The sequence below is a fragment of the Melozone crissalis genome, unplaced genomic scaffold, assembly GCF_028551555.1.
Source record: "Melozone crissalis strain CALT ecotype California unplaced genomic scaffold, PUWL_Pcris_2 ptg000017l_1, whole genome shotgun sequence".
Lineage (NCBI taxonomy): Eukaryota > Metazoa > Chordata > Aves > Passeriformes > Passerellidae > Melozone > Melozone crissalis.
The window spans coordinates 9,357,601-9,639,831 of record NW_026535795.1 but is presented as its reverse complement, the minus strand read 5'-3'; the positions used below and the strand labels follow the sequence as shown (position 1 = coordinate 9,639,831).

At 50.1% G+C, this 282,231-nt stretch overlaps 5 protein-coding genes across 8 annotated transcripts; 3 read left to right on the top strand and 2 right to left on the bottom strand.

The window, feature by feature from the left end:
- The first annotated feature begins 28,383 nt into the window (after positions 1 to 28,383).
- Positions 28,384 to 93,932, top strand: TOP1 (DNA topoisomerase I). Its single transcript, XM_054274669.1, has 21 exons — positions 28,384 to 28,525; positions 29,025 to 29,049; positions 57,288 to 57,390; positions 66,936 to 67,062; positions 67,601 to 67,659; positions 70,379 to 70,474; positions 72,881 to 72,956; positions 73,917 to 74,014; positions 78,335 to 78,450; positions 81,680 to 81,801; positions 82,488 to 82,610; positions 84,016 to 84,203; positions 84,829 to 84,973; positions 86,011 to 86,154; positions 87,168 to 87,353; positions 88,847 to 88,915; positions 89,496 to 89,610; positions 90,297 to 90,424; positions 91,463 to 91,557; positions 92,261 to 92,410; positions 92,527 to 93,932. The coding sequence occupies exons 1-21, from the start codon at positions 28,493 to 28,495 to the stop codon at positions 92,627 to 92,629; spliced, it is 2,301 nt and encodes a 766-aa protein (XP_054130644.1). The 5' UTR covers positions 28,384 to 28,492; the 3' UTR covers positions 92,630 to 93,932.
- A 4,526-nt stretch (positions 93,933 to 98,458) lies between these two features.
- On the top strand, positions 98,459 to 149,075 carry PLCG1 (phospholipase C gamma 1). Its single transcript, XM_054274455.1, has 32 exons — positions 98,459 to 98,660; positions 121,419 to 121,571; positions 121,891 to 121,984; positions 122,421 to 122,468; positions 127,990 to 128,074; positions 129,104 to 129,187; positions 129,355 to 129,377; positions 130,415 to 130,487; positions 131,457 to 131,558; positions 132,212 to 132,330; positions 133,494 to 133,579; positions 134,564 to 134,684; positions 135,045 to 135,213; positions 135,629 to 135,751; positions 136,596 to 136,697; positions 136,904 to 137,091; positions 137,355 to 137,555; positions 137,893 to 138,012; positions 138,375 to 138,555; positions 139,421 to 139,498; positions 139,945 to 140,048; positions 140,283 to 140,379; positions 140,482 to 140,554; positions 141,025 to 141,182; positions 141,665 to 141,761; positions 142,588 to 142,812; positions 143,591 to 143,739; positions 145,912 to 146,026; positions 146,240 to 146,401; positions 146,909 to 146,997; positions 147,588 to 147,775; positions 148,506 to 149,075. Exons 1-32 carry the CDS (start codon positions 98,459 to 98,461, stop codon positions 148,546 to 148,548), a joined length of 3,852 nt encoding a protein of 1,283 aa, XP_054130430.1. The 3' UTR covers positions 148,549 to 149,075.
- A 4,214-nt stretch (positions 149,076 to 153,289) lies between these two features.
- Positions 153,290 to 196,148, bottom strand: ZHX3 (zinc fingers and homeoboxes 3). 4 transcript variants are annotated; one of them, XM_054274505.1, is made up of 4 exons: positions 196,060 to 196,148; positions 178,842 to 178,948; positions 156,789 to 159,509; positions 153,290 to 155,371 (listed from the first exon to the last, which is right to left on the bottom strand). In XM_054274505.1, exons 3-4 carry the CDS (start codon positions 159,357 to 159,359, stop codon positions 155,309 to 155,311), a joined length of 2,634 nt encoding a protein of 877 aa, XP_054130480.1. In that variant the 5' UTR covers positions 159,360 to 159,509; positions 178,842 to 178,948; positions 196,060 to 196,148; the 3' UTR covers positions 153,290 to 155,308. The 4 variants fall into 4 exon arrangements, with proteins under 4 accessions (XP_054130480.1, XP_054130483.1, XP_054130481.1 ...); XM_054274508.1 differs by having other exon boundaries at positions 157,266 to 159,509; XM_054274506.1 differs by lacking the exon at positions 196,060 to 196,148 and adding an exon at positions 189,367 to 189,446.
- A 5,493-nt stretch (positions 196,149 to 201,641) lies between these two features.
- On the top strand, positions 201,642 to 210,485 carry LPIN3 (lipin 3). Its single transcript, XM_054274600.1, has 20 exons — positions 201,642 to 201,752; positions 202,429 to 202,629; positions 202,974 to 203,069; positions 203,836 to 204,044; positions 204,270 to 204,374; positions 204,812 to 204,932; positions 205,093 to 205,474; positions 206,083 to 206,182; positions 206,304 to 206,467; positions 206,550 to 206,643; positions 206,808 to 206,877; positions 206,967 to 207,056; positions 207,632 to 207,696; positions 207,840 to 207,969; positions 208,210 to 208,358; positions 208,523 to 208,609; positions 209,527 to 209,679; positions 209,932 to 210,043; positions 210,135 to 210,238; positions 210,350 to 210,485. The coding sequence occupies exons 1-20, from the start codon at positions 201,642 to 201,644 to the stop codon at positions 210,483 to 210,485; spliced, it is 2,679 nt and encodes an 892-aa protein (XP_054130575.1).
- Positions 210,486 to 214,154: 3,669 nt separating this feature from the next.
- EMILIN3 (elastin microfibril interfacer 3) lies at positions 214,155 to 223,702 on the bottom strand. Its single transcript, XM_054274707.1, has 4 exons — positions 223,527 to 223,702; positions 220,063 to 220,185; positions 216,989 to 217,236; positions 214,155 to 216,049 (listed from the first exon to the last, which is right to left on the bottom strand). Exons 1-4 carry the CDS (start codon positions 223,700 to 223,702, stop codon positions 214,155 to 214,157), a joined length of 2,442 nt encoding a protein of 813 aa, XP_054130682.1.
- Positions 223,703 to 282,231: the final 58,529 nt, after the last annotated feature.

Below are 282,231 nucleotides of genomic sequence, written 5' to 3'. Positions count from 1 at the left end.
CTAACATTATTAGAAGGGTTTTTTTTAAAAAAAAAAAAAGCCCTTTCCCAAATTCCCTTTGCGTTTCAGTAGCTCTTTAATATGCAAGGCAGCAAGAGATGAACTGGGTCTAATTACGAGTCCCTGGAGTAGCCAGTCAGAAAATGAATTGATGCCTTTTTCCTTATGAACAATGCATGTACCACAAATTAGAGGCGCCATCACCAGAGATTTAATTACAAAATATCATTACTTTCACACATCATTTCAGATTTGGCCTGATCAAATCAAAGTTGAGGGAGAGGGAGACGGGGGGAGAGGCGGGCGCAGGGAAAAACTGCACCACTAGCAGGGTCATTCGTTCAGGGGTACTTGAATGCAGGAGGGAATTGGTGTTATTGAAGCTTCCCAAAAGGCAATTCTGCAGAGAAGTGGCAGCCAGGAGGAAATTCATTTCCTTTTCCAAGGAAGGCTCCAGGCAGTTCAGCTGTCCAGGGAGAACACGGCAGGAGCAGCCAGGGCAGGGTGGGCTTCACTGGGACCCTCCTTGTGGAGAGGGGAATCTTTTGTCAAGTGGGAAAAAATGTGATGAAAGCAGCATTTAAACTGCTATCACTTGGCTTTTTAAACTCAGATATACTGGTCTGCCACTGGCAGCAAAAGCTGTGCATGGAAAAATAAGGGGTTTAATACCAAGATGTATCTTACTGTACTCCAGGCATATCCAGTGCGCATTATCCAGTGTCTTTCCTGACAAGCCTCCCCAAAACCAAGAGCTGGAACTGCCTGTACAGGCCAAAGTGCATGATGGATTTTGTCAAGGGGAATGGCTGCCAAGGGAGGCCTGCAAACTCATTTGCTGCAGCGTTCAGCCCACAATTGTGGTTTAAAGGTCACAGTGGCTACCAGGAAAAGAAGGGTCTGATGTGAGCTGGGAGGGAGGGTTGGCTGCTTTTGCTTTTCTGGTTTATATTCTGTCCTGAGCAATGCCAGAATGGGCAGATCACCTGCTTAATTTTAACAAGACAAGTCCATTCATGTGGATGGACATCTTTATAGCTTGTGGTGCTTCCTACACAGAGTAATTAAAATGGTCTGTGAGTAAATTCACATGTCCTTCAAGCTGAGCATCCCAAGTAAGAGTCCTCCCTTTTGGTCCCTGCCCACTGAAAAGATGTAGCAGAGTTTCCTTGGCATGTGACTCTTGGGTGCAGGAAGGTCTCTGGGCTCCATGGGCCCGTGACAAAATGGAAAATCTGGTGAGCATTCAGACATTGAATGGTTCCAGTGCTGTGTACTCACCACTGCAGAAGGGGAAGTGCCAGAAATAACCCAGGGAAATAAAAAGTGATAGGCTGTTAGCATGTGATGTGTGCCTGAATTGCTGCTGGTGGATCAATGCTGCAGCATCAGAAATCCCTTTCCATCCCAAGGAAGAAGCGAGGCTGTTCCCCATAGGGAGTGACACCTGCCTGGTGCTGATTTAAGGGCTGGCAGCTGAGCAGGGTCACTGGTGCTGAGCTGATGCCATAAAGCCCATCAGCAGCACTGGGGAGGGGAGGGCAGGGTGGCTGCTCAGCCCTGGGGTGATTTACAGCCCTGCAGCCAGCCCAGGCCACGGGCTGGGATTATTTCCCAGCTGGACACACGAGCCAATCGTTTCGAGGAGGTAAAATGCTCCTCAAAATTTATGAGGAAAATGATGGCTTGTTGAATACATGATGTAGCAAGATGTAGTTTCACATTAACTTAAGAGGCATTTATGGGGCAATATTATCTTCTCTGTATTATGGCAAGGATAATATGAGACGATGCTATGTCAAGGGGATGGGAGGCCTGACAGATACGATGTACACAGAGGGGAAACCACAATGAAATGTAGAAGTGTTGGGGGTAGGATGGTGGGGATGGAGAGCAGAGATCTCTGCAGCCAGGGCTGGAACCTGGGGTTTATTGCAAAGGGCCTGGGTGCAGGGCCCTGCTGGGAGCTGCCAGACACAGCCCAGAGCAGGCTGAGAGAGGAGAGGGGGAGAGAGGATGAGAGGGGGAGAGAGCAAAAGGGGCAAGAGCATAAAAGGCAAGAGCTAAGACACAAGAGGTAAGAGAGCGAGGTTCCCGTTACAATACAATAAATCTTCTTCTGTATTGAATATTCTAATTCTCACTAACTAATCTAGTACCCGATACAAATCCTACAGCATTTACATACAGCCTATAAGAATCATTACATTACCATACTGTGTTACATTTTAAACCCTAAAAACCCCTCTTTGGGCCCCTTCTGCCAAGCTAGTAGGACCTGCTCTGTCCCCTGGAGCTGTCTGCAAGCAGAGGGAATTGTTTCATCCAAAGGGGATCACCTTCAGCTGGCCACACCATTGTTTTCCAGTTGTTCAGTAACTCAGGTATCTCAAAGCTTGCTTTCATTTCAATCTCGCTTATAGTTTCTATATTCTCAAAATCTGTTGCCAGACAATCATATTTATACAGCTTTCCTGTTTCAGCTTCCCCAACAATGAAACAGAAAAGGGCTGGAAGAGCCAGAGCCAGGCTGGATGGGGACAGGGCAGGAAAGAGGTTTTGTGAGAGTGGGAGATGCCACCCGTCTCCTCCATGCGTGGAAGCTCCATCATTCCCATGGATACCCACGAGCTGAGGACATAATTGGGTGATTACAGCCCTGAGGATCCACTTGTGACTGAAGGTAAAGCCCCACTCCCCACCAACTCCAGTGTAAGAGCTGCTCAGCTTTGGATTTTATTCAGTGGACAAATGAAATCCAGGGCATTAATGTGTAATTCCAGTGGAACTGTACATGTGGCACCAGGGGGACCACCAGGAACGAGCTGTGAATGTATGGCCACATTGCAAAGAGAAAAATGATTGCTTCCAATAATATCCAGTAATATCCTGCCTATTAGCTGGACTCTGCCATGCAAGCACACGGGCTGTAAAAGGTGGTGTGGTCTTGTGGAGGAAGTAGCAGACTCCCTTGGGAGCAGGGCAGAAAGGCGCATATTTCACTGCTGGCTAAATATAGCTGGGTCCTCACAGAGCTCTCTCCAGCTGGCAGAGCACACAGCTCCTGTCTGCTGCACATCTGACTCCTCACAATGTGCAGCACAGGCCAGGCTCTCAGCCTGCTCCAAGTAAGCTTCCCTGTTTCACTCTGGCAAAACTGCAGCTGAAAGTAATTCCTAAGCACCTTTTACCACCTCTGCATCGAGCTGCAGGCAGAATTTTGCACTAGAAACAGTCTGACTTGGTAAAGGGCATCAAAACACTGTTTAACTGGAGCTAGGGGCTAAAGCAGCATCCTTGGTGCAACCCCTGTCCCTGTGGTGTCTGACCCCAGGGAAAGTCTCTGGGCCACCTCCTGGTCCCCCCTTACTTTGTATGAGCACAGGAGACATTGGTGTGGCCAAATCCATCAGTAAATGATGCAGGAGACAGCCCTGTCCCTGCTGCCACCGATGCAATCACTGCAGACAGCTCTCCGTGTCTGTAGATAATCCTCCCTGGCCATCATGTGCAGGAAAAGGGGTTAAATCTGGGTTTTCTCCTTTGGTATATTGAAGACACCAAAAAGAGCTGTGAGCCCAGCCTCAAGAAGATAAAGATTTACTTTTTAAAGCAGTGGCTAATCACCAAGGGACGAAAAAAGCTTGTGCAAAGACAGAGGTTTCACTGCATCTCTGCTTCAGCCCCTTCCTCAGAGAGCTGCCTGGACCGTCTGTTCCTTGGGAGGAAGGGATGTTGCCCCCTTTATTGCCAGTTTCTCATCTGATTACATAAAACAGGCCAAAGCTGACTTTGATTCAGCCTGGAGTGAGCACCTGGATGGGTGGCAGGACCCAGCTTCATCTGTTACCATCACTTCTGCACAGCCTCTGCCTTTTGAGGTTTTACCCAACCTTTATCAGTGAGGCTTGTAGCTCTGACAGAGGGATGTGATTAGCAAAAATAAAGCCAGAAAGTTGTGTGGGGGCTGTGTTGGGTTTTCTTGTATCAGCTGGGGTCAGAGTCCAGAAGACCAGGAGCAATGCAGGGTTAGTTAAAGGCAGAAAGGCTTTACAGGAGATGGGCTGAGGCTGGAGGAGATGCCTACAGAGGTGCCTGGGTGTGGAGGAAAGGTTGCAAAAGCCATGGTGAAGAGGCAGGAGAGCAGGATGATGTATAACACCCATTACATGGGAGAGAAATTAAAAGGATTGATTGATATCAATTATCAGGTGCAATTTGTTGCTGCACAATTGACACGTTAATCACCTCCCTGCTGCATTTCAGCATTGCAAGATTTTTGACCAATTTGAAAGGTTTACAGCAACAATATGATGCTGATTTATCTCTCCTTAATAAAAAAGTGATCAACTGAAACCTGCATCCATCATTCTGTTTATCACTCATGGTGATTTATTAACTAATTATACTTACAGTGGGTCTTTTTCTATAAGTATGGATAACAGAGTGATGCAGTGTCAGTGCAAGTCATAAATAATGCCACAGAACAGTATGTTTAATACTCACTGCTAGGACCAGCCCATAACAAGATGCCTTGATTAAGGTAAGCAGATGGCTTCGTTTGTCAGGAATGGTCCTGAAATTGCACATTGAGGAAACAAGTCCATTTCTCATGTTTTCAGCACTGGACATCACACAAATGTCTCAACCATGTAATCCAGAATAGGAGAAACAGTCCCAGATTGGCTGTTTTTCCACAGGCATCCAAACCTCTCAGCACCCTGAGCCTGAGCAGCAGTGTGGTGCTCAGCATTGAGCTCTGCACAGTAAGAAGCAACCACAAAGACAAGAAGGGGCTCCACTGTGATTTTAAAACTGAGGTGAGGAGTTGAAAAAAATCAGAACTTCTCCAGCCATCATACAAGGGGAAATTTCTGTTTGTTTGTTTTGAACTGAGAAGTTACCAGGCCCCTAAACCAGTTTCATCTATCAAAAGTACCTTGCACAACACTTGTAGGTTATGGAAATTGGCTAATGTAGGCCCCCAGGATTTCTGCCTTGACAAAGAGACGTGGTCAGTTCCCTTGCCTCTCACAAGAGGACGATGCTGTGACTCTATTAAGCAATTACACCCAGTAATTGTGTGATCTCAAGGAGAAAGCAGAGTCTCAAATGACACATCAGACAGCTCAGTGCTGCCTTGCCAGGCTGTGCAGCTGAGGAGGGCTGTACCATCCCCTCTCCCTGCAGAGATCTGTGAAAGTGTCACTGAGGTGATGGCACTGCCAGAGCAGCTCTGCAGTGACTGGACTGGCTCTGTATTTTGGGATTTCTCCCTGAGAAATCCTACAGAACCTACTGGCATTTCCACACTTTGCATTAAAGAGCAAAGTGACGTTCCAGGCTGCTAAGCTTCAATGTCATTTTTCTCTTCCTAAAATCAGCTGAGAATTACTGTTCAAATGCCAGCCTTAAGCTTCCAATACCCCTTCCTGCTTGGAAAGCAACTACAAAAAAGGCAGAGATTCCCTAAAGCCCATTCTGGGCCTGATGCTCCCTGTGCTGGATCACAAGAGTGCAGCAGGATCCTTCTTTTCCCTTTTTTCTCTTGCACACCCTTATTCTCCTGCTGGGGTGCAGGTGCTGGGGCACCAGGTGTGCTCTGGCAGGCTGCAGCTCTACTCAGCCCCAGTTCAGGCAGAGGCAGCCCCAGCTTTTCCTTCAGTACCTGAGGATGGGGTGAAGTGCCACTTGCATCCCACAGCAGGAAATTTGAGGGCACCAGAGGATAAACTGGGCAAAGCCAGGGTGGCTCTGGGTGCAGGGGTGTCCCTCCCCCTGTCATTTTGCAGTAAACTCAAATATACTCAACCCAGTTTCCAACCTTCTGAGCTTGGAACAAAACCATCCCAAACTTCTTCACCTCAATATATGCCCACAAATGCATTTAGAGTCCATTCTTGCTCATGATCTTTTGCTGAAAATACGATTTATCTTAGCAAGAACAACGTTCCATTACCTTAAAGAAGCTTTTTTGATCTTCTTTATTCATCACTGGCCTAAGTCCATAGTGAATATCCTGGGTCTGGGCTCCCTTGTCTCTATATGGCTATAGATCATATGAATTTTATTTTTTTATTGATTCATATCTGTAATTAAGAACCCCATGTAAATGCAGTATATAATCGCTATTTTCCCATCATGCTGGTACTTTGCTTCCAGCCCTGTTATTGACTTTGCTGACTTGTCCAGATCTCATTGCTCCACTACTCAGAAAATATTAGGTGGAACACAAATGTTCTTTGGGAGAGCATCTTATTCTCAGTTTGGGCATGGTCAGTAAAATCTCAAATTAAACCTCTCTTTTTCCACCCCAATAACATGTCTCTGCTTTTTGACCACAGCTTGCACTTCTGGCACAGAGCAGCAGTGCCTGAGCACCACCCTGGAGTACAGGAGGCCAAACAATCCCAGATTACAGGAGTGAAGAGAACTGAGGGGATGTAGGTGTGATGGTCACATTAGGATCCATAACCAAGAGGAACACTCAAATCAGCAGCAAATAATTGTTAAATTATTGCACAATTAATAGCTGTTTAAAGAAAAGCTGGAAAATATGCAAAACAAAAAAAAAAAATCCCTTTTTTTTTTTGAGAATTCCTTTTCAGGGCTGATGGGCCCAGACAGGTTTGCAGCTGCAGAGGGACTGCAAAAATCACCCAACACCTCCTGGGGGAACAACACACAGTGACAGATCCATAATTTATAGGGGGCAGTCAGTGCTCAATAATTAGGGCATAATTTACACTGAGTGGCTTTGGTGAGGGAGGAGAGAGGCAGTTTTGTTTGTTCTCCTGCTCCTTTCCTGGGTGTCTGTCCCAGAGAGGAGGGAGGATGCTCCTGCAGGCAGAGCTGGGTACATCCCTCCCATCCTCCAGCAGGGCTGTGAGCTCACCATGACCATTTTGTTGGTTTTTCAGATGGAGAGGTCACATTTTTCTGCTCTGCTCCTTGGCACATCTCTTCCCCTCGTGCTGTTTAATCCCCACCATCCCTTCTACACCAGAGTGTCCAGGCATCCCCCAAGCCTGCGCCTCAAGCCATGCAGGGTAACAGCCTATGCCAGTGGCTTGAGCACATCTGTGCCCTCTCAGGGGCTTGGTGCCTCCAGCCCATCCCCATCCTCAAGGCTGGAGCAGTGGGAAATGCAACGCAATGCTTGTTCTGCCTTTTGCCCATGAGCTGGCTTGCAGCCAGGCTGCAGGTGAGCTGTCCTCATGGCTCCCTACCTGCCCTGCCAGGCCATTCAGGGGTGAGGATGAGCACCTTTGCTGCTTACAGGTACATCTGGTCCTCAGATGTGACCGTGTTCACAGGGGTGTTAGGATGAGGGAAGAGATGAGGATCTGACTCCATGTTTCAGAAGGCTGATTTATTATTTTATTATATATATTGCATTAAAACTGTACTAAAAGAATAGAATAAAAGCTTTCATCACAGAAGGCTAGCTAAGCTAAGAACAGAAAGGAATGAATAACAAAGGTATGTGGCTCGGACAGAGAGTCCGAGCCAGCTGACTGTGATTGGCCATTAATTAGAAACAACCACACGAGACCAATCCCAGATGCACCTGTTGCATTCCACATCAGCAGATAATCAATGTTTACATTTTGTCCCTGAGGCCTCTCAGCTTCTCAGAAGAAAAAATCGTAAGGAAAGGATTTTTCATAAAAAGATGTCTGCGACACTCAGGGACACTTTCCCTGCCAGGACATGCCTGTTTAGAGCCAAGCTAATCCACTCCCACTGAGGGACTTGGCTCTGCAGGACTCAAGGGAGATCTCAGGAAGAAGAAGTCTTAATTAAGTAACACAGCAGAAGCTGAAGAAGTCCTGGGAGTTTTGGGGTGGGTGCTTGCTGGTGTGTGTGAGGAGGGAGATCACCCTCTAGACTTGTCAGTGAATCTGTGCCCAAGCTGTCAGTGTGAGGAGTAACAGGAGCTCAGTATTTATGCTTAAACTTAAAGCTGAAGTGTGTCTCTAGAGCTGATGTGTAAACGAGACTGAGGACCTGCAGATCTACAGCCGAGAGGGAGGGGGATGGCAATCACCCTTCCTAAATCAGCCCTGCCCTGATCACTGAATCATTAAGGTTGGAAAAGACCTCTCAGATCATGGAGTTGAGGCATTAACCCAGCACTGCCCAGGCCATCAGTAACCCACAGCCCCAGGCACCCACCCACACCCTTTGGGACATAGCAGGGACAGCAATCCCACCACTTCTCTGGGCACCCTGTTATGATGTTGACCACCCTTGCAGTGCAGAATTTTCCCCAAACATCCCATGTAAATGATGACAAGGGATGGAAACTTTGCTGCCTGCCCCACCATCCAGCTCTGCCCTGTGGACAGCAATGGGGAAAGGTGTGGGTACCCCAGAGTGTGACAGAACAGGTGGGACCCAGCCCCACCAAAGGCCATGGATGCTGCTGGGGCAGCCACAAAGGAGTTAAATTTGATTTCCTCGTGGGGAAGAGGCTTGCAAGGGAAGCAGGTAAAAAATGGCTCGGCTTCATCTTTCTCCCATTTTAGAAAAATTAATTTTTGAGAAACCTCCACAGTTTCACTATTTCTGGTGCTTAAATCAGGCCGCCTGACAGCCTGTCCGGGGCTATTTATGGGCTCCCTTGCCGTGGCCATCGTCAGGGAGTGCGGCTCCATCTGCAGACCACGAGTGCCATCTTCTGGGAGCCTGCAGCCCCTTCTCCTGCCCCGCAGCACCCCCGAGCTGTGCATAAATCTCGATTGCAGAGGGAGAGATTCCACTGCACTGATGCTCACCCTTGGGTTTTCCACCGCTGGGTACCAAGGCATTGCCAGCTGCAGGGCAGCACGGGGCTCCTGTGGGGAAACTGAGGCACAGACACAGTGTCTGTGAACCAGTTCAGATGCACAGAGGGGTCTGGGGTGCTCTGTGGTCTCTGACACACCCAAGAGGCTCAGGATCAGAAGGGGCTGTTGTGCACTCTCAATTTGGGCTCTTCTCTAGCATCAAATAACAAACTGAAACCTCCTTTCTCTTTTTTCTGTTAATATTCTGTTAAGGAGAGATCATTTTCTTTGTGTACCAGGATTTAACTCCAGAATTGTGCACTGTAAGATATTCTTGGCGTATCACCTGCACCTAGCTAAATCCCAGTGAAGGACAACATTGAAATGAAACTTTTTCCTTAAAATGAAGGAATAGCCTCAGCTGGAGCACAAGGCAGTGAGGCTGCAGAGAGAGGGTGGTCAAAGAACCCCAGGAAAGGAGACAGAGGCCATGATGTGGGGACAGTGCCCTTCTTGCAGAGGCTTACAAAGGCTTTCATTTCTTTTTCTGTAAAGTTCACCAGAGCATTTTGCTCAGGTGTGATTTATGGCAGTGGAAGTGACCAGGCGCAGGAGCCAGCTGTGGTGGTGGCACAGAGGGGGCTGCCAGCCAGGCCCAGAGCAGCCGTGCCCATGAGAAGCCAAAGAACTGGGTTTTTCAGGGAGTGTGGGTCTGTTTGACTCTGTACAGCGATCCCCATGCTTGCAGGTGGGGCAAGCACTGCCCTGGTGCCTGGCACTGGTGTGGATGTGTGCCGGGGGTAGGATGTCAAAAGCACAGCTGCTGGTTATTGCAGGCCCTGCAGCAGGGCACAGCTCAGCTTGCATGGCAGCCTGCAGCCCAGACAGCAGCTCTGTGGGTGCAGCCCCTCCGCAGGTGAATGTACAGCAGGGTGGGATGTGCAGCAATGCCAGATGTGCAGTGTGTGAGGTTCAGCAGTGTATGATGTGCAAACTGGGATGTTCAGCAGGGTGGGACGTGCAGTGTGGGATGTGCAATGTGTGATATTCAGCAGTGTGAGATGTGCAGTGTGGGATGTGCAGTGTGTGATATTCAGCAGTGTGGGATGTTCAGCTGGGTGGGATGAGCAACAGGGTGGGATGTGCAAGGTGTGGTTTTCAGCAGTGTGGGATGTGCAGTGTGTGATGTTCAGGGTGGGATGTTCAGGGTGGGGTGTTCAGCAGGGTGGGATGAGCAGCAATGTGCGATGTGCAGTGAGAGATGTGCAGCAGGGTGAGATGTGCAGTGTGTGATGTGCAGTGTGGGATGTTCAGCAGGGTGGGATGTTCAGCAGTGTGGAATGCTCAGGGTGGGATGTGCAGTGTAGGATGTTCAGCAGGGCGGGATGTTCAGGCTGGGATGTGCAGTGTGTGATGTGCAGTGTGTGATGTTCAGCAGGGCGGGATGTTCAGGCTGGGATGTGCGGTGTGTGATGTGCAGTGTGTGATGTTCAGCAGGGCGGGATGTTCAGCAGTGTGGAATGTTCAGGGTGGGATGTGCAGTGAGAGATGTGCAGCAGGGTGGGATGAGCAGCAGTAACAGATGTGCAGTGTGGGATGTGCAGTGTGGGATGTTCAGTAGTGTGGGATGTTCAGGGTGGGGCGTTCAGCAGGGTGGGATGAGCAGCAATGTGTGATGTGCAGTGAGAGATGTGCAGCAGGGTGAGATGTGCAGTGTGTGATGTGCAGTGTGTGATGTTCAGCAGGGTGGGATGAGCAGCAGGGTGGAATGCTCAGGGTGGGATGTGCAGTGTAGGATGTGCAGGGTGGGATGTTCAGCAGTATGGGATGTTCAGGGTGGGATGTGCAGTGAGAGATGTGCAGCAGGGTGGGATGAGCAGCAGTGACAGATGTGCAGTGTGTGATGTGCAGTGTGTGATGTTCAGCAGGGCGGGATGTTCAGCAGTGTGGAATGTTCGGGGTGGGATGTGCAGGATGGGATGTTCAGCAGTGGGAAGCCCAGCAGAGCTCTGTGTGTGCAGCACATGCCAGCACAGCCCGTGCCACACGATGGTGCTCGGAGCTCTCGCTCCTGCTTTCCCCACAAGCCAGCGCTGCCGGGGCTGCTCAGGGACATCTCCCAGGCCAGCACAGAGAGCTCAGGCAGAGCCCTGGCCTGGCACGGCTCCCCTCCTGCTCCCAGCCCGGTTCTGCTGCGGCTGGCACTCAGCGTGGCCCAGGGAAGGGTGGCACCAGCCGTGTGGCAATGCCTGTGGCACGGCAGTGTCCTGGCACGGCTGTAGCCATGGTATTTTCTGAAAAATCCCTCTGCTAGGATTTTTTCTCCTGAGAAGCTGAGAGGCCTCAGAGGAAAGGAAAAACAATAATTATCTGCTGCTGTGGAATGCAACAGGTGCATCTTTGGTTGGTGTCATGTGGTTGTTTTTAATTAATGACCAATCACAGTCCGGCTGTCTTGGACTCTCTGGTCAGTCACAAGATTTCATCATCATTCCATTCCTTTCTATTCCTTGCTAGAATAAATCATTTCTTCTATTCTTTCAGTACAGTTTTAATATAATATATATCATAAAATAATAAATCAGCCCTCTGAAACATGGAGTCAGATCCTCGTCTCTTCCCATGTCAGGGCTGCCTGCAAATTCCCACACACGGCCTCTGCTGTACCCCACCACATCCTGACCCCATCCAGGACATCCCAGTGGGGGATTTTGGACAAACATACACAGAATGATGGGGCCCATGATGGGGCTGGGGGGTTGGTTAATGCTGGAGCAGATGGCTTCAGCAGAGTGATGGTTTTCAAAGGAAAAAACAAGTGTCAGGTGTTCAGAGCCCCTCCTATCAGATTTCAATACCTGATTAATTAAACTCTGCAAATATCCTCTTACATGGTGAAAATTCATTATTTTTAAAGCTAAATCTTACCTTTTCTTAACACTTAGCACTCGGCTCTTTCCTGGGGTGAGGGGAGAAGCACGTGAAAATATCCTGCTAAATGTGCCTTGTCCATGCTGACTTTTGATTCCAACACTTGAACTTCGGGTGGGTTTGGAGTAAAACTGTTGGAGAAAAAGGGAAACAGCCCAACTCAGTCCACCTGTGGCCCACACCCCAATTTACCAAACACTGTGGGGAAGCTGGCAGTGCCCTCTGTGATACAGCGACTCCAGGGATGTCTGCAAGGGACTTTGGGTAAACTTGGTGAGGTTTTCATAAGAATAATCACTGCCAATAATACCACAGGCAAGATTTCAGAACAAAGCCCTTTTCTCATGAGTTAGCAGAAGCAATGCTGGCTACTGGTGATTTCTGCCTTCCTCATAAATTACATTTTAAGACTAGGATTCTGTGTCATCAGAAAAGATACATTTTATTTTTATATAGCATATTTAGCACACACTTAAGGAGAATGATGGTGTTGTCAGGGGTCTGGAGTGATAGGATACTTTTTTTTTTTTTTTTTTTTTTTCCCTAAAGCCCAGGAAGGTTTCAGCCTGGGGAGTTATGTCAGGGTCACCACTTGGCAGATTTAGGGGAGAAGGCAAAGATCAAAGCAGGGGGCACAGTGCACAAAAATGTGTGGGAAGAGGGTCCCATGGGAAAGCCATGGCAGATCTGTCCCTTGGAGATGTCAGGTCCCACAGATAGACCCAAAGAGCCTTTGCCATGGTGTCCACACTCTGCTCCCTGCCCAGCCCCTCACCCAGCTGTGCTTGAAAGTGCTTCAGAGCTCATTTGGGTGCCCATGGCTGTATTATCTCCGTGGGATTGTCACGTTGGCACTGACAGGTTCTGCCTTGATGCAGGAAATTATCATTAAATTTGCCACTGTAAATTGGTCAGATCTGACCTGGCTCATCCAGAAATTTGGTCCATTTCTGCAGTGACTCTCAGGGTCCCTGGGTTGTGTAAGAGCTGCAGCTTATGTGGGTTATGGGGTTCTAAAACTTTTATCAGTGACAGGGAGCATCCAGAAGAAATTCAGAAGCACTAGGCCAGTTGGTCATGATTAAAAAAGAGAGTTCTCTTACACTGCAATTCCAGCTGCACATTCACTGGGAATCTGTGCTAGTGTATTCCAAGCCTTTTTTGGCCCCAAAGTTTCCCAAAGTAACTTGAAAAGTGAAGAATTCATTGAGTAAAGGTCCAACAGCTTTATTCTTCTGTCATCCCTCCCATGTTCTGTCCTTATCAGCTAAAGCAAGGCCCATCCTAGCCACGAGCAGAGCTGGTCCCAGTTATCAGCCCCTCAGCAGATGCAGCCATGGCTTTTGCAGGCTGTTTTCCCCCAAGGCTGGAGCAGCAGCCCTCCAGCATCATTGCCTTTCCCTCCAGAGCCTGCAGGGAAGCAGGTGGGCAGGCAGAACACCCCATGGGGAAAACATGGGCTGGTCACCCTGTGACTCCCCTGGGTCACCTCAGGCATCAGACAGGTGTTCCCTTTGATCTTTCCCTTCCTTCCCAGGGGCTGAACTCCTTTCACTGCTTTCCTCCCTGGGGTGAAGCAGAGGGCGGCCCTGCTGCACTCCAGTCCCTACATCTCCCTTCCCAAAAGGATTTTTGCGAGCTGGATGTTCAGAGATTTGGTGTTAACAAACTTTGCCTGCCTGTGCAGCAGGTTCAAGAGCTCTGGAAGAGAAGGAGGATTGGGTCATCTCCATGGGAACATCGTGGGAACACTGATATGTGCCCCGAGAGGCGGCTGCAGTTATTAGCATGTTCCACATCCTTCCCTGCAGCCTTTTTCTCTTTTTTTCCCCCTGCTGAGGAGGAAGAGCTGGAGTGTTTTCTAGGAGAAAAGAATGTGAACATCTGAAACAAAAGCACCAGTGCAGATCCCAGCCCCTTTTGGCAGCAGGTCTCTGTTGATTGTCACAGCACAGCTGAGAGAGTTCCAGCCTCACCAGAGCCTGAGGGAGCCAAGAGGGTTTGCCCAGGAGAGGACAACCCTGCTGGCAGGGTGACACAGATGGCACCAGCCATCACCAGGGGGATGCAGAGCACCTGGAGATGGCACCTGGCAAGGGGGGTGAAGAGGGCAGCTCCTGGTCACAGCCATGGGGAGCAGCAGGTTCTTTTCTTCTCACTGCCTCACCACCACAAGTGCTTCACGTCACAGCATCACCTGGGACAGGGAGATGGGCTCCAGCTCTTTTGGTGAGCTGAGCACAGATCTGAGCACCCAATATTGCTGGTGCACCCGGGAGGGTCAGAGGAGGCCAGCTCACCTCAGCCTCCTCCCAAAGCCCTGCTCTCCCTGGCCAGCACTGGGGGCTGCCAGGAGCCCTCACACATGCTAACCATTTCCAGGAGTGGTGGTGGGCTGGGATGAGCCCTTGAGCCCTGCTGGAGCCAAGAATGAGAGACCAGATGGTGCATGACCTGGGAAAGCCCCCTGTGATCTTCTGTTTGTTATTCTCCTACGAGCACATTGGGCTGGGAAAAAATCCAAGGGTTCATTTCCAGGACCCAGGCTCCTTTCATGTGCAACAACTGCACCTACCCTGGCCACACACATTGCTCACAGGACCCTCTTGCTGCTGCAATAAGGGGTTTGGGTGCAGGGGTCTGGTGAGGTTTCCTAGAAAAAAAACAGGATTTAGCTTCTCATTCAGCTCCTCTGGGGTACAGCTCCTGAGTTTGTAGAGCACCTAAAGAGAGTCCCAGCCATGGCAGCCCTCCATGGTGTCACTCCAAAATTACTAGCAGCAAGGATATCTTTAAAATAAAAACTTCTGCTCTGGGTTATGTAGGAATTAATCACAAATAAATCACAATGCTCAGGAGGAACTTTATTGTTGCCAAGCTGATTTTATCAGTTAGCCAAAGTGGACATGAGTGCAGAAGCAGATCTGTATCATGCTCCTCAGGTGAAGAGTGTATGCTCCTCTCCCACCCCATTTAATTTCTGCTTGCCTCCTACTCCAATTAATTTCTGCCTGGCAGTGAAATTTGGATGGCTGGTCTCTGCAGGGCAGGACAGCAGTCCCAGTGTCTGTGTGTGCAGCACGGTCAGGACTGGAAAAATCAAGGCAGCGTTTGCAGTAACAATAATAGTGAAGTCCCCAGAGTGACATTTCAAATGCAAATGAAAAGAATAAAAATATCAGTTCCTGTTATAACTTTGTTGCTGCTGTAACCAATCCAAAGGAAGGCTTGAAGCCATCCCCTCTGCCTTGCTGGCAGCAGAGCTGTGACTCTGTTTATTTTCATCCCCCCCAGCCCAAGTGGACAAGGACTCAGCCAGGAGCTGAGAAACAGGGTGAGGAGCTGGGGCTGACCAGTCTCATTGTGGCACTTGCCAGATGTTGATCCCATCTGAGGCATGGAAAGTGAAGGGTGACAGCAGCTCTGTATGGTGTGACTGATAACTAACCCAGCAGCCTGAGAGCTCAGCAGAGCCCTGCAGTGAGCCCCTGAGCCCTGGCTGGGCACTGGGGGCTTTGGCTTTCCAGGCTTAATGCACTCCAGCCCTGGGAAGGGAAATACTTTGTGGAATGGGCCCAGCAAGAAAGATTTCTTGCAGTTTGGATGTTCACCTCCAATATCCAATGGCATCCCTTCACTCTTCCTGCATTGACACAGCTCCCTTCCCTTCCCTTCCCTTCCCTTCCCTTCCCTTCCCTTCCCTGATATTGCAATGCTGAGCATTTGCTGCTGTGTTTTGTGGCCTTTGCACAAATGCACATGGATAACACATTTTAATCACCCAGTTTTCATTTTTAGTTAGATACTTTGTGTAGTCTGTGTGTCCTGGGCAGAGGAGGGGGATTGGGGTGCAGAGGTTTGGGTCTGTGTGAGCCCAGAGCCACAGGGCTGCCTTCATCCCATGCACAAGGTAACGCCAAACATGCACAGCCCCACACCCTGGCCCTGTATTCTGGAAATTTAGAAGCACAACATCTAATCCATTTCTGAATTGTAAAAATAAGCCCTTTGACACTGATCAGACAGGATCAGTTTGGCTACCAGTGGGTGAATCTGGCAAGGATTTATGGTCAGGATTTATGGTCACAGAGCACATGGAGGTGATACTTATTTGGGCCATTCTACTAGTAGTTTTTAAACCAACATCCACAATAAATCTCTTTATCTGAAGACACATTTATTTTCTTTTTTTTTTTTTTTTTTGCAACAAAGAAATTGTCTGAGAATGAAACTGATGATTTTCAAAAACATAGAAGAACAAAAAAAGGATCTGAAACTGCTCGGGCTATTTTCAGTTGCCAAGATGAATGAAACGTAAAAAAATTAAATAGGCTGCAACTTTTGAATTCTAAAAATGACCAGTCTGAAAACATAAAAATCCAAGCAGGTGCTGTCAGCTGCAAGCACCGACAAGGCAGGCTCCTCTGCTGGCAAGTGGTGGAAGATTTCAACAGGCACACATGGGACGACTCAAACCTGCTCATCTGCAGGGCTCTAATTATCAGGAGAGACCAGAGACACATTAATGCTTTGCTGTTGCTCCTCATTCCTGGTCCTCAAGGCTGCTGATGGAGCTGCCAACAGGGCAGATCAGACCTGCAGCCCTGCCACAGAAGGGTGCAGCAGAGAGCAGCACAAAAGGAGTTAATGCATCAAGGGAGAGACGGCGGTGCAGCTCAGCCTTGTGCCCCCACCCACAGCCCATCCACGAAGTCTTCCAGCCTTGTCCTGGGACTTTTCCTCTCATTTACCTCGACATGAGGCAGGAAGGGATGATCAGGGCAATTAGAGGACAGACAGCCTCACCAGTGTAATAAAACCCTTAGATTTCTACTTTCCAGAGCCACCACCCCTCCCACAGCCCCCACCCCAATTCAGCAGAGGAAGCTGCGCACAGTAATTCAGAAACAAATCTGAGCTGCCCACTTCGAGATGTGGCTCTGAAAATTCCCTTTCTAGTGTGCAGTGCCACCATGGGATATGCACGGGTGGGTGGAGGATGGAGGGCAGGACCTGTGAGTGCACATCACTGGTGGCTGAGCCAGCTCGGGGTGCCACCACGGCAAGAAGGAGCTGCTCCAGCAGGGATGGAAGGGCAGCACTTACCCCATGGCAGGGGACACAGCCAGGGTCAGGGGCCTCCTTTGGGCAGCCTTTATCCCATGGCAGGGGACACAGCCAGGCTCGGGGGCAGCACTTACCCCATGGCAGGGGGACAGAACCAGGCTCGGGGGCAGCACTTACCCCATGGCAGGGGGACAGAACCAGGCTCGGGGGCAGCACTTACCCCATGGCAGGGGACACAGCCAGGGTCAGGGGCCTCCTCTGGGCAGCAGCACTAGGACCCGGCAAGGCCCCTTGCAGCACAAAGCCCATGCTAATCAGAGACTGCAGGCCCCAGAGGTCATGGAGCTGAGGGCTGAGGAGATTTCCAACCCACTGCACTTGTATTTGGGGCATGTCCTGCCTTTGTCAGTGGCTGTGACCATCAGCTGCTCGCAGGGCCACGTCCCCATCCCTGCCTCAGGACAGGGGTGTGATGGGTCAGAGTGACACTGACACTGGTACATGAGACAGGATAGACTGAACAGAAAGAGCCAAAACACTTTCTTCTCACCCACAGATGTGGGTTTATGCTCAGGGGCCAGCAGTAATTCTTCTCTGGCTGAAGCACAAAACCCTTCCCAGAGCCCTTTCCCTCTGTTCCCTGGCTCACAGAAATTTGGATTGGTGCTGATCAAGTTCATTATACTGAGTTACCTACCAGGCAGTTGCAGTACACAGTCCTAAGCACCATGACCACATCTGAGTGCCCCAGGGGTGCCTGTATGGGCCTGGATGTGCTGACAGCTCTAATGCTCCCTGCCCTGGTGACCATACAGATGCACAAACACAGCAATGGGACTTCCAGAGGCTTTGCTGAAGTTTATTAGTTTTTATAATGGTCATGAAAATAATTGGATCTCAGACACACGCCAGCAATTTGGTACGAAGGAGAAAAAAAATGAGGCCAGATGAGGTGTAAATCAGGAGTAAGTCCAGGGCTGCTGGAGAGGTGTGAGCAGAGCAGGGTAAGGCAGAGGCAGAGTACAATGGTGATGTGGGGTTTGGGAAGATCCCAGAGTCCATCCTTGATGAAATTACCTGGCCCATCTCGCTGAGGAAAGGGATGATGCCTGGGTTAAGTGCTGCACTCAGGAGCTGTACGGGCCCCAGTGACTCCACTCACACCTTGCAGGTGTCACAGCACTCTGTGTGATGGAGATTAGATCCTGGCAGGCATTATGGGCACTGCTGATGGCTGTGGGCACTGGCAGCACTTGCCCCACTGTCTGCCCAGCACCCATGAGTTGCTGCCAAGCTCAGCCAGCTGGGACCCCCTCACCTTGCTCAGCACCCATCCCCATCCTCCCTCAGGATGCTGATAGCAGCTCCTGTCCTTGCCAGCTTTTCCTGCAGGATTTTCCCTCTGAAGCCCTTCAAGGAGACAGCATCACCCTTTCCATTTTACATCTGGGGAAACTGAGGCCCTGAGAGGCACCCTCAAGCAAGTGAGCAGCCACAAGAGCCTGCATTCTCTGGGGCTTGTCCTGTGTGCTGGCACAAGGGGGTTTTCCCTGCTGTGAGCCCTTCCCAGGCCTGTTCTGGGATGAACAGAGCAGGGCTGGGATGTGCTGACCCCAGCAGGGGCTCAGGGTGCTGCTGGGTGGGCTGAGCCATGGCACGAGCAGTGCAAGCAGCAGTGCCCATGAGCCTTCCGCCACAAAGCCACCCATCCTGTTCCCCCGGCTCCATCCATGCACACATGCTCTCCATGCCAGCTCCATCCCAACAAAGCACTCCCTGTTCCCTGCTCCATCCCAGGCAGGGCTGGATTTATGAATGAGTGCCCTGCTCTGGTGACAGCGGGGGTGTCTCACTGCAGGGAGGAGGCACAGTGGGATTTCTGCCATCCTGCAGCCCAGGATGGGGATGGCAGAGCTTTGGGGTGCACAGCCTGCACCCCACAGAGGGCACAGTGCCACGCTCCCCTCCCAGCCCCAGCCTGGCCCCATGCCCACTCGTTGGGGACTATTTTGGATTACAACTCGTGAGCTGCCTGTGCCAGGTTGCCAGCTGGCACCACTGCATGGGAAACAGCTCCTGAGCCCTCACCCCCTGGCACAGCAGCACGGGCTGTGCTGGTGCTGCTTCCCTCTGCTGCTCTGGGCTGCAAACTCCAACCATCCAAGGGCTTTCCTGGGAGAGAGGCATCCCCACTGGGATCACACTGGCACCTCGGGCAGGCAGGCAGTTCAAGCAGCTGGCCTGCAGCCCCTGTGCACTGCCACACTCACACTTTGTGTTTTTACCAGCAGCTAACACAGCACAGATGAAGGATGGCTGGTTTCAACACGCTCCATGCAAAGCGCTCGGCAGCTCCACACGCTGGAGGCACATCGTGTAAACCTGACAGTGACAGCTTGTTCACTCACCCAATACCTTGTGTGCCCAAGAGCTCTGCCCATGCTCCTGGGAAAACCCTTCCAGCTCCTCTCTGAGCCAGGTCAGGGCTCATCAGGATGCTGTCACTCAGACACTGAGCTCTCTTACACCTCAAATGTTTTCTGCTGGTGTTGATGCTCAGCACCCACAGCTTCCCAGGAGCCAGGATTTCACCCTGTGCTTCCAGACCACACTGGAAGTGAGTAGCTGCTTTGGTGTCATGTGTCCCCTCCCCTCTGCGTGACTTGGGATCCTTCTTGGAGCTCTGTGAACCATAACAAACCTTTATTGCTGCTTTCAGAGTGGCTTTGGCTCAGCGTTGTGCCAGCAGCTGGCCCAGTGTGTTTGCATTTATTTCTTCTGCATCTTCATTGCTCTAAGTATGATCATCAAAAAACAGTTCCCAGCACTGCAGGGGCTGTGGTTTTCATGGGCAGAATGAATGGAAATTGCTGCTCTGTGGCATTTCATGGCTGTACAGCCTCATCTCCAACTCTCTTCTCTCTGCTGCACCTGGAGGGTCTTGGAAAAGGAAAGGGGAGCAGCAGCAACCAGAGCTGAGGCCCAGCTCGGAGGTGAGAAAGGAGCAGGTGAGTTCTCACTTGGTGCCTGGAAGCAGACAACAGCTGCATCTCCATCCTCTCCAGAACATTTCTTCCTCCTCCTGTCTCCCCCACCGTGTCCCTGCTCCCCTCGGAGCCACAGAGCCTGGCTGCAATGGGCTCCTGGAGCCTCTGCTGAGTGCCTGCAGGAAATGTTTGCCCCTATCCACAGGAACTCAGGGAGACCAAGAGCTAGACAAAACCACTATTGCTGTCTTCCCACTCCAGCTCTGGGCTCTGAAGTGACACTTTCCCATGGGCTCCTTGTAACTTTTATTTATTTTTTAAGGTTTCTTCACATCCAAGTGGCTGGGCCGTGATATGAGCTATGCTTTGCTTTGCCACCAGGCTGCTTTCCTACAAACACACTGCTTATACCAACCCTACAGAAAGATATTTAAGCCCATATTTCAAACCACACAGAGCTGGCTAAGCCTCCCCTTATAATTGCTTCTGCACACGCTTGCTTTATTACCTAGAGTTAATACTCACATATCTCCATGATGAATTCAGAGGTGCACTACCCTGATAAAAGCCTTAGGAAGTCATCTGCTGTCTGTGTCACAGCCTGCTGCCAGGAGGTCTTAGGGCTGCATGCAAGAAACCCTCAGACACACTAAGAAAAGCTCCCTGTCTTGAGAAGGGCTGATCCTGCTGCCAGCTGCCTGTGTGTGTGCCCAGGCCAGCTCCAGCCCCTGCTCCAAGCACCAGGGGCTGCTTGCACAGAGCTCCTGATGTTCTAGAAACAGTACCAAAGATAAGCATCCTCCTCAGCATTGGACAGGGGCCTTAGATTAGGTTAAATATCATTTTAGATGGTATTCAGCTGGTTATCACATCTCTGAGCCGTCTCCACAGCATCTGGGCTCTCTAAAGCAGTGATGATTTTTGCCTGGCTATCTCTCTCTCCTTTGGCACAAATGTTGAGTCAGACACAGATGGTACAGACCAAGGACTCAATCTGCTGGACAATCCTTTTTCTGGTGATGGTCTGTGGGTTTTGCCTTGCTCCATCTTGCCCAACCAGACAAGGACATGTTGTTGAACAGGGTTTAGAGGTTACCACCATAAGAAGTTTATCCCACCGCCTTGACACAGGGGGTGATTGCAACTTCTCACCAGTAACCTGCCCATTTTCTGGCTTCATCCAGAAAAAAAATCTGTATTAAAGTTAAAATGTTGTTGTCATTATTATTGTCATTATTATTATTGTTGTTGTTATTGTTATTATTATTAAGCCAGCAGTTTGTTTCTCTGCCCCAAAGATGAAATTCACCTGCAGTGTAAATTTCCCTTAGCATGGAGGAGTGCTCACATAAGGTCTAATCACTGATTTAATTAAACTGATTTGCTGCTGTGTTAAATCAGTGCAGCTATATTGAGCAGATCGGGTCTATGTTTCTATTCCACCTCATCTTGATAAATGATAATAAAAAGCACCTTCAAGACATCAGTGTGAGGAATTTAAACAGAAAGTTACATTTATTATTTTAAATCTAGTCTCATTATTTCCAGGCCAGGGATTTTTGAAAGGAGGTATGAAATCCTTGGCCTTGACAATATTCCTCTCACATATTATCAAGAGCTCTACATGGAAATATTTCTTAATGTTCCAGAAGGGTTTAGAGAGTTTAAAAATCTAAATTCCAATGAAGATAACAACCATCTTTTAAAATAAAAAGGCATGCCAAAACCCAAATTATTTTAAAAATCAGTTTCATCATTATTTTCATTCATTATTTGAGATTGATTATTGTTGCCTTTCAAGTATCTTCATTACTTCCTCCTTGACAAAATTACATTAAAGTAGTTATTTCCACTTGAGGTTTTGGTGGATTTCCTGATCAAGGGTTCATGCTTTGGCTTTCGTAGCTCTGTTACAACACTAACATTGCAAGTTATTTTAGGAAAGATTTATGTTCCAGCAAAAACCATGATAAATATATTTAAAGCCAGTGATATGGATGTTTTTAAGCAAGGCTATCTAATGTACAGATTGCATTTTCAGAGCCAGCAGCCTTAGCCTGACAGCAGGACAGCCCTAGGCTTAGAAGCATCCCTCCAAAACCTCTCCAGGCTGTTTGTGGTGCTGCCTGTGGACATTGCATCCAGCAGGGACATGGAATTCATGGTTAGCACCCAGGGTGAGGTGCTGCTGGCTTTGCTCTCTGGGGTGAGCCCTGCCAGCCCTGAATGAACAGCCCTGACATGTTCTGCTCCTGCCCTTGCTGATGGTTCACCACATCCTAATATCAATGCAAGGATTTGCACCCAGGCTGGACCCAGGCATGGTTTGATGGGCTGGGAGGGGATGCTGAGAGCTAACCCAGCTCCAGGGAGAGGAGAGACCTTAACAAACCCCACTTTGAGCTACAGCTGCTCAGTAATGGCAGCATTGATCAGGCTGATTAGCTCACACCTGAAAATGCCCCCGCTCCTTTGGGTCACTCTCACCCGATCAGCAGAGCATCCCACACCTGCATTTCTCACCCCATCACCTCCTGGCAGGGAGGAACCACAGCCTCATCTGCCACATGAAGAGTTGAAACACAGAGCCCAAAACAAGGGTAACCTACAACAGACCCTCCTTAAAGTAGGAGGTTTGCAGCCCCAAAAGCAGGGCTGGTGTCTATCTCACCTTTACCAAGGGTCAACTCACAAAAGACCTTCCGGTTTATTTTCTAAATAAAGGGTATCAGGGTATAAATACCCTGGTTTATTTTCTAACTAAAGGGCATCAGGTCTATCCAGAGCTCAGGAAGAGCTGCAGAAGAGAGCTGAGGCACTCGGGAAGAGCTGCCAGTGCCTTTCTGGCTGTCCAGGGAGTGTGCTGAAGGGATGCAGGATGCAGGGGATGCAGGATCCCTTAGACAGCTGGGTGACCAAGCGGTCCTGGGGCCTTCCCTGCCGTGAGAAGCAGCGGTTCAGTGAGCACAGACACCAAGAGAAAGCTGTGCCAGAGCAAGAATCAAGCAGCTCTTGCAGCTCCTTCTCACTGGGAAGTGCTGCCCAATTGCGTGGGGCCACCAAAGCTAATAAAGCCATTAATGGGGCCACATGTCACCTCCTGACTAAGGCGTGAGCAATTCACACCTCCTTCGAGCTTTCAAGCCGGAATGCACCCACGTTTGACTCCTCTCCATCCTGGAGGACAAGCCAGCTTAAGGTTAGTTCCCCACATTTTGCGGGGCTCTCTTCCACTGAGTTTTCCCGGCTAGGCTGAGCTTAGGCTGTCTCAGAGCCCTCCAGATAAAAGCAGATTTTTGGCACGGGACAGGAGGGCGATGGCAACTGGCACGTCACAGGGAAGCTGTGCCAAGAGTCTCTGCTGAATTTTCAGTGCTTGTCACTGACTCCAGGAAAGTCTTTAAAGGCTCCTTTTCTAAAGTGTTCCCGAGTTCAGCAGGGCCAGTCTCTGGGATACGTCTGGACTGGCACTTGGAGTGAGGAGTATCAGAGCTCCCGTGGATTTTGGATGCGTTCAGGCTGCTTGGATCTCCTGGAGTTGGGCCCAGCATTCTCCACGTGGCGCAACTCCAGAAATGGAAACACTCCAAGTGAGCAGTTTCTTTCCCAAAATGGGGATTCTTTTCCCCTTTGGATGGAAAACAGTAGACACAGGAGAAATATTATCTCATTCTACTGTGAAGGAGAGCCATTTATTAACTGTGGATACCAAATTTAACTTGGTATTTTTTAATTGCAGTTGCGATGTGAATAGAACTGCTTGGATGCTTTTCCTTGCAATGTCAGGAATCTGCATCACAGAATTATGTCACATTGTGAGAAACAGCCACTGAAATCAACTACAGGAGATAAAAGCGAAACCAGCTAGCCTAAATTCATGAGAAATTCATTGCGGGGGGGGGGGGGGCACAGATTATACGAAATGGCTCCTTATCTCAGCTCTATTTGCAACATGTGAACGCTCTAAAAGAGCCATCCCATTGCCTCCCACGCCTGCCACGTTATGCAAGGGTGGCTTTTCTCACGTGCTCTGGGGCTCCCAAAGCACCCACGCTCTGCTGCAGGGAGCCCCGAGTGGGGTAATCTCCAAACACCGGGCACTGACTGCTCTGCAAGGCAAAATGAGGAGGCCAGGCTGAAGTAAGGTGGTGTTTATGGGCTTCTCATTGGTTTTTTCTCATTGTTTTCTCAAGCAGGAGAGTCGCTTTTATTTGCTAGGAGCAGGAAGGCAATGAGGCACAGAGGGATGGATGGAGAGATGTGCCTGACAGCATTTGGTGTCACACACTGGCCGTGCAGCAGGCACAAGCCATCACAGCAGATGTGTGTGGGAATGTTAGCTGGAAATCCAGGTACGTGCTCCTTGGATTATGATCCAAATGTTCTCCTTTCCAGTACACCAACCTCTCTAGCACTGCTGTCTCTCTTAACCAAGGCAAATGAGGACATAATGAAGTTCAAGTGATATCAGCTATTGTTTTCTAGCTGGTAATTTCCCCGGACTTCTGCAAGCTTCTCCCATCCCAGGTGAAACTCAGTAATTAAGACTGACCTTTGAAAGCTCCCACTTACAGTTGTATCTGCTGGTTCTGCTTAATTTGCTCCCTTGCCTTACATATAAAACTGTGAATAATTGCTGCAGTTTATTAAAGTGCATTCCTTTCAGAGCACTGAGATCATTTCGTTTCAATGCATCCGACAGTACATAATATGTATGAGTGTTTTGAGCAGGTCATGCTAATGAAAAATGAGTGGGGAGTCGTGTATCTGACTGTTCCTATTTTGTACCAGTGTCACTTGGTTCTAGAGACAGCAGGTTTGCAGGATGACGCCAGTTGGGAATCCTGCACATCAGGCAGGTCTCTGGCTGTGAAAAAAATGTACAGTAGTGATAGAAATATCCAAACCATAGCTCTTACTAATGAGCTGAGGCTAAAAAAATCATTACAGGCTTTTAAAAATTAGAATTTTGGGTTTAAATGTGTTTTGTAACTGGTTCTTTGTTACCTCTTCACAAGCAAAATGCATTTGTTTCATATTCAGATGGAGGGGTTTTGTTGCTTTTTTTTTCCCCTCCTAAAACATACATACTAGAAACTGGCTGCTGCCTCTGACAAAATTTTTACTAAATTATATATACAAAATTATATAAACTAAACAAGTGAACTTGGATCTGTGGGACTGCTAATAAAATTGAATGAGTTGGCCGTGTTGTGCTCTTCCTTCTGCACTCCAAAATAAGCTCTAAGGCCTGAACTTTTGATATTGTAATCAAAAACACCGAGACATAAGCACATTTAATTACCAGTGTTGTTTTGCTTTCAAACTTGAAATGCATCATATAATCAAGTTAAAAATAAAGGAGAATTAACTGAAGGAACACAATGTGGATGGCTTCACCTGAGGCTAAGAGCAAGGCTTGGAAAGAGGGCTGTGGAAGGTTTAGGGGTTTGGATGTCGAGGTTTCTTGTCTTATGTTGGTCCTTGCAGGAGAGTGGGGACTCAGGCTGGAGCATCCTGATACAGGACTGCAAAGCTGCCCAGGAAAACAGCACCCACCTCCCTCTCCCAAAACATGCACCCTGAGCACAGCGTGAGGCCCCCAGTGCAACAGATAAATCCAATCTCACAATTCACCAGGATCAAGAACTGGAGGCTTTCCTACTGGTTTTGTATCCTGGGTGATTTATGATTTAATTTAAACACATAGTTTCCAGCTGTTTCTTTTTGCAGGCAATCACCTAGGCTACATTAACCCGACGGTGATGTACTGGTCCCAGGGAGCCCCGGAGAGAGACCGCAGCACTCCGAGGTGTGAACTTCCCCCATTTATCTTGATGGGCGTGCACAGCCTCGGCAGGGAAGCGGGTCCAAGCGCGTTAACCCCTTCGCTGCCAGCCTCCACCGTGGAAAGGGCTGCTTAGAATCAGAATCCCCCGAGCTGGAAGGGATGCACAAGGATCACCGAGTTCAACTCCCACCTAGGACAACCCCAAGAATCCCCAGTGCTTGAGGGCGTTGTTCAAATGCTTCTCTGAGTCTGGCAGGCTTGGGGCCACGGCCACTTCACAGTGGTGTGTCCTGTATGAGCCTTTTTCTCCTTCGGCAGAGCTCCCGTGTCCCAAGGGATGCCAACGTGGAAGGGGGTGAGGGAGGTTCAGCCTCCTGGACAGTGGTGCTGCAGGTTTTAGGTTTGGAGATCAGAAGGTTTCTTATCATACAGCTCCTTGCAACAGATGGGGCCACACAGGTGTTCTGGTTTAATGTGTTTTGAACAAGCTGTATATTTATATATATATATAGAACCCTGCCTCTTGGGTTCTAGCAGCAGAGCAGGGGCTCCCTGCAGGCTCTAGGATAACCCTGTGGAACACTGGGGACAAAACGGATCCCAGGGCATGGCTGGGTTTGGGAGGTGCCTCTGCAGGCTCACCTGCAGCAGGTTGCACAGGTTTGTGTCCCGCTGGGATTCCAGCAGCTCCAGAGGAGGAGGCTCCGTGTGGCAGATGGGAAGCGATTCCTGGGAGGCAGCTCGGGCTGTCTCAGCTGCAGGCTCCCGCGCCGTGTGAGAGGTGTTTGACATTCGAGCACAAGGTTGTGCTCGTCCCTAAAGGCTCTGGAGCTCCTGCCGCGGCAGCGATCCTTGTCAGGACCCGAGATACCAAACCGGGGAGCTCCCTGTTCCTCCGGAGCTCTCCCACCCGGCTGTCAGCAGGCTCCTGCCGGCAGCACAGCGCTGAACCTCCCGTGTGCCGGTTTCGGGGGCTCTGCTTTGCAGGCAGACAGGCAGTGAAGGTGGCAGCTGCTGGAAGGGGCCGGGCTGCCTTCCCCTGCACAGGGCTGGCTGCAGCTGCAGCGCGCCGGGTCCCTTTCTTGTGGCAGGCACAGCCACCTGAGCACGGCTGCTTGGGGAGACAAAGATGCGGGGTTTAAAGTGAAATTGCTGCTTCAAAGGAAGAGCTTTGAGGAATTTCTAATGTTGGAAGCAGGAGGTGCCAGCCCGCTCGCAGGCTGTCTCAAAAGACACAGCCCTGCAGCCCTGGATGGCAGCAAAGGAGGGGCTCAAACCCAGGGCAAAGCCTGCTTTCACCTCATTCTTGTGAGTCAGGGGCACACACCCCTTCCCGGTGTCTGAAACAGCCCTTTCATTATGTTTATATTTAAAAATCTATCAGTGACTAAAGCAGTTTGCATAATAAACAGCTCCAGAGCCAGAAATATTTGCCTGCTCTGGGTAAAAAAAGGAAGTCCTCAGATCCTCTTCTGAAGACAGTAAGAAAGTGACAGAGTTTTCCCTTTGCAGGATATAAATATGCAGTGCAAATAGGTGGCTGCTGTCACTGCTTACATTTTGATGTATCTCTTCAGATAGCCTGGCAGCGCCAGGTTATTTTAGTGTCAAATCAAAGCTCTGGTTGTGTAAAGAAGCTGAGGAAAGGTACAGTCTGTGTTGCAGCAGAGGATGGAAGCTCCAAGAAGACTGGAGGCAGTCCTGTGAGACACGTACCAGCCATGCATACTAAACCTGCCATTTAGTACACCGACAAGAAAACCCGTTTATAAGAGCTGCTGCGGAACAGAAATAAATGTCTTCAGGTTTGGGCTGAGGAAGGAGGGGTGTTTTTCTAGGCAGGCACGTGTTTCATTATCACATTACCTAAAAGAAAATAAAGCTTTGGCCCCTTTTTACCCTCCATTTCCTTGCAGGAGAAAGAAATTTTAAGAGCCTGCTGATGCCAGAAGAAAAACCTTGCGGGCTGATCCCTTTTTAATGCTTTTGTATGCAATGCACCAGTGCTGTCCTTGACTTAAACGAGTCAAGTGAACCCAAACCTGCCTGATCTGCATCTTCCCCCCCCAGCACGTCCCCGTGCTTCCTGCGGCCCCCGCACTCCAGCCCGGTGCGGTGGCGTGCAGAGGCGGACAGCGAGGGGTCAGCAATACCGATAACAGACACTGATAACGAGGGGTCTGCGGGACAGGGGCGCGCACCCGCTCGCCTCCTCTCACTAGGAAATGTTCTAATTGCCCATGCGGTGGTGCCTATGGGGGGGTCTGGCGCGGCGGGACTTCAGGACAGGAGAAGCCCCGAGGGCCCCATGGCCAGCAGAATCCGAGGGCTGCGGGGCCGTCGCTGTGCGGTTATCGCGGGGAGCAGCGCAAACGCCTCCCCTTCAGTGCAGCCCGCCCGCCATGCGGCCCTAGGGGCGGGGCCAGCGGGCGGGGGCGGGACTTGTATGCAAATACAGCCGGCGGGGCGGGGAGGTGGCGCATGCGCGCTGCGCTCACGGAGCAGAACGGGTTCTTACACAATGCACGGGGCCGGACAGCCGCGGGGAGGGGGCGGGGTCTCGCATGTAAATGAGTGCCGGGTTTTGCCGCGCCATTGGATGAGGGAGAGGAAGGGGCGGGACCGGATATGTAAAGCAGCGAGCCGGCGTAGCGCACGGTGGGGGTGCAGCGGGTCGGAGCGGTCATGTCGACGGGGCGTGGCCCGCATGCAAATCATGCCGGCTCTGGGGGCGTGGCTCGGATGCAAATACGCGCGCGGTCGCTTCCCGCCCCCTGCCCGTCAGTCCTCTCCCCGTCGCTTTAAAAGGCGCCGCGCCTGCGCAAAGCGCCGAAACCGGGACTTAGTCTGTTACACAACCGCGCTGCGCTCCCCGCGTCCCGCTCCGCCCGGCGCTCCTCTGCCCGCCGCTCCTCCCGCTCCGCCCGGCCGCCCGCGCCTCCGGCATGAGCGGGGACCAGCTGCACAACGATTCCCAGGTGAGCGCCCCGTGCCCGCCCGCGGGGCGCGCTCCCGGGGGACCCCCGCCGCGGTGCTCGCATCTCGCCGTGCCGGCCCTGGGCTGGCCGCCTCGCCACCCCCCGTAACCCCAGCGGGGGGACCGTGCCCTGCGGCCGCCCCCATAAGTCTGGGCAGAGCCCTGTCAGCCCCGGTGTCCCCCCGCGGTGGGATGGGGGGCGGTGGGAGCGGGGACCCGCGTGTGACCCCCGGGCTGGGCGGACAAGGGGAGGGGGCGCCTGCTGCGCTCCCCCAGCTCGCTCCCCTTTGGGGGGCTCGGGAGGGGGCCCCTCATGAGCCGTGCGGGGGCCGGGGGGGGCGCTTCACCGGTTCCCCCATCACCTTCCGCATCGCGCCGGGCTTTTCCCATTTAGTATTTAATTCCCCTAAAAATGAGGGGTGAGGGCGGGGGTGGGGGTCCCCCGGAGCGCCGCGGAGCCGGGCGTGCTGACGGTGTGTCCCTGTGTGCTCTCCCCGCAGATCGAGGCGGATTTCCGAGCGAACGGTGAGTGCGGCCCCGGCGCGCCCCTCGCACAGACATGGCGTCCCAGAGACTAAGTCCCGGCTCCGCGCTCACCGGCCCCATTGTTCCCATCGAGCTGCCAAAAGCGCCCCTTTCCCGCCGGGATCGGGGCCCCCCGACCCCCGCCGCCCCGAGTGGGGGCACCGCAGGCCCCCGATCCGAGCCCAGCGGCTCTGCCGGGGTCGCCTTTGGGCCCCGATTCCTCCCTGGAAAGTCGCCTTGTCGACGGTCGGGACTTAGTCTCTGCGCCATTTTCTTTTTCTCTCTCTCTCTCTGTGGCTTTTCTCTCCTTCTCCTCCCCGAGCTGCCGCCGAGCCGCCTCTGCAGAGGCACCGGGCCGCCATCCCCGGCACCAGCCCCTTGTAACCGAGGGGAAAGCAAAGTTTTTAGCTTAAAAAAAAATTTTAAATCCCGAGTCGCTTTTTTTTTTTTTTTTTTTAAATCGCAGGCTCCCTCCCCCCACTGCTCCCCGTCTCTGTTCCTTTGAGGGAATCCCTCCCTTCCCCTAAAATGAAAGGTGATTGCAACATGTTGCTCTTTAAAAGAAGCTGCTGCATCCATTTTAAGATCAGTCTTATTTTCTTCCTGGCCATTTAAATGATGTGACTTTACCTTGTTAGACGGTTTTTTTTTTTTTAATTAAAATAAAAACCTACTTTAAAAAACCCAATAGACCATAGTGTAGACAATTCCAGAAAGGTAGGCAGCATCACTTTAGGGACTTTGCAGGCTAACTTAATTTTGTTCAGAAACATTTACAGGAGTCCTGTAATTAAAAAAAAAAAATAGATATACACTGATATATAATTTTTTGTATATGTATATATTTATATATGAATATATATGCATATCTGTCTATATTTATATTCATATATATATATATATATACAGATATACAATATTATCTTTTCTAATCAGCCTGTTGACTGCTAACTTTTTCTGATAATTTATTAATTTTTATAGGAAGCAAGCTGATTGCAAGCCTCTCTCATTTGATAGGTGTCAAATTAAAGGGCTTAAATAAGGTGAAAGGGAGTTGAGGGTATACAACCAACCTTTGTGTGTATGTATTACTGTCACTGTTTGGGATGTGTGAGGAGCTCTGAGCTGTCCCCTGACTGCTGAGTTGTTAGAGGACAAAAAGGGGGTTGAAAATATCTGCTTGACTTATAGTTACACTAATTTTTAGAATGCTTCTCTGGATGATGTCCACGTGCCTGGTTGCTTTGTAGGCTACTGCGTGTAAATATTTACAGATCTACGCTTGCGAGCACCTTTCGTTCTGTCAGTTCATTGGAATGTGATTGTGTGTGTACAGCAGGAGCAGACAGTATTAAATATGCACGTTTTGAACTCTTCATTTCTATTCTGAATTTATAGTGGGGCTCTATGAATAATTGTTATCAGGAAAAAAGGGTGCAGTGGATTTCCCAAGAAGTACGGGTGTAACTCTTGTAGCATTTTAAATATACTTGCTTCATCTAAGGATCATATTTATTTAGGGAAAAATACTCCCTGGTAAGCTTTAGTTATTTAGTACTGTTGTACATAGAGGAAGTGATGTATATTTGACCTTTTGACTCCATCTTCCAGTGAACCTTTCAGAGGGATTTTTCTCCTCTATTGTGACCATGTGCTGTTTTATTCTTCTGAGCTTTAGTCATACAGCTCTTAAAACTCCTGTGGTTTTTATTTCTACCATGTGTTGAAGGAATTCAATACAGAAATTCAAAGTCAGACACCTTGATGGAAAAACTGAATTCCTGGTCAATCAAGCACACCCAACAAATCCATACCAGTGCAGGCATCAGCACCCCTTTTCTCTTACTGTAATTATTTGTGACAGTCATGTAACATCACTGTCATTGATCAGAGGCCCCTAACCCCCAAAACCCTTTTCGGCATTGGAAGGTATGTGTAACCCTGTTAGTCTTGCTGAGGGAATAATGCTGAATAGACACTGGACTCTCTGACCTTGTGACCACCCCTGATCTCCCTGAAAATCTGTCACCTCTCTTGCTCTGAGCCTGGTTTCCCCTGCTCAGGAGCTCTTTGCACTGGTGCGTTGGGAATTGTCACACACGGAAACGAGAACAGCGCTTCTCCTTCAGGCAGAGCACTGAGCCTCTCACTCTTATTTTCTTGATTTTTGATCCTATTTAGTGGCAAAGAGTAGGAGTGGATGGTAAGAATCCCAAGTGCCAGGTTTTTTTTCCCCCTAGATGCTTAGAATCGGTTTGTACTTTGATTATTGTCAGGCAGCACTAAACAGTAGAGTCAACTCCTTTTAGGCCTCCTGTACTTCACATTTGGGGGAAGGGAAGTTTTTCTGGGGGCTGGTACTGACTCATTCTAAGTGTTGAGTGTAGCAGCAGTAAACATTTTTGTTAGTAGAGAGTGTTTTGGGTGACTTTTGGTTAGTGTATCAGTAATAGGGCAGCTTAAGCACTTAGAAGCTTCCTGTTGTTATTAATGTTCCTATCTGGGTCAGTGGACACACTACCTCGAGTTGTGGTCACACAAGTTGTTGCAGCTGCAGTAGGTGGGGTGGATCTGCCCATTGCAGGTCAGCACGGTGCAGCTGCTTGAGGCTGGGTCTGGTTACACACCCATTTCATTGATAGCAGGCTGGTGCTGGGTATGAGAGGGGTGCCAGCTGTAAATACGTGTTCCTGGCTATTTCTTGTCATTAAATTGCCAGATCACTCTAAGCAAGAGTGTCCTGGGCAAATTCCAACTTGAGTAATTGCATTCCATTTCAATATATAGGTTTTCCCCCTGTTTGGCTGTGGTGGGTATTTTTTTCACCTTAGCTGTATTTTTAGTATCCGTACGCATTGCAAAGAATTTTCCATGTTCAATCCTAGCAGTGGCTGTGTGCACACCATGCTGAGAGCAGTATTGTGCTGAAACAGCCAGCCTTTGCTGCAAGTAACATCCTTGCAGTCCTCAGCATTCAGAAGGGAAATGGAGTCCAAAATTGTTGTTTCCAACTACAGCTTGGATGCTGAAAATGTCCCCACCTCCACAGATTTGGATTCTATTGAGTTTTGCCTTTAAGAGCTTTGTTACTCAGGTTGGATGTAACAACCTCTTGCTACTGAGGGCAACGAGACTAAAAGCAATTTATCTTGACTTTGAGCTCTCCCATTGTGTTTGCAGAGTGCAGCAGATAAAAATTACTTTTGTTTGCAAAATAATCAAATTGCATTGCAAAACTACTGAATTCTACTAACTGCTATTAGTGCCTAGGCTGCTCAGCAGCCTGTGATCAGAACTTGTGTAAAATCCAGAAGTGCTCAGTGTGTAGACTGAGGACATCACCCCAAGCAGTGCTTTTTGCTTCCAGTTGATTTGGCCAGTAATGTTAAGATGCAATTTGAGGTCAAGTATCACTGGAGTAACCATTACAGTGTATTAACAGGAGTCAAGTGTGAATTTGTCCAGCCTCACAGAGGTGGCTTCTGCAATTCAAACATGTTTGAAGGAGGGGCTTGCAGTGAGTATTTTTTTGGAGAAAAAAACTGAAGCATCTTATCAGGAACTGGCAGGGTTTCTTTGTTGGCCCAAACGCTCGTGGGGCATCTGTGTATTTATCAGGCTGGCAACATGAAGGAATGAGCAAGAGGGAAATTCAAATTAAATAACATGAGTGCTGAACCAAATGCCTTACAAGTTAAGGAATTTCAGCACGTTTTGTGTTTTGCATTAAATTCATGTTTCATGGATGACAGAGCTGTGCAATAAGAGGTGTGGGTGATTTAAATGCTAACAAACTGTAGAGCAACATAGCAGAGATCTTTAGGATTTCTCAGTGGTTGTGAAACAGTCTGTTGGAGACCAGATTTGTGCTTCCTTGCTGCTGCCTTTGCCGGCGCCTTCTGGATGGGTGAGAGTTTTTTGAAGGAGAGCAGGGCCACTTCTGGCACAGGGCTGTGTGTACCTTAGCACTGCTGTTAGAGCCACTGTGCTAAACAAACTGCACGGATTTAGGAAGTGTGAAGGCACTGCCTGTGCTCTGTGTGTGTGTGACATGGCAGGGAGAAACTGTCTTTTAAGTTCCCTGGGAACACGTCTCAGGAATGCTTTAAATGTCAAACGTTTGGCAAGGGATCCAAAGTACAAAAGGTAATTAATAGTATTTAGGTGCAGATTGATATCTCTGCTGAAAATTTCCTTTGCTTTTTCTGTGATGCATGGAGATGAGAACCCAGAAGAATGTAGCTTGTTCCTTCCTTGCATGGCTCCCTGCCTTCGCTCCAGACTGCAGTGCTGGTGGTGAGCCTGCATTGTGGGAAGTGCTGCCCACAGCCTCAGAACAATACTGGGGTAGTTTTAAGTCTGCAACCACTTCGAATTTTTTTTTCGTGTTTTTTGTTTGGTTTTGTTTGTTTGTTTGTTTTTTAATTTCAGAAGTATTTTACATAAGACGCCAATCTCTGCAAAATTTCCTAGTTTTGTTTTTGCATTAATTTTCAATATGTTCACAGCAATCTCTCTCAGGGCTTGTTATGATATGACAGTGTAGCTTCACTCTGGGAATTTTCAGATTGTGATAGGTGAGAGTACTCTGAAGTAAATTTGTCATTCATGATGCTTCTCAGAAATGTAAATAAACATATTGTTGGTAAGCTGTTCTGCACTATCATGTGCGACATGAGTTGGTTGCATTTATTTTCCCCAGCAGAAGCCTCAGAAGGGCTTTGCTAAAGACCTTGAGGTCTGTTGTGTTAATTGTTCTGACACATTCAGCATTTAGGTTAAAACTTAAAGGGTGTCTGGTGGGAGTGGGGAGTTGAGTGTGTTTCTGGGAGCTGCAGCCAACTTGTGTTTTTGTTAAAACTCAGCAGAATTACTTAAATGTGCTGGAAGATGTGTTTCAGGGGTTAATGGCCCGTGTGTTTCTTCCTCCTAGCAGGTTTTCTTAAGATGTTTCTTCTTTCACTCCAGTGTTAAGCACTCTCTGTTATTAGTGAGTTATCAGGCTTCTTTGTTTACTTTGTAAAACATGAAACATTTTGAACCAGGGGATCTCTGTAAAAGTGTGCTCTTTTTACATGGCTTCATGTAAATTAGACACACAGCTCATAAATGTGATCAAGCACAAATCAGATTTAATTTCATTTACAACTGTGACTTCAGATATTCGTTAGATAGTTCATTGAATTCCAACCTCCTGAGTTGCACTGTCAGCAGAAACTGCAATAATATGTAATTATAGCAAGTACTTAACATCTCATTGACTCAAATTCCTCTGTTAATGATTTCACCGGATTCCTGTTAAAGTAATACCTGCTGAAATAGCACAAGCCACTGCCCTGTTAGAGGGAGGCTCCAGGTCGGATTCTTCCTGATGTTGTAAATTGCTGTAGTTCTGCTAAATCAGTGGAGCACTGACAGTGTATCTGCTTTTTTGTTACTCGGTCAGGGATGGGCTTTAATGACACAGTGACTATTTAAGAGAAATACAATTTAACCTAGGAAATCATTGCAGATTTCTTTTTCCTGTGGCTTTTCAAGATGGGACAGTTTCTCTTTCAAGTTCTCTTGAGCTGATTGTGCTGATTCAGTTTCTCATATCCTTGAAGAACATTCACAAATATTTATTGGCTTGTTAAATTTAATTGATTTTGTGGCTTCCAGTTTTATAGATACTGCTCCCCATTTTATAGAAAACCTCACACTCCAAAACATGGAAGCAAAATCTATTTAGTGTTATATATGCTGCTTCTGCCTGGGTTTTTGAAGGTCTGTATCTTAGCTTTCCAAATCTGAGAGAAGATAGATGTTGAAATCAGTGTTTATTACATTGCTGTCCTGGGACTGTCCCTTTTGACAGAGCATATGACACATTCTCCCTGCAGGACTCTCTGTTCTGAGCTCTTCAGCACTGTCAGCATTCAAATGTGGCTCATCTTTAGATTTCAGAATTTCAGATTCCTCCTGGTCAGGGAATGAGAGAAGGATATGAGCTTGCTGTGGTTTCAGCAGCGAGTTTGCTGCTGTTCTGCTCTTCTGAAAAAAACAGTAGAAAATAAATGTAAAACCCATTTCATAGCTGCAGTAGGACTACTCCTTTTAAAGTGCTCCCAGTTGTGAGTCCTCTGTGAGTGCTCTGGTGGCTCCACTGTCCATCAGAGGTTGAACACTGGAGTAACTACAGTGTGGAAGTGCTGTTCCAGGCAGAGCAGAGCAGAGAGAGCCTTTCTGCTGCAGGCTCCTGCTATTCCCTGCTCAGCTGAGCACGTTGTAGTAGTGGTTTCCCGGTGTGTATGAGACTCCAGTATGTTTAGCACAGCGTTTGTTCAAAATGTCCTGGCTGACATAAATGCTAAATAGTTCCAGTGGATTTAATGAGGTTTATAGTTGGAAATATTTTCATCTTGAATGCTTGCTTTTTAAACTAGTGATCTTAGTCAACTGCTGTAATATCTTGTGGTGTCACAGCGAGAGTTAGGACTTTGGGAAGGTGATGTGAAAAGAAAGGCTGAAGTTATATTTGGATTCTTGTGACCTGTATGGTGTAAGGAGGATTAAAAAATTGGTTTTGGCTTCAGAAATATGAGCATACCTGCATATTTTAAAGTGGAAATTTGGTTTCTAAATTTGACTTCTGTAGCTGCTCAGCTGATGAACAAGTGAGAGCTCCAGAGCTGAGAATGACAGTGGAGAATGTAAAGCAGTAGTCAACCTTCCTGAAATTTATTCTTTTGTAACATGTACTTAGTATCAATAATTTTCCAACTTCTTTGAGAAAAAAATCAGGATTTTTTAAAAATCCTTGTCTGTGTCAGCAGGAGCAGTGGCAGGAAATACATTTTTTGTGCCAGTCCTTGCAACAAACAATAATCTGGGAGATCCTCCAACTTGTGGAGATCAGACTTGATGCTTTTGGAGACGTGGGAGACCTTGGCAATTAGTTCTCTATTAATACTAATGATAGAGATGGAGTTCTGTAATGAGGGAAGATGAGTAGGAGAAGGACAGCAGTTCAAGTAAGAATTGCCTCACAAATTTTCTAGTGTTGTCACAGAGTTCTGATGATGTTTCCCATAATCTCAAGGCCTGTTTCTCTGCTAGAATAAAATACTCTACTGCTGGGGAAGTTCACCTTGTTTCATGGCTGTTGCTTGAGTCTGAGCAGTTTCTCTCAGAGGTGGTTGCAGCAGTAGTTCAGTTTGGAAGAGTGACTTGCACTGACAGCTGCTCTGGGCTTGGATCTGCCTGTTCCCAGCATGAAGGAGTCCCAAGGACAGGCAGCAGTGAGCATGCCTTACCCTGTCTTGGGAGGCTTTGGAGGCAGGGGCTGGAAAATGTCTGAAGTGCTGATCTTGATGGGATGGGGGCAGTGCAGGCTCACTGGAGGCACAGCAGGAAAGTTAGTGTAGGTGCTTGTCACTCAGCCTCAGCAGACAGTGTCTCCTCAAGAAAAACACCCTGCTTCTCCACCTGGAGTACTTAAACCCTTCCTAAGTTTGAAGATGTTGACTTCTGAAACTGAGATGATGGCAAGGTAAAGAGGGACAGCATCAGAGTGTTGGGAAATGGTTTTAATTGGAGGCTCCTGTCAGTCTCAAAGAGACAAAAGTTCCTTCCCACAGAGCTTCCGATCAGTAGAGGTTTTTATTCCTTATTGATATTTTTGACGTGAGTGTATTTGTTCATGTTCACAAGCTTGCCATATGCTTTGTGCAGTTGTGAGCTGTGTGGGTGTCCCTGTATGTATTTTTATCTTATACCTTCGTCAGAGAAGGAGTTTTTTAAGGAGTGTTAGCAAGACAATGGCTTTCTTCTCTATTAGTGTTGCAGAATGCTGAGCCTCGAAAGATGGAGATGGTGTCCATCAAAAGATGGAGATTTTCCTTTATGATTCTGCCCAGCATAGACATGTTACAGACAGATGGACATTCATGGAATTCAGCTTTGCAGCAGAGTGATTCTGCAGCTGCCTGTATCTTTCCATCACTGGAGAGAGATTGATTTCTGCCTCAGGAAAGCTTGGAGTGTACTTGTAGCCTCGCTAAAATATTTTTATCAGTCTGTGTAACTCATCTTTGGCCATGTCCATTAAACTCATGTTCCATGGTGGGGATGTACTTGTGTCCTGGTTTTGGGCAGGCTGGAGTTAAGTTTCTTCCTAGTAGCTGGTGCAGTGCTGTGCTTTTGGGTTTGGTATGAGAATAGTGTTGATAACACACTGATGTTTTAGTTGTTTGGACAACTAGCTAAGTGCCTGCTAGGTCTCATCAGCTGCAGGGTACAGCTGACAGTCTCTTTCACACACACAGCATTCAGCACATAGTGCAGCTTTATTTGGGGGAGAAATACTCTTACATTCTCAATGAAGGCATAGTTCTGCTTCTTCAAGATGTCCATTTTCTTCCATAATGATATTTTTCAGTGATTTTCTAAAAATAAGACCCTGGTGGCTTTTATTCCTTATTGCTCATTTTGTAATCCCAGTCATTGATTTGCATAGTGTTACTAATTTTTGCAGCAAGCATCCAGGACCTCAGTAGTTGAATATTTTGCTTAAGAGTAAATGATAACAAGAAATTAAATATGAGATTTGGTGTTGAACATGCATAAACTGCATACAGCTTTTCTGTCTAAAACCCACTGTTTGGCTGCCCTGAAATAAGTTTTACCAAATGCTTTGGAATTTCTGAAATGTTGGGCTCACTCTACTACTGAATGTATGCAGCAGGAAATTGGAAGTTGTCTTGTTTCCATCCAAATATCTGGTCAGTTTGGTGCAGCAAGATGTGTGGCAGTGTCTAAAGGGAATAATTTTAAGAATTTTTAAGAACAGTTTTTTTAGACATTGGCCAGAGATGTGGCTTCATAGTTAAAAAGTCAAGAAAATATTTCCTAGGGATGGAGCAATCCCCAAGTGCAGATAGCTTTTTAATTTTTTCCTGGCATTTGTCACATACTCTGCTCTGTTGCCTAATACAGCTTCTGACACACGAGAGCATGAACTTGTAGAGTGTTATCCAGAATATTTTTTCTTTCATTTGTCACTTCTGTGCACATTTCCAATTGAACAGCATTGCAGCAGCTTTTCCTGTGCATGTAACATGGAATAGCTGACCTGTACTTTAGGGCCAGGGCAATGTACTTTAGTTGAACTTTTTATTGATGGCAATATTTTACTGCTCAAGGCTTATCCCGGTATTTGAACAAGGGCCAGACTTGTCAAAACAGCTGCTCCTCTTCCTCTGAGGTTGCACTTTGTTGTTTTGCAGAGGTGGCTTATAAAGACCTTTTAGGAGAGAAGATGCTTCAGTGTTTTTTCTCCTTTTAAACTATAGAGGCTATTGCAGATTTTTACTAGCTGGACGTAGATTTGAGAAACATGGTGATCTTCTGAGTAAAAGGCAGAGATTTCTGGAGTTAGTGTTTAACCACAACTTGTAAGCAGAGTTTTAGGAGGAGAAAAGCACAGGTAGTAGCAGGAGACAGACCAACCAACCCCCTGTTACATACAGTCTCTTTGGGACCTGATAACCAGGTGGGAGGCTGTCTTCCTTCATCTGCTCTGCAGCAGATGCAGGTGGATGGAGTTGGTGCTGTCCTTAGGGAGATCAGTAGCTGATAAGTTGGCAATTCTTATTCCAGCTCCTGGTTTGGTGCAGTGCTGCCTTGCCAGCTGTCAGCTTGTCAGGAGTGCTTGGTGCTCTGCACAGGACATGAGGGTGACGGGTTGAATGTGGAGAGAGACTCTTTTGAAGCTGAAGGCAGGAAGCACCAGGGAGGGACATTTTGTTACTCATGGATGCTGTGTCTGGGTTTAAGGTCATTTGTGCTGTACATTGTTATCTTGTCCTCAGGCCATATTGTTTAAATAGGCAGCACAATGGGGAAAGAGGGAGCACCATGCTCTTCTGTAAGCTGGAGAAACCAGAACATGGTGGAGTGATTTTTTCCAGCACAGAAATAGATGTAAAGCTGTCTGGCTAGGATGGAGATTCAATTCCAGCTTGGACACTTGCTTCTGACTTTTAATTCCTTCTCCAGCTTAGGACCTTATCAAAGGGCAGCACACAGTATAAAAAAAAAGGAGCTTCTGCAGTTTTGGCATATTGTTATATGCAAATCTTATCTCAGGGGTAGGGTGGGCATTTTTTTCTGTGGTACTATGTTATTTTACAAATACTTAATGATACAGAACAAATTAGAAATGTTGTGCGGAAGGTTCTGCAATTAATGAAATCACTGGATTTGCAATAGGGAGCCAGTGTGTTTCTGGTTTGTGTGCAGGGTTCTGGTATCAGGTACATCAGTCTCTTGCACCATACAGCCACCTTGCTATGAGTGTCTCCCAGCTGGGCCTGGAGCAATAGGAAGAGCAAATTATGTCTTCTCCCAGTTTGTGAATGCTGGTGAGTGTGTGAGTAAGATCAGTTTTTGGAAAGATAAAACAGCTGGGCTGGGCAGGTACTGGTTTAAACTTGCCTTAGGAAGGCATCTTACAAGTCAGACGAGCACTCTCCAGTTTAATCCAGCCTTTTGGGAAAAGGGAAGCTGGAGCTCTTTGGAAATCCATGAGAAGGGGATGATTCATTGCAACACAAGCAGCATGTACAAAATGGAGGGATGGAGGAGAGCTAGTGACGTGCTCTGAGGTTTGTTCTCCAGAGTTAATGACCACCAGATGGGGAATAAAAGGCAGCCTGCTTTTCTTTTGAGGGCCGGGAATGTCATTGAGGCTGTTAAAATGTGCTATATCTGTGGTAATGCTGCTTGTGCACAGCAAACCCTTTGATGTGTGGATCAGAGTTAACTTTCCTTGCTGGTGTTTCCCCTCAACACTTGGGTTTTGGCTGAAGATGAGATTCTTGCAGTGTGGTTTACAGAGCACCTCAGGGATACAGAGCAAAAGTCTTTGAGTGCTTTCTGCAGTAGAAAAGGTTCTGCAGGTTGTGTTCCTGTGCACAGTGTAAGCAGCCAGACACCCCGGGGCAGTTGGTTCATGTGGACAGAAATGTGGTATGAGATGAACTCATAACAACAGTGACCTTGATTCACTTCTGCAGCGTTGCCCAATCCCTCTGTAGGTGTCATCTCCATCCATCTCTGCAGTAAGCAAGCACTGGCACAAATCAGAGTCTGAATGTCAGTGCTGTTAACTCTGATGCTCGCAAGTTGTCATCCTAGACGTGTGGAGGTGTTTGGGTAACTTCGTCTTGCTCCATCAGATGGGACATCTCTCCAGCTGCCCAGGATACCTTTGGACATGAATGTGGAAAACATTCGCATTTTTCAAGAGCCTTTTACACTTTTGCAATCTCCTCTCCTCCTGCCCTCTTCCTGCTCCAAAACCTGGAAGACTGTCAGAGGAGCCATCATCTTGTCTGAGTCATGTTATCATAGCTGTGTATGTCACCTGCCCTTCATTAGGGAGCATAAGCAGGCTGTCCTTGAAATACCTGTTTTTATGAGTAGATAGAGTCTTCTAATTTAAAATATGCTGCTCTCTGGATTTTGGTAGCTGTCATAAACAGTGTCTTTCTTTTATCATCAAGCAGGCTTATTCAGTATCACCTGTGTCTAAAGGAAGCTGCTTCCTGGGTTTTAGGCTGTTGTAATCATACAGATATAAAAAGCACAGCTTGGCAGCTTTAGTTGTCAGCATGAGGTCTTGGGAGAGCCCAGCACGGTGTAGTTTTATTTGCCCCAGTCTGTAGCTTGTCTTGCAGTAGATGGAGGCTGCAGCTGGCAATAAGGTGAAGGCTATCCCAGTAATTTAATTCTTAAATTGAATCCTGGGCAAAAGGCAGAAGCAGTTGAACTGGCAAGTGCATCATTTTCTTGTTTCAGAAGTGAAGGTGTAAAGCTGTTGTTCTGGAAGCACTGCTTTCTGTCTAACACATTTTCCCCTTCCTTCCTGTCCTGCCCTGTTGTTGTGACTTCTGTCCACTGATGCATAATCGTCAGTTTATGGTTTTGTTCCACATCACTGTCAAAACATGAGCTCTGTGCACAGCAAAACATGAATTTACATTTGAACCATAGCCTGAGTTAAAACTCTCCTTCCCTGGTTGGAGTGGGCCTCTCCTGCAGCACTCATCCTGGGCGATATTTGCCTCAATCAAGAATCTGATAGATTTTCCTTCAAAGCTGCCAGTGTTATCTGTGCACACCAGCTGAATCTGGTCTGGGTGCACTTCAGCAAGCTGGGTACATGGCTGCTGACAGCAGGGATGGTGAGTTCAGCAGGGGCACTGGATGTCCCAGGAGTCAATCTGTGCTTGGGCTGTGCCCATGCTGCTCAGTGTGCTTGGTGAGAATGTGAAACGATGCTGACACCACGGCCACGTTTCTGAGGGATCAGAGCTTTGCTAAGTCTTTGTGTGCTGAAGTTAGGGTGTATTTTTAAATGGTTTCCTTTGTAGGGAATGAGCTGTGGAGCATTGTTTTGTGAAAGAAGTCCCCTGTAGCTGTATTTCACAATAGCATGAAACAGTGTTCAAAACAGATGTGAGCTTCATTTATTAAGGGCAGAATTAGTTTGGTTTTAATTTAAGTTTTTTTGTTTTTTCTCCCTTTTTGTAAATACCCTATCCATTCACCCTAGCACAGGAGCCTCATGGTCAGATTCTAATCCAGAGTAAGGAAACTTGAATTCCAAAGGGAATTACTTAGTGTGTGATTTTTTTTTTTAAGATAAATTTTTATATTGTCTTTTTGTGTTTATTGACATTTTAATTTCAGAAGGGTTTTGGAATTAGCCTTTGGCAATTACCTCCATAGGTAACCAGAGTCAAACATGGCTTGACTTTAATTGTTTTTCTCCAGTACTAACAAAAGTATTTAAAAATTATTGTAGTACATGAATTACAAACAAGTACAATGGTATTTTTTATCATAGTAGCTCCAGAGGCCAGACAAGTAAGTTTTCAAGTAGTTTTCAGTTCTGGAAAGATAAGGTGTTCAGAAGGGCTTTCTTCTAAGCATCCATGAAGTGTTTGAAGGCTCAAGAATTAGTGCAGATTTGTCATTTCTAGGTTTGTGGCAGGTCTGTTATATCCAGGTCTGAAGGTGCTGTCATTTGGTCAGCAAGTGTCAGGGACACTTGTTCAGTTCCTCATTCTGTAAGCTCAGGATCTTTTTTAAATCTTTCCTGTCTCTTCCCCATCACTGCAGGTATTCCTACAGTGTGTATGTACTACTAGGTGGTGTGTTCAGCACTTTGCTAACTACAGGTATGTGATTTCCCAGGTCCTGTCATCTGAATGGGTTTAGTTACATTCAAATCCAATTACTTGGGGAGATTGGTACTTCAAAAAGGCACAGACTTACGTTGTCAGGCATCTTTGTACACCAAGAATCAGAAGATGTTCCTTCCCTGTAGGCCACTGCAGTTTCCCTTGCACTTAATCCACCCAGAATTACCCTTGTGCATCAGATGTGCACGTAGTTCATAAAACACTTTGTTATGGAACAAATGCTGGGCATGACCTTAACTGTACTTTTCATAGTAGCAAAGTTAGATTTTTTTTTTTGTTTGTTTTTTTAGCATATCATGCTTGGTATTAGCAAATTACCTCCTTGTTTTACTTGTCCCTGCTTATGGCTTTCACTTAAAAAGGAAAATTGCAGTTTCTCTGTCAGGGTTAGCTGTCTTACTGTGAAATGCAACAGGATTCCACTATTTGTCACAGTGACTGCAGTGACAGAAAGTGTGTTGGTTTATATTTTGATCTCAAGTAACTCATACTCCAAAGTCTCTTGTTGTGAAAACCTAGTGCTGAACTGTTTCTGTGGTTGTAGATCCTTTCTCGTGCAGAGACTACTGCACTGCTTTAGCTCATAGAGGCACAAACATGTACTTAGGAAACCAGGTTGAACTTACATTGTATCTAACAAATTTGGGGTATTTAGTACAACATCAGGAGAAGAAAAGTATTCCTGTTACAAGCTGTTACTTAATTCTCAATTTTATTAAACACTTTTCTTCAGGAGTGTCTTGATCTGTTGGAGCAGCTGCTTAGTTTTGAGAGTGGCCTGTGAAATTAAGTATCTCATGTTGTTTGCTAATTTTCAGAATAGATTAGTCCCAATTATTCTTTCTTCTGGTATTAGGGCTACTTGTCATGCAGCTTTCCCCACTTATGGGCCCTGTTTAGTATTACACTGCCCATTAATGAAAGCAGAAGGCTCCAGGCTTTCACTGCTGGAGCCTTTTTACATCTGAGAGGATCAAGTAAAAGGTGATCACAGGTCGCAGTTGTGACCACAGGAAAATGAGCAAATTTTCCCTGGTCTGCTGGAGACTGGAGTCCAGGAAATAAGATAATTGCTAGTTCAAAAATAATGTGGTACACTTTTAAACTTGCAGAATAATGTCACTGAAATGCTTGGAAACTCAAACAGATTAAATGTATTTGGGTATTGCAGTTTCAGAGACTGCTGGGGCTGCTGTGCACTCCTGGGTGAAGCTGAACCTGCTCAGAGGAGAGTGAGCCTGGCTCTCTGCTGGATACCTGCACAGTGCTCTCACTCCCACATGTGGTTTTGTCTAGCACAGGCTTGAAATATTTGGGAGATCAGGACAGGAGGGGATGGTGCAGCTGCTGCTCTGGGCTCTTTGTGTGAGAGCAAACTGCTAAATCAGCTGGAGTGGCTGCAGCTTCCATGCTGGTGTTAGTCATTCATGTAAAATTGATAATAAATTTTAATAGATGTATTGATTCAATTTTGACTCTAGTAAAAATTATCATAACTTTAAAAAAATTGTCTCAACATATATAAAACTGGCAGCCAAGAAATTTCAAAATATTTCATAGCATTAGAGCTGAATCATTCAGGAATAAATTATGAGATTGTAAATAGTCTTAGATGTTCATCTTGTTTCCTTTGCCTATTTCTGCTGTAAAATAATCAAGTGGAAATAAATATTTCCTAATGGATTGGAATACCCCTGAAAATAAGATTTATAACTTGGGTTTCTCACTTTAGGTTATATTAAAGAGAAATAACAGAGCCTTGAATCTTTATGGTCGCTTCTGTACTGCTTATAGTTTTCCAAGCATGTTTCTACCCCTCTCACCAGTGAACATTTTAAAATATCAGGTTCCATGTTCAGAAAACTGGAAAGTAGAGAATGTGATTATGTTGCAGTAGCTGTAAAGCAGAAGCTCTGATATGATGGGAGCACTTGGAGTTTGAAGTGTAGTGATAAATGAACTTTTGATGACACTCTGCACCTGCAACCTATTTCCTTTGGTTTAAACAGCTCATTTAGTGACTATGGTAGTGGAGGGCATTTGAAAGCTCAAAAGAAAAAGCTGTTTCCACAACTTGTTATTTCTGTGTAGGTAAAGAAAGGACTGCTCTTAAAATTGAGGCACAAGGTAACCAGAATTGATTCAATTCAGTTTTTGAGGACTATGCTTGCTTTCTTTTAGATGGGAAACAAATTACATAAACATTTCCTCCCCTTCATGTCTTATTCAAGGCAGATTTGAGTTTTTCATGAGGTAGAATCTGAAAATGTTGGCTGTGTGTTCCATGAAGAGATGCCAGCTATTAGTTTTTTAAAAATGAAAAGAAAAAAAAAAACAAAAAAAACTAGCAAACAAAACACAACAAAAAACCATCAGCAAACTGATAATACATTGCATGGAGTTTTTAAATTGAAGAAGCTAGGAGTGTACCATGCATAATAATGTAGCCACAGCCTTTTATCCTGTGTCAATAGGTTATGCTTTATATTCAGGTATTTGTAATGGTGTGATGTAACAGTTGTCAACTAGTGAGATTTGGCCTGGATTTAACATAATAAACAGATTACAGCTGCATGAAGAGATTAAAATCAGTGGCTTAAAGTAACATTTTGTAAATTGAAGACTCCCAGTGGAATTTAGTGCAGCTACTTATTAAAATATTGCAGTCATAGTCTTACTTTAAAGCTACCATGTCCTACACTGCTCTGCTGATCCTTCTTTCTGCACCCTCTTTCCCTTCAGAAGACTCCCGGAGTACAGAAGTGCAGAAATCTCAAGTGTCATTAAACATTTACGTTATGTTTACTTTCTTGTGTGTTTTAGCTGGAATCAGATTTCTTCTTGTATGCTAATTGTGGTAAGATCCCCTTAAGGCAGGGGAATTGCATTCCCTCCCTTGACTTGAGAATGGGACTTGTGGCAAGGCAGATTCTGATAAAATGCTGGAATTGGCCTCTTGTGGGTGAGTGATCAATTAACTCACCCACAATGGGGACAGAGGTGAAATCGGGCTGTATCCATCCAGTGCAGCCCTACACTTTAAAGGAATCACTGTAGATACAAGGAAAAAAAATCCTGTCTGGGATCATTGTGGGAGTTGCTCCTACAGTGAGGAACCAGCTCAAGTGTAATAAAAATAAGGTCAGTCTTCTGAAACAAATTTATTCTAAGACTTTGGCCATGCTACCCCATCAGTTCAGCTTAATGGGAATGATATTAAACAAATAGGAGAATAATCTGGTGCACAAAGCAGTGGTATTGCTTGGTAGATTTAAAGCTTCTACCAGCCACTTTTTTTGTCTTGTGCATTCAGTTTACACTCTGAAACCAAGCATTGCAGAGGCTTGTTCCCAAGGGTGCTGCCTCCTACAGCAAGCAGGAGCCCAGCACTGGCCAAAGCCACGCCGAGCTGTCAAGGCATGGTTAATAAAAGGCTGTGAGCAAATGCCATTAGAGCCTCTCCCTGAGGACGCTGAGCATGTACCACTCCCATGTGTATAAACTGTGTGATCCTGGCTGCTCACACAGCCTGGCCATCCACTGCTGCAGGAGAGGCAGGTCAATGTGACTGCTTTTTTTTCCCCCCTGATTTGTTACATTTTTCCTTGGAGGAGCCCTTGTTCTGGATTAAACCCAGGACAGTCAAACACACCACAGCCCTGTCCTTGCGTGGTGTTGGTGTGAACACAGGCTCTGTGTGAGCTGCTCTTGGGACATCACTCTTGTGATTTCAGGTAGTCTTTACAAAAAACTTCTTTTCTATGAATCCAAGTACAGCAGTGATTTACACAGCCAGCAAGAGAAAATGTTTTTCTAGTTGACATCATTGCAGGGTGATTACTCCTGACAACACAGCAGTTTTCTTGTAACCTGCTACAGTTTTTAAACTTCGCCCCAAAATAATATCAACCTATTTTTAAAATATAGGTTGATGTATAGGCTGAAGTCTCTATTATCATGTGTAAGGACTAGGAGTTGTCGTTGTTTGCCCCTGTTTTCTCCTGGCTCACCTTGTAAGTTTGCATGCAGTAATCAGCCTTTCCCTTTGCATCACAAATTGTGCTGTTTGCACCTTTCCAGGCTAATGATGGTGTAAAGAGCATTTGGAGGCGGAAGGAGCTGGTGCTGGGGGCACTGACTCAGTGTGCGGATGCTGTTCAGAACACGAAGTTCTCTTGTCTGCAGTGCGAAGTTGTGACAGATTGCACCAAAAGATTCTCTTTGCTCTTGACCCAGTCTGTTGAAGTAGCTCTCAGAGCTGTTCCTGGGGCAGTTCTTTGCCGAAATTCTCCCTGAGGTGATCCAGCTCTCACCTACCTGTGTCTGCAATGAGGCAGCAGCACTGTCACTACATGCTGTGCTGGAGGTCTGGGCTTGGTGCTTGTGCTGCAGCTGAGCACTGGCTCAGGTTCTTCAGCTTAGAAGCAGCCAAAGAGTTAAAGTTCCTCTGGTGTGTGTGCACTTGGTGTTTCAGTCCACCTGGCTTGCACATCCCTCCTGAGAAGGGACTGATGCTGTCCCCAAAATTCTGCAGCCAAAATGAGCTCTTAAAAGAGAAAATTTTAAAATTTTAAAAGAGCTCTTAAAAGAAAAAATTCCTGCAAACCAGAAAAATAAGGGTTAATGAAAAAAGAGGTTTGCTTTAGATAATGAAGTAAGGAATAGTTTATCTCCTGCAGTCCCTGATAGCTCTGAAGTCTAAACAGGGCTGTAAATGTTGGGATTGCCCTGTTTGCTCACCTTCTGCCCTGGCTCTCCAGAGGTGTGTGCCCCTGCTTCTTCCTCCTCAGCCACTCTGGGTGACCCTGGCAGTTCCCTTTGTCTCTGTCTCTGCACACACATCCCTCGGTGTGGTGGGTACATCCTCCCTTTGTCTCTTCCCAAGAAAAGATTTTGTGTGACAGCGCCGCGTGACAGTTTGTGCGCTGAGCTGTGGATCTGTGCTAAAGGTTGGTTTCTTTCTGACTGAAAATAGGATTAGTCCCCCTTGCATTATCTATTTGAATGCCCTGAAATTTTACCTTCTTTCATAATTTTAAGCTAGTTTTACAGCCCTGGGTGCCAGACTGGTTGGTGAACACTTGTCCAGGCTTTCCTGGCGAGTCTGTCTGTCCTGCCGTGCCGGTTATGTTGGCTGTGTTTTGCGCAATAGGGAAGAAGTGGGGGAGAATTTGGAAAAGCCTGAGATTAGATGGTGTAGTAAAAGTTTTCAGTATTAGTAGACCTGAAATCCACAAGGAACCTGCTTTTATCAACTGCTTTTTCCCCCTCCTGTCGATTTGTAACAGCTGCTTGTGCTCAGCCACAGTCACTTTATGTACCTGTAAGTCCTTCAGGATTCCAGTCTTGTATATTTGTGTATTAGCAAATGGGGATGCAGATGGAACTACAATATGTGTAAGGCTTTTGAAACCTCAGAGGTAACTATGATTAAACTTGTTTCCCCCAGACCTGCTTGTGCTCTTTAGATCCCACTCTCTGCCTCATCCCAGCCTCCTGATGTGCAGGAGTGTGGGCTATGGCTGTTAAGTGTGTCTTACTTTTGCTTCTTTTTAAAAAATGGACATGCAGCGCAGAACTTTGTTTATTCATGTGGTTGTAGACTCATAAAGCAGTAGGAAAAAATTGCTGAGACCATTTCTACCCCAGTAAGGGAAGGCAAGGAACTCCAGTTCTGAATGGGGGAGGCAATGGAAAATAAGTACTTCCACTCATAAGAGTGTAGCCTTATAAGAATAAATATCACTAGGGACAAGAATGGGTTTGCTTTTGGTTCCTTAGGAGACTACTCTGGACTCTACTCTCTTCATGCCAGCACAGCAGCATTTTAAGCTGCTCACTGGCACTGGTCATTCCCTGAAGTTTTAATTTGCTGTTCTGTTTTATTCTGCTTTGTTAGTGGAAACATACTAATGGGTTTCAGTCTCTGATTCTTATATATACAATTACAGGAGAATGTTTTACATCTTGGGAATCCCTGGAAACACATGTTTCTGTTCACATGGAACTTTTTTGGTTTTGAATGCAAATAATGGATTGAAACTTCATTGTTGCCTCTCGGTCGGGAGCCCTTTGGCATGTGTAAGAAGCAGCTATTAATTTAGCCTTTCTGTACTGATCAAACATGTATTTTCATGCTTTATAAGGCTTCCTTGGACTTGTTCTTTGTGTAATGTTGTCTACTGCAATTTTACTGCAGTGATTTTGTGCATTTGTTACAACAACTAAGATCTGCTGTGGAAGGGGAATATGTGAACGTGCCACCTCTTTGGGAAGAGGCCATGTAAAAGGTGCTGACAAGTCATTAAACTTGCTGCTTCTGCCTACACCAGTAGTTGTTTTGTTGCAGGATGCCTGTAGTGTAGCAGTTTCTTAAGGTCAGCATCCCTGTATGCCACACAGCTATCTCAATTACTTAAGCATTAATTACTCACAGAGTATTAGCTATTTCCTCAGCAGGTGAAAAAGTGAGGTGCACAAAAAATAAGCAATTAATCCAGTGTGGCTGAAAAATAATTTCAAGAAGGGCTCAAAACATGTGCACTAAGAGTGTCTGTCCTCTTTCTGAAGAGGCTCTTAAAACACGTCTTGCTTTGCCTCCTGAGCCTCTGCAGTCTGGGTGAGATTGATGAAATGCCAGCAGTGACATTTGCTTCAGGTTAACTTCATCTCCCAGAGGCTCCAGTCACACAAGGTAGGAGTGATCAGTCAGGTTTTTTTCTGGCATCCTTAACATCTCCCTGATCAGCTTTTAATGTTTGGGGTATGGACAAGTTACACACCAGCCTGCCCTGTCCTGTGGCCACCATGTGCTGTCCCTGTCAGCAGTGCTGGCACGTTGTTTTACCTCTCTTCCTTGGATTGAAGTTGTCCTGAGCTTTCAGGGGAGCAAAAGGTGCATTGATTTCGTTTTGCAAACTTCATGTTTTAAACAAGCTATGTAATAATCTTGCTTGCATACTAAAACTGGAGCTTAGGGGAACATCTTGACAAGTTGGTGGAGCTGTTCTGAAGGACTGAGAATGGTTGGACACAATTCTCTATCCACCTGTCTGTATTCTCCTGTGAAGATTCATCACCAAGTCATTCAGTTGGTTTCTTCTTTTGCCTCTATTCAAAAGCAAGGAATACTGCCTTCAAATGACAAGATTAATGAAGAATGCAGTGTCTAAGGGGTCTGTCTTGTTCTCAAGCCAAGTTTCCCAGACCAGTCCTTTTAAGGAAAAAGACATAATATCTGTCTGGCCCTGGAGTATCTTTTGCCTCAAGTAACTGCTGAAGTGTGGTGAGGAGTTGTGAGATCATTCGTTTTACTCTGTTTCTATCAAAAGTACTCAGTTTTCAAGCTTTGGCAGAATTGGGTACAATGTGGTGTGGTCAGTTCTGGCTCAGCTCAAAACAGGTTTTGTCTCAGAGTAAATATAGTCTGGGAAATGAATAGACTCAAATCTATTCAGTTGTGCTATATTCCTTCATGTGAGGCCTTAGAAAAAGGAAGAATGCTCTCTGGAGGAGTTTTACTTTTTGTAATAAAGTTCCTGCCCTAGAAAGAAAAAACTGTTGGGTTGTTCTGCTGTACTTCTCCAGGCTCCCTTTTTGAGTTTTCATAACTTCATTGTTATATTTTTTCTAAGATTGGAAAATGAATGACTGCAGTAAAGAGCTGCATTGTGTATTCCACTTGTGCTTAGTCACAGTTAGTTTAGCTATTTTGCAGTAAATATACTATACTATAAAACTCAAATTTTATCTGGTTTATGGAGGGAAACAGTGCAGTGTTGAATTGTCAGCATCCCTCAACTGCTGCACCTGACCCAGTGAGGCACCTGAGGTGAAGTAAGCTTGTGATAGCACAGTAACTTATTTCATTTAAATTTGATTTCAAGGAGGGTTTTAAGGATTTATATTTCTGTAGCAGTGTAGATTGTGGAGGTATCTTTATAAACACTGGTAAAAGATTTTACGTCAAGTTGCTTTTGGAATGGGTGTCTTTGCCATTAAGTATGGTGTTATGAAATGAGGAAGCAGAAGCCAGTCAGACTTGCTTCATTATCATTGCAGTTTCTTTCCTTTTTTGACTGAAAACCCAGATCCTACTTCTGCTATTGAATTTCAGGCTTAGGTTATGGGAGACTCAAGTGGTGGTTTCACTGTTTCAGTCACTCTCATTTCAGTATTCCAAATGTTTTGCAGTGAGTTATTGCAGAAATAAACCAGCACAGCAAACAGACCTGCAATACTTTCTCAGGGTAAATGTTTTATGTGGATTCTGCAGTTGTGTAAATAGGGCCAGTAAGTGACACATCCAGTTTCACTTGGGAAGTTTATTTTAGATTATGATTTTCTACTCCAGTGTATCATTCATAATACCATCATCTCTCTGAACAATGCCTTCTGGGTATGATTTTCTGCTCTTGACACGTGTAGCTGTGTAGAGAGGTTTTCCAGTTTCTGTATCTTTCATATGTATACTTTGGTTTTCTTTGTCTGCCTTGCTTTATTGGCAAAGGTGTTGTCACCCATACCTAGCTGAAGTTCTGTTTTCTGTCCAAGAGCTTCCCTTCTCTCTTTCCTGGGCTACAGCAGTGTCAATCCATTTAAATAAATTCCAGAAGTGCTGTTTAATTGATTACTGGAACACCATGACCATAATGTGACTTCCTCTAACTGTAACACAAATATTTTAGAAAAGTTTAGACCTCTTCCAGATTATTCAGGTGGGATTATTGTATGTGAGTTTTAAATGGTTAAATCAAAACACATAAAGTCAGAGATGACTTGTCCAGAGTTAAATCCTGTTCAAGAGTAAGGGTCCCAGTGCCTCAGACCATGCCATGTTTGCCTTATGGTGGTTTTTCTGAGCCACACAAGGCTTGCAAATAGGATTTTTTAATTCTGCCCCATGTTTGCTTTCTCAGGCAAGATTTATAAATTGACCAGCACCTCAGAGAGTGACCTTTACACGTGGGATTGCATTGCCTGTTTAGGTAATGTACTATAACCCTGTCACTATCTGTGTTAAAGATCTTGGATAATGACTGAATGTTACACTCTCTGCTGCCTGGTATCTGTGTATTGTAAAAGTTAGTGCAACACTAGACCATTCTGGTCAGATGCCAAGGGCAAAAGTATGTGATCTTTGCCAGGAACATGAATAATATTTTAGACACCGTGGACTACATTCACATGTTTGAACACTCATAACCCTCCCTGGCAGCATTTCATAAATTAAACTGCAGTAATTTTAATAGTAGTCCTTATATACAAAATGCAAGAGATTAAAACTTTAAAAGTAATATGATTTGACAAAATAAATGGAAAAAAAAACTCCCTTGAAAGTAAGAAGTCTTTTTCTGATAATCTGCATTTTAGTATGAATGCTTAAAAGGAGAGCCTGTGGGGGAGGGGGAAAAGCAGTAAAATTCTTTCATTTAGGCAATAATAAAGAGACTTTAAGCTTTGCTTGCTATTGCATCACAACCAGTGAGAGGAATTCAGGCTAACCTGTAAAGAGGCTGCAGTGGAGTACATGCCTTACATGAAGGTGATGTTTCAGCTGAGAAGGGACTGACCATTTCTCCAGTGACAGGAGGTTTTTGAACTTGACCAGCTTTTGAACCTAATCCTGTGTTAGAGTTACCTCACTTTCAGCTGCATAATTTAGCAGTGGAACTGGAGAAGTCTTTTTTTAAGACTCTCTTCTCCTTTCCAGAGAGGCTGAAAAGACCCTGCTGGTTTCATCTCTGCCAAACCAGAGGGTTTCTTGCTCATGCTTCAAGTTGAGCACAAGAGAGAGCCCTGTTCTCATACACAGCAGTGATCCTGAAAGCCTTGAGAGCTCATTTGCTTCTCCTGTAACACACAGCTAACGCTGAGGAATTGGATTTAACTCAAGGCAGAAATTTCAGCCACTCATCTGAAGCAGAAGTGTTACTGGAATGACAAGAGGTTAAAAATGTTGGTAACAAGATGGATTTTTCATGCTGTGTCCTCAGATTTTGGGCACAGATTGCAATTCCAAGAATCCAGACAGCTTAAATCACCTTTCTGGACATCAGTGTAGAGAAATATTGAGATGATACATAAACTCAAGCATACTCAAGCATTAGAAGTATTTCTAGTAAGAGGAAAAGAAACTGGGATGTTTCTGGAACCAGAAGAAAAATACAAAAAGTCCTTGTCCACAGAATCTAGTAAGACATTTTAAAGAACAAAGAAACCTCTCTGTAAGCACATTAATGAGTTATTCAAATTGTGCTCACAAAAACTTAGAAGAAGGTGAACAGAAAGACAGCAAATCTGAAAGGCTAATATTTATCTGGAAAAGCTACTGTTGACCAGAAATTGAGGTTACCAGGTGTTAATTTGTTGGCTACCTCACTTAATTGGGGAAAAATTAGAAGGAACCAGATTGTGCTCAGATCTTTTTTTCAGTTCTTTAAAAAAAAATTCTAGTGCAAAATGATGGAAGAGAAATAAAAGTGGGGGGTGGGAGTGGGATAAAATAGCATCTGTAGCATCCTGTATCATGTGCCAACACTATTCTCTTGACAGCTGTACAGATTGGGCATACAAGAGCTTACACCCTTCTCTGATTTCAGTATTTTATTAGTAAAGTTGCTGTAAAAAATGCAATATTAATGTAGGAAGTAGCCCGACTTCCCTTGATTGTGACATGTAAGTATTTTGGAAGGTGTGCAGAGACAGGTGTTCAGAAGTAGTTTTGTGGCAAATGAATTTGGCTTGTGAATTAAAACATCACAGTCCCACATAATTGTTTTGTCACCAGACTAATTAAGCCAAGGGTTGTGCTTGTTGTGAAAGGGGACCGCTCACCTCTGCCATCTGTTGGGACTCTTCCTCTCCAGGTGACAACTGCCTGCTGGAAGAGCCTTTCCTTGCCTTCATCCCTGCTCTTGCCTTGCTGCAGTTGGAGATGCCTGACCTTTTAGAGCTGTGTTCCTGGATAAAGAGTAAAACTTCCCTGTTGCAGGCAGACACATATACAAGTATTGCAAATAGGGTTATGACTCAGCCTTTCCCCGGGGACTCGGCGCTGGAGCGAGGGCGGAGCAGGGAACAACACAGAGCCACAGACCAAAAGTGCTTAGACTTTGCCATCCTTAAACCAACGTCCTTGTAATCTAACAGAGTTAAAAGATGAATCAACCCTGCAAAAATGCAGAGCTGCTCGTGATTTGTTGGAGGTGCAGGGGAATGGCAGGAATAGTACAGGGACTGCGGTAATCTTTTGGAGACATACCAGGCTCAGCATTAACAGACAGAGATCCAGTGCCAGAGACATGAAGCTTTCTAGAACAGAAGAGATGCCAAAAGCTCTGTTTGGGTTAGAGGATACTGAAGGGAAAGCCTCAGGGGTAATGGATGCTTGCCCAGTGAGCATAACCCCTGTCCCCGCTGTAACCTTGTGCTGAAGAGAGACTTTGCATTTTCAGAAATACTTAAACGCCACATAAGCTTTTGGGGGTTTAAACTTTGCTCACAGTAGATGGTGGATTTTGCTAATGGTCTTGGAGAAGGAATAGTATTTATCTCCTTGTTTAGTGTTAGAGGGATCAGACATACTTACTGGAAGACATATAAGGCAGGAAGCAAATCTGAATGTGTGATAATGTCAGAGCTCTTTCCGTAGCTGATGTGAGGCTGGACTTAGTCAACTACTAATCAGCTGCAAGCTGGGGGAGAGTTACTGGAGGCTGGAAGATTCTTCTAGGAATCAATATGCTAAATATATCAAGGAAGATGCATTACAGACAGGAACACTTCCCTTGATTGCCTGTGTGCTGATGAGCCTTGGAGTGAGGTGGCCCCGTTCCCAGCTCAGTCATCTGTTGCCTGTGTAGTTCAGGCAGAGGTGATGCTGCCTTGGTTCCTGGCAAGTGGGTACACAAATGAGAGTGAAATGGCTTAAATTTGTTTCATGTCAGCCATCAAATAACCATTGGCATGGACCCCTAGATAAAGCCAGTCTGGAACAAAGCATTTTTGTGTAGAATGCCAAAAAAAGGAATCGTGTGCTTTTTTAATGACCCAGTCTCCTGAACTTCATCCAGCTCCACCCTCAACAAAAAAAAAGAAAGACCAAGAGCTTTAATGCCTTCTGAGGCCACACATACGTCAGTTCAAGACAATTGAATAAACTCTTTTGAAGTCTTCATTCTTAACCTACCTCATGGCATCGTGTCAGAAAGCAACACTATGGAGTTTGAATACTAGGCAAATATTCCAGAATCATTTAATCCTTAGTTGATATGCCTGGGAGGTAGGCCTCCATGGAAGTACTACATCTAAAGTGTTGTTCATTGTGAGAGACACCAGGCAGTTCTGCCTTGACATCTTTGTGCTTTTGGTTTGAGACCATGCACAGGACCCACTGTTCCCCAGCCACTGTGGCCTTTGGGCCAGAATAGCTCCATGGAAGACCTTCACATTGGCAGTCCTTTGGTAGACAACACAGAAAAGCTGTCTGACAACAAATCCTAGCAAGCAGAGCTAGTTTAACTGGTCAAGCTGTTTTTTTTTTCCCTGCAGTACCAGGCTTTAATTGTCTGAAAATACCAAATCATTGTAAGCAGAGCCAAGGGTTGAGGAAACAGATACCCAACTCCAGCAGTTCTAGGGTAAATCCCTGGAACTGCTTGCCAAAAGTAAATAATAATTTCAGCTGTAAAGCACAAGTCAGCTGCAAGGAAATCTGGTGATCAAGACAAACTGTTCTGTTATCTGCTTTTCTTGGTGACAAGTCATTGTGTGGCTGTGAGTTCTGAAGAGAATAGCACTGAGCACAGTCACACACGTTTTCCATTGATTGGCCGATAGGAAAAATTGATTGTGTGTGCGCTATACTGTGACTGTACACAGCTCTGTGTACAGCAGCACGCTGCTTTCTCTCGCAGTTTACCTATTCATCAAGTGTAAATAGCTGCTGTTTGCTGCAGCCAGGGCTGTGGGAATCAGTGAGTAAACCCTCTGTGGAATAAACCCCAGGCAGTTTGCAAACAGCCAGAGCTTCCAGCTCCTGGCTGAACTGAGGAATCACAAGTGTGAAACGCACTGCGAAAACATTTTTGCCAGTGAAATGTGTGTTGTCCTGGTGGGAAGAAGGGCTCGGAGAAATTGCTTCTCTGCAGTTCAGAGCGTGTGGGTGTCTGGTCCCCACACAGTTTGCTAGAGATGCCTGCAGACTCTGCCTGCTGAGAAAGAGATTTTGCTCTTTAGGTACTCGAAAACTCTTGGGTGCTTTATGCTGTAACACCAAATGTTCCACATAACCTGCCATGTGTGTATCAAAATATGGAAAACTTAATCCCTGCAATTTAAACATGTGCACTGTGTACACCAGAGCACTGGGAAACATTGCTGAGTTCAGGGGGATGGAGGAAAGGTGCTGAGGGCAAGCTGGAGGCTCTTGAATGTCAGTATTCCTGTGTTGGTTTATGTTGACTTTCTGTAGGTGTCTGAAAGCAAACACTGAAGTTACAGAAAACAATAGGTTAAAATCATGTTCTATGGGTATGTGTCTTCTAAATCCATTTGAATGTTTTGAGGTTTTAAGAGCTGGTGTCAGTTAAGGAGAAAAATGAATTTGTGGCAAAAGAGTTGGAGTCAGGAGGATGAGGCTTGTTCCTGGCTCTGCAGTGCATTTCCCATGTGACTCTGAAAGTCACAAAATCCTTTTGTTGCAGTTTCCTATTCTTAGTGCAGGGATAGGAGTCTTTTTAGAGGCATGGCAGCATCTTCTCAATTAATAAGGCATTAATACCTATATCCAAGATCTCTGGAAATTCTAGTATTCTCTGGTATCTGAAAAACAATTGCCAAAGTCAGCACAGATTTTAGGTTTTTTGAAGACCCTGTTTAATTTTGGTTACTTTGAGTAGCATGTTCAAAACAAAACCTGGGGGGAGTTTTTGGGTATTGCATATATTCCTCCCATTATACTGATCTTCACTGTAAATGACCTTTTGAGGTGGTTTTGAGGTGCTAGTTCAGCCTCATCTCCTTTTTAATGTACTTGTAAAAAAATGCTTGTAAATGAATTTATTTGCAATTCAACTGTGTTGCTCTTTTTCTCTGCTGAATTCATTTCCTTGGTGCTTTAAAGGACTTCATTGTACAGCACAGTTGTCACTGAGGATGGGAAGTGTCACTCAGAGTAGAAGCGGATAGCAATAAAATTACTGTGTTCCTGTAGATTCACTTGAGTGCCAACTCCCATTTCTGACCTGTCACATAATTGGGACCTGCCCTGACCTGTGTAGGTGGGTGACCACCAACACAGCTCGTTACAGCTGTCAGGTTGCATTTTCTTGGTGGGGCTGTTACTGGAGGGAGGTAAATGTGTCCGGCAGTAGAAAAGCAGGAGGAGAGAATTCTTGCTCCTTTTCACCCTTTCTTTTCATTTTCTGCCATTACTCCCCATTTTCCTTGCTTTCTGCCTGTCATGTTCTATCCTGTTGGGGATAAGAATAAAATGGTTTTCATTCACAGCAGGGAGAAGGGAAGGATGCTTTGTCAAGATTAAATACTTGTGGAAGTAGAAGTATTAAATTTTGGGATTCAACAGGCCTGACACCTCAGCTTTGTGCTTTGTTCCTATATCCTTTCTGTGTATTCAGCATGAGTACTTGGAGGCATAGGAAGCCAGGCTGCCCATCTGCCAAATAAGGTTGAACTTGCTATATCAAGAGGTACCTAGTTAATGGAAGGGTTGCATTTCTTCAGGGTCTATAAAGCATTTAAAGGTCATTGAACTAAAGACCATGTAAATGCAGCTGTTGCCAAGATGAATTAACTTGTGCTGCAGGAACAATGAATCCATTGAGGACCTCCGAAACCAGGATTTTTGTTACAAATTTGGAATCACAGAAATAGTAGAATGCGGTGGGGAAAAATACAGATGTTCACAAGGGAATTGTGGAGTTTTCTCCCAATTTAATTTCTTTTGTTTTGCCTCTCTGCTTACAGATTCTCACAAACACAAAGATAAACACAAAGACCGAGAACACCGGCACAAAGAGCACAAGAAGGACAAGGAAAAAGACCGGGAAAAGTCCAAGCACAGTAATAGGTGAGGAAAAAGTGGATGAAGTTTTCATAGGCTAAAACACCATTGAATGTGCAGTCTTACAAGAACTACTCTGATAATAAATGAATATGGAATTGCTACATTTTGAGTGTGGTTTTACAAGTGTAGGTGCTTTAAGCCTGATTTTTGTCATTGCCTGCATTTCCATGTGGGTGGCTGAAGCTGTGTATCTTGCAAATGTGAGCTGATACTAATGTATAAAAGATTATTGTAAGTTAGAGTTGTTAAAGGTGTAGAACACTACCTCAGCCTCCCCTTCATGCAGATTGGTGGGTTTTGTTCATAATCTTTTGTGTGTGGTTCCAGCTGTTTGTCAGAAATGTGGAGTTCTCTTCATGCTGCTATAAAGCCCCACTGCTTTAGCATAGTGAGACCCCCATGTGGCTGCTAAGCCTTCTCCTAATTAGTAGTGCCTGGAAAGGTGGTTCCCCAGAATGATGGTGGTGTCCTTGCCTGCCACCACAGTGGCTGAATGTCCCAGCTGGGTGAAGCAGCACTGGGAAACTGCTGGGTTGGATGGATCCCAAAGGATTGTGTGCTGTTTTGTTCAATGTGATGGAGAGGGTGTTTGATGCCAGTCACGTGCCAGGTTACCCACACTGATGTCATGGCCTGTAGCTCTTGAGCTGCTGAATTCCTTAGGGTCCAGTTGCTCCCTAGGCTGGGCTGTGAGCTGCAGGAACCAGGATGTGGAGGTCTGTGTGATGATTTGGTGTGGTGGAGCACAGGGCAAGTAGGTCACAGCTAGGATGTTACTCAGGGAATTTTTCCTTGTTGTAAGTCCTGACACACAAGTGTCATGGAGCCTAAATTGCCACTGAAACTTGGAAAAATGAGTCCCTGGAAGGAAAGTTTCTGATGTGACACTTGATGAATGACAGTGTTTATGCTGTGGGCAAGTGAGTGTACTAAGTAATTGCTATGCAACTGTGATAGCACTGTCCAAAAAGGAACGAAAAAGTTTGTGTTAACAATGATTTCTATTAAAAAGAAGCATGAGAAGGAGGGAGTCTGTGCAGAGAAGTGGGCTTGTTTTATTGGGCACACACTTGATTTGAATTTTCTGTGATCTTATGAGAAGCTACACAAGCCTACTGTTCCATAATGTGTCTTTGATGGGGAAAAACCCCTAGGCCAAATAACTTGCATTTGCTGGCTCTCACAACAAGGATGAAATGCTTTGGACATGTTCTTTGCCTTTGTTCACACATCTATATTGCCTTGATTTCTAGTTTTCATTTTCCTGATTATCATGCACCCTAAAACTGACTGCCTCACATGTCCAAATGTTCATTGCTTTGCTTGAAAAGCCATTCTCCTGAAATCCTAGCAGAGCACATTCTTTTGTGAGGAGTAATGTAAGCACTGTCCTTAAATCCCCAAATTCATTAATGCTTTGACTTCGTTTGTGTAGGAGTTGGAAATGGTCAGCATATTTTTAACTGGAAAAACTAATTATGGCTCATAACTTGTAGCTGACTTTGCAAACAATAAATACCAAAACAGTGGAAAGAAGGTAGAATGGCTGTGATGTTTTGAGGTGTAGCTCAGGAGGTGACATGTAATTGTGCCTTATCTTGAAGTACTTCCTTCCTCCCTACCATGTTGTCTTGAAATCCCTCTGGGAAAGGTATCATGTTTTCTAGGCACTGTGCCTAATGCTCCCAGTTGTTTTCATGTCTCTGCTAAGTGTTTCTGTGTCCTGTGAGCACAGCATCTGCTGCATCCTGGAGTCACAAAACAAGGTCCCTGTCTGTGGGTGGCATGGCTGAGTGCATGCATGTGCAGGGGGTTTGTTCAAGGCATTTTTGGGGAGAGATTTTACAATAATGCTTTGCCCTTCAGGTTCCTTCACTCTCCCAGACTGAGTGCACACTGCCTTTCTAAGCTGCCACCTTAAAAATCAATGTATTATAGTGCTGAATCTTGAGATTTGGTTTTGGAGGTGGTTCTCTGGGAAGTTAACATACCTGTGGTCCTGTTGGGATCACTCCTTTAGCAATGCTCCAGAATCTTCACTATCCCATTCATGCTCAGTCATGTACAGGGTACCTGGCTGCTTGCTGGGTAAAAACAGCAGCCTTGTAACAGAACTTCATAGAAATAATTGGAATTTAAGCATTTCTTCCCTAAATGCTTTGATTCAGCTGTCACCCATGCAATACTGTAAATGGAAGTTGCTGTAAGAATGAGATTTTAGGTGACCATTGTTTGAAGGATAAAGAACCTGCCTGTTTGTACTGAAGTTTCTCCTTTGATAATGAGAAACAAGTGAAAAAGAGCCATGAATTGAGTAGAAATTAAAGAAAAATTCTCCAGGATACAAGAACAGGGTGAGTGGGTTTCAATGGTTTTTACCTGTATGAAGAATTTTTAAAGCACTTGATAAAAGGTTGTAAATTAATCCTTTGGAAAAGTTTATCTTAGATTTATCAAATTGCATGTAAATCTTCACAAAATCCATTCTGTATTTCAGAAAAGCTGCTGTGTTACTGCAAGAGCTGTGCTGTATCTTTGGTAGCTCTCAAAAGAGGCTGAATGGTGCTTTAGCAGAAATGGAAGCCATTGTTTTCGGGGAGACTTGGATTGGTACCTCAGTGACATTTTATCTGTGTGTGTGAAGAGCCCCTGATTGCATTCTGAGAAGCACAGTGCACACTGGGCACAGTGAAGAGCAGTGTGTGGTTGTGCTTGAAGCAGATCGTTTTTGTGTCTGTCTGTAATAGTTTGACAGTTTCATTTCCTGTCCTGTACTTAAAAAAGGTTTTTAAAATAAAACCTGCATCAAGAAGACAGAACAACTCCAATGCAGGAGAATAAATGTTTCCTGTATCCAGACTTTGAAGGATCTAAACTGCCAAGATAAGTCTCTGAAATACCTAAAATAGACAATTTTGATTTCATATGACAGAAGTGTGTGGAATGGTATGTAGAACTTCTTAATTTTGGTTCTTGCTTTCTTCCTCTCCCACTCACAAGATGACACTTCTGTGTCTTAACCACTCATTTACAGCTGTAGTAAACTGAGAGAGAACATTTGTGTGCCTCAGGCCTCCCCACCACCCCTCAAAGAAACAGAATGCAAAGCCCACTGAAGAACAGTCTGTATCAAGAAATAAATCCACATCACTATCCAACAAAATGTGGTTTTTTGCTCATTTTCTCAGCCCCGTACTTCCTGGTCTCCAAACAAAAATCTAATACACATCCATTAAATATAAATGTCAGTGGTTATAAAAATAAAATGAAACAAATCCCATGTGGCAATAGGTTTCTGATCTGTGGGAGTTGAGTGTTTCAGACAAGTAGACCACATAAAATAATGGAATAACAGGTCCTTTGAAGCCAAGCCTTGTTAGAGAGCTGGTTGGAAGTGTTGGCAGTAACAGGTGTGCCTGTGCCAGCTGTCCTGGGCTCTCTGCAGGGAGAGTGGGCTGCCAGGAGCCTGAGGAGGGCAGGGCTGTGACAGGGGAGGGGAGCAGAGAGGCTGCTCTGCAGTGCTCAGCCCTGCTGTCAGCCTGACAAGCACCGCAGCCGCAGGAAGAAAATCTTCTGTCACGTTGCATATTTCCTCCATTTACTAAATCTCTTGTGATCACAGCTTGGGATGAACCAAAGCTTGGAACACAGAAGGGATTCACAGACCTGATCTTCACTGGCATCTTCTAATTTTGTGCTTTTGCTAGGAAAAACACAGATTCTGGGCATTTGCTAGCCATGGGTGGAGATAATTTTCAGTTCCGATTTCTTGCACACCTCCTCTGGTTTATTATGGGATCCTGATCTGCTTTGAATGGTGTGTGTTGGGGGCAGGAAGAGGCAGGGATATCTGATGTAGGGGTAAAGGCAATTTGAAAAAAAAGACTTCACACCTGCTGTTTACTAGCATGGGTTGGTTTGTTTTTCTACTCCATTTTAGTGCACAGTTCACCTTGAGCAGTTTTCTAATGTGACACTACCTTCCAGTAGTGAAAATTTTTTGCTTTTTATTTAGTAGTCTACTTAATTTTCACATGTCCATGGAAAGCATGTGCTAAGCATGATCCCCATTTCAATGTGTGAATATCATTCTCATTCCTAAAATTTTTATCAGCTGTTGATTAGTCCAGCTTTTTATCTTGTCCCTCTTGCTGAAGGCTTGATCTGTTATCTGTGAAAAGACTGCTGGGAGGAATGGTTTCAGGTTATTTTATTTCATTGCCAGAAACCCAGCAAAACCTTTGGGGCTCACGTGTTTATCCCCTGTAATTCCATATGATAACCCTCTAACAACATAATATCCTGCAAGCCAGCTGAAATCCTGTCCTTCCCTGGGGTGCTGTTGCTTTGGAAGTGCTCCCTGCACAGGCAGCTCTCCCTCGGTGTGCGTTAGCCTGGCTGTGATCACAGCTTTCCATTAATACTGAATTGCGTCAAACGAGGCACGGGCTGTGTCACCTGTGCCCTGTCCCCACCGAGGTTCTGGGCTGCACTGAAATCACAACTCCCTGGTATTTTACACTTCAGTTGTGCTGCAGCAGCTCCCGAGCAGGCACAGCTCCGATGGCAAGCGGCGCTGGCACTCGCTGCTAGCAGATTCCCTGTCACGAGCTAATTACAGCAGAGAGAGGAAATAAGAGACACTTTAGATAAAGCATCCTTCCCAGCTTGTGGTTTTGAAGCTGGAATGGAAAGGGCCTGGGAAGGGATTATTAACGTACATAAATGGCACCTGAAGAACGCAGTGTTAAATTACTGCGAAGCTGTTGCAGTTTGAAGGAGGAAGCTGTGATCTGCACATCTGCTGTTCTTTGGAAACACTTTCCACTTGTGACTTTCCCATGTGATCTCAGCCTGAGCAGCTGCTGCCAGGTGCCTGGGCTCCCTTCCTCTCCCTCTCCTCTCTCCTGCAGGCATGCTCATTGGGAAATAGATCCATGCTTACAAGGGAAATGGCTTCTTCTGATGCATTTTCTGCTTCATGAGCTTCAGCCTGAGCTCTCCACAGCCTTTGGTTGTCCTTGTTTACACTAAAACTGTAAATGGAAGACAGTAAGCAAGCTGGCACAAAGGATGGAGTGCTTCAGGAGACGTGTGTACTCACCTGGCCTTTGTCTGAGCTAAGCCAGCAGTATCATGATACACCTGTAGATGATGTAATCCCTTGTTCTGCCTGTGTTAATGTAATCTCCTGCTGCACTTGGTTACCTTAAAAAAACACTAACACTGCAGGTTTGTCAGCATTAAACACCTTCAGGAGGCATAACTCTGAGTTCTGGTGCAGTGATGCAACTGCAGTGGTTTTGGTGAGAAGGAAGCCCTTACTTTGTCATCAGGGCTGGGTATGAGCAATTGTTGTGATCCACTTGTCCTGTTTTCAGGCTAGCTTCCCCTGGAGCTTCCCTCTATCTTATGGGGGTTTTGCTGTCCTACTTCCATGACTCCAAGCTGGCTTGTTGGCAGAGATGTATGTGCAGAAAAGGTAACAAAGGACTCACAGAGCTCTGAACAATGAATTCAAGATAAAATTAGCAGTGTGCATGTGATCTTGAGACCATTTTGCTTGGTTTCTTTAAAGAAAAGAGATTTTTTTTCTTCAGCTTTGAATTGACCAGGAATATAGGCTTCTGATCTTTAAATTGTTCCCAGTCCCTCCTAATAATAGCTTTAGGATTGTCTGAAATAGCTTTCTGATAGAAGTCTGAAACTCCATCTTCAGGGTAAGGATGGCATCCTGTTGCCTTCTCTTTTCTTTTGAGATTAGTGTGGTGGTTAAATTGTGTCCCCTGTAGGCTCACATGTGTATCTGGGCCAAGTGAGAGACCAAAGCAGCTCAGCTTGAGTGCAGTTAATATGTGAGCAACTTGCTTTGCTTTGGGAGAAAAAAGAAGTTCCTTTTCTAAGGATTGTTGCTTGAGGCCTTTGTTATCAGCTCATTTCCATGGGAGGTTTTCTGGGAGATGGAGATTTCCATCCCTCCAAGAGAAGAAGGGCACAAGCCTTCCTTGATGCACATGTCAGAAGTTCTGTGCTGAGCTCTAGAAGAGCTGTGTCTGGAAATAGGGCTGGCAAGCAGGCTACTACAAATAATGGAAAGAAATTTATGCTCTCTTTTAACATTGGAGTGAAAAGTGCAGGATATCAGATTTTTATCTAGGGAATTCCTCCCAGTCACCAGGAGCAGCATCAAGCAGGACCTTGGGGCCAAGCCACCAGTGCTGATCTTTGGAAAATGAAGCTGCAGAGTGAAACTGGAGACAGAGTTTCCTTAGGTTATCTGAGCCCACATTGCTTGGCTGAGAAATTCACTGCTCATTGCAGAGCAAAGGGGGAGGATAGTCTTATGATAAAAAAATTAAATTAAGACAGCAACTAAGACTGAGTCAGGAAGTCAGACTTCTTGATTCTGGCTCTGATGCTGAAAAATCTGAGAAACTACACTGAAAAATTGAGATTAGATTGCTTGACAGCTTTTCAATGCTGGCCACTTAGTGTCTTTCAAGAGGGATGTCATTTGAGCTTCTACTTGAACAGACCTAAGTTTTTAGAGGTTTTAGCACTTTTTTTTAATTCCAGCTGTAGTCTGTAAGCATTCAACACACACAAATATTGAGTCTCTGCCTCTCTAGACCAATGGGATTTTATTTCTGTTTCAATCTCAGCTTTACTGGTCTAGTTTGTCACCCATTAGTTTGCTTTTAGTCATGCTTTGTGTACATCCCAGGGCTCTTCCAGTCATGTACTGAAAGCTAGTGATTTTGGCTGGTAGTGAGATTGAGTATGGTGCTTTGGAAAACCAAATTGTTTCTCTTTTTTGGCCTTTTGTGGGTTTTTGTTTTTGCTGTTCCAAACTCCCAAGCAACAGTCACTGCCATGAACTTTACCTCAGTGCACAAACTCCAGTGGCAGCAGCGTGTACCACGATTAACAATCCAAATTAATGTCTGAGTAAAACATGCTATTTCAGGTAGGATTTAAATAGCAAATAAGAACAAGAAAGAGTCAGAAAATAGGCACAAGTAGACTTGCAAAGAACAAGAGGGGTCTGAGCCTTGTGTGTGTTCATTATGATTTTTTTTTTGTATGTTTGAATTGTAGAATCACAAAATGGTTTGGGTGAACACTCATCTCATTCCATGCCCTGCCATGGGCAGGGACACCTTCCACCAGATGAGGTGGAAGGTCCAAGCCCTGTCCAACCTGGCCTTGAGTACAGGAATGGGGCATCCACAACTTGGATTGATATAGGAAGGTTGAATATTGCTTACTGATATTGAATGTTGTTGTTATTATTATGAGTATTGGTTTAAATACATGCAGGTTGAGATAACTCTTAAATTGTCAACCTTAAATCTTTAGCAGATGTGGTACCTGGCATACAGGTACTAGTGCAAGGTACCAAGTCAGAATTTCCAGATCTTCTTGAGTTTAAAAATTATTTGTAATGTGTGGGGAGCAAAGGAAAATTAAATAGGTATCTTGAGCTTGGAATGCTGATGAATAAACAGGGTACAGAAGCTGGGATGAGAGATCAGAGCAGCAGCATGTTGTGGATTTCCAGGATCCAGTGTCAGGATGTTCCGTGTCTGTACCCTCATGGCCTGAGCACACTGTACATAACATGATCTGCTGGGTAAGAATAGTCTGCAGTTGTTGAGTCTGCTCACAGGCAACATGTGGTGCTGTGTGTCTGACTGCAAGCATTTCTAGAGTGCCTGTTGCCTTTTGATGTTCAGATAGGCCTCCGCTGCTTTGTGTGAAGAGGTTGCTAGAGAGTTAAAATGAAACTGGTGTCTCTTGCTGCTGATCTTTTGGTGTCACACAGCATGTGAATATAGTGATTTGCTTCAGAGATGGATTTTCATGCTTTAGCTACTTGAGCTTGGATGGCTGGTGTGTGTTTATTCAATTTATTCAATGTATATTTATTGGAGTGTTATTATTCAAGCTACTCTGGCCTTGAATTATTTAGACCTTTGGCTGGTTCATGCATTTGTCCACGCTGGTGTCTGCAGTTGTAAGCTGGGTGTGGGTTGGTGTATTTGTGACTGTGATTGCTCTGCTCCTAATCACACACAGACTATGGGAGCTGGTTAATGTGCTGCTTGCTCTCTGTAACTATCAACCTTTTTGCAGTCTGTTTCTGTGATAGAAAGAAATCTCAATCTGTAATTTTTAAAAATCATGCTCTTGCCCAGCATTCCCAGCTGGTTTTTCAGGGCTGTGTTCACCCAGATTGGTTTGGGCTTGCACCTGAGTGTTGAAATAACTGAAATAAGGGAAGTGCCTTTTTCTAGTAAAGCTTTGTAGTGCATTTTGTAATCCTGAGGAGAAGCACAGTGTGTCCCAGAGAACAGCAGCGATGGGAGTCAAGTGCTGAGAAGGGAGGGTGTGAGCAGCCAGCATGAGAAAGGCAGCTTGGTTCGTGCCTGTCCATGCTGATTTACACCATGCCTTTGACTTGCTAAAGCCCTGGGTGACCTCAGGGAGTCCACACAACCTTATAAGTGTGTATTGAAGGCCTGTAGAATTGCCAGGCTTGTTGCTTGGCTTCCACACCACTGCTGCTAATCCTTGTGGCCAGTTCTTGATGTTGCTATTCTGAGTCTCCTGAGAGTATTGCCTCACTTTTGGCTTCAAGGTTTGTCATTCCATGAGAAACCTCATTTTCATTTGAAAACAGCCATGTGTCTTTCTAGCTGATAAGAAAAACTTGAAAATGTGATACAAATTTATCCTGATGTCTCAGAAATCAGAAGTGGGTAGAAAGAGAATAATAAAGGTTGATTTTCTTCTCCTTGTATGCATTTTCTCCTGTGTTCTGACTAAAGATTCTAGGTATTTAAACTCTCAATACTGCTATTCATAACACCAGAGTAGTTACAGACCAGACTCTCACTTGGAAACACCTTTGTTGGGTTCTTGCCCCACACGATGGGGCTGTTCCAGCAGAGCTGGGCTGGCTGTGGCAGCATCACCAGCTCCAGCTGAGGACTGCAGCATTATTCCTGCCTTTTCTGTTTGACTTTGCATAAACACAAGGACATCACATATCCTGTTTGCTCTGGTTTTCCCATCTGTTTGGGAATAATAGAGATCAGCGCTTTTCTCTTTAAGTTGCAGAGATGAGAGCTGCTACAATGACAAACTGTTGTCTGAGCAAAAGCTGACACGGGCATTGACGGGGCTGGCAGCTCTGTTCCAGTGACCTTTTATGTGGGCTAGGAAAAAGAGGAAAAGCAGAGACAGTGGGAATTCATCCTAAAGTGTTGAGCTTTAAGATGAGGATTTCCTCAGCAATCCAGGCTGATGGGTTTCCTGAAGTGGAGGCTTGGCAACTGGGATTTTGTGGTATCCCTCCTGTTCTTCTTCCTCCCAAGGAGAATGGGTCATGCCTGACAGGAAACTGTGGTGGATCTTCCTGTTAAGGTGATCCCTTATTTTTTAGGGTTTGTAATCATCAAAACCTGCGATTCTTTACCACTGGAAATTGTATTAGTCAAATCTCCTTGTGTTCTCCTCTGCAAACACACTCTCTTGTCTTGCAGTGAGCACAAAGATTCCTCGGAAAAGAAACACAAAGACAAGGAGAAAACCAAACACAAAGATGGCAGCTCAGAGAAACATAAAGACAAACACAAAGATAAAGACAAGGAGAAGAGAAAGGAAGAGAAGGTGGGTGTCTCCTGTGGGAGAGACAAGAGGATGGTTCTGGCTTATAATACTGAATAGAACAAACTCAGTGGGTTAGATGTAGCTTGTGCATCCGAGTTTTTATCAACTTGGAGAGAATTATCTGAATGCTAACCCAGACACTTTTTTTGTGGAGTGGTAGTTATGAACTCATAAGGGCTTTATCTGCAGGTATATGAATAGAAACAGTTCCACTGTGGAGTTGGGTCCACTGGCTCCACATTTTCTCCCATTACATTTCACTTTGCCAAGCTTGGGTTCAGAGAAAAGGGAGAAAAATCAGTGATCTCACATTCAGTCCATGCAAGAACAAACTATATACTTAATTCCAATTTGCTGAGGAAATTGAATGGCCAAAAAGTACTGAATTGACTAAGACTTGCAGAAAATGTTGCCTCTCTGTCATGTAGGTCACTAAGGACTACGGGGGACAGAGATAGTCACAGTTCCTTCTGCAAATTAATACTCTGGGTTGTATGTTGGAAAATGCTAATCAGCTCCTACTTTTTATGTTTTTCAGATGAAGTCATCTTCTGGTGACATAAAAATAAAGAAGGAAAAGGAAAATGGTTTCTCCAGGTAAGAAATCAGGTCTGTGATGTGGAAAAAGCTGGAGTTTGACTTTTCATAGGTGCTCAGTGTTTGAATCCTCTCACTTGGTCTTGAGAAAAAATTGGGGCGCTCTTAAGCCCTTCAGAAGATAGTTTCTTCTCAATTATGAGAATGGGTAGATGTGCTTACCCAGTAACTGGAGATGGGAGCTGGAATACCTGGTGTCTGCCTGCACATGCTGGGTTTGTCTGAGTATTCAGGAGCTGGATTCTGCTGAGGACAGGCTGAACTGTGGGAACACTGGTAGCCGGATTTGAAAGAGCCTCTGTTGTAAAATTGGAACTTGAACCCTGCAGTCTGCTGGAGACAGGACCCAGCAAAGCCAGTCCAGATTCTCTCTGTGTGTCTCTCCTGTGCTGTGACTGCAGAGGAGCCTTTGCAGAGGAGTGACAAGTGACATGTAAAATTAGAAGTACCTTCAGGAAATACATAATGTCCTACTCTAGTACTGAATTCCTGCTTATAATAGAACCTCCTGGACTTGAGTGTTGTATCAGCCATTGCTAAGTAGTCTTATTAAAAACCTGAAGTGAGCAATTGATAAAGAGTACTTTTTCTTAATAGTCAATCAAGATCTCTCATGACTTGTTTATAATCCAGCCATTGGTTATTTTTAATGTGATAAATCGAGTCCACTGACTTACTGAAGGTGTGTGGTATGGTGGATGCATGCATCCATATCTGTTAGCCAAGAACAGCACTTAGTTCATGAATTCTATCAGTTTGTGAGCCCACTTAAAAATCAAAACAAACAAAATCTTTCCAGTCTCACCATGTTCTGTGGATACAGAGAGGTTGGGAGAAGGCACCTACCTGTCCCATGCCTTTTAGGTATTTTTGTTTGTTTTGAGTTTGCCCTTTTGTCATGAGTTCTTCCATCTGTTTCATTTCCCTGCTCTTATTTAAAAATGCAGAGGAAGGAGTGAGGTTTGGCGCAGGGCAGAGGCGCCATCTCCAGGCCCTTTGGGGAATACTCTGGCAGTGCAAGGCAGTGACATTCAGGTGATTCATGGCGGAGCAGACAGCTCCTAACTCTCTCTGGCCTCTGCTGTTCAGCAGAATGGCATGATGTGCTAATCTCACCAGGGATGTTGGATGCTCTCATATCAATACAACTGAATTCTCCTTAGCTCCAAGAGCATTTTTTCATGTGTTTGAGAAAAGACTGGAGGAGCCATTGCATTTGTGCTTTGTACAGGGCCAAGTGCTGGCCAAGAGTAAAGTAATTATTGTATTTTTTTTTTCCTGCTGAAATACTCTTTTACGAGTTCTGCAGAGAAAAATGTCCTCACTCAGATGGTTTTGATTTTCTTCTTTAAGGCTTGGTACCATGAGCAGCATTACAGTCTTGCAAACAATGCAAGTCAAGGTTCAGCTTGATCATACAGCTCCTTTCTTTTCCCAGACTCACACTTTATTTCTTCCATTAAAAACCTTGTGCAGTGTTTCAGTGTTCAAACAGTTAAAATTCCTAGTGACTGTGCACACTGTAGTTCTGCATTTCTGCCTGAAAGAGAGAATATTTTAAGTGGGACAATTACCTTTTTTTCCATAGATGTTTTGCAACTGTCTGTGTGCTGCAGTCTTGTGTCTCAGTCAATTCCAGGCAATGCAACAGAAATGCCTTGGTAGAGCAGCTTGTTTGTCTCTCCCTTGAGCTGCATCTTCCAGCACTGCAGTGGCTTTATAGCTGTGAAGGAGCAAACTGCTTGTTCTGCTTCATGGACACGCTGCCAGCTAACATGAGACTCCCTAATGTCTCCTGCTGACTGTGGTCTACAAAGCTGAATGCTGCTTATTTTAATTCCTACTTCATCTGATTGCAAAATCTCCATCTTGGCTTGGAAACTGAGTCAATTTGATATGGAAATTGTTGGTGGGACATGAATAAGGAAGCCCAAGATGGCACTAAGTGCTTCAAAATGTAATTTTGGACTCTTTGAGACATCTTTTTCTTTATGAAGATCAGTGAAATGCCTCTCTGAAATCTAGAAATAACGAGTTTGTCTAACAGAATAATGTCTCTTGCACTCATACTCTATGTTTTTTCTTATTGCTAATGTCTTGGGACATTATGGCTCAAAACATTGAGCCTAACTTTGTGGTCTGTTGAAAGGGACAGGATTGTTTGCTTCCTCCAGTTTGGACAGTGAAAAGAGACTGATCTGTTTAACTTTGCCAAATCTTTGTTTCCTTTTCTGGTTTTCACATGCCTCAATATTTAGTTGGCAAAATGTTCCAGGGAATAGCTTTCAAATCTTTGTTTAGTTGATAATCTTTTTCTGTCTTAGAAGGCTCAATAAGGATATTGAGTTGAGACTAAATAACATCCTGCATTTGAGTCCACACAGGCATTTCAGTTTTTAAGTCTATTTGAAAGTGCTGGAAGCTACAGTTGTTTTTACTCAAAACCTCAGAGAAACAAATGAACTTTGAGCCGTTGAAATTGAACTTGATGTTTCTTGAGAAATGGCAAATGTGTAGACATTGAATTACTCGCCTCACACTGTCTGTGAGTATTCAGAAAATGACACATCTCAAGCCTTTGCTGTCTTGTCATGGCAGCACATTCCATGGAAGACGTGCCCATTTTGCAGATGATTATTTCTTAAAACTTAGCTGTTGCTGGTTTCCAAGAAACTTCATCTTTGATAGTAGAACTGTGTTTCTTTGCTTCTTTTTGTAGTCCACCGCGTATTAAAGATGAACCAGATGATGATGGGTTTTATGCATCTCCTAAAGAGGACTCCAAACCCCTGAAGAGACCTCGAGAGGATGATGAGTAAGTAGCGTGGGTGCTGGTGACTTGGATGTTTGCCTTTAGTTTTAAAAGGAGAACATTGAGGGAGCAGGTGGAATTTCAAGTGATCATCACTGACTTTTTGAGATGGGTACTGGAGGTCTGAGACCAGACTCCCTATGCTGTTACAAGTTCTCTGAGCAGGGCAGGGATAGTATTTGTGCTGTGCAAAGCAAAATGCCACTACCTGCTTCTGCAGATGCTGCTGTGAAATGTTGCAGAACTAGTAAATAAAAAAGGAAAACCCCAGAAGGCAGGTAAAGACTGATGAGGACTGTAAAACAGAAATGTGAGCACGTGAGGTATTAACGTAGCTAAGTGGCTGCAGTGGTTTCTGTTGGGCAGGGAAATGACTGCTCAAGAGGTAGAAAATGCGCTGTCAGCCTGTTTGGAGGCAGGGGGAGGTTTGCCTGCACTGCCTGGCGTGGTTTGCCTGGAGTCTCAATGTGTCACAAGTTATGCTGAGGCTTGTTGTCTCCCAGAGAAACACCCATGATGTTTTCCTGACACAGGAACCCCCTGAAATACAAGTTCAGCTCCATCTCACTGGGATCTGCTTCTGTGCCCATCCAGCTCTTCAGGGTAGTTTGTCTTTATTAGCAGGCAGGAGTTAAAGGCCAGGAAAGGTTTCACCATGGTGGCACTCCATCCCTACAGCTCTCATTTCCAAGAGACATGGGTGGGACATCTTTTGTGTAATCACTTTCTGCCTTCTGCTAGCTTTGCATGACTTCCCCTCTCACATCTGCCATGGAAAGATTAAGAACTGGGGTGTTGCTGTACGTTAGGGAGTATTCTGTCTGCACAGAGCTCAAGAACAGTGACAGTAAGGTTGAGTGCCCCTTGCATCAAGGGGAAGGCTGGTAAGGCAGATAATCCTGCTGGGAGCCTTGTTCCAGCCCACCCAACCAGGATGAAGAGGTGGATGAGCTGTGTTATGAGTGGCTGGCTGACATTTCATCACTGCCAGCCCTTGTTCTTGTGGGAGACTTTAACCTTCTGGATACCTACTGGAAACTCAGCACAGCAGAGAGGAGGCAGGATGGGAGGTTCCTGGAGTCTGTGGAAAAGAACTTTCTGTCTCAGCTGGTAAGGACAGCTGTGGCATTACAGGGGTAGCACCCTGCTGGACCTGCTGTTTACAAACAGAAGGGCAGGTGGGAGATGTGGTGGTTGGAGGCTGTTGGGGGCATCAGTGGGCTGAGACCACCAGCATGGTGTTCAACAAGACCAAGTGCCACTTCTGACACTTTGACCACGACCCTCTGCAGTGCCCCAGGCTGGGGGCAGAGTTGCTGGAAAGTGCCCAGCAGAAAAGGCCCTGGAGATGGTGGTCAGCAGCTGAACATGAGCCCAGGTGGTGAAGAAGGCCAATGGCACGTGGCTTGTATCAGGAATAGTGTGGCCAGCAGGAGCAGGGAGGTGATTCTGCCCCTTTACTGGGCACTGGTGAGGGGCACCTCAAGTTCTGGGCCCCTCAATTCAGGAAGGACATAGAGGTGTGGGAGGAAGTGCAGAAGAAGGCAGTGGAGCTCTGGAAGGGTCTGGAGCACCAGTCCAATGAGGAGCAGCTGGGGGGCTCAGCCTGGAGAAGAGAAAGCTCAGGAGTGACCTTTTCACTCTCCAGAACTCCCTGACAGGAGGGTGCAGCCAGGTGGGGGTCAGGCTCTGCTCCCCTGCAACAAGGGATAAGACAAAGTCTTAAGCTGCACCAGGGGAGGTTTAGACTGGACATTAGGAGGAATTTCTTCACAGAAAGGGTGATTAGACATTGGAATGGGGATGCCCAGGGAGGTGGTGGAGTCACTGTTCCTTGGAGGTGTTTAAGGAAAGACTGGACGAGGCACTCAGTGTCCTGCTCTGGTTGACAAGGTGGTGTTGAGTCATAGGTTGGACTGGATGATCTCAGAGGTATTTTCCAGCCTCACTGGAAATGAGGTTGTGTTTATGTAATTTACCAGCACTCAATTTCACTATTGTTTGAACTAGTGGGGGGTGCAAAGAGTGAGTCTTGTGGGCAAGATCCCAGACTGATGACTGCAAAGAGAGTTGGGATAGAACATGCCAATAAGGTTATACCCATTTATCCCATCCATGGAATCACTGAGTGGCTGCTAATGCTTTTGAATTGATTCTTCATTGAGGAAGATGTTTCAGCAGTGAAACTTGTGGAGAGGTATTGATAATAACATCTTGTAGGTTTTCTAGGCTGTTGTGCTGGATTGGGATTATTGAGTCTTCTGAAAGAGCAGGATATAAATTATATTCTTTAGAAGTTAAAAATGCCAGCTATGCTGCAAGCTTGTGCATATAAACTTTGTACATCTATGACTTCCTATTTGTACTGGAAAATGGATCAATTTCATCAGCAAGTCTTTTTGTTCTTAGTGCTGACTACAAACCCAAGAAAATCAAAACAGAAGACATCAAGAAAGCAAAGAAAAGGAAACAAGAGGAAGAAGAGGTAATGTGACAGATGAGTTTATTTTTATCATAAAGAAGAGCCAGGCTATTTGGTGTGGGATTATGCAGAGCAGGGGGAATCTGATTTTGTCTGGAACAGAGCTGTGTGTGGCAGATCCCCACTTAGGGTGCACATATTAACTTATCTGAACTGCAATTTATAAAAATTCAGGGAAACTTTCTTTCCAACCCTTAAAACAATGGGTGGAGAAGATGCCTCCAGGACATGAACTTCCAGGCTGTTCCAGGCAATTCACAGTCCTTCTGTTAAGGAGCTGGCAGGGGGCAGGGGAGCCTTGCTCACCACATGTGGTAATTGCACAGATGATGTGGCAGGGTTCAGAGGCAGGGGAGATGGAAAAGAGATTACATGCTAGAAGGAAGCTTAAAGCATTTAGATGGAGCCGAGGTGGAAATTTCTTTGGAGAGGGACTTGGAAAAGGTTAGCCATAATTTGAGACTGACAAACTACACCTCTAGCAAAGGCACCCTTGTGAGACACATGTTGCAGCACCTCTGGGCAATGGGGTTAATTCTTCCCTTCAAAGGAAGTGTCCCTACACTGTGCATGCACCAGGATAATCCCAGAAGCCACCTGACCATGGTGGTTGTGCTCTGCAGCATTTGCCAGACCAGACACACCAGTGCAGGCCAGGGAGGAGGTTCTGTAACACAGCAGTTCCCTTCCCGTGGCCCAGACTTGCCCCCTATCAGGTGATAACTGGCTGTGTGCATTTAGCATGTCCCCAGTGTAAAGTAAAAGAATTTGCCTGAAAACTTGAGTGGGACCATCAGCAGACTTTGACTTAAAGGGATGATCTAAGAGCACATTTATGTGGTGAAGGCACAGGAATTCAGCTCTTATATACCCCAAGAGAGAGTCTTTTAGTTTTTACACATATTTTCAGGGTAGGAGGGAAATACAGTAGCTTGTTCTAACAGCATCTTACTCATTTTGCAGGACAGCAAAGCAAAGAAAGTCAAGAGCAAAGATAAGAAAGTCCCTGAAGCAGACAAAAGAAAGAAGCCGAAAAAAGAAGAGGAGCAAAAATGGAAATGGTAACTATATATAGTCAGTGCTGTAGGCTCCCATCTGCACCTGGGCTTGCCTGTACCTCCCATGCTGGCTGAATAAGCACATCTGGCTTTCTCTTCTGTTGATTCATGAGGATTTGTTCTGAATAATTGACTTACTTTCTGGTAAGCTCTAAATAAATATCTCATTCACTGTGTTCATCCTCTGAAGTAGAAGTGATATCCCTAAAACAGGAAATAAGTGTTTTGTAGGGTTGTCTGGGTGTTGGTTTTTTTTTTTTTCCCTATCTGTGTCATGTAGAGGCTGCCTATAATGATCAGATACCAATATTTCTGTGCCCAGAAGCTGCTCTGTGCTGAAACTCTTCAGAGCAGTACAGAGCTTGGGGGCTTGGGGGTGTCAGCAGGAATATATTGATAGTTGCAGGTGGATTAAGGAATATATTAATGTGTGCAGATGTGTTAAGCAGTATTCTAGTAGAACTTATCTGTGTTCCATAGAGGTACAGCATGAGTGGGTGTCAGCTGTGCCTCTCAAAACTGCTCCTGCCTCTGGCACAGAAATGAGACTTGATCAAGTGACCAGTTAGCTCAGCCTGTTTGACAAATGATTTCTGAAAATGAGTTTTAAATGAAAAACACTTTCTGTCTTGCCCAGAATCCTTAAGTAACATCACTGTAGTTGTACTTTCACCCACACTTAAAGTTTTTTAGAGCCTTTTTTAAGTCTCACCTTTGTGGTTCATTTGGAAGACAGACCTGTGATGCATCAGTAGTGCTCTGTGTAAGAAACCTGCTGGATTTTTTTTTAACCCTCCATAGTAATTTAAGCTGTTATTTCTAGATTTGAGGGAGCTACCATTTTGTGTGTTTTGAAGTTTTGGCCTTAGTACTTCCGTCATTTTAGTGCATATGTACTTCTTGAAAGCATGTGTGTTTTCTGCCCACTTGTAATGTATTTCTATGACCTTTCAGGGATGTTTCCTTGATCTTTTCTCAGATCATTTGGCTGTTTTTAATAGATCTGTAGAGATGGGGAGAGTCTTTGCAATCTTCTTCAATCCTTTCAGGTTCAATCCTTTACTCCTTTATTGACACTATTACTGATTCATCCTTAAAAAGAAAAAAATCTTTTGTAGTGTTTATAGTCTTTACATATTTCTCTTTAACTGTCACAGCTTCCTTAGAACATCAGCACTTGCAAATCTTTTTCATACTTGAATACTCCCTTAGAAACTTGAGTTTCCAGCCTCTCCCCAAAACTTCCCTTTTTCCTGAGCAATCCACTTTTTTCTCAAATTCTTTGACAGCATATTTAATGTGCTGTAACATTACCAAACTACAGGGACACAAAGCAATAGGAAACTACAGAAGGTCTTTTTAAGCCTGTTGTCTTTTTGGCTTTGTCTCAGCTCCCCTTTCTGGTTCTGTCTAACAATATTCTGTTATCCCAGCTCCCTTCTGCTGTGGGCTGTATCCTTGAACAGCAGAGCTTTACTGGAAAGCTGTGCTGTTCTCCCCTCCCTTACCTGGGCAGCACAGGCCCCTGTAGTGGTGTTAAGCCCTGCAGTTTGTGCTTACTGCTGAGGAAAAGTGCCTTGGAAAGCATGTTTAGCAGAATTTGGCACAAGGTAGCTGATTCCTTCTGCTGGTGTTCCTGTCATCCATCTGCAGCTCTGTATAGGCTGTCTCTGCTGGACAAGGTTTCATCTGCACTTCACTTGTTTCTCTTAAGGGCATTTTATGTTCCATCTGAGTCAATTTTCTGAGCGTCTGATACCTTTTTTTAGCTGCTTCCTCAAGTGCTTGCTGCCTTGAGCATTTTGATCCTCACTTGTGTGAATGCTTGATGCAGACATCCCCAAGGCACTGGCCTCATTCATCACTGTGTGCAGCTTTGCAGAGGTCATTTTCATGCCCCATCAGTGTGTGAAAAATGTGATTCAGAAGTGCACCTTAGGAGCACTTCTCCCCCCTTGTGTTACAGCAAGTTCATTTCCTTGAGATAACATATCCCTGAGGTATGTTCTGGGCTTTTTTCCCCCAAGAATGTTCTCTCTTTTCATTCCACTTGAAAGATCTTCTCCAACTTTTCCTTCCTGAGCCACCCTAGCATATTTAGACAGGGTTGATGTGGGATTTAATTAAGAAGCCTTGTATGACTGATGAGTTGTTGCTGGAATCAGTAAGCAGCATTCTCCCACAAAATCATGTGTACAACGTTGCTTTAGAACCAGAAACTGCCAAGGGCAGTGGTGCTGTAATGCTTTTCCTCTTTGAAACTAAATGAGGATGAAAAATGAGCTACACTCAGGAGACTCACTTTTATCTTTTGTCTTAATGCTTATGTGTGATGTGTAGGAAGGTGGAGGTGGGATTGGGGATGGTTTGTGGTCTTTTGGGGACACACTTTCTGGTACTTTTGAGCTTAGAAACTACCCCATGAATCCCATGTTTCCTTGTAGCCTTCCCAGAAGGCACAATGTCCTTCTGCTGTCTATTTAAACTGCTGTCTTTCTAATACTGCTTTTACATGCATCCTTTGTAAAAGAACAGGAAGGGATAGAGGTACTGAATTTCTCACTAAGTAAATACCAGAGGAATAAATTTTAAAAAACAAGAATGACAAACCTGTCCTGAAAAGCAGTAACTACTGTGAGTGATGCCCTTATTTTATTCTTACTGGAATAAAATTGCTCATTGTGAGGAAGAAGTTTATTCTGGCTGAGAGTGGTTTAGATTTATTTTGCTGAAAGGAGCTTCTGGATGGAAGAACCTAGGTCTATGTTTGACAAAATATTTATATTTCTAGCTTCTAATTAATAAAAGAAAAACAAAACAAAGCATAACAATCATTAGGAATGTAAATATTTGGAATCTGTGTCAATATTGGTTTCTTCTATCAACATGGTTTACTCAAGCCCTCTTTTCAGCCAGGGACTGAGGTCTGATATGCAGTTCTGTATTGATGCTGGGTTTGGGTGCTTTGCTGTTAAAGCTGTTGAATCTCATCAGAAGAAGTCAAGTCCAGTGGTGTGGTTAAAGATATGGTGCCTTTCAAACTCTAGCCAGCTGCTGTGTTGCTGCTGCTCCTAAATTGTTGATATACAGACACGAGTGAAGCATTTTGAGTGTCTTCTAGCAGAAACTCTTGTCTCTGTACAGTGTTTATCTTCCATGCTGTAACTTCTATCTCAGTGGAGATGAAGCAATCAGTCAGTGCATCACATCTCCTGAGATGCAGGCAGTCCATGCACATCTTTCCTCAGCTGCTGTGGCACCTGGAATGGGAATGCTGCTCCTTAGGGCTGACACCAGACAGAAGCTTAAACTCCTTTTTTTTATTGTCATGGCTGCTCAACAAAGTTGTCTGGGCAATTCAGAGGCTGAGTACTGTGACAGGTTAATGGCCTTCCAGCTGATTGATCAGTAAGGTGAAATAGCCTTTCCCAGCAGGGAATCCTGTGCCAGCAGCAAGTAGCAGTAATGTCGTGGTAATCATGAAAGGATCTTGGAGGGGAGGAGTGTGCAATCAGTGGCCTGGCACTGGGAACTGGGGGCAGGATCCTGGCCTGGCAGGACCCTTTTCTCTGCAGATGAATTGCTGACCCTGTTCCCTTGGAATGTGGGATTGGTGGCGCCTGCCTTGCTGTGTTGTGATACCAAATGCATCACTTGAAAAGCATTTTTATACAGCATTTTTTTATAGAGCATTTTTAAGGCAAACATGCAGTTTTCTGGGCTGCTCTGTTTTTATTCAGCTATGCTTTTCTTACCCAGAGAATTGGAATGAATTTAAAATAACAGAGCAGGTTTTAGTCTTTCTTGTCCAAGCAGGTTTGTTCTCATTTAGGTCATAAATGAACATCTGTTTCTTTATCTCTGCCCTTGATGGCATATTGTCCACATCTGAAAGCAGCTGCATAATATCCCACAATTGTTTGACTTTGCTGAGCAGGCATCCTGGACCTGATGTTGGATCACAGCTGAAACTAATTTGGCATGATCCTAGCTGGTTTACAGGGCCCAAGTCTTATTTTCTTAAGATCTAAGCAATTTCAGCTGTGTGATTTTGTGAAAAGAGGAGCACATGAGAGGTGAGGAATAGGATGGCATCAGATAATCTGCAGCCCAGTTGTTCTGCTCATGGTTATGACTGTGCTTTTGGAAAAAGATAAAGAAGGAAAAAAAAAGGAATTAAATGCTGATAGTACATTGAGTATTTGTTGTTGGTGTATACTTGACAAAGATTTCTTGCTGGTTTAGCATACTCTCATACCCACACAGTAATAAAATGAAGATTGGGAGCTTAAAATTGTATTGGTTCATATTTCTCTCTTGAAGGTGGGAAGAAGAGCGCTACCCTGAAGGCATCAAATGGAAGTTCCTAGAGCACAAAGGTCCTGTATTTGCTCCACCATATGAACCTCTGCCTGAAAATGTCAAGTTTTATTATGATGGTGAGTTAATCTGTGTTCCTACTTGCTAGGAAGAGAAATAAACATCTCAGGGTATTGCAGTATTCTTCTGGGGACTGAAGAGCTGAGGAGGTGGTTGTGTTTTAGTGGTTCACTTAAATCAGCTCCTCAGCAGCAAAGTGAGGTTCTGGATGGAAAGGAATTTACCTGAGCCTGCTGAATTCTGCTCACTGAAGTGACACAGGGATTGAACCTGCTCTCAGTCCCTTATGGGGTGAATTTCTCAGGTTCCTTAGCAGAATGGGGGTGTCTGAGCCTCAGTGTAACAGTGACCAGTGGAGTATGTAATTGTAGCTGCCTCATCACTGGTCACCTTTAGGCTTGCTCTTGTTTTCTTTAACCTTAAGAACTGCAACTTCCATCATCCATGGTGAAATTCATCATCATTTGGTGGCATGAGTGAAATAAAAGACAATTGAATTTAGGTACAGATGATTGGGATCTTGTAGGAATGAATGGGATGACCCTGGTCTCAAGGACACAGCCCTCTCATGTAAGTCATGGTCTCATTCCCTGACCACTGCCTGTGGTAGAACTAATTGGTGTGGGATTTAAGTATCCTGGGCTGCCTGGCTGCTAGAGGCTCATGTGGAAGGGATTATATGATGTGATGCCTGTTGGAGCCTGGACTTGTTGACCTGTGTATTTCCTTTCTGTGATCATGTTAAACGAAGGATCAAATTAACCCAGGATTGAATTAAGTGGGAGGTATTTGAATGGATGAAAATATAATTTTTGGTGATGGGGACATCTGCACATGGAACTCTTCCAGGAGCAACGTGCTGTTTTCATGTGACATGACACAGTGTTTTGAAATACTGAGGAATAGGTGGTATTACATTTTCAGCAGCAAAGTAGTGAAATAAATATGCTGTAGCCTATTAAAGGCCATCTCCAAGCAAGTAGCAAAGTGATCAAGGATGTCTGCAGCCTGCTTTCTTAGGGTTTGATAAGAACTGATGCAAAGTTGGAAATTGTTTTCCTATACTGAAAAATGCATGATCTCTCCTGTTGTCTAGAGAAGGGGAGGGGCAGCCTGCACTGTGCTATCCTTTGGTGCAGACAGCAATAAGCTCCTCATCTCTCCAGCCATCTATTTCTCAGAGCCTCTGCAGGGATTTCTGCAACCTCTACCTCTGTCATCACAGAAATTCATCAATAAGCTCAACAGTCATGGGCTGGGCAGGGAGGGGGTCTGGCAAATAAAGACATCCCATAAGTCTTCCTTGAGAAACTAGGCAAAAAATCAGATGTCTGATTTACACAGCAGCTGCTGAGAGCCTCTGTCTGTGCTCACAAGGCATTGTCTCATTGCAAGATTATCCCAGGGTGATTTGTAGAGCCCAGTAATGAGGCTGTGGCTGGCCAGCAGCCGGCTCACACCGGAGGAATCTGTCCCTGGCTTGGGGATTCACTGCCTGCTTTCATCTCACATAAAAACTGCTGGGGCTCTTGGAAGTGCCTGCAGTACTGACTCGGGGAAGGAGCTTGAAATGCCAAAGCCATCCTTTTTCAGTGCCTGTGGGTTAACCAGTCACTGCTCATGGGTGGCTCTGACTTGCACATTTTTCTGTAGATGGGGCAAGGTAAGAATATGGCACTTGCAGTCATGGCCATGGGGTTTTTTCTGCTTGTTCTGTCCCCTGGTTGCTCTCTGGTTTTCAGTTTTAAATCAGGTAACTAATATTCATGCCTCTGCAATAAATCCTTTCTTTAGCAGCTCTCTCACTAAAAGCCTTTTCAAACCTTTGTGAAAAATAAAAGGAAATCTTTTCCAATGAAATATATCCTAAAGTGATTAGATAAAGGTGACTGAGCCTTCAGCTAGCTGGGAAAAATATCAGACATTTTAGCCCCATAACATGTTACTAACTCGATAGCCTCTGTTAAGCTGAAATTGCAGCCTGGAAAAACAGTTTCCCTTGCTGTCTCTCCCTTCCCCCATTTCCTGTTATAAGCAAACAAATGCTGTATTTTAGGTTACAGCTTCAAAATTGGCAGAGTTACTGTTGGTTTAATTTAATTGTGGAATATTCTCAGATCATTGGGAGGACGTTTTGCTAAGTCCTGTTTTACGAGGCTTTATAGATCTTAAGGCTTTTTAGCTGACTCTCATGCTTTAATTTTAGAGATGATGCAACTTTTGAAAATATGTAGTAAACCCAAAGCATGGTATTTTTTTTCCAAGAGCACAGATTGAACAGTTTCCTGTGTTCACTTGTGTGCAGTAAAATGGTTGTTAAAAATCCCCAGGTATTGACATCCAAGCATTGGAACATTAAATATTTCTTGCAACTAGACTAGCTAGAGACGTGAGCTGCATGCAGAATCCTTCAGAGGGATCACTGGCACCCCACATTTCATCAGGAATGCAGTCAGGACCAAAAAATGCTAGATAGGAGTGTTAGATGTTGAATGCACAGCCTCAATGCAGCAGCAGCCTCTTTCCCTTGTGCTTCATTCTCCCCTTGCAGCAGTTCCACTTTGTGCTGCAGTCATGCAGAGAGGCTGGAATGTGACCCCTCCATTCACTGACAGCTCAGTCTTTCTTAAAAATGACTGCCTTGTGAGCCTGCTTTGGAGAGGCAGGAGTGCATTCCCACAGCAGAGGGAACAATTAGCAGAACCCTGACACGTTTCCTTGCAATGAGGGAGAGTTCAATATTTGGCATCTCTTTCCAGCCTATTTGTAGAGTATCCAGAGGAAGGGCTCTTCCTGCCTACAAGTAGCTAAAGGCTGGAAGGGGTGTTCCAAGGTGGAGTCTGCCTGTGAATTGAAAAGGAATACAGGCTCTGTTTTTCCCACATGTCTGAGTGCTGGAATATGAAATTTAATAAAATCCCTGCCTTTTGGACATCAAACAGCAGTCCCTCCCCAGGAGCACGCCCAGCACGGGGGTGGCTCAGCAGAGGGTTTCCTGCAGCAGGCCTTTTCCCCTTCCTGCCCTGCAGCCCAGACCTGCCTCACATCAAGTTGCTGTTGCTTTTTTTAATGTTTAGATTCCAGAGGAAATTTTTTTCAAAATGTTTGTGGTGGAAGTCAAGCAATTGTGCTCCTCTGCTTCCTTTGTCCATTCAAGTTGGTGTATTATGTAACGTTTCAAGACAAACTTCTCTGCAGTAAACTACCCTTTAGGATAGTTACTGTGTTCTCTTTATGAATTTGATTCCTGTTTACCATTTTCTTTAAGAAGAAAACCTTTCTTTGTAGGTAAAGTCATGAAGCTGAGTACCAAAGCAGAAGAAGTTGCCACTTTCTTTGCAAAAATGCTTGACCATGAGTACACTACAAAGGAGATCTTCAGGAAAAACTTCTTCAAGGACTGGAGAAAGGTATGCACATAGTCCTGGGCTGTGGACATGGCCAGTGTCTCCTCAGCACTGACCAGAGAAAAGGGGCTGCTGTTCCATGCACATGAAAGTTGGCTTGAGGCAACTAAATGCTGCCTCAGACTGTAGCTGTGAATTTTCCCATTTATCCTGTAGTTTCACCAGGAAGGGCCCTACCATAAATGCCTTTCTCAACCAACAAAGTCAGGTTCCTGTGTTGCAGCACCATGGGGTGTACTGACTTGCCTGTTAATGCCTTGTGTAAAAATCAAGATTTGCTGCAAGGAAACCCCTTCCAAACAGAGATGTTCACTTCAGTCATCAGCCATAACAGCAAGCCTTAGATAAGTTTGATGCAGTTTTCCTGGATATATTTCTGGGTTTTGCTCCCCATCCCTCAGCAGTCCCAGTCAGGGTGTGGGAGTTCTTTGGAAAGTGGTGCAGCATTGCCCAGTGCCTGGAGACATCAGAACCCTGCAAGGCCAGTGCTCCATGGGATCTGCTGCTTGTCCTTTCCTCTTTGACCCCAGCTGGAATGAGCCTGTGCAAGAATTTGGGGGTTCCTGGGGGGTTATTGTGAGAACCTGCCTGTGGTTCCTGTTTAGGCTGCCTGGAGTAGGGTAAACTCTGCTATGCATGAACATTTTGTGTGTGTGTGTAAACTTAAAGCACTGCTTTCCTTCTGCAAGGAAATGACCTCTGAAGAGAAGAGCACTATCACCAACCTCAGCAAGTGTGACTTCACCCACATGAGCCAGTATTTCAAAGCTCAGTCAGAAGCTAGGAAACAGATGTCCAAGGAGGAAAAACAGGTACCAGTGGGAATTCTAGGAGGCTTCATGGTTGTAAACATCTTTGTGCAATCATTCCCCTTGCTGTGCATATGTCAGTGTTTTTCACCAGCTTTCAGATTATTGCTTTCATGTGAGCTGTGCAGCTCAGGTAGGGCAGAGCACTGTGTTTACAGCTGAATCTTCATCCTGACTTGAAATGATATTGACAGGGCTGATCCTGCTTAGGGAAAGAAAGTTAAGTAAGTAACTGCTTAAGTTAAGTAACTGCTTAAGTCAATAAAGAGAATCAGAGGTGCTGCCTCTGGGCTCACTGGTCCCTGGGAAATCATGAGCAGTGGATAATCAGTTAAAGATGGCTTAGATCAGGGTGGTGGAATGGATACAGCAATGCCATTAGTGAATAACATGAGAGAAGAAATCTTAAACATCAAGTAATGCTGGTTTTTGAATAAAAAATGAACTTTATTATCCAGCAGCATGGCTACATGTCTCATAGGTTAAGAATTAAATTAACTGCAATGAATTTTGGTAGGTGGAAACTTGCCCCAAGTTCTCAGCTTGATCTTCTGCAATGCTCTAGTAATTGTCCTTTGAATGAAGGGCCTGGCAGCTTGGAATTACAGCCTTTGGGATCAGAGGGGTCCCATCAGAATGGAGAGCCCTTGTCTTTCTGCTGTTTCTGTTTGATAAATGTGGGTGAGCCCTTCAGTTCCTGTCCATGGTGGCTCTTAAAATGGAGCAGAAGCGGCTTTTTCTGTTTCTTAGCTGGTGCAGCAGTGCTGTCTGTGGGTCAGATGTTTTATTTTGAGCTGCAGTGTTTTTATTTTTCCTGCTATATAATTAGAGTTCAGGCACAGAAGTATGCAGTGAAATCTCAGCACATTCTTTCTTAGAAGACTGTTCTGCTTGTGAAACCATTTGCTGACACAGGCTTGACATGCAGCAGCCTGGAGACATTCCTTTGCCTGCTTTCTGATGCTGAGTTCAAACACTGAAGTCTTTTATACACAGAATTTTTATACATAAACAACAAGACAGGAAGTCCAGTGGATGTCAAATGCTCAGTATAAAATATAAAATAGCAGTACTGTGCTGGGGGTACCCTTGAAGCTGAGATATATGGATAGAGATACACTCCTCTATTGTGGCAGAATTGTAGCTGCCTTCACCAGCACTGATCTGTTTCCCTCAAATACAACTCTTCCAAGTTTTCACACATTTTTTCCCTTTTTCCAGTTTGTGCTGTGCGCATTTTATGAATGCTTTTCTGGCCAGTCTAATGTACTTGACATGATGGGGATCTGATTTTTGGTTGGGTCTTCAGCATTAGCGTGGCACAAATATAAAAGTTTTTCAAGTCTTGGCATATAAAGGTGTGTGGTGCTGCTTGTGCCGTATCATCTTTGCTTTTGGCTTTTCCCAGAAAATCAAAGAGGAGAACGAGCGGCTACTGAAGGAGTATGGGTACTGTGTGATGGACAACCACAAGGAGAGGATTGCCAACTTTAAGATTGAGCCGCCAGGTCTGTTCCGAGGCCGTGGGAACCACCCCAAGATGGGGATGCTGAAGAGGCGCATCATGCCCGAGGACATCATCATAAACTGCAGCAAGTGAGCCCTGCATGCTTCACACCCTGCCTTTGCTTTCTGGAGCTCAGTTTTTAAAACCCTCCATAAGTTGATACTCAAACATGTAGGATTAGGGATGCAGCTTATCTTGTTCTCATATGGATAAGAAACTGAGTCATGCAAGCAAAGACTGAGCAAGGCAATCATGGGTTTCTTGTAGAACTTTTTCAACATATTTTCTTCCTCACGCCTACAGCCTGCATCTGCCTAAAGTGCCTTTCCTGATAGTATTTCCAGAAAATAATTTTCTTATACATAGGTTGTCCTACCTTGTCTTCCATGATGTTGAAGGCTAAGGTTTGGTGGGCTTTTCTTCACTCTCTGTAGTCCTCATAAGTGTCCACACTATTAGTGTTCACAAATCAAAACTGGTCCTAGCAATTACAGTTTAGTTCTTCAGCAGGTACATGTTAGTAGCAATTACATTCCTGATCTTTGTTCAATTTTATTGACTTGGTTTCCTGCTTGTAGAGATAATGCACTTCTGTTGCCTCAGTTCTTTTCCCTGCAGTTTCTTTGTGTAATGCTGTTTATTACCTTCTCTGTTTTGATGCTGGTGGGATTTTCTTTAACTAACTTTTATCATCTGTTTTCTAATTCTCTGTAGGGATTCCAAAATCCCTGCCCCTCCACCAGGACACAAATGGAAGGAGGTTAGGCATGATAACAAGGTGACCTGGTTGGTGTCATGGACTGAGAACATCCAAGGCTCTATCAAATACATCATGTTGAACCCTAGCTCAAGAATTAAGGTAAAGATCCAGTTAAAAAAGCAAAAATAAAGGAATTTTCCTGGTCATATTTCCAAGAAGCAAATGTAGCTCGTGGTTAGGAGAGATATAGGAGGTAAGGCTGTACCTGGTTGTTTCATCCTACAGTGGTTGAAAAACATGGGGAAGCTTCTGTGCTTCTGTTCCCCCTTGAAAGGAGAGGATACAGTTACTGCCCAGGAGAGCAGGTGAAATCTGGAAAAATTCTCCTGAAAAGCATCGTGTCATTTCTAGTAGGAATCCTTTAACCTGTGTAAACCTAAAAGGAAGCAATTTATCCAAGAACAGTCTTGCTCTGGTGAATATTTCACATACATTTGGCCTTAACTTCCCCTGTGTGGTGTTGCAGTGAAGTTCTAACCATGGGTTGTTAATTAGTTGTTTGTAAAATTAAAAACCCAGCCAGGCTCCTGGCTGAGAAGGCTGGTGAGGAGCTCATGACTGAAGGAAAATAAACTCCTGCTGTGGGAGCAAATACCCAGTCTGTGGATCAAGTCCATAAAAGCAAGAATTTAAGCTCCTTTCATGCAGTCTTTTTCTGAGAGATTTTTTCCTGGATTGGAAACAAGGAGTTTGTCCTACAAATACAGGAGGAAAAATATCTCTATTCCTTGTGAATTCCTGCCCTCTTTTTGCTGTGTCTTGAATATATAATAATGATGATGAACTGTTGATGTTGCTTTTGCCTTTTATGGGTATTTAATTACACAGCTGAAAGAACATAAGTGCCATCTGAATAAAGCAAAGGAAACCATTTGTATTTTGAGAAGCAGGGAAGATGTGTTCTTTTGTGTCTCTCTCTAGTTGCTTCCATGGAAGTATTTAATATCATGGAAATCTGAATGACCTGCAGCTGTGTGGCAGCTCAGTGTGAGGCTGAGCTGTGCAGCAGCAGCATCTCAGTGCTTTTGTACAGCGAGACTCTTTGCCACACACGGGCTTGCAAAGCCTTGAGATGCAGATTGGAGCAAGTCCTCTGCCTGCTCTGTAGTGCTGACTCTGTTCCAACTTCCCTGCAGGGTGAGAAGGACTGGCAGAAGTACGAGACAGCTCGGAGGTTGAAGAAATGTGTAGATAAAATCCGGAATCAATACCGAGAAGACTGGAAATCCAAAGAGATGAAGGTTCGGCAGAGGGCTGTGGCACTGTACTTCATTGATAAGGTGAGGCTCCTTCCTTGGCTCCTCTCACCCTCCCTGTCCTGCTGGGAATGCTGTGTGTTTGTCTTGAATGCAGGATTGAGCCCAGTTACTGAGGTATCCTGAGGCTTCCTGGTAGGCAGGCTCCTTTTCCTTCCCATTACCTGGAATCCAGAGCAATGCACTATTGTACTAAACACAGCTATTTCAGGCAGCATTGTTTAGTTCAGGCAAAACTCACAGCCTGGTTCCAGAATCACCCAGTTGGATTAGTGGGAAGTTTGTGTGGGCCTTTTGTCTCCAGCTGCTTCAGTTTTCCTGTTGGGAATTTCTGCTGGTTTGTCACCTCTTCAGCATGAGGTCACAGTTGTGAGGTTTTGTAATTATGCTAATTTCTTCACCATAGCATAAAGAAAACTGCAGTTGTGTTGATGCATTTAAAGCAACATAAAACCAGTTCCCAGAGAGCTGCTCCTAGTAGCATATGGTGTCTTGACTAACTAAATTAACAGGTTTTGTTCAAAATGGTTTGATGTAAACCAAGGAACTTTGATGTGAATAATTCTGGTTTCATATGACCACTGAAGATTTCAAAAGTTAGAAATTGTTTTAGCCAGCACTGTGGTTTTATGCAGCCAAGTGTAGCATTTAGATAATTTATACAAGCCAATATTTATATAACCTGTATGCTATTTGAAATGTATTTAGTGTGCAGTGAATAGGTTGGATCATAGAAGATGGACAACTGAACCATATGAATTGTTTCAAGTAGAGTTCACGTGGAAGTCAATTTGATTTTTAAAAACTGCCACACTTTTTGAAATTCATTTCCATTACTCAGACCTGTCTCACAGTTTTTGTTACTTAATGAGCAGAAGTTGGTAAAGCATCCTAGCTTAAACTCTTGACAAAAAAAAAAAAGGAGATATTCTCCTCTGGACCCTGCTGTTTTAGGCCAGCATCTGAAGGTTTGCAGCATCTCTTGATTCTGGGGACAGTTTGAATTCTTTACCTCTCTTGTCTTGATACAAATGTAGCTTGCCCTGAGAGCTGGCAATGAAAAAGAAGAAGGAGAGACAGCTGACACCGTGGGCTGCTGCTCTCTGAGAGTAGAGCACATCAAGCTGCATCCTGAGCTGGATGGGCAGGAATACGTGGTTGAGTTCGACTTCCTCGGCAAGGATTCCATCCGATACTACAACAAGGTCCCTGTGGAGAAGAGGGTAAGGCACTCCACAAACACATACACAGAGGTGTGGTCAGCACAGTCTGCATGCCATTAACAGGCTGCTTTATCACTGCTCAGATACCAAGCCAGAAAATAAGTCAGTCAGTGTGACATCCTTGTGTGGCACAGCCCAGCAGATGAGATGTTCAGACATCTTGCAGCTCTTCCCTGTGGTCTCAGTGTGAGGAATTGATGTACAGAACTATAACAGCTGTTAGACAAGCTTCCTGGGTCTCATTCTCATCATCAAAGTTGGTTTTGTCACCTGTAGATGCAGGAGTTGCAGGCCCGTGTGATACGTTACAGCATAAATGGTTGTGAAATGCTGCTGGCACTGGCAGAGCAGCAGTTTGATTGGGGCTTTGATAATAGACACCTCTCTCACAGTGGTTTGGGTCACGTTGGAGCTGAGCCCTCACAGATAGATCTTGATCTTGGTTGCTCCAGAGCCTGTGGAGAAGGTGCACTGATACCTCTGGCCTATGAATTTGGGTGTCTGCCAGCGAAGACTTCTTATGCCACATCAATTCTTTTACTTCTGCTATCCACCAGTTTCAAATCTGCTGTGATTTTGGCCTCATTTCAGAATCAATCCCTATCCAGCAGCGTGAACCTGGAGGGCACTATGCAAAAAATTTTTTGTGGGTGTAACAACTTTGCATCTAGCCCACAACTCTGTGGTCTGAGATACCCTGTGTATAATACTGTTCTAATTTCATGACAGCCACCAGTAAATGTTGGTGCCTTGAGGAGCAAAACAACTGGAAAAAAAAATGAAACTACTGCTGCTCTAGAAATTAATGTGTGCTGGAATTCTTGGTTCCCTTGTAAAGAAGAAAACATATTTTTCTATTTAAATTTATTGGTATCTCTTGGTATTTTTTCAGTTCTTAAAATGGGCAGTTGAGTATTGTGGAACTAGAAATCTTTGTATATTGGCTGTCCATAGAAGAATGTGTGTTGTTGAGAAGCTGGAGAATTGGAGCATGCAGAGCTGGGATTTGTGGTCTCTGTTATAATCAAAGATGCTTTGATTATTCTCCCTAGCCCAGTGAGACATGTTTGGGATGAAATTGCATGAAACAATGCAGCAGGGTTGGTTTCTTGGAGCTTCAATCCATGGGAAGTGGCTCAGGGGTCTCTTGGGCACAAGTAATAATGGGAGAGTTAGGAAAAGGCAGTAGCTTTGAGGTCCCTTTCTCTGTTAGGCAGCTACACCAGAGCAGTGAAGTCTCCTGACTGTAATTTTGATGCAAAGGATGAGAGGGCATTTTGCTCCAAAGGATGATGAGGGCATCTTGTTGCTGAGGAGGAACCTGCAGCACAGGCATTGCATTGAGAGATGGGTCTTTGCCTGCTGGGAAGTAACACCCAGCATCATCACTGTTCCTGAAAGCAATTTAATGGCTCCTTGCTTTCATACAACCTAGTACTGCCCAGTGCTGTCTGGTCTGTGTGCCTGACATTCCTGGTTTTCTTTTCCTGCAGGTGTTTAAGAATCTTCAGCTGTTCATGGAGAACAAGCAGCCTGAGGATGACCTCTTTGACCGCCTCAATGTAAGCACAGAGTTCATGGTGAGGGTGGTGGAGCATCCTGAGCAGGCTTGCTCTGCACCAGGCAGTAACAGCTGCTCTGTTCCAGAAATTGTTTCAGTGGAAATTTTCTTCCAGAGCACCTCAGAGCAATGAGAGTCTGTCTCAGCCTGGTGTCTGAATTGTCCACTGTGCCCACAGGTTCCCAAAGCAATGGGCCTTGGTCCTGCAGAGCCTGCCTGGCTCTGACCTGGGGAGGTTTTTTCAGAGTTCAGAGATGATGAATAATGTGTGAGGTGACAGATTTTCACATCTCTCTCTGCACACTCGGCTCTGTGGGAGCACTGTGGTGGTCCAGGCATGTTTATTGTTGCTGGAAACCAAAACCTCCACACCAAAAAATCTTTTTTGGCCACTTGTGGTACTTGTTACCAATGTAATACTTGTTGGTTCTTTGTTCACTTTTGCTGTGGTTTCAGTCATGCTGTGGCCATTGTGTTGTGGTCAGGTCTGAGTGCACCAGGTCTCAGCCATGGATCCTGAGGTTTCACAAACACTCTGGTCATACCTAATGCTCACTATCATCTCCTTTCTGCTTCTTTAGACCAGTATCTTAAATAAACACCTTCAAGACCTTATGGAGGGGCTGACAGCCAAGGTATTCCGTACTTACAATGCCTCCATCACGCTACAGCAGCAGCTCAAGGAGCTCACGAATCGTAAGTCTTGCCCCTGAAGCTGTGAGGGGAACAGATCTTACCCTGCAAAACAGATCTGGCTTCCTTGGCTGAGCCACAAGCTGTGTATCTGTTCACCACTTCCTTGTAACAGTTCTCCCAGTGCAAATGTCAGGCAGCTGAGGTCTCTGACCAAAAATCTGCTGTCAGACAATCTTTTAAGGTAGTTGAGCAGAACAGAACTGACTTGTGAGCACACCAGGGTGTGCTTTCCAGGTTATGCCTATCCTTAACCAGATCTGTTTGCTTTCTGTTAGCTGTCAGGTGCTGTAGATGACAGGCAAGGCAGGTGCATGTGTAACAGCCCCATCTTTGATGCTGCTCATGCACAACCCCTGTGAGCAGTGCTGCCTTGCCCTTTGCATCTTTACCAAGTGGGCACATTGCACCTGTGAAGCCCAGTGGTGTCCTGGGCAGGGTGGTCCTGCTGTCCCCTGCTCTGGCTGTGCTTCCCCGCTGTTGAGTTGAGGTGGTGTCAGTGGTGATGAGGAGCATCCAGAGGGAGTTTGGGGCTGGGATGGAAGTGGCCAGCTTGGGACTGTAGTTGGAGTGCAGTGTTGAGGCTGGACAGAGGAGGGGAAGGTTGGTTCTGCAGTGGCTGTGGGTCACTGGCTGTGGCACCACACCCTGGAGAAGTCAGGTGTTCACCACTCTCCTGTCCTTCACAGCGGATGACAACATCCCAGCAAAGATCCTCTCCTACAACCGTGCCAACAGAGCGGTGGCCATTCTGTGTAACCACCAGAGAGCTCCGCCCAAAACCTTCGAGAAGTCCATGATGAACCTGCAGAGCAAGGTACCTCCCTCTGCCCAGCTCTGAGGGCTCCTGCATCTCAGGAGGCAGCATTCCTTTCCCTTGGGGTGGAAGCAGGGCCTGCTTTTCCCTGTCAGGAGTTGGTGTGCATCAGATATGGGCCTTCCAGTGAGCTGGAAGGGGCTTCTCTGAGTTGTCTTGTACCTGTAAAGACCAAGGCCAGGCCCTTTTTCTGCCCTTCATCCTATAGCTGTGTGTTCTGCTGCCTTTGAAACTTGTGAGCAGCAGTCTCTAGCTCTGATCTGTGTCCCCTAAAGAACCTGGAGCGGGCAGCCACCCCTGTTATGTGAATCCCAGGCCACTGTCAGTGGTACATAGTACATTATGCCCCTCTGACTTGACCTCTTCCTTTGCAGATTGTTTCTGGTGAAGGCCATGAGGTCCAAAGGGGTTAGGTCTGTTCTGGTCTGGTTTTAGAATAACCTTCACAATAAGGAGTTCTGGTTTGGCACTGCAGTGTCCCCTGCTTCCATAACACCTAACATGGCTGCCTTCACCCTAGATCCTAGAGCTTGGGATGTTTAAAGGGAGTGGTTGAACAGGGGCTGCAAAATGCTGAACTTCCCTGAATCCCAAACTTACTGAAGTAGAACTGCCTGAGGCATTAACACCTTGCAGTGTGTAGGATTTGGGGCTGATTCCTACTTGAAGGATCAGGGATCATCCTTCCATGTAGCCATCAGAGAGGTGGTATTGGTGATGGGATGCAGTGAAGGCAAACAAGCTGCCAGGAGGGGTTTGTTGGCCAGACCAAGCCAATTCCTCAGCCTGCATGGTTGTAGCTGTGTGAGAAAGCTCCCAGCACCAGCTTGTCTTTGGAAATGAGTGAGGCCCTGTTTTCTGAGGGGGATTTCTCACCACACGTGGCTGTGCAGTGCCCCATGGCCTGACTGCTCTGCAGGAGTGGTAGATTCTGAACGTGGTCACAAAGTGGCTCTCTGGGTCATGCTGCCCAGGGGTGACTGACACAGCTGTCAGCAGCTCGTTCTCAGTGCTGCCATCTGGTTTTGCCTCTCCTAGATTGATGCCAAGAAGGAGCAATTAGCTGATGCCAGGAGGGAACTGAAAAGCGCCAAAGCTGATGCCAAGGTCCGGAGGGATGAGAAGTCTAAAAAGTAAGGCTGGTGTTACTGGGCTGAGCAATGCTCCCAGGAGGGGTCCTTTCCTGGCCTGTGATTTGGGAAGGCTTTCTTTTGCCCTTTTCATTCTGTGCATGAAGAAATGGCCACCTTTGGGGTGGTCTGACCTGCAGTTCCTGTCGTGGTCACTCGTGCCCAGCCCTCAGAGCTGAGCCCTGTGCTCACCCACCCTGCTGCTGCCCAGGACCAATGTGCAGCAGTGCTGCCTTCCTGGGGAGCCTGGGCTTGCACAGTTAATTAATTAATTAATTGCACAGGCACCTCCCTGAGCTCCCCACTCCCCATTGGAAGCCCATAGCACAGACCATGTGCTGGGGCTCCATGTGGGCTCTGCAGAGCAGCCACCGGGGAGCTGAGATACAGGAGCTCTGGAAGCAGGATCACAGCATGACTTGCTGAGGGATAGATGGACTGGTGTGGGAGTGGGTGTAGCATCAGAACAGTTCAGGCTGTTGCTTCCAACCCTTTAAAACAAAACTGCTGCTTAAGATTCCTGCTCTGCCTCTTGGAAAATGTCAGTTCTTAATTGCATGTGCTGAGTGTGTTGTAGTCACCATCTGTGCTGACACAGCTGCCCTGTGTGGCTGGTGGCATTGCTTACCTTGAGCAGAGTCCCTCTAGGTTCCCACAGTGCTGACAGGGCATTAGGAATTCAGTGCTTTGTTCTTTGCCACCCCAGGACTGTGGAGAGCAAGAAGAAAGCAGTGCAGAGGATCGAGGAGCAACTGATGAAGCTGGAGGTCCAGGCTACAGATAGGGAGGAGAACAAGCAGATTGCTTTGGGCACCTCCAAACTCAACTATCTGGATCCCAGGATCTCTGTTGCTTGGTAAGCCCTGCCTGGGGTGTGCTGGGGTGACCCACCCCACTCTCTCACCTGCAACAAGGGAAGGGTCTCTGGCCTTCCTTTTATCCCTAAATCTAACAGCATCTCCTCTCCTGCAGGTGTAAGAAGTGGGGAATTCCTATAGAGAAGATTTATAACAAAACCCAACGAGAGAAATTTGCCTGGGCTATCGACATGGCAGAGGAAGACTATGAGTTTTAACCTGTTTTTATTGAGATGAATTTTATGGGAAAAGGGAGTAGCCTGGTTTTTAGGGAGATTGATAAACTGTGAGCCTTACTTGTCCTTGGATGCTGGGGAAGGGGGAGGAAAGGGGCAAGTGAGCATCAGATAAAACAGCCAACATCTTGCAGAAAGCATAACCTGGAAATATCTTAAAGGAGCTGAGCCAGTTGTCCTATGGACAACTTATTTAAAAATGTTTCAGAGATCCAAATTCTAGCTGTCTGGTTTGTGTGGTTTTTCTCTTGAGGCAGGGCAAGTGGATGGGGGATTTGTCAACCTTCCGCCAGGCAAATTCACCATCACACTGAGAGCGTGGGAATCTTTAGCTACTGTATACAAAATCCAATTATATTGGTGCGTTTTTACAGTTAGGGTTTTGCAATAACTTCTATATTTTAATAGAAAATGGACTCCTTAACCCCTGCCCTTCCCTTCCCCCTCCCGCCCCATTTCAGAATTTAACAAATAAACAAAATTTAAGGAACCCAACGCACCTGTTACAGCTGTCACTATAGTCATGGAAATACCCAAATCTTTTTCAATTTGTCACTTGAAACAGTCGTGGCATTGGAACATGAATTTACAAAAATCCACCACATTTGTTCAGAGCAAATCATGATGGGAAATCAGCCTCCTGACTTGAGTGTTCCTATTTTAAATGTGAATTTTTATTTCTTTTTAATTATTTTAAAATATTTAAACAGTTTTCTTTCTTTATGATCTTAAAGATCGTGTAGGTTTGGGGAGCGGGTGGGGGGAGGGGGCCGTGTGATGGAAAGATGTGTGTGGAATTTGAGGACAAGTGAAATTGGAAACAAATGACATTCCCATCACCCTTTGTTCTGAACACGCTCTGTACACTTCCAAGAACTATCTACTTTTTAGGTTTGTCAGACTGTTTTACCTTTCCCCCCCTCCTTTTTTTCTAAGCCCCACTCCCCTCTTTTACTTGAAAGATTTTATTGTGTAAAAAGAAGTTTCACAGGTCAATAAATTTCGAGGGAAATGAGCATTGGTCCAAAAAAAAGGAAAATAATCAAGATTTTAGGGCTTTTATTTTTTTCTTTTGTAATTGTGTAAAAAAATTTTAAAAATTAAAAAGCAGAATTTTAATGTGAAACCTTTTTTTGCTATAATCATTAGTCTTAGAGGCATTGTTAGCGTAGTGTGTGTGCAAGACCATTTCCTGCAGCCTTTCCTCAACAAGTATCTTCTATTTTTATCATGAATTCCCTTTTAATCAACTGTAGGTTATTTAAAATAAATTCCTACAACTTAACTGAGTGTTGGTGTCTCTGTGTTCTTTCACCTCTGGTCCTGGCTGTGAGGCCCCCGTGGTCATTGGGTTGAGGGGTGCAATTCCTGTTGCCAGCCCCAGCAGGAATTCCCTGAAGGACGTGCCCATCCCTGCCTTGCTGTGGTTGTGCTGCACCCTCTGTGGTGCCCAGTGTGCCTTTCCATGCAGGCACAGCTCCCAGTTTGCTTTGTCCTGGGAGAAGCAGAGAGCTGGAACAGGGGATGCAGTGACCCCAGAGCTGCTGGTCCTGGTTTCTCTGTGCCTTTTACTCAGCCCCAGCCCTCTGCACAGAGCAGGATGGAGGGAGAGCAGCTCCTTCCCCTTCATGGCTGGGCAAGGACAGGTGATGGCAAGGGCAAGGGTGATGATGCCAAAGGTGAAGGCAAGGACAGGTGATGAGCTGATGGATGCATTCTCCTCCCTGGCGTTGGAAGCAGCCCTGGCCTGGTGTCCTTGGGCATTGTGGAGCAGACACAGCCCTGGCTCCTCTGCAGGCACCTCCCCGTGACCCCAGAGCTGGGGAGGGCTCCCAAACCCCCGAGGGTGGCTGTGGGGTCAGGCTTAGGGAGCTGAGCAGGGCAGCCAGCCCTGAGCAGGGCTTCCTGCTGCTCACTGCGATCTTCAGGCACTTTGTTGTGGCTGCACAAAGCTGGAGTTTGGCAGGAGCTGCCGTTTGCTCTCTGGGCCCTTTCCAAGGTGCAGCAGCAAAAATGCCAGAGGAGAGGGAAAGGGGCTCATTGTGCTCCCAGCCTGCCCGTGCCTGAACAATGCAGCCTGTAAAAATATCATTTCTATTTATACAGCCCTCCTTCCCGCCTGCAGACCTGGCCCAATTATCCCATATTTTACAAATTCCAGTATCTTACACCACTGAGCAGGGAATTGTGGAATGCAGTGGGAAGGGATGTTCTCTCACAGAGGGGTTCCCCCACCCCAGCGCTGCTGCTGGCAGATCCACGTTCTCCCTGGGCATGGTGGGGTGCTCTGGCCAGGCTGGGAGAGCTGTGTCTGCCTGGAAGTGCAAGACCAGGCTGGTGTCCGAGGCTGAAGTGTGTTGTGCCTCTCTGTCAGCGAGGAGGAGAAGGATGTTGAGTGCAGAACCCACCCAGCTCCCTCCCAGCACTGGGGAGCACGGGCTGTGTCCTGGCCAGGGGGCTCAGCAGGGTTTAATCGGTGGCTTTGCCTGTGGCACAGCAGGGTGAGGACCACAGACCTCACGCTTTCCATGGAGAATTCCCAGACCCCACTGAGTCACTGTGCAAACACAGAAATGGCCGCAAACGTGCCACATCCTGTCTTGCATCCCTCGGCTGCTGCAGCGCCTGTGCCCGCCTGCCCCGGTGCCACCACCCCCGCAGCACGGCCTGTGTGGGGCAGCGGGGGAAACTGAGGCAGCAGTGTTGAGAGTGCACAAACGTAGCACAAACGAGCCCGGCGGCCAAGGGGAGGTGCAAAACCCTGCAGGATGCAGCCCCATCCCCCTTGAAGCCTTAAGGATTCCAGGGTTGAAAATTGAAACCAGGTGAACGCGATATTAAAAAAGTGTGTGCTCCCTGCGCAACGCTGGGGAGCGGGGACAGAGAGCCCGAAGCTGCAGCGGGCTCCTCACCCAGAGGGAACAATGCAGTGTTGCAGGCAGTGCCGGGAGGGGCAGGGGCCGCGCCAGCCCCGCAGCGCTGCACAGCCCCGGGCGGCCCTGCTCCCCATCCCGGCACGGCAACGCCGCGCTGGGGCTGCCAGCGCCGCCCGCCCCCAGCGCCCTCCGCATCCTGCTCCCCGCAGCACCGCGGAAGCGCCTCCCCCGCGGGGTTTTCTCAGCTGGTGTTGTCTTTACCCAGCGCAGAGCAGGCAGCAATGAATAAATAACCCCGAGAGGAGCATCGCTCCCAGGGACCGCCGCACTTTAGCTGAGTGTCCGGCACCTCCTCTCAGTGCAGGAGAGGGACGCATCCCTTCCCAGACACTGCTCAGAGGGATGCTGGGCTGTAGCAGTGGGCTCAGAGCGCTGTGTCCCTGAATTTTGTTCCCCAGGCCTTACGCAGGCCTAAAGCCAGAGGTCACCTGGCCATTGGCCTGTTCCCGGTGGGAGGATGCAGCTGCTCCACAAATCCTGCAGGATATGGGGGATGGCATCCCGTGCTTCGGAGCTCTGAAGGGGGAAGTGCTGGGGCCACTCCGAGGGGATAATCCCCCTTTTCCCTGAGGTGTTTGCAAGGGGAGATTGCAGAACCCGCAGGCTTCCACAGCCACATGATGAACACAGTCCAGGGAATTTCTTCAAAAGCAAAACGGGAATATAATGGAAGTTTTTGCTGTCCTGAGGGATGAGGGTGATTGTTCACAGCCTGGCTGGTACAGGAGCTGGGACCACCAAATGGGGCTGTCAGGCAGCAGGCACACAAAGGCTGTCAAATTTCCTGTGCTGTCCAATTAAACAGCAGAATTCCTTGGCACGCAACATCTTACACACAGAGAGCTAATGCAAGGCTAAAAAATGATCACTCAAACTTAGAAAATAAAAAATATCCATCGCAAAGAGCTCATTGTAAACCACATCCTCCACGTGTTGGCCTCAGCCACCCTGCGCTCCGAGCTGAGGACACACCTTGCCGGGCCCTCTCCATCAGCAGGAACAAGCAGTGTTTGGGAACAAGGGAGTTACCTTTTCGGCTTCTTCCATGGCCACACTCCCTTCTCAGGTTTTGCCTCAACAACAAGGGTGTGCCCATAATGCTCAGCTATTTTAAGACCACTGGGAGCCGGCTGCTTCCTGCCGGTCCCAAGTGAGACCATTACACAAGGCAGGAGCCACCTCCCCGGCGGCCACGGCGCTCACCCCGGAGTGAATGAGGCCCAGAGTGCTGTGCCAGCACCAAGCACGGCCTCCAGTAACTCTGGCTCGGCTGAGCACATCCCCAGCATCCTTACTATTTCTATCAAGGCAGCTTTAGGTCCTCACCTTGCCTGTTTTTGCACCAGGTAGGATCCTAAACCACCTTATAGGGTTCCTACTGTGTGTGCACAGTGTGTGCTGGGGAATGTCCCCGTGGAGGCAGGTGGAGCAGTAGGACAGAGAGAGCTGCTCACATGAGGGATGCCCTCAGGGATGGGCCCCTCACTTAGAAGATGACACCCCTCCCAGTCCCAGCTGTGAGCTGGAGGGGGTGACATAAGGGCTGCTGAGCGCAGGCTGCCTTGCCATGGGCCTGTGGACACGTGTGTGTATGTGTGTACATGGGTGTATTCACAGAATCATGAAGTTTGGAAAAAAGAAAAAAATCATAGGATTATTAAAGTTGGAAAAGTCCTCTAAGGTCATAAAGTCCAAGCCGTAACTCATATTTATACATTTATACATATAAATGCCATAGCCTGAACACCCAGTGTGCTATGGGGTGCCCTGATGGAAAGGGTGGCACAGGGAAGAAGGTCAGTGGCACACAGAAAGGGAAATCACAGGCTTTAACCACATGAATGGAGCAAACTGCATTGAAACGCTTCCCAATTCAGCCACTTATCCCCTCGCTAACCCTGCCTTTGTGTGGTCTCTAACCCTGGTTTTCTGTGGGGCCGGAGAGCAGCTGGAGAGTGCCCAGTGACCCCCGGCTCCCTACAGGTCACCCAGGGGCGGGATGCCACAGGCCACCCTGCAAACCCGTCCTGCTTCCCATGCCATGGATCCGGCTGGGATCTGTGTGGAGGAAACGACAGCAAACGCAGACCGGGTGCCAGCCATCCCGAGGGGTCTGTCCCCAGGAAAAGCCACTGCGGGATGCAATGTGGGGACCCCACGTGTGCCACGACAGGATCCCACGCAAACCCTGCTGTGGGTGCTGGAGCCCTAAGGTATCCTGTGGGCTGTGTGAACCATGTGGGGTGCAGGGTGGTCCCCCAGGCGTGCCGTGGGGCGCAGAGTCCCCGGTCCCCCGGGCGTGTCATGATGCGGAGGGTGGCGCGGTTCCCAGGCGTGCTGGGTGGTCTGTGGCCCTGGCATCCCGCACCATCCATGGGGTCCCGCTGCCCTCCTGCCCCGCTGGGCGGGGATGCTCCGACCCTCGAGCCCCTGGGCGGGCAGCACCGGGTGCGGGTCCCCCCCCGAGCCCCCGATCCCCAGCACCGGATCCGTGTCCCCCCCGAGCCCCAACACCGGATCCGTGTCCCCCCGAGCCCAGCACCGGCTGCGTGTCCCCCGCGAGCACAACACCGGGTCCGTGTCCCCCCCGCAGCCCCCGAGCCCCAGCACCAGGTCCGTGTCCCCCGAGCCCCAGCCCCGGGTGCGGGTCCCCCCCGCGGACCCCCCGCGCTGCGCTGCGCGCCCGCCCCCCGCGCCAGCAGCGCTCCGCTCCGCTCCGCCCCTTCCCCTCCCTCCTCCCTCCTCCTTCCTCGCTCCTCCTCCTCCTCCCTCTCCTCCTCCTCCTCCTCCTCCTCCGGCTCGCTCCCCTCCCGCGGCGGCGGCGCGGGGCGCGGCGGGGCTCGGGCGCTCCCGCTCCCCTTTGTTCGCCGCGCCGATGGCGGCCGGGCCGGGCGCCGGCCCCGGGGCGCCCAGCGAGGCGGAGGCGGCGCAGCTGTGCCGCAGCCTGGAGGTGGGCACCGTCATGACCCTCTTCTACTCCAAAAAGTCGCAGCGACCCGAGCGGAAAACTTTCCAGGTGAAGCTGGAGACGCGGCAGGTCACCTGGAGCCGCGGCTCCGACAAGGTCGAGGGCGCCGGTGAGTGCGGGGGAAGGGGCGCCGAGGGGCCGCGCTGCCCGGGCGGGGCGGCGGGGCCGGAGCCCTCCCGGAGCCGCCGTTCGGGGAGCGCCGGTGTTCGCTGGCGGGGAGAGGAGGAAGAAAATGAGAAATAATGAACCTCCAGGTTCGTCGTGCCCGGCATCTCCCCGCGGAGAGGGTCCGGTCCCGGCGCGGGGCCGCTCCGTGCGCGGGGGATGCGCGGGCCGGTACCGCCGCTGCCCCCGCCCAGCGCCGCCTCCCAACTTTCCGCATCCCTGCTCGGCACCAAACTTCCCCCGGGATAAACGAGGTGTTTTCCCGGGTGGTGCCTTGGCGAGCAGCGCCTAAGGGAGCCTCAGAAGGAAGCAGGGTTAGTGTGAGCCCTTTTGCGGTTGCACCTCGGAGCAACAGATGAGAGCAAACGGAAAAGGTTAAGCAGTAGGAAAACCAGCCCAAAATATTGTGCTGTGGTTCCGTTCCCTTCCCCGTTGCCCTGTGAGGGTGATGGCACAGGGTCAGGTGAGCCCCGGCTTCCTGTGCTGGATGGGGACGAGGAGGACAGAGGAAAGGATGCGTAAGAAACCTGAGTGTAAAACCAGGTTTCTTATGCATGGGCGTAAGGTGGGAAGGGGGTGAGATCTGGCATGCTCTGCACTCTTAAACTTGGTGTTTATTTCCCAGATAATTTTTCTTAAATTATCCTTCTTGCCCCCGTGTGCTCCAGCACAAGGACAAGGTCTCTGTTCCGTGTGGGACATGAGGAAGAGGGGATGTGCACAAAGGCCAAGTGGTGGAGAGGTGATGCTGGCCATGCCACTGGCCTTTCCCATGCTGGGGGATGTGACTGAGGCCCAGCGAGGCCAGGGAGGGGTTGTCATCTCTCCTGGCAAGTGCTGCTGGTCCAGGATGGAAAGCTGGGATGCTGTTAGTACCAAGGGCTTATATGGGGAAAGGGCATGGAGATGGTGGCCACATCTCTGGGGCAGGTCCACAAAATGCCGGTTTGGGGCTTTGGTTTGCCGTGAGACCCTTCGAGGCCTCTACCTTGTGCCCTGTGGTGTGTGGAGGCAGGTCTGGGGGGAGCCTTTAGCATCATGAGGATGTGGAGCTCCCCCATCTCTTTCCCAGAAGGGCCTCTGGGAGTGATGAGGCAGTGTGAGAGGGAGGAGAGAGCAGCATTCTATTGACCCTGGGCTTAAGTTGTTCTTAAACTCAGGCTGAGCAAACGTTGGTTTTGCTGGGTCTGAGACAGAGCCCACAGCCCACGTGTGCCCACGGGGGACAGAGGTCCCACTGGGGTCTGCAGGGGTGGTTGTTCCTGGGCACAGACTGAGGTGTGTCCCTGTAACCTGTGGGGGAAATCTAGATGACTTCAGCTTTATACCAGAACTGTGGGCTGACAATGATAAAGCCATGGCTGCAAGGAGTTCTTGTGCTGTGCGGACATGCAAGAGCAGAGTGTCCCAGGGACTGAGATGATTGTGTTTCTTTTAATGTCACAGAGGAAAATTCCTTGGGGCTTCTCTACTGTGGCACAGGCAAGGTGTCTGGCTTTGTGCTCTGGGTTCCACTCGTGTGCCCCCCAATGCTGATGGTGTCCCCACACTCTGTGTGACCCTCCCAGGGGGCCAGGTGGGCCTTGCTGGACACAGAGGACATCAGGCTGAAGAGCTGCTGTATCTTCAGCCCCATCTCTCTGATGCCAGGTGCTTTCCCCATGGCATCCTCTCTCATCCTGTCCTCTCACCCTGCTCCGGTGTCACCCAGCACCCTGAGCTGGCAGGGCTGGGAGCAGAGCTTTGCTTTAACACTTCCTGGACAGAGCTGTGAGGCTCCAGCTGGAAATGCCAGCCTGTGTACACAAATAGTGCCTGGGTTTCTAGGCAGGCAAGGCAAACCATGGGATCGATGGCCAGCAGTGCTGGGTTCTTGGCCAGCTTCCCTGCTTTTATCTGGATGTGCTTTGTGGGCAGCAAGGGGATGCCTGGGAGAAGCCAGGTGCGTGACAGCTCCACTTCATGTGGCAAATACACCAAGGAATTCCCTTCCTGGCTCATCCCCTTGGGGTCAGCATGGCCATGGTGGGAGCCAGGGGTGAAGTAATCTGGAGCTGAGCTGGTCACTGTCAGGGCAGGGTGGTGTCAGCCATGGGCAGGCACTGATCCAGTTCTCCCCATGAAGACAAGCCATGCCAGCACAGGAAGCAGTGAGTTGGGTTTTGCTTTTGGTGGTGGTTCTGGTTTGGCCCCAGCTTGCACTCTGAGGGGGTGGCAGCTGTCAGGAGGTGAGATGTTCCTTCCCATGCAACAGCATCTGCACCAAACGGTTTCTGGGAACTTGCAGGTCAAAGATTGCTGTGTTCATGGGTCTGTAATGGATGTTCTTGTGTTTCTTGAGAGATGGAGGCCACCAGGGAGTTCTAGACCACCCTGGATACATGTTAATTGTCTAAGTAGGAGTGATTCTGGGTTGTTACCCATTTCAGAACAGGTGAGCATCCACAGTATATCACATATGGAGGTTTTGGGCTCGGGACATGTGTGTGTGGATGGCCATGTCTTGGAGAGGTCTGTCTCCATGGACACCAGCTATGGAGCATCTGTGCTCCTTTCTCTGCTCCTGGTGGGTGTGCAGGAAGGAGATGTGTGTTTGTCCCAGGGAGGGGTGGGTGAGGGTGTTGGGAAGAGCACAGCCCTGTGTCTGCGGCTTGGGAAGCTCCTGGTGCATGGTGGGCAGTGCAGGGAGGGACAGAGGGCAGCTGGCTCATCTGCCGGTGGGCTGAAGCTGCAGTGTGCCAGGAGGAGAGGGCTCTGGGCACAGCCCCTGCCATCGTTCCTCTGTGCTGGTGCTCATTTTGGAGCTTTGCCATCACTGTCAGAGGTGTTGTGGGGCAGCTGCTGCCCCAGGATCTGTCAGAACTGCTGAACTCTGCAACAGGCAACCAGTTCTTTGCCTTAAAAACATTTTTTGGGTGGTGCTTGGCTTTCTGTGCACTGTGACGTGGAGCTTAGAGGGGAGCAGAGCCTGAGCAGGCTGAGGGGCACCCCACTGCTGGAGAGAGGTCCAGGGAACCCCTGTGCTCTGTGCCTTTGGTGCCTCAGCAGCCTCGTGCTGTGGATCTGAGTTAAAAAAAGACTGGATGTGGCACTTGGTGCCATGATCTAGTTGAGGTGTTAGAACATGGGTTGGACTCGATGATCTTAAAGGTCTCTTCCAACCTAGAAATTCTGTGAGTTCCCTCACTCTGCCATGCTGCTGTGCCACCTTTATTCAAATTACTGAAGCCAGCAGGGTCTGACTGGCCTCTGCAAGGAACTTCTTGCACTTAAGGATGAAGGTCTCTGTGTGCTTCAGCTTCTCCTGGCAGCAGTGAGGCTGGACCAGGGGGATCTGGAAGAGGAGGAACCTGTGTAGATGTGGCACCTGGGGCCATGGCTCAGTGGTGGACCTGGCACTGCTGGGTTGGTGGTTGGGCTGGATGCTCTTAGAGGACTTTTCCTGCCCTAATGATTCCGTGAAGGGTTGGGTGACATCACCACCTGTGCTGTAGATGGACAGATAACCAGCTGTGCCAGATGTGGCACCTGGAGCCGTGGCTCAGTGGTGGACCTGGCAGTGCTGCGTTAATGGTTGGGCTGGATGCTCTTAGAGGACTTTTTCCTAATGATTCCCTGAAGGGTTGGGTGGCATCACCACCTGTGCTGTAGATGGACAGATCACCAGCTGGCCTCACTGGCCACCATGAGCTGCCCACAAGCCAGGAGGTGCTGGGGGATGGAGAGCAGAGAGCCCTCGCTGGTGTGCCAGCCCTGTCCTCGTCCCCTGCTTTGTGCCCCTTGTGTAGCGCTTTGTGCCAGTGCATAAAGACCCTGTGTGTGTCCCCTGTGTGCCCTCCGTGGGCAGCTCGGGCTCAGCAGGGCCCAGCCAGCTGGGCTGCCCCATGAGAGCCTCTTCTCTTGGACAGGAGTGCTCTCCTTGAGCTCTCCACTCCAGAGTGAGGAGAATCCCCGTGAGCTGAGGGCTGGGGAGGGGGGTGAGCTCCCCTGGGCTCCCCTTTCCCTTCTCCTGTGCTTCTTCAAAACTGTGCAAAATGCAACCCTGGTTTGTGCCAAAAAATAAAAAAAAAAGGCATTTTTTTTCAATTAATACTTGTTTTTGTTCGTAGAGTTCCAGCCAGGTTTAATTACCAGCGCATTGGTTTCTTGCTAATAACTCTGCAGAGGGCCTGGCTGCTACAATAGGAAGAGTGCTAAAAATTTTCTGTTCTTTTTGTTAAGCACCCAGAGCAGAGTAGAGCTAATCCCTCAAGTCAGTTGTCTTTTATGCATTTATTTTCTTTTAAACTTCCTGTGTTAACTGATTCTTTATTTTTAATAAAAAAGGGTCTCGCATTTTTACCTTCTCATGCTGGTGGGGGGGTTATAGGCCAGTTTCAAATTGAACTGTTTGCCTTGAAACACGTCAGAAAATTCAGAGAGTTTGCTCAGAGAGTGAGCTGAAAATTTGGAGCAGATGTTTGTTTTATAGGGGAGAGAGAGGAGAAAAAAAAAACCTACCTCACAAAAAACCCTGGTTGCATTCTTGCTTTCAGTGAAATGAGCTCAGTCCCTTGGAGGTGGAGAAAAGCCATTGCCTGTGTAAAAGGAAAGAAATGAGCTGTAAAATATTAATGCAAAGTGGCTCTGAAGTGTGGCTCCCACTCGCCCCAGCCATTTCAAGCACCAGCCTCTTTCATTAGCCCACTGGGACACAGCTTCTTTAATTATGTTTTTTTGGGGCCATTTGCTTAAACTTGAGGAGCTTGGAGCTCTTAAGAAGCAAGTGAGCCAGAAATGGTTGTGAAGGCTAAAATGACTTCAGAGTGAGCTGCTCTTGGGGTGCAGGGCAGCCGCTGCACTGGAGGGTCCCTCCTGCTCCTGCAGCCAGGGGTGCAGTGGGCAGGAAAGGGAGGAGGGAGCTGCCCTGGAGCAGGGGCTGTGCACGGGCTGGGGTGGAAGGGAGAGCAGAGCAGGGCTTGTGGCTCTCAGGATGGTTGAAGCTTCCCCTGCTGATGCTCTGCTGTGGGAGCTTTTGAGGGCAGGGTTTTGTGTCCCCCTTCCTGCCTGTGAGGGCATTTGTGCTGCGCACAAAGCGAGCTCTGCTCTGCCTTCGCCTCCAGACTGAAACAGCCTCTCCCCTTTGTCATCCCAGCTTTACTCTTGGTAGCATCCTCCAGGAGGGGCAGGTTGGAAAACCCTTCCCCATGCAGTAAGATGTGTTACCTCCTCCCTGGGCATCTCAAAAGCTTCTCTGAACCTGGAGAGCAGCTGGGAGTTGGCTGTGGTGTTTTCCCCTAGAACCTGCACCACGTCCCCCATCCATCTGGTTCCTTCCCCTGTCATCAGCCACGTGGCAGGAATTGCCTTGTGGGGTCCAAGCCCACTAATGAGAATGTGCTGGAAAGTTTTTTCAAAGTGTTGGACTGATTATTTCCCACCAGCATCAAGGGGCTGAGTTTTTCAGGGCTTGGCTTCCTCCTTGCCATGGCTGGACACCATGTGTGGCAGCAGGAGCCCCTCAGTGAGCTGGGCCTGAACATCTGCCCTTGCAGAGCTCATGCCAGGAGGTGCCATGCTCAGCTCAGCCCTGTCCCCTCCTGTCACCGGGGGCTGTTCTGTTGTGGGGTTTTATACAGAACTTTAGTGTGCTCCATCTCCACGCTGAGGAGCTGAGCCAGCAGCTGCCCAAGCCAGCCTGGGATCTCACTGCTGCTCTCTTTGAGCTGCCCTGCCTGCACAGTGGGGATTCTCATCCTTATCCTTTATCCTTATCCTTATCTCAAAGCGTTTGCCAGCTCCTTATCTGATGGCTGCCCTGTGAGCACCCCCAGGGCGTGCTGGCTGTCCCCTGTCCCCTGTGAGCAGGCGTGTGGCCTCCTGCATATCTCACAGATTGCAGGCACAGGAGGGGAGGCTCTGCAGCCCTGAGTCAGGGCTAAAGTCCCCAGCCCTGAGCAGCCCTGAGCTCCCAGTGCTGTGTGTGTGTGGCTTGGCCAGGAGGTGCCCAGGAGAGCAGGCTTGGTGTAAATTCTGTGTTCTGGGAGCCTGGGCACTGCTCTTGGGCTGGGACCTTCCCCTCCATAGGGCACTGGGGCTGTTGGGTCCTTTTGGAGCTGACCCACATCAGTGTGTGCTGTGGTGGGCAGCCTGGCCAGGATGTAGAACTTGGGAACACTGGGAATGGAGCAGGGCTCTCAGAACAGACCCTCTCCTGTGACTGCCTTAGAGTTTAGGTCAATCACACACCCTTCTGCTGGAGCTGCAGGCTCATGGATGGGCTGCAGCAGCTCAGCCTGTGTATGGCAACCTCAGGAGCTGCTGGAGGTGGAACATTTGATTGTGTGTTTAACTTGTCTCTGCCAAAGTGGGATCCTGGGCTTGACAGTTTGTGCTGAGCATCCCCTTCTGTCGGGGCTTTAGCTGCTCACAGTGATCCCGAGATGTGTTAGAAAGTCTCTTTTCCCAGCCTGGCACTTGAAGAAGTAGTCAGAGCTCTTCAGTTCTCAGTCTCAAGGTTGTTTATTGTTCCTTATCTATAAAATTCTTTCTCCTGGCCTGCTGAGGTCCACTCAGCAGGTCAGACAGAGGCATTCCCCCTGCCCCCAGAGCAGTGTTATGTCTTTATACTAAAAACTACGTGTACAATATTTACAATTACTTTCCAATACCTATCACCTGTCTTAGACAGTGAGCTTCTACTGTAAACCAATCTAAAAGTGCCAACATCCCAGCAGAAGATAGAGGCCAAGAAGAAGAAGGAGAAAGGCTGGACATGCCCAGTTCCCTCCATCTTGTCCATTGAACCTCCATTCTAAAAAACCCCAAAATCTACTTTTTGATAAATTCACTATTATTCTACTTGATTTGTCATGGCTTGCAGATCTTCATCGAAAGTTGGTAGCTTGCTCCATGGGTCATAATCAAACCCACAGGCATTTTGGGCTCTGTGCCAGGGTGTCTGAGCCCCCTGGCAGGGGTCTGGGCTGCTCAGGACAGCCAGAGGGATGTGCTGGGTCCTGACATCCTCCAGGCCATGGGACAGGAGCTGTGGGCTCTCTTGGGGATCAGCCTGTGGGTGCTGTCCTTGGGGACCAGCCTGTGGGTGCTGTCCTTGGGGATCAGCCTGTGGGTGCTGTCCCTGGGGATCAGCCTGTGGGTGCTGTCCTTGGGGATCAGCCTGTGGGTGCTGCCCATGGGGATCAGCCTGTGGGTGCTGTCCTTGGGGATCAGCCTGTGGGTGCTGCCCATGGAGATCAGCCTGTGGGTGCTGTCCCTGGGGATCAGCCTGTGGGTGCTGTCCTTGGGGACCAGCCTGTGGGTGCTGTCCCTGGGGACCAGCCTGTGGGTGCTGTCCTTGGGGATCAGCCTGTGGGTGCTGTCCTTGGGGACCAGCCTGTGGGTGCTGTCCCTGGGGATCAGCCTGTGGGTGCTGTCCCTGGGGATCAGCCTGTGGGTGCTGCCCATGGGGATCAGCCTGTGGGTGCTGTCCTTGGGGATCAGCCTGTGGGTGCTGTCCCTGGGGACCAGCCTGTGGGTGCTGTCCTTGGGGACCAGCCTGTGGGTGCTGTCCCTGGGGATCAGCCTGTGGGTGCTGCCCCTGGGGACCAGCCTGTGATTGCTGTCCTTGGGGATCAGCCTGTGGGTGCTGTCCTTGGGGACCAGCCTGTGGGTGCTGTCCTTGGGGACCAGCCTGTGGGTGCTGCCCATGGGGATCAGCCTGTGGGTGCTGTCCTTGGGGATCAGCCTGTGGGTGCTGTCCCTGGGGACCAGCCTGTGGGTGCTGCCCATGGGGATCAGCCTGTGGGTGCTGCCCATGGGGATCAGCCTGTGGGTGCTGTCCTTGGGGACCAGCCTGTGGGTGCTGCCCATGGGGATCAGCCTGTGGGTGCTGTCCTTGGGGACCAGCCTGTGGTTTGTGCCCTGCAGGGCTGCAGGAACACCCCAGCCCCACGCGGGGCTGTGTCTGGCAGGGGAGGGGGCAGCAGGGACAGGCTGTGCTCAGTGCTGGCTCAGGGTGTGTGACAGTGGCCCTGGGGGCTGTGTGACCTGGCAGCCCCCGTGCCATGTCCCTGCCCCTGAGCTGCTGCAGGTTCTGTGGGAGCCAGGGTGAAGCTCGTGCTGAAGGAGGGTGTGGGAGCCCAGGAAGAGCTTGCAGCGTGTGGTGAGGAGGTGTGGGCCTTAGAGCACAGAAACCCCAGCAGCTCTGAGCTGAAAAACCATTGGCTGCACCTTGCCATGCAGTACAAGGAAATGGGTGAAGACAGTGAAGAATTGTTAGTTTTCTAGTGTTCTCTGAGGTTTAAGAGCAGTAGAAATCAGAGCATTTTGAAGCTCTTGCAATGCTTTTGAAAGGTTCCCCCCCACATCCTCCCTGTTTCCCCTTGGCCAAACAGCCTTGGTAAGGGGATGGTGGGAGATGATGCTGGACTAGAGCAACTGGAGGTGTTGGTGTTCAGGACACATCATCACAGAATGGTTCTGTGCAGGTGCTTTTATTGAAGAGCTCTGGGTGTCAGGGGGACACAGACCCAAATCTGACTCTGACATGGTTTTGAGCCGAACATGTTTTGTATTCTATCATTACATCACTTCCATATTAATTATTAAACTTACATTGTACTGTTGTATACATTGATTTCATCCAAGCATGGATTTCTCGTGATCCCCCCCTCCAACCCCTAACATAGTTTCTCATGATTCTTTAAACAATAATTTTATCAATAAAAACAATAATTTAACAATTGTATAATTTATCATATACTGACTACACAGGCACACTTTCACATCATGTAACAAAAACAAGGCCTGACATTCCCCAGGGCCTACCTTTAATATTTCCCCAGGGCCTAACTTTCTAACTCCCCAAATTTTCTATGATTTTAAAATCTTTTACTGTCAGAGGGATACCTGGTCTAGAGGGGGATGGAAGGAGCTCTGGGTGTTCCCCAGGTGTGCAGCAGCAGGATGGAGAGGGCTGTGTGGTGCCTGGTACCCGGGGATGCTCACAGGAGCCTGGGGATGCTCACAGGAGCCTGGGAGGCTCCTCAGCTCACTTGGTTTGGGTGGTTGGTGCTGCTGGTGTGCCCTGAGGGATCAGTTCAGCATCCAGCCCATCCCTGGCTGTGTCCTGCCTGATCCCATGACTGTTCCAGCAGTGTGGTTTTGCTGCTGGAGCTGTTACATCATGCCCTGGTGGGGAGGGTGTCTTCCAGACCTTAGCAAGGGACATGGTGACAGCATTCATTCCCAAAGGGGCTCTGCAGTGCTGGAAAAAGCTGTCCTTCCAAATGGTTTTAATCTTTAAGTTTTGAGTGTTCTTATTTTGAGCAAAGCGCTGTTTTGCGTGGAAAAAGCTTTTTCACATTGATTCCAATGAGAAACTTCCTCATTTCTGAGAATTTTCAGCCTTTCTGGAGATCCCCCAGCACTTGGAACTCTTGGCCAGGGCTGTCTGCTTCTGATTTGCCAGGCTCATCCCTCTTGTCCCAGTGTCCTTACCTCTGAGCACTTTGCTGCCTCTAATCTGTTCTTGTCATGTATTGAACACCTTGATACAGGGGGTGGCAGGAGGATTCAGGGTTGGGGAGCACCCTGTCCCTTGTCATGTATTGAGCACCTTGATACAGGGAGTGGCAGGAGGATTCAGGGTTGGGGAGCACCCTGAGCACCCAAACAGCCATGGGCTGATGTCTCTAGCAGAAGCTGGCACACTATGGCTGTACAGGTCAGCAGAGCTTTAGGATGCTGCCAGCCCATGCTCTGAAAGTCTCTGTGATTTTCAGACTGCATTTTAGCTCCATCTCTGCTGTCCCTGTGCTCTGGTGGCTCTTTAGCCTCATCTGGGCTCCTGAGCTTGGCTGGCTGGGTGGGGAGCCATGGAAAGCCTTCCAGAATCTGGGATGGATCGCTCCCTTGTTTTCCTCTGCAAGTCCTCCCTTGTGTTTGTAAACATTTGTGGCTCTGAGGTTTTGGTCACAGTCCCTCCTTGTGCTGTCAGGGTTCCCCAGAGCATTCCTGCTGTCCCAGGCAATCCCATGGTGCTGGTTTGAAATCCTCCCAGGGAAGGTCATGGTCCAGCACATGATCTCTGTGGTGTGGGATGCTGTGCTGAGCTGTTTGCCCTTAAGGATGCCATGGCCAAAAGCCACAGCAGAAGGGGCAGGACTGTGACCAGGTTGTGTTTTCTCCCCAACCCATTACAAACACATTTATTTTCCTTTTCTTGGAATATGACTCTTTTTTTCCTGCCTTGACATATGGAATCCCAGAGCTGTGCTGCCTTGTGTTTGCAGCTCACCCCCAGCCTTTACCCATGTTGGGGGGTGTGCAGGGCTCCTGCCTTCCCAGTCCTGCCCCTTTGGGAAGTGGCTGAAGCATCTTGGGGACAAGGGTTGTGTAGGGGGATAGAACATAAGTAACTAAAGGTAGTATGGAAAGTAATCTTACCCCCTAAAGAGTTGCAGCTGGATAATTATTAAAGATTAGGAGCAGGCCTGATGTTAACAGGCCACACCTGCAGCCAATAAGGAGAGTGTTATAAGAGTGGGTTGGTTGGTTGGTTGAGGGAACTGGAGTCAGTTGGCTGCTGTGAGGATGAGGAAGAGTCAGTGCTAGAGGAGCTGCCTACAAGGAACATCAAACTCTGGCAATATGGAACCCTTGCAATGTAATGACAATAGAACCTTTGCAATGTAATGATAGCAGGGTTGGCTTTTCTGCTGGCTCCACACTCCCTCCCCAGGAGCTGGCTGTGTGCTGTGTCCCCAGGGCCTGAAGGGATGCTCTGGGTGACACACAGAGCCCTGCTGGGGCTGCTCTGCTGCCTCCTGGCTCTGCTGCTCCAGCTGTGCTGCTCTCCATCTCTGCTGGAACTCCTCTCATTCCCTCTGGGTTATCCTGTGCTCCTCTCCTGCTGGGATCCTGTGCAGGGCCCTTGGAGCATCACCCTGTGTGGGGCCACACCAGGCAGGGCTGGGAATGGCCACACTGGGGACAGCTGTCACTGCAGGCTTGGGCACAGCAGCTGCCTGAGTCCTTTTCCTGTTTCCTTGCTCCCAGCAGTGCTGATGGTGTGGTGATTAAAGGACACCCTCCTGCATGTGCCAGTGCATCCTTCATCCCTCCTGCTCCTCCTCCTCCTCACCTGTGGTGGTGTAACCCCAGCCCAGTCAGGCAGGCTGTGGTGCTGGGAGCAGGGAATGTCCCAGAGGACTTTCACCGCCTTGGCTGCCTGCCCTGGGGACCTGCACCCCATAAACGTGCTTCCCAGCTGGCAGGAGGTGGGGCAGGGGCTGCCTGGCTTTGTTTGCTGAGCATTTGGACACTGCCTGTCCGTCCAGGTCCTTCTTGGTGCCCCTGGCTCATCAGAGCAGAGCACAGAGCCTGCTGCCTTGTGCCTCCTGTGCTTGGATTCCTGCCCTCAGACATCACTCACCCACCTCTGGCTCCTCCTGCCAGGGTCCCAGGGCACTCCGCATTCCCTCCTTCTCTCAGGGCACTCTGCATTCCCTGCTTCCCTCCTGAGCTGCAGTCCTTGTCCTGTTAATCCCTGCAGTTCACAGCCCTCCTGAGCTTCAGAAGAGCAAAGAGCTGTGTCCCTGATTCCAGATTCCACTGCCAGGGCAGTGGGGAGTTGGCTCTGCTTGTCTCTGTGTCCCAGCAAAGCTGCAGAAATTGATTTTTATTGGGTTTTTTTCCCCCTCTTCTGTGTCTCACATGTCCTGTAGTGCCTGGTGTCAGCCTGTTCTCAAGGTCTTGCTGCTGAGTGGATTATTGTCCCTGTAACCTCCAGCAGCTCTGGGACACTTTGTGAAGAGCTCTGGAGATGAGGGAATGAAATTTCTGGAGCATTGATGTTTGATATGAACCATGGAGCAGGTTGGGGTACAAACAGGAAGAAGTCTCCAGTTCTGGGGACCAAATAAATCCCAGGTGAGGTCATTAAAAAAAAAACAGTCCCAAGTGGTTTGACACCATCACCATGGGTTTCTGCTTCTCCCCCATAAACTCAAAATGCTGTCATGTGGCAGGGAGTGTGGCTTGGGCAGTCTGCTCAGTGCCTGGACATCTCCACTTGGATGGTGCTGTAAGGAATGTCTGTGGCTGGTTATGCCCCAAAATCCTGCCTTGGCATTGGAACGTGAAACCAGCCCAGGGGGTCCCATCCTGGTTAGAGCAGAGAGAGCAAATCTGGGAGAAAGGGAAGAGGAGAGTCACTGCTTCCATTTCCAACCACCTTGGGACAGGTTTCATTGCACCTGCAGCTGCTCTGGTAACTGTGTCTGGTTTGTGGTGGGGTGGAGAAGAGACTCAGGTGGAAAATCCAAGGAGGAGGAGGTGCTCCCTGCATTTTGTGGCTGGGATGCTCCAGCCCCTGGGCCTCTCTGCATTCAATGGCACAGAGGGACATGGAGCGGAGGGCAAACATCTGGAATTCACATCTGTGCCCTGGCAAATCCTCAGCCCTGCCAGTCTCAGAGCAGCTGTTGAGCTGAGCACGGGGCAGGAAGGGGCCAGGCTGTTGAGGTGACCTGGAGCAGCTCAGCAGCACATGGGATCTTCATCCCACCCTCCTCTTCCCAGTGCTGCCCTCACACTGCAGAGCCCAAGCCATGGTGGGGACAGGGACAAGCCACTCTGTTGCTACAGAGGGTCCTGGCCAGCTGTAAATCCTGGTCCTGGCGACCTCTGCTGTAAATCTGTCATGGAAACTTGATTGTGTCATCTGGAGGGGTGGGTGAAACCTGAGTCACAGCATCTGAGCATCGCTGACATTTGCTGCCACTGTGACAAATCTTTTCTGTGCTTTGCTTTTCACTCCTTGCCTTTGTGCCCTGTCCTGGGGACAATGTCCAACTCTTGTCTACAATTGCTTTGTGACCCCTGGGCATGGAAGTTGGTTAGGCACCTTTGTTGAGTGCAGGAATCCCCAAAATGCCCCAAGGAGAGTTTGCTGCTGTTGGACACTCAGGTCCCTAAACCCACCTCTGGCAGGGGTTCCTCACTGGCCCTGCCAGGCTCCCAGCTGTGAGCTGTGCATTCAGAACTGCTGGATTGGCACCTCTGCCCCTCTGTCCTGCTTGGTTTTGCCAGTCTGCCTGGTCCCATCCCCTTCCCCTGGCTGGCTGAGAGCCTGGGGAGGGACATCAGTGACACTGTAAGGTCCATGAGAGGGATGCAGGGACATTGCACAGGAGGGTTCCCTGTTCAGCCCTTCCATGAAGGACACCTGCCCATGGAGCAGCTCCCTTCAGCCTCTCACCCTCTTCCCAGCATGTGTTGGTGCCTCATCATTGTCCCTGCCCACCTGGGGGTTTCCTTGCAGCTGTGTGAGATCTCCCCTGCAGGGAAGGGAGGAAGAGGGGCAGAGGCAGGAGCTGTGCTCACCCATCTCCATCCCACCCTCCCTGTGGTTTATTCTGCTCCTGACAGGCCATTGCAGGGCTGGGGGATGGAGCCTGCCATGCCATGCAGGCAAGGTCACCCTGGGGTGGGCTGTGGAGCTTCCCTAGGCTGGCCAGAGCAGCAGAGCTGAGCTTCCCCTTTCCATGTGAGTCAGTGGAACTTTGTGCCTCTCAGACAGGGAGATGACTGGAGGGGCTCTCAGGCTGCCACCAGCCTGATTTCATCTGGGACAGGGACACCAAGGTCCTCAGAGCAGCATCTGTGTCAGCAAAACCTGGGGCTGTGCCTCTCTCTGGGGTGGGAATGTGCTCCCATGTCCTGTGGGGTGACAGTGCAACAAGCCCATGGCTCTCAGAGGTGCCAGCCTTGCGTGTGGCGCTGGGTACAGCCGTGTGGGCCTGGGTACGGCCGTGTGGGGCTGGGTACAGCCGTGTGGGGCTGGGTACGGCCGTGTGGGGCTGGGTACGGCCGTGTGGCGCTGGGTACAGCCGTGTGGCGCTGGGTACGGCCGTGTGGCGCTGGGTACGGCCGTGTGGGCCTGGGTACGGCCGTGTGGGCCTGGGTACGGCCGTGTGGGGCTGGGTACGGCCGTGTGGGGCTGGGTACAGCCGTGTGGCGCTGGGTACGGCCGTGTGGCGCTGGGTACGGCCGTGTGGGCCTGGGTACGGCCGTGTGGGGCTGGGTACGGCCGTGTGGGGCTGGGTACGGCCGTGTGGGGCTGGGTACGGCCGTGTGGGCCTGGGTACGGCCGTGTGGGCCTGGGTACGGCCGTCTGGGCCTGGGTACGGCCGTCTGGGGCTGGGTACGGCCGTGTGGGCCTGCTCTGCCTCAGCTGGAGCAGCTGTACCCCTTTGTGGGATGGAAATGTGCTCCCATGTCCTGTGGGGTGACAATGCTACAAGCCCATGCCTCTCAGAGATGCCAGGCTTGCATGTGGGACTGGGCACAACCAGCAGCCCTGGATGCCCAGGCTGGGATTTGGTACCAAACCCCACAGCTCCACAAATTCAGAATTTCCATGGAGGACAGGAGGGAGCCCCAGCACTGCAGGAGGAGGGTTGCTGGAGTCCTTGCCTGGCATTTGCCACCTGCTGCCCATCTCCTTGAGCTCCTCAGCCCTGGCTGGGAGGTGGCAGCATCCTGCTTTGCTCACTGGGAGAATCAGCTTTGGTTTTTTACACATATTTTCTTGCAGCTGAGGGCGAGCAGGAGAGATGTGCTGATGATAACAGGTCAGGCAGCCCACAGCTGCCTCTGCTTCTCACATCAAGAGGATGTTCAAGAGCTCTTAAAGGCCACCTGGGTGAGGCTGGTGCTGGCAAGGCAGCCTGGGAAGAGGCCACTGTGCCCTGTAGGAGCAGTGTCTGGGCAGGATCTCTGCCTCCCTGCTCCAGCCCCTAATGTGGGGTTTGTGTGGGGAGGAGGAGGGGAGGTCTCATCTTCACATCCTCTCAGCAGCATCTCCTATCTCCCTGCACATCTCCTGCAGCTTCCTCTGCAGGTGATAAGGATTTGGGGGGGAGGAACAGGAGCTCAGAAGCCACAGGCTATGTGACTGGGGGGCACAGCAGAGGCTGGGCAGGAAGCCCTGGTGCCCACAGAGCAGCCAGCACCTCCCTGTGTGCCCTGCATGGGCTGCCCAGGCACACTGCTGGCACTGCTGCTGGCACTGCTGCCCCTGCCATTCCCAGGTGGTGCTCAGGCTCCCTGCCACATCCTCTCACTCCACACTGAGTAACAGGAGTGCTGAGAGGGGATCCAGGATCTGAGCTGGGATCCAGGCCAGCCCCATCACCCTGGCTGGTCAGGAGCTCCCTGTTCTCCCCTCTCCAGCCCACTGAGCTGCTCTTCCTCCCATCCCATCCCCATGGATGTTGCTGGCACTGGGGTAATGATATTGAGACTTCATAGCAAAATCCAGTGGTTTAGAGCAAAAAAAAATCCAGTTTGTGATGCAGGTGAGATGAAGCACCTTGTAAGAGCAACCTGAGCCACAGCTGAGCTGAGAGTCTGGAGGGGAAAATGGCTTTGCCTGCTCCTTTTCCTGAGGCAGAGGTACCACCTGCATGTGGTAGCAGCAAGAGCAGTGGGACCCACTGATCCCCTGCACACCTCCCTGGGACAGCAAGGGAAGTGAGAGGATGTTTTATGTGGATTTGGATGCTTAACTGAAAGGGCTGAGTTGCCTTTTTAGTTCATGGGGGTGAGGGATGCTCTGGGACACAGGGGGCTGCTGCTTTGGTCATTGCTGGCCTCCAGGATGCCTCAGCCGTGCTCCCTGCCCTCTGAAAAACCAGTTAAGGTCAAATGAGAGGCCTCAGCTGGTTCCTTGTTGTCCTGACTGGATAAGCCATCTGCTAATGGCACTGGCTCTTCCTCTGGAAACCTGATCGGGGATGCTGAGCAGCGAGGGGGATGTTTCAGTCCAGGGATGTTCAATTAGGGATGTTAAATTTCACAGTTACTGTGCCTGCTTTAGCCTGTGCATGAAGGGAGCTTGTGGCCTTGAGAGGGTGAGCTATTGTCACTCTGAGCACCAAATCCCAATGTGACATGCTCTCCTGGTTGTTGTGCTGAGTGCTTGGCTCTCAGAAGGGGATGCAGAGGGCAGGACCACACTCAGTGTGCCCATGATGGGTGTCACACACATGTCCCTACACTCAGTGTGTTTATTATGGGTGTCACACACGTGTCCCTACACTGAGTGTGTTTATTATGGGTGTCACACATGTCCCTACACTCATTTGCTCATGATGGGTGTCACACACGTGTCCCTACACTCAGTGTGTTTATTATGGGTGTCACACACGTGTCCCCAGAGCCACCCTAATCCCTGCCCTGTGCCAAACCCCAGCTCAGCTGGCTCTGCCTGATGCCCCTGCAGCCTGCCAGGGCTTTGGGGCTCCATGAACAGCAAAGGGCAGAGACAGCTCCAGGCAGACAGAGAGGTGCTGAGGGCTCTGGCCCCCGGCCAGCCAAGCACTTAGAGCTTGCCCAGCCATTCCTGAGCTCACAGGGGAGCTGTGCTGAGGTTTTGTTGTTCTTGCAGCTGGTGTTGGGTTGCAGCAGCAGCAGCAGAACCAGGGCAGGGCTGCTGGTGGGGGAACACCAGGCTGGTGGGTGCAGCAGGAGCAGGTGAGCCAGGATGCTCCTGCAGCTCCTAAAGCCACTGTTGGCCCAAATATCCACTCCAGGGGGCTCCCACTGAAATATAAAAAGGGGGATGGCACTGCTTTACTCTCCATGCTGCTGCACAATAGATTTTTCTTGTATTTTACTCACATTTCTTTTTCCTCTTTCTCCCTGGGGGCCACCTGACCCTCTGGTGCCCCTTGCAGGGGTGGGAAGCCTGGGGATGACCACATGGCTATGCTCATTGGGGTCCACAATGCTAAATAGCAGGAAGGCTCTTTGTTTAACTTCTTTTTCTGTGCCAGACTGAGCAGGCTGGAGGCTTTTCCGCTGCCCCCAGGCAGGATCAGCCCATGTCAGCCAGCTGGGCTGGCACTGACCCCTGCCTCTCACTGCATTTCTCCCCAGGGACACCCAGCAGTGCCTGTTGAGGGGTGGGTGTTTGCTTGGAGGCTGTCCCTGATAAACCCATCCTGGAAAGTCATCTGGCTAAATGCTCTTTTTGGTCAGCTTTTTAATTTTTTTTTTTTTTTTTTTTTTTTTTTTTTTTTTTTTTTTTTTTTGTTAAATTTAATCAGTTTTCCATCTTTGCAGAAATCCTCTGGAGGTGGCTGTTTTGCAACCCTCAGAGCCTGTTCCAGGCTGTGCTTACCCTTGCACGTTACAACACCCCATCCATCAGCGGGGAAATGAGGCTTGGATGGAGTTTCAGTTTTAAATGACTTCAAGGGTGGATCTGGTTTTGGTTTTCATGTAACCAGAGGGTAATTTGGTGGGGGTTTTTTTCTTACATGGTGAGGGAGGTGGATTTGGGGTCAGCTTTTTCTTTCTGATGCAACCCACTCCTGCTGAAAGAGGGCTCTTTGCCCAGAAATGGGACTTTTTTTTTCTTCTTTTTGTTTTTTTTTTCAGCCTGGAGACAAAGGGAGGGCCAGGCTGTTTCTCCTGGCTGTGGGGAAGTTTGGGAGGTTGTGAAGGGCACAGCAGTTTGTGGAGCCATGGATGGCTCAGAGTGCGCTGTGGAACCGTGTGGGGAGCTCAGAGCATCCCTGGGCAGGATGGGCTGTGCTGCCTCCTGCCCAGAGCCTCTGCTGGCTGCACACAGACCCAGGAGGGCTGGGGAGGAGCCAGCCTGCAATCCCAGCGCTGCTCATCCACCCTGCCCTGCGCGCTGCTGGCTCTGCTCTGGGGCACCCAGCTCTGCCCACTGATCCCTGGGCACAGGATGCTCCTCCCTGGGGCAGCAAGGGAAGGGAGAGGATGTTTTGTGTGGATTTGAGTGCTTCACTGAAAGGGCTGAGTTGCCTTTTAGTTCATGGGGGTGAGGGATGCTGCAGCAGGGTTCCTGTTCCATCACAGAGCTTCCTCTGCCATCACTGCAGGACCAAGTGTGACCATGTTCACAGGGGTCTTATGTTGAAGGAAGAGACGAGGATTGACTCCATATTTCAGAAGGCTTGATTTATTATCTTATGATATATATTACATTAAAACTGTACTAAAAGAACAGAAGAAAAGTTTTCATCTCAGAAGGCCAGCTAAGCTAAGAATAGAATGGAATGAATAACAAAGGTTTGTGGCTCGGACAGAGAGTCCAAGCCAGCTGACTGTGATTGGCCATTAATCACAAACGTCCACATGAGACCAATCACAGATGCACCTGTTGCATTCCACAACAGCAGATAACCATTGTTTACATTTTGTTCCTGAGGCCTCTCAGCTTCTCAGGATCAAAAAATCCTAAAGAAAGGATTTTCATAAAAAGATGGCTGTGACAACGAAGTTCTTCCTCTCTTGCCACATCCCAGGTGGGATAAGGACCAGTTTGTACACTCTGCCTCCCCTGTGGGATAGGGCAGCTCAAGGAGGACGAGATGTGGCTCACCTTGGTGACAGAGGATTTGTCTTTGGAGGGCTCACCCCAGCTCACCTGCCCAGATGTGCCTGTGGAGCTGGGACCCCCCCAGGTGCTTCACCCTGCATCTGTCAGGACCCAGGACATCCCTCTGGCTGTCCTGAATTGCCAAGACCCCTGCCAGGGGGCTCAGAGACCCTGGCACAGAGCCCAAGATGCCCCTGTGGGTTTGATTATGACCCATTGAGCAAGTTACCAACCTTAGATGAGGATCTGCAAGCCATGACAAATTAAGTAGAATGATAGTGAATTTATCACGGGGTGGAAAAATACATTTTGGGGTTTTTAGAATGGGGGTTCAGGGGGCAAGATGGAGGAATCTGGGCATGTCCAGCCTTTCTCCTTTCTCTTCTTGGCCTCCATCCTCTGCTGTGATGGTGGCACTTTTGGATTGGTTTAGAGTAGAAGCTCCCTGTCTAACATAGGTGATAGGTATTGGGAAGTTATGGTAAATAATGTACATGTAGTTTTTAGTATAAAAGATAACACCAACCTGGGGGCAGGCAGGGTGCCTGGACTGTCTTACTGAAGGGACCTCAGCTGGAAAGGAGAAAATATTTTATAGATAAGAAACAACAAACAACCTTGAGACTGAGAACTGAAGAGCTCTGACTTCTTCTTCGAGCACCAGGCTGGGTAAAGAGACTTTCTAACACATCTTGGGGTCACTGTGACCAGCTAGAGACCCCAACACAAAACTTTGCCCACATCCTTGGTAAGTCTTTTCCAGCAAGGACTGGAGGTGCAGCCCCTGGTCACAGAGCCCGTGCCACCACTGATGGGGAAATACTTGGTGCTGAGCAGGGCAGAGCCTGCACGGTGTCCCTGTGACCCCTGGGCTCGAGGAATGTAGCTGGATACAGCGTGGGTAAATGAAGGTGGTATAGAATGTAATCTTATCCCCCAAAGGGTTGCAGCTGAACCAATTACTAAAGATTAGAGCAGGCCTGATGTTAACAGGCCACACCTGTAGCCAATAAGAACAGTGGTATGAAAGAGTGGATTGGGGGGAACTGGAGTCAGATGATTACTGCAAGGACCAGGAACAGTCAGTGCTTAGAGGAGATGCCTGTGAGAAACATTGAGGAGGTATGAAACTCTGAGGATATAGAATCCTTGCACTATAATGATAATAGAACTCTTGATATATAAGACAACAGAGGAAAATCCCTCCAGCCCTCCTTTCCCTGGTGGTTCCAGGTCCTGCTCTGCCAGAGGGAGGGTTGGCAGGGCAGCCTGGGCTCAGCCCTGTGCTGGGGATGGAGCAGGGCAGCATGGGCTCAGCCCTGTGCTGGGGATGGAGCAGGGCAGCATGGGCTCAGCCCTGTGCTGGGGATGGAGCAGGGCAGCCTGGGCTCTGCCCTGGGGATGGAGCAGGGCAGCCTGGGCTCAGCCCTGTGCTGGGGATGGAGCAGGGCAGCCTGGGCTCAGCCCTGGGGATGGAGCAGGGCAGCCTGGGCTCTGCCCTGGGGATGGAGCAGGGCAGCCTGGGCTCAGCCCTGTGCTGGGGATGGAGCAGGGCAGCCTGGGCTCTGCCCTGGGGATGGAGCAGGGCAGCCTGGGCTCAGCCCTGTGCTGGGGATGGAGCAGGGCAGCCTGGGCTCTGCCCTGGGGATGGAGCAGGGCAGCATGGGCTCAGCCCTGTGCTGGGGATGGAGCAGGGCAGCCTGGGCTCTGCCCTGGGGATGGAGCAGGGCAGCCTGGGCTCAGCCCTGTGCTGGGGATGGAGCAGGGCAGCCTGGGCTCAGCCCTGGGGATGGAGCAGGGCAGCCTGGGCTCAGCCCTGGGGATGGAGCAGGGCAGCCTGGGCTCAGCCCTGTGCTGGGGATGGAGCAGGGCAGCCTGGGCTCTGCCCTGGGGATGGAGCAGGGCAGCCTGGGCTCTGCCCTGGGGATGGAGCAGGGCAGCCTGGGCTCAGCCCTGTGCTGGGGATGGAGCAGGGCAGCCTGGGCTCAGCCCTGTGCTGGGGATGGAGCAGGGCAGCCTGGGCTCTGCCCTGGGGATGGAGCAGGGCAGCCTGGGCTCAGCCCTGGGGATGGAGCAGGGCAGCCTGGGCTCTGCCCTAGGGATGGAGCAGGGCAGCCTGGGCTCAGCCCTGGGGATGGAGCAGGGCAGCCTGGGCTCTGCCCTGTGCTGGGGATGGAGCAGGGCAGCCTGGGCTCAGCCCTGGGGATGGAGCAGGGCAGCCTGGGCTCTGCCCTGGGGATGGAGCAGGGCAGCCTGGGCTCAGCCCTGTGCTGCACAAACCAACCCCAGCTGCCTTCCCCAGCACACTCAGGCAGGTTTGGGAGGTGAGAGAGAACAGCAAGCAGCTGCAGGTATGCGTGGGCAGGAGGTTCCTGCCCCATCCTCGCAGCTCCTGCCCTTTGCCCCAGGAATTCCCTGCGTGCTTTTGTCCTTGATAAGCACCTCTCTTGCTCCAGGGCTCTTTCCAGTGCGTGGATTTTGGGTGTGCACTCTGTAACAGCCTCGCTGGGTAATAACCTGCTGGTGCTCTGTGCAGGGAGGGGTGAGCACAGGGCACAGCAAACTCTGTAACATCCCAAAGTGCAGACAGCATGCTTGCAAAGGCAGGGCAGGAATATCCCAGCACTTTCCTTTGGTAATTATTGCCTGGTAGATTACCATGAAAAACCATCTGACATGTTTTCCCCCCTGTGTTGGTCAAACCCTGCATCCTCCAAGGGCAGGATTAGCCTTCAGCCCCACTGTGTGTGTCCTGGATGCACAGACCTGAGCTGTGGGATGGGTTTTTATGGGCTGAAATAACCTGCTGTGTCACTAAGGACGTGAGCACATGGGTAAGGTTATGGCAGGGCATGCTAACATTTGAGCTGCCAGACAGCTCCTTTCCAAAGGGTAGATGATGCCTCAAAAAGTCACATTCTTGCTTATTTTAGGAAGCTTGTCTGTCCTTGCTTTGCAGCCCCAAGGAGCTGGGTCTTTCTATGCCCTTGTCACAGCTTGATGAGCTTTGGAGAGTTATTAGATTGACAGAATATCCTGAGTTGGGAGGGACCCACAAGGATCATGAGATGCAGTTCCTGGCTCTGCACAGGACACCCCCAAAATTCACAGATTGTCTGGATGTGTCCCATGAGCAGGCTGGCACTGTCTCCAGGTGCACCCTCAGTGCTGCACAGGAGCAGGACCCAAGAGAGGATCCCACATTCTTTGTGCTTCACAAATCCTCCCAAAGTCCATCCCTGTGTCTGCCTTGCTGTGGGGTTTGGAGAGAGCATCATCTCTCATGCTGCAGTTCAGTGCTGTGGGTGATGAGCAGGTCACATTTCTGTCTGGTTTTAAGCTGCAGTAAATAGAAATGAAAGGGGAGATGATCCACAGTGAGTGCAGTAAGTGGAGTTTAATTGGGATGAATTACATGCCAGGTTTGCAGTAATCTCCATCCTGCATTGCTCAGAAGCATCATCTGCTTTGGAAATGTGACTCAGAAATGTTATTTGATTCCCACAAGCATTTAAGAAACTATTTTTCCAGGAAGCAAAAATTCTTGGGTTTGGGTTGGGTTTCATTGTTTTGGGCTTTTTTTTTTCTTTTCTTTTTTTTTCTTTTTTTTTTTCTTCCTTGCTGCTGCTGTTGTTCTCTCTTTGTTCTATGGCAATAGGAATCCTTTCCCAGAATTTCCTCTGTGAGATGCTCCCTTTTCAGTGTCCTCCTTGCTTAGTGCTAATGTTCTAGCATGCACACTGCTGCCCCTTCCTGGGGATCCGTGTGGGGGAGACATTCAGGTGTTTTTGGGGAACAGAGAGGAAATTGGGGGTTCTGGCTGGGGAAGCCTCCTTGGGAAGCAGTAAGAGGGGGCTGTGCTTACAGGGTGTCAGCCTGGGGCTGCCATCATGTGCTAGGTGCTAACCCAGCTCTGCAGATGACTGAATCCACTTCATCTGTGTGTGTGTAGGGGGATAGAATACAAGAAAATAGAGATAGTGTGGAAAGTAATCTTACCCCTAAGGAGGTGCAGCTGGGCCAGTTATCAAACATTAGGAACAGGCCTGAGAAGAAGAGTGCTATAAAAGAGTGGGGTGGCTGGGTGAGAAGGAAACTGGGGTCAGTGGCTGCTTTGTGAAGAAGAAAGAGTCAGTGCTCTGAGGAGATGCCCACGAGAACACACCAAGGAGGTATGAAACTTTTGTGATAAGGAGACACCAGTGTGGAACCTCTGCAATAAGACGGCAACATCTGTGCCCTTCCTTCTCCAGTGCTGTGGGAATTCCAAGCTGTTCACTGAATGTTTTCCCTCTCTCCCAGTGGACATCCGTGAGATCAAGGAGATCCGCCCGGGGAGGAACTCGCGGGACTTTGACCGCTACCAGGAGGATCCGTGTTTCCGACCGGAGCACTCTCACTGCTTTGTGGTCCTCTACGGCACAGAATTCCGCCTGAAAACCCTCAGCTTGCAAGGTAGGGCTCTCCTGGGGCTGTGCCAGACAGGGCTGAGCCAGAGCTTCATCCTCACAGAGCCCAGACAGCCTCCCTGTTCGGGGACAAGGATAACTCCCAGCTCCAGAGTGGGACATGCAGGGGTGAGGGGTGCAGCCAGCCACATCCATCCATGGGAGAGGGACCAGCCAGAGCACCTGTGTGTGGGGGAAATGTTACCAGAAAGGGGATGAAGCAGTGAATAGGGCATGTAAGGTGCTGGGGGTAGTCCCAGGAGGTTTGGGTTGGTGATCAAGCCTGCTGTGTGTCCTTTCTTCCCACTTCTGTATGTTTTCCACAGCCACTTCTGAGGATGAGGTCAATATGTGGATCAAGGGGCTGAACTGGCTGGTGGCAGACACTCTGAGGGCACCCACGCCCCTGCAGATTGAAAGGTGAGGAAAGCCTTTTCCTGCACTTGTTTTCTCTTTTCCCTTCTGTCTGTTTTGACAGAAAAAGGTGAGCACAGTGACATTCCCTCTCTGAGCCGTGCTGACCCAGCACTTCTGCCTCTGCACTCCAGCAGCTTCATCCTGCTGACCCCAGAGTCTGATCTCATGCATCAGGGGGAAGGAGTTTTAGCACAAATTGATGTTTCTGTGTGTGCACAGCCTGTATTATCTGTAGCACTTCAGTGCAGAGGCACTTTTACAGCAGACCTTGTATGAAAATAGCATGGGCTGCCTGTGAAAGGGGCAGAGCTGGGTTCCCTGGTGGGAAGGAGGGGTGTGGGAGAGGATGGTGTGGCACTGAGCATCCTCCAGAGGGGGATTGGAGCAAGGGCTGGTTGTTGAGGGGCTGAGTTGTGCCTGTTTGTGCCTTCCCACCCAGGTGGCTCCGGAAGCAGTTCTACTCCCTGGATCGCAACCGGGAGGACAGGTGAGGAGAGAGGGTTTGGGCTGGAAGGGTTCACCTTGTACTTGAAACCCTCTGGGTTTTTTAGGCTTTAATGCTCATTTTCAGGGAACCTTTAATCCAAGTCCCAAACTTCCCTGGCTGATTTTCACTGAATTAAAAAAAATATATAAAAAAGCTGTCTTGTTTTTCTGCCCTATTTCTCGGCTGTTTAGACCCAGTAGCACCTTGACACCTTCCCCCAGCTGGCACCACCCAAGGGAGCAGACATCAAAGAGCCAAGAGGCAGTTCAGGGCCCCCCATCAGGGCCGAACTGGGTTTTGTTTATTATTTCCCACCCTGTTTGTTCTGTTCTCCTTTTCTGAGGCCCATCGGGGCATGGATCATCCCACTGCTTGGCTTGTGGGGTGCTTGGGTGAGTACTTAGTGTTGTGCTAGCAAGGAAAATGTCATGAGGAGGTTAGGGAAGGGAATTGGGTCATGAGTCACTATTAGATAAGGGAGGGGACTTTTTCCTGCTGGGGAGGTGAGTTCTCTCAGGATCTTTAGCTGATCACTGTGACCCCAAGAAACGTTAGAAGTCTCTTTTCCCAGCCCGGCGCTTGAAGAATGAGTTGGAGCTCTTCAGTTCTCGGTCTCAGCGTTGTTTATTGTTCCTTATCTATAAAAGTTTTTCTCCTGCCCTGCTGAGGTCCATCCAGCAGGGCAGTTCCAGGCACTCTGCCTGCCCCCAGGGCAGTGTTATGTCTTTATACTAAAAACTACATGTACAATATTTACAATTACTTCCTAATACCTATCACCTGTGTTAGACAGTGAGCTTCTACTCTAAACCAGTCTAAAAGTGCCACCATCACAGCAGAAGATGGAGGCCAAGAAGAAGAAGGAGAAAGGCTGGACACGCCCAGATCCCTCCATCTTGCCTCCTGAACCCCCATTCTAGAAACCCCTAAAATCTACTTTTCCACCCCATGATAACTTCACTAATATTCTACTTAAACTGTTGTGGCTTGCAGATCTTCATACAAGGTTGGTAATTTGCTCCATGGGTCATAATCAAAACCACAGGGGCATTTTGGGCTCTGTGCCAGGGTCTCTGAGCCCCCTGGCAGGGGTCTTGGCAATCCAGGATAGCCAGAGGGATGTCCTGGGTTCCGACAGAGCTCCGCCATGCTCTGCTCTCTGTCCCACTGCCATCTCCAGTTTTCCAGTCCCAGTGCTGCTCTCACTGAGCTGCTGTTGTGTGGGACATGCCTCTCCCCTATCAGTGATGTTAACCGAGCCCATTAACCTTTCAGCACTGATCCCCGTGTTAATGTGCTCCCTCCCCCGGGGGCGCCAGCCCTGCCTGCTGTGCAGCACCTGGGTCCCACCTGCCCCTTTTCCATGCTCTGATCTCCAGAGAGGGCTGGCTGCAGAGCACTGGGCTCCAGAGCATCCTCTGCTTTGGCCTTGTTGTGCCCCTCCCAGGACAGCCAGGGGATAAATTGATCCTGGCCAGGAGGGTGTTGCATGGGGCAGATCCTGCTGGATATTTTTGCCTTTGCAGTGATTTATTCTGTGAGAGAGCACTGCTGGCTGCATGTGACAGTGTTCATAGGGGTCTCAGGTTGAGGGAAGAGACGAGGATCTGACTCTATGTTTCAGAAGGCTGATTTATTATTTTATGATATATATTACATTAAAACTATACTAAAAGAATAGAAGAAAGGATTTCATCAGAAGGCTAGCTAAGAATAGAAAAAGAAGGAATGATAATAAAGGCTCTGTCTTGGACTCTCTGTCCAAGCCAGCTGACTGTGATTGGCCATTAATTAGAAACATCCAACATGGGCCAATCACAGATGCACCTGTTGCATTCCACAGCAGCAGATAATCAATGTTTACATTTTGTTCCTGAGGCCTCTCAGCTTCTCAGGAGGAAAAATCCTAAAGAAAGGATTTTTCATAAAAGATGTCTGTGACAGGTGTATGGAGATTTTGTGGAGGGGGATAAATCCTCACAGAAGGGGAAGAAGAGGAGCTTTAATCTGTTGCAGCTGCTCTGTATAAGCCACACACCTTTCAAATCCAGGCTTGGGCTATATACACAGTGGTGACTGGGCACAATATTTCCTAATTCTGCAATGGAGAACGTTGAGGCAGGTGCAGGGGTGGCTGTGTGGAGGTTCTGGAGGAGGAGTGCAGGAAAAATGGAAATAATTGGTCCTTTTTTCCCCCTGGTTATGCAATAAAACTGGTGAAATGGCCTGCCAGCAGCACAAAAGGAGATTGCAGGTATAGATCTGTGTGCCCAAGGCAGAGCAGCAGAGCTGACAGCCAGCCTGTTGCATCCCTGTTGTTTCTGTTGATATCATCTTTCTATTAGCATTTAGAATTAAGGCAGCAAAATCCAATGTATTCCTTACCTGTCACCCACAGGGAGAGCTTTCAGTGCAGAATTAGGAGAGCCCAGGCAGTGAGAGGAGCAGAACATCAGAAGGGATGTGGAAAGATTTGGGGTTTTCCCATTTTACAAGCATCCATGTGTTTTCTGCAAGGTAAAGGCTACAATTATGTGACATGCACATCTCCTGGATTAAATCTTGGCCCCTGTGAGGCATTCCAGCATTAAATTTAATGTCACTGAGCTCTTTGCTTTTGCCTCTCAGCCTGGAAGTGGGTTTTTAAAGGGAACAGTGAGTTGTGATTTTTTTAATTTTTTTTTTTTTAAATCCCCCTTGCACACCATCCTTGATCCTTTCCAGAACAGAGGGGGTTTTGGCACTGCAGAAATCATTCCCAGCGTTTGTGTGCCCCATGGCTCCTGTGCTGGAGCCCTTTCTCCTCTGTGCCGTGCCTGTCTGGGGGCTGGGCTGTCCCTTGCTGTCCCTTGCAGCCCCAGCAGATGCTGGCTGTTTCCCCTGGCTGCTGGCCCTTTGGGTATATTTGTTTTTCCAGGGCAGGTTAGGTGGAAAGAGGAGGATAACAGGATGCTGGGGTTTTTTTTCCTAATTGCTCTGGAGGAGACTGTTTCACCTCTGGCCAGGAGAGCTGCCCATGGCTGTGGGAGCAGCATTCACACACTGAGGGCTGGCAGGGGAATGTTTCCATCCCCTGTGAGAGCCTGGGCCTCTGGCCTGTTTGTCATGAAACCTTAAAAATTGCTCTGTAGAAAAAAAAATAGTTTATTTTGCTTTTACTTTCTAGTCTGAAAATACTACCAAGCTGTTTATCCAAGGTCTCCAGCAGTTTAATGTGATGAGTAACACACAATAAATAAAATCCTTCTGTACCCTGTCCTCCTCCTGTGGCTGAGAGGGAAATGCTGGTCACAGCTCTTGTCACATCAGTGAGCAAGGCTGTGCTCCAGTGTGACAGTGTTCACAGGGGTCTTAGGATGAGGGAAGAGATGTAGATCTGCCTCCATGTTTCAGAAGGCTTGATTAATTATTTTATGATATATATATTACGTTAAAACTATACTAAAAGAATAGAAGAAAAGGTTTCATGAGAAGGCTAGCTAAGCTAAGAATAGAAAGGAATGAATAACAAAGGTTTGTGGCTTGGACAGAGAGTCTGAGCCAGCTGACTGTGATTGGCCATTAATTAGAAACATCCACATGAGGCCAATCACAGATGCCCCTGTTGCATTCCACAGCAGCAGATAACCATTGTTTACATTTTGTTCCTGAGGCCTCTCATCTTCTCAGGAGGAAAAAATCTTAAGCAAAGGATTTTTCATAAAAAATGTCTGTGACACTCCAGCACCTCCTGTGATGCAGCTCAGCATCCCCGGAGCTGAGTGGCAGCTCCAGAGAGCCCCCAGGGATGGCTGCTGCTGCTGCCTCTGCTCCTCCAGCCTCTCCTGCTCTTTTTCCATGAGCTTTTGTGCAGCCTCATGCTCTCAGCAAGGAGGGATTGGTGCTGGGCAGCCCTGGGGGCTCTGTGTGTGCTGGTGGGGGTCCCAGGGCAGCTGTGGTTCCTCACATGTGAGGATATCTCTCCTTGTACTCCTGCTCACTGCACACATTTCCTGTCACCCAACACCCCCTGCCCAGGGGCACACACAGCACCCTGCCCATGGCTGTGGCTGCTGGATGTGTTTGAAATGGGAAAAGGCAGGATCTCCTCCCCAGAACACTCACTGTGAGCCCCCGGGGTAACCTCACCTGCCCAGGGAGCGGAGGTGCAGGGGAGGTACTCGTGCTGTGTGTGTGTTGCTGACTGTATGAAAAAAGGGGAGGCTGGGGCCATTTCCCAGCTTCTTTTTTATTATTTTTATTTTTCTGTTCTGCCAGTGAGTGGCAGGACGCTGCAAAGTCTTGGCTGGCCCTGGGCAGGGCCCAGGAGCCGGGCCAGGTCCTGCTGTGGCTGTGTGTGGGTCCCAGGCTCTGAGGCCAGGAACAAGGGCTCTCTGTGTGCTGCTGGCTGCCCAGCCCTGGGCTCTGCAGCGCCTGACACCAGCCTGTTTCTCCCTCTCCATCCCTCCTCCTTCCTGTGCTGTTTGAGATCACCCTGCTCTCAGGGAAGAGTGTAAAATGGATGTCACATGTGAATGCCAGCACACCCCTGGGTTAAATCCCCTGTGCAGGGCATCTTCCCTGCTATTTTTATATTTGCACCCTGAAGCCATAAGGATTTCCAGACTTGCCCTGTGCTTTGTGGGATGGGGGAGCATCCTGCAGGATCCTGTGTTCCCACGTGCTCAGTGGGGGACAGGAGCACCATCTGTGACTGCAGGGTGGACTCCCAGGACTTGCTTTTAAGGCAGGAGCTGCCAGATGATTGGACACAGACCCCTCAGCTCCTAAACCCTGCAGATGGGAGGCATCCTCATTTCCCCTTGCTGCAGGCCTGGTGCCCCATGTGGGGACAGTTCCAGAACACACAAGGGCAGCCCAGAGCTCCTTCCTGCCTGCTGGGCTGTGGGATCCTGCTCCGGGCTGGCACTGGAGCTTTCCCTGGTGCAGAAGCAGCACCTGTGGTGTGGAGGGCTTGGGGAAGCTCAGCCATGCTGGCTGCTCCCTGCCTGTGGGGCTGGGGAGCACAGCTGGGCACGATGAGCAGGGCTGTGCCTGTGGCTGGGGACCTAAAATGGCTTTCTTCCTCTCCTTAAGATAAAATTAGCTGAGTCCTAACCACTCAGAGAGCCTGTCCTCCTCCAGCAGGCCAGGGAGTGGGTTTTGGAAGGGAGCTGGTCACCCAGCATCTATGTTGGGGCACAGATACTTGAGAAGTGCTTCTTGCTGCTCGTTCATTTAATGCAGTGGGTGCTGCCTGTCAGCTGTGGCATTAGCCCGAGGCTGCTGGGCTCACCCAGCAGAGTTGCAGGAGCAGTGTTTGCAGTCCCCACTGATGTGCAGGTTCCTCTCTCTGCTCCCCGCATCTTCCCCACTGTTCCCAGCCTCAGCATCGTCCTGGGGTCACTCATCCATCCATCCACCCACCCACAGCTGGTGTCCCTTTGGGCACGGCCTCTCTGTGCCTGTTCCAGCCCCAGGGGGAGCCCCCCTCCATGCCAGACTGCTGACCAGGTGTCCCCTCTCTCCCCTGCCGGGCCAGGATCTCTGCCAAGGATCTGAAGAACATGCTGTCCCAGGTCAACTACCGCGTGCCCAACATGAGGTTCCTGCGCGAGCGGCTCACGGTGAGTGTGGGACCCCTCTGCTCTCCCCCTCAGCAGCCTCTGAGCAAAAGCTGCTGGTGGTTCAGCTCCCAGGGAGTGTTTGCATACTGCAGAGCCTCCCAGCCGTTCCTGGGAGGGCCCCCACCCACGGTGGTGACTGAAGAGGTGCCAGCTCCCACTGGGTGCCGCGCCCTGGCCCATTTGTGGCCAGCACCCTCTCCTTACCCCACCCCGCCTCCCACACTCCCCTCGTTGCTCCTGGCTCCAGCCATGGGCTGGTGCTGGTGGGGTAGGGTGCAGAGCAGCTGCCAGGTCCTGCATCCTGGCTCTTGCACCCCCTGCCAGGGAGAGATGCTCTGCCAGCATCACCACTGACCCATGAAGGGTCGTCTCGTGGTGACCAGCTGCTCCCAGCAGCACAGAGCTCCAAAGCCAAAGAGTGGTATATCCAAGGGAGAGCACACACTTTGGGTCCTGCAGTTTCCAGACACTTCAGACACTCTGGGCAAACAAAAATCAAATTGTCCTTTTGCAAGTATTCACTAAGTGGTGACACTTTGTCAGTGTGTGGGTTGCCTTTGTGTGGGTGAGCTTGGGGAATTGCAAAACTCATTTTAGTATGTGCCTGTGCCCTGGGCACTGCAGGGTCCTGCTGGCCCCAGCAGAGACTGTGGCAGATTTGTTAAGATTGGAAAAGCCCTCTGAAATCATTGAGTCCAGCCATTACCCAGTACTGCCATGCCCACTAAACCATGTCCCCATGTCCCACATCCACAAGTTTTTTGAGCAGGTGGAGGATGGTGACTGCACCACTGCCTGGGCAGCCTGTTCCAATGCCTGATCACTGTTTTCATGAATTTTTCAGAATATCCAATCTATCCCTTCCCTGGTACAACTTGAGGCCGTTGTGCAGGAGGCAAAGTCTGGATGAGTTTTGGCTTTTTTCTCCTCTTTCTTTCCCCAGGGATACTGGTGGGAAGAGACATTCCTTAAGCCATGCAGAGTTACCTGTGGCCTCTGTAAAACCTCTGGGTTTGATTTGTTTTTCAGGATGTGGAGCAGAGGAATGGGGATATCACCTATGGACAGTTTGCACAGCTCTACCGCAGCCTCATGTTCAGTGCCCAGAAAACAGTAAGAGCTGAATTCCCCAGGGGAGGAGAGGGAAGGGAGAAACCCTATTTGTTACTGGGCATCCCCACTTAATTGACTTTTTAACCCTGCTGCCCTCGGGGTGAGCTCTTCTCTTGGGAGTAAAGTAACTGAGTGCAAACCTAATGCTTGTGCTTCTTCTTTTGCAGATGGATGTCCCGTTCTTGGACAGGTGGATCATTCTCTGTGTTTTCTGGGGAAGGGGCTGTTTTCTTTTGCTCCATAACATCTTTGAGGCCTGCAGCAGCATGCTGGGATGAGGCATTATGCACTCCCCCTGCTCCTGCTCTGCCTGTGGTGCTGTGCTCTGAACAAACATCACTGCTGCAGGCACTTTAGCTTGGGGCAGGGAGGGCTCTGTCCCTCCCAGACATCCCAGTGGGTTTCAGGTCAGGTTAATTGGTTAATGTGGTCAGATCTCAAGCCATCTCCCAGGGATTATGCTCATGGTGGCTGCAGAGCCCTCCCCACCCAGGCAGTGCCAGCTGTGCCCTTCCCTGCCCTCTGCTCCCCTTGGCTGTGATAGAAGAAAACTTGAATTTAGACACAGGAGCTAAAGAGTGAAAGACTTACTGACTTGTCCAGTAATTCCCAGTGGTTTTCTTCCTTTTTTTCCTATAACCATAGAAAAGAGATGTCAGGACCCTCAGCAGATCATCTGGCTCATCCCTCTGCCCAGGACAGCCAGCACTGCCCAGTCCTCTTTGGATTTTGTGGTGTTAGTGCCCAGCATGGCCCTTGGCTGTCCATTGTGACTTACAGTAGTCATGGACCAGTCTTTTGAGATCATCACCTACAAACAGTTCCCTTCTTCATTCCCTGTGAATAGTGTCCATGAGCCCATGTTCTCTGCATACCTGTAGGTCTGTCCTGTCTGCAGTATCCCCTTAACTGCCCTGCCCCTGTTTAGTTCTTTACACTCAGGTTCAAACCAAACCCTCTATTTTTTTTTAATTTATTTTTTTCACTAATCCATCTTTCTAATGGTTTTTGCTGGCCTTCACCAGAATTTCATGTTACCCTGCCCTTGTCAGTGTGAACCCTGTAGTACTCCTGGAGAGGTCCCTGGTTCTGGGATGTGGATTTCTGTTTGCTCTGCTCATCCCACTCTGCTCCTTCAGTGCTGCACGTGCCAGGGAGGGGGCAGTTGGCATCTCACAGGGTGTGCTGCACCAGTGACTGAAGCTTCTCTCCCTCTCTGCTTGCCAGGGGTGCAGAAAGGCCTGAGCACTTCAGGGTGTCGCTGCTGGAGCTGCAGAAGTTTTTGCTGGAGTACCAGAGGGTGAGCTCAGCACAGGCAGTGGGGAGGGACAATGGGGGGGGCACTGGTGACATTTGGGGTGCAGTGCTCCTTGCTGTGGGGTGGGATGGTTGGACTGTGGGCTGCTCTGCCTGGCACAGCCCATCCTTCTGGAGCAGGAGGTGTTGTAGGGAAAGTGCAAACCTGAACTCAGCTGGGCACCCTGGCCAGGAAATGAACAGGAGATGTGGGAGGAGTGGGGGTCCTAGGAGGCAGGAATGATCAGTGGAGGTTGCCCCAATCCCTGTGACCTCAGCTGGTCACCAGAGGTTTGCTGCAGCCAAGTCGTGTCCATCCTGTTGCTCAGGAGGTGTCAGCAGTTCCTGGGGAGCAGCTGATGGATTCATCTGCTGATTCTTCAATTTAAAAGCAGTCTTGGGTCACTCAGCAAGCACAGCATGCATGTGCAGACACACACAGGGGCACCAGCTGTGCGTTTGTGGGCAGCACAGAGCCCTTGGCCCTTGCCGGGTTCCTGTCTCATTGCTGGTCTCCTCCAGGAGGGCAGGGCTGGCTGGCAAAGCCCTGCCGTGGCTCAGAGCTCCTGTCCCCCACTGCCACCTCCCTGCCTGTGTCTGCAGCCAGCAGGGAGTTAACCAGGGGGGAGATGCAGTGTTTTGGTGGCTGATGAAAGAAACCCAGGGGGAGAGAGCCAGAGGAAGCTGGGTTGGCTTTGCTGCTGGAGGAGGAGGGATGGCAGATGTTGTTCAAAGGAGCTGTTGGAGAGAAAAATGCACGGCATTGAGAAAATGAAGCCCACTCAGAAGCAGGGCAGATTTCCTCCTTTTGTGCTCTCCAGCACTTGTGCTGACAGTTGAGTTCCTGGCAGAGATGGTCTTGCATCAAAAACCACCTCCTTAATGGTTAAAGCTTCCAACTGGATGAGCTGCATGTGGTTTGCAGTAATCCATTCTGAAATGGCTCCTTTTATGTCTCCCCTGGGCTTTGCAGGAGCTCTGGGCTGCAGATACCCTCCAGGTACAGGAATTCATGTTCAACTTCCTGAGAGACCCTCTGAGGGAGATTGATGAGCCTTATTTCTGCCTGGATGAAGTAAGACACCTCGAGGGTGGCGTGTGTGGCGTGGGGTGGCACAGGGGATGACGCCCCTGGTCTGATGAGTGCTGAGGTGTGACAGCTCTGCTGTGTGTGCCTTTGCTGCAGGGTGGGGGTGCTGGGAGGGTCACAGCTCCTGGGGGATGGATGTGTTTGGCAGAGGGAATGGATTCTGGGCTGTGCTGGGTGTGTGCAGCTGGGAGCACTCACCAGGCAGCTCACCTGGAGCAGGAGAGGGGCTGGGGCTGCCTTGGGGTTTGTAAGGATCTCTTCAGAGCAAAAAGAGCTGAATAAAGAATAAAAACAACCAGAGATGACCATGTCACTGGCACTCTGGACTGAGCCAAGGTCCCTTGACCCACATGGCCTTAGTAAGCTATTTCCTGCCATGTGAGCTGCAAAATAAAGTGCAGAGCCATTAATTTGTGTCCAGCTGGGTCAAAGGGTCTGGCACACAGATATGTGGCACACAGGGCTCAGTGGGTAGGTGGCAGTGGCCAAGCTGTGGCCACTCAGGCACCCTGGCTCAGGTGTGCTGTGGGCAGCCCTGATCAGTCTGTGCTGGCACAGAGTGGGAGGTGTGTGTGAAGCTAAACCACAGCAGCTGGCTCCTCTGCATCATTAACACGTTTCTGTTTCTTCCTGAGCAGTTTCTCACCTTCCTGTTTTCCAAAGAGAACAGCATCTGGAACTCACAGCTGGACACGGTGTGTCTGGAGAACATGAACAACCCTCTCTCCCATTACTGGATCTCCTCCTCACACAACACGTAAGGACAAGGGGGGGCTCTCTCCACCCAGCTGCTCTCAGCAGCTTTTCTCATGCTAGGGTGGGAATATTTTCCCTGATTCCAGTGATGGGTCAAAAAGGCTTTTCCAAACCAAGGCCAGTACATCAGAGACCTTCCTCTTGGTGCCCCACTCCTCCCTTCTGTTATTTAACCACAAATGTTTTGCTCAGGCACTGTCAGCAGCACAGATCTGCACAGGCCTTCAGGTGCCTTCACGTCCTGAGCTGTTGCTCTGGTAATTTCTCACCATTAGCAGTGTCATTCTCCAGAGCCCCTCAGGACAGATGTGATAAACCCTGTCAGGCTGAAATTGGCCATTTTCCACTCTCTGCTGCTAGAATAATTTTGCAGGAACCGCTTTCTGTGCAGACAGGCTCTGTCTGTGCTCTGTGTTCATGCTAACCCAAATTTAAAGGACTGAGAGCCTGAGCCAGCTGAGCAGCCCTGAGGGCAGGCAGTGAGATCCTGTCTGCCTGCAAGAGCTCATCTCACCCTGCTCTCAGGCTGCAGGGGGCTCTTTGTGGCACCAGTGCTGGTGTTGCTGTCTGAGCTTTGTCTCAGGAGCTGGGGCTGGACCTCACAGCAGTGCTGGCAGCCCCGTGCAGCAGGGGCAGGGCTGAGCCCTGTCGCAGACATCTTTTGTGAAAATCTTTTCTTAGGATTTTTCTCTCTTCTGAGAAGCTGAGGCTTCAGAAACAAAATGTAAACAATGGTTATCTGCTGCTGTGGAGTGCAACAGGTGGATCTGTGATTGGTTTCCTGTAGATGTTTGGATTTGGTGACCGGTCACGGCAGAGCTGGCTCTCGCTCTTTGTCTGAGCCAGCTGCTTTTGTCATTTATTTTATTCTATTTTTAGCGAGCTTTCTGAGAGAAAAACCTTTCTTTCTATTCTTTAGTATAGTCTTAATGTAACATATATGATAAAATAGTAAATCAAGCCTTCTGAACATAGAGTCAACATTCTTGTCTCTCCCCTCGTCCTGAAAACCCCTGTGACCACTGTCACTGTCTTACCTGGGGAAAGTGTCAGGTGTGGAGAAGCACCACTCCCATGTACCAGAGGCAGCTCCACAGTGTCCCAGCAGCCAGCTGTGGCCTCAGTGGGCTTGTCAGCGTGCTGATGTGTTGTCTCCCCTGGAAGGTACCTGACGGGGGATCAGTTCTCGAGCGAGTCCTCGCTGGAGGCGTACGCGCGCTGCCTGCGCATGGGCTGCCGCTGCATCGAACGTGAGTACCAGCAATGGCCCCTCTGTCTGCCAGCACAGCAGCTCCTGCTGCTCAGGGAGGCTGTGCAAGGAGGGCAGAGCTGAAGGGACATCAGGCCAGTGGCAGCATTAACTGTAGTAGCATTGTGGGGTAGGACGGTGGGGACCCATGGACACGAGAGATCTCTGCAGGTCATGGAACTTGGGGTTTATTGCAAAGGGCCTGGGGGCAGGGCCCTGCTGGCAGCTGCCAGACACAGCTCAGAGCAGGCTGAGAGAAGAGAGGGGCAGAGAGGATGAGAGGGTGAGAGAGTAAGGGAATAAAAAATGTGAGAGAGTAAAAGGGTAAGAGAGCGAAGTTCCCATTACAATACAATAAATCATCTTCTGTGTTGAATATTCTAATTCTCACTAACCAATCTAGTACAAGATACAAATCCTATAGCATTTACATACAGCATTACATACAGATCCTTACCACTACCCACTAATCACCATACTGTGTTGCATTTTAAACCCTAAAAACTCCTCTTTGGACCCCTTCTGCCAAGCTGGCAGGGTCTGCTCTGACCCTTGGGTCTGTCTGCAAGCAGAGGGTGTTGTTTCATCAAAAGGGGATCACCTTCAGCTGGCCACACCATTGTTTTCCAGTTGTTCAGTAACTGAGGTATCTCAAAGCTTGCTTTCATTTCAATCTCCCTTATAGTTTCTATATTCTCAAAATCTTTTGCCAGACAATCGTATTTATAAGGCTTTCCTGTTTCATCTTCCCCAACAATTAACACCATGATGTGCAGAAAGAGCTGAGGTCGTTTGCTTTGTGGGACTGGGTGATGTGTGCCCAAGGTTTTGGTCCCACAGAAAGCTTAGGGCTTTCACTGATCACCTCACTCCTTTACTGCCTTCCAGAGCATTTCCCAGCAGCACCTGGCTCAGCCCATCTCATGTCCATGTCTTGCCTCTGTTGCAGCCTTTGGGCTAAGTGTCCCCTGTGGGTCTCTTTCAGTGGATTGCTGGGATGGTCCTGATGGCATGCCAGTCATCTACCATGGACACACCTTAACCACCAAGATCAAGTTCTCTGATGTCTTGGTCACCATCAAGGAGCACGCCTTTGTCACCTCTGAGTGAGTACAGCAGGACTTCAGCTAGCAGGGCAGGGAGAGGGTGCAGCCCGGGCTGTAGCAAAGTGGAGCTCACTTTATCCAGAGCTGCAGCACAAGGCCTGGATGTGGTGGGAAGAAGGTGTGTCATGTCTGCCAGACAAAGGGAGATTTTTCCTAGAAAAATGTTATGGGCTTTGGGTAAACCCCAGTAGTTTGGCAGTCCTTCTCCACCCTGTGCACTCCTGAGGGATGTGCAGCAGATGGCTGCTGGTGTGAGCTGCTCCTGGAGGGCACAGAGGCCAGGCTTTGAGGCAGAGCTCAGGAGTCCTTGGTTCCATCCACATCCCATGCTGGTTTTGATGGCTCTGCTCCTTCTCCCAGTTTCCCTGTCATCCTGTCCATTGAGGACCACTGCAGCATTGCTCAGCAGAGGAACATGGCTCAGAATTTCAAGAAGGTTTTTGGAGACATGCTCTTGACCAAACCAGTCGATATTTCTGCCGATGGCCTTCCATCCCCAAACCAGCTCAAGAGGAAGATTCTCATCAAGGTGAATTCCCTTGCCCAGCAGGGCTCCTCAGTGAGGGAGAGGGGTGAAGATTTGGGACTGAAGGCAGTGCCTTTGGAAAGGGGTGGTTGGCGGTGTTGGGGTGGAAGTGGAGACCTGATGCTAAGAACAACTGGATACAAAAAAGCTCTCTAACTGCAGAGAATCTGCTGGGACATGAGCTCAGCAGCTGGGTGCTGCCTTTCTTTGAGGGCATGGGGGATGTTGGTATTTCTGCTTCAGGAACCACCTTTGGGAAGAAGGGGTGAGACTTCAGTGCTGTTTGATGATCCCTATGGCATGGGTCTTGTTTATTCTAATGTGGAGGACCCCACTGCAGCAGACCTGAGCTTTTAGGGCTGTTCACCAGGAAATCTGTGCTGGTTTTGGGTGCCTGAACCCCCCTCTCATCCCTCAGCACAAGAAGCTGGCGGAGGGCAGCGCTTACGAGGAGCTGCCCACGTCTGTGATGTACTCAGAGAATGACATCAGCAACTCCATCAAGAATGGGATCCTCTACCTGGAAGACCCCATCAATCACGTATGTGTGTGCCATGGTGGCCCAGTCCCTGCTCTGAGGGCTCTGTCAGGTGCTGTGTGTGCTGGAAGGAAGGGCTGTGGTGCAGATGATTGGAGAGGCTCTCGGTCTGTCTGGTTTCTCAGGTGTCCCTGAAGGCTGGGGGAGTTTTATGCTGGCTCTCTCAGTGCTTTTCCCCAGGAATCTCCTGTGGGCCCTTGCTGGAGGCAGGAGGCTGAGCTAGAGGGAGCTCTGGGCCAAGGCACTGCAGCCTGTGATTTGTGCTGCAGGAATTTCTGGAGATGGCTGCGCTCCCAGCCCTGCTCCTGCCAAGTGCTGCACACCTGACACACCTAAGCAAGGCTTTATCTTTGTACTGAGTGTTCATCACTGTGTGCATTCACTCACAGCCCACCTTCAGCAGCTTTACTCTGCTGAGGGTCTGTCTGGCAAAGCCACATGCAAATGGAACAGGGTTTTTTTTTAAAAAACAGTAAAATGCAATGGTAAATCCACATAAACATCTCTGATATCTTCACCTCAGATTGCCCCTGTGCTGAGTCCATGCAGACTGGGGTTTTTTGCATTGATTTGTTCTTCATTTGGTCATCTCCTTTTATTAAATATTGGAGTGTTTGCAGTGTGATTTGTCACATGCTGGGTTTTTTGCTACTGATAAATCCATGCCTCTGGGGGATCTGGGGGATGTCTTGGAAGCTCCTGTGACTCACTGGAATAGGTGTTGGTGGCTCTCCTTCACAAACCTGATTGTCTCTCCCTGCACTGGTCAGGAGATGATCCCACGGGTGGATGGTGGGCAGTCTGGTGCTTCCCAGGGGTCTCTTTGCCAGAGTTCATCTCCTTGCAGGAGTGGAACCCACATTACTTTGTGCTGACCAGCAGCAAGATCTATTACTCTGGGGAGACAACCAGTGACCAAGGAAACGAGGATGAGGAAGAGCAGAAGGAGGTGAGGGCTCCCCTGTGGGACTGTGAGTTGACTGCCCAAGGGGCTGAGCATTGCCATTGCCAGCTGACTCCAGGGGGAGATCCCGTGGTGGGGGGGATGGGAGCTGCTTCAGGAGCTCCCAGCTGGAAGACCCCTGAGCAGAGCAGAATCCAGTACCATGAGCCTGCCCTCAGTAACCCAAGCTGATGGCTTTTCCCCCCTGCCAGGTGAGCAACAGCACGGAGCTGCACTCCACAGAGAAGTGGTTCCACGGGAAGCTGGGAGCGGGCCGTGACGGGCGGCACATCGCGGAGCGGCTGCTGACGGAATATTGCATTGAGACAGGGGCCCCTGACGGCTCCTTCCTGGTCAGGGAGAGCGAGACCTTCGTGGGGGACTACACCCTCTCCTTCTGGTGAGGGCCCCACTGCTCTGTGTCGCTCTGGGGTTGTTTTCTCTTGCTGTGTTCTTCAGTGGTGGGGTCCCTTTGCTGGCTCCCCTGTAAGCAGCCTCTCCCCATTTCTGTGTCCCAGCATCATGCCAGCTCCCTGTCCCAGTGCAGAAGGGTCAAGTCTCTGATGCAGTCACTCTCCTGTGGGGCAGGAATGCCGTGTCAGGCTGGAGCTGAGGTGCAGGATCAAGGCTGGCTCACCCTGTCCCTCCCTCCCTGTCCCGCAGGCGCAATGGGAAAGTGCAGCACTGCCGCATCCACTCGCGGCAGGACGCCGGCAGCCCCAAGTTCTTCCTGACGGACAACCTGGTGTTTGACAGCCTCTACGACCTCATCACCCACTACCAGGAGGTGCCACTGAGGTGCAACGAGTTTGAGATGAGGCTGACAGAGCCAGTGCCACAGACCAATGCCCATGAGAGCAAAGAGTGAGTGCATGTGTGTGTCCATCGGGCAGCTGGACACTGTAGGAAGCTCTCCCAGGTCTCTCCTCAGCCATTCCTCCCTTGCTGGAGTTTTCTGGTCCCCATGGAGCTCTGTCACAGCAGCCATGCTGGCCAGCTTTGTTGTTCATGGAGCTGAATGTCATGGAGGGTTTGGTTGGGATGCCCTGGCCCGTGCCACACCTCACCAACAGGCTCTGATCCGTCCTGCTCCATTGCAGTCCCTGTCTTCCTCTGGAGGATTCAAGGAGCCTTTTAGGGGCTGGGCTGTGGGGTGGGCTGGGTGTGTGTGACCTGTGCACAGCCATGTCTCTCCTGCCAGGTGGTACCACGCCAACCTCACACGGGCCCAAGCTGAGCACATGCTGATGAGGGTGCCCCGTGATGGAGCCTTCCTGGTGCGCAAGAGGAGCGAGCCCAGCTCCTACGCCATCTCCTTCAGGTGGGTACCTGCTACAAGGGTGCTGGAGGTGCAGCTGGGATCCTGCGGTGTGTGAGAGGGCAGGACAGTGCTGTCAGCCAGCCTTGAGCCCTCCCACAACTCTTTTTGCTCTTGGATGCTGCAGTGTGTGAGAGAGCAGGACAGCTGCCATCAGCCAGCCTTGAGCCTTCCTAGAACTCCTCTTGCTCTGGGATGGCCCTTGAATAAGTCCTTGAGATCCTGCTCTTCCTCCCATCTTGCAATGGGAGGTGTCTGTGCACGGCCACCTCACCAGGGACACCTATTCCTTGGTGTCTCTATTTTGGCAGAGACCTTCTCCTGCCAGGTGCCAAGAGGCCTCTCGCTGTGTTTCCTCCCTGCAGGGCAGAAGGGAAGATCAAGCACTGCAGGGTGCAGCAGGAGGGGCAGACTGTGCTGCTGGGCAACACTGAGTTCGACAGCCTGGTGGACCTGATCAGCTACTACGAGAAGCACCCGCTGTACCGCAAGATGAAGCTGCGCTACCCCATCAACGAGGAGACCCTGGAGAAGATCGGCACAGCGGTGAGTGCAGGGGCCAGACAATCATGGACAGGTTGTTTTTGAGGTGGTGGTGTGTCAGAACTCAGCACATCCCTCCAAGTGTCCAGAGTTGCTGAGGACCCCACTGGGGGGCTTACAGACCCTGGCACACAGCCCAGAGCGCCTGGGGATTTGATTGTGATCCTTGGAGCGAGTTACCAGCTTTGTATGAGGACATGAAAGTCCCAGAAGTTTAAATAGTATAATAATTATATTAATAATTATAAAAAATATAAATTTTATATTATTATAAAAATTATCATAGGGTGAAAATGTAGATTTTAGGATTTTTGGTATGGGGGTTATGGGGACAAAATGGAGGAACTTGGGCGTGTCTAGCCTTTCTTCTTCTTGTTCTCCCATTTTCTGCAGTGATGCTGGCATTTTGGAATTGGTTTAGAGTAGAAGTGCACTGTCTAACATAGGTGATGGATATTGGGAATTAAGTGTAAATATGTTATACGTAGTTTGTAGTATAAAAGGACAACACCGCCTCAGAGGCAGTCAGAGTGCCTGTGGCTGCCCTGCTGAGCAGATCTCCGCTGGGCAGAAAGAAAATTTTATAGATAAGAATTAATAAACAACTTCCAAGACCGAAAACTGAAGAGCTCTGACTTGTTCTTCAGACACACAGGCCGAAACAGAGACATCCTGCACATCTCAGGCAGCAATTAACAACCAAATACTCAAAGGTGGTGTGTGAGCCATCTCTGTGCTTTGCAGCCCACACCTCTCAGGGCTTCCTGACGCTTGAGTGCCTTCCTGGGGCACTGTCCCACCTGCCCCAAGGGAGGGAGCCTTTTCCCCTGCAGTCACTGCTGTAACCACTGTCCCTTTGCTTCCACAGGAGCCGGACTATGGAGCCCTGTACGAGGGACGCCATCCTGGGTTCTATGTGGAGGCCAACCCCATGCCCACCTTCAAGGTACACTCTCGCTGTTTGGCACAAAACAAGCTTCAGGGCTGGAGGGTTTAGCAGGGGTCTTTTCATTTTCTAAGAGTTGTGTTAGTTTGCACACTCATTTCTAAACCATGAAGAGAGAGACAGCGGAGGTTGAACCTCCAGTTCCCAGATTGGGCTGCCCCTTGTTCTGAGCTCTCCAAACTAAGCCCCTCAGTGGGCCTTGGGACAGGGGAGAGTGCCTGTGTGGGGCCATACCAGACTTGAGAGCTCTGCTCTGGCATAAATGGGGGCCTTGATTTGCTCTGCAGGGTGTCACTAGGTCTGGCAGCAGGGCTGGATGGTGCCTGCCTGCACATGATGTGCCTCACAGCCCCCCAGCAAACACATCTGTGGTGGGGGGTGATCTCTCATGCTGTGGGCTCGTTGTCCATTCCCTGCCAGCCTCATGGAACCCCTCCTCATTGCAGTGTGCAGTCAAAGCCCTGTTTGACTACAAGGCACAGAGGGAGGACGAGCTCACCTTCACCAAAAATGCCATCATCCAGAATGTGGAGAAACAGGAAGGAGGCTGGTGAGTCTCTCTTTTCCCAGGGGATATGGTCAAACCTTGCTGTCACCATCCACACAAAGGTGTATCCACTCTAGGAGTGGGTCTGTCTGGGGATTACCCATGAGCAGCACAGTTCCAAAGCCTCACAAACCCTAAAAGCAGATGATGGAAGAGCTGCCTGTTCCCCTCACCCCCACTCAGAATACTCTGGGGTCCCATGGCCGGTGCTGACATTGCCCCTTCCCTCCCTTCCAGGTGGAGAGGAGATTATGGTGGCAAAAAGCAGCTGTGGTTCCCTTCCAACTACGTAGAGGAAATTACAAGTCCCACCAGCCTGGAGCCAGAGCGGGAGGTGAGTGTGGCCATGAGTGCAGCAAGGAGTGTCTGTGTGCCCCCTGAGCTGGGCTGCTCTGCCCTCTGTGCCCAGCTCCATCCTGCTGTGCTTCCTTCCCAGCAGCAGCTGGATGAGAACAGTCCCTTGGGAGACCTGCTCGGAGGGGTCCTGGACGTGCCCTCCTGCCAGATCGGTGAGTGCCAGGGAAGGGAGCATTGCAAAGGCTCCTTGAGGCTTTTCAGTGAGCTCAGCTTTCACTTATTGCTGCCTGGGCTCCATCTGTTGCCTCCAGAAATGGGAGTTTCCTGTAGCTGACGGAGAATGGCCCACCTGTCACCCTACTCTTAGTGGCATGCAGCTCCTTATCAGAAGGGAGCAGTGCCAGATCCTGAAGAGAGTTTCAAGTAGTTTGCCCCCCACTGTGTAGCTGCTGATTTGATTTTTCTTGTCTCAGAAAACTGAGGTACCTTCCTCCAGAAAAGAGAAATAGCAAAATATTTTAAAATATCTCTGCATTAGTGAGCCCCAGGGATGAGTGCCAGGGTAGCTACGAGTCCCTGTGCCTGTGTTCCCCCTTGCTGCCTGTGCAGGGCTTGGCTCAGCCAAGGTCTGCTGACCATGGGCACCTGCAGTGACGCTGTCCCTGCTCCCTGTCCCTCACAGCCATCCGGCCCGAGGGCAAGAACAACCGGCTGTTCGTGTTCTCCATCAGCATGGCCTCGGTGTCACGGCTGTCCCTGGACGTGGCGGCCGACACGCACGAGGACCTGCTCGACTGGGTGAAGAAGATCCGGGAGGCAGCTCAGACTGCTGATGCCAGGGTGAGCCTGGGGAGCCCTTGGGAGAGGAGGAGGCATCTCCTGGGTCTCCAGCTGCTGGGTTTTCCAGGAGTGAGGAGCTGGTGAGGTGTGGGCTGGCAGAGCACTTGCAGAATTGATAAAGCCAGAGCAATCTTAGACAATGTGGCAATGGGTGGTGGCCACACAGCTTGTGAGATTTAGGATGGATATTTGGGACAATTGGACAAATGGGTGGGTGCTACAGCCTCAGGAAATGGAGGGTCTCCATCAGTGAAGGGTGGCAAGGCCACAGATGCCCTGTGCTGAGATCTCTGCCAGTCCTGCTCTGGGCAGGATGTAGGACCTGCCCATGCCCTACCTGTGTGACCCGGCAGATCTGCTGGTGGTCCCCACAGTGTGGGCAGGAGCCACACCAAGCAGTGAGGGTCAGCTTGTGAGCTACTAGGTCATCCATCAGCGCTGCTCCTACCTGGCCTGACACCTCTCTCACCCTCTCTTGGCAGCTCTCTGAAGGGAAGATGATGGAGAGGAGAAAGAAGATTGCCCTGGAGCTTTCAGAGCTGGTGGTCTATTGCCGACCTGTGCCCTTTGATGAAGAGAGTGAGCATCTGCTGAGCTGGTGGCCCTCACAGGCTGTCACTGTGGCATTCCAGACCCTGTGGTGTGCCCCAAGGGGCTGCTTTGGCTAGATCTCAGCAGGGGCTAGGTGTCCAAATCCCCAGTTTACCTTGGAGCTCTGGGTAGCTCCAGAGGGTACAAATTCCCTTCCCTATCCCTCTGTTGCTGGGGTCTGTCAGCACACAGAGCAGCTGCTGAGGGAGTGGGGCTGGGAGCACCGTGCCTGGTCAGTGAGAGCTGTGTTGGTGCTCTCATTGGTGTTGGGCACCTGGCAAACACCCAGTGGGGCAGAGCAGGGTCTGCACAGCCCTGGTGGCTGCACCAGGGGTGAGAGGATGGCATCAGGAAGGAGCTGGGGTGGTTGAGTATGGCTGTGTTCACTGGGGTCTTATGTTGAGGGAAGAGATGAGGATCTGACTCCATGTTTCAGAAGGCTTGATTTATTATTTTATGATATATATATATTACATTTAAACTATACTAAAAGAACAGAAGAAAAGGTTTCATCAGAAGGCTAGCTAAGAATAGAAAAGAATGATTACAAAGGTTTGTGGCTCGGACAGAGAGTCCGAGCCAGCTGACTGTGATTGGCCATTAATTAGAAATATCCAACATGAGCCAATCACAGATCCACCTGTTGCATTCCACAGCAGCAGATAACCATTGTTTACATTTTGTTCCTGAGGCCTCTCAGATTTTCAGAAGGAAAAACCCTAAGGAAAGGATTTTTCATGAAAAGGTGTCTGTGACAGTTCAGTGTCAGCAAAGGGAGTGTGCCCCTGGCTCACACAGAACTGTCCCCTTGCAGAAATTGGCACAGAGCGGGCCTGTTACCGGGACATGTCCTCCTTTCCCGAGACCAAGGCAGAGAAGTACGTGAACAAGATCAAGGGCAAGAAGTTCCTGCAGTACAACCGCCTGCAGCTGTCCCGCATCTACCCCAAGGGCCAGCGCCTCGACTCCTCCAACTACGACCCCCTGCCCATGTGGATCTGTGGCAGCCAGCTGGTGGCACTCAACTTCCAGACCCCGGGTGAGGGCAGCAGGCAGGGTGGGCTGGCTCCTGGGGTGCCCTGTGCCCCCTCTGAGCCACCTGCTGAGCTCTGCTCCAGGAAAATGGGTGGCTGGAAGGGGTTCTGGGTCTTAGAGGGGCTCTGCGGGCAGTGAGACCAGCTCCAGAGGGCTGGGTTGAGCCAAGGAGCTGCACTGGGGTTGGGGATTGTGCCATGATGAGAACAAGATGGAATGGGGAGGAGGCAGGGGGTGGGTTCTCCCAGGTCGTTGACGGTAAGCAGGGAGGTGCCAGAGGGGATGGTGCTGCCCCTGTGACACCAGCTGGGTGCATGGTCTGAGTCCAGCTGGCTGCTCTTCCTGCCTTTGCCCAGCTTCCATTCCTGCTCCTGCCATGCACTCCAGCCTTCCCTTCCCTGGCCTTTGCCAAACCCTGAGCCTGCTCAGCTCACCAGCACACCAGCAAACAACCTGCCTCTTCTTTCCTGCTGGCTTTTTCAGTCCTTCTGTGAATTCAGGCATCTCACACGGGGTTTGGCAAATGCTACAGGCAGCACATGGAAGGCTGAAAATAGGAGGAAAAGAGGGAGGTGACCCATGGAGCACTGGGTAGTTGGGCAGATCGTGCATGGCAGAGTCACCTCATGGCCCTGACACGTGGGGACACATGCTCAGCATTGCCAAGGGGTGAGCCAGCTCCTCTTGCCAAGGGCTTCCTGGGAAGCATCAGTGATGGGGGTGATGAGCCAGCTTGTGCACAGGGTATCCTTCATCTCCTGTCTCTCCTGCCTGTGCTCCAGACAAGCCCATGCAGATGAACCAGGCCTTGTTCATGTCCAGTGGCCAGTGTGGGTACGTCCTGCAGCCGACCAACATGAGGGACGACATCTTTGACCCCTTTGACAAGAGCACACTGCGGGGCACAGAGCCACTCTCCATCTCCATTGAGGTCAGTCCCTCCTCCTGGTGTGGGGGAATGCAGGCTCAGACCCCAGTGGGGTGCCAGGTTTGGGGTGAGAGAATGGTTTTCTGGGCTCCTGGCTCTGCCTGCAGCTGCTCCTCACCAAGCCCCTGTCCTGCAGCACAGACTGGGAGAGCCCTCGCTGTCCCCTGTGAAGGGCTTGTCCCCCTGTGAAGGAAGGGCCACCACTTGGAGGGAAATTTGGGGGTTTAGAGAATCACGGAATCATGGGCTGGTTTGGATTAGAAGGGACCCTAAAGGCCCTCGTGGGTGCTGCCGAGGGTGCCTGGAGAGGAGCAGCAGGAGCATCCCGGGGTGCTCCCCCAGGACTCCTCCTGTGCAGGTCCCCGTGCCAGCAGGTGGCATCCATGAGCCGCAGAGGTGACATTCCTGTCCCCAGAGCCTCCATCCACAGGCCAGCAACACAAGAGCTGTACCTTGTCCCCTCCTTGTCACTCAGTTGCTCCAGGCTCGGTGTTTCCATTTCCCCTTGCTCATGGCCCTTCTTGGGAAGATGCTCGAGGTCAGGGCAAACTTCTCAGGCCATTTCTGTGTTGTGCTGCTGGTGATGATAGGAGGAGGGTGCCAGAGGATGGGGTGGATGCTTGATGAGTTTTTTTTACTTCCCTAATGGTGCAGCTGAGGCTGGATTGTTCCTGTGTCAGCTCTCAGAGCTGCACAGCAGAGGCTCTGCAGGGACATGGGAGAGCTGGCCAGGCAAAGCTTTGGAGGGCTGTGCCAAACCAGCTGGGTCCCATGTTTGGACCAGCAGGGTCCAGCAGCCTGTGCAGGCATTCCCTGTGGTCTCAGAACCACCCTATGGGTCAACAGTCTGCTTTACCATTCCCCTCAGCTCGTGTAGAGCTTGGGGAGCATGCAGTAGAGATCCTGCCTTCAGGTGCTCACAGGTTTCCTCTGTGGTCACCTCTGCTTTGGAGTGATCCCACCTAAAAAAGCCACAGCCCTTCTCCATGGGGACACACTATCATTTACCCTCTGCACCACTGACCCCATGCCCACTGTCTCCCTAAAAATTCCTTGCGTAGGGGGATAGAATATAGGAAAATAAAGATAGTGTAGAAAATAATCTTACCCCTAAGGAGTTGCAGCTGGGCCAATTATCAAAGATTAGGAACAGCCCTGACTTTAACAGGCCACAGCTGTGACCAATGAGAAGAAGATGCTATAAAAGAGTGGGGTGGCTGGGTGAGAAGGGAATTGGGGTTAGTGGCTGCTTTGTGAAGAAGAAAGAGTCAGTGCTCTGAGGAGCTGCCCATGAGGAACACCAGGAAGGTATGGAACTCTTGTGATAAGGAGACAACAGAATGGAACCCCTGCAATAAGATGACAACATCCCTGCCCCATTCTGTTTTCCAAGCTCTTCCTGCATCTCAGGAAGTGCAGCTGCCCTCACCAAGTGTGAAGAATCATTGTGCCATAGCCAGTCACTGTCGCCTTTAAGAGACAGGCTCAGCCTCTCATTGTCTGGCAGAGCTGCCTGCTGTCCCCACCAAAGCCAGCTTTCATGGATGGAGAAGCCATCTCGAGCCCAGCATGACTCAAAGCACATGATCCAGAGCTGGCAGCAGGTCCTTCCCCTGCAGCAGCAGCGTGCTGGAGCGACATATGGCCACGGGCAAGGGGAGCTGCCGTGGCTCTCTCCTGCGAGGAGGCAGCTTGGCATGAGAGGAGCACAACCTGTGCTGCAGGCACGAGGCAGAGCAGGCTGGAGAGCAGCTCCTTCTCCTCCTCACACCAAGGCAGGAGGGCTGAGGAGTTTCAGCAAAGATGAGGGGTCCAGGGTGGTGCTCCCAGCAGGGAACAGTGCTGGGTGGGAGTTCAGCTCCAGCTGAGGGAGGGATGCTGTGGCCCAGGCCTGGCAAAGCACATGATCCAGGCTGGCAGCAGGCAGAACCTGGAGCAGTTCAGCTGGGTTTTTTTGTGGCTTACAAGTCAAACTGTGGATCAAGAACACTACAGCAGCTTCCAGGGATGGGAGCTATTTCTCTCCGAGCTGCTGGCTGGGCTGGCTGTCAGTGCTGCTTCCCTCTCCAATTAGCAGAGCCAGGGTGATTTATTTGGGAAGAAAATGTCCTGGTATGCAAACACATTTTTTCCCCTTTGTTCCTGTCTCTTACCAAGTCTCTCCTCCTCTCTCAGGTCCTGGGGGCCAGGCACCTTCCCAAAAATGGGAGGGGAATCGTTTGTCCTTTCGTGGAGGTGGAGGTGTCTGGTGCCGAGTATGACAATGCCAAGCAGAAAACAGAGATTGTGGGTGAGTGGGTGGGGAAGGGAAGGGAGGTGGGTAATCCATGGCTCACACCAGGATCAGAGCGCCCCTGACCCTGGTGTGAGCCCTGGGCTCTGCAGCAAAGGCTGGCACCGGGCTGGGAGCTGCCCTCGTGCTGCCCCCAAGCCCAGCATCAGCCATGGGGGCAGTGGAGGGGCTCAGTGGGGCTGCCCACTGACAGCTGTGTTTTGTGAGCAGCTGACAACGGCCTGAACCCTCTCTGGACCCCGAAGCAGTTCCACTTTCAGGTCAGCAACCCTGACTTTGCCTTCCTGCGCTTCGTTGTGTACGAGGAGGACATGTTCAGCGACGAGAACTTCCTGGCTCAGGCCACCTTCCTGGTGAAAGGCTTGAAGACAGGTGAGGTACCTGGGACAGCAGGGAGGGGGTCATGGTGCTCCTCTGCAGTTCACACTGTTAGCCAGGGGGATGCTGAGGTTCAGAGGAAGGTGTTGTTGGGCACCAGGCTGGCTTAGCCTGTCCCTATCCCCAACCAGTTAAAGGAAGGAAGAACCATTTGCTAACAGCCCTTGGGGCCACCTACCACTTGGAGGGAAATTTGGGGGTCTGGAGAATCACAGAATCATAGACTGAATGGATTGGAATTGGTTTGGATTAGGAGGGACCCTAAAGGCCATCCTTGTTTCAGCCCCACTGCCATGAGCAGGGACACCTTCCCCTACCCCAGGCTGCTCCAAGCCCGATCCAGCCTGACCTTGGGCACTACCAGGGATGGGGCATCCACAGCTTCTCTGGGCAGACTAGAAAAAGGGTCTTGTGGGAGAAAAACCTCCTTGGGTTCTGTGCCAGGGCACTGCCACCTCCCCTCCTGTGCAGGGAGTGACACCAGGGCTGTCTCTGCCGTAGGTTTCCGAGCTGTTCCCCTCAAGAACAACTACAGTGAGAACCTGGAGCTGGCTTCTCTGCTTGTCAAGATAGACATTTTCCCTTGCAAGGTGAGGCTGGCTGCACGCACGAGAAGGTGACCATGCTGTAGGGCTGAGGAGCAGAGCCAGTGAGCCCAGCCTGGGGCAGTGAGGCTCAGTGAGTGGCCTGAGTGCCTGTGGATGGCTGAATTCCCAGTGCTGCTCCTTAGGGATGCCCAGCAGGACAGCAAGCACTGACTTTGCCTCCTGCAGCAGTCTCAGGGTGTTTCAGGCAGGGTCCTGCCTGCACTGGGTTTGATTTGTCTGGAAAGCCCTTCAGCAAAAGCTGGAGAAGAGGGTTTGTCACAGTGCCTGTCTGTGCTCCAGGGACATTGCAGCTCAGGATCGCAGAGCTGGCTCGCCTGGGGCTGTCCCTGTTGGCATAAACAGAGGGCAGGGCTCCTTCTGAGACAGATGGTTCTTTTATTTCTTCATTTAAAATGGTGCTGGTGGGAGCCAGCGATGGCTGTTAGAGCAGCTGCACAGTGCAAACCCCAAGCCCCCATGAGCCCTGGACAGCCTGCAGGGCAGCCAGGGCCCTGCACCACAACTGCCCTTACTACAGGATATATGCTTTGAAATCACAAACCCTTGACTACAGCATTTTTTCCTCATCCAAGCAGGAAAATGGCGAAATAAACCTCTTCAATGCTTCATCCCTACGGGAACGAGCAGGGGATGGCTCCAGCCAGCTGCTGGCAAGCAGAGGCAGAGAGGGCTCCTTTGAGCTGAGGTACCAGCAGCCCTTCGAGGATTTCCGTGTGGCCCCAGAGCAGCTCGCCGACCACTTTGAGAGCCGGGAGCGAAGGTGAGGCCAGAGCTCAGTCAGCTCTTCATCTGCAGCATAACACACCCCCTGCATTTGGGGTGGAGGCAATGAATGCAGCCTCCCCCTAACCCAAAGTGGAGCTGCAGCCTTGCTTGCTGCTTGCAAACCCTAAATTCGAGCTGCAAGTTGTGCCAGTGCTTGTGAGAGTCTCTGCTATGGGAGAAGGGTGGGACACCACAGCTGGTACTATTATTGCCCTAACTCAAAGTGGAGCTGCAGCCTTGTTTGCTGCATGGAAACGCTAAATTCGAGCTGCAAATTGTGCTTGTGAGAGTCTCTGCTATGGGAGAAGAGTGGGCCACCATAGCTGGTGCCATTATCCCCCTAACCCAAAGTGGAGCTCCATCCTTGTCTGCTGCTTGCAAACCCTAAATTTGAGCTGCAAGTTGTGGCAGTCTCTGACATGGGAGAAGGGTGAGACACCACCTCTGGTGCCATTATCCCCCTAACCCAAAGGGGGATAATGGAGCTGCAGCCTTGCTTGCTGCTTGCAAACCCTACATTTGAGCCGCAAGTTGTGCCAGTGCTTGTGGGAATTCCTGCTATGGGAGAAGGGTGGGACAGCACATCTGGTGCCATTATCCCCATCATGGGAGATGTGGCTGAGTCCCTACTTTACTCCAGTGGGCAATTTAAGCCCAGCACAGCGCTGTCCTTGGCCATGCCATGGAGAGGCTGAGCTGTGTCCCCTGTGTGTGCCCCTTTGCAGGGTACTGCGGAGGACGCGGGTCAACGGGGACAACCGGCTGTAGCCCACTGTGGCGGGGAAAGCACCTCCAGTGCTTGTGAATCTCACAGCACGCTGTGAACTGGTTTCTATGGAAACGGCACTGCTATGGCCTACTTTCAGGCAGCTTCTCCAGTTTCTCTGCTGAAGTGTGTTCAAGTGGAGAACTAAAAAAAAAAATAAAATACTGGAAATAAACCCCACCCCGAACCAGCCCCAAGCACCCAGCAACCTTCACCACGAAGCCCTTAAGAAGCGTCGGTGCGGCCAGGCTGCCAGAGGCCACAGACCAAGCTGTCTGTAATCACAAGAAGAGACCTAAATATTCCCCATCCAGCCTCTGCGTCACTGCTCTGCCTGTAATCCAGAGATTGTGTGCAGCTGCTGGAGCCTGTTTGCAGCCATCCTGTGCTGTGTCCATGCCCAGAGCTCTGGGCCTGCAGTGAGCACAGCAGCACCTCTGTCTGTCCTGGTGCCACCACATCTGAACCTGTATAGCCACTGCCGAAGGGTCCAGTAGTGAAACTCGACATTTACAGGGCCGCTCTAGCTTTAAATGACAATAAAAGTGTCAGTATTATGTGTGTGCTGGCTCAGGTGTCTGGTGCTCTGTGCCCTGCAGCCACTCCTGAGGAGAGGTTGCACTGCTCCCTCCTTTCTCCTGGCTTTAGGAGAGGAAAAATAACCAGGAACAGCCCCAGGTTTTATGCTGTTCACTGAAAAGGGTAAAACAAGTTACATGCTCCAGCTGCCCATGCTGTTCTGAGGCAGGCTGGGTGTTGTTATCATATTATTATCTGATTTCTAGTCTCCCATACTGTCACAATCATATTTCTAACATCCCATACCTTCTCGGTGATATTTCTTGGGGGCAGTTCTTCACAGCACAGACTTCTTCTTCTGCTTGTTACTGCTTCTTAGTCAGGGCTCCTTCCAGGCTCTCCCTGACTGGCCAACCCACCCCCTTTTATCCCAGCTATCTTCATTAGCCACAGCTGCAGCCCATTTAGAACAACTAGGATTGGGGCAAGGCCACTTATACAATACATATTTTACTGAGACTCATACTATAGCTGGGGACAGAACTCTGGGATGAAGAAGCACCTCCAGGGCAGTGTCTGGGCACTCACTCATGGCCTTACCCCATGGAAAAGTTGTCATTCTTTTAAAATAAATGAGGAGGTTGTGATGGAGGACTCCCAGCCCAGCAGCCATTCCTGGGCCCTCCCAAATCCCAGTGCAAGCACCACTCAACTCACGTTTGATTTTTACGCTCTTTATTTAGGAACAACCAAAAATGTCTGGTTTCATTTCAACAAACTGTACAAGCAAGCTCTTCCCCTTGCCCACCCTCACATCCACATATACAAAAGGAAGGGAAACTTGCCATTCACTTCTCAGAAGTGGCATTGTTGCTACAGGGAGTTCTTGCCCTCAGAATAAGAGCAGGTAAAGTCCATAGCACGTACAAGCTACCCTAGCCCTAGTAATAGCTACAGCCCACAATCACAGGCAGCTTCTTTTTTTGTTTCCTCTTTAAAACCTTTACCAAAAGTAAAAACTATTTCCTGTTTCACACGATTGCCAAGGTGACCATTTAAAATTGTGGTCTTTGAAAAAAAAAAAAAAGAAAATCCAAAGTAACAACCCCCCCTGGAACCCCCCACAGCTCCCTGGTACAAAGACAGCTTTACACAGCAGAGCTCTCACCCTGCTCCCTCACTGCACCGGCCACCCTTATGAAAGGTCCCGTTGCAGCTACAGTTACATTTTCCTTTGGATAAATCCAAGCAAAAATTCCAGGTCATTCAGCACCAGCATGATTTCTAAATAACAATAATTAAAATAAAAAAAAAAAAAAGAGACCCCGTTAGGCTGACTTTGTGGTCTGCTGAGAAACAAAGTGATCAACACGCTGTTCCCAAAGTCTCTCTTTTAGTGCAATGTTAGTATGTGCAAGGGGAATCACAGCCACGTACCCATAACACCACCACGAGCCAGATGGGGCAGAGAGAAAGTGCAATTTTAGCTAGAAATTTTCTATGCCATGGATTCCTAGCCCAACCTTCACTAGCACCAGTAAGCAAGAATCCTCCTAACACCACCTTCCATCAGTACAGGGGAAAAGGGGCTTTACTTGTGCCAGCAGAATATGCCAAATGTCAGCCAACAGAGCACTTGGGCCATTACAAGAAAACCCAAAATTAAAAAAAAAAAAAAACAAAAATTCACTGCTTACATAACTGAGCTCCCTTGCTCTGCTTTAATTTTCTGATGCTAATCCAACATTCCTGGCACACACTACTGCCAGTAAAACATACAGCAGAAACTAAATTTCTCAATTAAAAGAACAGGGATAGCCTGCAAGTGCCTCGTTCCCCTCCACGTGTTGTGTTGCCTAAACTTACCCTGCTGGTTTTGGGATCAGCTGAGAAGTGACACCAGAGCTGTACAGGTGAGCTGAATCACATCAGGACCTTGACTGATTTGAAGAGAGCAAAGCCAAAATGATCTGGGCAACAGGGAGAAGACATTTACAAACATTTTGGATACTGTCACCCTAATGGGAATGTGCAGCACCCCATTCACTTTGTAATTTGTGCCCAAGTGCTCAAAAATCATCTTTTTCTTCTGATTCCCAGTGAGCAAGCTTGTGATCAGTTTGCCTCTGTTATATCTGTAAGAGAGGGGCTGCAGGGTAAACAATATATCACTTCTGCAGGTGACCAAAATCTGTTGCTTTCCAATTAAAAAAAAAATTAAATACCCAAACCCTAAATGAAAAACCAGCCTACTACAGCTTCCTTCTCTTGAGCTGTCAGGGGACACATAACAAAAATAACCCAGCTGGTATCCTCCATCTTTAGTGAGCATCCTCCAACCAGGTTAAGGACTACAGTGTTTCTCTGCCAGCAGCTACTGCTCTTGCTGGTGGCTTCTCCTGGTGACCAACTCGGGGAGGGGACATGAAATCACAGTAAGTACCTGCAAGCACCTGTGCCCATCCTCCCACCACGCTGCAGCATCACTCAGCTCTCAGGCAAGTGGAGATAGCAACCTGTAGATCACTGTTTGTTTAGTGTTCTGCTAAAAAACAAAGAAAAAAATATTCAAGGGTGCTAATTACAGAGCTGAAAAATAAGGTACCCAAATGAAACATGGAACAATGTCTAGCAATCTCAAGGCAGGGGCTGCTGACATCAATGAATAAAGAAACTCAGTTCCTTGCACCAGGAGAACCAGCAGCCCTTCCTATGAGCAAGGCAGGGCCAGCACAAATCAGGGTTTCGGGTTATTAAGCAATTGGATTGTGCCCTTAATCTAAGCAGCCTCAGAGACATAAGTAACAAGATTCACATGGATTAAAATTGATGGTTTCTGCTGTGCCTGCCAAGCCCAAGCTCAGGCACAGAGGATGGAGGTGGAGAATTTCATTTCCCTTCCTTACTGATGCTGGCTACATCACCTCGATCTTACACCCCTTTCAAGTCAAGATAGTCATCTTTGATTAGATGATGATAAATATTCACACACTGTGAAGAATTGTGGTGACACTTCCTCTAAACACCACGAGAGCTGCTGTTGGGACTGTCAAGCCACCTCTCAATTTTTCTCTTCAGTTTCAGATGCAAACACTGTTTACCAATGTCCTGCACCAAAACTGAGTCTGTTTGGAGGTGGCACCTGTTTCTCCTCCTCAGCAGAGAAACAGAAGACTACAGAGCTAAACCCTCAAAAATCTTCAGCTTATACTTTTATGGAGATTTCAAGTCAACTAAAACAATGCAGATAGCAAGGAATGTAGGAGTTAGAGAGGGAACTCGATCATGTTTTGATTTCTTTTTTGTCTCTAAACCTCACCCTCCCCACGCACAGGCGTTTGCCAGCCCCGTTGCCATGTGCGAGGGGAGCCTGCATGGAACCACTTTTTAAAATTCCTCCGACCCAAAAGAAAGAAAACTCCTGCTGTGCTTGTATGAATGCATGGAGACAAAGCTCAAAAACCTCAGCAGCTTCCAACCCTCAAGGCTGGTTTTTCTGTGTACACCGGGAAATTCTCCCTCTAGCTCACAAGACTTCTTTTCAATTTTTCTGGAAAACTGGCTGAATACAATCCAAGTGCAAAATATTTCAGCTAGTGCATCAAAACATGGTTTGAAGGGACCAGTTCATACCATAGTCCTTAAGCATTCCTGTAGATGGAGTGGGGATCACTCTTCCAATCAGCCATAGGCCCTTAAGTGTACACCAAAAATCCCACAGAAAATCACCTTGAATGGGCAAACTACACTTCCAACTTATTTATATAGCAAGTAGTTAGTAAAAGTGTACATTTTTAATGTACATCATAATGCAATAAAGAATCAATGGCATATTTGAACTGTATATATGTGTAGTTAAATAAACCTGCATGTACACAGACACTACAGAGTAAATTGACCTACCTGTATTTGTTCTCTGAAGGTGACACTGTACATACATCCATATCCTCAGGCTGCACAACTCCCAGATCTGCTTTCAGCTCTAGAACCACGCAGATTCTGCCACCCTCTCTGATATTTTGGGGTGCACAGGATTGCACCCATGAGGGTGAACCCCTGGGGCTGTCACCACAGGGCAGCTGTCCCTGGTCCCCAAAGAGGGACCCACGGGGATGCCACCAGCTGAGCCATCACCAGCCAAGGTGGGATGGCTGCTGGTCATGCCTCCAACTGTGCCATGACCATCAGCAGTGCTCCCAAGGCAAATTGAGGGAGCCTGGTGGCACACAGGCTGCTCCGGGTCAGTGCCACCCCTGCTCACAGCGTGGTGGGATGGCTGCTCTCGCTGTGGCATGCACAGTGCCAGTGGCATTCCACATCCCTGTTACAGTGAGGTGCAGGTCACCTCTGTCTGGAGCAGATGGTCACACTTGGCCATGGTGTCACACCAGGGAAGCCCTGAGAGCTCAGGCACAAGCACCCAGCACATCCCACCAGGAGAGGGGAAGCCTCTGCCAAAGCACGGAGCAGCCACAGCCCCTTCCTGCAGCTCAGCAGGGCGGCCTCTTGAAGAGGGGGCTGAAGAAAGAATTGCAAAAGCAAGGGCAATTAAAGGTAGAAATCAGACACCATCTTTGGAAGAGGTTCTGAAAGAGCTTTTTTGTTTTTAAAACAGATTTTTTTGTAAATCTCTGGATCCGATCCTTTGGGGTTTGCTACCCACCCTCCTAATAAATATCATTTACCACCAACAATAAAGTCTCCCACATTAAAAAGCTCTCACTAAATAAAAACCTTCTACTGAAAAAGCTTGGCTGAGCTGGCTTGGCAAAAAATAGGGAGCTATGACTACTCTCCATAAATACATCAGCAGATAAACACCAAAAACTATTTAAGTTAAGGGACAATGTTGGCTCCAAAACAAACCAGGAATGTACCAGCCACAAATTAATTCAAACTAGAAATTTAAATACAGTTTCTAACCACTCAAAAGCAGTCAATTTCTGGACTAGCCTTCCAAGAGCAAAAGTGAAGGCAAAACATGGAACCAATTTGGAGTTGGGATTTGATTAGTTTGTGACAGAATGATCTGACACAGCATTTGGCTGGACTATTCAGCTCAAGAGTTTCCCTTCTAGACTTTGTTTTCTATTAGAAAAGAATATTTAAAGCAAAAATGTTCAAGCAGTTGCATCACACAGCAACCACACAAGATAACACACATTAAAAATGTACAGGTACCAGGCAGCAGGCAGGATAACTGGGAAATTTATTTGCTCTTTTTCCAGAACTATTGCACATGGCCTGGGGGAAAAAAAAGGGGAAAAAAATAAGAAAATTAAAACAAAAAGGACTGGAACAAACACTTGAAATCATCAGCAGTGCTGCAGGAGGATCTGCCACGTAGGGCTGCAAGAAGGAAACTTCCTGGTGGCAGCAGAGCCGCTGCCTTGGTGACAACAATGACTTGAACCACTCACAGCCACGCTGTGACTCTCTGCGTTTGTTCTCTGAAGAACAGACTGTTCTCTCCAAACAATGAAAAGGATTCCAGGTCAGGATGCAAAAATTATTATGTGCTAGTTCTCAGATATATTAAAGAGAGACTTGGAGATTTAACAGCCTGTTACAGTCAGGCTCCAGGAGCACAGGGAAAGTGTTCTAGCCAGCAAGGGACAAATGAAACCAAACTCCATCTCCTGGGCTGCCTCAGTCTGGGAACCTGCTGCTTATCAGAGAGTATGCAATGCTCACTCTAACCTCATCTGGAGGGAAGAGAATCTCGCCCAAATTCAAGATTGGCAGTTTTCTTCTCAAATCCTTTCCCTTTCGTAATACACTCACATCTGTGTGCCCACAAAGCCATTCACTGCCAGGGCAGAGAGGATATATGCAGCCATGCCAACCTTTAGAGAACAAACACCTTAATGGACAGATGAAAAAAAAAAACAAAGAAAAAAGAAACAAGTGCTATGCCATGATAGTCCATATCTAAGCAATGACCTTGTTTACACAATGTCTGAGATTTGTTATGCTTGTATAGGCAGCTGTAGGCATCGGTATATGAATATGAAATCTGAAAGTCTGTCACTGGAAAGCAAACAGGAGCATCCTATTTCCTGGGTGTGAGCTGAGCCCCTGCCAGCTCCCAGCCATCTCCTTGGCTGGGCCACCAAGAGCTCAGCACAGAGTGCCCAGTTTGTGCATGTGCTGTGCCCAAAGGTCTCATGGATGGCAGTGCTTCATCACCACGTCTGCTCCTCAGGCTTGGGTCAGGCCGGCCCATGGGTTTCTCAAAGATCACTAATTTCTTCTCAAGGGTAAGAGTGGATCCTCCGGGGCTGGTGGCTTCAGTTCAGTCTGTTTCTGAAAAAGAACACAGGTGTCAGAGATGCTCCTGGCCTTGCTCCAGAGGGGTGCTGGGTGGGGAGGAGGGGATGCAGGAATGCATCAGGATAGGCAAGATCAGGAGCCTTGAGAGAGTCAGCTGCAAAGAAGGGCTAGCAACATTCAAAGGGGCCAGGAAACCCAAAATCCTTGTGGGAGTGGAGTTGGCTTTGCACCCCTAAGGAGGGATGCACCTTTGCTAAGCACCTCTGCGCCATGAGGGTTGACAGGCCCATGCTCAGAGGGCACCAGCAGGGGCACAGCCACCTCCCCAGCACAAAATCTGCCCCCCGCCAGTCCCCATACTCACCCTTCCCCTGCAAAGCACACACGATGTCCAGCAAAGGCAGGACCCATCCACACCCATGCTCCACCTTCTCCAAATTAGATGGGATGGGAAGCAATGAATTTTACTCGATTTTTATAATTATTTTTTAAGGTCTGCAGCCATGGCAGAGCTGTGTGGAAAGCTCCAAAGCAAGGCAGTGGGACTGGAGAAGATCCCAGCTAGCCAGCAAGGAGCTCTGTGTGTGGACTACCATGGGACAGGACCAGCACTTGGCCATCCCCATCTGATGGCAACCCTACCAGGCTGGAAGCAGCTCCCATCTGCACTGCAGAAAAGCCCACCAAGGGCTTGGAAAGCACCTCTCCACCACACACACATACATGCACACACAGACACACGCCTTCCAAAAGTGACTTCTGGGGAATACATGTCCCCTCCTGCCTTTGCAGCCTCCACCTTAACCACCTTCACCTTTCTCCACACCGAACAAGGATGCTCACACCTGGAAAGCAGCAGCAGGAGAGAGAAAGGCGGGCAGGGACATGGAAGGAACCAGCAGCACAGGACAAGCAGCCAGGCCCCTTTCTTCCCAAATAAATCAATAAATCCATGGGTCATCTTCTAAAATGACCAGACACTCCGAGAGTTTTACTCCAGCTTGAAACAAAGCTAGGATTAGTTTTCTGAGTGGTGCCAGCACCCAAAGACCAAGGCAGGAAAGAGCAGGCAGTGGTGCTTGTGTCACCCTGCCAGACCCTCCTCACCGCGCTTCCTTTATGCCTCTCCTCCAGAGCCAGCTCCTCACCACTTCCTCAGTCAAACCTCAAACGCCCCGCTCTTCACCGAACCTGTTTGTAAACACGCGAGGCGCAGAGCGCCGTGCCCCCCGCAGCCCTCCCTCGCCGAGGCAGGGGCCTTACCCAGCCCTGTGGCGGGCGGCGGCCCGGGGGCGTCGGGGCTCCCGGCGCTGCCCTCCTGGCCGCCCGGCTCCCACGCCTCGCTGCTCTCCGAGGCCTCCGCGCCGGCTCCGCACGGCCCTTTCCGGCTGCCGGCCGCCTCGGGGCCGCAGCCCCTGCCCTCCTCCTCCGCCTTCACCGCAAACCACACCTTGAGCTGCTGGGCGCCGAGGCGGGCGCGCTCGCAGAGGCCGGGCACGTCCTCCTCCCGCAGCCCCTTGTGCTTCTCGTAGTAGTCCTCGAGCACCTCCCGGCCGGCGGGGCTGACCTCCACCAGCCCCGGGGGGAAGAGCCCCCGCCGGTAGTTCTCATACCACTTCAGCTGCCCGTTCTTGTAGCCATAGCGGCTGTCCCCGAACCAGCGAATGACCTCGGCCCGCGGCAGGCCCGTCTGGGACACGATGGCATCATACTCCTGGTTCGTGGGGCGCTGGGTCTGCACGAACATTTGCTTCAGCAGATGCCGCTGCTGGGCCGTTTTTTTGAAGTTCAGTTTGGTTTTGGGAGGGGTGGGCGGCCGGCTGGAGCTGCCGTCCCCCTTTTCATTTGCGCCGGTCCCCGGTACCTCGGTTTTGCCGTCGGACTCGGTCACTCGCAGGTTTTTCAGGTTGATTTTGATGGGACTCACCTTCCGCTCCGCCGAGTTGGGGTTGCTGCCGGAGGCGTCGACTGAGCCGTTCTCACTCGTGGCCCTCTGCTCATCCGAGGAGTCTTCCCCTTCCCCGCCGCCATTCTCTGCCTCCTCGTCCTCCTGTTGAGCCACCTCCTCCACTTTCTTATTCTCCTCCGCCACCTTCTTCTTCCTCCTCTCCGAGAACCAGCTGTCGATCTCCCTCCGTGTCATCTTCGTCTCCCCCCTCAGGCGGTTCACCTCTTCCTCGGCAGGAAGGGGATTTTGGGCAAAACTGCTCTCCAGGGCCTTCAGCTGTTCTGGCGCTCGCTCCTTGTACTTGGTCGGGGTGAAGTCGGGCGCCTGGTGCCATGACTGCCGCCGTGTTGGGTGGTGAGGGGCCGGCGTAGCCGCCACCGCCGCAGGGCTCAGCTCAGCTCCTCTGGGTGGGACATCCAAGGTGATTTCAGGCAGGGAATCTAGAGCACTGTCTCCAGGGAAGACGGCCCGGCCGCCTCTCACGTTCCTGTAGTGGTACCTCCTGTCGCTGAACCATTTTCGGATCTCCTTGGTGGACAAGCCCGTGATCTTTGCCAGCCGCTCGACCTCAGCCTGGCCAGGGAACTGGTTTCTGCAGAAGCTGCCTTTGAGGGCTGAGAGCTGCTCGTGGGACTTCTTGTTTTTGTAGACATTGGGATCCAGGAAGGTCTGCGAGGAGATGGCAGGGCAGGCGGTGAGCAGGGACTGGCCGCTGTTGACCACCTTGACCCCGGAGGTGTTGCTGGAGCTCACGGTGCTGTGCTGCCCTGCCGGCTGTGGCTTGGGGACAGAACTCACTGCCAAGGTGAAAGAGGAGCTAGTGCCCTTCAACCCGTTTGCCATGATGGGCTGTGTGACCAGCAGCCCCCCTGTCCCCTCTGGCTGCCCCACCACGTGGCCTGGTAAAGTTGCCTGGATAAGATGGGGAACGGTCCCAGGATTTGCAACCAGGGGCGTGTTCAGCACTGTAATGGTGGGTTGTGGCACAGACTGGATAACAGTGTTGAACATCTTCTTCCTGGCATCTTCGATCTCCTCTGGTGACCAGCTAATGCCCTGCTTCAGCCTCTGGGCAGTGAACCAGATCTTCAGCTGCTCTTCTGGGTACTTGGTCACCACAGTCAAGTAGCAGAGCTCAGCTTTGGTGGGGTACGGGAACTTGTTGAAAGAGTTTTTCAGGAAGCTGTTGGAGTCCATGGCAGCATTGTATGTGGGAATGCTGCTCAGTGGGATCATCACCTTGGGAAGGGACTTGGATGTAGGGAGCTGCTGATGCAACGGGGGCTGCTGCTGCAGAGACACAAGTTGTGCAACCCCCGCCTGCAGAACAGGCACGTTTCCTATGATAGAGCCATTCACTATGTGGGATGACTTTGATGAACTTGCAGTGGGCTGGCTGACTGGCACCGACCCATTTGGGAATGAATGCTCTCCATCCTTCACCTCTGACTCACCGCCCAACTGACTCGACACATTCTCCTTCAGCGTGTGGATTTTTTTGGCCTCGGGTTTCCCCTTCATTATCTTCATGATAGGGGTTTTGGTAATGATAATTTCAGACTGGCCGTCTGCCCCTTCCTCAGGGAGCTCTCCTGGCAGGTCATGGCTGCTGGTGGCCTCACAGGGACTTTGCTCCACGGTTGTACGAGTGTCCTGCTTCACCACCCTCCAGACAAAGCCGGTCTCGCCGGCGTGCGACTCGGCGTTGTGGTGTGAGAGCCCTTCGTGGCTGTTGGCCAGGAAGCTGCACCCAGCACAGGCAAACGCAGGCTCTTTGCTGAAGTCTGGGTGCTCAGAGTCCAAGTGCCCAAAGAACTGGTGAAGGTCTTGAGAGCCAAAGTCACAAGGCTTGCAGATGTAAGTGTCGCCGTCGGCAATGCCGCGGTGCCCGTTGGACAGAGCTCCGTTGTTGCTGCTGCTGCCCCCAGCATCACTCGCTGCTGGTCCTTCTGCAGGAGCCTCTGGTTGTGTTCCTTCATGATCATCTTCTCTAGCATCCTGCTCGGTCTCCTGAAGCACCAGTGTTTTTACTGGTATCATGCAGGGAGTTGTGGATTTCCTTTTGCTAGCCATCGCTGCAGTTGATCCAGAGGACTATTTTTCTTTCATTTAAATGAAATTCAGATTTAGAAAGCGCTATTGCAAGTGTTCTGTGGTCCAGATTCCAGCAAACTCATGATGTCCCAAGGAGTTGCTGACAAATGTTCATATTTGCCACTGAACCTGAGGATAAGGAGAGGGAGGAGGGGTTAGTTCCCTTGGTATTAGACAAAGCACAACTGCTCTGGTATTTAACTGCTTCACTCAATAAATAATTTTTCTTCTTTCATTGGAAAAATCTAATTTGACCTTGGATTTACTGTATTTTCACACCTAAACCTGTGAAACTATCTGTTTCAAACCAAACACACAAGCGTATCACTTTTACAGCCCACATCAAATTCTCATTTAAGGAGGAAAAACACTGAATTTCCCCCTCATTCTGCCCTGTCAAGACCCATCCTTGGTGTTTCAGCAGGGAGAGCAGTGCCTGAGCTCCCTGTGCACCCAGGTACCAGCTCAGCCTCACACAGGAGGTGACACCAGGCAGGGTCACCTGGGAAAGATGCCTGCTTTCCATCACAAAAAAAGGATGAAAAATCCACATATTCCCCCCAGAACATTTCAATTTTTTCAAAATCAGCATTTTCCATCCATCCTGTCAGGAAGTTTCTTGCCAGCTCAGAGCACTGTGCCTGTGCCAAGAGTCTCTGCAGATACCCAGAGCTGCTGCTGGGAGCGAGGAGGCTGCAGTATTTTAGCCCTTCTTGCTCAGCAAGCCTGCAAAGCATTTGGGAGATGCCCTTCCCATCCTGTGTACACTTCATTCCTGTTCCAACACCATCTGTGAGTCCTCACTTGGAGCTGCAAGGCAAGGTAAAGGCCCCACAGCTCAAGAGCAGCATCACAATGTTCCTGGCTCCTAGGCTTCCCCTCCCACCACCTCTGCAGCTTTTGGCAGTCACACCACCCTGTGCACTGGGATATTCCCTAACAAAGGGTAATTTCTCGTCAGTGCAAGCCCATTTTGCTGGCCTTGGGCTAACCAGAGATTTGTTACATTTAAAACCAAAACCAAACAAAAATAAGCAAAACCAAACCAACCAGCAATAAACTTTTTCCTTTATTTTTTTTCCTCCTCTGAAGCTCCAGCAGACCCTGAAGTGCTCCAGCCTCCAGTGGAAGGTCAGGGCTGGCTGAGGCATTAGCCAAAACCTTATTCCTGGCCTGATGGAGCTTTCCCACTTGCACAGCAAATGCTCTGTGCCTGAGATCATGACCCCAGGGCAGCAAAGCTGCTGTAGCTGGCACCAGGAGTCATCTGCCTGGTGACAGACACCCCTCTGTCAACCTTTTCTACAGCAACTCTGCTTTTTTTTCTCTCTTCAATAGAGGGATAAAATGGTATTTTCCAGACTGCAAGGTCACTTCTTGGAAGCATATGGACACACTGATTCATATTACAAAGACTCCGTGCCAGATTTCCCTGAGATTTACAGTAACAGCAACCGAGCTTTATAAAAACACTCATAAAAAACTTGAACTTAAAAAAAAAAAAAGACTTACCATCCTATGAGATGACTCACAGAGGTAATTCCTATCAGTTACAGCAGTTGTGCACCAGCAGCTTTCTCAGATCAGATATTTGGAGCTGATCTCATGCACTGAGAAATGCAGATCAGGCAAATGCCTTGTTGGTGCTTATGCAATACCTCCTGTGCTTAGTTTTGTTGGTAGTTTTTAGAACAGAGGAATGAAAGATCCTCATGCAAAAGAAATTTTAAAAAAACTCAAATGGAGGAAGTTCCATTTCAAATGACCTCCCTAACTTTATTAGATTTTTTTAAAAAGCTGGTTCTGAAAGCTGACATCATTTTTTCCAAACGGGAGAGCCTGGATGGCTGGCTCTGGCCTCAGCAACTCTAAGGCACCGTTTGAAAGACTGACGGGAAAACGTAACTTCCCGTTAATGTGGGCTGATCTGAGATTACAAAACAGTCCTGTAAACAGTGTTAGTCATCACTGAACTTGGCATCAGAAAAGACTGCTTGCTATGCTAAGGCATGGTGAAGAGCTAGAAGTTATAACTTTAAAAAAAAATTCTATAAATAAAACAGGTATGAAAGCCGTGAGCTGGATTTAGAGCGTGTGGATTGCACATCTCAATACCTGCTTTGTGCCACCCTCATCCATCCCACCTTCTCCTGGTTGGTCCTGCCCTCTGCAGAGGGCCAGAGTTATTCATTAGCATTAGCAAGTGGAATATTTGGATGGCTATGAATGGGCTGTGCTATTCAGAGGGGAACAGCATCCATTTGACACCAATCCCGAGATGCTCATTTTTGATGCTAAGTTAAATATTACACAGTCTAGCAGGCTGCAATGACCTTTCCAAGTTGAGTCAATTAGGGGAAAAGCAGTAAGATCAGCCTGAAGGCTACAAAATACAGCTTTAAAGGCTGAGAGGAGTTTAATGTCAGGGAAGCAATGGTAAAAGGGAATACTTATTTCATTTTATCCTGCAGCTTTAGCACAGAGAGAAGCTGCTGGGCCCTCTGCAACCTTTTTTCTTTCCAGCAAACTCCTGTCTCCATTACTGAGACAGCTCCAGTCCCTGACAGATCTGACCCAGTGTTTATGGAGTCTCCAGATATCAAAAAGATGATTTTTATCTGTCAACAGAGTGAATTTGATACAAAGCAACAGCGACACACAAAGACCCCCATTGTGCCACATTAACAAAGTGCCTCTCCCGAGCACTCCAGCGCTATTATTTTGGGTAAGTGTGAATGGCCTGACCCACCTACAGAGAGCCTAAAAGCTCTGCATTTCATTTACCAGCACATTTGCATCAAACTCTGTGCTCTCTCCAACAACTTTCCTTAAAAATGCAATCAAAGCAGCCCCAGCCACCACAGCTCTCCTGCGGGGCTCCAATATTAATGCCACCTGAGAACACAGATTGCAAATTTTAGCTGGAAGTGAATCACAGTGGCAATTTACTCGGGGAAAAAAAATTAATCAAGTGTTCTGTTTGTCCATTTCATTTCCATGGAACAGTTGCATAACCACATGTTGGAAGTATGTTTTATTCACTGCTCACCTTCTGGAATGCACTTAATACTTTAATACACCACCAATATATAACAGAATGGATAATTCCCTGATTTCTCCCTCATTAAAATAAGTGAGGGTGTTCTAAATAATTGGCAGAAAAAATAATCAATTGAGAAAGATCCTCACAACTGACCTCAGTGTATATATCACCACTGCAGATGCCTCAGACCCATCTGCAAGCCATGAGTGAAGAACTCTATTTCTTATGTATTATTTTATGATTAACTGGAACACAGAGACAAAGCTGAATGGAAGAGTTACCTGGAGCCAGGAAGACAAAGTTATTGCACTTAAATTCATGGTTCCTATTTAATTTATACCTGCTAATTTCAAAACAAGGTAGCAGAGTAAGCAGGTCAAATGTCCAGTGCATCTAAACCATCCCTGCTGCTGGAAATTTGATGGAAAACTGACTTAAAGCGGAGTAAAACCAATTTTTTTCCCAGTGATGCTCACAGAAATGAAGGCTGGAGGGAAAGGTGGCAGTTCCAGGTATAAAACCAATGCTCTGCAGAGCAGCTTTGCCTCTGCTGAGGAAAACAATGCCCAGACCAGTCACAGTGAGCTCTGCAATAGCAGAAAATTTACTTCTACAGAGATTAACAAAGGGAGGTTTCGAAATCTGCACTGCTGAGTATGAACTTTCAGCTTTTTCCAGCTTGGCTGGATATAACTGGTTTGGTTTTAAATGTTTCACTGAATTAACGAGTTAGGTTGTTAATGCAAAACATTCACTGCACGCAGAGCCAAGGTCCCCAGTTCGCAGATTAATTTTTTGTGACCTTTAGCAAACCTCGCCTAGAAACAGCAAGCAGAAAACCCACCAGGCAGCAGCACAGGGACACAGCAGCTCCAGCCCCTCTGCCCAGGCATGGGAACATAGGGACACACTCCCCTGCCCCCAGCCCTGCCAGCACTGACAGCAGGGACAAAGATCCATGGGGACACAAAGGATGGCTGCGTGTTCTGTGGGCTCTGCTCAAGAGGGAGTGTTCCGTTAAAATAAAATGAAATTAATAAAAAAATTCCATTTTTAAAAATCAGCACCAAAATAGAAGTAAAATAACAGTTTTCTCAACACTTTCAGTGCCTGCCAGGCAGGCAGACACGCTCCCCAGGTCAGAGACAAAGTTAATGTTTCTGTCTCATATGGAGCCAAGCACAATATTGGCACTTTAAATAAAAGCGGTTTGTTTTTAAGTTGAAGCTCTGCAGGCCCCAGCTGATAGCATCATATGAGGGCGGAAAGAGGAAGAAATCAAAGGAGGAAAAAAAGTTGATGTTTTTGAGTTTTTGTCTCTCCCTTCAGGCTCTACCTCCAGCCAGGGTCAGAAGATGCAGTCCTGTCTCTGGGAGTTGCAGATGACTTCCCAATCACACTGTAATTAGCCAGGCCATTAAATAAATGATCCCTGTGGCCAGAACCATCAACCCAAACCTGAAGGCTGAGCCCCCTTGCCACAAACATCCCCCTGTGTTTGACAGCAGGTCCCCCCAGCATGACCGGCACCCAGCTTGCCCTGGGAGCCAGCTCAGCAGCCTGGGACTGGGTGCATTTACCAGGGTGATGGGGAAGGGAGGATAAACAGCTCCATGGATTTGGGGTACAGGCCCTGTTGCCAGCCAGGGCTGTCCTGGGACTCTTCCTCTTTGGCTGGGCATTAACATTCCTTCTGCCTTTGCAGTCCATTCATGAGAAGTCATGTAGGAGTTCCACCAGTCTGAATTATTTATTGCTGAAGGATGCCCAGTGGGAGCTACTGCTAATCCATCCCAGGGACACACTGTGTGGATGGACATCTCAGCAAAGACCTCTCCAGGCCACATCCCTGTCATTCCATACAGACACACACAGCCAGCAGGGACAGATCACCTCTCCAGAGAAACTTCCAAGGTGTGGGAGGGACCTCTCTGCCAGCTGTGCCAGCCTGGCACTGTGAAGGAGAAGAAAGGGCAAGATTTGGCAGGGCTGAGCTCCTCTGTTCCCACTGTGTGGCTGTGCATCCCAGCTAGCTGGAGTCCAGCATCCTCCTGAGTAACTCTGCAAAGGCTGCAGCTGGGAGGAAGTCACAGCATGGGAACATCTCCAGCAGCCTAAAAATGCTGCTGAGCATCACCCTGGCTTCTGGCACACATCCCCATGCCATGCCCTTGCACCTGGAGGTTCATAGCCCACACCGAGGTCATGACACACTTAATTCTTTGGGGCTTTAACCCCATTCAGGACTGCAAGCTCATCAATGAGCAGTTAGTGAGATTTTCCCCTCCAGAGCAGATTGGCAGCACACTAACTCTGCAGGCACTCAAACCTTACCATGAACAAGCAGAGCCACCAGCAATACAATAACCACAGCCCCAGAGAGGCCACACAGGCAAGAAAGGCTCTTCACATCTTATTATTTCAAACTGCACGAATGTACAAACACACGCACAAACTTCAGCAGTTTTGAGCTTCAAGCAGCATCACAGGCAACGTTTGTACTAAGGAACAATTTCTCTTTATGCCAACTGGTCAGGGTGCTTTGTAGCTTAAGCCTGGCTTTGAAACCACGGGTACAGTCTAAATGCAGTGGGAGCCGGTTGACCGAACAATCGTGTTCATTCTCCATTCCTTGGCAGGCCTAGAGCAGAAAAGAGTCTTTTCCATTTAGACCAGTTAAACAGAGCTATTCATTAAAATTTCACCCTTCTCCAAACTGCTGGACTTCTCCATTGAAAATCTGCCTTTAAGAGAAGCCCTCTCTGCTCTGCCCCACAGTGCTCCTCAGCCCCCTGTCTCAAGTTGGTGCCCATTTCGGAGCTGTGTGTTTGGATTGCTCTTGTGCTGTAACAGCAGCACCTCTCCTGTGTGTTGGTATCTGGGCAGAGGCTGCCTCAGCACTCAGGGACTAAGGGCAATTATCTCTGCTTTTTTTCTTTTTTTTTTCCCCAGACAAGCACAAAAGTGAGCAAGATGGAAGGTTAGAAAGAGCTAGCTGAAACAGAACACGATTAGAGTATAAAAATAGGTCACTGGGATAATATAACCTTTAGACTATTGGCAATGTGCCCCCCTTAGAGACAAGCCTGTGTGCTATATTTCAGGAGAATGTGAGGAATAAAAAACAACCACCACAACACACATCAAAACAAAACCACTGATCATCCCTCAGAGCTTTGCGTGCTTCTGTTTGAACATCACTAACATTAATTCACTCCTTTTCCTCTGCCTTCATCCATTTCATTGAGCACAAAATAAATGTTATGTAATCATACCATTAACATCTTCCAAAAAAGTAATAATCTCTTTTGGCACAGAGGCTTCATTACAGATTTGCTCTGCATTGCACTACCTTAGCAGGGTTCACAGTTCCAGCAATCCAGGGACCCACCTCCACAGCTTCAATCCTCAGATTTTGTCCATGCTGCACAACATTCCCAGCATTCCCGCAAAGCAAAAGGCCCAGCAGACAGATAATCACATCTCAACAGAGCCAGCTCTGGGGTTAGCACTACCAGCAGAGGACACCAGATAGCATTAACGGAGCTTCAGGAAGTCCCTCAGCTCATCAGAATGTGGGTGTCCCATCACCTCACGCTCAGCTGGTCACTGCCAGCAGGCTGGTTTGTGCCTGAACAGGACAGTATGACCATGCTTGTAAACACACTGGAGTTCCCATTTCAGCCCTTTGAGCTTTCTCTAGGATGTTTTCTCTTTGCTTGCATTGTCAGGGCTTTGTCCATGATTTCATCTGAAACACAGGCATCTCACACATCAATTATATCCTGCCACACCACCTTCAGATGTGCCACATGCCTTGTGATCCCACCCTTGGAGCTCTTGTCAAGCATCACCATTTCATAGGACAAGCCCAGCTTTGGCAGATGCAGCCCTCCAGAATGTATGTGAAGATGAATAGGTTACACCTAAAATACACTTCTTTGTGTTTTTGTTATCTGCAATTGCTGAACTGGCTCCAAGACAAAAATCTGCTGGGGAGCTCAAAGCAATGAATAAGCACCAGAGATAGATCTTTGTCCAAATCAAATTTCCAACAAGGATATTGAGACTTTTAAATCAGCAGGGAACACTAGGCTGAGCTGCTGAGGAGCTCACAGGTGTGAGAGCACCCAATGGCAACAGAGCACACACAGTGCCACAGCCCCACTGTGCTCACACAGTGCCACAGCCCCACTGTGCTCTCAGTGCTGCTCCAGCCTGCCCCTTCCCAAGGAATCACCTTGGGGAAGCCTTGGAGCCACCTTGCTGATACCCCTGCCCACAGCCCCACTGCCAGGCTTGCACATCACCTCCACAAGGGCGAACTCAATTGAGGGGCCATCACCCCGAATTTGGGAATCACAGCTCTCATGCCAGCACAACATTTACTGTTAAAACAAAACCAGTGTCAGCTTTTATAGCAGCACCAAAACGATCCCACTGCAGACACAAACCCAAAAGCCTGTCACACAGGTTTCTCACCAAGCATCCAAGTTCCCCCTGTGGAATGAAGAGCCTCTTGCTGAAGCCAGGCTGACCACCAGGCTGATCACCAGTTACCGAGCAGCCGCAAAAGGGACAGACCAGCAGCAATTCCAGGGAAGCAAAGAGTGCCCAGAGCTCTAAAACAAGATGTGGGTGGGAAGGACTAAACCAAGCTACTAAACAGTACCAGAGGCGCTGGAGCTGATCATCTGCAGCACAGCCTGATGACTATGAGTGCTGCAGCCCCTTCCCAGCTGAGCATTTTTGGATTACTTCATCCCCTGTGCCCTTTTGCAATATGCAGCTTCCAGAGCCGTGTTACATCCTGGCTCAGCCTCAGCTCCCATTCCTCCACTTACAGTTGCTATAACCAAAAAGAAAACTGCAAAATACTTCGTCTGAAAGCAAAGAAACAGGGTTTGGCAGGTTGGGATTGTGGATTATTTTTTTCCATCCCCATGCATTCTGCTTCAGAGTCGTCCTTTCAGATGCTGCGCGCAGCCGATGGCTTTTGCAGCTTATTGAGCCCGCTGGTTTATGGCAATGTTTTTCTGCTCACTGAACTGGCTCATTCTTTCAGCAGAACAAACTGTTCCACGTTGAGGCAGGAGTTGGCTGTGTTTTAACAAAGGATTTTTCCCTTCTGACAGTGTTTTGCAAAAGACCCAAAAAAAGGAGTTTGGAGCCAAGTTACAAAAGGTCAGGAGAGGCGAGTCGAGCACTGGGTGTAGTTCCTGTATGTCACAGCCAGACAAGGAAATGGGTGGGGAGAAGAGGAATGGCACTTCGAGCTGCAATAATATGTATAAAGTGATATTAATGAGGAATGGGCTTTTAAATGAGGATGGCAAGTATGCAGGCACTGTAATTTTTGCTGTACAACAGCAGGCTTGTTATGTAGGCTGAGGCTTCTGCAATCATTTATCCATGTGAAGCATGCATTTGAGAGAGTTCAAGTAGCACTAGGAGTGAGAAAAAGGCAGTCTTATTTGCTTCCCCTCCCCAAGCTGATTTCAAGGAGCTACCGCACTCTCATCTCCCGTCAGCCAAATGAATATTCAAAAGGCTTTTGCCAAGCCAGCGCCAGTCAATCAGGGAAACAATGCTGCAGGGAAAAAAAACACTGGGCTGAGAGACCTGTGTGAGACAGGCACCTTGTCCCTCACCACGGCTCTGCTTTAGCATCCAAGCCTTTCATGTGGTGCACGGTGCTGCTGCTCTGCCTGCTCCATCCCCTGCCACCCCACAGGACAGCAGAGCTGCTGGATGGAGGATGAGCATCCCAAACCGGGGTGCTGCAAGTGGGGATGATCCCAGCACTGTGGTCCCAGCAACACAGCCCTCCTGAGGGACCTGGTGATAGCTCTTGCCTCTCTTCTTCTCCAGGCTGGGACCACAAATATTTCCTGCATGGGATGGGCAGGTTCCTGGTGAGGGACCATTTCCTGCTCAGCTGTAGGAATTGGGTTTTTCTGCTCTGTGCACTGTACATGGATGGACAAGGCAAGATGGACAACTCTGGCCTTGCAGATGTTGGGAGGAGGGAGCCAAGGGGATCTGCAGCAGTTGACAGTATGTCATGCCTAATACTCAAGCTTTTCCAGGCCTCAGAGGATCCCTGAATAGAAAGAAACCACCCACCACTGGAACACAGCCACTTTTGTGGCTGCAAGGGGCAGATGTTCAACCCCATACAACAATGCAACACAACAGTTGAGGCTGTAAGTGAAGAATGCTGCATCCACTTAAAACTGAAGAGGGAAATTAGGGACACCATCTAATTCTAGAACTACCATTTGGTCCTGATGCTTGAAGTTCACATACCTACTCTGCAGGAGTGGCACAGGGCATCCTTCCATTGCCTTAAATAGGCAATATCCTGGATTAAAGCACTGAACCACAAGGACTTCAGAAGCATATGGTCAGACTGGCAAGTGCTCAGCTCCTGCAGCTGGAACACCAGTTCCCAAATAAGTTCAGTTCCTTTTTAGCACCTACATAAGTGACAGACTTGCAGAAGTCCCAACTGGACTGCACAGGACAGGCCCTGCAGGCATGGAGAAGGGCAGATCATTAAAAGAGCTCAGTATCTCTGACAGCCAAACCCTTTGCTGAGATGAGCCTGGGGAGAAGCTGAGTTTCAGAAATCCTGCTCACCACAGCCAGCATTAAATCCTTCACCACTCAGCGGCCAAGAAGAGCTTGGCATGGAGAACAACCATCCTAACCACCACACCCTCATTCACTGACCCTCAAGACTTCCCATGGGACAACCTTCTCCCTTTCTCTGAAATACTCACCATGTCTTTTAGGATTGATAGCAAGAGAAAAATGGATTTGAGATCTCTCTGGGCAAAATCTGGGCATCTGGAACGTGCACCTGCCACCCAAATGCAATCCTGGTCATTTGCTCCCTGGTTAGAAACTGTATTTGTTCAAAACCATTTGTCAAGACACTCTGGACAGAACTCAGAGACACAGAACAAAGTTCAAGGGTTATTTGTGATATGAACCATATCAGTCAGGGCTCTCCTCTTCCTCCAGCTGTTTAGTGACACTTGGAATGGAGTGGCCTTGCTGGAGAGTCAATTATTTTTTCAGTTGAAAACTCACTATCCTCTAAATCAGCTGTGAGCTGAAAGCATCCCAGTTATTTACTGCTGGAAGCAAAAGGAATTTCCTTACTCTCAGAAAACAGACACTTAAAATTAGTCTCAAGTTCAGTTGTGATAAACAAATCACATTCTCCTCCTTTCCCTCTCCTGTTTTGTTTTGGGGTTTTTTTGTTTGGGTTTTTTTGTGGGGCGGAGGGGGATTGGTTGTTTGGAGTTTTTTTGGTTTTTGTTTGTTTGTTTCTAAATCATGCCTGCTAGTCCAACCAGCCTTTTCCTCAGTTGCTCTTTGCAACTCCTCATTTAAAAACTCATTCACAAGGATGCAGGGGAACTACAGACATCAGCCGAGAAGAAACAGCAAAGCCAGATTCCTGATTTCACAGCTCTTCCTTTGACACTTGATTCCCTGAGAACCTCATTAAGAAGAAACAAAACACCATGTATTTAGGTTTTTTCACCACTTCCTATGAAGAGCAAAAGGTTGGGAACTGGAATGAGGGCTCAGGACTCCAAATCTCTGCTGACAACCAAGATGAGCCCTCTCCACCCACCCTGCCGAAAAGCTGGGGATGCAAACAGCTCCCAGCAGATTGATGAGGAAGACAAAAGGTGTTTTAAATTCATATGACACTGCAATTAAAGGGTTTGGGGGTTTGGACTGAGTCCCACAAGCCTGAATTCATATTAATGTACTTTGTACCTTGTGGATCACAAGGCCTTGATACAAGGAGATTCTTTTAAAAAATTCAGGCGTGCTGGGAGAATTGCCTCCTTGCCATGTTTTAGTGAGTCTGCCCATGAACTGCCAGCAATTACTAAGCTTCCACTCTGTATTCAAAGCTCTATACAATGGAGTTTATTATTTTTAAGCCTTTCAGACATCAATGTAGCAAACTTAACGGAGCTATTTGGAAGATTAAGACACAAACACCACCATATTATTCAATTTAACTCCAACACTGAACACTTATTTCTGTAAAGGATCACAGCTAATACATTGCCAACTGCCAGCAGAGACAAACACTTAAAATCACACTGCAGCATGGGCTTATAAATCAAATTTAAGATATAAGAAGAAGGAAATTACTATCATTATGCAAGCACAGCCCAATTACCACCAACTGATAGCAAACCTATCTTCAGGTCCTACAAAAATCCATCCCTAGAAATGATAGGCCAAGGAAATCCTCATTTTCTGTGCATGCAGTCAGGTGTGAATCTACTAATACACCTGCAATAGCTGTATTAGATGACTTTTCTAAGTCTTTTATATGTTCATAGGAGTGCAAAGAGACTTTGTTATCACCTCACCACCCCAGTTCACAGTGGGGAGCTCACTAATAACTGCTCCATTTGCTAAATCAGACCAGTAGACAGGTGGCAAAGGGGAGTGATGAGAGAAAACAAAGGATTTGCCCCTGTTCTCTACCATTACAGTGCTCACAGGAGAGCTGACTGCTGCATTTTGCCCTCCTGAAACCATCCCACCGTTCACAAACAATGCATGAACTTAGGTTAGCCTGGGTGCAGGAGTAGCAGAGGGGAACAACATCCTTCATGGGAATAAAATGAAATAATAATAAATTAAAAAAAAAAAAAAAGAATCAGTCTGCCATACGAAGACTGTAATTTCCTTAGAGCTGACTTAACCTGAAGCCTTTGGAGAAAATCCATCTGTTGCAAATTTAAAATTTCCCAGCCCTTCAAATGAACATGGAAAAGTTCTCATTGCAAAGCGTCCCATGAAAAAAAGAAATATTTCTGGTTTACACCAAAGGCATCACAGACTATGTTTAACTTCAGCAAGTCAGAAATCAAGAATCCCTCCTGACTTTTCAGAAAAAAATGAAGGGTTGTCTCATTACACCAGTCTAAAACATTCATTATCCTCATTAGGGTAAAGGGCACAGCAACATTATTAACTCTGTTTCACAGCACTAAGAAAACAGCAGGATAAAGTGAACTGCAGGAGTCAGCACGGGGACAGTAAGGTAAAAAAATCCATCCTGTGTCAGCAGGCAGCCTGCACACACAGGAATGGGGATGCCATGATGGAGCATTTCACTTCTAGGCCAGCAGCCCAAATCACAGCCAGGTTAGGAGAACATGGTCCCCCAGGCACCTGCCCTCTTCTCTGGGCTAGGAGTGAACAGAGTTGGGAGCACCTTGATGATACTGCTCCAACATGACAGTGTGTCACACTGGGTCAGGCTCAGGACAGCAGGAACTGCCTCCATGCACCAGCCCAACATCACCCACCACACAGGATTGAGGGAATAGAAGCCTCCCATGGCAGGGCAGTGCTCACAGCCTGCAGGACTCATCCCTGATCCCATCAGGAGCACACAGAGCAGAGGAACCCCCGAGAGCAACACCCCTGTGATAATTCCACACTGAGCTGCCTCCCCAGGGGCCAGAGCAGGCAGAGCAGTGAGCAGCAGGGCTTCTCCAGGGAGCTCTCCATGGATCACTGCTGTGACACTGCCAGGGATGGCTGGGAGAGTGGCTGGCAGCACTGCCCAAAGCACTGCCACCGTGTTTGGGGCTCTTCTGGACCATCTGTTTGCACATCAAAAACAAGCAGCAACCACACAAAATTATGGCCAGTTGCTCCTATCTGCACCCTTCACCCTTCTCAAATTTGGCACAAGTCTCATCATCACCTGCAAGTGCTGGTGAGTGCTGAGAAGCTGCCAGAGCAGGAGACACCCTCACTGTTTAAATGACTCATCCTGGGCAAGGTCCCACAGGATGGCAGCTCCCTGTCTGAGGGATATTCAGGGTACACTCACTTGCCATCCCCCAGACTACATCAGTGTTCTGAAATCACTCACCAGGGCTCAGCTCCATCAGGAAATTGCTGCCAGCTCCTCCTTGTTGCCTGGCATCTTCCCCACATCCCTCCCTTCCTTGGTCAGTAGTTATTTCCACGGCATTTTAGAATTTCCCAAGAGACATGTGCAAAGCCTCTCCCCAGGGCTCCAAGATCCTCCAACAGACAGCCCTGGAGACTTTTAGAAGTCACACATCCATGTGATCTTCCCCACACATCAGTCTGGAGCTCACCCTCCCCCACAAAGTGGTTTGAACAACTAAAAGTCTCACAACTTGGGGAAAAATCCACAGCCTTAAATGTGTGCTGGCCCAGCAGGAAGATCACACAAACCACAAAAAGGAAAAACAAGAGGGTTAGACAGCAGAAGTACTTAATGATACCACATCCTGTACATTGAATTCAATTTCTTCCCTTTCACTAGTGTCAGGGGTGCTGTTCAAGGCAGTTTTACTCCTAGTTACAAGGCAGAGTCTGAGGAACAGCCAGACCTGGCTCTAGCCTGAGATTTACAATCCTGGTCTAGAAGCAGCCCCAGCCTGTTGCTGTGCCCTTAGGCCACATGCTGCCAGCTGCCCAGCCTTGCAGCATCCCAGCAGGACAGTCAGTAACTCAGGATACCTTGAAGGACAAAGGGGTTGGGGTTTTGCCTCTTGGGAAGGGAAGGATGGAGATGAAAGCAAAGCTTTAGACCAAAATGGATGGATTTTTCCAGCTGCTGGGCCATGCCCCTTGCACAGGTGATAGAAATTATATTATTAAATTATATATTCACACCAAAGATAAAAGAGTGGCCACAATTCACACTGCTCGTTCTCAACAGCCTGCACAAGCCACTGGACCAGCTGTGTGACCAGAGGGAAATATAGATAACAGCATTTTGAATATTTCTGGATAGTCAGATACTCCTTAAGAACATTTTCCCTCCACAGCCACCACGAGGTCTGATTTTCTGCCACATCCCAGAGATGATCATTTCCATCCACCCACAGCATCCCACACCAGCTGGAGCTCACTCACTGCCACAGGGGTGGGGGTCTCAGGCTGGTGGCTGTCCCAGATCCACCCCAGATATGGCAAAGGAAAGAGGGGCTGCATGTCCCCAGGACAAAGGAGGCTCAGCATCACTCTGTCTCCTCTCTGCTGTACCTAAAACAGAGGCAGCTCCCCCCAGGACAGCTGTGATGTGAGGGTTTCCCACAGCTCACCCCATGGGAATGGCAGGGAGCCTTCAGAGCAGCACACAGGAGACAGCCAGCCCCTTGTTCCCCCCAGATGGCTGCTACTCCAACCACGAGGTTTTAGCTGGAAAGCTTCTCCTGACATTTAGGGAGTGGGAAAAGGGGTGCTCAGTGCTGTTACCCTGCACTGGGAAGGAGCAGGGAGAGATGAAATGATCAGCCCAAGGTCTGTCTGCACACTGCCATGGGGAGCAGGACCATGTGCCATCATCTCTGTCCCCAAAGCCATCACCCCTCCTTAGCATCCACCTGGGTTCAAAGCAGAAAGGCAGCACAGGAGCACCAGAAACCTGCTCTGCCCAAATTGGCCATCAATTTAAAGCTCAAGAGATGAGACTTTACAGCTCAAGGAGCAACCACCTTGCTAGTGCAGTTATGCCAGCACCTAATAGAACATATTCTCTGGGTAAAACCCTCTAAATGGATCATCCTGTTCTGCTTTCCCCAGGAAAATAGAAAAGAGGCCCATGAGATGGTCATGCTTCCTAGTCCATCCAGGTTCTTCACACAGCTGCTCTGGAAAAGGGTACAGACACCTTCCCACTGCCACAACTCCTGGCTGGAAGGGAAATGCTGTCACCAGTGTGTTACAGAAAGGGAAATGAGACACAAAGCAATTTTAAATAACTCGCCCAAGGTCACAGGAAGCTTATAGCAAAGTCAGTAATTAAACTCAGGACCTGTGAGTCCCCAGTCTAGTTATTTATCAGAATTCACCCTTTAATGGGTCACCTTTAGTCAGATACCCTCCTATTTTGCACTGCCACTGAATTATACTGGCAGAGGGAATTATAACAAGTTTCCCTTACAGCCCAACATGCTTAAAGGGCTGTTTTGGAAATTAAAGAAAACTTGCAGCATGGAACAGGCAAGTCCTCAGTGCTGCAGAGAGCTGAACCACCGTAGTGATTACAAGGCTCCAGATCAAGCTGGGAAATAAGAAGCTGTTTTTCCTCTGCAGTGAATCACTTCGTTTTGAAGGGTGGCCTCCAGTCCACAGTTTGCAGGGTGGTGAGTAAGAACTCACCATTTCACCTTGGATTTGTGTCCTCTTTCACAAATCCCTCAGAGGACACAGAATACGGCAGCCTTAGCTGTGAGCCAGGCATCCCAAAGCCTCTCCCTTTGCAGGCCTCTCCTTGAACCTGACGTGCCACCGGTTTGTGTTGGTACAAAACAATAGAATGGACTTTATCCAGACTTCCACAGGCCACAGGCACAGCTCTTTCCCTTCCTAAAGAAAACCTGTCCAAGCACACCCCAGTCCCTTCAGAGAGACTGGACACAGCCTTGACTGGAGCCTTGCACAGCCTCAGGGCACCCTGGCACACAGGGCTGGCTGAAGGCATCTCTGGAGCATCCACGTGCTGCTGCTGGAGCCCAGAGCCTTCCCGGGGCACTGCTCACCCCACCAGAGAACAGCAGAGCCACTGCACATCCCAACCTCAGCACAGGGGGAAGAACAGCAAAGCCAAACCCTCCTGATGCACAGATGTGGTTTGTAACAGCACAGACCATCAAACCACATCTGTGCATATCTGCAGTGCTCAGATCCCTTTCAGCTGGTGACAAACAGGGGAAGTGTTGGGCAATAGGTTTGGAAAGGGACATGCAGGATGGGATTTGCCTTTCACAAAATACAATGTGAGGAGCAGGAGTCAAAACTGTTAGTGTGGGGCTAGCCAAGAAGTTTGTGCATCCTGTGGCCTCATCTTTCTGAGTACAAGCAATTTAATTTGTCACACTGATATTGTATACATGTCCTGAGCAAACAGGTCAGTAAGAAGTAAGAGTAGGAAGGGAGGGATGAGGGAAAAGGATGAAAGGACATCCTTTGAAAAACTCCATCTAATCTGCAAGCTGGGGAACTTTGCAGTTACACATTGGGGAGATAAGAAAAGAGGAGGTAAGAGAGGCTTCACAGCTCCATGCTCAGGGCTACAGCCCTGCCTGGGGACTGAGGGGCACTGGGCAGTGCCAGCCCCCAGCCCTCACCTTCCCAGGGAGCACCACCACTGCCAGCTTAACAGAGGGAAAAGGAGAAAAGAGAGAGAGCTTCACCTCTTCCAAGACTGTTACAGAAAGAAACCCCACATGCTACCAAATTACAAGGACAGAGGACAATCCTGTTTTGCAAAGCCTTTGTGTGGGGAATTCTTTGCTTTGAGCTCTGCTGCAGATTTGCAGGTGAATGAAATATCGTGATAAATTTACCTCTCAGGGTGAGGAAATGAAATCTCTTTTCCCCATCTGTTCTTCACTGGCAGAGCAGAGGCTCTGGGTGGAAGGGCTGCATGAGTGGGATAACCCTGCCCCAGCCCTTTAAGGCCCCTCACCAGAGGTCCCTGCTGTCACTGCCCACCACAGACCCCAGTGAGGAGCACACCCAGGGCTGCAGCTCCACACAGGGCACCAGTTCTGGGACAGCACCTCGTGTTGTTCCACCATGGATCCTGACACCATCAGATCAGGGTGAGCCCCTGAGCCCTGTGCAAGAACCAGCTCAGCACAAACACCTCCAGAGGGTTATTAGCAACAAGACCAAACTAGCAGCTGAGGGCCTGCAGATCCTTGGGCCCTGAACTCAGGGCTGAAGAGGCGTGACATCAACTATGGCAAAAATTTGCTTGCTTTGAAATCCTACTCCTGCTTATTTATGTTACAGGAGTACCCAGAGGCCTCAGCCAAGCCCTGCAGAGCTGGGGCTGCAGAAGTGCATTTGCACATGTCATGGCCATAGAATCACAGAAGGGTTTGCATTGGAAGGGACCTTAAAGATCATCTCAGTCCAGCCCTGCTGTTATGGGCAGGAACACCAACCCTACACCAGGCTGCACAAAGCCCCACAGAGAGCTCCTGCCCCATGGCCAGCCACAGGCAGCTCAGTTTTCACTAGAAATAACTCACAGCCAGGCTGGAGGTGAACAGGGCAGACTACAGGAAAGAGGCAGGAAAGGGTTAGGAAGGAAGGCAGCAGCCAGGCACCATGGCCAGGGGTGTCCCTGGGGCTCCCCAGTGCTCCCACAGCAGAGCTGAGCTCTGCCTCCAGCAGCCAGCACACCCTGGTGAAAATGCTGCGCTCAGAGCTCTGCAACCCCCACGAGGACGCAGAGATGGCTGTTAACCTAAACAGACAGGTCTGAGATTGATTTGCAGGAAGGATGAAATCAAGAGGCAAAAATAACATTTCCAACACACCAGTGACATACCAAGCCCTTAATCCAAGGCACTATTTACAGGCCAAGAGCATTCCTTGCTGCTCTTACCTTCAGCTGCAGGGTCTGGGTCAGCAGCTGCCTTGGAGGAGCCTGTTTGAAGGTAACAGACAGCCCAGGGAACAGCCAAGCCCAGAAACTGGGATTTGCAGGCAAAGATAAATAATTAAAGGGACAACTGAGCACAGCTCACCAGACTTTGCTTCACAATGCAAGCGTTGAACGTGGAAACCTCAAAACATTTCCTCCCCAAATGCATTAAATGCCCATTTTGCTATTTCAAAGTCTTCTACTTTCTCCAGCATCCAGATATTCACTTCCCAGATGCACTGCCAGGAATAGGGTCTTGTAAATAAAGTTTTACAAAAAAGGAAGGTTAACACACAACATATTTTTCCCATTACTTCAATATATCCTGCAAGCTCTGCAAGCTTGGTAAAGAAAGAGTCTATTTAAAAATCTAGGGTGGGGAAGAATTAGCTCACCAAAACCATAAACAGATTTGCTTTGCACTTTCAGGCCAAGAGCAAAACAAGACAGGCCATGCACGTATTGATGCACACAATGGCACAATCGTTTTAAAAACAAATGAATTGGGAGGGAGAGGACACCACAGGAGGGTGGGGGGAAAGGAGGAGCAGAGAGAAAGGAGCCAACTTCTGCAGCAGAGATCCTCGGCTTGGCTCTTAAAGCTCCCTGATACTGAAAATCCTTTGTGGGCCAGCACAGGAGCACGAGCTTGCAGGGAGGATGGCACAGAGCTACAAGGCCACAGTCCATCTCTGAGTGCTGCCCTTCAGTAATGAACAATGTCTTTTTCTGCAGATGGAACACAAAGGAATCCTTCTTATTTACCCAGACACCTTCCACATGAACCATCCACATCCATCATTGCTGTCTTTCCATGGCAGATATAAAATGTAATGCTCCTTCTCCCTACTTTCCCTCCTAAGAGACCAACTCTGCTTACAAAGGCAGAGAGAAGCTACCAGAGCTTCACCCTCTTCCTCCTGCAAAATTCTCTGTTTATAACAGCCAGACCACCAGAGAGCCACAATGTTCACTGCATTTGCACAATTACTGCCATAAGGTTTTGAGGACCCACCTAGATGCAATTAGTGGAGGGAACTTCAAGGAGGACAGCTCTCAGGGGGCTGAGGGTGCACGTGGATCCCAGCACATCACATGCTCCAGCAGGGTGCTTTAGTTTATTCCTACCAGTGTAACAGGCTACAGAACTGGAAGTGTGTCAGGAAAGCTGCAGCAAACAGCATCAGTCCAATTCCTGTACTCCCAACGCTGATTATTTAATAAAGTCTAGAAACAAGCAGTCTCCAGATGTGGCACAAGCTGGGTAGAAACCACTGCAGGGTTTGAAAATCCCCATTTCCACAGGGACGCTGCCATTTATCACACAGCCATGAACTGGGTGAACAAATTCCCTGCCACTCTGCTCACTGATGTTCAAGAATGGAGCTTACTTTTTGTACAAATAAAATGGCTTGGCTCTGCTATGAGACCCAATTTCTTCTTCAAAAGCCTGGAACGGTGTGATGGAAAACTGGAGTGTTATTTCCAAGCACACTTCTTCCATCCACAGAAGCCAAAGGGAGAAGGCACTGCTCTCCTGACCCTTCATCCACACCATGGGACAGATGGATATTTATTAAGTGACATGGAAATAAAGTAAATCAGCAACTAGCACACAGATAGAGGAGCCAGCCAGGAGAAAAGTACAAACACACAGGCTATCTGAACTCTGCTTTGTTCACAGAGTTCACAGATATCCAAAAGCAAAGAAAATAAAAGTTTCCCCTTTCTCAGGGACACCTGGAAGCATAAGCCAAGCTTGCTCTGACCACAGAGCAGCCCCTGCTCTCAAGGCAGTGGAGCCAACCACTGCAGGATCATTCCTTCAGCCATCAGGGATCTCTGTGACACACTGCAAACACCACATTTCCCTGCCCAGGCTGCACAGCACAGAAGGTTTCACATCCCACACAGCACTGAGGTGACAGCAGTGTCCTACCTGCTCGAGGGAGCACGTCCTGAGCCTGTCGTTCTCCTGCCCCTCCTCTGTGCTCACCCACATCTTTAAAGTGCCTGCAGTTGCCTCAGTAGCACCAGGATTCAGGGCTGGAAGAGAAGACATGACACCAAAAATTACTGCTGCACTCCTAAAGGAGAAGGCAGCCCTTGGTTAGCAAAGGCTAAAAGCAAAAATAAAACACCAATCAGTTTGAGGTGCCACCCTGCCATGCTCCCACAGTACATCCCCCTAAAGCATCCCAAACACCCATCTTTGGGGGTTTTTTTCTCCCTCTCAGTTAGTAAAGACATTATTTAGCAGAAGTTACCCCAATTTGCTGAATTAATCACGGAGCCCTGAACCCAGTGAAAGCAATCCCCCAGCTGCAGTGTGCTGGAAACCAGTGGCTGTGCTGGAAACCAGTGGCTGTGCTGGAAACCAGTGGCACTGCTGCCCAGCTCCCTGAGGGCTTGGTCCATTCCAGGGCTGGAAACCTCAACTGGCCAGAACATATTTAGAGCAGCAACCACAGCACCCTGACTGCCACAGCCACAGCAGCAGCTAAATATAACATGCAGCTTTGCTCATAGCTGTGGCCTTCTTCTCTCCCCTCATTTCCCCCCACTGCCATCCAATCCCTGTTCCCTCACCACTGGAGAAGCAGCAGAGCCAGCTCCACGTATTTCCTAATTTCTAAACTTTACAGTCTAAAGAGATAAGCAGCCAAGTGGATTTCTGGGATTAAGTTCAGACCAGGGGAGAAAACAGCATATTGAAAAACAAAGAGTCACCCTGGAAAAAGGTGAGCCAGAGCTTGGAACAAGGATGAAAACCAGGACAATTAGGTTGTGATTGCCCAAGTAAAGGAAAATTTAAAGTTGTTTGTTGCTCCTGCCTGAGCAGTGACAGGTCCTCCTCTCCCAGCAGCACGTCCCAAGTGTCCCATGCCCAAGGGCAGGAGGGCTGGAACTGTGTGATCTTTAAGGTCCCTCCCAACCCAAACCATCCTGTGATTCTATGATTCTGTGAAATGTCCCAGTTCAGCCAGCTCCAGTCCCTAAAGTTCCCTGCCAGAGCCCCACTGATGTGCTGCTCAGGTTGGATCCTGCTGACCACATGCTTTGCACACAACTGTGGCATTGCTTGGATTAAATATGAAAGTGGCACAGTGAGATTTCACCAAATAACAGGCACAGATGCATTACAACTCAGGAAAGGGCTTCCCAAACCCAACCAACATCCTGCAGACAAGAAATTTCTTCTCTGGGCTGTAGTTTTACAGACCAAACTCAGCAGGATTAAAGAAAAAACAAAACAGAAACAAAGCAATTGGACAGGGGTGGAAGGATACAAAGGTTTTCCCTCACAAAGCATTCAGGTGTCCCAATGTTCCCTGCTGCAGAGCCATGCTTGGAGAAAGCTTTCACCAGACCTGCAGTGCTGGCTGCTCAATGTTATTTGTTATAAATTATTTGCTGTACATTATTCTCCCTATTTAATTCACAAGAAAAGCAAAGCAAGCCCAGAACCAGGGGAGAGAAAAATCAGGAGGCCTAAGTCTGTCAAATCAAAAGACCTGAGAGAACAAGAAAAAATGCTTTAGATGCCACAGTTTTTTCTTTTTTCCTCACTTTTCTTTTTTTTTGCTCCCCTAAAATGAAGGGAAGGCTCACCCCTAACCAATTAGGTTTCAGCACACTTGGAAAGATCCCAGCGCTGAATGCCGAGACCTTGACATAACAGGTGACAAACTTTGCTGTGCCAGAAAAAATCTAACATATAATAAGAAACAAATACTAGACTGCTGATGGAGTGGGTTTTTATTCCAGAAATTTGTGTAAATGTCCTATATTGACTTGCACAACCCCAGCAACTCCCAAACCAAGCGATAACAGCATGGCCCCGCTGCTTATCTGCCATTCCTCCTCCTGTAACAGTGCTGCTGCTCTCCCTGTGCCATGGTACATTTAATATCCTTCACACACTCCTTTAGGGATTCAGCATATGCCTAAGACTTCAGCAAACAAGATTTTGCATTCCTTGGAGTACCTAAATTAAAGAGTGACCTCGATCACAGCAGCCAGAGCAGCTTCGCGCTTCAAGAAATTAAAGGTGGCTTAAATAGAAACTTAAGCTGGAGGCAGAGATAAATCTGAGTCTTCCAAAACCTTGTTCTGAAATATGGAGTAAAGCCCCTGCAAATTTGGCACCATGAGCCATGATTACCCTGGCAGCTCCTCCTTGAATTCCCTGGAATTGCTGCTTCAAGAAGAATAACTCAGAGGGGGCTGGGGCGAGAGGGCAGGGACTGGGCTTTCCTTGCAAACAGCTCAGCTGCTTATCACTGAAACTGGAACAGCAACAAGGACAACCAAGGCATGCTTTTCTCCCTAACTTCTTTCAGATATTAAAATCCCAGTGTCCAACAGCCTAGATACACTGAGGTCCTTCTGTCTCAGTTATTTGCAGTGTGTGCCAGAACCACAGCCATCATTACCATCCCACTGCTGTCCTTACAGCTTCCCAAGGCTTGACTGAGCAGCTCAAACCCTGCACACAGCTCCAGAATGGAGAATATCTTCCCCAAATAGCAAATTCAACACACATAGTGAGCCATCTTACTGCACCTGGAGGTTCAGCACTGCAATGTCTGAACCAGCTGGACCAGTGGGCTCATGAAAGGGGAGAGAGAAACTCCAGCACCACTAAGGGACTGAACATTTCAAAATCAAATCCACTGCAAAGGCTCAAAATAGAGATTATTGTGTTTTCCTTTTACCTGACAACCCCACCTCAGATTTATTTTTTTAACAGCTGCTAGCTCTCTTTTGGGATCTTAACAGATCATCTTGTTCTCTTTTGGGATTTTTTTTTTTACATGACTGAAAAGGGAACTAGGCTGTCCCAGAATAAAACCTCCTTGCAGAGCAAAGCCTGGTTCACCCTGAGACTCACACAAGCAGCCCCAAGCCCACCTCTCTGTCCACACAGAGCTTGGGCTGAAGAACAACAAAATGATACAGAAAAACACAAAAACAATTCTGCCCACCAGTCTCCAAAGGGGATGCTTTGAGGGATGCTTCACCTTTTCTTGCAGTTCTCAGAACTAGGAAATAGCTGAGCTGTGAAGGCACTTTGCAAGATCCCAGCTTTGGCAGAGATGGGCACCTTCCTGAGGTGTCCACATGGAGCTGAAGGAAACTTCTCAGACATGTGAGACCTCCTGACACTGCCCAGCAGAGACTGTCTGGCCCTGCAGCCTCTGCTGCTCGTGGAACACTGATTTTTAAAAGTTACCATTCCCAAGGTACAATTGAAGGACTGACAAGTTGCCATTCAGGATCTCTAGAGTGGCTGTTTCTATTTCTCCAGTATTTACAGAGCTGGGAACTCAACTTCACTGATATTTCTTCAAAGAGGAATAGCTGTACAAAAAGCAACATCATTCACTCACCTCTGTCTCTTCCAACTCAAGTGAACCAGCATCCCAGAAAAGCTTCACCACTGAGAGAGGCAAGTTGTACAATTTAATGTCCATAACATTCAATTTCAGAACCAAAGAGCATAAAACATTTCTGGGCAACATCTGCTTTTGTAGGAAGGCATGCAAACTTACATTATGTTTAGTCACTTCAATCTTTTTTAAGTGCCTGAAAATTTAAGCCACAGAACATCATTTCTCATCTCTTGCTTATTTTAGACCAAAAACAAACCTTCTCCAGCCTCACCACTCCAGGCCAGGAGGGAAGGGAGCACAGGACAACTCTCCCATTGCAGGGGAATAAACTGCATCTTCCTCATGCATCAGTGACCATCAAGAAATACCAGAAAGATATTTCCAAGTTGTTTTAACCTCTGACAACTGATGCTCCACAAGCTCTTCTGACCATCAAATCCTGTTGTTACTTTCAGGCAAATTATTTTGGCCTTAATTTTGTCCATTATTTAATCTGAGCTTTTTTCTCTACGATTTTAGGGCTGTGACCTCTTGCTCTTCCCACTGTGTACACAGAAAGCAACCACCTCCTTCCCTTTCAGACCTGAAGATGCTTTTCCTGCCTTGCTCTTCTCCCATCTAGAGCCAAACAGCTCAGGTTTGTTCAGACCAGGGATTTCCAGACCTCCAGTCCATCCCCTTGCAACTCTCTGCATCTTCTCCACCCAAACTCTCCTCCCTCCTGCCAGAACCAGACAAGGACACTTTCCCCCATCCTTCTGCACTACACTACTCCTGATGCTGATGTTTATTTTCAGCTGAGTTTTATGTCCAGCCCCCAAGAATTTACAAGCAGATCATGGTCCAGTCCACGTCTACAGGAATAATTTTTTCCATTGCAAAGAGAAGGAATTATGGAATATTCCCATGATGCTAAAATTCCTATTGCAGGAAATTCCTGTTTAAAAATTTCAAATCCTATTCAGGTTGGGTTTAAAAACAACCAAACAGGTGTATACAACATGGTGCATTAAAAGCCAGCAAATGACAGTCAGCTTCTCATCTTAAAAAAGGAAACAACAGACTCCCACTCCTCTCATTTTCATCTCACTGCCCAAAGGATGCTCTCAGAACCACACAAAGAGATAAATTTAATTGTTATTAAATAAATTTAACTATTATTAACTATTTAACTATTATTAATAAATTTAACTATCATTAAACTTAACTATTAATAAATTTAACTATTATTAGATTAAATTATAATTTAATCTATTATTTGAGAGCAGTAATCATCACTTTGTTCCATGTTTTATTCAAGGCCTGATGGGGCTGTGATCATCTGTGTGATTTTCCAGCTGAGGAAGCAGAAGAGCACTGGTTTCCCTTTCATCCCAAACTCCCAGGCCTAGAGCAGGATGTGGGAAGCTGTGGCTCCATTCCTGCACTGCCTGGAGGTTTTGGCATTTTTAGCTCCAGCTCCTGCTGGGATATTCTGGGATGGGGAACTCTGTCAGTCCCCTGGGATCTGCTTCCCATGCTGAATAGCACATTTAAACTGTCAATACACTCAATAACATGGCTGAACAGTTCCTATCTCAGCCCCTCCCAGCTGCAGTTACTGGTGCCATTCACAGTTTTGTGGGAGCAGAGAGACAACAAAAGCAAAAACAAGTTTTTTCCAAAAAAATTCCCTTTGACAGGCAGCCCTGCCATTAACTCAGGGATAAAAAAAGCCTGGGAGCCAGCAGTGACAATGCTATTATAATACAAATTATTAATACAAGGGACCTCATTGCTCTCAGCTTCCACATGCAGCTTGCCAAAAACCAAAGGTTCCTATTTTTTGGGGGGTGCACAGACCTTGAAAACTCCACAGTTAGCAAACAAAAACCACACTGACAGTCTTTACACTGTCCATTATATCTTTTTAAGGTGACTTGTCATTTAAAGTGTCAGCTTGAAATCGAATCATTTTTAAAAAATGAATATAATATTATGTATTACACTCACAGGCTGCAACCACTGCCAAATTCCTCTGACAGTTTTTACAGGATTATAATCACATTCCTTTTTTAATGCTTTATTCTCTTGCTCCTGTGCCAGAGAAATGGGAAGGAGAGTAAATGGCTACTTAAGAACAATGTATGATGGTCCAAACCAAAACCGGAAATGGAGCATAGCATGATGTCCATCCTCCTTGGAGAGGGGATGCTCAGCAGCCAGAACACTTTTGGACACCAGTGTGATTTGAAGGCAAGTTTTCCCATGAAAAATCCTTTTATGAAAGGAAAAGCACAGATAATTATGAGGGAAACGTGGGAGGACAAGCTTTGTGTTTATTGAGGAATCCCAGGCCCTTGCAGAGACACAGCTCAACTCAACAGTGGCCACAAAGGGACCATCAGTGGGACCTGAGCAGAGACAAGAGCTGAGCACACCAGAGCCCCATCCTATAGGCTGTACATCCTCCATTGCCACTCCGTGTCCTGCTCAGAAACCCTCCTGCCCCTTCTCCTCCTCAAATTCTGCCATTAACATGGACCAGAAGAGCAGATCCATCTTTATCCACACCACGAACGCGGCCAGCCTGAGCAGAGTGCCAGCTGGGTCCCAGTCCCAGCTCCTGCAGGGACCTGGCTGGGGCTCAGCCTGGGGACAGTCACACAAAACAAGGATTCTGGCATTTCTTAGCTGAACCTAAATGCCTTTTTTTTCTTTTTTTCCCCCTCAAAAAATGCCTGGAGCGTAACAGTTTGTACAAAGAAGACAGACAAAATTGTCTAGAAATGGAAGCAAAACCTGATTCACCCAAATTAATGGGCAAATTTTAGAACATTAAAAATGTTGGGGTTTTTTTTTTTCCTTTTTGCCTGCAAGGTCCTTTTTTCTTTCTTTTTTTTTTTTTTTTTCCTTTTGCAGGACAGTGTTCCCTTACAAAAGCATTCTTCTGAAAGCACTTCTCCCGTGAAGCTCCCCTCCAACAGCTACTGTTACAAATCTGTGATAAAAGATGTATTCAGCAGGGGTTGGCACACAAATAGCACCCAAATGGGCACTGCCAAAGCCTTGCAATTTTATCACGAGCTCCAAAATACTTGGAAAGAGAAAAGATGCCCTTGCAGGAAGCATCAGCATAAGAGAAACTCCATCTTCTGGGGTCATGAGGACCTCAGATTGATCAGGATGGGGGAAAATGCACAATTCTGGAGAAAATCTCTCAAATAGGAGGGAAAAGTGATCCAGATTTTCAAGAACTGGTGGCCAAGCAGAAGGAACCTTTGATGAATTATCACTTGATTTAATCCATCCTCAGGATTTTGCAGTGTCCCACTGGTGACTGCTTTTTGGGGGGCAACTTCTCAGACCCCTCCAAGAGTCTCTGGAGCAACAGAAAGCTGTCCAAAGTTATCCCTTGGCATCAGATCAGCCATCTCACAAACCTCCAGCTTAGGCTTGCAAGAGAAATATAAATAAAGCCTCAGCAAGGTTCACCAGCACCTGGGGGACACACAGAGCTCCTGATGGGGCACAAGCCTTGGTGGCACAGAGCAGTGGCCCTGCTGCTGCTGTAGAAATGTGCTGAGCCCAAACACGAGTGTGTAACACCTCCAGGGCACCTGTGCAGGACAGACAGACACACACCCAACACAAGCACAGCTCCTCTGTCCTGCTGCTCCTCCCTTTGTGCCAGAAACACTCTCGGCCAAACTGGACCCGGCATCCACGGCACGGGGGGAAAGAAACATCTCAGCAATTAATAGACTTCAGCTGGAATCTCCCAGGAGACAGTATGAAAATGAAGAGGGGAAGAAACAAATAAACAGAGGAGAAAAGAACCAACCTAGCACTGTCTGCCATGCCAATTTCTAAAGCCAAAAGTCAAGCCCGGGACCCCATGGCACTGTTCCCAGTCTAGGATACTGGGAAACAACCAGGCTAATGCATCTCCCTGCCACTCTCTGCCCAAGAATTCCCATTTTCCAGCTTTTCTCCACAACCACAAAGCTCTGGAGGTTTTGTTTCCCTTTAAGAAGGCGAGGTTTTCACTGAAGTCTCTGGTTCTGAGGGCTGGGCTGCAATCCAAGGGCCCCAAGAGGCAGACATCAGGAGGCAGCAATGGGCTGCAGGCGCTGGCCACCGGCCGAGCCCTTTCCAACCAGCTCAGCTGGGCTCTGGATTTGGGAATCCACACTGCTGCATGCAGGAAACAGTTCCCAAAATGCAGAGTTTAACCCCAAAAGTGCATCATAAAGCAGCAAACACAACTATCTAACACACCATAAATACATCACTCTGTACCACACTCACCAAGTGCAGCTCTGAATCTGGTTCACACAGAAGACACAGAAAATAGAAATATTCTCCCTGATTTCAGTGCAATATTCCCAAGCTGATCCAGAGAACCTACAAAGTCACTAAGCTATAATTAGAGGTTTATTACAAAAGGTGTTTGGGATGCCTGTCAGCACTGAAGGACACTCTGTATTTAAGGTACCCTTAACATCCACAGTGGCAGTGGGCCATTTTCTGAGCTTTCCTTAAACAAAAAAAGCCAACTTGGTTACTCACCTCAAATGACTTTTCTCAGTCTCTGCTCTGATTTTTTTTCAAATCTCTAACTCAATTAATTGCATTTTAAAAAAGCAAAAGCCATCCGTGAGATGGTATAAAACATACATTTTTATCCATAACTCATAACATGATTGCCAGCTAAATCTTGCTTTTCACAAAAACCCAAACAAACTGGGTGCAGAATGTGCATATTCCCTCACTGGTTATTGTAGGGTTGTTTGCATTAGGTTAAAAAAAAAAAATCAAGTGTGGAGGGGAAATGAAACAATGTGATTCTTCTTTGAGACAGTCTCTAACATTAGGAAAACATGCCAAGAAAATCCCATAGTGCTCCACTTGCAGACCTTCCCACAGCACACCAAGCTCAAATTGATAAAATAACAAATTCTGTCTCAAAGCACATAGGCTGGCCTGGCTTTTTCAAATTGTTTTTTAAATAATATATGACAATAATATCGTACACCAGCATATCCTGAGGCTTTGGGAGGGAGAGGACCTGAGTGCCACACACCAGAGATGCTCTGTGGGACCTGCTCTCCCTCCTGGCTGTCACTGCCCTGGCTCTGGGCAGGTGACATTCCCCACAATGGAAACAGGGAGCACATGGGATCACCAGCTTCATGCCAGAATGAGCATTTTTCATTAATTAAAAGGTGGCTGCATCACACACTCCAGGATTTCTCACCATTGCAGCACAGTGTGGACCCACCTCTTGTATGCCTATGGTTTCAGCAGACCATCCTTGCACTTCTAAATGAAAAATATTAAGCTTGCAAGCACCAAGGTCTATCATAACTTCACAAACGTTCCTAAAATTGAGTTTAAACTGGAATGGAAAAGCACCTCTAAAGTGATGCTCTGGTCCAACAGCTGGTAGCAGCATCACCTGGGCTCTGCTGGTGGAAAACAAGCCCTGAGGGCGAGGTGGCCATGGCCACCAGGGGAAAACATCATTAGGAGATAAAATCATCTCTGCTAATCCTGACTGTGAACTCAGGTGCATAATTAGACCAGCTGCCAGGTACAGCCCTGCAGAGGTGACCTTTCCTTGTGCTGTCTGGATGTGACACCTGCAGGTATCAAGGCTGAGAGAGCATTTCTAAATCCTCCAAACACCACCCACCTTTGGGCAGAACCAGCCAAAAAGCAGCAGGAGAGGAAGGCAGAGCAGAGCAGGGCTGCAGATCCCTGTGCCAAGAGGGTGTGCAGCTCCTGGATGCTCTGAAATCACCAAACACCAATTTCCATCTCTCCCTTCAAAGCACAAGAACAAAATATTTGGGAGCTGGATGGATGCACACTAAACATATTTCTGCTAATGACCATATTTCACTACTACTCCAGTGGACTTGTTTTTGCATCTTGCAGCAAAGCACAACTGCAAGGGAATGTTTTCCTCTACTAGAAGACTATTTACTGTTAGACACCTACATAAAATTATGGATATTTCACTTACAATTCTATTTCTCCTCTCTAAAAGAGCAGGTGAAATTGAGCTACTTGGTTGTAAAATTAGCAATACTTTGTTGCTAATTCAGCTGCAGGAACCTCCCTCAGCTCTTTTTTCTAATCACATGCAGCACAGCTACACTGCACATACCATTTTTCGCTACATTGAGCTTGACGAAAATTTAAGACTTCCTCCCCACCCCGTCTTCTTTTTAATGGGAGATGTGATTATTGAAATTAATTCGAAAAACAGTCAGCATTCACCAATCAGCTCAGCAGTTTGGGTTTTCTTCATCTGCTGGTTACATGCTAATTATTGTACTGGTGAGATTATTTCCCATTCACATTTGGAATTTACAACCCAGTAGGGAATTGATTAAATTAGAGGAAAAAATAGAAAAAAATAGAGAAAGAAATCAATGACATTTTACATTCAACATGGGGTTTTTTTTCTCATTTTGTTCCCAGCCTCATGCCTACAATGCCCTGACAGACTCAGCCCCAGCAGAGCAGATGCACAAGGCATTTCCCAGCATTAAGGACTGGAGCAGAAATGAAATCCTCAGAGCAGATATTTTGGGAAGGCAATGCAACCCTCCCGTGTGCATCAACACCTCTGCTGTTCCCCCATCCTCCACTGCCTCACACCAACCATATCCTTTTCCACTTGGCTGATATTTGCAATTAGGAAGGGAAATCTCCCCGCAGGTGGGGAACGAGCCCCCATTTCCAAGGGCAAGGCTCCAGCAATGCTGAAATGCCCACACAGAGGCAGGAATGATGTCCCTGCCCCATGGGCAGCTCTGGGGGACTTTGGTGGCTTCATCCTCACCCCAGGAGAGCACAAGGGACAGAGCAACACCCAACAACACCCAGCAGCAAGGACCACATTATCCTGCTCTCAGGTCTTCCTTATGGAAACCTTTTTTTCAGAAATACCCAGCAGAGAAATCCCTAATTTCACTTCTGCATCTCAAATACTATTTACCATCTCATTTCACCTGGACAGGCACAACAATATTGTCAACAGCAGGGCTTTGAGCACACAAGGGATGCAGTGTTTACCTGTCAGTGCTGTTTATTTGTAGTTCCCTCTCAAAGCAAGGGCTGCTTCTCATCCCCACCTTCTCCGTTCCAACCATCCCCTTGAAAATGACAAAACCAAAACAAACACTCAAAACCTATCCCAGGTGCCAGAGAAGATCAAAGTAGGAGCACCAAGGCTTTAAAATTCCTTTAAACACCCCAATCTCCTGCTTGCCACAAACTGCTCAGCTCCCACAAGCTGCTCAGAGACCTAAATCCTGTTTTACAAGAAAAGCAATGTCCTGCAACGCCAAAGGGAAACACACAGGTGACCCCACAGCAGAAAATAAAACTGAAAAAACACATCTAAAGAACTGACAAAGAAAGAGAAAGATGCCAGGAAAATCAGGAGAGCATAGAGTAGCAAAAGGAGCTTGGAAAAGGGTTAGGAGCAGGGGGACACACAGTGACTGCTCACAGGAGAGGGGTTTTGTAAAATAAACCCCCAGTACACCAATTTAAATGATACCTCCTCCACAGAACCTTCAATTCTAGTGCCCTAATCAGCAGTACTGTGTTCCCAGGGCCAAATTTCCAACCTGCAGAAATTATGCTGGCACATGGCAGAGCAGCCGCAGCTCAGCACAGGCTGGCAGAGCAGGACAGCACCACACCACCAAAGCAGACAGAACAACAGAGAGAAAACAACTGAAAACAAAGGACCTGCAAAGCTGCAGCAGCAGTTCTACATCATCCTCAGTCTGTCTTTCCTGCCTGTAAAGCAACATGGAGATGGCAGACACTGGAGCAGGGAGTGCTGGCTGCCATTTAAAACATCTGCTGCACTTCCCAGTGCATGCAGGGCTGGGGGAGCAAAGCCCAACAGGTGGATTATGATCTAAATGAAATATTCACATCATTTGCTTGCTCACAGCCCAGCCCACAGCCTGCTTCCCCTGTGCCAGCACAGCTGAGGGGGTTTGCGCTTGGATTTTTGGGTTTAAGTCAGCTCTGCCTCTATCAAACAGAGACACTCCCCTTCTCTTAAATGTTTTCTGACATGGAAATGATTCCTAGCAAAGAAAGAAAGAGCAGGATGCATTTCAGATGGGGAGCCTGCTTTTACATCTTGTTTAACAAATCAAAGCACAGCACACAGCAGGCTTGCACAACCCCCAGCACGGGTCAGGCTGATCTGTCTCCAAGGGCCACCCCACAGCCAGGAAACAATGCAAGAGCCAATTAGCCTTTAATGCAAATTGTAAACACCTGTCTTAGCAGGGCTGTGAGAAATGGCATCACATTCACCCCTTCAAGGGCTCCAAAGCCACCTGCTCAAGGTGCTGCTTGAGAGGTGACCACCTCTTCAAGGCTGCAGGAGAAAGCCCAGTGCCTTCCATCACTGGAAGCTGGAATGATCCTGGTGCTTGCCATGCCCCAAGGCAGCAGCTGGAGGCACCAGGAGGGTCTCCAGCCACTGCAGCCTGCCCTGAGTACAAGCACCAGGAGCCAGGAGTCCTTTTGGATCCTTCACACAGAGACCCAAGGCTTCATTGAATATTCTACACACCAAAAAGCATCCAAGACAACCTCATCCAAACATCCTACACAAAGTATACTCAAGTAGTCCAGTGCACTCCAGCATAAACCCTTTCTACTCCTATAGTGAGGACACCTGGATATGAAGAGCTCTAAGATCAAGTCTCCAAGACTTCAAGCCTAATTTTGGTCCTCTCAACTAAACTCTTTACTTTTACCATTTTAAGAGCAGGCAAGAAGTTTCAAACCCTCTTTAAAGACAGACACCAACTGATCCCTGATTGTCTGGGGAAGGCAGGAGCTCCAGCAGACAGCAGGGCACAGGCTTTTGGCAGTAACTGCACTCTCCATCTGTGGGATGACCCAAGCATTGGACTTACTTTCCAAAAACACACCACCAAAACCATGGCTGAGGGTTTAGGACAGAAAAGCAAGACACCAGCATGGCCATTTTGTTGAGCTTTGCTGTATTCTGGGAGTTTTGTTTTGAAATTCATTGCAGCAGCTGGCCTGCCACTGACCTGAAACTCTTTTGGAAAACAAAAATATCCTCACAGCAGAGAAGCATCTGGATGTAAAGAAAAAAAGTGTCACAGCTTCCAATTTACAGCCCAAGCCCACAGAAGATGCAGAGACTTCCAGATGGAGAGAGGGAAAGCACTGATTACATACAATTATTAATGTGTGTCCCTACACCACTGGAAAAAAAGAACTGAATGTGCTTAGGAAGAAACAAAGCAGTGAAAAATAAAATAACTACCCATTCAAGTATTTGTGCAACACTGGCAAGACACCTTAGGGAAATAAATATTTGCTTGACCTATTTCCAAAAGAGAAGTTTTTTATAAGTCCCATGAAAACCTCTTTATTTACTGAGGCATGAGAGCAGAGCATTTTCAAGCAGCCTGCACACCAAGCCATGTTCCAGGAGCAACTGACTCCCTTCTTACCCTTCCCAGAGGAGAAACTGATGTCTTTAGACCAGTGGGACAAAATCAGCCTGAAAACAACACCAAGGCACTTCTTCAGGAGAAGAAGAATTAAACAACACTGACACAAATAGCACAGAGCCCCTCTGGAAGCTTCTTTCTGATCCATCTGCCCGTTGCTCAGTGAATTTTGAGTGTTCACACTTTAAACCTGCCCCATCCAGGCTCTTCATTGAGGAGCCAGGCGCCAGAGCTCATTCCCCACCCTATTCCTGACATGGCTCTCAAGCATCTCTGTATTAAAATAATAATAATTTCAAAAATTTTTTTAAACCCCAAAAGCTGTTCCCCTTCTCCCCAAGCAGCCCAGCAGGCAGGAAAGCCCCATCACCCAGACTGAATTTTCTGAGCATTACTGGGCAGGAGTGTGGGTGGAGCCATAATGGAAACTTTTGCAACCTCAACACCATGTTATTTTATTTCATTTTTTCCCCCAAGCAAATGCTAAAACACATGAGGGACCTGGCTGGAAGAGCAAGGGCAGCACTTGCCTGCAGTAGGAGGGACCTTACAGATGCCATGACTGCAACGGGACACACAGTTTAGAAGGCTCATTGTCCAATTTTTCTATTTCTAATAATAAAAATAAAAGCAGGAATAAGGAGTGAAGAGCACACAGATAAAAGGAAGTCCACTTAAATGTCCCCTTACTGTGCCTGTAGAAGAAGGAGAGGGCACCCTCACAGTGCCCCTCTGAACGGGGAGAGGAAAGAGAAACCACAAAGCCTTTGAAGGACATGAGAGCATCCTCCACGTGGAGATGAGCCACGGCTGCCATGGCTGTGACTGCTCTGGTGACAACCCAGCCCCTGCCTGGGCTCTGCTCTTGTGCCATGTGTCATCACCAGCTCCTGAGCCCCACCACAGTCTACCCCAAGCAGGCCTTCCCAGGCACTTCAGCAAGCTCAGCCCATTTGCATGTTAAGCATTGTTATTTAGAACATTTCTCAAGAGAAGAAAAAAAGAAAGAAAAAGCAAACAAACAAAGGAGGGGAGAAGTACAAGACTTCTTCCTTTATAATTAGAAGCATCACCCCACTCCTACTTAACAAAGCAGAAGAGCCATCACAGCTGCCAGAGGGAGAGTGGCTGCTGACCTTCACCACAAAGACCATCAGGCACCAGCAAGCAGGATCTTCTCCAAAACAGCTCCATAGCAGGACTAGACCCATTCCACCTGGAGCAGGTGTTTTAGTTACTGATATAATCCCCCTATCTCTTATGGAGTTCATGCAAAGAGGTAACTCAGTATGATCCTGTGTCTGCATGGGGCAAATCACCCTTAGGATGAGCAGGGTGGGGGAACCTGGACCTGGCTCTGGGCTCCTGCAATCCCAACAAAATCCCTCCGTTCCAGGGTGATGCCAGCCCCCTGCAAGAATGAGGGCAACGATAATTTACATTAGCTGTGAGCAAACCAAGGACCTCTCCATGGGGTAACCTCCCTCATGCTTTTTTACATGCAAATCAGGTGGAAAACCAGAAAGGAATAATAATGTCAGGCAAGGGAAGCAAGGGACCCAATTGCAGCAAAGTGGGCAGCAACAAGCCAGCCCTAGGGGGGTTAACTTGCACAAGCTGGGGGGGCTGAGGAGATGTCTGCTCCCATCTTCTGCCTTTTGTTTGCACAGGTTTCTACAGACTCCTAGTTGTTTGTCTCCATTCCCAGCAGTTTTCAGGGGGAGCTGATGCCCTCTCTGCCATCAGCTCAGTCCCTGGAGGGGATGAAAGTGAGCAGGTCTTGCAGGGCTCACCACAGCCCAGATCCTGTCCCACATTCAGGAATAGCAAGAGATGCACCTGTGTGACAGCCTGGCACAAAGCAGTGGGATCCTGGTGCCCAGAAACCTGGAGGAGGTGCCGTGGGACCAAGGCACAGCCGTGCCCTGCAGACATTGCTGCCTCCAGACCTGTCCCATCACACAGACAGGGAAAGGCTGGACAAGGGATGCACACAGGCCCGTGTCCCAGGGCTGGACTGCAAACCAAGGCGCAGATAATTCCAGGAGCTACAAGAGGAGCTGTTTTTACATAGTAGCACCATAGTAACCAAAGCAGAGGGAAAAGCTGGCATACACCAGGGGAAAGCCTTTTTGGAGAGGAGGAGCAGGAGGGAGTCTAAATAGAAGGAAAACCCTGCAGAGCAGGGAGACACACTTATATAAAGGAGAACTGGAGGCACACTGCTGTTGAAATCTCCCCACACTGACAACGCAGATGGCTCTCAGTACCAGCCTGGCTCACCTGCTCCAGGCTGTCAGCACCACCTGCATCCATCCCTGTGCCTCCCCAGTGAAAGCCAGCAGTCCCCATAGGGCTGGTTTCACTTGGCTTTACAACAAGGAATTTATTGATAGGGATGTGCTCCCACGAGCAACTTCAGGGCTTCAAGTTACTACAGCTTTTCTACAGTAGCATGAATTGCGGAGGCTGAGCCCTGTCAGAAAAACCTATGCTAAACCCCAACCCATCTCTAATATAATTAACACCAGCTACAGATTAGGCTGTATCTGAAGCAAATCAGATGCAACAGCCTCCTCTTTCCCACCCCCAAAGGTGGGTCAGGACTGCAGAACTGTGTGGGCATCCGTGTGCTGCGAGTTACTGGGATGCACTAAGAGGAAACAATAAACAGACTGGAACAGTCTGCTCCCTCTTCTCAGCTACGTTGTAAAATACATCAAGGTCACAGACCCAACCTAGTTAATACAAGTTATCATTAAATTGCTGTTTTCTTTTACGGTAAATAAAATGCATCTGAGCGGTTTTCCCTTCCTCTTCATCTCTTAAAGAGAGATTAGTTTAGAATAAGCTGTTCCAGATAATGAAGTAAACTTCTGGCTTCCTACCCATGGAGAAATGCTCCTAAGGACACTATGATCCTTGTTTGGGGACTGCAGCCAGAGTAGGTGGTAGGGAGAAGAGCAGGGAAACCCTCTCTGTGCAACTGGAGCCACCCTACAGCACTGGGCAGAGTTCATGCTTTTTTTAGTGGGCAGAAATTGGAAAAATCAGATCAAGAAAGGCTTGTAAATGAGGTTTTCAAGGTACGTCACATGGCCTTACAAGACAAATCACCTACCACTTCCCCAAAAGTTTCAGGTAATCAGAGTAGCAGGGAGCTCCTTTGAAAAATCGCATTGTCTGAGATTTGGGGGTGCAGACAAAGCGTGCCCTGAGCTGCAGGATGGGGCCACTTCTCACGCAGGCCAGCGTGCCGAGCCAATGTGACACCCGAGCGGCACAAGCCCAGTCTCCACCTTGGACCCAGCTCCCATCCACAGGGACATCCCTGCTCTCCAGACCCAGCTCTCACGGCACAGAGGCCTCGTTCTGCTGGCACCTGGCCACACGCCCGGCTGCCACCGCAGGAGCCCTGGCTGGGAGCTGGGCAGGACTTTACCCCGGGAGCGTGAGGTTAAACCACTGCCCCCAGCCAGGCAAGGAAAGCACCGAACGGGAAATCTGGGGTTCAGTCCCGGCTCCGCCGCAGATTTCCTGCGCGGCCTCGGGCTCCTCACTTAGCGGCCGCTCAGCTTTCCTACCTGTGAGAACAGGGAGATGTCCCTGCTCACATCCCGGCTTGTCCCAGGCACCGGCACTTTAAACCCGGCACTGCCGCAGCACCAGGAGCTCCAAAAATCCCCACGGTGCCCAACCCTCCCAGCCCCAGCTGCGACACGAGTGGGTTCTGCTGCCCCGCTGCCCATAGAGCGAGCAGCCAACAAGGGCTAGAGAAAAGCACTTTTCTTCCTCTAAAAACCCAGACTGAAAGAAAAACAACGCAGACCACGCCGGGGGAGAGGGGTTCCGAGCCGCCCCACGCAGCCGAGCGGGTCCCGGGCGGCCCCACGCAGCCGGTGCTCACGCAAAGCTCCCAGAGCGGCGGGACCCGATTTTTAACTGGGTTTATTTCAATTTGAATTGCTGGCTCTCCCCCGGCAGCGCGGCCCCGGCGCTCCCCGGCCAGCGGCAGGGCAGGGCAGGGCTGGGCGCACCGGGGCGGCGGCGGGCGGGGGGGTCCACGCGTGTTCCGACCCTCGGGTGGGCGCCCCGCACGGGGACGGGGGGCGTGCGACCGCCTCGGCCCCGCTGCTCCGCACCTGCCGGGGCTCTGCGCTACCGCGGGCAGCGGGTGCGGGCGGCAGCGAAGCGCGGGGCGTGGGACCCTCCCCGCCGCGCCGGGCGCTGGGCACTCACTCACCCGCGGCAGGTCCGTGGCGGCTCGGCGGGGCTCGGTGCGGGGCGGTCCGGTCCGGTGCGGTCCGGCGGAGGCCCCGGCCCCGAGCGCGGGGCGGGCGGCGCAGCGGGGCGGGCGGGCGCCGCCGAGCGCAGGCATCGGCGGGGGGAGCGCGGGGCGGGCGGGCGCGACACACACCGGCATCAGCCGGGCTCCATCGCCGGGCGGGGGGCGCTGACGTCACCGCAGCCCGCCGGAGCGCGCCTGCGCGCGGGGACACCCGGCTGGGTCGGGGCTGTCCCGGGACCGGCATCGGGACCGGGAACTGGACCGGGATTGGGATTGGTCACCGGGTCTGGGATCGGGACAGGGCATCGAGACTGGGATCTGGACTGGGATCGGGACAGGGCACCGAGACTGGGATCTGGACTGGGATCGGGCACCGGGACTGGGATCGGGACAGGGCACCGAGACTGGGATCTGGACCGGGATCGGGCACCGGGACTGGGATGGGGACAGGGCACCGAGACTGGGATCTGGACCGGGATCGGGCACCGGGACTGGGATGGGGACAGGGCACCGAGACTGGGATCTGGACCGGGATCGGTCACTGTGACAGGGATCGGGACACCGGGGACGGGGCACCGGGGCGTGCAGCGAGCGCCTGCACCGGGGCTTTGCTCCCAAGTGCTCGCAGCAGCCCCCCGAGCGCCCGTGGGGTGCGCGGAGCGGGGGCAGCCCCGAACACGGGGAGGGGACGGTGATGGGGAGCGTGCGGCCACGGCCGGGCCGGGCACGGCGCGGTGCGCACCGGCCCCCGCTGTCCCAACTGCTCCCCGCACGGAGCTGAACCGGCCCGGCGGCGCGGGGCTCCGCTGGAACCGGAGGGCGATGAGTCCGGTCGGTCCGCGGTCTCCATCAGCGCTGTCAAGAGCCGCGGGCGGTCGGGCCGGGCAGCCCTGCACGGTGTCCGAGGCGGCGGGCCCGGCAGGGATGGTTGGGTGGCTGGAAGCCCCCGGCCCCTTCCCTTTCCCGACCGCTGTCCCCGGGCGGCTGGGGCTGTCCCATCCGGTGAGGGACGGAGGCTGCTGTGGGGGGCTCAGGGGACCAGCCACGGGGTAAGCCGGACCCCAGAGCTGCTCTCTGCCCCCCCGGCATTCCCCAAAATGGAGAGGTGCTTGGGGTGCCCAGACTGCTGCACCCCAAGGCTTTCACAGCATCACTTCCAGCCTGCTGTGAGCAGGTCAGGAATCAAACCGAGCACCAACTATTTCCTTTAAAAAAAGTGTGTCTTGGATAGATCTTATCTTGAAATCAGACACCAGCTTTGGACAAAAGATAAAAGATTTTCCAGTTGCCTAAATGTGCACATTATCTCACTTTTCCTGGATTTGGAGCTGATGGTCAGGCTCTGCTCACAGTTACATTGATGTAAATATATCACTTATCTAAAGCTATTGGCTTTAGACTGTGTGTCCTGGCTGGATTGTCAGGAGTTGGGACACAAAAGCTGAGGGCTCTCAGTTCAGAGACTTCATTTTTCAGGACCATGTTTTGCTCAGGGCTCTCAGCTCTCCCAGTTTGAGGATATTGCTGGATTTCTCTGCAAGCCCTGGCTGTTGGAGCCACACAACTGTGTGGGAATTGCAGCTTTCTGGGGTTTTTTTATTAAGTAAGCTTAAACTCTTTGTGTTTACAGAAGAAATGTGAACTTCCAACAGGTCAGAAACTAGGAGCCAAATCAGCAGAGCATGTTTTTAAACCAGAATGGATGGTTTCAACCAGTTCTGCTGCTATAATTCAGCTTTTTCAATGCTTGTGATTGGGGACTGAGGATGGCATTTCCTCCTCTTCAGGCAAAATGGCTTTCCCACCCACTCCATCACATGCCAGCCCAGTCTGACTTGATCTTTCTGGGAATGGGAATAAAAAACAAAACCAACAATGCTGTTTTCCTGTTGTGTTCCTGACTTCAGGGCTGGTATCCAGAACAGCTGGACTGTCAGGAGTTGTCCCTGTGCCTGAGGGAGTAGGACACCTGAGCCTTGCTCCCCATGGCTTTCACAGGACGGGAATTTGACCCCATCCAGCTGTGCTGACTTAGTGTTTCTGCCTCTCCTCTCATCCTGTTTTGCTGAATCACTCCTTTCACAAGCCTCTGGAGCTCTTTGTTGATCCAGGAAAGGAAATGGGAGCCCCAGCCCAGTCAGCTGAGGGTCAGGAAGCTCTGCCAACCTTCCTGAAGCTCCCTCTCCTCTTGAAATGCTGATTCTCCCTGCTGGGAGAAGGGGCCATGATAATGAGAAAGCCCTTTCACATCCCAGTGTCTGGCAGGGATTCCCTGGAGGGCCTCAGCAGAGGAATGTCAGTCAGGGATGAAAACCCTGCCAGCAGCAGGCAGCTGCTCCTGGGAGCTGCCTGCCACAAGGACCTTGGGCTTGATGGGTTGATTGACTGCTGTCAACCAGCCCCACGGCTCTGGCCATCCCCCACCAGACCCTGCAGCATCCTGCTCAGTGCACAGCATTCAGGAAAAGGCATCCTTACAGCTGTGCTTCAGCCTGCCTGGATTTTGCCAGCATCTCAGGAAACCCCCTGAGCCATCACTCAGAACAGCCATGGCACAGCTGGGATCTGCTGCAGGGGCACGGGGGCACAAGCAAAGGCTGGTGTGTCAGGAACCAGGAGTACACATTGGTGGGGAAAACCAGCTGGACAAGGAGCCTTGGAGTTAAGTGATGGGGTCTGTACTACTGCAGGGTGCCCAAGTGTCAGGAGCTCACCCCTGTGTCCAGAGAGTGGGGGCTTGGAGGCACAGCAAGGCTGAGCTCCCTGCTTGCTCCTGCTGGCATTTTGTTCCCTCTCCATGTTCATCTATGGATGCATTCAGCTGGCTCAGGAAGAAATGGTGTCCTGTGCTCAGACGTCCTTTGTTGCATGCTGCAGCAATTTTTTACCAGTTACCATGCATTTGCAGTCCCCCCAGTTAGCAAGCATCTGCATTGAAATCTGCATTGAAATCTGTCCTTGCTTTTGTGTTCCAGCCCTGGGGTTTGTGTTACACCCTCAGGGCTTGCAGGATGGAACCCCCTGCCCTGGGTGAGACCCGCTCCAGTGGCATCAGTCTAAGGACAACACCTGAAATGTCACACCCAAGGTGTCTTGATGGAGGTTCCAGCAGATTCCTCCCCTGCTGGGTAGAAGTGCCCAGTGACCTGGCCATGGGCTGTGGGGTTTGGTGGCAGCTGCCTGCCCTGCAGTGCCAGCCCACCCTCCTCAGGGACTGCAGCCATGCTGGGCCATCCACAATAGCTGCTTTCAGTCCAATTTCACTGAGGGGCAGAGCTCTCAGAAGACTAAGCAGCTGGAAAATAAGCTTCATTCCTCAGCAGATTTGCCACAGCCTTCATGAAAGTTCCCGTGTTGGGACTGGGATCTTGTGCCCAGGCCATGCTTGGCACTGGACGGGCACAGGGGAGATGTCTGTGCCTCCAGTTGCCATCAGCATGGCTGAGGAAAGTGAGGCACTGGGTGTTAAGAGGGTTTTCCTGGAAATGAGCTGTGGCATTTCTGCAGATCAACCCATCATCTGGGACCAACAAGTTTTGGATCCTTCTTCTCAGGGTCTAAAGATGTCCTAAGCAGCCACCCTCAATGTTTGGTGCTTCCCTGACCTCACAGCACAATGTCAGCTCCATGAGTGCTGTGTTGGAGAGGTTCTGTCCCTAAAGTGCCACCACTCAATCCCCATCGCTGCAAAACCCAGCAGAGAGGCTGCTGAGGAATCACCAGCACAGAAGTCAGGAAAATACAGGACAAAGCCCACACCGGCCACATCCCTGCCCTGGAATTATAGTATGGTGAGAGTCAGTGCACTTTTTGGGGGGTTCTCAGTTTCTCACCTGAATCCACCCAGCTATTCCCACATCACTTCCCCACTGTTCTCCTGAGATCTGGAGACCATCAATTTTCTTAAAGTGTCTGGTTTATGTGCTCTCCTTTCACCATGCCCTCTTTTCCCATCCCTACGGAGACAGCGCAGGGCAGAGCAGCCCTGGGGTTTGGCCACCCTTGATGTCTCACTAAGGCTTCACCGTGTCCTTGTGAGATGGTGAGTTGGAGAAGGAAGGGTCTGCATGGGCACACGGCAGCTGTGCCCGGGGCTGTTTGTTGGCCGAGCCCCGGGTGCCGGTGCCAGCGCAGAGCCGGGCGGCCGCGGCCCTCAGAGGCCCGGCGGGAGGCAGCGTGTGCGGCCCGGGGCTGCTGGGGGACGGGGCCGGGGCTGCTCGGAGACCGGCCCTCCCCTCGCTCAGGTGGGAGGAAGGAAGCAGGAGGGAGAGGAGGAGCTGAGGGTGAGTGCTGCTGCCGGCACAGAGCAAGCCCGGGGTTCAGTTTTGCCCCGAAGTCGAGGAGGTGCTGAGGCTCAGCCCAGGTAATGGAGAAGGCCCTGCTGTTTTGCAGTGTGTGATGGATGGGAGAGCAGCTCTGGGTGTGGATGTGCTGCTGGCAGGGTGGCCCAGGAGCAAAGCACACTGGTGTTTACAAAGCACCTGGCTTATTTTGGGCGGCTCTTTGGGTCTGGAGGTTAATATGGGTTGTTGGCAGGGGAGGACTGTCCCTTTCATCTCCACAAGAGCTGCATGGCGGAGGGCTGTGGTCCTGGCAGGTCTGGGGGCTGAGGGCTGGAGATGCCTCATTCCTCTAGAGGGTTTGCTGATTGAATATGACTTGAAGACCATTTCTCTTGCCCTGTCTGCCTATTAATATCTCTCCAGACTATAACGTACCCTTCACCTCCATGACGGGCCTGCTCCATCCATGATGGGGCCAAGGCCTGCAGGGTAAAGCCTCTTTCTCTCCATTCCCTGCCTTCCTCCAGTTGTCCCAGGTAAGACCCACAGGGAATTAAATTCACTGAGCTGAAAACTGTGCCAGAGCCATGCAGACTCCAGCAATGAGATGCTTGGGGAGAGGGCAGCTGCCCATTGAGACAAAGGGGGACAGTGGCTCTGCAGAGGGGACATGGTGGCACTTGCTTTGCTGTGTGGCTGCAGTGTTGTGTTGAGCTCTTGCACCCTGCATTCACCATGGAGGTGGTGCTCAGTGCATCACATCTGGGGATAATTTCCAAGCCCCCACCCCAAATCATATGGGATTTCTCTGCCCAGGACTTTCCCTATGCACTTTTCAGGCCTGTGTCAGTGTATATCTCAACTGGAAGATCATAAGTGCTGTCTAGGGAGCATCAGGGTCAGTCTGATCATTCCTCATCTCCAAAACTGCCCCCATGTACAGAGAGGAGCTGTCTCCCCTTTGTTGCCAGGCCCTGTGGCACGGCAGGGAAAGCAGCTGGATGGCTGCCTGCCCTGGCAGCAGTGCTGGGAAAGCTGGGCTCAGCAGGTTGGTGAGAGGCCCCGTGATCCGAGCCCTGCTCACAGCAGAGCTGATGGAGCCACCGAAGCTTCGGGAGCTGGCTAGCACTTCCCTGCTGTCATCCTCCAGAGATGATCTGGGATTTGGGCTTACTTCTGGCTGCAAGGGAGAGGTGGGGGACAGGGCATGGAGCAGGAACCACATCTGCCTGCTCAGACTGCCTTCCAGGAGGGATGTCTGGGAATGGGACAGGGCTGAGCTTATGCAAAACGGATCAGAGAGGCTGGATACCTGCTGGGGCAGAGGGCTTGTTGCGTGGCAGATGCTTGTCATCATCCCTTTGGGTAAGGAACCAACTCCCCCCAGCTGCCCTTTGAGTTGAGTGTGCACTGGGTGCTGTGCTGAGAGTTCCTGGGGACACCACATCATCCCCTGGCTGTGCTGCCCAGCACGGGAGTTCTGGCTTGTACAGGAGCCATGTCTGGCCAATTCTGCAATGCCTAAGTGGGATGCCTTTTCTTCTGAGTGGGAAATGTTAGGTTTAGACTTTATTGGAGGTGAGTGTGTGGTGAATGGAGCAGCTTGGACTTCCCACCTCTCTGCCATGAGTTGTTTGGGAATTTTATAAGGACAGAGCAGGACAGGAGGTCTCCTGCCAGCCCAATTCTTGTTTGAATGGGATGTTGACAGCTTGACTGTGTGGTGTTGCTGTGAGGTTGTATTTGCCCTCTCAAGGAGGAAATGTGATGGTGTATCCCAATGGCAAGGACGTCTCTCCTCCAAGCTGGATGCAGTAACTCATGCTCTGGCTTCTGTCCTGTTTTCTGGTGCTCACAGAGGCCATGGCTGATCTTAATCAAAGCCCTCAGGTGTTTGCCTCAGTTCTCTAGAGGCTTGGCCGCCCCCAAGATGGGGCTGTGTTGCAGCCATGACATGACTCTCCTGCACTAAACTCACATTGCCTTTAGTTGCTGCACTTCTCTTCTCCTACATGGGTCTGGTTGTGTCTCTCCCTTGCAGTCTCAAACCATGAACTATGTGGGGCACCTGGCTGAGAGCGTCCTTGTCACGGTGAAGAGTCTGTACCATGACCTGAACCCCGCCACGCTGTCGGGCTGCATCGATGTCATTGTGGTGAGGCAGCCAGATAACTCCTTCAAGTGCTCCCCGTTTCACGTGCGCTTCGGGAAGCTGGGGGTGCTGCGCTCCAAGGAGAAGGTGGTAAGTGCCCCATAACCCTGGGGCTATGCTTCCTTCCCAGTGTCTCCAGACCCAGGATTTTCTATAACCCACGGGTTTATGGGAAGACTTTCTTTGAGGGAAATGCGAGCCCACTGACAGGGTTGCCAAGTTTTGGAGGGGGATGCCCCCAAATGGAGCCCATCCATTTCCAGGGTGGAATGTGCTCTCCAGGAAAATTGGGAGAGGTCCCTTGCCTCTCCCAACAGGCTGTGTGGCTGTCAGCCCTGTGAGCAACTTCAACCCATTCCCTCCATCTGGAAGTGCCCCTGTGCTCCAGTGGATGAGGGGGTTCAGATGGACAGGCTGCTTCTGTCCCTTGCTAGGTTGACATTGAAATCAATGGAGAGCCTGTGGACCTGCACATGAAGCTGGGAGACAATGGAGAGGCCTTCTTTGTCGAGGAGTTAGAGGAACATGAGGTTGGTTACGAGGAGGTGCTGCATGTCTGTGTCCTGGTGTGACTCCCTGGAAGTGCAGTGTTGAGTTAAAATGACCAGGTTTGGAATGCTACTCTTCCTCAGAGTGACTCCATTGTCCCATCTGATGTTTTCTGTGTCTGGAAAGGTTCCTGATCAAAGGACCTTGCAACCCATGTGGTGGAGCACCCTGGAGGAGTATTAGACCAAATATCTGCATCCCAGACTGGTCTCCATCAATGGGCATGGCTGCTGGCCAGACAGGTGGATATCTTGGAGCTTGGCCTCTCAGGGGATCTTGTGGCAGTGATGAGAATGAGACAGATGCTGTGGCAGGCTGCCTGCTCCAATGGGAAATGGGATGAGACTAGTTGTGGCTTCCAGAAATCCTGGCAGCTCTTCTCTTAGGCATACTTGTGGTCTCTGCTGGCTTGGGCTGGGTTTGGAAGTAGTAAAGGGCTCTGGAGTCAAATCCCATTTGCAACCTTGGTAACTCTGGTCTTGTGGTGCCATCTTCTGCCTGTCTCTCCTGGCCCATGTTAAGGATGTCTTTAGCTTGTGGCTGGATCACCCTAATATTCTTTTGTTCACATGTTGTAGGTACAAATCCTTTCCTTTTAGGCCAGGCCACAAAGCCACCCCTGAGCCGAGGGCTCGGTGGTGTTGGCTGTGCTGTTCCATGGTATGCTCCATAAAGAGCACGGAGCTGCTAGGCTGAAAAAGAGTGTGCTGGAGGGAGCTGATGTGCTCTGCCCCATCCCTGTTCCAGAGCAACATCCCCTTCTTCCTCTGCACGTCCCCCATCTGCAAGGAGCGGTGCATGACAGGCACTGCTCAGCCCTCCCAGGGGCTGGGGGTCTCCAGCACTGGAGTGATCCTGCGAAGGAGGAGGCGACGCAGGAGAAGGCCCAGGAAGAGGGAGGTGTTGGACACAGATTCTGACAGTGATGAGGCCAAAAAAGAGCTGCTAGTCCCAAGGTGAGCTGCTTGGTCTGGGCTGGATGATGCAGTAGGTCAAGCCTGTGGGTTCATTTGATGATGGCCACCAGTACTGAAACAGGGGGAAGGTGTTTGCAAGCTGGAACCCAGTCTCCTGTGGAGTAGGAGGCCAGGGGGAATGGTGAAACTGAGTATTGCCAGCTTTCTGGACAGGAGGCTGCTGCATGAGAGTAGCACAAGTTCCCTCTCTTTCCTCCTTTGCAGTGATGCAACATGTTCATCCTTTTCTGATGTCCTTGAAGTAACTGGGTCGTTGCAGCCCCCAGAGACACACCCGTTCTCCGATGGGGAGCTGCTCCAAGCAGACAGGTAACGGGCAGAGCCAAGGTGTTCTGCTCAGCTCTGGTGACAGCAGGGCACATGCCCCATGGCAGGGAAGGAGGTATGGAAAAGTGACTTGGAGGTGTCAGGAGAGGACAGTTCTCCTAGCTTGATATGGTGTGGCTGGAGGAAAGCTCAGAGGCCACAGGGGACACTTGAGGCCGTGGTCACAGGTGGGAGAAGCCTGTGTGCACAGGGCTGTCTGCTGATGAGGTGCTCTGGGCAACTGCTGGCATAGCACTTTGCTTCCTTGGGCCTCAGCTTCCACAGATCTTGGTCCTTTAGGAGTGACAGTCTTATAAGGTAGAAGTGACTTTATGGGAAACCGGCATTACAGGGTTCTTGGCCCTAAATGTCCTTGCACTGATAGGACACCAAGGGGCTGCAGAGTAGGTGAGGCCCCACATCACCTTCTCTTCCTGCAGCTTCAAGCTGAGCCATCAGCCTGCTCACAAAAGTGATTCTGAGCTGGAAATCAAACCACAGGAAAGCTTTTCTCTAGGGGCTGAATCCCACATGAAGTGGATCTGGGGAAAGCTCCCTCAGGTAAGTCCCTGCTCTTGCTCTTTTGCTGGGAGCAGGTGTCCAAAAGACCTGCAGAAAGCAGAGGAGGCTGTGGCCAGGCAGCCTTAGAGAAGTTGTCCTCTTCTGTGTGATGCTTTGGGCAACTTTCCATCCTCAAACCTGTTCTTCTGCTTCCCTTGAGGTGAATAAATTGGTGCGAGTTCAACCAGCCAAGTCCACAAAGATCACTGCCGTGGATGGGACAACCCCTCTTGTTGCCACCTCTGAACATCCAGGAGGGGTTTCAAGCCCAGCAGAACCTCAAGACATGCCCCATTCCTTGCCTGTGTCTGCAACTGAGCCAACACTTACACCCCAGGCTGAAAACAGTGTCTGCAGGCTGAAGGACGTCCTTCGTGCTATCAGGGCAAAGACATTTTTGGGGGCCTCCTCAGTCCCACAAGAGCAGCAGAAGGAAGATGTGAATGCTGTGCCAGATGTGGAGCACTTTGAGGGAGCCACTGCTCCAAGGCAGGCAGGCTCAGAAGGCCCTGCATCCCAGCTGGAGAGGCAGAGGAGGCAAGGTGAGAGGGTGACTGGTGCTCCTTGAAGTGGTGTTTGAGCCTGCAGATGTGTCTGACTCAGATGAGCCCCTGGGTTGTCCCTTCAGTGTAATTCCATGACTTCCAGGTGTGGTGTGCTTGCTTTGCCTTCTCTGTGTGCTACCAGCTCCTTTGCTTTGAAGACACATGCCTTAGGTGTCCACCTTTCAGTGACCACCCAGCTCCCAGGAAGGCTTTCTTGCCTCATGTTCCCTGAAGTCCATCCTTCAATGTCTCTGCTTTTGCATTCTTAGAAGATTTTTCAGCAGTACAGGCCATACCTTAATTTCAAGTGTCACACAGCACCTGGCCTGACTTGTGTCTTCATCCTGAGCTTGCCAAGTCAGGGAAAATCATAGAGAAGCATTTCTGTGGCCTCCTTCACATTGTATTTAAAGATCATGCTAGTGCGAGTGTCTCAAGACACTTCTGTTGCTGTTGACTTACAGCAGTTTTTCCAGTAGGGAAATGTCTGCCCTGTTTGTATGGTACATGGATGTGAGGAAAATGCTGTTAGCTTTCTCTATAGATGCTGGGGTGATTGGAAAGGTGATTCAACTAAACTCTCTCTCTTCTGTCCATGCATTGAGGATCCATCAAAAGAGCTTGTCACAAGGGCCCCAGAGCCATTTACCTGGAAGACTTCTCCGATCCCAACCACAAGCCAGTGGCTCTCTATTTGGCCGAGAGGTATGAGTTGCCCCAGCTGGCCAAGCTCAGACATTTTTGAGCAATTCCCCTGGCACAAAGCATGGAGGTATTGTTTAAAGCTATTCTCTGATGTCACCACCGTTTCCTCCCTTGCTGGCAGTGACACAGAGCAGAGTTTGAGTCCTGGGACAGACCCCAGGAACCCTGTGAGTATCGAGCTGCCATCCACCTCGACTGCCAGCAGCCCCATGGACTCTGACTCGATGCCCACAGTTGCCCTGTCACTGTGTGGGGGCCTCAGGGACAACACGCAGATCTCTCATGGTAGGTGGGAGGAGAGGGGCAATCTGCAGCCCTGAAATCCTTTCTATCCTCCAATGGCATGACACAGCCTCTGTCCCACCAGAGAAGTTCATGGAACACAGGATCTCCTACCAGCAGTTTGCTGAGAATCCAAGGCTCGTCAGTGACCCAAACCTGGTGATAATGATCAACAAGAAGTAAGTGCCCTACTCTTCCTGCTCCTTCATCCCACAATGGACAGCATGGCCCCTTTGTCCCTGTAGGAATGTGACTCCATCCCACAGCATGATTGTACAAAGTAGTTGTGGGACCTGGCCATGCTGCAGGATGGTGATGTACTCGTCCCTCTTGCTTTTTCCAGGTATTACAGCTGGGCAGTGGCTGGTCCCATAGTCCTGGCCCTGCAGGCTTTCCAGAAGAACATTCCTGAGGTCAGTGGTACAGCACATTTACTGGCTATGATTTTCAGCAGGGCCTGGGCTGAGAAATGACCTCCTCCCATGTTCTGCCATGTTCACAGAGCATCATTGATGAATTGGTGAAAGAGACGACGCCCAAGAAAGACAGGAGATATTGGTTCTGGAGGAGGAGAGAAAGCTCAACAGAGGAGGTATGTTTGCAGCAGTGGATATGACAACCATGTTCCCAGGGGACAGGCATCATTCTGCTGACTGGCCAGGGTGGGAGCAGGGTCCTGGGGATGGCCTGAGGTTGACTCTGAGGACATCCAGGACCTGATGAGGTGACTTCTTAAAGGTTGCTACCTGTCCCTTTTGGTCTGTTAATGCCTGAGCAGCAGAGCAGCACCTGGTAGTGCAGAAATGTGGACCTTGTAGTGGTGAGGCCTCGTGCTGTGTACCTGTCATGCCAGGTCCCTGGGCAGCACGTGTGCTTGCTGGTCTTCCTGCCCCACCACAGCATCAGGCTGTGCTTCCTCTTCCATCAGCAATGTCCCTGTGAAGGCAGGGACAGCAGTGATGCCTCTTTTGGCATTGCTCTTCCAACTGGAAGAAAAGCAGAGCAGCCCATGCTCTTGCTCTTAGCTCTGTGCAAGCACTGCTCAGCTGTAACAGAAACATCTCTGTTATCCAACACTGTGTTGAGCCCAAATCCAGAACACAGCCCCATACCTAAGTCACTGTGAAGAAAATGAACCAGAAGCAGCACACCCCTCTCTGCCTGCAGCAGCAGCAGCCGAGGCCAGGGATAGCCAGCCTGGGAGCACTGTGGCGTGACCTTGTTCAGCAGAGGTGAGTGCCTCCCTCCCAGGCCATCTTCTGGAGTCTGGATACTCCTGTTCTCCTGTGTGACTAATTATTCTTAAGTTTGCTTAATAAAAGAGGGTAGAAAGCTTTTTTAAGACTCTGATTGACCCTTTCTCTTCTTTGTGTAGGCAGGAGGAAAAGGAGTCACCCAGTGAGAATGAGCCCCAGCACCCTGGGGACACGTTGGCAGCGAAAGCTCCTGCTCAGAAATCTCTGCCAAACTTCAGGAAATCCCTGCGGCTCTCCTCTGAACAAATTGTATGTATTTATTCCTCCATCTTCACTGTCCATGTGTGTAGGGGTGAGACAACCCTTCAACAGGGATTTCTCTACTCCTGACCTCATGTTTTCATAGGACATCCAAATATTTTCCCTTGTCGGCCACCTTGTAGAGTCTTGAGACCTCTGGCCTGGGTGGGTGGCAGCCTGGCCTCTGGCAAGTCTTGTAGTGGTGTGAATTGGTGCTGGTGTAACACTTTTGGTGCCCCTCTGCCCCAGGGAAGGTTGAATCTGCAGGATGGCCCCAACGAGGTGGCATTCAGCGTGACAACTCGGTACCAGGGTACGTGCCGCTGTGAGGCCACCATCTACCTGTGGAACTGGAATGAAAAAGTGGTGATCTCAGACATTGATGGCACCATCACCAGGTAAAAGGCCTTTTTCCCACCCCAAAATCCTTGTTTTCCCCTGTTGGGGGAAAGTCTCCTTTAAAGGCTTGCATAAGCAGGCAGAAGGGAGCACAACCCCTTGTGGGGTGGGGGTGGATGCTCACCACGTTGGATGGCACTAACCCAGCCTCCTTTCCTTTGAGATCGGATGCTCTTGGATACATCTTGCCACAGCTGGGTAAAGATTGGACTCACCCTGGGATTGTTAAACTCTTCAACAAAATCCACCTGTAGGTATTGGATCAGCTGAGTTCAAGGGGAAGTAGGAAGCTGGTTGAGTCAGAGTCAGGGCTTCTTACTGACTGATGCAGGCCCAGATGGCTGCACTGTCTGCTCTCAGTGGTGGCTGATGCTGGCTGTGCTGCCTATGTGATGTTGTGGGGTGAAAGCAGAGGGTCCCCTGGGAGCAGATGCTGGGATTACCTTCCCTGGAAGGAGTGTGTGTGTCAGTGGAGGCTTTGCTGGGGAGATACAGCTGAACAGCAGAGGAGACAAGACCACCTAAGGTCACACCTGAGAGGGGGGGAACGGGGGTTCCCAGCACTGCAGTGCTGGTACCTCTCTGGGCACCCAGCGATCGCTTCCCACAACCCAGGGGACTCCTTGTGAGGGGTGTCACCAGCCGTGAGTCCCTGCAGAGCCTCTAGCTTGGTGCCTCGCCCCTGTGGCCACTGAGAGGCACTGTGGGCCCGTGGATGGCTCGTTGTGGCCCCGGGAGGAGCACGGGAGGGATGCACTCCGGGGATTGCAGGAACGGCATCTCGGCTGCCTCTGGCCACCGGGTACCACCTTTGCACAGGCATCTGCAAGGGCTGGGTACACCCTCCACAGCTGGCAGGCAGTGCTGTGGGATAAAAGTGCTGTGTGGGTGTGCTGAGCACCAATGGGGCTGTGCAGCTGGGCTGGGTGCGTGTGTGCCTGCTGGAACAAGCATGGAGGGTGGTGCAGGGGCTCCCAGTGTGAGGCAGGTGAGGATTGGGATGAGATGGGGTTTCCAGATAAGGGATTCATGTTCTTTGTGGAGCCACCTTGCTTACTGGAATAAGATTTGGTCTTAGGCCAGGTACTTGGCTACCTCTTCCCCTTTGGAGCAGGAGAATGCTTTGCCCAGGCCACAGCTCAGAGGGGCTCCCTGTGTTCTCTCTAGGAATGGCTACAAGTTCCTCTACTGCTCAGCCAGGGCTATTGGCATGGCCCACATCACCAAAGGCTACCTCAAATGGGTCAATGAGCAGGGCTGTGGCCTCCCCATGGGCCCCATGCTGCTTTCCCCCAGCAGCCTCTTGTCTGCCTTCCACAGGTACTGTCTTTTCCTGCACTTCCTCTGTCCCTGGGGACAGCACCCCCTTCCCCAGCTTGACCCTGAGAGTTGTCCTGGCCTTAAACTGCTCTGCCCTCCTTGGTGCACAATGCTGGGGGGCTGCCTGACCTTGCTGGAGCTTCACAGCACAAAACCTCTTGCTCTTCAAATGACTTCCCTGAGCCCCAGATAGCTTTGGGGCCCACAGTCCTGGCCAGCATTGCCACTGTGACCGTGTCTCTTGTGCTGCAGGGAGATGATTGAGAAGAACCCAGAGGTGTTCAAGATCCCTTGCTTGACAGACATCCGAAAACTGTTTGCTACAAAGTTCCCCTTCTACGCAGGCTTTGGGAACAGTCCCCATGTGAGTGGGTCTCTGGGTGTGCAGGGAGGGCTCAGGCTGGGTGCTGGTGCCTTCCTGCAGCTCTCACTCTGTGCTGGCCTTCCTTGGGCAGGATGTCCACACTTACAAGCAAGTGGGGCTGCCAGAGAGCCGCATATTCACAGTAAACCCCAAAGGAGAGCTGATCCAGGAGCTCACAAAAAACCAAAAGTCAACGTAAGCAAAGTGTTTATTCCTCTGCATCTTTGGGATGACCCAGCTTTGATGCAGAGAAGCATCAAACAAACACCCAATGACCTCAGTGTAACTTCTTTCTCACCCCCACAGGTATGAGCAGCTGTCAGAGCTGGTGGAGGTGTTCTTCCCTCCTGTGGGACGCAGGAGCAGCGCTGCTCTGGTGTCCCCAGAGTACAGGCACTGGAGATCTTCACTGCCTGATGATGACTGGGATAGCTCCTCCTAACCCCATCCCTGTGGAGACCTGACTCAGAGCTCTCCTGCATGTTCTTTGCTAGGACTAAATGCTCCAGGTGCACGTCACCCTCCCTGTTTGCTGCTTGGGCATTTTGCACTTGTAATAGAGGTATTGACACCCCTTAGCAGGAAGCCAAAGGGGGTAAGAGGGAGTTCTGACTCTACAAAAAGTCCAGTTGCTAAACACAAATTCCTGAAAGCTGGGTCTCTTCTGCTGTTTGTAGCTCCTCTAAAGCCCAGCTCTTTTTTAAAGCTGGTGGTTGTTCACTGTTGTATTTATTGATGAGCCTCTGCCATAGCTATTACTACCTTTGGTATGACCAGTGTTCCCAGACAGTCCAGCTACTTGCAGTTTGATAGCTGAAACTGCCCACCAACTTGTAAAGGTTGATGGAAGATGTTGGGGTTTTGAGTGTTCTGAACAAAAACCAATAATAAACAGTGCCTTAATCAAGGTTGTCTCTTGCCTGCTTTAGCCCTGTGCATAGAAGTGGGAGCCAGGCTCCAAGTCCTTTCTAAAATGTGATTTGGCTTATTCTTATTCAAGCATCCTACCAATTGAGTCCTGAGGGTGATGGGATGCACTTCTATCAAGACCAGGTTGCTAGGAGCCTCATCCAGCCTGGCCTTGGATGTTCCCAGGGATGGGGCATGCACAGCCTCTGTGCACAGCCTGGGCCTGTGCCTCACCACCCTTAGTAAAATACCAGTTTCCTTAGATACAACCTCCTGCAGCTGCAAGCCATTTTCTCTTCTCCTCCCACCACAGACCCTGTTGAACACTGTCCCCATCTTTCCTATGGGACCCTTCAAGTCCTGTACAGTTGCAGTGAGGCCCCTCCACGGCCCTCTCTTCTCCAGGCTGAGCATCCCCAACTCTCTCTTCATGGGAGGTTTTTAAAAGTTATTAAGTAAAACAAATGCAGAAGCACAGCTGGGCTCCTTCCTCCTGTCTGGCACCTACCTTCTCCTTCCCTGCCCGCTGTGTGTAAGGCATCCTGTCTGCCACTTCTGGAAGCCACACAAGTCATTTTCATCCTGGAAACCTCAGCAAGAAATACTTTATTTTTTTTCCTTTCCAGTACAAACAGTTTTTAAAATCTGAACAAATAGACATGGTTTTAAAAACAACAGAACACAGTCTTTTAACAGGATCAGTTATAAACTGCCTCAGAAAACTGCCCATACAAGCATAACCCCATGGGCAGCATTTCCTTACTTTGCAAGCAATTTTTTAAAAAAATGCCCAGTTTTGTACAAAGTTCCTTTCACTTTTTAAACATGAATAGCTGAGAACTGAAATAACAAACTGTCCATAGCTTCAAGTGACTAGTCAGGAATAGTCCAAACATAGCACCATTTTCTGGAAGGCCAGACTTCTTCATTGTCCTGGGTTTGTTATGGCCAGTCCTGGCTCCCTCTTTTCTGGGGAAGCTGTTCCTGTTCACCCACTCTAACCCCGGCTGGGGAAGGGGGAGCCTGGCCCTTGGCTTGGTTTTCTCTTTGGTTTTCTCCCTGGTATGAGGGGATGGAAAAGGGGCTTAGGCAGGATGCTCCCCCTGCAGGGTGAGGGCTCCCCTGGCCCATCGCAAAGTACTCATGGTTGCCTTGAGACTCCTTCCTTAGGCTGGAGGAAAAAATAAGTTTTGTTGTCTAAGAGCAGGTTTTGCAGGATGCCCAAAGGCAGCAGGAGATTGTTCTTCACATGGAGAAGTGTCTCAGCAGCTGGAGGGTAGCTCCAAATCAGCAAAGCCAGAGCAGTGAGAGTGAATTCTGGTGCTGTGAGCACCTGGCAGGGCTGGGCAAGTGGTGGGGAGGCCACATATCCTCTCTATGCTCCCACAGCTCGTGCTCCTCTGGCAGGGGAATGAGCTTTTACTGCCTCAGGGAAACATGGCTACTGCACTCAGAGATCCCTGTGGTCCTCCCTTAACTGGAAGCATGTTTAAGGGAGCTCACCCAGATTTTCTGGGGGTAAAAATGTGCCCAGATGCATCTCTGCTGGGAGCTGCTGCTGGTTTGTGCTAGGCAGAGCACAGAACTGCTCCTTCATGCAATCAAGGGGGGAATCATGGCGCAGAAGAGCAGGGACAGCCTAGTGAGGGTGACAGGCACTGTGTGACAGCCAAAGGCTGGCTGGTGTGGGAGGGTTCGTGAGCTCCAATGCTGAGAGAAAAGGATGTTTCTCTGCTATAAAGTGCTAGAGTTGCTTGGATGGAGGCTCTTTAATTTCCTCCTCATCCTAGTAATAAAGTCCCCATTGGCTGATCAGCAGAGGGTGCCCATGGTGGGCTCCTAGAGAGATGGATCTGTGTGCAATAGCTCTGCAGGACAAGGCTGGAGCTGCCTAGGAACATGGACAACGTTTTCCAGCCTGCCTATTTGTGGGAAACCAGAGCCAAGCTGGGTAAATGATGTGGGTTTTTCATTCTGAGCTGAGGACAGGCCTCCAGACAGGCTCTCACAAATGCCCTGCCTTGTTCCACGTTGGTGTTGGTCCCAGGGCTACTGGCATCCCAGAGGGATCAGAAGAGCTTGAGGAGGACGTGGGCTCCTGCTCCTCCCCTGCTGCACTCACACCCTGGAGCACCTGGAACTCTCCTGCCTGGGATGAGATGATGGAGTTCACAGCTTAAGCAATAAAACAGGAGAGAGCCACAGCTGGAGGACAGGACTGCTCTGTCCCAGCTTGGTCCCTGCAGAGACCTATGGACACAGATCTCCTCAGGGAAGACACGTTTTCCATAACCATCAGTCAGTCCCAGGTGTAACCAGAGAGCCCAGCAAGGTGGGATTGCAAAGCACAGCAACCCCCAGAACCATGGGGCTCTCTCCAAACACTGCTGCCACAGCTTTTAGCTGCTCAGTGTGGGTCTTTGGAATATGGCAAAGGACATGGGGGCAGCATTAGGAAACTGGAATCAGATGAGCACCATGACACAGGATTGTCCAAAAATATACATACACATACTATATATATATATATATATATATATATATATATGCATATGTGTTTTCCTAATGCACACCCTCATCTGCTCCATAAGGCATGTGCATCTGCATGGAGGAGGGAGCATTATAAATGGATTTACCATACACAAGGAGGGCTGCCATCTCAGAGAAGGGAAGCCAGTTCCCAGAGGGACGTGTGAATACGTGTGTTCTTTGAAATCTACAATTCCTGTGGTGAGTTTTGTTCCCTGCAAGGAGCCCTGGCTCTGCTCAGTCTCTGGATTAAGATGCAGGTGGTCTTTAGGTCAGAGAAACTATGCCTCAGCTGATAACTACAGGGTTTTAGTCTTCAAGAAATGATAAATCCACAAAAATAAAGTGAAAAAAAAATGTTTCTGCCTCCAGCTTACTTTCGAATTGTCCTTCTGGGGTCATCAGCCCAGGAGCCAAAGCAACACCCCCAGCCAGGAGACAGTGACACTGCTGTGCCAGGGTCAGGACAGTTGCTGAGCATCAGGAAGGGAGCACCACCATGATGGAGTTAAGGAGAAGTGGGGCCAACAAGATTAAAGGGAAAAAAAATGTAGCAGCTTTTCATAAAAAAATTATCCCAAGAACCGTTGTCACATTGGAGTGAGTCTGTGTGATATAATTTAATCCTGTCCTTCACAGCAGGAGAAGGAAGGCACATGGCATGGCAGTGTGGCTAATGCTGCCTCCTCTCCGCCTTCTCCTCCAGGTGCCCGACCTGCTCTGCCAGCTCAGAGACCTTGGCTTGGCAGTCGAGCAAGTTGTCCTTCAGTCCTGTTATTTCCTGAGAGTGGGCAGCCAGTGTCCCGTTCACGTGGTCCATGTAGTCCCACAGGCTGCCCGTGTGTTTCTCCAGTTCCTCCCTGATGCCGTCCAGGCTGCCGGGGATGGCGCCCAGCCTGCCGCAGGCGCTCTCCACCCGCGCCACCCGCTCGTCGAAGCGAGACACCTCCTGCTGCAGGCCGTGGGCCACGCTCTTGCAGGAGCTCAGGTCGCTCACAATCCTGGCTTTGAGTCGCTCCAGGTCCCCCTTGAGGTTCAGGACGCGGCGGTTGCTGAAGAAAAGCTGGGAACCTTGGTCGTTGACCTTCTCCTGGATGGAGTGGACCTCGTCCTCAATCTTCCGCTCGTGCTCATCTAGTGAGGAGTTGACATGCGTCACGGTGTCTGAGTACTGGGAGACGGAGTCCTTGAGCCCCGTCAGAGACTTGCTCACAGTGTTCAGGTTGATCTTCAGCAAGGTGATCTCCCCTTGCAAAGCCCCCGATGCTTCCTCCTCGATGCGCCGCTGGATCTCCAGGATGGTGGCGTTCAGCTTGCGCAGGAGGTCATAATTGCTGTCCATGCGGAGCAGCAGGTCCTGGTTCTTGTTCTGGCAGTCCTCGATCTCTGTCCGAAAGGTCTCCACGTCTTTGGAGGCAGAGGTGCAGCCCAGGGAGCAGGTGGTCTCCAGGGTGATGAGGCGATTCTGCAACGCCTCCAGTGTCTCATCTGTCCTTTTCCTCATGCTGGCAAGCTCCCCTTCCAGCACAGGCACCACTGCTCCATCCATGCCCATGGGAGAACTGACATTGTTCAGCTCCCCCACGATGGTCATGAATCTGTCCTCCAGGGTCTGCATTTTGTCTTCAAAGGCAGTCCTCATGCCATCCACCTCTGCCACCACTGTGCCTTTCATGCTGTCCTCTATACCAGAGCAGCAGCTCCCCGTTTCCCTCTCTGTGGCATTGAGCCTGGCTTCCAGGTCCTCAAAGCGCCCTTCAAAGAGGTTCCCTAGGGTGACAGTGGAGATTTCTCCATCCAGGCGTGAGTGCAGGTTCTTCTGGGACTCGGAGATGCTGTGAAGGCCTTTCTCAAGGATGTTCATGCGATCAGTGAGGTAGTCCAGGTTGCTGCAGCAGCTTTCCACCACCGTCAGCCCTTGGATCTGGGTCTCCAGTTGAGAGATCTCTTTCTTGATCTCCAGCTCCTTTCCATCCAGCGTCTGCTGCAGCCGCAGGTTGGCGGCTTTCTCCTCCTCGCACTGCTGCCGCACCTCTTGGATGCGGAAATCACACGTGGTCTGGATCTTGCCCAGCTTCTTCTCAAAGCCATCCAGCAGCTCCCCACGCAGGCTGCTCAGCCTGGTGTCCACGTACTCCTCCAGCAGGTCGATGGAGGTGAGGGGCGAGGGCCGGGCGGATTCCAGCAGGTGCTTGATCTGCCCGTCGTGGTCCAGGACCATGCCCCGCACCTCGTGCAGCAGATCCGCCTTGGTCTTCAGCACGTCGCTCACCTCGGTCACTTTGGTCAGGATGTCCCCTACGGGAGGGTACGTGGCCATGTCGGCTTTGTCTGCCACGTCCACCAGCCCGTCGGGAATGATGCCGAAACCCACGGAGGAGTCCGGCGTGCCCGGGCTGTTCATCAGGGAGCCGATCATCTTGGTGGTGTCCTCCTGGATGGCCAGGCGCAGGCGGTCCCCCAGCCCGCTCACCAAGGCGTGCAGGCTGTCGTAGGACTGGGAGAGGCGCCTCACCTCCTCCTCCAGCCGGTCCAGGCGGTCCCCAAAGAGGCCAGGCAGCTTCCTGCCTGCACGGGGAAAGAAAGAGATGTCTCAGACATATTTTATGAAAAATCCTTGTGCCACGATCTTTTCTCCTGAGAAGCTGAGAAGCTTCAGCCTCTCCATGTTTTGCTGCTTTGGAATGTGATTTGGAGAATTGTTTACCCAGCATGTGAAATTCTTTTTACTTGATGACCAATGACAGCCACCTGTGTCCAGGCTGTGATTTTATTATCATAAAAATATAATAAAATTACAAGATTTTATTATTGTTCCTTGCCTTTCCTTGCTTGCCTTCTGATGAAATCCTTTCTTCTATTCTTTTAGTGTCATTTTAATATAACATTTTCTTTTAATATAATATATATAATAAAAATAATAAATCAGCCTTCTGAAACATGGAGTCAAGATTCTCATCTCTTCCCTCATCCTGGCACCCCTGCAAACACCACCACATTTGGTGAGCCCTGAGTGAGGAACTTTACCACAAATAGAGAGGGCACAGTGAGGGCTGGTGCTCCTTTAACTTCCCTCCCTCAAGTCCTTTCCCATAATAACCTTGTGTCCTGCCCTCTGTTATTCTCATTTCAGCAAAATCTCAGCCCACATCTCTCATTAAGCTATTGGGAAACCCTCTTTCCTCTTGGGATCCAGCTCTCTGTCCCAAGTTCAACACCAGGTGATGATAACAGCCCAGGAGAGCTTCATCTTGAGATGCCCCCTATCAACCCCACAATTAATGGGAAAATGCTCTAAATCAATGAGGAAAGGCAATTTTGAAGATGCACGTTTTGAAAGAAACAAGATTTTAAAAGCAAGGGGTCCTCAAAGCAATCAAATGTCAGGTCTCTGATGGAAAATGTCACCCACTGAATTTTTGCCAGATTCATGCCCTGAACCTGGAGGTTTGAGCACATGACACCGGTGTGATGACCTGGAGACATGAAGCAGGAGCAAGATCTCACCATATTGATTCTTCTTTGGTCCTGGAAACAGGTCAGGGTGGCTTTTGGGGTAGGGAGGAAGCCTGGGCATTGGAAACATCTTCTGGCCAGGGGGCATTTTGGGGCTGGGGTGCTGGGGCAGGAGGCCAGGCTGGTCTGTGGGGCTGTCATGGCACCCTTCTCCCATGAAGCCTGGGCAGCACCTCCAGGACAGCTCTGTCACTGTCTTGTACCCAATCTTGTACTTGGGCCTGAAGAAGGTGCGGTACCTTGCAGGAGAGGGGAGGGAGAGAGAGAGAAGACAGGTTAGAGAAGCAACCTCAGCATCCATCAATAGAGCAGGGTCATGGTCCTGCTGGGTGTGGGAGATCTGGGCATGTGGGGAACCTGGCTGAAACCCTTGTGCTGCACCTGCAGACCATGGCCCATCTTCTCCAAGAGCTCTTGCTGCACCACAGCTCACTGCAGCATTACAGAGGGGTTTTGGTGAGTATTTTCTAACCTGGGACACTGTGGTTATTTAGAACTGCAGCTCTAAGTGTATTGCTGCAGTCCCTGGCCTGATAGGTGACCACTGTGACACTGTTTGGCAACTTCTGGCCAGCAGAGCACAAGATGAAATGATGGAACTGATTTCAAAAGCCCTGCAAGCTCACATCACTTCCAAGAGGGAAGTGGACTGCTTGTAAAAGTGGTTTGCATTTTGAATTGACCTACAGAATTTCCTAGTGTGATCAAAAAAATTCTCTTCTCCACTGTAATCCTGTCTGGAAGCCCCCATGAGGGTTGAAATATCTTTGGAAAGGTGTTTTCTCTCTGTGTGGGGGGCATCAGCTTGCTGGGAGGCCTAGAGGGGCTTGGGCTGGCCTGGTGAGGGTGTCCAGGGTGATGCTGTGATGTGCACAGAGGGATGGCTCCTTACCCTGCCTCCTGCCCCAGCTGGGGGGCCCTGGGAGTGTCTCCATCACAAATTTGGTGATACAGCATTGATCCTCCCATACCCAGCACACAAGGTACAAGCCCACCTCACAGCTTCCCCCTCAGCTCTCGCTCTGGATGGGGTCCCACCAGCCTTGGGGGAGGATTCAGCTGCTCCTGCTTCCCTCCGAGGCAGCAGTGATGAACACAGCACTTTCCTTACCACCTCCAAACACCAATGCTTTAAGCCTGCCTTTTGGAAATAGCCAATCTGAATTTACCAGGGCCTGAAAATCCTGAAGTTTGCTGTTTTGCAGCACACACCATGAGCATCTTGTTCTTCTCCAGCATGTTCAGCAGAAGGTCTTGGAGGAGCAGCACAGCCATCCATGCTGCAGAGGGGCTGCAGAAGGCACCAATCCATCAGTCAGGGCAGCACATGGGGCTGAGTCCCTGCCATCCATGTCCTTGTCCAAATTCAGTGTCCCCGGCCCAGGCTGCAGCCCTGGCAGTGCTGCTCCCACACAATTCCCAGTGAGATACAGCCACCTCCATACACACCACAGGGCAGGGGCATAAACCAAACCCAAAGCCTCTGCTCCTTGAATCTCTTCAAAATTTCTCAACATTAATTTCCCAAAGGGACAGCTTCAAAACAAGCTCTTCTGGATACTCCTCTTCACAGATGCTGCTGAGTTTCAATGATCTTTGCTCCTGTTGTAGTGTGTAGAAACCTGCCTGGATGTACCACAGGAGATTGCTGCTCCAGCCAATGTCAGGGGGTGAAGAAAGGAGGGGGGTGGCATCCACAAGGCAGAGCAGCTTCTCTGTGCCATCCCAGCACCTTCCCTGTGCCATCCCAGCACCTTCTCTGTGCCATCCCAGCCTCTGCAAAGGAGCCCAAAGCCTTGGGCACCTCCAAATCTTCCCACCCCTGCTCCAAACAGCAGCAAGGGGAAGTATCTGCAGCCAGCTGCACAAACATTCACTGATGGCCCCAGCATGTGGAAAATCCATCCTTCCCTTTTGTCCATGGATGCAGCATCTGAGGCTCTGCAGGAAATTCAGCTGTGGGTCCATCTGCTCTCAGAAAACCCCACGGTTTTGTTTGAAGGAGACAAACAGAGGGCATCATGGAGATGGAAGAGGCTTTGGAGATCTCCTCCATGGGTACCAGCAGCTGCAGGATGTCCTGAAGTCCCTAAATGCTGCTAAAACCCTTGTGATGGGAAAAGCAAGTGAGTGGGTGGGTCCAGCTGCCCATCTCTGCCAGGAGAGGATCAGAGGACTGTGGCATCACTGGGGCATGGAGAGTCCCAGCCAGCTGCCACAGGATGGGTTCTAGGCTCTGACCAAAACTTCTCTCATCCCAGTTCTCCTCTGTGCTCAGCTCTGCTCTTCCTCCAGCCTGGGGAGGATGCAGGAGAGCTTTTCCCCATGGGGCAGCATCCCTGGAGGGTGGTGAAGCACAAAGCCCCTGCATCACCACCAGCAGCTCCAGCTGTGGCACAGTGAAGTGTTTCCCTCCAGCACTGACCAGGTGGCAGGGCTTTGCAGGTATTTCCTGGAGCAAGAAGCACTGAGCCATCCCCAGCCACAGGCTGCATTTTCTCATCCTCTCAGCCAGGTTCTCCCTGAGCTGCCATCATTCTGCCACATTGCAGGTCTGTGACAAACTGCTCTCCTACACACCTGCACAGGCACCTCCCCACTTCTCATGGTTTACAGATTCATTGCTGAATCATTCAATATCCTGAGTTTGAGGGGACCCTTAAGGATCTTTGTGCTCAGCAACTGCACAGAACACCCCTAAAAATCACACCATGAGCCTGAGAACATTGTCCAAATTCTCCTTCCACTCTGTCAGGCTCAGTGCCATGATCACCTTCCCTGGGGAGCCTTTCCAGTGCTCAGCTGCCATCTGGATGAAAACCTTTTCCTGATATCCAATCTAAACCTCCCCTGACAGTTTCTGAGGAGGGATAGAGCTCCCTCTCCCTCCTGACAGAGATCCCACCTTGCCTCGTCCCAACACCACTGCCCTGCCACTGCCTGCAGTGTCCAGGAAAAGCCCTTCAGCCCCTTTCACTGCCCTCTGGAAAGGTGGCACAGGGTCTCAGGAGATGAATCTCTTTGGGAGGGGAAGGGAGCCATGGCCCAGTGTGCCCCATACTCACAGCACTTTCCCTGGGCACTTGGGTCCCCAGCTGCACTTGTGGTACTCAGCCTTGACGTAGCTCTCGGCCCCGTCCTGCAGCGTGCACGTCACGTTGCGCTGCACCACGTAGGCACAGAAACTCCTGGGGGACACAGAGAGAGACACTGTCACCCCCCTGCCCAGCAGACAGCAGTGCCTGCACTGCCAGAGAAGTTTGGGAGCGGGAGATGGAAGGAGCCCCCCAGCTTGGGTAGATGCTGGGGAGGGGAATCACAGCCATGCTGCAGGAGCGTGGTTCCTGTCACTGTCACAGCCATGCTGTCACCAGTGCTGGTGCTGTCCCCAGAGCTGGGCTGTGCTCAGCACAGCATGGACTGTGTGGTGAGACAGCTGTGAGGACAATCAGAATCCCAGCAGCAGCATTGTAGGAATAGGATCCCAGAAACAGCTCCAGCAGTGCCTGGCAGGGGTGGTCTGTCCTGCTGCAGCTCCTGGAGTGCTGCCAGTGCAGGGCCAAGCCAAAAGCCTTCAGCCCTTGCTGTGGGTGCCACAGACAGGGCACAGGGAGGAGATGCTGCTCTGTAGGGCTGCAGCATCGTGGGTCCCTCCATCATGGAGGCAGGGACACAGAGCAGATCTGTGATGGAGAAACCCCCTCAGATCCCTGGGACAGTGAGCACACAGAGCCTCCTCCCTCCTGCCATCCCCCTGAGTGGGTGCCACAGGTACAGCCAGCTTTCCTGAGCCAAGCAGCACAGCCAGGCGCTGAGGGAAGCTGGCTGGGAGGAAGGCAGCGTGTGGGAAGGATGCAGGATGCTGTAGGACAGATGGAGGCCCAGGCTGCTCCAGCTGAAGGCAGGGCTGCCGGCAAGAGCAGATGGGCTTGGTCCATAGGGGCAGAGGCAGCAGGGACGTGTGGGGAGGCAGGGATTAAGGGCAGGGGGCTGTGGCAGACGGCAGAGCGGGAGGAGAGCAGGGCACAGGCCCAGGGAGCAGAGCAGGGCTGAGGCAGGGGGTCAGGGATGAGCAGATGGGCCAGCGCAGGCTGCAGGTGCAGGGAGGTGCTCAGTGAGGCGGGGGGACGTGGCTGCCCCTGTGCCAGCTGGGGGCTTGCTGTGCATGGGTGGGGAACACCCTCTGTCTTCACCTGTTTGCATCAGTGCTTGTCGCTCCTTCATTGATCTTTCCCCACGCAGGGCGAGCCAGAGTGCTGCTGCTCTGGCCCCTGAGTGTGACATGGGGGTGCTGGGGGAGGGCTGTGCACACCCACCCTGTGCGTTCACACACACACACACTCTCACTCACTCAAACAGGAGACACCTCAGCCCTTCTTACCAAACCCTTCTGCTCCACCCTGACAGTCACAGCCCCTTTCCTGTACCTCCACCTGCCAGAAGTGTCTCAACATCATCCAGATCACCACAGCAAGCCCATGAGAGTTACCTTTTTATTCCTTGTGAATCAGAAAATATTATTTAACAGATAGGTTTCTTTGTAATATTTTGTAACACTGAAACACAAGGCAGATATTTGGTCATATACAAATATATATTTTTTTAATAGAGAAAAGTTTTTGTATTAATTTTGGATCTAATTTTACAAGAGAGTACTGCTTGTACTGTCAAGTCTCCAGTCCAAAGTCAGTTAATATTCAACTCTACATAAAGCAGATATCCTATTTTAACTAATATAGAGTGTACGACCTGAGGCCCTGCAGCTCGTTTCTGTGCTCAGCCCCCAGGCTGCTCTCCACAGGCCATGTGATGGCCATGCCAGGGAGCTCTGGCTGCATCCCAGCCTGTGAAAAGGCAGCTGAGCTGCAGCAGCCCCAGCTGCCTCCCAGGGCCCCCATGCAACAGCCCCCCAGGGCAGGAGCTCTCTCTGTGAAGCAGCAAGGTGTGAGCAGCATCACCTCCCTCCCTCTGCTCCCTTCCAGCAGGGATCCCCTGATCCCACAGCCCAGCACACCCCACTTGCTGCCCCCAGGAGCTGCAGCAGCACATCCACCCCAGCCCCTCTCTGATCCCCTGGGATGGGCACACCAATCCCGTCTGGGACTGGCATTTCCAGCCTGCCCAGACCTGAGCAGCTGTGCCCTGGCAAGGGGCTGCCAGGCTCAGAGCATGAGCAGGGCCCTGTGCTGCTCCCTGCTCCCCCACAAGTGAGTAACTCATCCGTGCACAGGACCACAGGAGAAGGAAGGGCAGACACTTCTCTCAGCTGCAGGCAAGAGAGCTCATGTGTGTATGTGGAAATTTAGGGTCACCATCTATCCATAAATCCAGGACCTGCTTACAAACAGCACCAGCTGCCTCTAAGTTAGCCAGTAGCCAATGCAAGCAGATCTACAAACCACTAATAAACCCTGCCTACCTGTGACTGCTCAGGCTAGCATAGTTCTGGCTCACTCTCCCTCTCAGAACCCCTTCCCTTCTCACACACCTGTGGCAAGCAGTTTATAGCTCCAGCCTGATGTTTTCAGAGTGAGCAGCTGGAAAATGTTATGGGTTTTTGAAAGCTCTCACTGGCACTGCCAGTATTGTTCATCCCTTGGGTTACTTTATTCATTTCAGCTTGTTCGTAACCCCACATCCTCCCTCTTTCAAAGGAGCCCGGCAGAAACTGCCCTAGCAAACAAGCAGAGAGGGAAGCAACACCCCCCTCTCCGCCCCCAGTCTAACAGCTCTTATGCAACTGAACGGAAAAAGTCTACAGTTTGTGTAAAACCCACATTCCTCACTGCCTGAGCTTTCCAGGTTTCTTGAAAACGTATTTTAAACTCCAGCATGTATGTCTTTTACAAGCTATTCCCTCCAAACCAAGCTGTTTCCACACGCAGATCGGTGCACTGCCCGCACATCACCACCCGCCGATGTCACACAGAGCGGGTACCTGCATAACAGCACACCGCAACACCTGCACCTACCCCAAAACCCCAAAACCACAAACGGGCAGCCCCATCCCCACCTCCCCAGCCCCGTCCCGCACCGCCCGCAGCCCGCTCGTTCCCTCCTGGAAATACAACTCCCGGAGCCTCCTCTAGATGGAGGGGGGCACTGACACATTCAGCCAGCCCTCGCTCGGTACCTGGCGGAGGATACGGAGCAAGGGATGCCGCGGCGGTACCCAGGGACTCCCGCCCGGCCAGGGATGCCCGCGGGCGAGCCCTGAAGGTGGCACCGGGGTTTGGGTCCTCGCGGCAGCCCGTGCCCCGGGGATGCTGCCCGGAGAGCGGCCGGGGCCCCGTGAGGGATGCCCGAACGGAGCCCCGGCTCGGTGCTGGGCACGGCGGCTCCCGGTGCCCGATGGCCGCGCTCTGTTCCCGGTAAGGGATGCCCGAACGGAGCCCCGGCTCGGTGCTGGGCACAGCGGCTCCCGGTGCCCGCGCTCTGTTCCCGGTAAGGGATGCCCGAACGGAGCTCGGCGCCGGGCACGGCAGCTCCCGGTGCCCTCCGGACGGGTTCCGCGGCCGCTGTCGCTTACTTGTGCTTGCCCACGGGCTTGCCGAGCTGCGGGCTGGAGCCGGCCGTGTAGAGGCTGTACCGGCCGCCGAAGGGCAGCGGGGCGGCGGGCGGGTAGAAGGCTCCCTTGGCGTCGGCGAGGGCCAGCAGCGTCCCCAGCGAGAGGCAGGCGAGCAGCGCTCCGCGGCGGCGCCGCATGGTCCCGGCCCAGTGGAGCGGGATGGGACGGGATGGAACGGGATTGGGATGGGATGGAATGGGGCGGGACTGGGGGGCCCCGCCGGGACAGCGCTGCGGAGGGCACCGAGCGCCGCCCGCTGCGCCCTGCCCAGCCCCTGCCCTGCCGGTCGCTGTCCCCAGCCCTGCCGGCCCTGCCCGGCGGCACACGCCGCTCCGCCGCCCGCCCGGCCCCTTTTGTAGCGCGGCGGCGGGGGCGGGCCGCGCTCCTCCTCCCTCCCGCCCGCCCACAGCCACCGACCCCGGCCCGCGGGCGGGGACACAAAGCGGAGCCCCCCGACCCCCATTGTCCCCTCCGTGCAGCCCCCGCAGCGGTGCTGCAGCTCCCGGTGAGCGCTGCCCACCCCGGGGCTCGCACCCTGTCCCGGCCCTCTCTTGTCCCCTTGTCCCCTTGTCCTCCCCCCCGCCCACTGGGATTTGCCCCGCAGGTGCAGCGGGATCCGGACCCTGTGGCTTCTGGCTCCCCCAGTCCCCAGCTCTGCCCTGTTCATCCCGGAGCACCAGCGAGAGAAAGGCGGGAGCGACCCCAACGCTGCCCCCGAGGATTTCTGTGCTGCTGGAGATTGGCAGCTGTCAATCACATGGCTGGCACCAGCCTGATGCATCGAGCATAACTCAGCACCTGCAGGAACGGGGAGAGGGAAGTGGTGCTATTTTGGAACCCTCCCCAGATTTTGGCTCCAGCAGAGAGGGGGGAATCCCTCGCCTTTCCCTGCAGACCCCTGGATCTCCCATAGCCAAGCACATTTCATATTTCATGGCTCTGGAAGGCGTGTTTGTGTCTCCCTGCCCTCCTGCCCTGCAGAGATCCCTGCTGTCCTGCACCCCAATGCCCCCACCCACAGGTGACCCATGCAGGGAGCACCCTGAGCACCCTGCCCTGCCCTGCCAGCCCTCCTGAGGATCCACACCATGAACCACAGCCCCTCAAGACCCTTTGTGTGAGCCACAGCTGTAAGGTGGGGGAGAAGGAACCCCCACCTAGGGCACTGGGAATTTTGGGAGGAAGTAACATCCCCGGTGCTACCCAGTGGAGGTCTTATAGAAGCCCTGCAGAGGTGAAGCCATGCCAGAGAGCAGAAATTTTGTGATATTTGCAGGCAGTTACACCCTTGAGCATCCCACCAAAACCTCAGCAGAGGTTTTTTGATGAGACTCCTATCTTGGCTGGCAGAGAAGCCAGCTTTAAGTCAGGGAAGCACCATGACAAGGTGTGCCATGCTTCCCTGAAACTCTTGGAGGAAAACAAGAGGTGGCTGAGAAAAGGTGGCTGTGTGAAATTCCAAATGAAGGAGTGAAACCTGCTGCTGGGGGAAGGACACATCAAGGCTTGGGCTGAGACAGAGATGATAAGATACTGAGACAAACAGCCTTTTTCAGTTTAAATGAGTCTTTGGCTCGGCCTGAGGTGAGTACAGAAACATTATCAGGAGAAGAAAAATCCATCAGAATGCCGAGCTGGGAGAGGCAAGCTGGACAGAGCAGGCAGAAAATCAAGAGGAGGAAGGCTGAGCACTGAAGCAGTGCATCCTCCTGGTTCAAGCTGCTGCAGGGTGTTGCTGAGCCTGTCAGGCTGCACCCCAGAGGTGCTGCAGAGTGCTTTGTACGTGGTACATTTGGCAGCACATGAAGCAATCCCCATCCAGCTGGTGCACTGAATTGTTCTGCTCCGCTGGGATGCTGCAGGAGGGACGCTCCACAAGCAATTCCATCAAAACAAACAAAAGCTGACCGAGCCTGCCTGGTTTAATGCTGGATGCCAAAGTGGAGAATGAAGCTTGAGCACGGCCTTAATTTTTTTTCCCTGTGCACAGGGAGTGTGAGCCAGTTCTAACAACAGCAGGCTGCACGTGTGTGTCTGAGGCCTCCGGAAAAAAACATCTGGTGTAGCAGGGCTGCAGAAAGAGCCCTTGGCCCCAGCCCTGGAGCCTGTGCTGTGCTGGATGGGTACAGCAGGGCTGAGCTAAAAGTGCTCCTTCATCCTCACCAGCTTGGCTGGGAAAGGCAGGGAGGTGGGAGCCACTGCTCTGGGGTGGGTGTGTCTGTCTGTCTGTCTGGCGCTGCTGTCCAAACTCACCTTTGAAGCACCAGATTTCAGAGTGAGGCAGGATCCTCAGAGACACTGAATCCCATTTTCTTGTTCTGTTGTCTAATTGTTTATGAAAAAAGACATCTGAGTAGACAAGAGAAAGCCAAACTCAGGTCCCAGCTGAGGAAATGGATTCATCATCAACTCTTTTGTAAGACATCAAGGAATCCATACAGGAAAAAGCCATTATGGGTGCCCCAAATCATGGGGAAAACTCTCATGTGCCTTTTCAGCTGTGAGCTAACCCAGCCATGAGACACAGCGCAGCAGGAAACTGGGATTTGTGAAGTTGCTTTATCAGGGAGCAGCTCAGGTTGAACTGTCTGGTGCTCAGCTGTGCTTCTGGCAGTGCCCAGCACACTGCCAGCCCTGGCCAGGCACAGGAGGGTGCCCATGAGAGCCTGGCACGGCAACCTGGCTTTGGAGAGGTCTCATGTGGAGAACAAACAGGAGACTCCTTTCTCCCACCATGGGCATGTCCCAGGGCTGATGGAGAAGATGCCAAGCCCCAGCTCCCAGGGCTGTGAAGCACATGCTGAGCACTGGGCTCTCCAGCAGAATGGAAGGGCTTGGCCACGCTGAACTGCTGCCAAAGGGCTCTGCAGAGCTGCTCTCTGCTCAGGGAGCACCAGCCCTTGGTGCTTCCCAGAGGAAAGATCTGCCTTCTCCCCTGGAGAGTGAAGGGGGTCAGATCAGAGCTGCTGCTGCTCCCATCTGGATGCTGGGAAAAGCCTGCCCACAGGGGTGCCCAGGCAGGAGGGCTGTGTCCATCAGTGATTCCACGTGAGCACATCCTACCGTGGCTCACCATGTGCCTAGGGAGCTGCCTTCTCCACTGGGACGGCCAGGAGCTGATTCTTTTGGTCACACCTCTCACTCCTGCTCCAAGCCAGTCCAGAAATGAATAGGCAGAAGCTTTTCCCTAGCAAGGATGCAGCAGGACCATTATGCAGGACACAGGAGGCACCCAGAAACAGGAGCTGAGCAGGAAGAAATGAGAGCAGAGCAGAGGCACAGGGGGCAGCTGCTGCCCTGCTCCTGGGGAGGGCTGGGGAACCACCACGAGCTAATTTCACGAGCGGGTGACACCAAACAGTGACCTGGTCTGCTTCCCATGCTTTTTAATTAACACTTGCATGGCCTCATCAGCTGAGTAATTGCCTCCCTTCATGGGTCAACAAGCCAGCAGCCCCTGACCTCCCGTTCCCATCTGGGTATGAGGTTTGGTGCCTGCACATGGGTGGGTGTGTGCTCTTGTACCCCCAGACCCACAGAGACAGCAAAAGTGATAGCACAGCCCAGGAACTCTGCAACTCAGCCTGATCTTGGCCAGGACCAGCCTTGCCCACCCTAATGCTGAGCTTTAAATAGGTACCAGTGGTGGAAAACCCCCCCAGCATGCTGGGCAATAAGGGGGCAGTTGCTCTCTCTGTTGCCATGGGATAGGAGCAGATTGCAGCAAGGGAAATTTAATTTGAATATTAATAATAAAAGAGTATCTGCTAGTAAAAATAATATAGCCCTGGAGGAGACTGTATTGGGCCATCTGGAGATTTTAAAGGAAAGGTTAGATAAAAAAAAAACCTGTCAGGACCAATTTGGGGTAGGGAAATGGATTGGATGGCTTCCCAAGAGCTCTCCCAGCCAGAGTTTTTTCCAAGCACAAATTCATTTCCCAAAGTGGCAAGGCAAGAGAGCAGCTCTATTTAGAGGCAGAGTTTCTCCCTAGTGATTCCCACTGGATCAAAGGCATTCCTTGAATTGGCACTCACAGAGTCCTTCTCTCTTGGCAGCGAGTCTGTGTGAGAGAGGGACCCTTCTGGGCAGCCTGCATTTCCCAGGGGCACGTCCATCAGGACCACTCAGGGCTCATTCTCCCATGTCATAATCCCTGGGAAGATCCCACAGCTATCCCACACTGCTTCCCCAGCCCTGGGAGGGGTGGGGACATGTGTTGCCCAAGTGACACATGTCCCAAACCACAGCAGTGCACTGGGGTACCAGTCAAGCAGAACAGTGATAATTCTGCAGGTGCTCCAGATCCCATCTAAAACTGAGCTCAAGGAAAGCCCACCATGCTCATGATTCAGCTACAGGACTGGAAGCTCTTTTTGGCTCCCAGCAAATGCTTTTGCCACATCCCTGCTCCTTGCTGGGCCTGGGCCAGGGCCACTTCTCCCATTGGTGTCAAGGGGAAGGGGATGCAGGTGTGTCACAATGAACGACACGCACACGCTGAAATGTCTCAGGTAAAAAAGGGGTAGTTTATTTCCAAACTCCAATATTCACAGACTTTCAAAAGTGACTATGGATTGGAGGATGAAATTGCCACCTCTCAAACCACACTGGTCAAACCAACAGTTTATCAAATTCTCTCCTCCTCTAGAAAGGAATGCAAAACAATAATTATTTACATGAAAAGTGCATGAGAAACTCCATTACAAAAATGCAGACATCAGGAGGCTTAGAAGAACTTAGAAGGACAGGGTGACACAGGTGTGCAGGCAGGAGGCATGTCCCAAATGCCACAGCAGTACAGAGGGGTACCAGGTCAGGGGTACCAGTTCAAGCAGAGCAGTGATAGTTCTGCTCCAGTTCCCAGCTAAAACTGAGCTCAAGGAAAGCCCACCATGCTCATGATTCAGCTACAGGACTGGAAGCCCTTTTTGGCTTCCAGCAAATGCTTTTGCCACATCCCTGCTCCTTGCTGGGCATGGGCCACTTCTCCCATTGGTGTCAAGGGGAAGGGGATGCAGGTGTGTCACAATGAACGACACGCACATGCTGAAATGTCTCAGGTAAAAAAGGGGTAGTTTATTTCCAAACTCCAATATTCACAGACTTTCAAAAGTGACTATGGATTGCAGATGAAATTGCCACCTCTCAAACCACACTGGTCACACCAACAGCTTATCAAATTCTCTCCTCCTCTAGAAAGGAATGCAAAACAATCATTATTTACATGAAAAGTATGTGAGAAACTCCATTACAAAAATGCAGACATCAGGAGGCTTAGAAGAACTTAGAAGAACAGGGTGACACAGGTGTGCAGGCAGGAGGCATCCCTGGTGCATCAGAAACCCAGGCAAAGCAACATTTGCCTTGTTTGGAGGTTGCCAGGGCTTTGTTCTGAGCCATCCCCTGGCCTCAGTCCCAGGGCTGTGACTGCAGATTGTGCCCCCCAAACTGTGGGGTGGGGGCACCTGGGCTTGCCCAGGCTCTGGAGGCAGCCATGGCCAGGGGCTGAGGACAAAATGCCTTTCTTGGTGGGAAAGCAGAGTGACTTGGAGTGGGCAGGCAGCCTTATCTCTGGCTGGAATGGCACACGCTGATCGTTTGTCAAGATTAGTGCTGCGGTAGAAGGGATGGAGCTGCTCCAAATCCAGCTCACATCTCTTCCCTGGGCTCAAGGCCATTCATAAAAATGCCAGAGCAGCAGCAGCGGCAGCACATACTGGGCTTGTGGTTTAGGGAGGACTAGGAGGGGTCAACCACAGGTTATCCAAGCACTGAGCAGGGAAAAGAATACACAGGTTGCTTTATTTATGTATCCATTAGCTTCTTTCCTTCAGGAAAATGTGCAGGGAGATTGGCAGTGGGAGGTTGAGCAAGGATGAGGGGCAGGCAGGAGGGGATGTGCTTAAACAACTTTTCCCAGCTTTGCCAGGACTCCAGGAGTGAGAGCATTGACAGGCAGCAGCCATGGAGATGGAGCAGGAGCAGGATTCAGCAGCACACAGGCCAGGGTGAGGGGATGAAGAGTGAGGAAAGAAGAAGATCACACCATCCCAGTAAAGCCCAGCATGTTGATGGTGGGTCTCTGGGAGCTGTGAGGATGGGGTAGCTGGCCCTGGGAGCCCCAGGGAGGAGCAGCTCTGATCTCAGCTGGGCAGGAGCCTGGGAATGCTGTAAAAGGCTGGTGCCAGGGCTGGGGAGGAGAGGGGTTCTGTTCCCCAGGTTATCCAGGGTATGAGAGGAAAGGTTGCTCTGTGGGCAGGTAAAGATCTGGGAGGGATCCCTAGGGCAAGAAAAAAGTTGGTCAGCTCCTGCCCACCTGAAAGGACATCCCTGAATCCAAGGGAAAGGAGTAGGAGAGGAAAATGCCTTCAGAGTGTGGGTTTGAGGCTGTCAGGCACAGAGCTGTGCTGGCAGGAGCAGAGCTGAAGGGATGTGCTGGGAGGGAAGGTGCTGGTGCAGCTGGGGAGCTTTGGCAGGAGGGGTCCTTGCAAGGCAATTCCTGTCCAACCTGGCAATTCCTGTCCAACCTGGCAATTCCTGTCCATCCTGGTGACTCCTGTCCATCCTGGCTTTGCTGGAGAGGGCTCTGGCAGCAGGTCATGGGCTTGCTTAGCCTGGCTCAGACCTTGGGGGTCCCTGGTGCCCCCACAGAGGATCAGCCATGAGAAGAGGTGTCTGACATGCCAGTCCCATGGATCTGGGAGAGGAGTTGTTCCCAGCTCATCCCCAGCACATCACATTATCCTACAGGCTGTGCTGTCTGCAGGGCCTGGGGAGCCCTGGCTTTGGGGAATTTTGTGGCTTCAGGGCTCCTGTGTCAATGTCCTCTAGGGACTGTCCCTGGTGCAAGAAACAATTTCACTGCTTTTGGGTTAAAGAAACACCCCAGAACTGTTTAGATGATCTTTAAGGTGCCTTCCAGCCCAAAGCAGCTGATGTGTTTGATTGCTTCTGCATGGCTCAGCCTGGTCTTTGCAGAGCATGCCTTTGGATTTTAGAAAGATCCATATTCCTCCTTGGCTGAGTGTCCAGCTGAGTCACCTTCTGCCTTTCCTGGGAACAGGATGGTGGCAGCCACCCAGCCCCTGAGTCACCAAACCTCTGCTCAGTGACCTCACTGCTGCACACAGCGGAAGAAAAGCACCACAGGAGCAGAAAGAAAATACTTTTCCTTTGGGATGTGGGGAATATGGAAGGGCAATAATACAAACAAGCTTCCTAGGTGATTTTTTTTTTATTTGCCCACAGGCACCTGGTTTGTACAAGCAAGGGAAGGACAGGAAGCCAGGTCTGCTGGGGTGATTTCAGCATGAGGGACAGCTGTGGGTACAGGTTTCCCTGTACCTGGTGGGCACACAGGGGTGATGGCCAAGTGCAGAGGCTGCTGTGAAGAAGCAGCCTGAGGTTTGTCCCTTCTCCCCCATCTCCTGCATTTTAGAGGCACAAGCCACACAGAACTTCCCAGGATGCACCCACAGCCTGCTTGGATGAGGATTGTCCCAGTGTTTGTCCCAGAGTGGCCAGTCAGTGTTTCTGTGGTGACTGATGGAGAGCAGCCCACCTGGGATCAGTTATCCTGCACATCTCATTCTCTATTTTGCGCCTATTTTTGCCTGGAGATGAGGCCCTGGGACAGCAGGAAGCTTTCCCTTACCTCAGCCCTGCTTTTTCTTGGCTGTGGCCATGACCTGCTTGCTCCAAGCCATGGGCAGCGTGGCTCCCTCATGTCCCCAAGCACTGGGTGACTCTGGATGTACCCAATGTGGGAGCAGCTGGGCTGAAACCCTGCCATCATCCACATCACTGGAGGCAAGGGGATGAGTGGCAGCTATTTTTGGGTTCCAAGAGGGGCCCTCCATGTCCTGCTGCTGCAGCCAGCTCTGCTCCATCCCCTGAGGTGACAGCGCAGGCACGCGGGTGCCATGAGAGTGGCCATAAATAACAGGTGGTTATTTATGCACAGGGAAGAAATAGAAACTGATACCAGCTTGGGCTCCTTCCAGACCTGCTTGGAGCTCATGGCTGATACTTGGCTTCACCCTCTTCCCTTTGCAAGCAGCTGTGCTTGGGTTTGCTGATCCTCTGCCTCACTGTACAGCAACGTGCGCTCGCCAAGGTCCCACTGACCCATCACCAACAAACAAAAAAAAGAGGAGGAGGAGGAGAACTTGATATCTTCTGCAAGTGAAATGGCTTGGGTTCAGCCTTGGAGAACTTCCCGAACTCTCAAGGAATTTCCTGATCCTAGGGATCTGCCAAACTTTGGGATCTGCCTCGGTTGGGCCGTGCATATTTCCAGAGCACGCGCTGTGGAGTTGTGTTTTAGGTTTCCACCCCTGTCTTTGCACTTGCCCCTTTGTGACACTCTCTCTGAATGGGTCAACTACAGGAGAAAAGAAAGTCCCACTCTGACAGGTTGCAGGAATGCAGAGGGATTTATTTAACATCCCTTTATTATGGGATCAATGGGATTTTTGATCCTAAATTCCTGTCTTGCTTCCCCATGCCAAAACCCAGGCTTTTACTGCAGCCCTCATGAACATGGAAACTTGGGTGCAGCTGTAATACTTTGGGTTAGTGGTGGACCTGAAATTAAAGGCATAACCTCAGCTTAGCTAATAACCCATATTTTTACCCCAACCAAAAAAAAAAAAAAGCCTTTGCAGCAGAAGGCAACCTCAACCTTCCTGCTTGTAGCTGGAGCTCGATGTTCATGTGTTTATTGCACGTATTCCAAAGGCAAACAAGGCTCTGGGTGGGAAGAACGCAGCCCCTACCATCAGAACAAACTCAAAGGAAATTCCTCAAGGTCTTTTTCCTAAAATTAATGCTGTCTGGATTGCAACCAGGTTGTTTTTGACCAGCTTTAATCTGTGAAATCAACACCGACTCAGGAAATGCTTAGATTGACTCTGAAGGAGGATTTGGCCAGAACTTTTCTCCTATTTATAAGGGAGAGTTGGAAAGCAGCAAAACCTCCCAGAGGGGACCTGTTCTGACCTTCTCATTTAACCAGTACAGTCCAGAGGGGTTTTATCATCCCTTGACTCTTGGGTTTGTCCCCAGGAGCTCAGCAACCCCCTTGGGTCATGCTGGAGTCTGGGACAGCTTTCCCACTGGTTTCAGTGGACTTTGGACCAGCATTCCTTTGGGAAAAACCTCAGACTCTACAGGCAGAGCTGAACCCTTAGAAACACCATCCTGCTCCCAGCTCCAACACTGACCAGCCCAAGGAGCTGCTCTCTGCCTCCCTGTTTGCTCAGGATGCCTTGGCATTTGCCTCAAACCATCTGCTGGGTTTGGGCTGAGCAGAGCCTGGTCTAGAAGAGCCCATGGCATCCCCCATGTCCCCTCACGTCCCTTCTTCCCCATCCATTGCCCTGCAAGGACACTGCAAGTGTGTCACCCTTGAGAGGAGGAGGAAAAGCAAACCCAGCATGAGCACATGTGGCGGGCAGGGGGAAACGGCTGCTGCAAAGTAAGCAGTGCCTTTAAAGAAGTGTTTGTCTGGGATTTGTTTAGTTATCCTCTAGGTAATTTTACAGCTGAGGAGGCTGGGCCATTCAGGCAATGGCCAAAACAATATCCCCACTGTCTGAGCAGCTCTCGTGGCTCGGCACGGCTCAGTGCTGCTGGGGGGGCACAGGGAGGACGGCAAAGAGAAATTTCTTTTGCTGTCCATAGCCAGAAAACGCCATGGAGGATGTCCTGCAATTAAGACATCGCTTGGAAGGCTCAAGTCACTCGCCTGTCAGGTTGAATAAACCTCTGGGCTCAGGCTGGCTGCGAGAGGGGGAGGAAGGGAAAAAGCCCACTCCCATCATTTTGATCTGAATGGTGGCTCCAGGTTCGGGGCACAGGGCGATGCTCCCTGTGGAGGAGGTTGATGGGATGAGGGCTAAGGTTCCCTGTTCCCCTGGGCAGTGTGGAGGCAATTCTGCCCTGCCTGTGCCCATCTGTGCCCCCAGGCCCTGGGAACCCGTGGCTCCAGCCCGTCAGACTCAGGGAACTGGGACTGCAGAATGCTGACTCACCCTGATGGAGATGTCAGTGCCAGGGCACTCCTGCCCCCATCCCACCAAAGCACGGCTTGTCCCATCAGATCCCAGGCTGAAATCCCCAGGAAAAACTCCCCTGCCTCTTCCCAAGGCCTTGTGCAGCCCGAGTTGGAAACGTGGGGGCTCCAGTCTGTGAGCACTACGTGCAAATAGCTCACATCAGCTCTCAGAGCTGTTCCCAAGAGCCAGAGCACTGCTGCTGGCAGCCAGCTTGCAGGAGGATACTGATATTTCATGCAGACATGGCAAGAAACCAGCCCTGTTTCCCATTCACTAGGGGTGGCTCCAAAACAACACAGAGATCTGTCACAGCATATATGTGGCATCTGTGCAAATTGGCCTGACTGCCTAAATAATTCGGTATATATTTATAAACTGTGAGATGTAACGTTTTTTCCTGTTTACTTTTCGGTTGAATTCCTTGCTCATGGAAATGAGAGCTGCAGCACAGCGGCTAGACACAACCATTGTATGGGGAAGGCACTGTACAAACTGTCCTAGAAAATTCTGCCAAAATGCCAGCCCATATCAGCCCTGATCTGCAGCCCCTCGCCCCTTCCCACAGCTCCCCCCTGCACGGAGCTGAACCCAGCCCAAAGCTCTCTGCCAAGGGGGGTGTTTGCCCAAAATATTAACTGGGAGAGGGATTGGTTTGGACCCACAGCAAGGAAGGTGGAAAAGAGGGAGAAAAGAGCGGGGAAGTTTTCCAGCTTGCCAGGATTGCTGTGACTGTGAGCTGGGCAAATCACCCATGGGTGAAATCAGAGGAGGTGTCTGCCCCACCAGCCATGGATGGGATGTCCTCCCACGTGCTGCTGGGCATTGTGGAGCTGGCAGCACCCTGTGCTGGCACCGATGGAGTTGGCAGTGTTGTCCCCTTTGTGGCACATCAGTGTCCCCGCCAGGCTCTCCCATGGCTGATCCCAGTGCTCTCTCGGTCTCTGGGGTGTTGCTGAATTGCTGTGCCCAGAACAGCAAGGTCAGCCAAGGGGGGGCAGGTCCCTGGCTCCTTGCTCTGTTTGTGTGGCCAAGCACATGGGATGGTGCCTTGGTTACGTGGGAACTGCAGTGCTTGTACCAAAACCAGCCCTGGCACTCTCACATGGGTTTGGAACTGAGGTGCCCAGAGCATTTGTGCCTCTGGAATTTGGGGGGTAGCTGCAAAATGGCTGGGTTGAGGAGCTCACAAGGCTCCTGCATCAGCCAGCAAGGGAGTCAATGCAGGTACAGCTCTGGCTGCCAAGTGTTGGAGCCCCACGAAGGGCCAGGACCTGCTGGAGGGAGGGATAGCACAAAGGGAAAGGGAAGGGAGAAAAGATTTTAAACACTGAAAGTGAAATGTAAACTCCAGATAATGGCTGCATGGAGGCCACATGTGAGGCTGTCAGCTGTCCAAGGGGGCTCTGGGAGAGGGCCCAAGCTTCTACATCCCTCAAAGGGGCTCAGCCTTCCTCATGTGCCTCCAGGGCTGGGCTGGCACATCCCACCCTGCCTGCATCATCAGGCCCAGCATGGCCAAGGGGAGGTAAGGAAGGAGCAGCCTCTGGTCCCACTGGCTTTTCCCCGTGCCACTGCAGCCCTGTCCCCTCTCAGGGGCACTCTGACCCTCAGGAGGACTCACTGCTGGGCACTGGCTGCTGCCCAACATCCCCTGTAGAGCAGGAGAGGGCAAAACAAGCACAGAAGCAAGGATGGAGCAGGGCAGTGAGAACGTGTGGGGCCTCCTTGTGTTTGCACTTGCATCACCCTGGTCACTCCCCACCTCAAATCCATGTCACTTGCTGGTGGCATCTTTGCTTTCCACTCTATTTATACCATCAATTCAATTTAAAACCTATTTAGCAGTGACCACAGCTATTGTGTCATATTTATTTATAGCCTTTCACACTTGCTCCTGTTCACTCTGTTGGTTACTTCAGTCACATTTCTTGTCCCTTACATCAAGGTCTGGGAACAGCTGTGCTGGAGCACATCAAAGTCCTGGGGAGCCCCACGTCACCTCTCAAATATGAGCCAGCAGCAGGAGCTGGGACAGGAGGAATGAAGTGAGTGTGCAGGGATGCTGCTGGCAGTGAAAGGGTGAGGCACAACTCTGGGCCAGCCCCCCGCAGCCCCCCTGAGCTGCTCTAATCTCTTCTGCAATGTGGTTTTACTTCTGACCTCCCCACTGCCCCACCACCAATGTCACATTGCCCCTGGTGAAAGGGACTGTGGCCATGGCATGCATTCATTCATTCCCCTGAACCATGGGGGACCAGCTGGGGGTGGCAGGGATCCCTGTGAGCAAGGAGATAACAATAATTATAGAGTAACTGTTGAATTCCTAGGAATGCCTCAGAATCAGGGTTTCTGTGCTTGCACATGGCTCAGGGAGCAGGTGGAGCATGGCTGCCTCCCATCCTCTGCTCTTTGGGGGGGATGATGTGGGATAACCAAAAGCATTGCAAGGTTCTCTGCCCCAGGGGCCTGACCTGAGGATGTGGATGAGTGATGGGATGCAGAGATGGCCCTGGCTCCTGCCAGCAGTGGCTGCTTTGCTCAGAGCCCCAAAGCAAGGGGTTGTGGGGTGGGGAGAGCAGGACGGTAAATGGGGCTCCTGGGATGGACCTGGGCAAGTGGAGAATCACCACTAAGGGAAGTGTCCATGGAAAGCCTGAATTCTGGACACAGTTGTGTTTCATACAATTTGTTTCATACAATGACAAAGACCATCAAAGGAGGGGAGACAGGCAGAAAGGAAAGCATAATTGGATGTTTGGGTAATCCTTTTCTGAAGGAGCCTCAATGGCTCGTCCAGCTGGAACGGGGTAAAGGCTCATCCTGCAGGAGCAGCTCTGCGGGAGGGCTGGGGAAGCCCTGCCCCATCCAGGGGCACAGGCAGGGGCACCCCACCTCCTGTCCCTCCCTGGCAAAGGGCAGCTGGTCCAGGGTGACAGTGGTCACAGGGGGTCTTGGATGAGGGAAGAGACGAAAATGTTGACTTTATGTTCAGAAGGCTTGATTTATTATTTTATTATAGATATATATATATTACATTATAACTATATTAAAGAATAGAAGGAAAGGGTTCATCTCAGAAGGGTAGCTAAGAATAGAATAGAAAAGAACGATAACAAAAGGCAGCTCTCTCAGACTCTGTCCGAGATAGCTCGGCCTTGATTAGCCATTAATTATAAACATCTAAGATGGGCCAATCAAAAATCTACCTGTTGCATTCCACAGCAGCAGATAACCATTGTTTAAATTTTGTTGCTGTAGCTCCTCAGCTTCTCAGCAAGAAAAATCCTAATGAAAGGATTTTTATAAAGAGATGTCTGTGACAGTCCAGCTGGGTGAGGAAAGGGCACAGCAGCTCCTGGGCAGGAAAGGAGGTGGTGGGGTTGTCCCATGGCTGCTGCTGCTATCACCAGGGCTGTCCCCTTTAGACAAATCTCAAGCTTGGCACTTGATTCACTGGGTGACGGCCAGGCTGAGCTGTCCCTACCCCTCCTTTGGGTGCCACATGCCCCCACCTCAACCCAGAACCCTGTTCCTGCTCAGGGTGATGGGTCTGGGAGCATAAACTGGCCCAATGGAGTCTAAACTGGCCTGAAGGAGTCTAACCTGGCCTGAAGGAGCCTAAACTGGCCTGAAGGAGCCTAAACTGCCCTGATGGAGTCTAAACTGGCCTGAAGGAGCCTAAACTGCCCTGATGGAGTCTAAACTGGCCTGATGGAGTCTAAACTGGCCTGAAGGAGCCTAAACTGGCCTGAAGGAGCCTAAACTGCCCTGATGGAGTCTAACCTGGCCTGAAGGAGTCTAAACTGCCCTGATGGAGTCTAACCTGGCCTGAAGGAGTCTAAACTGGCCTGAAGGAGTCTAAACTGCCCTGATGGAGTCTAAACTGGCCTGAAGGAGCCTAAACTGCCCTGATGGAGTCTAAACTGGCCTGAAGGAGTCTAAACTGGCCTGAAGGAGCCTAAACTGCCCTGATGGAGTCTAAACTGGCCTGAAGGAGCCTAAACTGCCCTGATGGAGTCTAAACTGGCCTGAAGGAGTCTAAACTGCCCTGATGGAGTCTAAACTGGCCTGAAGGAGCCTAAACTGCCCTGATGGAGTCTAAACTGGCCTGAAGGAGTCTAAACTGGCCTGAAGGAGCCTAAACTGCCCTGATGGAGTCTAAACTGGCCTGAAGGAGTCTAACCTGTCCTGATGGAGTCTAAACTGGCCTGATGGAGCCTAAACTGCCCTGATGGAGTCTAAACTGGCCCGATGGAGTCTAAACTGGCCTGAAGGAGCCTAAACTGCCCTGATGGAGTCTAAACTGGCCCGATGGAGTCTAAACTGGCCTGAAGGAGCCTAAACTGCCCTGATGGAGTCTAACCTGTCCTGATGGAGTCTAAACTGGCCCGATGGAGTCTAAACTGGCCTGAAGGAGTCTAAACTGGCCCGATGGAGTCTAAACTGCCCTGATGGAGTCTAAACTGGCCTGAAGGAGCCTAAACTGCCCTGATGGAGTCTAAACTGGCCTGAAGGAGCCTAAACTGCCCTGATGGAGTCTAAACTGGCCCGATGGAGTCTAAACTGGCCCGAAGGAGTCTAAACTGGCCTGAAGGAGTCTAAACTGCCCTGATGGAGTCTAAACTGACCTGATGGAGTCTAAGGTGGCCCGATGGAGTCTAAACTGTCCTGATGGAGTCTAAACTGGCCTGATGGAGTCTAAACTGGCCTGATGGCATCCAAACCCTTTGCTGCAGCACTGGAACCCCATTTTCCTCTGCTTTACCATCCTGGCCAGGTGTTACCCTGGGGGAGAGGAGCCTGAAGAGGGCAAATGGGGACAGCACAGGGCAAGGCAGTGCTGCCTGCAGGCTGGGCGTGGAGGGAGGGCAGGACGGTGGCAAAGGGAGGTTCTGGTGCCTTCCCCAGCTCTCCATCAGCTTTTCAATCCATGCGGACAAACCCGCGGCAAAGCCAGCCCCGCTCCCCCCACTCTGCCGTGAAACTGGATCTATTTCCTGGGATTACACGCAGCACCTTAAAGAAAATATTTACAGAATTTATATTCACATCCCGTTCGCCCTCTTCTCAGGGGGCTCTCCGTGCCCTCCCTCCCTCCCCGCAGCCCGCACTTCATCCCCGGGCTGCCACAATGCCCGCCTTTGTGAGAGGAACAATGTTTGCTGTGCTGCGGGGATGGGATCGCCAGGGAAAGGGGAAGGGAAGGGCTGAGCCCCCGGCCCCGGCCCCGGGCTGCTCCCGGTGCGGGACAAGCGGAATTCCTGCAGGAATGCCGATGGCGAGCAGACAGCCCCGACCAGGGGATAAATATTCATGTTGGAGGAGAGAGGGAGGAAAGAAAAGAGAAAGAAGGGCCTGGGGACCGCTGTAATCCAGGGTCTGTCATTTTCCTCTGTGGCTTAAGGGTGTGCTGGAAATTCCCCGCTGGGTTTAGGGGTCCGTGATGCAGAGCGGGTGCAGCTCTCTGTGGGCTAAAGCAGGAGATGAAAGGCGTGTCTGGGCCGGGGAGGGCTGTACGGCAGCCCCAGGAGCCGAGAAGGGATCCGGGGCTGCGGGAGCCAGCATGTGGCTGCAATTACGGGGATGCTTGCGAGGATGGTGCGCTCGGCATTGGAAACGCATCGCTTTCCCTCCCCGCCCTTCCCTTCCCTTCCCTGGCTGCCTTTCCCCTCCAGAAGCCAAGATTTCTCCTGCTGCTCCTTGCTGGGAAGCCATCCAGCTGGGAGAGGGAGGGAGGGAGGGCTGCCCTGCAGCTGCGGGTGGGTGACGGGGATGGGGACCCCAGCCCGGGCCCCCCAAGGAGGGGTGGCAAGCCTTTAACTTGGCCAAAAATGCAACCTTTTTCTTGTTCTCTCAAGGTAAAAGCATTAAACGCTGGAGAAGCCTTTAGATGGGATGGCTTTGCCACCTCCAGTGCCCTCTGCCGTCCAGCAGAGCATCGCTCCCTGCCAGGGCTGGGTGGCAGCTGGAGCAGGCACTGCTGCTCTTTCCCATTGAGTCCCGGCCCTCTGCCGGCTCTCCTAAGCCTTTCCCCGTGTGGAAAGGGCTGGTCAGAGCCCACGGAGCTCACCTTGGGCACCTCAGGGACCCCCAAAGCCTGTGGGAGGCCTGGTGGGGCAGGAAGGACAGGAGGGGTTGGCACCGATGGGCTTTGGAGCCAGCCCTGGTCAGGATGCCAGGAGCCACGTCCAGAGGTGAATATGGAGCTTCACACAAGCCTCTTTGTGTTTCCTGAAAAACCCCGGGCTCTAAATATAGCAAGTACTTGGGCATTTCACTCTGGGAAGGGAAAACAGCTCCAGTGCCAAGAGAGATCCTCTGTTTGCACAGTGTGAGTGAGGGCTGCATGTCCTCTGTGTGCACCCATCCAGGGGGGCTGTGCTGACAGGGGCTGGCTCACCCCGAGCTCTCCTGCCCCTGGGGAAGCTCGTCCAGCAGGCCTGGGTGATGCCAGAATTCCTGCACTGTGCTCTGGGCATCCAGTCCAGCTGATGCACGAGCACGCTGAAAGGCCCTGCTCTCTCCTGGAAGCAGCACAACTCTCTTCCCAGTTTGTTCCAAGAAAAGAGAAAAATATTTGCTGTTTAATTCAGGGCTGAGGCAGGAAATCATCATTCCCAGGGCCCCCTCTCCTTGCTGATCAGGACAGGCTGGTTGGGTACCACATGCTCTTAGCCCAGAAAGAGATGTTCACTGGGGTATTCCATTCACCTAAATACTCTCAGTGTCTCCAGAGAGGCATGAGGACCTGTACCCTGCTCCATCTGTGTCACAGGCAAGAGCTCCAGCAGCTCTCTGAGCACTGTTTATTTTCTCCCTGATAGGTGGGAGGATACAGCCATCCATCTTCTCCCTGATTCCCAACCTGATAGGTGCAATGGGAACACTCAATCCACCCAAAAATGTTTTTCTTCACCTCATTTCCAGATGCTGTGCTAGACTAAAAGCAGACTGTGCTGTTTATTGTTTATTGGAGTTAACCCCGCTGTCCAGGCAATCCTCAGGCACCACCAGAGGAACCAGCCCTGCTGCAGCTTGTGCTCATCCCCTCTGCCTGGCTGTGGCTCTGCCCTGGAGGGAATGGCAGGTCCCTCGTGGCTCATCACTCCCTGTCACCACCAAGGGCTGTGGGTGGTCTGGGCAACCCACCTTTGCCCTGGCCTTTGCTCCCCAAATGAAGGAAAACAGATGTGTGACACCACATGGGATCTGTGCTCGCAGGGCTCTGTGCTTGCAGGGCTCTGTGCCTCACTGCCTCCCCAGCTGCTCTTTGCCTGGGCTCTCCTTCCAAGCAGGATTCTACAAATCCAGGTGCTCTCCTTCCAAGCAGGATACTGCAGATCCAGGTGCTCTCCTTCCAAGCAGGATTCTACAAATCCAGGTGCTCTCCTTCCAAGCAGGATGCTGGACACCCAGGTGCTCTCCTTCCAAGCAGCATCCTGGAGATCCAGGTGCTCTCCTTGCAAGCAGGATGATGCAGATCCAGGTGCTCTCCTTCCAAGCAGAATCATGCAGAATCAGGTGCTCTTCTTCCAAGTAGGATGCTGCAGATGAGGTGCTCTTCTTCCAAGCAGGATGCTGCAGATGAGGTGCTCTCCTTGCAAGCAGGATGCTGCAGATCCAGGCACCTCTGTGCCATCACACCTGGGCGCAGCCCTCGGGCTGGGCTGGGCCATGGGTGACTGCAGAGGGCAGAGGGAACAGGGCTCTGCTCTGAGCCAAAGCACATCCCGAGCTCTTGGAGTGCCTGGGGCATTCCCAGGCTCCGAGGTGAGCACAGGGCTGTGCAGCAAAAGCTGCTTTCCTGTCATTCCCCACGGGCAGAGCTGCAGCTACCGGCGGGATGGACACACCTGGGAATGCCGGCTCTGACCACGGGGGGAGCATCGTCCTGCAGGGTGGGAGGGGAGGGGAGCATCGTCCTGGCATGGTGGGAGTACTCTGTGCTGCTCCAGGAGCAGTGCCTGGCTCCCACAGATCCCCCAGCACCAGCCCTGCTGTCCCTGGCCTGCCGGGCTGGAGGCTCTGCAAATGTCACCTGCCACAGAAGGGCCACCGTGGTCACCCCCAAAAGCTACAAGGAATAGGTTTTGCATCCGATTGTTTGCACAGGGAAAAGGTGTCCCAGAACTCGTGTAGGATGGTTTGGGCTCCTCTCCCTACTGGAGGAGGCTTTAATGGAGAGCAGGAGTGAGTTAAAGGGTGGAAAGAGCCCCTGGATTTCTCTGGGAACGCAGAGAGGATTAAAAGCTCTGGTCCCTATATTGCTTTTTCTATTTCCTTTCTCCTTTTTTTTTTCTTTTTATTTTTTCCTTATGGTATTATTTGATAGTTAGAGGAAAAAAGTCTGGAAACATAACTGCATAAATTGCTGTTATTTCCGGCTATCCCTGCAGAGCCTGGCTCTCTCTTCTCCAGATGGACTGGCTTAGAGAGCCTCCAGCTCCAGAAAGGCTCCCAGGGGCCCAAACCTGCCCTCTTTTCATTTGCCATCTTGAATTCTGCCCCCACCACCCGTGCTGGCTGTGGGAAGCAATCCTGCTTGCTGAGCCAGGTAACGGAGGCAGCTGGGCTCCACGGGCCCCTGGGCTGGCTGGGAGCACTGGGAAACGCTGCTGGCAGCACTTTGCTGTGTGCCCCTGCTCCCTTTTGCAAAGAGCAAACCTCCTCAGGGTCTGCTTTCCCCTCCCCATGGTGTGCAGGGCTGTTTGGGTTCCCCAGGAACAGCATTCCTCTTCATGGATGGGAGGTAGGGCCGATCTATCCTAAGCAAGAAGCAAGAAGGCAAGAGAAAATGACCTCAGCTTGTGGCAGGGGAGGTTTAGATTGGAGATTAGGAAAAATTTCTCCATGTAAAGGGTTATCCAGCCTTGGCACAGGGACTCCAGGTGGAGTCACCATCCCTGGAGGGGTTTAACAGATGTGAGGATGTGGCGCTTGGGGACATGGGTCAGTGGTGGCCTTGGCAGAGCTGGGTTAACAGTGTCAATGCCCCATGTCTGTGCCATACTTGGTGACCTTGCAGGTTTTTCCAAACACGATTTAATGTCTTCAAGATGCGCTGGGGCCCAGCAGGCAGGGCAGGCACAGGGTCAGGGGGGCAGGATGGGAGAGGAAGGGTCCCACAGCAGTGACCTGGGGATCAGTGCCCAGCAGGGAGAGACCTGCAGGGTCAAGGGATTCCCAGCAACCCCACAGCTCCTTGCCTGGTTGAAGAGCATCCCCAGCCCCAAAGGGACCTGTTCCTCACCATAGAGAACTCCTGAGCTTCACAGTCCTGCTCTGCTTCCTCCTGCCCCACGGCCAGCAGAGCATGCAAAAATCCCTCAGGTGCAGGAGCCACTATGTACTCAGCCTCATATGTGCAGAAAAACATGTATATGTTCCATGTGCATGAGAAAGAGGCCTTGAAAACTGGGAGGATGCAATGATCAATAAAATATAGCGTGAATAATATTTTCCACCATCACCAAATAAATCAGATCTTATTTTCCCCCTCTGTCCACAGATTTAATGGCAGCAACTGTGCCCTTGGTGGTCGTAAAACTCCGTCCTCCTCCTCCTGAAGGGCCTCCCAAACAATTTGTCATTTGGCCTTTGCTTGTTTGCTTTAAAATTAGCTGGTCCAGACATTTAATAGCCCAGGAGCTAAGAAATCCATCAACAAATCCCAGCTTCCAACTATCTCTGCGTGCACATCCTGGTGGGGGAAGGAGGGATGGGGAGGGAGCAAGCTGTGCAGTCAGGGATCATGGGGGATATTTTTCATCTGAGCTTTAAGATCACCTTTCCTATTTCCACTTCTTTCTTTCTTCCCATCTTTCCTTTCCCCCCTGTGGTCACATCACCTCTGCAGCTGCCATGAGCAATACTCTGCTCCCAGCAGAAGTGAGCAAGGCAGGAGCTGACCCTTTCTCACAGGTGTAAACACTGCCTTGTTAAAAGGGGATAATTGCCGGGGTCTAGTTAACCCTGCAGTAAAATCAAAGTGAATGGAGCCCTGCTGAGACTGCCAGCCATGTGCACCATGACGCCCGGGCTCCGGGGTAAACAGCCAAGGCTTCGCTGCTCGTCAGCTCAGCGCATTCAGTGCAAAGTTAACTTCTCCCTGAAAGAGAAACGCTGTCTTTTGGGCTCATTTATACCCCCCAGACACAGGACCAGCTGAGGGTGAGTCCTTTACCCACTGCAGAACCTTGCCAGGATTTTCCTGGGTGCCCTGCTGGGAACAAGCAGGGGTTGAGCTGTGTGTGTCTCTGGACAGACAGTAACCACAGCTGGGACCTGATGAGTATTTTCATCCCCTGTCAGCACCCTGGGACAGTCCCTGGGGTCCCAGGAGAGGCAAACCCAGGGCTGTACACAGAGCTGGGAGGGTGCCATTCTCCCTGCTTCTTGGAGGAGTTTGTGCATCACCATCAAGAGAGGTTCCTGTGCAGCTGGAGGCCTCCCGTGGAAGCTGAAGGGCTGATGTGGCGTTGCTGGCATCTCGAAGGGCTGATGTGGCATTTCTGGCATCAGCTGCCTCAGTGCTGCCCTGATCTGCACCCCACAGTGCCCTGGATCATGGGATGGCAATAGAGAAGCTCCAGAAGCTTTCTCAGCTGGCAGGAAGGTGTGCACAGGAGGCAGGGGTGGAGGCCAGCCCTTTTCCATGCATCCTTCCCAGCAGAGCCCCCTCTTGCATCCACAAATGGAGGAGCTGCTGCCCAGGGATGCTCAGCTGGGTGGGAACAGGGGCAGGGTGCCCAGGGGGGATGTCCTGGACAAAGCACAGAGCAGGCAGCCGTGCCTGCCCCATCCCAGAGCACCTGAGGCCATTCCCAGGCCAGCAGGCAGGAGCAGACACCCGCCAGGCTCCCCCAGCCAGATTGAAAGAGAAGCCAACTCCCTCTTGTTATTTTTTCCTATTTGACCAGTGGGGCCAGTCATAGACAGCTCCAGTAATTCAACCTGAAACGCCAAGAATCCTATTTCTGCCTCTCTGCTCGCTCTCCAAGCTCTGCCCATGGCCTCAGAGCGAGATGAACCATCTGTGGGTGAGTCTGGGCTGTGAGCAAGGCCCAGGGGCTCAGGGCTGGCTGCAGAGAGAGCTGAAGGCATTTTGATTGCTTCCAGGATTACTACCCAGCATGTTTATTCCTCCAGTGAGGAGGATTTCATAACTCAGGGACTCCTGACAATGTATATATATTGAAATCTTATAAGAGTAATGAGTATATCCAATGATATTTTGTTCTCATCTTGCCAAGATAAACAACAGGCTGGACTTACCAAATTGCATTGGGTCATCCTGAATAATTAGGCTTGCATGTTCTATTTATTACCTTGAAAATCCTTTCTCATTGTATTATATATAGATAGATCTATCTGAATGTAATATGTTCAAATGAAAACCAGACACAGCTGCGAAGGAATTTGAAATATGAGGCTGAGAGTACAAGGAGCAGCAAAAAGGTCCTCTGCTAATAGGAAAAGCCAAGTCTGGGGAAATCAGGGAAGGTCAGGTGTGAGCTGTGCACGGGGCTGGGCTGAGCTGCACCTCTGCAGACAGTCTGTGTTGAAGGAATTCCACAAACTCACTGCTGCTGCTTATGCTGGCAGGATGTGGGGAGGGATCCTGGAGTCTGGGTCTGCTTTGATGTCCCCGTCAGTGCCAAGGTCTCTCTGCATGGCTGCAGACATCGCTGGGGTCAGACACTGTGACTCCAGAGAGCATCTCCAGACCTTCTCAAAAAACCTTTGTTCGGGGTCCAGAAAGTCTCCACAGCATCAGCAGGCAAGAAACTGCCAGCACCTTGAAAAAATGAATGCACAGCAGGGTGAGGCAGGAGCCCCGGCTGCCCCTGGGGTGGGGATGAGGGGCGACTCTGGAATGAGCCCAGGCAGCCCTGCAGAAAATATAAAAGCCTTCCTTGGAGCCATAATGGATTAATGGTGGGGTTCTGGAGAAAAACAGTGGCCCCTGTATTTCACTGATAATGCCCCTGTACAGCTTGAACAAGGCAGAGAATTAACCCTCAGGATCTGAGCTACACAACCTTTGCCAAAACTCCCTCTGCCCTCCCTGCTATGTGGCAGGGAGGTGAGCATCTCCACAGCGATTCCTAGCCCCAGCCTGCTGAGATGCAGTTCATCATTGCTTGTCTGCTCAGGAGAAGCAAAATTATACAGCCCTGCAGTGCAAAACACACCTTTCACAGCTTTGCTTTCACTGGTCCTCCTTTTTAAAGAACATTCCTTGGCAAAATTAAGAGGAAATGGATCTCACAGATGCAAGTAACTCTCATGGCTGGGGTGGTGCATACCAAGACAAACTTGGGGCTGGAAAAGCCTCTCTGGACACTCCACACCTTGCCTTGGCTTGCTGGTGCCTGCAGGGCTGGTGGCTATTGGCCCCCAATGGCAGATTCATGGCTGGCTTGGTTTGTTTTCTCTGCAGGGCCAAGGAGGAGGAATCTGAGGGTGGAGCAGACAAACCCCATCCATGGAGGTATTCAAGTTCAGGTCCAATGGGGTTTGCTCTAGTGGAAGGTGTCCCCACCCATGGCAGGGGGTTGGAATTGATGGTCTTCAAGGCCTCCCCCAACCCAAACCCTTCTGGGATGCTGTGATTCTGTGAAACACAACTTCTGCCAGCCCTGGTGCCTTTGCCATCTTCCTCTGTGAATATTGCCACAGATATCCCCAAAATGGGGGCGAGGCAGGAAAATCTGATCTAAATTCTGCTTGATTAAAGCTCTGCTTTGAGAGCAGAGCAAGGTGAGAGCCACAATTCCTGTGCCACAGGAAGGTGTCCTGCAGCTGGATGTCACCCAGGGCAGGGAGAGCCAGCACTCGGGCACAGCGAGGATCCTGGTGGCACAGAGCTGGCAGCAGCACAGCAGCAGCACCCAGCAAGGATATTTCAGGCCAGCAGGGAGGTGCAGGAGGAGCAGCCCTGCTGGCTCTCCCCATGGTTCTGGCCAGCGCTACCGAGTGCTTCACTTGCATGAGCACCGAGAGCAGAAACAAAATGACATTCATTAGATGTTTTAAGGAGTGTTCAGGCATGTAATCCTCCTGGAATGAGGCAGCCATAACAAGTTACTGTAGTTATTGATGGCCATGTCAGTTAGCCTTTTCCAAGGATTAACCACCATCCTGCTCCTGCCCTACAGGATGTTTTTATCTCTGTTTTCTCCCAGTGCTGCAGCATGCAAAGCCGACTGGGCTGACCAGTGTGGCTTCTGAATCTGGGGAAGGGGGGAGGTAAACTCACAATTAGATCCTAAATATTTCACAGCTTGGAGTAGCACAAGTTCAGCACAGTTTAGAGGCACTGTTGGGGCAGAGCTGCTGCATGTCCAGATTTCACCAAGGAGAGTCTGAATTTAAAAGTGCCCATCACTGGAGCCTGGAGTAAAAATAATAACCCCAAGGCAGTTTGCAGCCTTCAGGAAAGTCACTGCCCCAAGAGGGGCCATGCTTTGACACCACTGCTGTTAGAGTTTCCTCTAAGGCATCATCCAGAGAGGATGGGGCACATCTGAGGCAGAATTCCTGATATCCAAGAGGGCTGCAAACAAGGTTGTACCATTAACAAGAACACCTGAAAATAATTGCTTGCTTTGTTCTGAATAAAAGGGGGATGTGCCTGTGTGACTGGACCATTGCTGAGCTCAGCATGGGAAGAGCACAGCATGAGAGTGGCCCAAGCAGCAAGTGCCAGAATTTTTCCCAAAAGTGAGGCTGCCTTGAAGAGTTGTGGGGTTTGGGCAGTCTCAGAGGCTGAGGCCCACATGCACAGGGGTAATATCCCAGCCAGGAGTCCAGCAGGGGCATTCAACAGCTGAGCACTCGAGGACAGACAGTGCTACCCCAAAATCCACCCAGGCCAGAGAGGGGAAGCAGAGCAGAAGATCCTGGAGCGCTTGGCTTGGAGGGTGCAAACAAATCCAGGATCTTCAGCTGCTCTCTGGAGCATCCCCAGGGAGCTTGGCCCTGGCCAGAATGAGCTCTGTGGCTGTGGCCAGAGGCAGGGTCCCATGGTGGAGGTGTAGAGTACTCGCAGAGCCAGCCTGTGTCTGTCCTTGGATGCTTTCTTGCAAAACCTGGCGGGTCTTGGTGTGCAGCTGACTTGTTAATTGGGAATGAGTGACTCCAGGAGGTCCTGACCTCCAGCATTTGGTCAGATCCCGTTGCCTGTGACTGCTCAGGGAGGAAGGACTGCCTCTTATCCACCCACTGGCCACTGCATCCAGGGCCAGGATTTGTGCTCCTTGGCAGTGCCAGCACAGCCAAACCTTCAGCTGGAGCTGGATTTGGCCCCTTGCCCCAGACATTTGCTCACCCCTCCTGCAACACGGGATGGTCCTAGAGCTCATTTTCACTGCAACCCCAATGCTGGCAGTCTGGAGCCTGAAAAAGGCTTTCAGGAGAGCCAAAATCCCCCAAATATCTCAACTGCCCAGCTGTCCTTTTGTTGGGAGCAGAGATTTGGGCCTGATCTCTTTTGCACCCATGCACATCACGTTCCTGGTGCCTGCAGGGACACTGAGGTGTTCCTTGCCTTCCTGATGCTCAGATCCCTGCCTGATGCTGATGCTCCCTTGGGGCAGCAGCAGATGGATACAGGCTCTCACTGTCCATCTCTGGTGCCTGCTCATGTCCCACCAGTGACTTTGAGAGCAAAGTATTCCCTGAAATAGCTGACCCAACAGCGAGAGACAATCACCAGCTCCACCAGGAGCACTGCCCGCTCATTACAGCGGCTCCCTCGGCGTGTGTTCGAGCCAGGCAAGGCTGGAAAAACGCGGCTCAGCAGAGGAATTAGCATTAATCAAGCCTAATCCGCCAGGGGAATCAATCGCCCCTGCGTGTGGCACGGGCTGTGCTGTGTGTCCCAGACAGGCTGGCGGGTCCTGCCCGGGGCTCCCGGCTGAGCTGGCGGTGCCGCCCCGGGAGCGGTGACCCCGGCCGGGCGCGCTGCGCTCCCCGCTCCTCCTGGCGCCTCGGGCACAGCCGCCCCTCCTGCTCTCTCCCGGGGCCTTTCTGGGTCGCTGCGACCCCGAGATGGTTAAAAGTCTCTTTACCCAGCCCGGCGCTTGGAGAATGAGTCGGAGCTCTTCATTTCTCGGTCTCAAGGTTGTTCATTTTTCCTTATCTATAAAAAATTTTCTCCTGCCCTGCCGAGGTCTGTCCAGCAGGACAGTTCCAGGCACTCTGCCTGTCCCCTGGCAGTGTTATGGCTTTATACTAAAAACTACATATACAATATTTACAATTACTTTCCAATACCTATCACCTATGTTGGACAGTGAGCTTCTACTCTAAACCAATCTGTAAGTGCCACCATCACAGCAGAAGAGGAGGCCAAGAAGAAGAAGGAGAAAGGCTGGACATGCCCAGATTCCTCCATCTTGCCTCCTGAACCCCCATACCAAAAACCCTAAAATCCACTTTTCCACCCCATGATAACTTCACTAATATTCTACTTAAACTGCTGTGGCTTGCTGATCTTCATACAAGGTTGGTAATTTGCTGCACAGGTCATAATCAAACCCACAGGTGTTTTGGGCTCTGTGCCAGGGCTTCTGAGCCCCCTGGCAGGGTTCCTGGCAGTCCAGGACAGCCAGAGGGATTTCCTGAACTCCAACAGTTGCTTTGTGCCTGGATGCATGAGGTGTTTCATGGGGCTGCCAGAGCAGAGGAGCAGTGGGGACAGTTTTGCTCTGACCCTCCTGGATCTTCCCATCTGTGCCTTGCATGCTGCTTAGGAAGCAGGGGTAGAGCCAAGCCCCTCTTCTCCCAAGCCAAGGTCCACCTCATCCACTCCAGCTTTTCTGACCGTCTCCAAAAACTGGTGCTTGTTACTGCTGCAGTGGGGTAAATTAAACTTTTTGCCAGCATAATTTCCTCTGGTTCAGCTAGGTGGGAAAGTCTGCATTTTACAGCCCCTTGGCTTCTCATTCAAACCAGGGCAGGGGGGAAAAAGAGAGAGAAAGAAAAAATACCCTTTAGTAGAATATTCCATGCTGGAAATACCTCTGGAAACACAGAGGAGGGGGAGCATCAGCATGAATGATAGGATGAATGATAGGTGCAGGCGCAGCGGGGTGCAAGGGATGGGGAACAGCACACAGCTTGTGGGTTCATGGCTCATTCTCTGTTTTCCTTGTGGCATGACCATGATCTCGTTCTCCACAAGTGGGCTCAAGTCTCCCTGCTCTGCTCTGCCCTTGACTGGCAGATTAAATCCAGAACTCCTGCCCAGGATGCCTGGGAGCCCTGCCGATCCCTTGCCATGTCAGGCATCTGCCACCCCAGTGCCCTCTGGACAGAAGTTGCTCCATTTCACCCCTAAAGCAGTGGGACACACTTGCCATGCCCCAGCAGAGTCCCTTTCTCCAGGGAGCTCCAATTGCCTCCTCCCCTGCTTCTAATTCTGCCCAACTTCTGGCTGCCCCCGCGCCAGGTTCACCTCTCCATCTACTTCACTCTTTCCCCACGTTTGTTCGGCAGGAGATAATATCCGGCCCAGGATAATTTTTGTGGCCGGAGCAGCTGGTGGGAGTGCAGGCTGCTTACAGCAGAAAAAGAGAAACAGGATGCTTGGCTCCTTTCTCCAGCTCCCTGGCCCCTGATAAAAGCTGTGATCACCAGAGGAGACCACCAACCCAGCCTTTAAAGCCCAGGCACAATGGGAATGCATGTTCAGCTGGCAATGCTGTGGATGCTGAGTGCCCTTCACCTGCTCGAGCTGGGGGCTGTGCAGGGCTGGAAGAGCCACATGTGCTTGAGCACACCCTGGGAAAAGCCAGAGCAGTGTCCCAGCAGCTGGACAGCTTTGCCCCAGGGAGCCCTGATCAGCAGCTTTTGGCTATGTGGGAGAAAATCCTGGTTAACCGTGGTGGGAGATTGGTTTTTAGGGCTTTTTTTGGTGCTTCTTTACAGCACCAAGCTGCAGGTGTGGGCATGTCCTCAACCAAATGTCATTTGAGGGGAAGATCTCTGATGACCCATCAGGGACAGGAATGGGGAAGGAGCTCTCTGAGACAGGGAGGATGCCAAAGGATGTGGCTGCATGGGCACTGCAAAGCTCAGACCTGGGCAGGTTTTGCCTTGCTCCAAGCAGCATTACAGGCCAAGTAACAGCAAGTACAGCTCCACTGACCTTACTGCTGCACTGTCGAGCAATTTCCTATTATTTGATACTTTTTCCCCCCCATTTTTACCCCTTCTGTCTGTTAAGGAAACTTTGCTGCAGCTTGCACACCAGGCTACCTGCACTCAATGTATTCCTCAACATGTTATCCTCAGGGATCATTATTTTATACTCTAATGATTTCTCTGCCTTGCTTAGCTGTGCCTGTGAGGTGCCATGGGTGCTGTTTGGGAGGAATGTGACCCAGGCTGGAAGGAAGGCTGGGACAAACCACTGGCACATCCCAGTGCCTTGGAAACTGGGAGAAGACCTGAGTGGCCGAGGACCTAGAGAAAAAGTTACACCATTTGCCCCTGTTTTATTCCTAAAAGATCTAAATATTCTTGAGACAGGCTGGCTGCAGCCTTGCCCTTGTGCAGACTGGGACATTAAACGTGTCACCAAGTGCAAAGGTGGACAGCGGTCAGCCCTGTCTGTGCCAGAGGGTTTGGTGACTCCGTGCTTTCCTGGAGCCCCATGGGCCCAGCCTGAACATTTGGTTTCCATCGTGCCCTGCACAGGTGAGGGTCAAAGGCTCAGGCACCACGGAGGATGAGGGCAGCAGCAGCCAGGGCTCAGCTGCACGGAGCTCGATCTGAGCTCATCTCCACGGAAAACATTTGGGGAGGACACGGCCAGTTCAGATTTGTCATGTGGAGCAGCTTGGCAGGTCCAACCCCCCTGGGGCCCTTTGCAAGCATTAACCAGTGGATTAAAGCAGCCCAGCCTCTGTTCCTGCTGCTCCATGTGGATCTCTCAGCCCAGCGCCACCGAGACGAGCGGGAAAAGCGCGGCCTGTCCCTTTAAGTCCAAAGTGACGAGTGTATTTCTGGAGGCTCTGGAAAAGAAGTCAGGACTATTGGCTTCTGCGTCACCAACACCGGCCATTGATTCCCTGGAAATGTTTCATATTTGGCCAAACTGGCTGTTGACGGAATAGTTTCTGATTTAACACTCTCGGCTGCAGTTGGGAGCCAGCTGGGTCTCGTTAGCTCCGGAGAGAGCGTCCTCCCCTCGCCTGCTGCAGAAATACTTCCAGCACAGCCCCCTCCTCCTCATTCCCAAACTGACACTGAAGCCACTCTGACGAGATCTGCACAGGAATCCTGGTCATTCCAGCCTCCAGCCAGCTTCCAGCATTATTATTATTATTTTACTTTTTACTTTAATGCAGAAAGATATGCATGATGAGCAGTTCTGTCTCCCACCCCAGTGTGGAGCAGATGTGGGTGTCCTTTGGAGCTCCCGGCCTTGCACCAACACCCCCCCTGCCCACTCCTGTCAGACCTCATGGTGTCTGATGGCAGGGGATCCTCCTCACTTCTTCCAGCTCATCCTCCCACCCTGTCTCTCCCAGCTTCTCATCCTCTCTGCTCTACTTGCTCCCTCTCTATTTAGTCTGTGTGTTCAAAAACAGCACAAAAGCTCTTACAGCTCCCCGGGCTGTGACCCAAACAGTAAAGAATGTTTATGTGCTGGTGCTCTTCCATTCCTGTGCATTAATATTGCACACACAGGCTCACGCACTCGCACACGGCGCTCCCGGTGCCTCCACGGGCTGCTGGCCAAGGGAGCCCAGCCAAAGTAAAGGCATCTGGGCCCTTCTGCAGAAGGCAGGAAAAGAAGAAAGAAAAATACAAAAGCAAAAAAGGATTTGGAGAGAAGCAGCTCCTGCAGCCTGTGCTCCTGCACCCGCTGTGGATGAGGCCAGGAGTCCTGCACAGATGGGGTTTGCCAGGTTGTGCAATCCTGCCATGTCCCTTGTCACCCACCCTGCATTCCTACGGGACTGGGGCAGCTGGTGGAAGCTTGGTGCGAGCCACAGGCTCATACAGAGAGGGGTGGATGTGCAGAAATTGGGGGTCTGGCTTTGGATGGGCTGCTTGCCAGAAAGGTGCAGCAAGGTGCTGGAGCCCCCTCACCACACACCCCCCAGCCATGGGCACTCAGTCACCACTGAGATGCTGAATCCACAAAACAGTGCTGGGATGTCTGGGTTGGAAACCCATTTAAAAGCGCTGAAATTGGGTCTGGGGAATGGCTGAGGTTCTGTCCCCTCAATGACTGAGGCCACACAAGAGCCTGAGCACCACTGGCCTATGGGGTCCCCAACAGGGCTGAGGGAAGAGCTGCTGTGAGGGGCTGTGAGTCCTGGATGGTCAGAGGCAGGATGGTCCTTACTGCCTCTAAATCACCTGGGCATGTTGCTAAAAAGGGGGGAAAGGAGGCACAGTGGGTGGGCCAAAAGGGCCAGGGGTTTCTGCTGGTTCTTTCAGAAGCCCCCTGGGTGCTGGGGGTCCAATGCTGGGACAAGTCTGCAGAGCCAGTGGCCAGCTGGGAGGGGTCAGGTCTGAACCCATGCTGCTCCTCTGCAGGGTCCTACAAGCAAGGAGACACTCACATGGCATCACCAGCACCTGCAGGCTGGCATTTAGGATTTAGGGGCAGGAGAAGCCTTGCTCATCCACATGGTGAAGATGCTGCATTGTCCAAGACACACTGCCCAGGCTGATCTCTGCAGTGCTGCTCTGGCCCCAAAGGCAGCTGGGCTGTCCTAGGCTGGTCCTTTGCACTCTGCAGGACACACAGCCTGAAGGGCAAAGCTGCTCAGTGCCAGCAAAGCCACTGGGGCTGCTGCCAGATGCTGTGACAGCTTCGTGCATTGCACAGTGTTTAACCCCAGCAATCTGATGGGCGCTGAATTTCCTCCTCATCTCCCAAAAATGACCTCCCCGAGGCCTCAGCAGGGGTTAACTCTGCACAAAGCAGTCACGCAATGGGGAGGGCCCATTCCAAGCACCAAATAACTTGCAGAAGCAATGCATTTGTTCCTCATTAGGATAATTGCCCCATGGCTTTTCTCTGTGGCATTGGCCAACCTAACTCACAAACGTCTGCAAACACCAGCTGAAGTATGACCAAATTTAGGAGCTGAGTCGAGTAATGTATCGCCTTGATTTGCCCTAAAACATGAATTGGCTGGGAGTCCTCCCCCAGATTGCATTTCCAGGGAGCATAAGGAACCCATTGTGGAATTAGTGCTGGTATTTTCAGCACTCTGCCCTCCTCTGCTGAGCTACTGCACCTCTTGGCACCCCCAGGTCGTGGATGTGAGTGGTAGCAGGGGGGACAGGATGTGTCTGCCATGGAAGTGCTGAGGATGGTCATGGCAAAGCAGGAGATAAGGGCTTGCCTTCTCCTTCATCCCTCTGGCATCCAGTTTGGGGCTGGCCAGAGTGGGGATGTGTGGCCATGACCTGTCTGATGGCCAGGAGATGACCTGGGGACAGGGACAGGTTCTGAGTTGCAGAATCCAGCTCAGAAGCATTGCCTGCAGTTGTCAGCCATCACCAGGCTCTCCCCTGCCATGGGATGGATATCTTCACTGGGAGCTCAGTCCAGCGGCAGAAATCCTGCCCCAGAAGCTGAGCAAAAGCTGGCCTGGGAGTTCCACCCTGTGCCCTCCTGCCTGCCCACACCCTGATCCCCAACCCTCATCAGGGCTGGCTGGAAGGACTCCCCATGGTCAGATCTGATGGATCCATTCACACTGGGCTGAGTTTGGCTGTCCCACCCTCCCCCTCGGCCTGCAGGCTCTGATGCTGAGCCTTGCCTGCCTCAGCAGGTACTGAGTGCCCTTTGCTTTGGCTCTCCCCTCTCCCATCATGTGGATGTTTCCTCCTCCCTTCTCAAGTTGCTTTCAGCAACACAGGCCCTAAGCAGAGGAGTTGGCATTTGGATGAGCTGGGTGCTTGCTGTGACCAAGAACATCCTCCAGGACATCAGCTTTCCCCATCTTGGTTTAAGCCATGTCTAACAACCCTCCTTTCCCTTTTCCTTGTGAATCACCTCTTTACCATGCAAGGGACCATGTGTGAGGGCCACACCTGGGGCTGGAGTGGCTCAGGGCAGGGCCTCAGAGGGCAGTACACTCTCCCTGCCCAGCACAGCCAGCCTGCAGATGTGATATCCCATTGGAAAAGTGCCCAGACACCTCTTCCATGCTCATCTTTCCACATTTGCTCCCCTGCTCTGAATGCCACATGAGGCTTCATTCCCCCAAGAGTGTTGACATTTGAAGGTATTGGAGAAATCTTTTTGCACTGTAAAATTAACTAATGGTTAAACCTGGAAGTTAACTCATTCTCCTCCCTGTGCCCATCCCTCCCAGTCCAGGAGCTGGCCAGAAAACAAGCAAGAATGCTTCAGCACTCTCCTTCCAGGAGCAGCCCTCCTTCCTCGGCTGTTTGTTGTCAGAACTGTGTGCTCACCTCTCACACCTCATCTCGAAATGTTTCCCCCCCTTGTGACTTTTGGAAGCCCTTGGAGGGGTCAGGTGTTGCTGCCCTGGTTAAACAGGGCAGGGACAGTTCCCTCTTTCCCACCCCACGGAAGAAGGGTTAACAGCAGAAACACTTGGTCAGAGCAGGAAAACAAACTAAGAAAAGCCTCTGTGTGAGCCAGGACATCCATTCAGAGCAATTAGCTGGCCTGTGGGGAGCCCTGCTCTGCTAAAGGCACACACTTCCCTGCTGTATGGATTTTCCACCCAATCTCCACATTTCACAGGGACGTGCTGGGGGAAGGGCCCGCGATGAAGTGTTCATTCATTTCCCCTGCTTTGTTTCCACACCTTCCATGGGCTGTCTCCTGGGCTGGGGATGCCTTTGTGTCCCCTCTCCCCTCCCCTCTCACCCCTCCATCGGGCTCTGCCCCGTGGCAATGGGGGAATGCACCTCTGATAAACAGCACGTTTCTGGCAAGGCTGGCTGTGCACACGTATGGCTCCCTCACAGGAAGAAAAGGAAAATAAAAAGGAAAAAGAGAGGAGAAGAAGAGTCCCTTTCTTTCACAAAACCATGGAAACATCCTCATTGGTGGGAGCAGATGGCTTTCCAATTGACTCCGTGGCCGAGGCCTCCTTCATGTGCACAGCAGAGCCCCAGAGCCTGCCTTGTGCTGCTCTGCAAAGAGCAGAGAGAGAAAACCAAATCACTGAGACACTCACGTGACTGCAATGCAAAGCAACCCCAGCCCTGCAAAAGCCTTGCTGCGGATAAAATCAAGCACAGGAGTGGATGTGAACTCCAGAACCCAGACCAGTTCTTTTCCCTCTTGGACTTCCCAGGCTCCAGCTGAGTGCTGATTTTGTCCCACTGGTCTGTGTTGATTTTTTTGGCACTAGGGAGGTTCAAACTGAGACACAGCAAGCCCACAGGAAGCTTCTCTCACCACACTTTCTCCTGAGCTGCCTCAGAGCTCCCAGCCTGGCTGGTCAGTGATGCTGGGGCAGGGTCAGTGCCCCTCCACAGGTGCAGATCTGTCACTGCCCCCCTGATCTCCCTTCTCCTCAGAGCTGGGGCTCAGCTGGTGTCCCATGGGGTCCTGCAGAGTTGGCATTGACTCTCCAGCTCTTTCCTTCTGCCATCAGGTGGCAGTTCCATTTTCTCCTCAGAGCTGGGGCTCAGCTGGTGTCCCATGGGGGTTACAGGGTTGGTATTGACTCTCCAGCTCTTTCCTTCTGCCATCAGGTGGCAGTTCCATTTTCCCCTCAGGGGAGCCAGCCCTGGGCGTTCCCTCCTCTCTGCTCTCCAGGAAGCACTTAAGCCTCTTGCTTTCAGTCCAAGTACATCCCTTTAAATCTCCCTCCTCAATCTGCACACTTAATAAGTCTTAGCATTTCATTAGCAGATGTTAATAGCAATGGCACAGAGCCACACACTTTGAATTTAAATCCTCCTTGGCTTAGCATGCACCACTCATCCCCCTGTCCACCTAGCAGCTCAGATCCAGACTGCTGCCTCCCTCCTTGGAGCTCTTCCTATCAAATGGGGGAGCTGCAATTTTCCAGCTAATTGCAGAGCTGGGGAAGGGGGACACTGATCCTGTGGCACCAAGAGCTGCACTGAGGGAAGGGGAAACCACCAGGCCTGGAAATGCCTTCAGAAACCTTCCCTTCAGCCCCAGCAGGGAAATGAACCTCACCAAGAAGAACCAAGGCAAGAGCTCAGCTGGAAACCATCAATGACAGCATAGAAACTGGTCCAGAAGGATGTGTGGGCTGGTCCCACTGGTGCTTACTGAGCTGTTCCTACAGGCTCAGTGGGAAGGTGACAGTCTCTTTCCTCTGGTACTTTTCACTTCCAAGTCCAAAATGCTTCTGCTTGAGGAAACCTCTGTCTGGTTCATTCCTCCTAGCACTTCTCCTGCCCAAGTTTTTCTCACAGCACAAAATGGGCCTTGGGAAATCAAGACATGGTCAATCCCTTAATTCCCTTTAGCTTCCATCTTCAGTCACTGCTTAATCAGAATCCCCAAATGATAATTCTCATGAATGTGATGGTGATACCTACAGATAATCACAAAGAGTCCCATGGGAGGACCAAAGTGACCCTTCTTGCTTTTGTCCCAAAATGAGGTGTGAAACCTGAGAAGAGCACCCAGGATGACAGAAGCTGTACCAGAAAGGAAAAAGAAGAGCAGTGTTCAGGAAGCAGGAGCAATCCCACGTGCCATGGGGGCAGCTGCCCCCTCTGGCACAGCAGGGAGAGCAGAGCTGGCTGCTCCCCCTGGCCCACGGGGGACCCAGCAGACACCCTGAGCCCACGCTGCACATCTGGAAGTTGGATCCATTAAAACAAACCCTATTACATAACAACACACATCTGGAGCCTGTTACCACTACAATTTTAGTAAAAATAGTTTTTTTGATATGATCTCTCCTAAGAATGTGGCAGAGGGGCTCGGAGCCAAAGTCTTCCAAGAATGGCTGTAACTGCTTTTCATAAAGCATCCCCCAGCTCCTGCTTGGGGCAGGGCTGTTCCCTCTCCATGCACACACCAGGAGTGCACACTGATGCTTGGAGGCACAGAGGAAGATTTCAGGGTGAAGGCAGGTGCAGTGCTGGAGTTTTCTGGATGAATCTATAGAAAATAAACACAGTTTGCTTTGGAGGTGCTTAGATACTCCAGGGATGGGTGAGTGGATGGATGGATGGATGGATGGATGGATGGATGGATGGATGGATAGAAGGAGAGCCATGGTTTGCAGACAGCAATGTCAGTCCTGCTTTGCATACCAATCAGAATAAACAGCCACTGACTGGAGTGAGAAGTGCTGAGCTCCTGCAGCTCCCACGTCTCTGTTTTGCTGATTTTCCCTTGAGTCTCTGCCCTTGCAAGCCCAGACACTGCCCATTATCCTGGCTGCACAGCCTCCAGCCATGGCTTTGCCTCTCTCAGCTTCCATTAGCTCCTCATGGCCAGTCAGACCCACTGCCCTCCTCTGTCCATGGACCACCCCCAGCCCCATCAGCTCAGCTGGTCAGCTTGTGACCATCTCCCCTGTCCTTGCCCAAAGTCAGGACAGTGACGGGACCAGGGCTTTCCTGCCAGCTGCATTTTCCACCTCTTTGCAGATTGCACCTCCAAGCACATCTCCTCCTTCTCCTTCTCCTTCTCCTTCTTCATCATCATCATCATCATCATCTGGTGGCTACAACAGGATGGTCTCTGTCCATGGCCCCCCTGCACTTTGGCATTCTGTGACCCCCCTGGTCAGACACTGTTTCTGCTGCAGGCTCCCCCCTGCCCCTGAGCTCACCAGTGCTGAGCCCCAGATCATGGCAAGCCCAGTGAGGGCTGGTCTGGGAGCAGCAGAGGAAACCTTAGGCGGGCTGTGGCTCAGTTGGCAGGGGCCGCGCTCCTGGAGCCAGCTGGACAGCAGCACCATGGAAAGGACCTGGAAGGTCATCTGGGCACATGAATTTGGTGTTAAATATTGAAGTGCTGTTGCTAAGGAGACCTCAGAGCTGCCAGCCAGGGCGAGGGGCTCATTCAGTGCCACGGCCAAGATCCGCTCTGAGCAGTCACCACTTGTTCCTTCCTTAGGTTTTTAATGCTGCAGTCCCTGACTCCCCCAGAGCTCCTCAGCTGGTCCAGGCCATGACAACTGTCCAGGGCTGGCCCTGCAGCCAGGAAGGCTTTGCCTGGTGCTGTCAGATCCCAGCAGAAGCAAGGAGGGTTTTGGCAGAGTTGGACCAGCACACAAGGATTGGAAACTCCCTTCCTTGCTGCTGATCTATCTGCAAGACAGTGTTGGAGAAATCCTTTCTGCAGTTTTGTAAGGGAAGGGTGCAGCTGGCTCAGGATGGGTCCTGGTTGATGGAGTCAGGACACAGGCAGGGTATTTTGTTGTTTTGTTCCTGCATTGATGTGCCAGTCCTGAGGACCCCCAGAGGGTGTTGTGTGCTCCTCTCTCCAGAGCATGGCTGGAAAAGTCCTGGAACAAGGAGAAATGAGAACTCTGACCTGAATGCTCCCTAGCCTCCTGAATTCCTCCCTGGGTCATTTCCCAAAGCAGGAGGGCAAGGAGAAACAAAGTGGAAAGGTAAATTTCAGTCTGGACTTTAGGAATTGTGTTGGCACAGTGCAGTGGAAGCTCTGCTTTCTGCACAGGGCTGGAGCTCCACATCAACACCCTTCATGCCTCAGAGCAAGGCTGCTCCATTTCCTTCCACATCAGCCTATAAAAGACACAAATTCAAATTCAAACTCTCAGATATTTTGCCCTTTGTGCCAGGCAGACCTCAGTTTTCCAGAGGTTATAGCCTGGGTATGTTTTCATCTCATCTCCAGCTAATGCACCTTTGGGAAGTGCACCTCCCTGCCAGAGCAGGGGGTTGCTGGAGCCTTGTACAGAAAATGCTTTTCTTTTGCCTGAACCCTGTCCTTGCAAATGGAGGTGCTGTTCTGGCTGATGTGCAGCCAGCCAGGAGAGGTTCAGGCCAAGTGTTTGGAGTCTGACTAAGTTAAAGGCAAATGAAATCAGAGCCTTGTAGCTAGAAGTGTCAGGCTACATCCATTACCAGTTCCACCTACAATAAAAACTGCTGGAAATTTGTAAGAATGCTTTTTTCTTTCCTTTTTTTTTTTTTCTTAGGGTTTTTTTTCCCTTCTCTTTTGGAGACTCTCACCTACTCTGCAGCCTCTGGCTAAAATCAAAGCAATCCAACTCTCAACCTCATTTCCCACATGTACCCTGTAAGCATCCCAAATGGGCAATGCACAGCTTCTGACAAACTGAGGGCTGGAGGAAGCAGGAAGAGTGGAAAACAAGGCAAGGACATGGTTGCAGAACACTGCTCCAGGCTGATTTTGGTTTCATCTTTGCAGCCATCACCTTGGGAGATGCTGTGCAGCTGCTTCAAGCCTGGGAAACAAAAGGTCTTTTTTTTCATTATGTTCATTTTTTTCAATATTATTATTATTATTATTATTATTATTATTATCATCTTTAATTTTAATTTTAATTTTAAATTTAAATTAAATTTTCATTTTAATTTTTGTTTGGTTTTTGGTTTTGTTTGTTTGTTTGTTTGTTTGTTGTTCGTTTGTTTGTTTTTGGGGAGGTTGTTTGGTTTTGTTTTGGTTTTTGGGTTTTTTAATTGCAGATTCAGACACTGGCTATTAATGGGAAATTCCTGCATGGAAGGAGCAGCAGATGAAGGCTGCTGACAGACTGAGTGCAGTTACTCTGTTTGTGCCTCTCAGATGGCCCCTCTGCATCACTCTCTGTGCTGGAGCTGCCTTCTCTTCCTGGCTCTTTTTCCATCCCTCCCTTTACATTTGGAAGGCAGTGTGTGTTGCCTCTGATTTTCTACAATTTTATCAAAGAAAGATTGTGAATAAACAGAGCAATCTGGAGAAAAACCAGACTCAGATTAGCTTCAGTTTGCCTTTGCCTGGCCATGTCCCACTGGTGCTCTCCTCACCCACGGCCTGTGGATGCCATTTCTCCCTCTGGAGAAGCAGCAGAGCTGCTGGTCTGGTATTTTTTTCTGTTTTTGGCAGATGGTTCACTCGTGCCTCTGGGAGCAGCCCCTGGGACAGGCTGAGAGAAAAAGGGAGATTCCTGCAAGTGCCAGGCTTGGGTGAGGAGCAGAGGCTGGTCCATGATGTTCTCCAAAGGCAATCAGGGTTCATTAATTGCTCACCCCACCCAGGAGGGTCCCCACCTTCCCCAGGTACCTCCTCCCTCCCATCTCAGGTCCATCCCCCAACAGGCACCAATGTAACCTCATTTCTCTTCACAGAGAAAAGCAAGGCACAACTTCCCAAGGATATTTCTGGGATTCACATTGTCTGAACCTCAGAGAAAGAAAAAACCGTTCTTCCACAATGCATTCCACTTGTGAACAGCAAGAGGAGCAGCAACTGAGATAAGAATTGGGTTTTGGTTTTATTATCTCTGAAGTTCAGAGAATGTGAATCCCAGCAAACATCCTTGGGAAGTTGTGCCTTGCTTTTCTCTGTGAAATGTGGATACACACCAAGGCGTGGAAGAGGCAAGAGGAGCCTCAGGGAGTTCTCAAAGGTACAGCTGCCACATTCCCCTGCTCTGCTTGCACCCCATCAGGGAACAGCCCTGGACCACTCTCCCACTCAGCTCCCTCTGGGGTGTCCCACATCCTCTGCTGCAGACCAGTCTGGGGTCTGGGCTTTCCTTTTGGAATTGCTGCAGGAAGAGCCATGGACAGAGGTCCCTATGGTTCATGGCCAGCCCCCTCAGGAAGTCACACACCCCAAATTTCCCCCCAAAAACAGCTCTGCCACTTGGCCCCAGTGCAGGAAGGTGCTGGCAGGCTGCCACAGCCCTGTCCAAAAGCACAGACGTTTGGCCTCAGAGCAATCTCCCAAGAAGAGCAAAAAAGTCAAGACACTGATTTGCAGATACTGTTATGAACCAAAGCCCAGAGCTCTGCTCATTGTAATAACTGACATAATCGAGGTCATTATTTATACAGTATCTGCATGAACATTTGACACTGGGAAAATACTTGCAGTTCCTGAAAGACTGGCAAATTCTAGCACGAGTGTTTATTCATGCCAGAATCTAATGCAGAAAGTCACTTTTCTTTCTCAGAGGATGTTTTATCTGATGAGAGCAGATGATGAGCAGGCAGAGCTCAGCCCTCACCCAGCTGAGCCATGCTGGCAGTGCCTGCATGGGTGGTGGGGATGGAGATGATGCCTCTCATTTATCCCAATTGCCTCAAAGCTCCCTGATCCAGGGAAATGGCCTCTAGAAAACCCCATCGTTTTCCCTGTTTGTAGGATGAATCCATCCCCTGTAAGGAGAAGGAGAGGTGCCCCTGCAGGTCACAGCCAAAATGCCAGTGGGCAGCTGAATCCCATCAGCCCCAGGCTGATGTTGCCAGCAGTGATTTACTGCAGGGAAGACCCTCAAGGAAATAAATAAAAAGAAGGAGATGGCCCAAAGGTGAGGAAAAGAGACCTGATGTTTCTGCCAGAGCCCAGGACTTTGGATAAATATTTGCAGTCCCTGTAAACAAAGATCTCATCGGGAATGGGGAAAGCACTTTCACTTCTCCCCAGCAGGCTGGGAGAGGCGAGCACTGCTGGCCAGCAGCCAGGCCAGGGTACTGCACAGGCAGGGATGGAGGTGACAGCAGGCAGGGGTCACCAGCAAACCCAGCCCTGACCCTCCTGTGGGTAATTGTCAGAACCCAGGACACCCCTCTGGCTGTCCTGGATGGCCAAGACCCCTGCCAGGGGGCTCAGAGACCCTGGCACAGAGCCCAAGATGCTCCTGTTGTTTTGATTATGACCCATGGAGAAAAATTACCAACCTTAGATGAAGATCAGCAAGCCACAACAGTTTAAGTAGAATGATAGTGAATTTATCATGGGGTGAAAAATAGATTTTTGGGGTTTTTAGAATGGGGGTCCAGGGGGCAAGATGGAGGGATCTGGGCGTGTCCAGCCTTTCTCCTTCTTCTTCTTGGCCTCCATCTTCTGCTGTAATGGTGGCACTTTTAGATTGGTTTAGAGTAGAAGCTCCCTGTCTAACATAGGTGATAGGTATTGGGAAGTTATTGTAAATAATGTACAAGTAATTTTTAGTATAAAGACATAAGCCCGGGGGCAGGCAGAGCGCCTGGATTGTCTTGCTGAAGGGACCTCAGCTGGACAGGAGAAAGAATTTTATAGATAAGATACAACAAACAACCTTGAGACTGAGAACTGAAGAGCTCTGACTCCTTCTTCAAGCACTGGGCTGGGAAAAGAGACTTTATAACACATCTTGGGGTCACTCTGAGCAGTGAGAGGCCCCAGGACAGGTAATCCCTGTGGTGTGGATGGCCTTGGGGTAGTGGGGCCCTCCTGGATCCCCTCTTCCAGCACACTCTGCTCCTGATGCCTGCTCACCCTCAGCCTGGGACAGGAGGCACTGAGTGAAGAGTGCCCAGAGCAGAGTGCAGGGTTCAGCTCTGTGCCCTGGGAGCCTCCACACCCCAGTGAGAGCAGCCCCACGTTCCTCCCCCTGCTGCACCCCCTGTGCCTTTGGCCCCTTCCCACCGCAGGGAGTTTCCATTGCTGCTCTCAAACCACAGCCCCATGCTCGGCAACCTGAAACCTGTATTTGCTGCAGAGAAGAAAATCAGATTGTAGGAAATGCAGCACATGAAAAGAGCCAGGGGGAGAAGAGGGGGGAAAGCAAAGCCATTTTTTATTGCTCATAGAATCTGTCCATTTTCCATGGCTGTCACATCCCCCTTCCACAGCCAAGACACAGCGGAAAATATGTTTGATTTTTTTTTTTCCTGGCAGGTACCTATTTCTGTTGGGTTTTGGGTTTGTTTTTTTTTTTTTTTAAAGGCACCATCCCTTCTCCAAGAGCCCAAGGCTGTGTGAGAGCTGAGGAGTGTGGAAGGGAAGATGAGTTGCTTGTTTATTGAGGGAGATGGCAGGACCTGGTAGAGAGGGGACTCTCAGCCAGAACCACTGGTTCTGCCTTGTTTTCCTCCACTTTGCCCTCTTAAAAGAGATAATGTAATTGATAATGAATAATTATTATTGAATTAGTTATGTTGCCTAATTCATTCTTACATTAATAATTAATTTTATCTCACTCTGTCTATCCATCTGCTTGTTTGTTGAGGGAGATGGCAGGACCTGGTGGGTAGAGAGGGGACTCCCAGCCAGAATCACTGATTCTGCCTTGTTTTCCTCCACCTTTCCCTCTTTAAAGAGATCATGTAATTGAAAATTAATTATTATTATTAAATTAGTTATATTGCCTAATTCATTCTTACATTAATAATTAATTTTATCTCGTTCTGTCTATCCAATGGGAGCAGCCAGGCTGTCAGCATTATGACACCCAGTCCCAGCACGGCTCAGGAGTGGGGCAGAGCTCTCGGAAGGATAAAACTCCTGCATGCCTTCAGCCAGATAAAAAAGAGAGACCAAAAGCTGTGCTTGCCACAGGGTTTGATGCTCTCAGGGCCACTCCAGGCTGCCTGTCCGCACAGAGCTGAGGAAAGGGAAGGACCGAGCTGCCCAGGGGTTTTGAGGCAGGGTTGCATTCGGGAGGAGGCCGTGTGAGGGGCAGAGTCTGCAGAGGAGCTGTGGGAGTGTTGTGTGCCTGCACCTGGGCCAGGAGAGCTGGGTGTGCTTGCACCCTGCTCATGCCTGTCAGGAAAATAACCCACAAACACCAGAGGTTTGTGTCCAAAAAGGAGACAGAGGAGTGCTTTTACTTTATTAGAATAAAAGGAGAGGCCATGGGGCATTCCCCTGGGGTCTCTCTAATTTTTGGAGGGCACAGCCTCCTTTTAATCCCAATTTTCCAGCCATATTTCCCATCTCTCTTTCCCCATTGGCTGAGGTAATGAGAGGTACAGACTTCCCAAAATGCCTGATACCAAAGATTTCCCTCTAATGTAAAACCCTCCCTTTTAATTTTTAATACTTATTGATTTTAGGGGTTTTCCCCATTGTTTCTTTCTTCTCTCAATGTCCAGTTTCATTTATCAGCAAACCTAAAGTTTATTTGTAAAAGCAAATATCTTTTTCCATTCATCAACCAGTGGAATCCTTCCCATTGTTTCTTTTATCTCTCAGTGCTAGTTTTACCTACCAGCAGACCCAGAACTTGTTTGTAGAGACAAATCCACCGTTCCTCTGATGTCCTACAGCCAGAGCCCTACACAGGCTCAAGGATGGAGCTGGTGTGGGGCTCAGGAATGGAGCTGCTGCTGGGGCTCCCCGCTGCCCAGCCCCTCTCCATCGTGCTCCGCTTCCTCCCCTGCCCATGCTCTCTGGATGGCAGAGGAGGAAGCGGAGCTTTGCTGTGCTTTTCCGCCCCGTTCCTGCGCGGATGGATGGCCGGGGCTGCGCGCAGCCAGGATCCAGCGCTCCCAGCCCGGCCAGATGAGCCGGTGTCGGGTTTCAACCGCAAGCCACGCGAAGGAAGGAAGGAAAAAAAACCGAGGGCCAGGGAGACCATGACCTGAGTTCAACTCTGGGGGCTGGTGTGTCTCTGCAGTCCTGCATCCCCGTTCCACCCTCCCCATCCTACGTGCGAGCAGGACGCGGTGCTGGAGGGTCAGTGGGTGCTGGACCCTCCCCATCCCTCTCCCACAGGCTGATAACCCAGAAAATGTTTTCATTTTAAACAGAGCAAGGCCCTCTCCGAGGCGGTTCCTCCCCAGCTCCCACCCTGCAGAAAGGCTTCGATCGATTTAATCTCCCAATAAAACCTCCGGCAGTTCTTTTCGGTATTTTCACCGTTCCTTTCCCATTTGAGCAGACAGAATCAGATCCGTATCTCGCCAGCAAGACACGGTCTCCCTTCCACCCAAACCATGCCGGGATTCCATGAGCCAGTCCCTGCCACCCCAGTACATTTTACATGTCCCAGGCTGCTGGCAGAGCTCTGAGCAAACCCAGGGCAGGGTCAGAGCTGCTGGGGTTACTCAGCTTTGGGATCTGGAGGTTACCCGCAGCAAAGGGATGCAGAATAACAGCACTGGACCCTCCTTTGCCCCTGTCAGTTACCTGGGGCTGCTCTAGCACTGCGGAGCAGAAGGAAATACCTGACATTCCTTCTGCATGCTCTCATTCCTCAGGCAGACTCCGCTCCCGTCAGATTCTGCGGGGAGATTTTTCTCTTTCCAGGCACGCCACAAACTCTGTCCGTCCCCCAACCCAGCCAGGCAGGGGGGACTCCACAGGGAACCCCGCAGGGTTTGGGAGCTGGCAGGATGGACCCGGGGGATGCAGGGACACGGGAATGTCTGGCAGGATGGAGCCAGGGGACACGGAATGTCCTGTGGCAGTGCTAGGACATGGTGGGATGGAGAGGAGAGGAGAGGAGAGGAGAGGAGAGGAGAGGAGAGGAGAGGAGAGGAGAGGAGAGGAGAGGAGAGGAGAGGAGAGGAGAGGAGAGGAGAGGGTTTCGAGTCTTGATGTTTTTTCCCTCTGCTGCCGCTGGCCAGCAGCTGTGCACAGCTCCTCCAGCATCTGGAGTCTCTTGGCCAGCGGCTGGGGCTCTTGGAGGACGTGTTCTCCCGTGCAGAGCCGCAGCACGCCGGGTGCGGGCAGGATCGCGGCTCTGGCCGGAGCCAGCGGGGCTGTGCCGGCTCAGCCGCATCTCCAGCTCCTTCTCTCCTTCTCCTGCCTGGCAGAGCTGCCCGGAGCTGCCTAGCACAAGGGAAAGGCTGCCAAGGTCCGCTGGGGGCTTGCTGCAGTCCCCGGCCGGCTGAGGCAGGTGAGCCAATGGGGCCAAGCCCAAATTTCCATCTCCGGCCCCATTGCTCCGCTCATGGTTCCCAGATGTGGGAGGCAGTGGCCAGCGTGAGGAGCGTTCCTGCAAGGTTTGGGAGAAGCCCAAATCCCCGGGAAAAGCACAGTGGGGAGAGCGGCCACTGCTGGCAGGGTGCTCGGAGGTGGAAAATTTCCGATTGCATGTACCAAGCACCTGGAAAATGGGGAAAATCCTCCAGGCTTGTGTGACAGCCATCATGAGAGCTGGAAGGCAGCTGGGTGCTGAAACCTGGGACCCTTCTGCCCTTCCAGCCATGCCCACCTTCTGTGCATGTGTAGGGGGAAGGTGTTTTGTAACCCATGGGTTGCTCAGCTACAAACAACAACATAAATTGTCACCCCAAGTTTTAGAGGGATTTCACAGCACCTGAGCCATGCTGCCCCTCCCTGCCCCACAGGGCCCTTGGCTGCTCTGCCCCTGCCAGGGGATGTGGTGCAGCTGCCCCCGGGCCCTGGAGCAGGGCAGGAACCGCTGGGAAAGCTCAGCTCCCTCCCAGTGCTGGCTCTGAGCGAGCAAACCCTGGCTGAGCTCGCCTTGGCTGGGACCACAGCCTATTTTTGGAAGCTCTTGAGACTTCCAGGGATGGAACTGCCTTTTTTTTCCCCTTCATTCACAGACGGGGTCATTTTGATTTGTTACGTGTTTGTGCATGGGGTTTTTATTGATGTTATTGTTTATTGTGTCCTGCCTTTCATTCATGGCATCAAAGCAGCAGAACTGAGAGGCAGCAGAAGAGGGGAAGCTTTGGATTTGCCTGCTTGGGGAGCAAAAGCAGCCAGGCTGCCAGCACAGTGGGGACATGAGTGTCTCTGCCATGAAATGTCTGTTCTTCCATCCTGCTGGTGGCACTTGCCAGATCCAGGCATGCAGAGGGAAGGAGAGGAGCAGGCAGGTTTCCACCTGGGCCCCAGCCTGCTGGGGATGCTGTGGAAGCTGTGGCTTTCCAAGAAACCGGGCTCAAGGCTGAGTGCTCAAAAAAGAACCAGTCTGCCTCTGACTGGGGACATTAGACTACTGGCTCCCTTTGCCACCAGCTCTAAAGTCTCCCAGCCCTGGATGTTTCTTGCTGGGGTGCTGCCTTCTCCCAGCTCCAGGTACCACCCAGCAATCTGTCCAAAACACAAGTGCAGCTGGATTTCCCAGGATGCAGCAAAGGACCCAGAACAAGACCCAGCTTTGAGTAGAATTTGACCCTTTCTCTATGGTGTGGATCAGACCTTGACCTCTCTGGTGAATGAAGGGCAGAGAGCCACCTGGTTTGTGACCTAGTGCAGATGGTGACACTAATTTGGGTGTCCCAAGAGAGCCAAACCCTCTCAGAAGACAGATAATTCCAGTAGGGATCCTGGAATGCTCCAGGGGATGTGATTCCTCATGCAGCCTTGGTCACAGCTCCTTCATCCCTGCTGGGGAAGGGGTGAAGCTTTCCCCCGGAGCCCCCACCTCCCTCAGGTGTGTGTGGGGAAGGCAGGAGGGCTAGAACCTTTCCCATGGGGTCAGGGCTGACCGGATCTACATGAACTCTACCCATGGAAGGGGTTAATGCAGGACATGGCATCACCCTGCCTGGTGCACAAGTCCTGATCCAAGCCAGGACACCAGGAGAATACATCAGGTTTTCTTTCTTTGCACTCCCTGCATGCAGAGGCACTCAGAGGGGCTTGCAGCTCCCCAGGGATCAGATCCCCATCCCAGCCAGCTCAGCAGGGTCACAGCCAGCACGGTGCCTCGCTGCTGGGCTGCTCTGGGCTGCCTGGGAGGAAACATAAAAACATAAAAACAGCCTGGGCTGTGCTTGCCAGGGCTGGAGCTGCAGGGGCTGGGGACTGCCACGTCTGTGAGCAGAAATAACGGGGCCTGAATGTGCTCCCTCCCCCTTGCCCCCCTCATCCTTCCCTCAGCCCCTTACAGGAAAAGGGAGGAGGGGGCTTGGGGAATGTTCTGGATGGGTCTCTGGGGCACAGAGGCTCAGCCAAGGAGCAGGGATGGACAGTGGGGATCCCACAGTGAGAGCAGTGGGGAGTCTTGGGGTGTCTCTGCAAGTATCCTCCCCTCTTTGCTGCACTTGTCTCCTTGTCCTGACCAACACTCCAGCCAGGCATCCAGCTCATCTCCACTCCAGCCACACATGGTGGGACAGCCCTGCACCACACGGTTTTGTACCTCCACAGAAATCCTGTCCTTGGTGAGAAGGGTCACTGGGAAGGAGCACTGAGGCTCCTCTCAGCTGAGGGGATTGGAAATGGCAACGGAGCCAGTTGGGCTGGCAGGGAGAGCAGAGGGGGCTGCACTCCACAAGGGAAAGCAAAACTCCCAAAGCCCTGTCCACAGGGCTCTGTGACATGTGAAAATGTTTATTTCATTGGATGGGGGTGGAAAAACAGAGCCCCAGCAGAGGAGGTGGAACAAAATCTCCTGTAACAACCCCTGGCTGGAGCTGCCAGCTCCCATTCCTGCAGCACCTTCTGCTTGGGACCCAGCACTGGAGATCCATGGCTCCAGCCCCTCCAGGGAAAAACAAAGACCAGGAAAGGGCAATAACAAGCCTGCCAACAATTAACACACTTGGGGCCGGGCTCTGCTCAGTTCACTCAGCATAAAGCTGTGACTGGAGGTGTTTCTCCAGGGAGGCTTTGGTCTGGAAAAAAAAAATGCAATTAAATAGTTGAAATCTCTCTAAAATAATTGGTTGGAATAGACACAGGGCAGAGGGGAGCAGCAGGTAAATCCCACAGGATGGCATCACATGAAAGTGCCTGTTGGAGTCTTTACAGCTGATGGAAAACTACCTGGAGCATCTCTGCTCCTTCCACTTCTCCAGATGGGCTGGCAGAGGAAGGCTGGCACAGGACACCTGTATTCCCATCAAGGGACATCAGACCATGGGGCACTTGCAAGGCTCTTTCCAGGAGAGCTCAGGGTGCTTGGTGTGTGCCTGGAGGTGAAGCCTTGGAGAGAAGGAGCCAACTGGGGCCCACTGTGCTGGGCCCTGCACAGCCCCAGCAGCCACTGCACCAGCAGGGAAGGGTTAAGTGACTCCCCCAAGCTCCCCAAGTGACTCAGAGGCAAGGCCAAGCCAGATGTCAGAACCCTGACTCTGGTACTGAGTGGTTTTGGGACCTCCCAACCCTTTGAAAGAGCAGATGTGCTGAGAACCAGACTTGGCCTTGGTGTCCAGGCTCGGGAGGAAAGAGAGGAAGGAGGTAAAAGAGAGATAATGCAACAGCTCTGAGGTGCTGAAAGGGCCCATGCAGGGTTCAGGGGTCAGCTGTGTTTCTGTTTTGCCTTTAGCACATGAAAGCAGTCAGACAGAGAGGTTCCAGGGGACAAATGCAGCCATGCTCCTTTCAGCCTTCCTCACACAATCCCAGCACTCCAACCCAGCAAAAACTCCTAGAGAGGAGAAGGAGCAGTTTGGGAAGACGTCAAGCACCTTCATTGCCTAATAAATTCCTGGCTTCTCCTGTGGGAGAGCACTGGGCCCAGTGGATGTCAGCAAGGGGGGGTGTGGGCAATGTGCAGAAAGGGAACAAGGCTGAGAACAGCCCTCATTTCCCACCGGCTGCAGAACAGCAGCTCAGATATAAATATGTGTGTGCACACAGCTATAATGTGTCTGGAAACTCACAGGGAGATCTGGCCAGCATGGCTCCACTTCACTCCACCACACACTTTACAGAGATCTGCACTGTAAAACTATGTGGGATGGGATGGGATTGGGGCTCCCAGGCTGAAAAAACACTTTTTGGCCCTCACCAGCTCCCAGTCACTCCCCTCAAGGGCCACCCATGCCTAAGCAAGCAGATGATTGTGCATTCCCAGCTCCTGCACAGGCAGGTGAAGCTCAGACCTGCCTTCCCTGCCCACTGCTGTCCACATTTCAATGGGGAGACAAGGGGTACCAGGACAGAAGGTGAGGAGAGAACAGCTCTCAGGGGTGATTTTCAAGGAAGAATTTTTTCCACTGAGGGTGGTGAGGCATGGGTACAGGTTTTCCAGAGAGGTGGTGGGTGCTGATCCCTGGGAGCACTCAGGCTCAGGTTGGATGGGGTTCTGAGCAGCCTGATCTGGTTGAAGGTGTCCCTGCCATGACAGGGAGGTTGGACTAGATGGTCCTTAAATGTCTCTTCCAACCCAAGGTGCTCCTCAACACTAATGGAGCTGACCAGAAAAACACAGAGAGCCAGTTTCACTTTCTGATGTTTGTTTGGAGAAACCCCTCAAAAGCCCCAGATCTGTTGAGGTGCAAACCTTGAGACCTGGCACTGGCCATGAAAGAAGTTTGTCCCTCTGTGCACTGCACTCACAGAGCAAAACACATTATTTATGGGCTAGCACAGCCCCCTCCCCTGCCTGCAGCAAATGCTTTGCTCAGCCTGAGAACTTCCAATGGATGGGAGAGGTTGGTGGCTCAGTTTCCCTCTCATGCTTTGGCCATGAATATTCTTGGTTCCCTGATGGCCACAGGGCTGGGAAGGGAAAGGTGGAGTCCTGGAAACATCCTGGGGAGGGACAGAAGGCCAAGAAAGTTTCCAAGATGGAAGCCATCCAGCATAAATCTGAGCACAGGGCATGTGTGTGGTCTCCATATATTAATGCTGCTAATTGGCTTTCAGGGGACATTACCAAGAGCATGGCCAGGCCCCACAACCAAAGTGAGCCCCCATGGTCTGGGTCCAAGGGAGGCTGGTTCCTCACTGCCCATCACTCACTGTAGGGTGAGCAGCTGAGAAAAATCCTTCCTGACACCTTCTGCAGAGATTTCCCTCCTCAACACCCTCCAGTGATATCTGCCCCTGTCAACACACACACACACTCCTTCGAAAGCTTGCCTGCAAAAGAGGAAAATCTCTGAAAGTAGCAGGTGTCCTTAAGTCCTGTCAGAATCCATCAGTGCTGTCTCTGGGGCTCAGCTGGCCCTCAGAGCCTGGCCTGACCCCAGATCCAGCCAGGCTGGGCCCTGCAGCAGGGCTCTAATTGGGGCTTGGCAGCACCAGCACAGAGGAATGTGCAGCACTGCTCGGTCCCCATCCTGGCAGCAGGGCACCCCCTCCCACAGCAGCATCCCAGGGATGCTGGGCTGCCAGCAGGGCCCATGGGGAGCACTTGGGCACCCCCAGAGCCCGAGGGGCTGGTGGGGCTGCGGGGGTGGTGGGGAATGAGGCCAGGAAGGGGCTGAGCATCCCCCGGGGAGGGGAAAGGGATGGTCAGACGGGTGTCTGTCTGCAGGGCAGCTGTTTGCTTTCTCACCCAGAACGAAGGGAGCACGATGTGTCAGGGAAGATCCCTCACTCAAACAGAGTCCACTGTAAATCCTCAAGGGCTGGGCTGCCAAAGAGATTGAAAAGGGGTTAAGCACTCGTTTCTCCGAGGCTGACAGAGTTCAGCGCATGTAGCCTGGAGGTTCTCCAAGTAGCCTGATGTTTTATGTCTTTGGGATGTTTTTGTCTTCATTCAGTTGTATTCAGTGCTGGTATTGTGTTTATATCAGCAAAATTCTGGATTATTGCCTCTTTTTATTTTTTTTTTTAGCAAACATCTGTTGCTTCTGCTTGTAGCTCATTGTACCACTGCATCTTGCCAGAGAAGAGAAGCTCCAAGGAGGACGTGGGTGGCAAACGTGATGCTCCAAGGCAGGCAGAGGAGTTCAGCAGAGCTCTGAGCTCATCCTGCCACTGTTCTGGGCGACACAAAACAAACCTGCCCCTTAAGAAAAGGTACTGCTGGATTCAAGCACAGAATGAGGTGAAGCTTCCTGCTCTGAGGGATTGCAAAGCCACAGGATGGAGAGCTCGAGGAGAAATAGCTCTTGAACCCTACGTTTTGGTAGGGTTCCAGAGGAACCCATGGCTGGAAACTTGATGGAATCACAGCCCAGAGGAGAGGGGCTGGGCTGGCAGGTGATTGTGTGGCATAGTCCTGCATGCTGATCTTCTGGGAATTAGGCATGCAAGGAGGCACTGCTGCATTATTTTACACACAGAATTTCAACAAGGGCTCCCCAGGGATCTGGTGCCTTGCTGGGAGACGGCACAGCCTCATCTTCTGGGGCTCCCATCCCCATGCAGCTTCCAGTGCCAGCCCCACTCCTCCCAGCTCTGCTGCCCGACCCTGTGCCCTACAAACCCCTGTCAGCTCCCCCTCCCAGAGCAGCTAGGGCAGCATGAACCCACCCGGAGCCCAGGGAGCCCGTCACCCCCTGGGCACACACACCACCCTGCTGCCATGCCCTGTTCTGCATCCCGAAACCGGCACAGGAGGAGGAATGTGAGCAAACACGGCCGGCCCCGGCCCCCTCCCGTCCCAAATTCCAATGAGCAGGAGCAGTTTCAGTCAGCTCCCTATTTACTTATGAATTCCAGCCAGAGGGGCGACAGAGCTGCTGGAGGCCTCTCACAGCCAGGCTTTCCACCCCTCACACCCCAGCATCTCCTCCCGCTGCCCAAAGGAGCAGCTCCCACTGCCCCAGGTGCAGTTTCCCTCTGCTCAGTCATTTTCCCTTTGCTCCTACCTGCCTATCTTTCCCTATCCCTTTCTTTCTGCATTTGCTGCATAAAGGATTTCTGCACAGGAAAATGCAATCAAATCAGAAGAGCAATGGAAAGAAGTGACTTAAAACCTGCTAGACGGACGTTTTCTGTGCAAGATCAAGGGCCAAATTCTGCTTTCATCACGCTGGATGAAAATCTGGACAATCTCCCGTTGAATTAATGGCATTCCTTTGTAAGGGGAACAGAATTTCATTCATTTGCACCTCGTACAGCAGCAGAGGGGCCATTAATCCTCACAGCTTCCAGTCACGTCTGCCCCAGTTCACAGCTCCAGCCAGTCCTGCATGGGAAGTCCCAGATCATTTTCCTGCATTCTTCCTTGACTTGTCAGCTCATGATAAACAGCATCTCCTCCAGATCCCAAATGTACAAGCACAATGAGTGATTACATCAGCCCCAAACCCACTCCAATAAGATAAAGTGTAGTTTGCATCCAATTTGGATAACTGCACATTCCCCAGAGGGCTCTCTCCTCTCGTGAGCAGCACTCAGGAGCCAAACCTGGTGTCTGCTGCAAGGGGCTCAACCCACCACCATCCCTGCCTGGAATCTGGGGATTATTGGTCCAGGTTCCTGTCAGAATCACTGCTGGGGGAGCCCTATTGAAGCAGATGCTCAGAATTGCTTCTGGGAAGAGAGGCTGCCCTCATTCCCTGACAACTCCACCTTCCCAACAGCAGTCACAGTCCTGGGAAGAAGGTGGGTGAGTGCTGGAAATTCTAGTTTTCATCTGTGCTATCCATAGGGAGAGGGACCAAGCTCCTTTAACACCGAAGTTGGCATCCAAGGCTTGGAATCTGACCTGTTAAAGCAGTAGATTTTCTGGTTCTTTCCAAAGGGAAGCTCCAAAACAGACAGCAGACAGGTACTGTGCTGGATGGGGGCGTGTTGGAGTGATACCACTGACATGAGGGAGCTTTGCCCATGTGTTAGGCAGGTGCTGGATGTGCTGGGCAGGTGCTGCAAGGCCACAGGAGATTTAATCTTGTGCTCTCAGGAGGTGTCTGACCCCCTGTGTGGTGCTTACCATGGATGGGAGCACCAGGCCCTTGGCAATGTTGGCTCCTTCACCGCAGGAACATAAAGGTCAGAAATGAGGAAATATGGCCATGGGACACAGAGTGCATGAGAATGAACCCAACACCAAAGGTCACTGAGGAGGCCTCTTGCAAAACCTTGCTCCAAGCCTGCCCTGGGCACATGGAAGGAGCCAGGCTGGCACAACCAGCCCCAAAGTCCCACTGATCACAGCTGAAACCCCTCTGAGATGGCTGCACTAATTTATTCAGATCAGGGGGCAGCAAATCAATGATGATTTAATAATGTGGACAAACACTTCAATCTCAGTGTGTCTGCACTGAAAGGTCAGCAAGATGCTGCCAGGGAGTGAGGAATTCCCTCTTAACACCTCTGAAGGGCCTAGCAGGGAATGCAGAAGGCCAAGCTAGCATCTCAGCAGTACAGCTGCCTTTCAGACTTCCTTCCCTCAGACCTTGGGAGTGAGAATAAAACAAGGGCAGGGGCATCTGGCAATATCTGGGAATAATGGCTTTCTGGGCACTAAAATGAGCTGTGAAAGGGGAGCCTGCCAGTCTTTGGAGGGGGCTGGGGTGCAGATGGGGAGCAGGCAAAAGCACTTCCTTGCTTTACATCTCTGGGGTTGCTGAGAGCCCCTGGGTGCATAAAGCTCCAGCTTCCTGCCAGGTCCTAAACATTTGCAGTAAGAAACGTTTTTAAAACAAGCAAAGAGAGGGAAATCCTGCTGTTTGCTGTCTTACTGTGGGAAGTGCTTGGCATGGGAAGGAGCAGGGGCTGGTGGCAGGCCAAGCTGTGCTGCAGCAGGGACCAGAGGAGCAGCTCTGCAGGGATGGTGAATGCTGCTGCAGGGCAATGGAGCTCAGTGCCTGGCTGCCATGCTCTGCTCTGCTCCTGCACCCAGGCTTTCTGTGTCCTGCAAGCAGGAGGCCAGGGAGAAGAGAGGCAGAAATCCCTTACCCCAGCAGCCATCCCACTGAACCTGTGGGGATGGGTTCCTGTGCTGAGATAGAAGGAGCTAAAAGGGCTTTGGCACAGCACCTCACATCAGCTCCCCCATTTGGAGCAGTTTGATGTTGACACACCACTGCAGATATGCTATAAAATTAGAGCAGGGGTGGAGGACAGCATCCCCTGAGCCCCACAGCATTTTCCTTCCAGAGCACAGATTTGGTTTGCCCAATTAGAGTTGGGGAGCTGTGAAAAATGAGTGGGAATAAGCCTGACTGACCCACTGGAAGCCAGCACTGTGCTGGGGGAGCAGGAGCCAGCCAACCCCCTGTCCTGAGTTCACTCTGATGTGGCACAGTGAATTTTCTGCCCTACAAAACCAGTCATCTCAGGCAACAGCCCACAAAATGGCTCTTCTCACAGAAGCCCCTCAGGGTATTAGCAGATTTGGATGGGGAAGGGGGTCCTGGAGTTCTTGTTGGGTTTTTATTGTCCTCACAGCTGGAATGACCCTGTCGATTTACACAAACTCCTCCAGACACGTGCTGGGGTTTGTGCTCTACTGGCATTTGCATTTCTACAGTCTGGACTCAGGCTGGGAACTTTTATAGAGTGGATTCTAGCAAAACAGAAGGCAAGGAATAAAAATAACTTTTTCTGGGCTGTGTTGATTGCTCTCACACCGGCAGAAATCCAGGTCAGCTCTATTGATTCTCAAGGAGTAACTGGGTTTGTGCTGGTGTAACTTTGTCCCCAAAGCTGCATGAAATGTTCACAGCAAAACCTGAAATTGCATGGAACTAGCAGAGCTTCACTATTGGGGTTTCATTACAAATTTGAATCTCAGACTGAGCTTGTCAAAAAATTCCTTAAGGTTCGTGAACCTTTCAGTCAAGCCTTGGCCCAGAGTCAAACCGAGCCCAGGCTGATTTATGGCTTTGCATGGAAATAATGTGAAATCAGTGGGTTTTGTTTGGTCTTTAAGCTGAGGCTCGATGCTTGCAGCTGAGCTGGGCTTTTGAGAGGTCAATTCTCTTTGAAAGATGAACTCAAGCCTGAATCTGCAGTGGGAGCTGTAGGAGATGCTGTCAGGATTAAAAACACAGGCTGGATTTGCAAGGGTAATGAGAGGGGTGATTCCTGCCCAGCCCTTGGAGTATGAAAGAGCTGTGCTGCTGCTCCATGCTCCGAGCTGGGCAAGGAATCAAATGCAATTCATTAGGACACAAGGGCATGTAAGGATCATTTGATTCAGCTGGCTGCTGAAGTGAGCTAAGTACTATTAGTCCTAATCTCCGCCAGTCCCTGCGACAGCCTCTTGGAGAGGCAGGAGATAGCAGTGCTCCTCTGATACTCCACTTCACACTTCAGGGCTGGTGCAGCTCCTGCTGGTTATATATTGCCTGTGGGATTAGGATCTGCAGGCAGCAGGGAAGCAGTTGACAGTGTGGTTTGGCAGCACTGGCCTCCTCCCCAGCCAGAGCCAAAAGCACAGCGCTCACAGCAGCCCCGGAGGAGAGGGAGAGAAACCTCCCTGAGCTGTGTGGGGCCATGCTCAGAGCACAGGCAGCTCAGCTTGCTTCTCCTCATGGCCATTTTGGGGTGAAGGAGGCCAGGGATGGACCTTGTTACTAGAGTTAACGAGGAAATGGCCATGCCTTGGTGGTACCAGGGCCCAAGAAGGGCAGTGTGACACACAGCATGGGCCAAATCCTTCTGTGGCACAGTTGGGCTTGTGTCTGACCACCTCATGAGAAGACCTGTGGTCTCTTGGCAGCAAGGAAAGGAGCCTGGTATGGGCTGGAGGGAAGAAACATTTCTGTCCCAGAAGAAGGACAGCAGCAGCCCTGGACTCATGGCACCCTGTGGCCTCTCCTTGAAGGCTGCTGGGATGAGGAACATCTCCTCTGAGATGTGCCAGTGGGGTGCCTGTGTTTTTCAGAGTGATGGTGTTGTTTTAGTGCTCTGGTGATGCCTGGGGCACCCAGATGCAGTGAGAGCCCTGCATGTCCCAGTCCTTGGTTGTGTCACTGGGCTTGCCGCCACAGAAGCAATTTTTCAATTGACTGGAAATTAGGAAAAAAGAACTTCATTGAAAAGGTGGTCAGGGATTAAAAATGGTGAAATCACTGTCCCTGGAAGTGTCTGAAAAGTACCTGGATGTGGAGCTGGGGATGCAGTTTAGTAGTGAACACGGCATTGCTGGGTTGACAGTTGGAATGGATGATCTTAGAGGTGTTTTCCAAACTAAACAATTCTATGATAAATCAGGAGCTGAGGTCTGCTGGGAGGTCCTGCAGAAGGCACTGAGATACCCAGGGTCTGAGGAGCCCCAGACAAGGAGTTGTAGCTGAAGAACTGGGCCATCCTCACCTGCTCAGGGAGCTGTGGCCTCAGTGATGGAAAACATCCCCAGAAATGGGACCCAGCCCCAGGGCACTAGAGCCAAACCCTCCAGTTCTGTTTGAGCAGCACCATGAGCCTTCCTCCTGCAGAACTATTTACTTGGACCTCTTGGATGGCTGGATAAGTTCTCACTTACATTTGTTGTGGTTTTTCCTTTGAATATATGCGACTGCTGTGTCTGGTGGCTTAAGAGCAATCCTGTTGGAGCATTTTAGAGACTGAGATTCCCTGGCAAAACTGTGTTTACCTAATCTGAGACTAGAGAGCAACATGTAATCTTCCTGGGCAATCACAGCTAATGAGTGGAGTTCACATGTTAACTTTTGGCCAGCCATGCATGGAGCAAACAAGCCAAAATGAGATTAATTGAAAACCAGTTGAAGGGACTTGACATGTGCTCACAGAGATGGCCCAAGCAAAACTAAAGGCGAAATTCAATGGATAAATAACTCTTTGTGAGTTATTTGCTCGGCTCTACTTAAGTGGTTGATTATGTGGGTCTTTGGTTAATTGACTTATTGAGTGGCTGGCGTGGGTTTTTGGCTGCTCGCTCCCTCCCTGCACGTTTTTGCTATTAACTCAGCTGTTTGATGGAACAAGTAGTCTATTGTCTGTTTTTTGCTGGCTAGGTTGGTGTTTGGTTGGATGTTGGCTCTTGGGCTAATTGAACACATCTGCTGCTGGCTGCATGGTGGCTTGCTGGGTTCATCACTGGCTCTTTGTCTTGTTGCCTGTCTGATGCGTTGGTGGCCCGGTTTGGCACGGCTCGGATGCGTGCCTACCTAATTGCCCTCCTAATTTCCTGCTTCTTTCAGCTTGCAAACCAGGTTCTTACTTTTCCCCGTTGCCATTTGGGGTTTCCATTGCCTCTTCCATCATCCTTGGCCTCCCAAGAGAGGGCTCCTCCTCCCTGCCCAGCTGCACTCAGTGCATCATCCCTAGGACATGTGAGGATTGTCACTGGGAAGGATGGACATTTTCTGGAAGTCCATTCCCAGCTGTAGCTGTGTTCTGCAGCCCTGGCACGGCTCCAACCTGACCTTTTACCTTTTCCATTGAATTCCTCATCGTGTCTGCTGGGAAATGTGGCACAGGAGCGTTTGGGTTGGAAACAGGTGGGGTGTTGGCTTGTAGGGAGGCTTCAGCTAGAGCAGAGGAAGGGGAGGGAAAGCAGGGGAGTAGAGAAGAGACCTGGGCAGGAAATTATCTCTGGAAGCCTATTAAAAAGCTCACTTGATTTTGACAAGCGCTCTTCATGCTCTTCTATCTGTCTTTGGCCCTGAACCAAACTTTAATTTTGGGGTGAAAGAATATTTTTCCACTGTGCTGAGAGCCATTCCTCAGAGTTTCATGCTGGGTAGGGTAGAAATTGGCATCATGCAGTGAAATGCATGTCTGAGAGCCAGGAGCCAGCTGAGGGGACGTCATGAGGGACAAGGATGGGGAGGAGGGGGAGCATTCCCTGTGCTGTTCCTCCATTTCTTGCTGGAGCACCTGAAATCCATTAGCAGACAGGTCCCTGCAGGCAGCCTGGCTGGGCTGGGCTCTACCTCATGTGGGAGGTGTTGACTGGAGCTGAAGCTGCCTTGACAAGGCCCCAGGGAGACATTGAAATGAGCCTCTTTACAGCTCTGCTGCTCTTTTTATTTCATCTGCCATGCTTGTAAAACACTCTCACGGAGGAGATGGCAGCGTGTGTGTCCCGCTGTGCTTCCTGCTCCTCTGGGGAGCCTGCAGGATGCTTGGCAGTGTGAGCTGCTGTGACATGTGGTGCAGGTGTCCCCTACAAGTCCCAGGGTGGCCCTTTTGTGTGTACCCTGTCCCTCAGGCATTGGGAATGAATTGGCTCTCTGGGTCAAGGGTAAAGTCATGGTCAGGGTAGGAATGCAATGAAATTTGCTCTAGAAGAATTCATGGCTCGGATGAATTCACTCCTGGGCTTTGCAGCCTTCAGAGATCTCATCCCCTGCTGGGAAGGATGAAAGTTTGACAAGAAAGTCTCACAGACATGTATGTTTAGCAGAAAGATTTTTAAATGAAGAGTCTAATGAAGGAATAGAGATGGAAGCAAGTTTTGATATAGAAGAAAAGAAGAAAAGAAAAAAGAAGACTGCTGAGCCAGTCTTACTGGCTAACCAAGGAGGCAAAGGGTGTGTTAGTTAGAAGGGGGTTTTATGACTTAGAGCAAAGGATAAACCCACCCCAGACAAGATGATGCTTTTACCAAGCAGAAAAAGAGCACAGGCAAACAAGGCCACAAAACTGCAAGTAGAAAAAAGGTCTCAGAATTTTCCACTGCAAGAAAACTGAAAAATAACTTCTAGCTTCAACTGTAATGTACTAACTTTCAGTGATTGGAGAACAGTAACATGGATATGATAATTATAGTAGTTGTGATAGGCTATAGATAATAGTTAAGGTATAGATTGGTTCTACTGTATGAAGATGCTCAGCAAAGAAAAGTTTAGAATGCATTGTAATCAAAAGAAAAGTATATAATGCAATGTAACCAAAACCAAAGTGTCTCCAGCCTTGTGTACAGCTGGAGCTGACAGCTGTGGGCACAGCTCTGTCACCCATGGCCCTGGACTGCTGTGAAATCTTGGATACAATAAACTGCATTTTGGAGAGCCCCTGGAGTACTGCATCTCTCATTTTGGCTCTTACAGTCCCCAGTAAGGCTCAGTGGCCCATCCTGAGGGATGCTGTTGCTCCTCTTGGACACTCAGTGACATCCCTGGGGTACGTGCAGGACCAGCTGCTTCCCTGGTCAGGACACAGAGGGAGAACATCCTGCATGTCTGGGCAGTCTCTGTTGCCCCAGCCTCCCTCTGCAATGTCACATACAAGATATCCTTGGACATTTTCTCTCCCCTGCTCCAAGCCTGGGGTTTTCCTGGTGAGCTGCAGCCCTGGGTTTGTCTGTCATCAGAAGGAGCAGTCCCTGTGCAGCACTGATCTCCAGCTCAGGGACAGGACACAAGTCATTTTTGTCCTGTGACATCCAGGCCTGGCTCCCAGTAGGGGAGGAGGATGTCTGTGCCCTTGGGCAAATCCTTGGAGGAAAGGGGTGGCATAAAGAGGTCAAGATTTCTGTTTCAGACCTTATCTTGGATTTCTCCAGCTGTACAGTGGCCAAAACCATCTAGGAGAATGTGATGAATGCAAATCTAAAACTCAGGAGTCCCCCTGAGCAGCCAGACTCTCTCAGTGGGGATCAGGAGCACATCTGGCATTGAAAGATCCTCCTGCAGCCATTTGGTTGCACGAGGAATGTGCATGGAAATGATTCCTGCATTAGCAGTCAGGTCATCCTCTCCCCACCTGTCTCATTCCTTCTCTTTTTCCATTTCTGTGCTCGTTCCCCAGCAGGCAGCCTGGGCTGGGCTGGCAGGAGCTGTCCTGGGGCATGACAGGGAGCAAGGAACTCGCTGCCTAAAGCTCCCTGAAGGTCACCAAAAGGTAAGGGAAGAGAAATAGGCCAAATTCTACACATTTTTGTTGCTGTCTGAAGTTTCTCCTGTCTTGGAAAATGCCTGCAGGGCTGTCTTGCTGGAAGCCCTCAGAAAAACACAGGGCTTTGGGAGGGCAGATGAAATGAAGGTGACCCAGGGGGGTAGATTTGTTTGTTTAGCTTCTTGGAGAGGCAGTGGGGAAGAAAAAGGTGAGTGATGGGGTAATTTCCACTTAATGTCAGTTGAAACAAAGGGGAGAAAGACAGAAGAGAAAATGGGAAGAGACTAGACCAGCAATGGATTATGTGTCTGAGTCTTTGAACTTCAGAGGGTCAGACATGTGTCCTGCAGAGCTGGTCCTTGGCTCCCCCTTGGAGCCATCAGAGGCACCAGAACAGTGTTCCCCTAATTCCTGGGAGGGATTCCCTTGGAAAAGAGCCCTGCCTGCATCCCATGGGATAATCAGTGTACTGGGGAGTGCATGGATAGCATGGAGCCCCCCCCCAAAACGCTGCTGCAAGGCTGGATCAGCTCCTGGGTGGCTTCACTGTGATCCTTTGTGCAGATTAAATTAAGACATGACCTGCCCAAAGCCAGCACCCCAGCCACTGGAACAGCCAGGATGCAACATCTGGATCAGCTGCACAGTGTTTCTGCAGGCTGGTGGTTCCTCTGGTGCTGGTGCCTCTGCCCTCCCTGGCTTCCATCAGCCCCTGGCAGGATGTTCCCTTAGCTGCTTCAGAATGTGGCTGCTCCCTCCAGTGCAGCCCAGCTGGACTGTCTGAATCAAGCAATGAGTTTCTCCACAAAGCTAAGAGCCATCCAGAAAGTTCTGCAAGGATGGGGATGCAGGAGGAGACCAAAGGGGAGCTCTGAGGTGTCCTGGAGCCAGCAGGGTCTGTGAGTGCTCAGCCCAGCAGAAATTTCATTTATCCTAGGCTTCCAAACTGAGTTTTTTAGCCCCAGTGAAGTGAGGACAAGTATTAATATGTGGATTTTTGTTCTATAGTAAGGAAGAATTTTCTGGATGAAAGCTTTAATTAGATTTGTTTGGACCATGTTCACATGCCTCCTGGGTTCACTTTCTCTGAATACTTTAAATAACAGTTTTATTGGCAGGAACATTTGTGCAAACTGCAAATTTGGGGTCAGCATCTCAGCTGATATCAATCAGCATGGGCCCCTCTGAGGTGGTGGAGGTACACAGATTTACACCCACAGAAAGGCAGACTCCCTGAACGAATATTGAGAAATTAGTCTTGGAACACAAACTTGGAGAGAAAACCTCCAAGTGTTTGTACTGGAAACCCTTTCCTGAGGCTGCAGCAGCTTTGGAATTGCAGCAGGGAGCATCAGCCACTGGTCAGGGGGGATCCTGGCGTTCTCCT

What these genes read in the sequence shown, in the direction of transcription:
- TOP1 (XM_054274669.1), top strand. Translation starts at nt 28,493, where the DNA reads ATGAGCGGGGACCAGCTGCACAACGATTCCCAG. An exon ending in AGAAGAGAAAGGAAGAGAAG is followed by an intron (nt 67,063 to 67,600) that starts GTGGGTGTCTCC and finishes TATGTTTTTCAG; the next exon opens with ATGAAGTCATCTTCTGGTGA. An exon ending in ATCATCATAAACTGCAGCAA is followed by an intron (nt 84,204 to 84,828) that starts GTGAGCCCTGCA and finishes AATTCTCTGTAG; the next exon opens with GGATTCCAAAATCCCTGCCC.
- PLCG1 (XM_054274455.1), top strand. Translation starts at nt 98,459, where the DNA reads ATGGCGGCCGGGCCGGGCGCCGGCCCCGGGGCGCCCAGCGAGGCGGAG. An exon ending in ATCTCCTCCTCACACAACAC is followed by an intron (nt 132,331 to 133,493) that starts GTAAGGACAAGG and finishes CTCCCCTGGAAG; the next exon opens with GTACCTGACGGGGGATCAGT. An exon ending in GGGCTGCCGCTGCATCGAAC is followed by an intron (nt 133,580 to 134,563) that starts GTGAGTACCAGC and finishes GGTCTCTTTCAG; the next exon opens with TGGATTGCTGGGATGGTCCT.
- ZHX3 (XM_054274505.1), bottom strand. Translation starts at nt 159,359, where the DNA reads ATGGCTAGCAAAAGGAAATCCACAACTCCCTGCATGATACCAGTAAAA. An exon ending in TCGGCGCCCAGCAGCTCAAG is followed by an intron (nt 155,372 to 156,788) that starts GTGTGGTTTGCG and finishes GTTCTTTTTCAG; the next exon opens with AAACAGACTGAACTGAAGCC.
- LPIN3 (XM_054274600.1), top strand. Translation starts at nt 201,642, where the DNA reads ATGTCTGGGAATGGGACAGGGCTGAGCTTATGCAAAACGGATCAGAGA. An exon ending in CAACACGCAGATCTCTCATG is followed by an intron (nt 206,468 to 206,549) that starts GTAGGTGGGAGG and finishes CTGTCCCACCAG; the next exon opens with AGAAGTTCATGGAACACAGG. An exon ending in ATTGATGGCACCATCACCAG is followed by an intron (nt 208,359 to 208,522) that starts GTAAAAGGCCTT and finishes CTTTCCTTTGAG; the next exon opens with ATCGGATGCTCTTGGATACA.
- EMILIN3 (XM_054274707.1), bottom strand. Translation starts at nt 223,702, where the DNA reads ATGCGGCGCCGCCGCGGAGCGCTGCTCGCCTGCCTCTCGCTGGGGACG. An exon ending in AAGCCCGTGGGCAAGCACAA is followed by an intron (nt 220,186 to 223,526) that starts GTAAGCGACAGC and finishes TGTGTCCCCCAG; the next exon opens with GAGTTTCTGTGCCTACGTGG. An exon ending in ACCAAAGAAGAATCAATATG is followed by an intron (nt 216,050 to 216,988) that starts GTGAGATCTTGC and finishes TTCCCCGTGCAG; the next exon opens with GCAGGAAGCTGCCTGGCCTC.